The sequence below is a fragment of the Nesoenas mayeri genome (genome assembly GCF_963082525.1).
Source record: "Nesoenas mayeri genome assembly, chromosome: 5".
Classification (NCBI taxonomy): domain Eukaryota; kingdom Metazoa; phylum Chordata; class Aves; order Columbiformes; family Columbidae; genus Nesoenas; species Nesoenas mayeri.
Window position 1 is genome coordinate 60869839 of NC_137548.1, and position 276709 is coordinate 61146547.

Consider the following 276709-nt stretch of genomic DNA (forward strand, 5'->3'; position numbering starts at 1 on the left):
TGACTAGAGCAGTAAGAGGTTTTGAAGGTACCACCCTGGCCTCAGCCATTCTGTCATTTCTAACATTTCACAGACTGAACTTCTTGTCCAGCAGATTCAAATGCTCAGTCAAAAAACAGATATATGTGACCTAGACTCACTTCCCAGGGAGAATACTAGAAATACTCCAAACCTGTTAATTCTCTGTAGTGAAAGGGTCAAGTACAAAGTCATGTTTTACATAAAGTTTGTTCTCTCCTGGAAAAAAAGGGTTTCGGATGAACTGAAAAAAAGGGAAAAGTCAAAGGTAAAGTCTATAAATATCATCCTAAAAGGATGAGAGAATTCTCTGATCTTTTCCAAGACAGGTGGGATGACTATTCTACTTTCTGCATAGCTTCTGCCACTAAGTCTCTGTTAATTGTTTGATTGTTCTCTGCTGTTGCTTTGTAAAATATCTTGTATTATGTTCTATGCTGAATATTATAACACACAAATATGAATTACAAATGAAGCACTAGAAAGAAGAATTGATGGCACAAGCTGAACAAAAATGAAATTTTTATAAATAATATTTAATACCTTTCTCAAAATCCACAGTTCAAATCCTGTCTCCAGTAAAGTAAATGGCAGAATGAGTCATTTCATCCCATTTTTTGGTACAGCTCCATCAGCGTGTCTCAGAAATGAGCAAGAAAGCTAGGTAATAAAATAGTATAAATCCTATGATCCTTTGGTTTTCCAGATGGCACTTGCTAGAACAGGTGCAATAATTATTGATTACTGGGGCCTAAGCATCTATGGTCGCATGACAGCAAGGACAACTCACAATTCATTTCATATAGACAACTGGAAAGAAAATCATTTTCTGCTCTTGACTCTGTGTTAAGCATTTCTAAAGCATTATTCACTATAGTGTCAGTGAATAGGCTAGATTCTAAAATTGAAAGTCTTCATAGACATTCATTAATCCCCTGGGTCATTTATACACAGGGCAACTTTTATCATATATCCTTAGGGTATGCAAACAATATGTGCTCCAATCTCCATATTCAAATGTAGCTCTTAATACATATGAGTGCAGCACATGTCCAGAAAGACCATTAATCTCTTGTGTCTTTAAAATGAAGAGCACTTTTCTAGCAATGACTTAAAGCAGCTAAAGTCATGGGAACATATTCATAATTGGTTTAAGCAACTAATTTTAGCACCAAATAAAATTGTTGTTTCATCTTTTAATTCTGTGGAGACCTGCTTCATAATTATTAATATAATATATCTATTAAACAGAAAGAACCCATATAAATGGTCCATTTTAATAAAGTCCTAACAACTGTACATCTGGAGCTACATCATCAGTATTTCAACAGTCCACTCTTTACTAAATCTATGCTTCAACAAATATCGATTTCACTTTTTTTTTAAGAATTCACTTATTTTTAGATAAATCTAGTGTCATTAAGTGGATGATGGTAATTATATGTCCTGTAATTTTTAATAACACATAATATTAAATGCTTCGAAATGTTTGCATAACTGAGAGGAAATAAAACACAATCTTTAAATAGAAGTTTAAAATGCATTTGATTCTTACACGTTATATTCTTCAACATGGTATTACACTTAGCAATAATAAACAGTATGGTCCTACTTTGATCTCAAAGTCAAGTTGTGTGAGACGCTGCACAAACACACCTACCACAAGAATTGCCCATCTGAACTGACAAATTAGCAAATGCAGAAGGAAACAAGCAGGAGGTTTGTCTCCTATATCATTTGCAAAGCCTGAAGCAGACTTGATCCACAGACCAGCACTAGCCCGTAAGGCAAATACAGACCACACTAGCAGTTCTATGCACTGAGACGGCAAGCGCTTCCATTCAATAAACATCTACGTTATAGCATCTACTGTGAACACTGTAAGGAAAAACCTCCACAAAGAAAGGCTTACACTCACAATTGATTAGCATTTCCACTATACAGAACAAGAAAAAATTCTGAGGGTATGTATGTTTCCTCACCCCACTTTATTTGAGTTCAGGTTAATGAAAATAAACCTGACAGTAACAACCAACACATCTCCAACACAGCCTAGTGGCCACCCACCATATTTTGCTATTTTAAAAGCACCAAGAAGCAAAAGAAAAGACAAGGATATCAGTAAACCTCATTGTTTTTAGCATCACCAAAGCAAAGGAAGACATGTAGGCAGACAATAAATATTAAATTAAACAGCAGAGATTCATCCTCTGCACTCAAAAGAGTTCCTTCTAAAAATGAAACTGTCAGCATTGACTATAAATGTTTGTTTATTATTGATCTTTTGGGACCGGCAGTTGTTATGAAGTACAAGAGATTGCAAACTCTCTGTGTTTTGGAAATCAAGCATTGAGCATTTTGATAGCAGAAGACAGGGGAAATAATTCATCTCTTAAAAAAAAAATATATATATATATATATGTATTTATTTATTTTATAGCTCTCCTTTTATCAGAGCTTCACTTGAAGTTTTTAGTCTTTCCTGTACTAAAAAAAAAAAGAGTTCTGATTCTTCAGGAAACAGTCTCAGTGGGTGGTATCTTACAAATTAATACATAAAATTGAGGACACCTCTTAGAATGCAAGATATAATCTAGAAATAATTTATGGAAGCCCAGATTAAAGAAGACCGGGTAAAAAAACACAGTAATTTCTCAAAAGTGGAGAATAAGTTGAACATTAGAACAAGATATGCTGCTGAAAGCCTGTAATCATGCAAACCACTGGTTACAGTCTCAAGCCCAGACAGAAGATAAGGCTTGCAAACCTTTCACTGAACAGGAAGAAAAAAATCTGCTTTATTGTGTACAGAGTTTGATCTTCCAAATTTTTTTTTCAAGTTTTTGTTGTAAAATGTCATCCAATTGCATTAAATAAATCATAGGCTTAAGTCTTCTGGCTGTATCTTATAATCTGGGAAAAGAGGCAGTTCCATCACTTTGGGTGCATCGACACTGCAAACTGGGGCATGACAAGGGCACTGGACCTCCCAGTTGGGAGACAGTTTGTTTACTGGGCTGTGCAGAGTTACTTGTTCCAAAATACACACAGGACTTTTAAGAGCCAGTGACCCACTATTCTAACATTATTATTATACGTGGAAAGTTGGAATGGAAAATTAGGTAGGTGCGTAACTTCACGCGTTCCAGCACAGTTTGTAAACCTGACTGTGCTGAGCTGGAGTCAGTTTTTTAGGAGCTTCCTTGGAACCCAAAAGCTCTTCAAGGCAAGATAAACTTTGGCAAGGAGAGAACAGGATAGCACTGCTAGACAGAAACAAAAACTATGGGGACATGAGATAAGGTTATCCTCCATGCCATACCAGAGTCTTCCACCATGAATCAGAGACACTCCTTGCACAAGGGGTGAATTATAATGCAAAACAAGCTAAAAATAGAAAATTGGTCTCCCCCCATGACAGACTAGCACCCCCCTCCAGAAAACGAGCTGGTAGGTAAAGGCATGTGTCCTCCGTAAATCCAAGGTGATCCTCCCAAAATGCAAACAGAGTAGCCTCAGATCCCAGTGAGTCTGTGGAAATGTTTTTTGGGAAGAAAGTCAGGCCAAGGAAGGTTGCAGATCATCCCCAACCCTTGGATGGCATTTCAGCCCCCAGGGCTCCAGATGGACCCACCACCAGACATGCAAGGACTCTGTGACCCTGGAGGTCATGGCCTAGGAAAGCACACAAAAGGCATCTGTGGTCCACAGCATAGTGGAGACAAAACTCCTCAGGATGTCAATTGGAGCTCAGTTCTCTGCAGGAAGATATGAACCATTCTTGAAGAAATGGAGGATTTTCGATGACAATTGCTGTATTCTGATTTTTTGACATACATTATTTCCATGCAGCTGAAACAACAGCATGTACACAGGCTGTAGTAGAGTGAAAGGGAGAATATGTAGCACAGAGCAGTAACTTAGCCTCTTTCAGATTTTTTTCATCTTTTTCTGCAGATTTGCGTGCAGCGTTTTTCAGATGGGAGGTGGTAGCTGATGCCATCCCATCCTTTGCTTTTGATTCTTGTAAATTCCTATTAGGTTAAATTCTGATTTAGTAACTTGATGTATTGTGAAATGACTATAGATTCCAGCACTAGCCAGGCAAAAAGCCAAGATAACTGCATTGTGAGAGGCATGGGGCTTGGCCCTACTCTTGAAAATTTAACACATTTTAACAATTGATTTTCAAATGAAATATACTCACGTGACACCAAAACTGAGCAGTATTGGGTTTTCTCCAGACAAATGGACAAATGGCTCCTTGCATTAATAATAATCAAAAAAACTAGCTCCTAAAATTGCATCTGGCAACAACCTGGGTGTCAGCACATGCACTGCAAACTAACTGCAACATACATGAAGCAAAAAAGAGACAGAAACTTGCATTGGATATAACTAAAGATTTAAAGTCTTCTCTAAGTGTAGTATTCCCAAGCACAACAGAATTTTGCTGTGATAAAGGACAAATGCAGCAAAAGTGGTCCAAGGCACCTATAATAGCCCAACAGTAGCATATGAGAAACCAGAGGCCCTGCTCACCTCTGTATGTTGTGGAGCATCTTACAATAAATAAGGATAATAAGCTCTAGATCTGAGTCAAAATTCCGATATTGCAAGGCTGTTCCTATCATGTCTTACTGCTGTTCTGAAGAAGCAAGATCGCTTCTTTCTTACCCTGGGCAGCGCTTTCTCATCCAGCCTCTGCCTGAAGGAACAGATCAAGCAAACAGGCAGGGTCATAGTCTATCCACTGACCTCTGGAACACAGAGCTCCTGCTGCCGCTTCAGCTTTCCTTTAACATTTTCAAACACATACATGACTTTTGCTACGAACTGGATATTTCCATAAAGGAAAACACAATGTTAACTACACAGATTTCTTTTTTCCCAGAAAGATTTCATTGCAACTGGTGTGTTCTTTCATATGAGAAGCAACAAGCTTAAAATATGTTTCCCTGTAGAACATCCAATTATAACTACAAAAATAGCCAGCCTGTTTGCTTTGATTTTCACAATAGATGTAAATTCTAAGTATTGCATTAACTGTATATTCAAGCACCATGAGTAATTGTGTTCATTTCAACCATTTTTCAAATGCAAAATCAATTTTCATAGTCACCTTAAAAAAATGTTTCTAACCAGGAGCTTTGGGTATTTTACCCTAAAATGACAAAGAAAGTTCAGATGAATAATTATGAACCAGGACAAACTGTGACTGCAGTATATACTTATTAAATGTTGCAAAGTAGTAATTAAATAGTTACTAGGATACAGTATCACAGGAAGTTCATATATATACTGACAAAAATGGTATTAAAATTATACATTAGTAATAGAACACAGAATGATGAAGGTCAAAGAAACAATGTCCACTTTGATTCATCTTAATGTGAATTAAACCTTAAATAATAGCATCCTTAGTTTGGAATATCTTGGCTCTTGTTGTTTGTATCATCCTTATCAAACTCAAATAATTTAGGAATCATACTACAAAATAATTCAAAGGCAAATTTTGGATATTACATAATAGATTTGACAAACATTCCAAAAATTATTCATCCTTCTAATTACACAACTTATATAAACAATACTACAAGACTTTTTAAACGAGGCTTATTTTAACTTGCTCTTTTTCTGCAATGCTGCAAAAAAATATTGCAATGTTAAAAATATTTCTTTTAGGTGTCTGTATGCAGATGCATATCTACTTTAACTTCATAAATGAAATATAAAATGAAAACAAAATCTCATTTAAAAGCAGTATGTATTTCACCATATATCAATCAGTATTAATAACTTAAACTATCTCAAGTAGCTTCTAAAACTGATTTTATTAGATATTTCACATTAAATGTGGCTTTTATACTATTTTCCAGCACCTCCCCCTCAAGAAAGAATAATCCTAGAAAAGGAATTATTTTTGAAGACTGCAATTACCTAAAAATTGAGAAAAATTTACCATGTTTACAGTAAGTGAAAATTTATGTGTAAAAATTCTGACCTAACCCTTCTTGCTGCAAATGAAGACATTCTCATTCACTTCAGAAGGCCCGTGGAGTAGAATATTTGGACTGATTATCTAAGCTGGGTTTTTTTAATTTTAATTTTTATTTGTTAACCAACAAAGCAGCAAAGGACCACCAATGTTGCATAATTTGTTCACATAGTTGTCATCACTAGAAATGGTATAGAAAGTTGTTCCTTATCACAGAATATACCCACAGAACAATTTAGGTGGCACCAGAGGCCACACAGCCCATCTGCCTGCTCAGAGCAGGGTGCACAGAGTAACAAATGTGCACATCAGGTGAGACCTTTCCTCCATCCAACACTGACCACATCAGAAGATGAAACAAAAGATGTGTGGTACCTGTTGTGCAGCACTACATAAAAACAATAACATTCCTTTTTTGAATCAGAGGCAACCAGCAGAGATTCTGAGCATTATTTGATCCACATTTTTCTCCACCTTTGCAAATTGCAGTGCTGTTAAGTCATAAACTAATTGACCATTCATCTTTTCAAGCCCAGACATCACTTCCTGTGTCTGACAATCCCTGACAGTAATGAACACACGTTAATCTGGATTACTTCTATTCAGAGAGGGGGAAATGACACAAGATTGGGGTGAGGTTGACACAACATGGATGTTATGAATGAAGTGTCCTTATTCTCTTGCCTTAATTCCAGAGATGGATTACTACTTAAAGTCAAATGACTTGGATTTCCACAGTAGATAGTAAAAGCAAGAAGTTTCTCCCTGCAGCACTTTTCGACCCCTTCTCAGTAAAGAACAGCAATTCAGTAAATCAATGTTAATGTTATGATCAGCAATTTAACCAAATTCCTTATCAGCAATTACTTATTCTTTCAAATCAGCAAAACCCACAATCAGTATTTTGTGCAATATTCACAAAGTAAGGTCTGACCTGTGTAGAAATACAGCTTCCTACAAATTAATTTGTGTTAATCTAGAGAAGGATGTTCCACTGTGTCCTGGAGTGTGCAGAGCAGCGGGATGCAGCAGGACAGCAATCTGAAGCAGCCTCTCTTAAAGCTCAAATTTGTAAGGAAAAAATCCATGACTGACATTTCCAAAACCAGCTAGAAAAATGGATGCCCATTTTGCATCCATTTTGAAGGTAATTTGCCATCCAGGTATTTTTCTTCTTTCTGCATATCTAGAATTCTGCATTCATAAAATTGCTGGTTACAGGCTTGGAAATAAGATGCTCTTCCCTTTTCTTTGTTGCAAAGTTATCAAGGGCCTCTTTGTTCTTACATTGCGTGGTTCATTAAAACAGGAGAGCTTTCATTTTTCTTACAATGGAAGTTGTGCCCTCAGAAACTACACATATCCCTGAAACAACCCTATGCGGAATCTGTTGATATCAGATACTTATTTCCCACAGAAACCCTCTCACAGTGAAAGAGAAATGGCTTTTCATAAAAGAAACTAAAAGAACTTGAAAAGTAATACAAAACACAATAAAAGAATTTATTTCTCACAGTGTATTTCTGAAGTAGCTATCTTTTTGGAGATGTGTCACAGTTTCCTAAGGGTTTGTATTAAAAAACACTTTAAAAATAAACAGCAGGTTTCTTTAGGGATTCTATCAGACTTCATTTCTAATTGATTTTCCAGAAGAGTATATTTTAATAGAAAAAAAACTCCTGCTACACTAAGCACTAATGTCAGGTAGCAGACGAGATCCTCCACTCTAGCACTCCACTCATGTTGCACCTGAAGAGTATTCAGTGGGGAAAACAACTTGGCTCGACTGTTAGACAAATTAATCTTTGCCCTCACAGCCCCCTCCTTCTCAATCATTATCGAGTGACCTGTATGTAAAACGTATTTGCATTTCAGCGACACGCATTTTTAAGCACATGCTAATGCTGCACACCACCTCCATTTACATAAGGCACGTACAAACTGGAACCTTTCCATTATCCCATTTTTCACTACTCAATAACCTCTCTCTTTTCTGAAGTTTCTTATCTTTCTTGCGAACCTTTATCTAAGAAGCAGGCTGAAGCACCGGGCTCTGCTAATAAGGAAAAAGTCCCTGGTGAATCTATGTCTGCTTTAATCCTCATTTTCAGACCACTTATTCTGCAACATATACTAATTAATTAATTTCCACATTTACTCACCAAACTCTATTTCGTAATGAGTGAACCTCCACTGTGACTTCTCTCTCTCTGTGGACTTCTACGGTATGTACCCATTTGTTTTTAGCATGTCTAAATTTCTGCCACTTAACACAGCAGCTGGTGTTTCAACTACATTACATCTTTGACCCATCCCACTACTGATAACAAGACAACTTAAGCCTTGCTTCCACCTTTTCCATATCTCATCAACTTTCAGCTTTCTGCCCCTGAAATTCCACCAGCTCGTTCCTTACAGCAGCAGCTGCCCCCCGCCTTTCCCATTACTGTACCCTGGACTTGCTCAAATTCCACCCTGCTCAAACTTCCCCTCAGATTCCACCTTCTCATTCAAAATCCTACTTCGGTATTAGCAAGGGTAAAATTACACAAGGTTACACTCCCTATTTGCCACCCCTACTTAGACTACTTTCTTATTTCAGCTCAGAATATGAATTGGGGAATAGGAATCAAAATGACACTTGAGTAATTTCATTATTATACCAAAGGTGTTTTCTCTAATCTTTAGGTAAGAGATTTTTTCTGCTATATTATTCAAGCCTTATCTGAGCCATCACTTTTTGTAATGCTCTTCACCAGCAAAATCAAATGAGATATTTTTCAAATTGTCTTTCCCGCGGTGCATCATTCCATTATTATTTTTTATGGAACTGAAGCACATTTGGATGACATTTGTGCATATTCATTCTTGGATACCATTAACTCGATATATTTCTAGATGTCTGTGTGCAAAGCCACATTGCTGCACAGAGCAGAAGAGAATTTCAGTTAATTGGGAACCCGCTAGAATGAGGCACTTAACAGCTGTACAATCTCCCACCGACCTTAAATCAGAGTTAAGCTTCTCAATTGTCATGCTATACGATATTCAAGAGAGACATCTGCTGGCAATAAAACGAAAGAGCACCCATCATGAGCGATCATGAAAGCACCACGCACTTAATTATGCGGATATACACTTATCCACAAAAATGAACTATTCAGGACTAATTAGAAATACCCAGTCTGCTGAAATCATACATTTACTTTTTCATTATGCCATTTTCCAGATGCATCCTGTTTAATTTATGATGCATTTCATCTGTTTATGTTGGATATGATTTGCTACATTACACTGCTTCACAAATGTTGTCAGTGGGATGGATGCAGCTTAATACAAGTGGCATTTATTTACTAAAAGGATCACACATCTGGTTTGAATACGTGCTCTGAGTGCAAGGTATTTATAGATATGAGTCCTGTAATTTTAACAAATAAATGACAGGATGACATCCAATAACTAATTAATACATATCAATTAATAGTAAACAATCAAGCTTTGATGATGCTTTAATTAATGTCATCCACAGCAATGGCATTGACGTCAGGGGCAGTATGATCATTAGCATAGCACCACTGAGATGAGATTCCGGTCAGTCCTCCAGTGCTGAAACTATTTTGCTATAATCGAGCCAAAGATTATTTTTTGACAACTTTCATGTGGGCTATGAAGGAAAAAACCTCCTCAACCAATGTCTTAAAATGCCACTTAGCCACAGCCTTGTTAGCTTGGTTTGGTTTAGCTTCTGGTTTAGTATTCATATCTAGAACTTTGTCAAGAGCCAAGGAGGAAAATGTGCCACAGGTGTCGAAACAGTTCTGACTGTCCATCAGACAATATTTCAAAGAAACAGTGAGGCACTGAATTAGCTATTGCTAGTGTAATACTGCTGATACAGCTGCCATGTACTTTATTCCACTTACTTTTTAAATTTTCCAGTCCTCTTCTCCCAGCCAAGTGGAGGAGGTATCCATAAGCAACAGCCATGCCAACCAATAAAGAAAAAAAAACAACACTTCTATGTAGATAACTGCAAGATTCCTTCTTAGGCTTCCTTTCTAATTCAGTCTTCTTATCCTGAGAAGCCAACTCTTATCTCTTGTCATCTCCCAGGTTAGGAGATTCTTTAACTCCTAATTGGCTCCACTCTCCATTTCCATAGTTACTCCAGTTGCTTCCATCCACTGTGATCCACACTACAGCAACCAGGCTTATCTAAAAGTTGTTTGCTGAAGTGACCATTTTACATGATGACAGGCTATCCACCAGAATTACTATTTCTGACAGGAATACTTATCACTTTACCTTACCTGTATTTTTTAGTGTGTTGATGCCTAGAGTTACAGGTATTGTCTGAAACACACTAAATTTAAATGTCTGGATAACACGCTGCCCACTACTGAGAGACTGAAGCTTCAATCAAGCATGTAGGTGGTTCTCAAGGAGCTAATTATTAAGGTCATCTTACATCTGCTCTTATAGACAGCAGTACTTGGTAATCTTTTCAGGCTCTTATGTTTATTAATTAGAACTGGCTTGGCATGATGATGGATGGGCACTTAAAAAAAAAAAAAGATTAAAAAAATAAAAATAAGTTATTTTGTTATTGATTTAGTATATTCTGTTTTCTCCGCCAGATTTTTTATAGGTAGAGTTAACCTCTCTGCTGGATCATTTGGTTTTTCATGATAAACTACAGAAAGAACAGCCAAAAGCACTGTTGTGGCAACCAGCTGGCCGTAAAGTTATCTTCCAGCAGAGGGAACGAGGTCATAGCAGCTGAAGACGGACCTGCATGGAATCCATTTAAACCATGATATACTATCGATACAGTCCATAAGTCTTCCAAAAACTTTAACTGACATATCTTGCAAAGGAAAAAAAAAATAAAATTCAACAAGATACGATGAACACCCCAATAGCCTAAGACATGCCTGAAACACAAGGTCATGACTTCTCCTGAGAAAAATAGTGGCCTAACTGTAAATCTGTTTGAGAGTCATCTAATTTAAGCTATATAAAACAAAAGAGGAAAGTTAAATAATCATCTAACACACACAAGCTGCTTTTCCTGTTTAAGAAATACATATCTTGTTCATACACTTAAAAAAATAGGGCTTAAGTAGCTTCAAATAAAATGTTATATTTATTATAACTTCTGTTCATCAATGCACTGTGCTAGTAACAGTGAGCAAAGGCACATTGGACTGAAATACTTGAATGATATCTTTGCTCTGAATCAGCTATGCTGTATGATGAAAATGCCTCTTAATGAAACTCAATGTACCATTAGAATACATTTTCACTGCAATCATTGTACTTTTATGTTTGGCGTTAGCCAGTCTCCATTATTCTAAGTAGTTAACGTAAGTAGCGCAGATTGTACTCGCTGATATGATTTCACATTCCTTGACAGGATGGGCTGCAGCTCTGAAGAAAATTATTACTGAGTCAGAGACCACTCACATTTCAATGCTGCTATAATTAGAAGCCATCTGCATCTCCAAATTGTGACAATTCTGATCCTGAGGATAACTGGAGCCTATCTTTTACAGTAATTATTGGCAAGTATGAATAAAAAACTTACTTTGTATGCCAAAAATATTTACGCAGTTCTGAAAATATCTTACACGATGCTAACAAGTTTTTAGTATTGTGCTTTGCCCCCAAGTCTAGTGTAAACTAATAAAGAACAAATCTTACAGATCCATACAAAGGCTTTTTCTGTTAATGCCTATTTGAATTATGTTACGAGCATATGCATATTCACAGTAAAATCCATATGAATTTTAGAGGCTTTGCATAAAATCTCCCAAATAAATTTTAAGATCTATAGACTAAATAATCATCTGAAAATGCACAGGTTTGTGACAGTGTCAACTCCCAACATGTAAAGAAAAATATTTAAGTGATGTGGAGATTCTCTTCCAACCTCTTTCGTTTCACAAGAGAAAACCAAAATATGTGACCCACTCCAGTACTATTAAATAAACTCTATTATTGTCAAACCTGTTAGTGTTTATTCAGCTGAGATAAAATGGTTCTACAATAGGAATCTTAAAAGGTGTTTGGAGGATGGTAGACTGCCTTCAGGATTATTCATGAGTTCTACTATTTCAAAGCTGGCATGGATTGGCCTCTCTTTAATTTTTTATGTGGCAAACTGGCCCTTTTTGTGTAACCTTATCTGCTGCGATGACTCATTTCATGTATGTGTGAGGTAGCACCAAACCCAGATCTCTAGTGTAATGCTCAGGGGAATTCAGCTTTCCCACTCCCACTCCACAGGAGGTCTCATTAACTTCCTTTAGATTGCCAAGGATACTCCTAAAACAATAAAATTTTCAGAAAAATAGGTAGACTATCAAAAATACCTTTTCAAAAAGGAGGTCATCCTAGGTGGCAACATGCAGGTTTGACAAAGATTCATGTTTAAAGGCAAAGCACCCATCATTAATTCAGACACCAACACAGTTAATCAAAGTACTTATCTGCAGAATTAACATGCAGACATTACTCTGCTCTATCAAAATAATCTCATTCCTTCTCCATCACCCTACACAAACTCATGCATAAAACACATAAAACCAGGAAACCTCAAAAGTTATTTTCAGAGAGTCTGCAGGTAGATCAGTCTTTAATGCTACTTTTATTCCATTTATGGAGACTTCACCACTTTGTCTTGTAAAAATGTAGCATCTAATCCACTGCAGAAGCCACTGCATTCCTGTTCCAAACATTCCATAGAAGAACAAGACATAACAGCAAAGAGGAAAAAAAAACTCATACAAAGCTCCCCCAGTTACCAGAGTTGAATGCCTTTAAACAAGCAACTCTACGTATCCCAGACAACTTCTATTATATCTTCTTGTTTCTTGCTGCATTTTGTGCTTTTGGAATAAGGCAGGCATTTTAAACCCAATAGCACAGAAATCATCAGAGAGATGCAGAGTCACGATCTCTCTGCCAAAACCTCCAGCCTCTGTGATTGAAGACACCATAAACATACATAAGACAAACAGCAACACTGAAAAACAGTTTGATTTATATTGTCTATCCAAAATGCTGTATCTTCATCTGATCTTAAAGACTGGCAGTGACTTACCTGAAGAGAAAATTAAAAATGCATTTCTTACACAGCTAGTGCCTTTTGCATTTCAGCTAATCAGTCCAAATTTCTATTTGAGGCACTAAGTCTCTGACTAATTTTGTATTTCAATTGAAAACTCATCTCGTAAAAACTTTTTAATTAGCACTTCTTTCAAGTTGTATAATTGTTAATTAGTTGCTCGGTGTTAATTTTAAGTTTGCTGGCATAGTGCTTTGAGACATTATAAATAGCACTCTGCATATTGGTTTGTATTGTAATGTGACAAATCTAGCAGCTCAGACACACGCATCAGGGAAGGGAGAGTCATACTTCTGAAATCAATTTCACTAGTAAATCCTACAGATTATAAACTGAAACCAGCAGGAACTCAGTAAAAATTATTTATTAATAGCAAATAATAAAGATTAACTTATTGTGGTGGGTTGACTGTGGCTGGCTGCCAGGTGCCCACCAAGTTGTTCTGTCACTCTTCCTCCTCAAGTGGACCAGGGAGAGAAAATCTGACTAAAGGATGCGGGTTGAGATAAGACCAGGGACATCACTCAGCAATTACCACCACAGGCAAAACAGACTCAACCTAGGGAAATTAATTTAATTTATTGCCAATCTATAATGCATCAGAGCAGAATAATGAGAAATAAGAACAAACTTAAAGCACCTTCCCTTCGTCCCTTTTTTCTTCCTGGGCTGAGCATTACTCCCAATTTCTCTATCTCCCTCCCCCAGGGGGAATGATGGTTACAGTCAGTTCATCACACGTTGTCTCTGTCGCTCTTTCCTCCCCACCGTCTTCCTCTGCTCCAGTGTGGGGTTGCTCCAACAGGAGACAGTCCCAAATCACTCCAGTGTGGGTCCCTTTCACAGGGTACAGCCCTTCTGGAACAGAGTGCTCCAGTGTGGGTCACCCACAGGGTCACAAGTCCTGCCAGCAAACCTGCTCCAGTGTGGGCTCCTCTCCCCATGGGGCCACAGGTCCTGCCAGGAGCTGCTCCAGCACGGGCTTCCCAGGGGGTCACAGCCTTTGGACACATCCACCTGCTCCGGCGTGGGGTCCTCCCTGTGCTGCAGGTGGAGATCTGCTCCACCACGAACCTCCATGGGCTGCAGGAGGACAGCGGTCTCATCATGGGCTGCACCACGGGCTGCAGAGCAATCTCTGCTCCAGCACATGGAGCACCTCCTGCTCCTCCTTCTCCACTGACCCTGGTGTCTGCAGGGCTGCTTCTCTCACACATTCTCATACCTCTCTCCCACCTGCTGTTGAGCAGCAGTTTTTACCCCCTCTTAAACACACTATCACAGAGGCACTACCAACACCACTGGCTCAGCCATAGCCAGCAGCAGGTGTCTTGGAGCTGTCTAGCACGAGTTGTCAGGCATGGGGGAAGCTTCTGACTTTCTCCCACAGAAGCCACCCCTGTAGCCTCCCCACGACCAAAACCTGGCCATGTAAACCAAATATATTTATTCAAATTATTACCATTTATATTAATGCACCCTGGTTGTAGTCACATGTCTAAATCAGGATTGAGCCAAGCAGCACCAACGTCTTCTCAAGTACAGAAAGGCCTTCTGGAAGGGACTGCAAACAGAAAGGAACAGAAGCAAGTGAGAAATGAGATGCAGTACAATAGCTCACAACCACAGTGGGATTCTTCTGCTTCTCATTAAGAAACAGCATAACAAATGGCACAAATGTGACAGGGTGCATAAGAAGCAGAAGGGAACACAGGGAGCAGAAGAGTCACAGCTCACAGCCTGCAAGCCCAGGCACCTGAAGTACAGCAGCTCCTGTATAGATTTTAGAGGCTTCTGCCCTAGAAATGAAAAAATCTGGTCATTTTTGGTGGAGAATCTGAATGACAAGCAATAAAGGCTGGGAATCTGGGTAATGAAGTTGGGAAGCTGATGTAAAATTACATTATTGGACCAGCTAGGAGCATCGATATAATGAGATCAACTAAAAGAGGTAGAAAAAAGGATGACTGAACTAAAAAACTAAAGAGATGTGGCAGAATATCCATACTGGAAGATCAACACAACTCTCATCTGAGTGAAAAAAATTATATGTATTAGTATATACTTTAAATAATATGGTAGAAGTTAAATCCAACTTTTTATCCTAACTTTTCAGGGTATATCCATGATGAAAATCTGTTTTTTTCTTTTTAAATGTCATACAAAATCCATTGTAAAAGTGGAAGAGTTGTAGCGTCTGTGGCTTTTACAGATTCTTAGAGCAATCTGTGTGAAAACATGAATTCACACATATGCACACACAACCCTTCCAAGTACCACTATGTACACTGTGTATGTTGCCAGCAGCTGTAAATTCTCAAACTGTAAATATCAAGCCAATGGAAGACACTCTCATGCATATCACTGAATTTAAGTATGAATGAATGTGCATATAAAATGCAAAATAAAAAGTCTATGTAACTTAGACGGTGACATGAGCAGTTAGCAGCATAGGTTACCACTCCCACCACTTCACATGATGATATTGTCACTGATATTACATTATCTGCTGTCCTTAATGTGAGAAATTCCAGCTGCCCTTATGACTTCATAACTTTAATTGACTATCCTTAACTTCTCTCAACAGAAAAGCCTTTCAAAAAGGTTTTACATATTGTACAGGAGTGGTGGCTGGAATACTGTCACTACTGTCTGTGGTGGCTAGATAAGTAAAAGATTTGCTTCTCCAAAATTCACATTTTCATAAGCACTTCAAACATCAACACTTAAATACACAGAGATGAATGTGCTAAGTTTATCAAATTATAACACACTAACAAGTGTATGTATATTGCTCCCTCTATTGGATCAAATCTGTATAGTTATCACCCATACTACAATTGCTGGCCTACAAAGCACACACACACACAGGCTATGAACATGGCAAATGTACAGATCTTTCTTAAAAGTGGCGTTTTTCTCATGTCTCACAGCGTGACATCCCTTCTCCACCTCACAGAACTATCCTTCCTGGCAAGTAGACAGAAGTATTTCCCCTCCATTCCCAGCTGTCTCACCCACTTGCAGGAGGCAGCATCCAAAATGCAATCCTGCTTTATCATGCATTGGCTCATGCTTTAGGTGGGACCTGCATAGATATGTGAAAAGGACCTTATTCCTGAGACCTAAGTAGAAAATAACATACTTTGAAACTCTTTGGTTAAGCAAAACGATAAGTACTTTCTCTCATGGGACAACTCCTATTGTAACTCATATAATTGATTCAAGTCCTGAAGACATCTAACAATAATGTATCCAGCGACTATTCTACTATAAAATTTACATGAACCCTTTTGCTATTTAATATGATCTTTGGGTTTATATTAATAGCAATGCATCCCCTCAAGATACCTGTACAGTTACAAAAACAAACCCTAAAATATATTGACAGCATTCCCCTCAGAAAAGGTTAGACAGTAACTCTGGAATTTCGTCATGTTAATTTCAAAATATCGCTACCAAGATCATGATTTGCTTCACAGTATAGAGGCTATCACTGATTATATATTAAATGAAGGAGAAAATTATAAGTTATGAGAACTGGAAATCTCCAAAACCCATAAAGATGTGCATTAAAACCTAACTAACTCATGCTGCTGCAGCCTTTGCACTCACGGCCATCATCTTCATCTAATCTCGGTACCTCTAACTTCTGGTTCTTGCAGCAACCTCTTCTGTGCTCAGCAAATACTTATCTGTATGACTAATGCCATCAAAAAGAAAAAGCAGTACTTTCCACATGCTGTAAGAACTCCAACAGATGGCACCTAAAGACAACGTGACCCACTACTTCAGCATTAATATCGAACACTTCTTTTGCTGTAAGGATTAACAAAAGGAACCTTCAGGTTCACACTTTTAGCATCTAGTATGTAAAGGCATGTATTGCTGTGATGCACTAGTGCACATGTTTTATGGAAACAGAAGTGTTTATAAACTGTGTATTTGACTGACACCAAATGATAACAGAAAAACACCAGAAGTATTATCAGTACCTGTGAAATTACGACACTGCTATTATGCTCCCTCCTTCAAAAATTTTCTTCTTTGGTGAATGCAAGTGCCTTCCCCTTACTTCTTCAGCACATTTTTCTCCCATTTTGCCCCTTTCAGCTGAAAATCTCTACTCTCTGTGTTCCAAAAGAGTTGCCTTGTTCTTTTCACTGAGATCAATCTCCAGAAACTTAGAAGTGCTGTAATGGACCAGGGCCAAGACTGACCTTGACAGCTCCTGGCATCCTATTCCTGCTAGTTGTAATAAATTACTAACTTCACAATATACACAGGTGTTAATGAATATCTACATTTAATCTCTCCCAAATTAAGTAAATGCACTGGTTTTAATTGTAAAAAATTACATTAATAACCCCATCAAAATGTTTATCAATAGGCTATCCTTATTTTCCCTACAAGTATCCTTAAAACTGTAATTTATATGGCAGAGATCCTTGTGCATCACCTATATAAAAATATTATTTAGAGTATCTCTAGGATACTCTAGAATAGTATCAAGCATGCATCTACTGAAGAACAACGGTTAGGACTGTTAACACCACTTCACTAAAAAGACATATATTAGTCATAAATGCTATTTCATAAAATAAACACTTTAAAGATCTAACCTTTTTCTATTTCTCAATTATTGTGAAAGGAAATGCTTTTCCTTATCACTTATAAGGAATACACTAGACAAATTTAAGATTGGGCTTTAAAGTCATGAGAACCTTATTGGTTTTCTAATACCCATTATCTTCCACTTACATACATACTTACACACACCATAATATACCTACATTTTGGGTTACCGTACTGAATATTAACTAATAATATTTCACCTAATCTTCTTTAATAGTTAAGAGGTGAGAAAACAAGTGTGTGCTTAACAGTGCAACAGCAAGACAGTAATTACTGTAGTGATAGAAAAGGCTCAGAGAAATGAAGTCCAAATCCAGTTATTCGAAGTATTGGTAATTAAAAACTAGGCCAATAGTGAGCTGTACCAATAAAACAGAAGCTAAATTACAGCATGAACAGAGACATTGAATCAGAGTCAAATGAAATAGCTATGTGTTTGTTTTGTGTATTCACAAAGAAACAAACTAATTTTACAAAATATAAGTGGAAGCACTGGGGTTCCTGATGGTTTCAAAAGCTGAGCTCCCCGCAAATTCCACATGAGCACTGTTATGCTTTCAAAAGTGAACCACAAACACCTAATTAAGGAATAGTTATTTACTTTTACTATACATTCCCAAATTATCATGGAAATAAAAAAAAAAAGACACTTGCAGGTGCTGGTGTCCACCTAATGCTTGGAGTTTCCTCACATTGTCATATAGAATCAAGTATGTTGACGGTTCTTACCTGATCTACGAAGAACTGGGGAAAGCAAATCTTATTATCAGACCTCCCATCTGATCAGTGCTTATTTCAAATATGTGTGTTCCATTCACAAAATATGTAACCTGTACTAGTATTACACTGGTACTGGAATTTTAATAATGTAAGCACACTGCATATAACACAATCAGTTTTTACTCTAAGTTAGAGCACATTCCCTAAACAGTGCACATGGAAATAAAATACTGAATGACTCCTGCCACTATCTCTCTGCTCCTGCCGCTTTTCAAGCACTGTCTCTCTTGTGACAGCTGATGTCTGCTGATCTTCTACATTTAACAAACAAACAAACAAACATTCACATCTGTATTGGTTCACAGCACAGAGCACTGCACCTAAGTACACAGAATTCTGCTTCTGGAAAAAGGCAATACCAAATTTCTCAATTATTCAAGTTAAAGCTTTAAAAATCGAATTTACTCTAGAGCATATGGCAGTCCCTTAGGGGCTGTGTATTGTTGAAGTCTGCTCAAGCCTGCATTAGTGGGCTTTTCACCTCATTTTAAGTGAATTTACTGATCGTAACCAACCTCCACAGCCCCTGCAGTCATCAATCCTTTACCAACAGCACTGGTAGAGCACATCTCTTATCAGGGTTGTGCAGAACACCTCAAACCACCTTAAATCCATCCCAGAAGTCCTCCTGCTGGAACCCCAAGAGGGTCTTTCTGGCCTGTTTTGAGCTCCACAGAAATAATCAGCAATGGCCCGACAGCTGCCTAGGGCTGGAGGGAGATTGTCATGTTTCATGGAAACAGCCAAGGCTAAAAGAAATAGCAACCAGTCAGCCTGTATTAATGCCAGGTCCCATCCTTAAATCCAAATAAAGTGATGGAAGGTTTTTGGGGGAGGAGAAGAACATCCACCCCCCTTAAAAGTCCCATTTTATAACCCTGAATGTCAGATACGCTGAGCCTTAGCTACCTGTGAGCAACCACCTGAAGGTGAAATTTTCCCTTACCACCATCCTTCCATCCTCAGTACCTCGTTCCTTTGTATCACATGTAGCCTGAGGATGAGCTCCTAAATAATAACTTTTAGGACAACACCTTCCTCACTTCTATTCACAAACTCTAGTTTTGGGGCTTAACACACCCCTGAAATACCACATCCCCAGCCCAGAAATAAAACTGCTGAGGGAAACACCTGCCCTTCCACAGTAAAACAGGGCCAACAGCATCCTGACTTGTATCAGGAATAGCGTGGCCAGCAGGACCAGGGCAGTGACCATCCCCCGTACTCAGTGCTTGTGAGACTGCAGCTTGAATCCTGCATTCAGTTCTGAGCCCCTCGCTACAGGAAAGACATTGGGGTGCTGGCGAGAGTTCAGAGAAGGACAACAAAGCTGGTGAGGTGTCTGGAGAACAAGTCTTATGAGAAGCAGCTGATAGAACTGGGGCTATTCAGCCTGGAAAAAAGAAGGCTGAGAGGAAACCTTATTGCTGTCTACAACCACCTGAATGGAGGTTGTAGCATGGAGAGTGTTGGTTTTCCAAGTAGCAAGTGATAGGACAAGAGGAAATGCCATCAAATTGCGCCAGGGGAGGTTCAGATTGGATGTTAGGAAAAATTTCTTCACAGAAAGGGTTGTGTATCACTGGAACAGGCTGCCCAGGGAAGTAGTGGAGTCACCATCCCTGGAAGGGTTTAAAAGATGCATAGATTATATTCTTAGGGACATGGTTTAGTGCCAGAGTTAGTTATGGTTGGACTCAATGATCTTGAGGGTGTCTTCCAACAAAAATGGTTCTATGATTTTATGATAGATGTCCAAAAATATTGTTTGAAAAGTAGTTCTTCAATCCACAGATTTTTCTCAATATATTTCAGGTCCCTTAAGCTGTACAGAGGCAGTAATGGAAAGCCAGTTCACAAATTTTTTCTGTTACAAAGCTCATGAAAGATGAGGAATGGGTTTTAAATAGTTAGGTGGTCAAATGTATAACAAGTGTCTTGAAAGGTGTTTAAAAGACATGTAGATACGGTTCTTAGGGACCTGGTTTAGTGCTAGAGTTAGGTTATGGTTGGAGTCAGTGATCGTGAATGTCTCTTCCAACCAAAATGATTCTATTCTATGAAAACTCAGCAACGCTGGAAACATCACCTACAGTTGCGCTCTATACCTGTCGTGTTAGACTTCGGGAAACTCAACATTCATCCACCGTTCCCCTGCGGGGAGGCGGCTGCAGCCCCGGGGCGCGGTCGGGGGAAAGGGGCAACCCCGGCCGGGCTGCCCGGCCTGGAGGGGCCCGCACGGAGGCCCCGAGCGCAGCGCACCCGTTCGAGCGCGGCCCGTCGCCACGACAACCGCCGTTGGCGGCGGGGGCTGCCGGGCGGCGCCATGGCCGAGCAGCGCCCACCGCGCCCGCTCTACTTCCCCCACTTCCACGACCTCGCCGAGCCCGTCGCACCCCTGCCCGACGGCGGCAGCCTGCGGACGCTCTTCGCAGCTGTGTGCGGGCCGCGCCAGCCCCCGCCGCCCGCCGCCGGGCCGCCCCGCTGGGCAGCGGCGCTGGCGCCCATCGCCTACGAGCCGCTGCGCTTCTTCTGCCCGGCGGCGGGCGCGGAGGAGGGCGGCGGCGCGGCGTGGCGGCCCGGGGAGCAGCCGCAGCTGGAGGGCGAGATCTGCGAGCTGGGCATCCGCCTCAAGGAGCTGGAGCTGCTGGCGCTGGTCGGCGACGGCTTCGACGCCCAGCAGTGTGCGTCCCGTCTGGGGGTCCCGCAGCGCCGCGCCCGTTGCGCAGCCACCGCTGCCGGCCCTGGCCGGTGGAGTCGGGGCTCCGCCATCAATAACGCCCTGAAACGCGGTGTGCGCAGCAGCCTTGGGTATCTGTAAACGGGTGCAGAGCGGGGCCTCTGCGGACTTGGGTGCCCCGCATGCACCTGCTCCTGGCCGGGGGGAGCGCGGGGTGTGCAGGGAGCAAAGGCGCCGTGCGGTGTCACCTGCCCCGGTCACTGGGCATGAGCGACCTGCTGAGGGCAGAAATTAAAGGAAGCGCAGAATTATGGATCTGGTTACTTTTGCACACACACACACACACAAAAAGTCACAAACCCCCAAAGTCATTAGGTGTTAGCAAAAAAAAACAATTCAGACGCTGCTCAAATCAGAGGGAGTATGTACATGCAAAATTTATCCACTGCTACTGTGCCTTCCTGAGGCTGTAAACCAAAGCTGATGTAAAAGAAAGGCTTCCGATGACCCCAGATAGTTGGAGGTATGAAAAGAAACAAAAACAAAACAAAGAAGTTAAATTACGTTGGCATTTGAATTTAAAAACCTACTGGCCATGCGGGAAATACCAGAAATAAAATAGTTCAGCAGAAAGTGATTCCTGAGAATTCCAGCAGGGAAGCCAGGAAGCGTGAGGATGTGATGCTCATCAGAGCCACAGGCTGCCACTCAGGAAACTTTCTGGAGTGCAAAAGTTAGAATAACACAGAAAATACATCCATCAGATATACACATTCAAAGCAAAATCCCAAAGAAGTTGCGATAGGTAGTTTGTATATGTTTACTTCTCAGAGCAGGAAATGAATAGGTTTTTTCCTTTGTCATAGCAATACATACCTTTTTCCATTTTAATACCTAATGCTTTCATTACATGTGAGAAACTAGCTTTCAAATATTTGCTAGACAAGAAATTGTAAGGAAAATTACTAGTTTGCTTAACACTATTTGATTCTTTTAAAGTATTAATGGCAAAATTAATGACAAATTATGTTTCATTCTTCTTTAGATAAACTACTGAATGCACTGAAAGAAGAAAAGATACAAGTCATGCAAGCAAGACAGAAGCTGAAGAAATAGCTACCAACATGATGAGGATTATTTCACCTGGATATTCTGTCACTGTAGAGAATTTTAATGGATCTTTATTTTTCTACTTATTATATACTATTTTACTACCAAATTAAAATATACAGTATATTTTTTTCTTGACTTTTGGTGTATTATTTGTCTGGTACTAGTTGCTGATAACACTGCTATGTACTTTAACATTTTTTTTCTCCAATTACTATAGGCAAACAGGATGGATAGTATTTTCTTCAAAAATACTAAGAAATTAACACTGCTGATGTCAGCATTCCTAGCAGCCCATTGGTGATGTTCAAGATACATGCAGCAGGGAAACACAGTAATTCCAGTACAAAATACAGGGTTTTTTGGTTTTAATTCCAAGTACGTTAAGTAAATGCAACCGAGTGCAAAAATATATGGTCAAATACCCTATGCTTCTAAACAAGCTTTAGAACACTACTTTCATGTTAGCATAAAAATCTTTGTTACAATCACAATGTATTCTTTTGTTGTCTTTAGTGTACCACTAAAATTACAGAAATTATTACTTGAGTTAGTTTTTAACAGAATAGTCATATAACGTTGACTTTAAGCTAATATTATACCATTATACTAGGACTAATTGTGTTTAGGCTAAAGCCCCTAATTTTTGGAGTGACAACATCCTTGTCTTTGAAAGGCATGTGCTTTCATGAGACAAAATGGACAAAGGCAGTGATCACAGATTGAAGATCTGGAGAACATCTGCCATTAAAAAAGTAATGCCATATATGGCATTGAGAATAACCTAACTAAGCAGTAAATAGGCTCATCAGACTGATTAGAAGATACCAATTATTTTTTCCTGTTCTAATTCAAAAACAGTAGGTGGCAGCATGAAATAATAAAGTTACCAACCCTCAACTTATCATATTTTGGCAGGCAGCTTTTTTTTAAAGTAGTGTTTTGATTTTTGTTTTAAATTGTGTTCAGGTTGCTCAACTGTGAAGCATTTTAACACAATACGATATCAAAATTTTATTTCCTATTACTGCTTATTACAGCATTCACTCTTTTACTATCTTAATCTTTCCAGCCAGATTTTGATCTACCCTACACAGAGGTTATATTAAAAAAAAAAAAAAATCTAGTTTAAAACTCCCATTTGTCAACAAGCACACTGTAATTGCATTTTATCAGGGCAGCTAGGAGATCTTAAACAGAATCTTACCACCCGTAATTGCTGTTGTCAGCCGCGTGTCTCTGCCAATTCTTGCTTTCATCTGCTAATCAATATGCTGTTTAATGAAACGAAGCCTCAGCAGGGCTGGAGGAGCCAGGTTTTGTACAATTCTGTGCCTCAGGCAGGGCAAGACCTGTGCAGAAATCCCAGGGGCAGGACGGGTGACAAGATTACCTGTATCTGAGGCCCATGGTGGGTCTCACCAAGGCAGCCCTAAAACCTAAAGCCCATTCGCAGGAGGGTGGAAGCCAGGTCCTGAACTAAGACTGGGCTGCCGTGGAGGGCCCAGGGAGGCTGGTCAGATGTACACAGAGCAATAGTAGCTGCCATGAGCTTCCTCCTTTACCCTACAACTGCATTATTCACCCCAATCCACCCCCCTTCAGCTTTCTTTAATCTACTCTTTAAGCCCACCTTGGCACCATTTAATTGCTGCTTAGCTCTTGAGAGCCTAATTAATGACATCGTGCTTCTGGCTAAATAGTTCTGTTTTCACTTGTTGGTGTATTTTGTTTTACTCCAGACAGCACACCACAAGTAACTTCCGAAGTGGACTTCTTAAACAAGGTATTTTTATACCTGCTGAGGAAACTCTCACATAACCACCAACGATTTATCTCTCTTTCCAACCATGTCTTAGGGGCTGAGGCAGTATATATGCAAAAAGTTGATCCAGGTGCCTAGAGGACAAAATTATAACCACAATACCTTGGAAATCTGGGCTTCAGTGTTTCACAGCTCCCTCTGCACAACGAGGATAAACCGTCTCTCAAAGAGATTTTAGGCTAAACCTACAAATAGATACCGAGATGGTTAATTACTATGAAAATAGGAACTGCATTACTGCCTAAACTAAATACCAGAAGTTAAAACTGGGCAGGACAAAAAGGGCAAATATACAGGTGCTTTCAAAGGCTTTGTGCAGAAGTAAGAGCTTTCAAATCAAGTCAAGTAGCAGAGGAGCTATCTTCATTTTCCCAAATCTCGAGAATATTCTGAATTTCACTCCTAAACTACTCTAAGTTTCCCATGGTTAATACAAGGGCTTACAAGCATTTCCATTGCATATAATCACTCCTTCCTAACTACCGCTTCCCCTCACCTTTTACCATCACTTTATATCCAGCTCTCATCAGCCATTATTCACTCTTGTTTTCTTGGCTTAAACAGAGCTACTTTTCCCAGCACACAGTTTAAATCTTTTTCTATCTGTTACTTAGTCTCTGTCATATGGCCTTTATGTTAAAACAACACTTTTGTGTTTAATTACTGGGTGATAATGGGAGGAATAACATCAGTTAATATGTAATCTCAATTAAAGTTGCATGGGAACACACATCTACTGAAAAAATCATTTGGTTTGCATGCCAAAACAAGGCAGAATGGTTTCTCTTGGCCAGTGTCAGTCAGGGCACCCTGCTATCAGGATGCTTTGATCAAAGTCCTTTCAGTGAAGCATCTCAGTGTTCCAAGAATATCATTAAAAGATGCTGGCTGTCTTCACTGGAAAGACAATTTGGCCTTCTGTGTGCAAAGTAGCACCTACAAAAGTAACTTAGAGACTGTAAAGGAAATGGGACACACAATGAAATATTTCTGCCTGGAAAGAATCCCTGTTTGTAATTTCAGTTGCAAATATATACACCTTAATGCACGTGAATTTGGCAAGAGAGTAATAAGCTTGTATTAATAGCCTGGACAAACAATCAGTTAAACATAATGGTGCATATGTTGATTCTTATTTGCCCATCTTCTCTGTTTCCATATGACCTTGTTACATCCAGTAATTAGCTCTCATCTCTGTAGGCTTATGGGTGCGTCTCAAAAGTGATCTATTTATTGTTTCCTTTGTAAAAATTAAACATATATTAAACAAAATAGAATGAACATTCTTACTGCAGTTTTTTATATTCACAAAGTATATGTCATTCATTTTTCAGTTATTGTTTCTGTTCTCTTAGGCTGCCTAGGGAAGACTAAGCCTGAGATTTCGATGCTGGCACAGCTCAGATCTCTTTCGTACAGCTACCTTGTGACTCAACAAATCTATCCCTATTGCATTCAAGTAAGAAACATCAGGCTACAATTTTGATTTATGGGCAGAGATCTCAAAACATCAGTAGGTTGCTCCCATTTCCAATTCTTAACAAAGAAGGCTTCTCAAAAAGCAGAGTGTCACATCATCTCAGGCAGCCCGAGGGCTGAGCAGTGACAGCTGCCTTGCTGAAAGAGCTGTGTCTACACCTACCGTGATACTCATGTTCCCCAAGGAGGATCCTCAGGTCTTACACTTCTGAAACCTGAAGCCGCCTTGGCTGCTTTATGATGGGAAAAATTAGATACAAAGCCATTTGAAAACAAGAATGCATTTAAGCTTTAAAGTCTTTTATACCAAACAGTTGGGTCCATCTAATTTCAGAGTGGCTTTTTTTTGAGTTCGCTACATTAAAATTCTCCAAACAGATACTCAGCCTTATTACAATGGTTCATTAGAATATAAATTAATCTTCAAGTAAAGCTGCCTTAATTAGCTCAGGGACAGATTACAAAGGAAATCCAAAAGCACTAAGCTATCATAAAATTATTTTTCTGTTTTCAGCAGTGAACACTGCGTGATAGATCCACATGTTCTGAAAATTCAGAACTAATATCTCAACATGAAGTAGAGAAATCAAGAGCGGCATTTAACTCTAGGATTGTCCTCTTTTGTTTTTTGGGGAGATAGTATTTCTTAAGATCACTGACATCTAGATACCGAATCAAAGAGGTGCCATAAGAGGTGCTAATTGGGAAGCAGTCAATAAGTGGTGCATTTGGCTTCTCTAAGGAAACATAAAATTACTAATAACAATAGTCAGTTGTTTGATGTCACACACTAAAATGATACATTTGTGAAATGGGCTGAGATTTTGGTATATCTTAAGAAAAGCCAGAACGACCCCTTGAGGCAATTTAAGCACTCACAGACACAACTTTTATATATAACTGTAACTTAAGTACACCATCTGTTCAGAACCTTAGTGATACATACACTAGGAAGTTCATTTATCCTCTATTTTGGGAAGATCCTTTCCTGCCTCTTTTTTTTCTCTGAAACTACAAAGAGAGGGAGGAAGGGTTAGATCAGTCCCTTATAGTTAGATGAACTTTTAACTGCGAATTTCCTTCATCACAAATTACACAAAAGCAGCACTGTCAAAAGCACATACCTGTGTTTTCCTTTTCACTTCAAGAGTGACAGCAGTAAACTTAGGACTGAGTAAATAGCAATTAAGAACACAGTGACTAAGAGGGCAAGGCATAGCAGACATCAGGTGAAACAAATTCACAAAGGAAACACAAGATCACAAGATGTCCTCAAAAAAAAGACCAGGCTTGCTGGTTACTGTCTTGCTTACCTCTGTAAGGTAAGGCAGCAAATGCCTTTCTTCAGAGGGAACACCACCGCTGAAATACATGGTTTTAATTCATGGAGTTCTTAAAAACTCCTTTCGTGTCCTTTGCCAGGTTCTGCCTTGAGAGCATGAGCAGCAGGACCCCTGCGCAGCCCAGGAGCCTGGAAGCTCCAAGGGAGAAGCCTGCTCATGCTTTAAAGCAGCTGATCTAAAGAAAAGGACACAGCAGGAACAACCTATAAGTAGCAACATATATTTTAAGACACATTTTATTTAATGTGCAAAATCGCCAAGAAAAAACATGTACAACTTCAACTAAGCTGTAGCCACTAACATGAAAGAAACTGTTCTGTGTACTTATAAGCTTCATTTCTAGAACCACCCTGCATTTCAGTGTAAAAACACAGCTGTTTGGTAATGACACAGAACATTTTAAATACCTCCTTTTCAGTGATATATAAAATTCTACCATTGGTATGGTTTTGCATTTGTAATTGCAAACGGAACCAGTTCTTGGAGATTTCCCTTCTGATTGCATAGTATAAAATTTTAATTAATTATTTTCCTCCTCTTTCAGTTTAATCCCTAGATTGGCTTTACAAATCACTCTCAATTTTGCAGCCCTAACTGGCTTCAGAAAATAAATTTTCCCATTTACAGCTGAAACAATTTTCACAGACACAGACATTACAGTTTAGTTGAATCAAGCTGTGAGCAAAGATGACATAGATATTTGTAATCATACAGAGCTAGTCCTTTCCATAGTTCAAAGACATAAGAAAGGCTCATTTCATCAGAAAGTGAAATCTGTTTTATGGGAAATGAGACAATTTATTGATATAACATCCCTGTAAAAAAGTGTAGAAGCTGTTATTGGAAATGCTTCCTAGAACACACTGAAATAGCATCAGGAGGTGAGTTTTTTCTTGTAAGTTCACATATATAGAAATACTACCAGAGGAACAGGTAATTTATAGCCTTGAACAATTACCAAGCTCCATGAAATAATAAACAGCACTTCATACTAAAATATCAACTTGCACTCCAGGGTTTCAGTGTTTCTAATATTATACTTTCAGTTAGTTCAGCCTCCCCCCAGGGGTGTGAGAAGGGGCAGTCCCTTCACCCTGCTTCCCAGACAGGGACACTGAGGCATAGCCACATTAAGCGCCTTGCCCAGGACCCACCTGAAATTCTGAAGGGTCAACTGACCTCAAATCTCCTAATTTCCGGCTACCCATAACTAGATAGCATCCTTTCTCTCTTTGCACAGTTTTAAGATACTTGTGATGGCTGATAGTTCACTAAGGGAATGGTGTCTTGTCAATAACTTCAGTGGAAGATATCTATATTAAGGTTTTGCCTTAATACTAATATGACAGCTCTAAGTGCAATACATGGGCCAAAGCCACGCAGTGCCATAGCTAAGTAAAAATTATATCACATATGTTGGTTACTACTTCTGTCACGTCAGCAAACTAAAGAGTGCACCTCTTTGTGTACAACAATGCAGAAGTCAAAGTCAGAATTCACAACAATGGCAAAGATATTAAATGGAAATTAAAAGACCAAAGACATAGGAATATCTTTGCTGTACACATGTCCTTTCTAACGAAATCCAAAGAACTGCCCAAAACAGACCCTTTGTTGAGTCTGGGCTCTTTCTGCTGGGTTGCTAAATCCTAAACCAAAATTTGGTCCTGGGTTCCATCTCATTTTCGAAAATTTTTAGCTTCACTGTATTTTTTTCTATCGAATATGACCTTGAATACAGTTTGAAGAACCCAACACGACATGAAAAAAAGCCTTTCCAATCTATCATAGAAAGAAATATTAAAATTAATTTGATGGAGGATAAAGTCATTTGGGTTCTTTTCCCTATTTGCAGTGTTGAAAGTAGTAGATAAAGGCAAGGACAAAGAATTAGCTTCAACTTTACTTACATTCAGGTCTCCCATGTTTATATCTGGGAAATAGAATATGCTGTTAATGTTGCTATTTTTGCACTGTTTTAGCAAATGAAGAAATCCAAAGTTAGCCAAATAAATAAAATCGATTCCAAGCAGTTAACTTCAAGATTCTTTGACCTGCCACAGTAATCAATTCACAATTACTTAGTGTCCATCCACTGCTGAAACAGAAGGTTTATCACCTGTTCTTAGACTACAGTCACTTGCTTTTTAGATCCTGGTGAATCCCTGACTTTCCATTACTGCCTCTGTACAGCTTAAGGGACCTGAAATATATTGAGACAAATCTATGGATTGAAGAACTACTTTTCAAACAATATTTTTGGACATCTATCATAGAATCATGGAACCATTTTGGTTGGAAGACACCCTCAAGATCATTGAGTCCAACCATAACCTAACTCTGGCACTAAACCATGTCCCTAAGAATATAATCTATGCATCTTTTAAACCCTTCCAGGGATGGTGACTCCACCACTTCCCTGGGCAGCCTGTTCCAGTGATACATAACCCTTTCTGTAAAGAAATTTTTCCTAGTATCCAATCTAAACCTTCGCTGGTGCAACTTGAGGCAATTTCCTCTCATCCTGTCACTTGCTACTTGGGAGTAGAGACCAACACTCTCCATGCTACAAACCCCTTTCTGGTAGTTGCATATTATATATGTGTGTGTATATATATATATATATATATATATATAAATATAAATCCTCAAGGATTTTCAATAGGAGTATGGTATCAAGTTGATTTAAAAACCATGAAATATTACATGATTCTGGAGCATCTCAACAGGTTTAAAAATTAGGGCCTAAGCCACCTTTCTGTATTTTTTACATCTGTTGGTATTAAGGGCTGTCCAAAGGGCCAATATGTTACATAGGTGGGTGTATCCACCTCAGAGCCTCATAAAAATCCTTGTCTCATGTCTTGTACACAGCCCAAGCAAAACTTTTCCTACATAACAGGAATGCGCAGATGTGCAGTTTTCTGATTGCTTTTCACTCACCGTGCACGGCAAAACATCTTTGATCAAGGGTGTGCTATGCAGTTAGTCTCAGTAGAGATTCTGTGGTATTAACCAGGTATGCCTTTATGACTTGGCCATCTTGAAACTCTATTTCAAAGAGCTAGTCAGTACCAAATTCATTTACTGACCTATATAAATCTCATTTCCTTGAGTTGAGTTTTACATTATTTATGAGAGAAAGGCAAGAGTTCAAAAAAAAAAAAAAAGGCATTCTAAATGAGTACTCTTATCCTTCTTTTGCACGCCTACCCTTCAAAATACAAAATATAACTTTGAAGTATTTTGATAAGCAAAAAAATCTTACTCTGTCCTGGAGTTACAGCTAAAAAAATAACCCGTGAAAGGGAAGTCTCGCACATAAAGTTACCACTTGACACACTGATTCCATATAGCACTGTTACAAAGTCTACAGTGCTACGTCTAAATGATGTTAAACAAGCTTGAGCTGATTCATTTCTCTTTGAACACACACTACTTTGAAAAAATTGCCTAGCAGACCAGTAATGCATATGGAGCCATCACAGAGAACTAAGTAGATGTAATTTACTCCATATACTTATTTTCAAAATGATGTCTGTCTCTCTTACTCCAAAAAGCTGTGTGCTTGTGCACTTTCATGAAGGAGCAGTAAGTGGCGAGAGATCTGTTCCATCAGCCACAAGAAGATACCGAGCAGAAGGCGGCCGCTGCCCCACACACTCTGACTAGTGGGCAATCTTGATCTTAGCAGACCAAACTTTCCCTTTTTCACAAAGCCTTTAAAAACAAAAAGGCTAATGGTAATAATATGCTAATATAATGTATTGACCATGTCTTCCTTTTTTTTTTTCCCCAATGATGTAGTAAAATACTGATAAGGTGCCATACAACTTGGTGCTTTATTACAAGAGATTACTCTGCGTAGCTGGAAAACAACTCGTATTAACTATGCGACTCTCTTATGTGAAGCTACGCAGAGGATTCACATGGCTTACACAAAGGAGTGGAAGTGTGAATTGATACACTCTCCTCTGATAGGACTGAGTCTTAACTTATAGATATCAGTCATTGGCAATGAAAGGAAACGACGAGGAAAGCTGCCAAACACAAACATTTTCTAGTAGGCATGAGTGAACGTGCAACAAAAGATCCATGGCTTCCAGTCTATTAAGTTACTCCTGACCTGTTAATATCCTTCATATTATCTTCACACTTGTTCTCTTCCTACCCCCTTTCATATCAATGAGGTATGGGAAGCCACTGAGATTTGTTTACGTACAAGAAACGCAAGGTCAGGACTGTAACTGATTTACTGGACGCTTGGACACAGTACTCAGAGCTGCTCAGGTGTGTGAAGGGTGACCAAGGTCAGCAAAACGAAGTGGCTTCTCCTGCTGGCTCAGAAAACTTGCTGTTTTCAAGTTTCCTCGGACTTTTATAAGGTCTAACTGCCAGCTGTTCGCAATGCGGGACTAAAAATGTGCGTTAAAATGTAATTCATTCTTTAGAGTCTGACATCTTGAAATATAACAAACTGTAATTTGCTTTGTATGTGTCGTCCCTTAAACAAGACAGAGGCCTCACTTCAGTTCTGCCACTCAGTTCTACCTGCTTTGCATTTTTATCTGACATTTTCTTTCTTCCACATCTCACCTCTTCAGTTAGTCTGAAAAAGAAATGATCATTACTTATGATAATTTCCCCATTTCTATATAGAGGATTTATGTGTGCTTGTTATCAAGTTCTATCCATGTTATTACTAGACACAAACATCATTCATATTTCTGTACCGAGTGTAGAGCTTCTCTCAAATCCAGATGTGCTTTTTGCAAAACAATGACTGTCAAAGAATACCCTCTTATCCTCTTAAAGTTACTGTTCTGCTGATGTTAAGAACTGTCACACCTCCTGAAAGTGGTCATTACACACATACTGAGAAGTAATTTCATGTACATTTCATTTGAGACATTTCTGCTGACGGTTTACAAATCTGAAGACAAATAATGGTCAGAATTATCAACATTTTTGTACACAGAAAACAATAGTTTCACCTAAACATTTAACATCATTTTAAAGAAAAGAGGGGCATTTAGTAGAAAAACCTTAATGAGTAAGTTTTTATCAGTAAAAATGGGATTAATATATATTTATGAGGTTATAACTTTAAACAGGTATGCTTTCTTCTTTGAAATCAACATTGAAAAACTATATTGTAATTGTAGTCATACAAAATGTTTATTATATTACAAATTATTTGTACACTATATTTTCACTTTATCATTGCTTTGTGCTCAGACAGTATAAATAGTACAGCATGATTTTTCTTTCCCAGAAATGTCCTTACTGTCATGATATAATCTTACTTTGTACTTAACAAAAAAATATAGAAACATATTACAAACAAGATAAAAAGCCATTATGAATGAAGAATGTAAAATGTCTTTGTGAATAAAGTGCACCACAATGGTTTCAGAGTGATGGTTGAGGGAATATTCAATAGACTGTACATCATCGACACAATACCAAACAAAATTAATTCTGAAAGTCTAACAGGTCTTCCTCAGTAGTATGAAGAGTACTTTGTTTAACTTTACTGAAATGATTTTTCTCTCTAGAAGTCCATTTCAATGTTTTTAGTTGGGCTTTTTTCTATTTGTTCTTTTGTTTGGACATAGGCATTCAAACCCTCTACGTAAACGTAATTTCCAAACTTTTTAATTTCCAGAATGGCAAGATACATACTTCATCATATAAGATATATGAGGCTTTACCATCACACATTTTTTGATAGCACTATTAAATCACTTACATTTAAGAATGGATAGAGATTTACAAACAGAGCTAAGTGTCCCAAAGATGCAGTTTAAATCTGGCACTTCCTACCTCCTGTGACTCTTTTGGGAGGATATCGTAACATCACTGTTCCCAGCTACATGGCTTTAGCATTCCCATCCATGCGATCGCTGCTGCTTCCAAACTTGCAGCTTTAGGATAACTCTGCAAAACTGTGGTCTAAGATACAGAGATTTATTTCACAGCACATTTCACTCCCATTGCATAGAGGGGCTTATCTATTTGCCAGATTTCACCGGGCTAAATAGAATAATCATTTAAAAACTGAGGCAATAAAGCTGATGCAAATTGTGGCTGGAACAATTTAGTGTACATTTTGCTTAGCAAGTTGGCTTAAGCCAGTTATGAACCAGCTTGGGCTGAAAAAAAATAAATCCCTCTTAAATTATGCCTGCACTTTTATTAGAGTGATTTAAACGTCTGAAAAATAAGCAGAATATTGTTCTAGTCATTCTAGTGAAACTTGCACATGTAGACAAAACCAAATAGAGAAGAAATTCAGCCTTGCTGTCAGCAAGTAAACTTCCCACTAAAGCCAACCAGAACTAGTCTTTTTAGGGCATACTGGATTTGGCCCAGTATTTTTAAGTTGTTATTTTAAAGTGTGATATTCTTAGGCAGCTATTAATTCAACACAAAAAGACATTTGGATGTATTGTATTACACTCATAAGATCGGTATTAGTTAGCTGATAGGTAACTGAGACAGAGTCTGTCTTTACTAGACTTCTATTTATATGAAAGACTGAATTTCTTTGGTTGTTTAGTATCCAAGTCACCCAAATGTATATTTGTGTATTCCAGACATAGCATGTTTATACTGATCATTACTTTCTTTTTTTCACTTGGTTTATGGAAATTTTCTGACTATAGCAGACTAGTCACATATAAATATACAGCATATATATACATAGAAATTACAAAAATACATTTTATTTATATTTGATTTTTAAATAATAAAAACGAAATTTCACATTTGTTTAAAGATTAACTAGCATTCCAACAGCTTCTGCAATATTTAAGGTACTGGAGCAGAAGATATCTGTATATTCTAGAATAACTATGTATCACAATCTCAGTCAGGGTTTATAATATAATTATTTTTGGGAAAAAATAGCTCTGCTTTAAAAGTTTGTGCTTCATCAATTTCTTCTTCTATCCCCTGTTCTAGTTCCCTTCCCCTTCTCCTCTCATTTTACTGAAGGCCAAAAAGCCAAACCAAGTTCCCTTTCTCACCTCAGCAAAGACCAAAGAAACTCGGGGGAATGAAATAATCAGACAAAATAACATAAGCAATTTTGGATAACTAAATAACTTACTGAAATGAAGGACATTACCTTTGACTCCAGTTGACATCAAACATGCCCACCACAACAAATTTTGGAACAACTTCAGTTCCTGAAGCTAATTGCTGAAGGAACTGAAAACAATTGTTCATGATCTCCAACTGTTTTGTACAACTGCAAAAGATGAACTATTGTCCCATTCAACTGGTTTGGTTTTCTTTTGGGGTTGGATTCATTCAACAATGCAGTTTAACAATTAGTGACCTTTATCTTGCACAATATAAAGTCAGCATAATTTCTGGAAATGCTCTCTTTTTCACAGAACATTAGTATTTTTGTTAATTCACGCAACCATTTACTTATTTACATGTTAATATAACAATCAGGTCCTTTACATTCAGAACTTCCTGGGTGTGCATTCACTGTTCCAGTGTAATCAAAATCAACTGCAGCTTCAGGTAGCACTTTCTGGCATCGCTTTAGTAGATATCATTGTTTAAGAAAGAGAAAAAAGCACTGTGTTAAACAGAGGTCTTCTTGTCCAAGCAGGTGTATTCATTATTCCAGGTTGGAAAGACTTGCTCGAAGGTCTCAGGTTTACCAGCTTCACATGCATTCAGAGTCAAAAGCCTGAATACAGAAAACGCAAATAACTTTTTTTCATTTCTCCTAGAAGCTTCTAGCACCAATATCCTTTGTTTGCTTTCTGGGCATTGTGCTCTCTCACCCTGAAAAAAACCCTTTTCCATAACTCATCAGTTTTATTCAGGGACAAGGTAGCCACTGATTATCAAAATATCATTCACCTTCTTCACAGCCTTCTCTTCTTTCACTTCTTTGTACTGTTAATAGGATGAGGAGAATCAGGGCTATTTACAGGACATTTATTTGTATTACTTACTCATCTCGAATTCTTTTGGTTTGAATACAGTCTTTAGAATGAAAAGGCTGAATGACTCTGCATTGACAATATCCTGCAGCAAACAATGAACATGGCTACCACACCCTCTGTGGCCTTTAGCTAACTGTGTTCTACTGTATTTTCTTCTTTAATCAAAGTTTTGACATGCAGAAGTTATTTTCAGCAGCTCTACCTTTGGGCCTGCAAATGAAACATGGTGTGGAGCAAACACATTCAGCAGCATCTCTAGTGACGATGGGTCATAGTACAAGAGCGCAGTGACAAACAATTGCATATTATCAATCTTATCCATATTGAACAGTTACCTGGCAGCATTTCTTTAGCTGGCAAGCAGAATTATGTATCTTCAGAGTCCTGTTGCTCTACTTCAAGTCATTTCATAGTGTTGATTTTTCAGACAGGAAAGTGCCATCACTGGGGCACAATTCACCGCAAGCTTGTAACTGAAAATGAAAGGAGTCACTTTCTTGGCTACCTCAGGTTGCATGACAGAAATACCATGCACAAAAGATGTTAAACCTGGAATTCAAACATATCTGTTTGCTTCTTGGCCAGTTTAGCAACTTCTTCTCTTATTGCCTTTACGAGGGCAGCTGTAGAAATGTTGGTGAGAGGAGCATCAGACGGGTCGTTTTCCGTCAGGCTCTGCTGGGAAGCTGCGGTGGAGGGCAGAGGAGCCTGTTCCAGGCTGGGATGCATGCTCGCCTGCTGGCTGTACTGCCGAGGAAGCCGCGAAGGAGAATTATGTTGGTAGCGGGGCCGTGGATAAGCCTCGATGTACCCAGGTAGTGGTACCTGTGGAGCATTGCAATTACAGAAAATTATACAGAACAGTTGATCCATAGCGCCACCTGCCAGGTAACACAAACCTCCCCAGGGCAGAATAAGACATAACAAGTAGACCCATATGAAGAGAATGTAAGCCTCATACTCCTAAGCATCAATTTCCAGAAGTCTGTCTTGGCATGCGCCATTTATGCACATATGTCAACATATCAGGTACTCAACTCCCCAGACGGTGGCAGCAAAAACACCTAGTAGGGGAAATATTGCATGTCCTAATTAATCATCAGTGCAAGAAGTCAAAGAGAGAAGCCTTTTCTGAAAGTGTGTCCTCTGCTTACTGTTCCTCCTAAGCATTTCAGTTTTAAACTGACAGCATCACTGTGTTTCAGGACACCAAAAAGCCTAGAACAGAGAAGCTAAGCTCACTGATTTACAGCCAGTGTCTAATCCAAGTCAGCCAAGTCTCTGGACTTACTGTTCCGAACAAAAACTCAATAGATCCAGACAACAGGGATAAGCTCAGCTATGCCAGCCTGGAAACTCAACGCTGGCTTCTCAAATGTATCAGGATTTCTGGCCACATTTAACAAAATTACATTGGGGATTCACAATTTTACTCCGTTGTAACTTCACTGATAGAACCATGATATCAGCATTTACAGTCCTTGGAAGTTTTTAATGCATCAAATAAAAATAGTATTTTTTTATGCTTTGCAAAAGTCTCTAAAACAAGAGTCTACAGCACTTCATTTTGAAGAAGGCTTTACAGTACTACAGAAGTCAACCCATAACCTGTTACTAGGACAGAATAACTTCTCCTTGAGAAAAAGATTACCAGCTGATCATTCTAGTCCATGCCAATGACAAATAAGGAAAGTTCAGTGATTTTCTTTTTTTTTTTAAATGAACTGTGTAACTTGGAAAATTACACTTATATGAACTATACTCAGAACACTACACTTTTAAGTTAACTGGTAAATTTCCACAATGTTTAATCAACTAAAAAGTTACTTTGTAATTCTTTTTGCCTTAAATGAGAACAACAGTTTTTACTTTCCAAATACATCAAGGTTTTATGTAAGTTTATAATAGAGGCAGCCAGGCAGATATGTCAGCTATTTTTGGATTTCAGTCAGGCTGAGGTATGAGGTGCTTCACCCACCAGGGCTAAGGCTTTGGTGGGTGTGCCAGAAGGAGAATTTCAGAATTGTAGGTGTCTTCAAGAAGACTGAAATGTCAAGATGTGAAACATCTGCCAGTTTTACATACCTTCTGGGGAACATGGGACCTCAGCATGTGCTTCAGAATGAAAGCTTTGGAATTTTGCTTAAATCCCATTTTGGCTCTGTCCCTGTGACAGTTTAATAACCCCTTGGGGTGCTTTTGGCACTTCCGGCATTTAAGAACCTATGAAAACCTGACCACTAGAATTTACACATGCTCTGTGCAATCTTAAATATCCATCAAGTGATGAAGAGAATGTCACACATGTTCAGAATGGTGCAATGAGACAAACAAAGGAAGCAGGCACGGTATGAAAAGGATCATTAAATGCCTTTGCATCTGTTTAGTTTACAATAGATTATTCAAAAGACAAACATTTTAGTAGTACAACATATGAACATACCACTAGAGGCCACCAGGTTACTACTTTCACCAGGCAGCATATAGCTAATTTGGAAAAGAAATGCTTTATCAGATAGTTCCCTTCTCCCACAAAGCAGTGCTTCAATACTTTAAACTGAGAAAATAGTACATTACAGTAAACTGAGCTTATAAACTCATTCTTTGTAGTCAGATCTCCTGTTTCCCATGTTGTCTTGTTTACAGTCCCACTAGTAGAAATGCATGGACAGTAAAGAATTTCAACTTTCACCTTGCAGATATTAAGCCTCTGTTCTTATTAATTGTCACAAAAACCTTGACCAAGCTATAATCTAGAGGTTCAGAAATCAGAAAGCATCCAGCAACTCAAACTGAGTGTTATTTCAGTTCTTTATTTTTTGCAGTTTTAGTCGGGCTTTCTGACAGTGTTATGTTGCTAACACTATTACTAGTTCCTCTAGTAATGATTTTCAAATACAACTTCTTGACAGATTTGCAGTCACTGGGAGTGCAAATTCATTATAGAAACCAAAGTGTTCTGATTTTACATTTTTTTTCTTTTCTCCTGAAAAGTCATAGGAGGGCTGAAAGCCTGAGTAACAAGTTGTTGTTCAAGCTCTGTAATGAGTAAGTGAAATTTAAAGAAATATTTGTTTCCTTTGAATTCTATGTTGCCACAGTTATTTTTCAGACAGCTCCTTGCATCCCTTTCCATTCTTCTATGTACGGTCCACCAGCACTAACTGCTCTTGTCACCTATTTCCCTGAAGACAGGGAAACCCACAACATGGTTCCAACCTCCTCCTTCCAGAGGAAGGATCTGGGTCCTGGAGACTTGAGTTCCAGTCTTGTCCAGTTTATTTTCAGTCACCTTTTTGACAAGTGATATCTGATTCTCTTTTCATGGGACTGCAGACAAGAAGTAGGGATACAAAAGGGAAGAAGAATGGAATAGAAGTAAAATTCTTTCCCTGATTTGTTTTGTGTCTTTTTTGTTTGTTTCTTCTTCTTAAAGAAAAAGTTTTAAATGATTGCTCAGACACAATGGGCCTCATGGATTTAAAATGTCAGTAAGGTTAAAAACAACTTTAAAAGGCCAAACAAACAAGCACATAAACAAATAAATAAAATGATGAAAATTAAAAGGATTTCCATGCTTCAAAGGGCAGGTCTGGGGAGGCAATCTGTACAATGGCAACAAAAGCCTCCAGGTGCCAGGGGCACATCAGCAGATGTGCTCAGTTTACAGATGAACATACTCCTTTTGTCTTGACAGTTCAGCCTACAAATTCAGACTTACATCTGACAGTCAAACTGAATTCTTTTCCTCACAGGCATTAGGATCAGTAATAAAGATTTAGCAACAAATATGCACCCCAGGAACATTTATATGACAGTGTTGTCTCTTGTTTAGCTGCTCAAAGCTAACTGTTAGACTCCAACTGCAATTCTCTAAAATATTCTGTCGATGATATGCACAAGGAAATAGAATTCATCTCCCAGTTTGTTTAGCTGAATTGGTTCTGCATAAATACCAGATGTGAGCTCAAGCAGCAGAATTGATATTTTCTTTCCTGGTGGAAAAAGCACCCTAAATTTTAGAAATTGTTTCAAACATAATAAACTACTGCAATTCATTTTAGGGTGTCTCAGCTTGATTCCTTTGACATTTCTTTGACATTTCTTTGATTCTTTGGGCTAAAAAATTACATCTGTCCCAGACTAGGATTGTGCAATTAATTATTTAATTTATGACCTGTCACTGCAGCCTGCAGGAGGACTTGAAACACTTGCACAGTGGGGCTGTGGCAGCACTGGGAGCTGGGATTCGGGAGCCAGGGCTGTATGGAGAGAAGCTTCCAGGTGGGAAAGATGCTCCCCAGCTTCCAAACATCACAAAGCCACCCTGAGAGGCAGCATCACCCCCTCCCACCATGTGCCTATCTGAATATTTAACCTCTGTCTTCGGAATTAAAAATGGTACCTAATGTACTAACTTTGAATGGGTGCCAGCCTGTAACCTAGTGACTGATTTAACCCTTTAAAAGACCTTATTTACAATTCATGGTACGGACAGCTAAAGTATCTATGCCCCTTCTCGTAACTTTTCACTACTAGAGATTATTACCATTCAAGGAAGAATTATCTTGCTCATATTCTTTGCTGATCACTTAGCATTGCTTAAAACTCCTCCCCTATAAATCACAGAAAATATATGTAGTTAGAAAAGCAAGGATGCTTACAGAGTCTGCCCACTGCCCTGGTAATTCATTCTCTCCAGCATAGGGCATCCAGGCTTGGTTCCTGTATGCGGTGGGTGGTGTTGGGATGAAGTAGCCTGTGAAGCCAGGTCGGTTTGCAGCTGGTATGGCAAACACTGCTGGTACGGTATTTCCTATTAAGAAAGAGAAGAGATATAATAAATGGCTGACATTTTCAATTATAAATTAGAAGATAATGCCTCAGGCACTTTTTAAAATTTTTGCTTGTATTGGTGAGAGTGTGATCACTGTCAGCTGAATGTAAGGCTCCCACCATCTGACTAGAACATCTCTATAATGCTGGCAAATACTAGAGAAAGCAAGATTTGCAGTTGTCTGCATAATCATGCACACCCTTCAGATAAAGATATGACGACTCAGTCCTTAGGACTTGATCCTTGTAACAACTGATCTTGATCAGAGCTTTGAATCATTAGGAAAAAAAAAAAGGGTTTCTTTTTCCTCTTTCTTTTGCTTCCTTATATTCCATTTTGAAATGTTGTTACCATGGGTTCCAGAGTAGCGCACCTTTCGTTTCAACAGCAGGTGATAGAGCATTCAGTTTATACAGTAAAACTGTCTTAATATCTGTAGGCAAAAAACCTCCAAAAATGAGTGAATGATACATTTCAAAGGCTGTAATCTCAACAACCCTCTCATAAAACTTCAGTGCTTCCATAAAAAAAACACCAAGGTTCTACCAGCTTAATTCCTTTTCCAGGAACAGTCTGTGACTGCAATAAATTACGCAGCTATTTATTAGATATTCCCAAGGAAACCTGTTGACAGATGTGTTTTATCATGTCTTGATCAAGACATATGCATAGGGGTGTCCAGGAACCTTTCTACTAAAATTCCAATATCAAGTTCCAAGTTGGGTGGGAAAAAGCAGCCTTCCTAGTGTGAGGTTCAGCCAAATCTCTGGATGTGGTTCCACCTGCTCTTTCAGGTAGGGTTTATTCCTGGAGCTCGCAGAGGTGCATGGAACAATGTGGTTCTTGCTGCAATTCCTCACATTATCCACAGGATATAACTAGGCTGTCTGGAAGACCAGCATCTTATCATGTGCTTCTACTATTTCGCTTGAGAGAAACCATCATAACTCCATGTATTTACCAAGTTTAGAATAAAATACAAACTTGCTTGTCCAGTAAGACTTCTTTCCTCTAGTGTCTAGTTGCATTTGATGATAGACATCAGCAGTGCACTGCTGCTACACTATGGTCATAAAATCCTCATTCCTAAATCCTGGTTGGTAACATTCTGCATCATCTTTATCAGGTACTAAATAAAGCGTGTGGATGGTGGTCCTTCAGTACTCAGTTATAGTACATGGACGTGCATTTTACTTTTCACATTCACAGAATATAGCAAAACCAACGACATTTATGTGAAAGCAGAAGAGCCAGTAAACCCCATAGGAACACGATAAAGTACAACTCCTTTTCACTGAGGAATGGAAGTACAATAATGTTGGATAGATACAAACCAGCTCTGTACTAGAGTCAATGCAGAGAAAATGCAATTCCTCTCCCCTTCAACTTCCCATCATTTGAATCTTGCCACTAAATGCCCTCAGTAGATATGACACCACTGTGTAAGAGGTGCTGACAAAATGGCAAGACATTGGCTTTCCCCTAAACTTCAAACAGAGAATAATTGACAGAAATTAGCATTGCTTACTGGCTGCTCCATCTGCCCCCCCAGAAAGTAATTTATAGTCCTAGCACATCCTTGCTTCTGAGCACTCGGCGAGGATTGTGCTGCTACTTTGATGATACCAGGAATGCTGCATGGGCTTGGACATAGAGATGGAAAGACTGGAACAGTGACACTCATTCCCAAAGCAGTCTCCACAAAACCAGCAATTTATAGGTTCTTAATGACCCCCCACGCAGTCCTAGGCTAGAAGGGCTGTGGATGTAATCAGGGCATGCAAAGAGGAGAAATATATATATTTTGTAGAACAACTGTCTCCAGAGTAGAAACATATCATGTGTTTCAACACTGTCTCAAAAACAAACAAACAAACACACACACACACACAAAGCCCTCCAAACAAACAAACAGCAAAAAAAAACCCAACCAAACAAAAAATGACAACAACCAAAAAAAAAAAGGAAGAAAAAAAATTGGCTTAAAACTCTTTACAGTTACACAGTGTTTTCTATTGTTAGGGACTAAGTCCCATCTTTCATTTTGACATTGGGTTGTAGGTGAAAAGTCATTACATCGGGGAGGATGCTGGAGTCACCCAGCTCTCGGAGAACCAGTCCCTGTGGAATTGCTACGGACCAGTGGGATCTATGACGCACAACAGGTAACTACAGGGTAAATCACAGCACCTCCACCCCAGTTCCTTCAGCCCCTCCATTTGCAAGGAAGTGGGCTAAGAGAAGAGGTGTGGATTTTTTCTTCCCAGGTCACAAACAGCGCAGGGGTTGCTATTTTAAATGTGCTAGCAAGGCTGGAAATATATATTCTTTGGACATGTATAGAGAAAAAAGTGCTGCTCCAGTAAATGACACATGGCTTCTACACCAAAATGCTCTTTTAATTTAACCACAGCAAAATGAGCTACTATTCAAAATGAATACTCAGTTAGCTGATATAATACTTATCCCAATTTGTACTGCAACATTATTATCTTAAAGGTGCTGTTGATGGGTTCCATAAGCCATCCTTAGGCTGTTTCATGCCAAATCAGCACCTGAAGCAATGTTTCTTCATCTACTGGGGCAAGAAGAATTTATTTTCCTATCAGAACTTTAGAAATCTTTGTTTACAAACAAGGATTACAAGGATTTACAGTTGCAGGATTCTTGCAACTCTCCTTGTCTTTCCCTGTACTGTAGCCATTTGTAGCCTCTGTCATGTAAGAAAGTTCCCTCCAACTACATGATGAAAAATTCAGGCAAGCTCCACAATGTACACAGAGGTCATTTCTCTTTTCTGAAATGCGGCCACTCTTCAGTGGTAACACAGTATACCTGGTTTTAACATCCAGCAATAGAATCTCCACATCACTGTACATTATAAAAAAGTCTATCACACAGAACACATTACTGCAGACACGAAGAAAGAGCTCTTGGTAGCGTGGCAAATTTCACAGCTCGAAATGCTTTAAAAATGACAGGGTGAGCATCTGCTCTTTTCAGATTCACAGTCACCGTTTGCAGAAGGTATGACTAGAAGTGAGAGTAGAATGGATCTTTCAAACCTACTATATTTAATTAACTGACAACAGATTTGCATATTCCCATTATTATTCTCAGCAAAAGATGTTGAATACAGTGCAGATAACTCTCTATTACTTCTGAGGAAACCAAGAAAGAATTTTTTTCTGGCAGATTAGCAGAGCGATGTTTAATATACCTACTAATTTCAAAACTTTGAACTGGCAATGTAAAATTTTTTTTCATCTTGTAAGCTCTTTTCTATAGCTCTTCAAGAGAACATTTTGCCAATGAGAAGCTATTTCAAATATTTCCCAGCTAAATAATATCCGAATACCATCAAAATAGTGTTTCAGCTTAATCTCATTATTAAATCAATTCATTAGTAATTAAAATTCATATTAAAAGGACCAGGAATTTGCTAGGCCTTTAAAACTGGGACATTTAGACACAAAACAAGTTCTGCATTTGAGCAAAAACTACCTTTTCCAAAACAGGAGGGGAGACAAGCTAACAGATTACCTTTGACTGTGCAAAAGCACTGCTGCCTTGTACTTTGAATGGGAGGGGGCATATATCTTCAAATTACCCCCCTCAGCACCCCAGTGTTGTGACAAGACTGGGGGTTAAGTTTCTCAGGACGAAACAGGGAGTCATAAACCTCATCCCACATTCAGGCTGGAAAACCTCGATCTTGCACACATTATTCTTCATGTCCACCTGTTTTTTCTCCCTTTCCTTATGAACCAAGCAGAGCTAAATGCCATTAAGCCTCCTTCTGCAGTACTGCTTACAGCTCCATTGTACATACTCTGTTTTCAAGCGCTTGGCTTGATATTTTTAACTTAAAAAATTATGGAAGGATCCATCTCATTTCTCCATACCCTTCAGAACCCCGCTACCTGTCTCTCCCATTTCGGTTGTTTCTGTACGTGGTGCAACACAACACACAAGTCACACTGCAATCCCAGTACCACAACTTCTGCTTGTGCCACCCAACACCTTCTGTATCAGCCCTACAAATTCCACAGGATTTTGTGGTATGGATAAACTATTTTACTGGGCATTAATAATTCAGAGTCCTTACCAGTGAGCCAGCAGAATGCCATACTTGAACCATCTGGTACATAACTGCTGGGTCTTACCTTCCAAAATGACACGGTGCTTCTACAGGATGAGTAGTATTTTACAATGCAGCTGATGCTGCATTTATGGAGGAGAAATCCTTTGTAGGTTCTCCTTAAGTTGCAGAAAAACACACTTGATACACTCTTTCTCCAAATAATCATCTGCATTTGCTATATCCCATACATTCATTTATAAGCAAAATGTGGCTCTCAAAGCTGCAAGTTGTGTCTGCACTCTTTTTTTCACCTGAGTGAAAAGCTGTTTGATCAAGTGGGCCAACTGACATCGGAGCTCTCGAACCAGGTGCAAAAGATGCCTGATCATGATGCTGGGCCTGATCTGCACCACTGGACTCAGGTATTCGCACTTTGCTGCCAATATCTGATGTAGACCTGTTCATTAAGAAAGAAAAAAATAGAAACTTTTGTCATTCTGACTGAGAGATGAGATTCATAGCCATATACATGCCTATCAGCTACAGTATGACACGCTAGCTAGTAAAGACCTATCTGATTTTGCTCTGGCATGACAGAAGTTTGGAGAACCACTGGAAAACAAGAAGTCTGGACAAGTCTGAGAACAACTTCTTTACCCTGGTCACTTCTTTCCCGAAGAATGTTATTACCATTGCATAGAGCCTTTGCTTGCTGCTTCAAACAAATACCTGTGACATGCAATACAAAAAGCAGAGCTTTACCATAGTTCATCCACCCAAGACTGTAGACAATACCATATTTCTACAGTATATGTGGCATGGCAATAGTAGGACAATACTATGGTAAGTAATGTTAATTGCACTTGGGAACTACTAACATCTTTTGAAATGGTGTTTCCCACTTGCTTTAGAGCTAAAATGTAATGGATGAACAAGAATATGTCAGTGTCCGCATCCTGAACATTTGGATGCAGTTCTGATATTACTGGCAGCCACTCCAAAAAGTTTCCTTTGGCCTCGGAGCTCCACAGCCGCTCGCAGCAGCCCTGCGGTGCCTCCAATTGCAGCTGGCACCAGGCACTGAGGGCTAAATGAGTTCAGCCACCACAGAAGTGCAAAAATTCCTTGAAATGCATTTTATAGAATGCCTTACTGTGAGGAAGAGGTAAAATACGCGCACTATGCTGAGGCAATCAGGATTTTGCACGTATTTGGCTTCAGAAATGCAGGTGTGAGATATCTGAAAGCTAGGCAGAAATCCCCGGGCCCGAGGTACTGAGAAACATCTTACAATTCATCCATATCCTGTTGCAAGTGCTTACAATAGAGAAAAGCAGGGAGAATGACAGTGCGAATTATCTACCACACATCTGCAATACAATACGCCATTATGCAAGTCAAGGCAAAGCATGTTTTAAAAGAAATCAGAGCCTGGATTTCCTAATTTTCTCGAAACTGATTGGCAAATAGAAAATTCATTGCTGTTTCTTTCCTCTTCATGACAAAATGAACTAAAAACAACAGGTTTCTGATTTCATGAACGTGTCTTTATAAATGGCTTATAATTGCCCCTTCAGGGTTTGCCCCAGTTCTTATTACAAGAGTGGTTTTTAGAGATCATACCTAAAATAAAAGAATAGATAAATACCTCCTGAGAGAGGCAACAGCCACAGGACCTGTTCTGGGAGGGACAGGAGGAGGAGGAGAGCCCATTACCATCTCAGGAAGCTGAGAAAATCTGTAAGCCTGAAAAGGAGGAAAAAAATAGATCTCAGTCAAATTAAAAACCTAAAGAACCTCAGAAATTAAATACCAGCTTCACATGCCAGCCAACAGCAAGGTAACTTTTTTCAGCATGAATAGCAATTGCATTCTATTTGAGAATTTACAGTGTTTGGGTGATTTTAGGATGTATAAGAAAACATGAGCAAATTATTTCAGAGCCAAGATGAAGTCTAATTAAAACAAAATGTATTAAACACTGTCTCTGTGACACTTGTAACCTTGCTGGCAAAGCAGATCTGTTATGATTATGTGAGACTCAATAGCTGCATTAGACCCACAGGAAAAAGATCTCAGCATTTTTGCTTCCTCCAGAAACACAGTGTTTTAAAGATTCAGAAAACATCCTCAGAGCAGCCGCTACTGAAGTGAAGCTGCCTGAGAGCAATGCATATTTCAACCTCTTCCTTTCGGCCTTGAAGAGATTAAAAGCAAATTCTTCACAAAAATCCCAAGCTCTGTAACTTTCTAAAGCAATAACATAGATCTCAAACAGTTCTGAAAAAGCAGAGTAATTCAGAGGAACACAGGACCACCCATTAAGCCACTTGCCTGTAGTAATTGTGGATTTCCTCACTAATACATGTGAGGGACAAGCAATCATGTGCATGAAACCCATGGTACCCAAGAAACGACATGTAAGGCAAAATTTCTTTTCTTTGTACTGCTATAGACTAGAGGTCGTAGTTTTGTTAAATATACTTAAATACAGAGAGATTATAACTCTACAGCACTTCATTGACACTTTTATTCAACACATTGTGGGTTTCGTTGTGTTTTGTTGGGGGTTGTGTTTGTTTGTTTGTTTTTAATTATGCTTTTATTGATGACACTTCAGAGCAATGCACAGGACTTAGTCCTCTGATAAGATCAGAGCAATAGTAAATAACAAATTATGAGGAAGCTGTCCAGTTTCAAGACATAAGCATTTTGACAAAAGCGAGTTCAAAGTCCAATGGTGGGATTTGGCCCTCTAGACAAGAGGGTATTTGGTTTAGCCAGAGAAGCTCCCTCCACAATCAGCAGCAAAAGCTAAAAAGACGTTACCATGGGATGAGTCACTCCTGCCTGTAGAAAGAGCCTACAGGATTTACATTATTAGCTCAGACTTAACACCTACATTTAGGTTTGAATTTGGCAATATAAATCCCACACTAAATAGCAAAAACCACTATCTTTCAGTAATAATCTTTTTAAATTACACATTTAGACAGTGTTCCAATACCTTCTCTCTCAAACAGCTGCAAAGCTGTGTTAACACAGAGGAAGGGTAACTTATCAAATACTGACTTTTGGTGTCAGTGTCTCTAAGGGAAAAAAAATGCAGACCAAGCATCTTTCTCCTGCCTCTCGCTGCCACCCCTTTTAAAGCAGGGTAGAGTCCCTCAAAGCCATGTCTATGAAAATCATTTTTTCTTTTCATGCCACCTACAAAGTCTCATAATATTTACTTTCATCATGCTGCAATGGTATTCAAAGTATTTCTATATTTAGGTAGAAAAAAAAAAAAATCTAAAGAGGCAATGGTACATTTCCTAGCCAGGGGTTGGAAATACCAATTTTTAATGAAAGAACTCTATAGAAAAATGCAAATGTTATTTGCATCAAAGAAAACATCAATTAGATTTCTCCTAATAGTGCTGGACTTGAAATGATCTGCAACACCTCTTCTGCTTTTGGAAATCTGGCAACTCTCTCTCAAGCTGAACCAAATGCTTCCTTCTGGCTCCACAAGCCTTTCATCCCACATCTTGCTCTCAGTATGTATATGTATGAAGTAGGAAATTATGTTTTTTCCCTGCTCAGTTTTAAAAGAGCAGCATGTGACATAATGTTTCAGCGTGGTCAGTGACTCCAGATGCTGTTTGAGTATAACAGGGTAGACACAGAGGTAGATTTGGGGTTTCTCTTGTGCTTTGGAATACGGACATCAAAGGAGGCGTTTTAAGGGATCACAAAGAACAGTTCACAAATGTGCTGTGATTTGCACTGAAAATTTTGAGGGGAAAAAAGTGAAATGTAAAACCGTAGTACTTATTTTGCTGCCTATATAGGAGATTAACCGTTTTGAGTAAGTGGCAATATTTTGCTAATGGCTAGGCAGAAGAAATCCCATTAAGGTGAAAAATCCTGTTAGAAGATCTGCTATCCATGCTGAGGAACAGTCTGTGCTTGGGGACAGCAGTCAGTCCTCTTTGTGCTGAGCTTCCCCAGACACCAAAATGGTTATGAGAGGGAACTCTAATAAAATTTCTACAGTAAAAATCAGAGGCTAAATTAAACCAAAGTTTTACTAACGAGGCCTGTCTGTTGTAGATTTAGATGAGCCCTTAGGTTCTAAGCTAACTGGCATGATTATAGAAATAAGGTCACTTCACTGAAATTCATACACTGTTGTAAATCCAAAGAGAAAAAAACAAAACAAAACTAAAAACCAACCAAACAAACAAACAAAAAACCCCACACACACCAGCATGTATGAAGATGCTGATTTCATAGGAAATTTGTCTAATTTTATTCTTTAAAATAAGCTTATCCTTTAAAAAAATGTTGCATCACTTTTGTTGTTCACAAAAAGCCCCAAACCCCATACCAAAAAAAAACACACCTTAAAAAAAAAAGAGATATTCTGTACGGATTCCAAACTCTATTTTGTTGAAAAATGAGGACTTGTATAATACAAAAGCTATGATAACCACTAGCAAAAGTAATCAAATTTCAGATTCAGGACAGACTGCACTTGTACTAGAGTACAGATCTCACATCACCCTTCCAGGAAGAAAAGAAATGCCAGTGAAAGAGTCTCTTGTGGCTAAAACACTGAAAGCTGAAAAAGCGAAACAGTGCAGGTATAAAAAGTAATAAGTGCAATTTAGCAGGGAAACTGCAGCCTTTGTGTCCAGGAGAGACACAACACAACCCTCTGGAAGGTAAAGTCCTGCCACCAGTGGACACCTGCACCAGTGCTGATCAGACAGAAGTCTAAGGTAACCCCTTGTCAGGGTGCAGGAAAGAAAAGTTAAATCAGCATGCAATAACTGAAGTCTAAAGGAGAAACATTCCAGGTAGCTTTAAAGCTACATTTCACATTTTACCACCTCCAATTTACAGATTTGTTTGTGAAATTATTCAATGTTGCCTTCTAATTACAGGAATAATCACCTCCTTACATCTCACCATAGGAATTAAAAGGGCAGCATCTTTGTTTACTCAGTGAATGATTTAACTAATTTGATTATTAAATTGCAACCCAGGAATAATACAAACTTATTGATTTCAGCTGGATTTGGGTTTGTTTTGCTAGCTGTCCTGTTACATATTTAGTTTAGTAACTTACTGAAAGTAACTGAACTTTGGTAAAACACTGTCACTTTCCCTCTGTTAAATGAAGAGATGCTCTGAGGACCTGGATCCATTACCAGTCACTCAGTCTGTACGTCTGTCCATCAGTGCCTGTTGTACAGTGCTAGTTCTCACCTCGGGACCAAGAGCTCTGTTACGCTCACTCCTCTTTCCAGAGCACTAAAACGGAAAGATGTGAACTAGTCCAGCCCTGTAATAAAAAGCTGGGGGTCTTCTCCCCCGACTGTAGCTCTCCACTCAGATAAGGTGTGTGAATTTCCAAAGCATTAACATGATCTGCTGAGGCACAACGCTAGTGGTCGGGCTTGTGTTAAACACTCGACACTATAACTCCATCCTCCAGTACACCAGCTGGATGACAAGGACCCAGACAAGTATTGCTCATCCCATTTTTCAAGGCTCCAGAACAACACTAAGAGTTCGTTTTTTCCTAGCTTTTCTCTGCCAGAAAAAGGCACAAGCCCGAGATGAAGGAATCCTGTTATCACAGGTCACCCATGAGCAGTTTGACAGACAGGCATTCCCTCACAAGAGCTACAGAGAATTTAAGTGTTAATGCTAGCTTGTAAAAACACAGACGATCTCAACAGAGAAAAGAAAAAGGGAAAAGAAGAAAGATGAATGCTCTGGAGAGATACACAATTCTTTGATGGTGGGACTAGCCAAGAAGTTGACTGCAGAAAAATCAAAGATCTGTAACTTGGAGGACACCTGAAGAAACATAAACCTGAAGTGGTTCTGGTGACATGAAAGCATATGGCACAGAGGGAAATGCTAAGCTGAAGATATGCATGCAGATTTTCCCTCTTTTCCCTTGATCCATTTACAATTTCTGCTTTATAAAGGTAAGGAACATTTGTGCTAGAAATCTTATGCAGCACTTGGATCACCTCTGAAGTGTCTTTGCAATAATAAAACCTCAAAGTGCACTCAAGTTGCTGGAAAGTCTGTAAGATCTTGTAAAGAGTTTAGAGTCTGGTGTAACTGGACTGCAAAGGGCCAGATCTCAGAAGAGCGATGGGCTGGAGATTTTTACACTTGCATTGTATCTAGAGACCCAACAGTAAAGCCAATGTCTGCATTTGTTCCATCTAAGCAGGCAAAACGCCCTTGAATACAAATTTCAAATTAAAACAGCATTGTTAATGTCGACTTTTAATTGCCACTAAGAACTGAATTTTAAGAAATCACAAAAATAAATAATTCTTGGCTTGCAGAACTAACATCTTCCCCCACATCACAAACATCTCAGTGGTCAGGTAATTCTCACCCCCAAAGCTGCTGGAGGCTGCTCACTCACTCCTCAGTGAGCAGCAATTTTTGCATGTTTTTCCTACCCACAGATCACTTCCCACACACATCTCAGCCAGATATTTTCAATTCCTGTCCTCCAGCCCCATTTGAGAACAAACCAGTAAATGGCTTAAAGTACAGCTCCTGTTTGTGAAACTAATACGCAGGAAACTATGAATTAAGAGCCCTTATCCAAATTCCAGTAGCCTGTGACTATCCTAATCTGTGGTGATCAATTATCTTCAGGGAATTTTTTAACACTATCTTCAAAATGCCAGAAGGATAAGCAAATGCTTAAATGTCCTAACGATTTAGAAAAGTAATGAGTCTTAGAAAGAAAACAGTGAAGCATTCAAAAAAGTATGGCTGTTATATTTTTTTAAAATCTGTCACCATACAATATTTTTAATTTCATTTTAGAAAGACTGTTTCAAGTGTCAAAGTAATTTGGCTACCCATTAGCTGTCTCTTATGCTTGTAATTGAATTCGAACCATAAAATATGATTATATGCTGTATGAAGTTCATCAGACCAATTTCAAAGTGCCAGAAATAACCTTTAGCATGATTTAAATAGCACCAGTCTGAACCTTTGCAGGCAGCACCATTTGCTTTCAAATATGTTCACAATAGTTTAGAAGCAGCATCCCTTAATGTATTTTTTTATTGTCATGGAAGGAAGTCATAGTAGTAGTTGTTTTGAACTGAGGACATTTTTCTGCATTATTCTCTTATTCTAGCTCAAATAAGGCTCTCAAACTGAAATGCATTCTTTCAAAAAAAATATTCATTTCTGACCAAAAAAAAAATGAACAACTCTTCACTCATTTTGATAGATCTGGAAGCAGTCATCTCTGGTTTAGCTATTTTTCTGAGTTTCAGAATACCTTATTGGGAATTCAGGGATAGTTTAACATGCCAAGGGTATGCACAGTGCTACTGCAATGGCTGTCTAGATACCTATAGTATTCCATTAACACTTTCCATCCATGGATTTCAGTTCCTTATTTATTTATTACTTTTATGAAGTAAGGACATATTAGCCATGATTTAAGGCTAGAAAATGAGGGATAAAGAGCCACTTACATAAGGTAAATCAAGAGGCCTGTGGAATTAAACCATCTCTAGAGTCCCAAGCCAATAGCTATAACTACAAGATTTCATTAAAGGTCACTCTGATTATTACATTTGATGCTCTTCAGTGATGGACCTCATGCAGAAGTGTTGAATACTTCATACCCAGCTGCCTACAGAGCTGTTCTGCAAAACCAGATTCCTTCTTAATGTGCATTCAGTGAATAGGAGGAGACAAAATGCATAAATCATGCTCATGATCTCATGACTTACACTTATGAGGAGCAGCTGAGGGAACTGGCACTGTTTAGTTTGGAGAAAAGGGGGCTGATGGGAGACCTTATCACTCTCTACAACCACCTGAAATGTAGTGAGGTGCCTGTTGGTCTCTTCTCCCATGTAACAAGAGATAGGACAAGAGGAAACAGCCTCAAGTGCCAGGGGAGGTTTAGATTGGATATTAGGAAAAAATTCTTCACTTAAGCATTGGAATGGGCTATCCAGGGAAGTTGTTGAGTCACCATCCCTGAAGATATTTAAAAGACACTTAGATGTGGTGCTTAGGGACATGGCTTAGTGGTGGATATGACAGTGTTAGGTTAATAACTGGACATGATGATCTAACTGTCTTTTCTAACATAAATGATTCTATGACACACAAACAAGTTCTTGATCTGTTGAACAGCCTGGAGCTTAGTGTAGCCCATTACTTCAAGCACAATTTAGACAAGACAGCCCTGTAGATAAAATGGATACTGAGTCTTCTTGCAAGAAATGGGTATGGTAAGCATACATACACCCCATTACTTATAGCTATTTACTCTAAGCATGGCTTTACATCTGGTTTTAAGCATGTAAATGGGGCTACTTCTTTTAAAAAATTGTGTCTCAGAGTAGAAATATCCTTCTGATATTACAATATATCAAAGAGAAGTTTCACACTTACTGGTCGTGGTAAACTGTACTGATACATTTCTGGTCTGTATGTGGGTACCCACTGTACCCCCGCTCTAGGTCGGGTCATGGTACCAGGAGCGCTGGTCACAACCTCTGAGTAGGGCAGGTGTGGGGCCGAGCTGTAGGCCTCCTGCCTGCTCTGTCCTCCATGGCCCGCAGAGGCCAGGCTGAAGGCCTCTTCCAAGAGCATATGCATCTGCTGTCGAACCTCATCAATGGAGGGCTGAGAACTTAAAGTTGAGGTCTCCGAGTGGCCTTTGGCCTGACGGGACCTGGCGTAACTCCGAGGCTCGTTGACACGGTCAACATTTGTTTCTTCTATAATTTCAGGCTCAGTCTGTTGGATGGAATAAAAGCATGTATATGTAAAAAGCTTTACAAGACAGTATTTGTGCTGCTTTATACAAAACATTCTCCAACACAGATGTAACGTATAGAAACTCAGGAATCGTGACAATATAGACACATGACAAATATTGGAAAGGAGTGATATGACACAGACAAGTATAATAACCAGAGACTCAAAGACTCTTTCATATCCTATATTGTTTTTGCTGTGAAAACTAGCAGGGTCATTCTGTAGCAGATTAAATTGTCAATGACTCACTTAAAACCAATTAGAATTAACGTTGAAATTCTTTTCTTAGTTGTTATTATCAACAAGAGTACAACTGTGCCAGGAGGAGTATGGTTCTCTAAATAGTACCATCACTATGAAGGACCCCGTACAAGGGATCACTTATTACAGCTACAGTGACTGAAATTCTTTTGTCCATTCTCACATGTTAAATTGCAGAAGAATTCAAGTTCAAGAGTGTTCCTGAACTTTCTAACCCAGTGAGGACCACTAACAATGACACCACAAACTAGGTTCTGTCCCTTGCAGAAAATATCCTGACCCAGCTCAGTTGTCTTACCTAGCCACTGAACAGGAGTTACACAGATATTTAGCCAAAACCGATGTGAGAACAGTGAACGAAGCACATACTGTAATGAGCAGATAGTACTCATACAGCTTAACTTAAAGGGCTACTCCTAGGGTAATTCCTTCTGTATGGATAAGTACCCCCCTGATTTTTTCGGCTGTAACTCCAAGACAGAAGACAACACCACATTTTAAAAACTTGACAGTGAAATACCTAAGTTCGTCTGTGTTCTACTACCGTACTTACTACTGTAAGAGTAGTTTTACAGCCTATAGTTTTAAAAAAATACATTTCAAACAGGCAACCTGAAAAAGCAACCAATTGCTTATAATTCTTGAACTACCAATAAAATGCATTTAAGATGCTAGGATAAATGGAATGAAGAATAGGATATGTAACTCCTTCTACATATAGCACATGGTTAGAATTGTGTTAACATTTTAAATAGCCACAAACAAAAGAATAAAATGGGATGTTCTTATTTAAAGCTCCAGCACTCTTCTGAGAAATTATTTCTATACTCTGTAACTCCTGCTGTGTTGGGTTTTTTTTCCCCACATAATAGTGCTTTTCTATACCCAACCAGACAAGCAACTGTGCCCCCAACCTTTGTATGTATGTGCTATAGGACAATCACAGCAGATGTTTCTTCATTTGCAGAGGAAATTACCTAACTGAATTTTTTTCTTGACAATAAATTTAAACAAAAATCTTAATTTGTTTTCTCTCTTAGCTGGTATAACTATAGCTAAATTTTGTACTTAATGAAAATACAGCAATAAAAAGGGAAAATCAAGACAATAATTAATCATTTGCATATTAGAATTAAACCATAATTTATATAGTTATAGTTACATGGCATGTTATCCAAATTCAAAACCACAAACCTACCTTCAGGCTTCCTAAGTGGTATACACATCAGATTAGGGGAGGAACAACACAAAGTTATCTTAAACTGAAAAACTTTGTAGGAAATATTCAAATAAATAGTTTCCCTTCATTTTCTTCCTGCATTTTCATTCCATTGTTATTTGTGTTGTTATAGGGTAGGGTAAATAAAAATCAGGTAGATTTTAGAAGTCTGGCTATAAAATGCAAAGGCAGTTTGTAGAAGTGCAGACAAAGAATCTCTGAAATCATGCTGTCCACGCTGGGTGATTAAGAACCATGATTCTTCTATGTCTTGATGACTGTACAAATGTCAGTGAATGGAATCCCACAAGAGACCTACTAGTACCCAATGCTGAAATAAATCAGATTCCTTGTTGAAGCCATTAGACCTCTACAGAATGTCTAAAATATATCACATGAATAAATGATGCATACTAGCAGTCAACATTTAGTCAGCTTTGATTTATCAATACAAAAGTTGGCATGAAGATTTTGGAGGAGACTGGTAGCCATTACTTTTCCTCAAGTTCTAAAATTTATTTGAATTCATCCTGTCACTTTCTAATGTATATCATTTGCTCTCCTATCAGTTGAAATATGTAAGTATCATAAATAGATGCCATTATAAGTTAACATTGTCATTATAAAAATCTGGATATTGCTCAAACACAGTTACTATGTAATACAAGGAACTGGAATTACATGAAGAAGGCAAAAAAAGTCCCCTATTGAGAGACAAACTTTATATACTACTGGCATAACTGCTGCTGCTACTATATCTGTAAAATTCTTCAAGTGAGCAATTATCTGTAAGCTTTTTGAGGAGCTGCATTCATTTAACTGTATCTCTAAAATTATACCAGTAAATTCTTTTGCATACTGATCTCTTAAACATGTATAATGAGATAATTTTATTGATTTTACACACCTAAAACAGCCTAAATATTTTCTGCCCTAGCACAGATCTCATTGGCAGTCTAGTGGTTCTAGACCCTTTCCTTATAGCATTTGCTGTACCCACCATTGTCTGTAAGTGTGTTGGACATAATAAACATGTTAATAAAGTTCACTTAATCTACTTGCTAGGTGAAGGTGATGATACTAAAATCTGTTGGGATTATTTAAAATTGAAAGATAGAATTGTTCAATAATAATCCACCTACAAATGGTGCTATAAGGGCAAGTAATACACTCAAAATATCAAACAGTAGAACGTGCACTCCAAAATAATAAAAAAGCTACATATTATATACAGAAAGGATTGTAATTATTGACCTTATATTATTACCAGATTTTAGCTCTGAGAAACAGAACCACAATTCAGAGAAATATCACAAAAAATACTTATAAGGAATGAAATATTTTTTAGAAAACTATAATTGAAATATTAGAAATATTTTATGTAAGGGGGAAAAAAAAGACACATAAAAAAAAATCAGTAGTATGGAATGGCAGATTTCTGAGCTCTTACTTCTCTCTCCCACTTAAAGGACAAAGCAAAATCATGCAGATCAAAAATTCTCATTATTTTGTTGTGCATATGAATCTGGCAGTTCTTAAGGTTTTTTTTTCAAGAATCTGGGGGATCTTAGTCTCTTTTCTTAAAAAAAAAAATAAAAATAAAAATAAATAAACTCACAACACATTTGGGAAGAGAAATCTCAACACATAATCTGGGCATACTGGTAACATCTCAAAAAAGAAAATAAAAGTAATTCGTTATTCTATAAAAAATTCTCATGACTTGAAGATAATATGAGCTATTTGATTCATGAATTTAATTATTTGGAACTGCTTATAAAACACAAATTTCACTATTCTTTGGCAGGACTTGCTGCTAAACAACATACTGGAAGAAGTTGTTAGCAGGACTCTGAGAAGGCTGGAACCTCTAGAAGAACAAATTAGATGTCAAAAAAATGATATTGGATGTTACTGTATAAAAAAGAAAGGACATGAGATTCAGCATACAAATCAGCCCCTTTTCACACATTTGCAGAGATCAGATTTACAGAGATGTTTAGTTGCACCACTGGTGAGTTCCATATGAATTCCCTCCATAAATATAGACATAAGTGCCCATCCATGGGTATCCTGGGAGACCGAGCCTGTCAGACGCTCGGCACAGCTTTGTGGAGCCTCAAACAGGAGCGAGGGAAACCAGCCCACGCTGCAAGCTGAGGCTTGGGAACTAAATTTCGATATCCTGTCCCATTTTCCCCTGGTATTTCTCTGCTTTCAGGCAGGAAACACATTCAGAGTTAGAAGAGGTGCACTGCAGTGAATCTGCAGCACATTGAGCAAAAGGGATTTTATATAACTTATCAGTAAAAAAGGCTATGCCATGGACAACTTGCTCAACCGGAACATTAAAAGAAAGGCAAAAGCAGACTTGTTTGTGATGTGCACAGATCTCAGAGTTGTAATTATTTTTAGGACATTTCAGAACCTGCATAAGCTCATTAATCTACTTTCAAGCTTTTTAACAATTTTTCTTTAAATTATATTTTATATATAACATACACAGTATATTAAAATATATTTTTGAAATATTTTGAACTAATAGCAGGAGGCCATGCCTGCTCCCAGAATGTTTTCAACATTCATTTCAGGAAGATACCACCTATGAAACACTACCTTTTATTAGCATGTTAAAAAAATCCCTTGCTTTCTAGAAAGATACAATTCTCAGGATGCAGTGGAAGGGATGGCTTGGCAATGTTTTTATTACCTAAGAAATCACCAATAATAAAGGAAACATTTAAATGGGATAAAAGAAGAAAAACTTTTTTTCTTGCAAAATGTAACACCTATTTTAAAGGGCTATACTGTTCTTTTTCCAGGCTAGAGCAGTGTATTCTAATGCCTCAGGAAGCAGTGAACCAGTCATCCCGGTTACATGGCACAACATGACTCATGCAATCTGATGGGAACTGTCCACATGCAGGAAATCATTTAAATGTGACACCTACAACATGCCCGGAAGAATTCTGTAAAAGATTTAAACTTCCCTGAACACATTCCTTGACCTTGGTACATTCCTTCACCTTGCTAAAAACGCATCCCTGGCAGCTGAGAGAGTTGACAATTAAGCGCCACACAAAATGCTTGTCCTCTATAGAACTTAGAGGATGAACAACCACCAGATGAACTTCTTTATTTTCCAGAATAGTTTAGACTAATCTTCAGGGATGGCTGAGCTACACTTTTTGTACACGTGACGAAGGACTGAGACATTTTTCATTACCCCATTGTGGTGACTATTTTTATCCTCATTCTGGGTCCATACAGTGCCAACTTGTACCCAGTACCTGTTCATACCGCACAGGTCAACTAACCTAGTTTTGTGTTGGCTGCGCAAGTTCCTTGGAACATAGACCAGCATCTCCTCTGGCCGGTTTTGACATTCACCTATTTAAAACTTTCCCAGTTCTGCTGTAGTAAGAGGACATATCCTTCCTAGGGGATTTCCACAAAACACTGACATCTGGACTTTACTGAAATTCCCAGAAGTTGATTGTACATTCCTCTGAATCAAGACAGCAGCATCAGGGGTACAGAACAGAGGATTTTAATTGCAATGAAAATAAGCTCAGTATCATTTAAGTGGGTGCATACCTTGAAGAAGTATATACATTCCAAATCTAATACTTTGGCAAATAATGAGTTTTGGGCCAAATTTTTTTTTCAAGGTCAGACTGTAAAAAGACATACAGCGACAAAGTACATGAAAGAGTCTGTGTTCTGAGTATCCTGAGCCTTTTCCAGAATGCTGAGAGCACATAACGTACCATAACATTAAATGTCCAGTGGCACTCTGGCTTGTAGCTTATCAGTAGTTTCCTGGTTTTAGGAACAAGTTAAGACTTTGCTGAGCAAATGTCACTGCATATATCTGATACACTTACGTCATATCCACTGTTACGGATTCCACGTCTAGGTCTTTCTCGAGTCACTAGAAGATCCATCTCAGTTTCTCCTGGGCTAGGACTGTTCAACGACTGTCTGCTTCTGTACACTGAGTTCTTTATTGGTTGTCTAGAAAATATGAGACAAGAAAACAGTAAAAAAAAGAAAACAAAATAAGTTATTGGCAGCAGTTTTTAATACTCACCTTTACTCTAAAATGACATGGTTCATAAAAATGCCACTTTATTACAGGATATTCTTTCTATGTATCTGGAAGTGCTAGAAATCAGTGACATTATTTAAGAGATCATAAATTTTGTTTATTGTTAAGAAAAATAAATCAAGTAAAACACATGGACATCATATGTGGGAGCTTATCAGATGAAATATGACCCAAAAAGATATCACAACCTTTTTAACCTCAGCTGATATGATTCAATTGAGTAAAAAATTAAAAAAAAATATAGGACCTCCCATACACTCAGATGGGGAGCAGAGATTTTGGTTGCTGATCCTGAGCAATAAGAGAGAAGCAGAATAACGCTTCACTGAAACAAACACCCAGCAAAGCGAACATGAAGAGAGACGGGAGTGGGAGGGAACTGCTTGCAAGATGCTGTTTTTAAACAGACGGTTTGGTAGCTGGCCACAACTTTACCAGAGAGCTGTGTTCCCTGGGATTAAACTGCTTTGGAGCGGCACTGGGGCACAGGCATCCCCAGGCACTGAGCTTTCACCACTGTGTGATCAGCTGCAAAGGTCTTTGAAAGATGGCATATACTTCAATAGTCGAAATATCCTGTCATCTTTCCAATGCAACCATTTCTTTCCTTGTTATTGTTATATAGCATTTCTCTGTAAGACACAGAACATATCTGTACATAAACTCTTCAGGAGTGGTTGCCAAGTCGTGATACAGGAAATTCATGCTTCATCAAGCTGCATCTTTTAAGAAGTCTACATCTAAACCAAAGAAGTTCAGGAGATGCTGTTCTCATAGTGTATCTGGCCATTAGTCATTTTCCCAGAGAAGCAATCTTCCCATTGGAGATCTGTGACAAATCAAATAAAGACATACCAGCTTCATTTATTAACACAGTGAGTACACTACGCTGTTGTTAAAGCCTGACACAAAGTTATCTTTGCCAAGTCATGCTCTTTTTCTGCTTTGTGCAATTATTCTATCCAAAACACTACAAGTAGATCAGGTCATCTAACATGTCCATGTGTTGCTCATTTTGCATAGGGGACCTGATGATGTTCATAGTAAAGTAAGAGAAGTTGCACTATTATGTCTGAATTCACACTTTCAATCTCTGTTTGTACAGTAAGAGTTACACCTGAATACTTGCATCGTGCTATCAGATGGATCCCCAACACAAGCTGGGGGCCACTGGACCAGCCCTGGCTTAGCAAAAATAGTAAGAGATATAGCAAAGGTGCAACAATACAGATTTGGAAGTGACCTACTTCTTCAGTGTCTGCACTTAGGTCAGATGGATGGCTATAAATTGTCCCTTCCTCTGGCAATTGAAGCCAGCAGTTCTCAACTAACCCTCACAGAATGACTGGAAATGTACACTTATTCCTTTTTTCCACAAGGTTGTCTTGGGTAGGTAGTATTACCCAAGTAGCGATGTTGCAGCAATGTTGTGTGTCCACAACATTATTTTGCTCACTTATTCCTGAGGAAGTAAAAACATCCTTAAGTGTATCGCATTCATCCAAGGACACTCTTACATTAGACAAGTTTTAAAAAGGCATTTTTTGCCCTTCAATCAAATCTTAGCACAATATTGCTGCTGTGGTAGGGCGTTCAACACAGTGCTCGGATGATTTGGAGGCTACAGCAAGGCAATAAACATCAGCCAGAGCACAACAGGCTTTCCGCCATTATTGATAAATTTGGGGAATCAAAGAAGAGTCAAAAGCAGAAATTTGAAAGGGGCTGCCGAAAGGAGAAGACTTGGGTGACTCTTCCACATTCTCTTATGCTTGCCAGGTAACTTGAGAGAAAAATACAGTCTTGTGCTAAGGTTTGACGGAAGGGCAAAGAAAATGCTTGTATTAAAGTTAAGTGAGCCTGTGGCTGACTTTCCGTTAATAAGTGGGGTAAAAATAGGGTATCCAGATTTGGAAATGCTTGGGATTTTCTGAACTGATTACAAAGACATCTACTACAATATTTGAGATACTGAAAAGCCTAAGACCATTTCTGTAAGTGACATAAGAGGAAAACACATTAAGTAGCTTCTGTTCCATTCAGCAATTACAAAGACTTCATGGTTTAACCTCTCAAGAGCCATCAATGAAATGAAAAGACAACACAGTCCAAATGATTTCAGTAATAAGAAGAAATAATTCTTCAGATATTACAGATTTGGTCAACAGAACTTTATGCCTTGACAGATTAGAGCAACAGAAACTGGTTTGCAGTAAGCCAGGAAGACAAACATCTACCTTATCGGAATCAACCAAACAAACAAACAAGCAAACAAAAACAAACAAACAAAACAAACTAGAAACCTATTTCATGCTTCTGATAAAACTAAGTACTTAAGCATATACTTAATTTTTAAGCAACTTTCAAAAACTTCTGCTCAACTTTTAATCACAAATCTCCATGTGCATGTTTGAAAGTCCCAATTGCACTGCCGAAGCAGAGCAAAAGCAGGGGTTTTAGAATAAATTTCCCCTCTAAATATAATCCTGAATAAATTAAAATGCCTTATCTTTTTTTCTTTCAAGACTATAGTGTCAGTATTGCCAGAAAACATGGGGAACTAGGTTATGCTAAGGCTAATCAGATCTGACAATCTTTATGTTCCTACATTAAAGGTCTCTAAAATTTCATACACATTTTACAATAGGTCCATAACTTAGTTGATGCAGTTGTGATATCTTTTCCAAATATACAGCTCTCTAATACACGCAGATTCTTGACCTCATTAGAAACTACTAAAGCAAACCCCAGAATAGTGTGTATCATCAGTAGACTCTTAAAAATTGCCTTGAGATTGCCAATTAGCTCATTTAAGAAACTTTTACTAATGAGAAAGGAGGTATGAACGCTAACAACTGGCATTCAAATGGGTTAGCAAGTGCCTTCTGGGAACACAACTAGAACATTTTAAAACATGAATTTTACAGTACAGAAGACTCAAAGGTACTAAGAGCACAAAGCTGTTTGTTCTTGAACAAATAACATTATTTAGCGGTGATGCTTTGTAAATCACTTTTAAATACAATTTAACACAAACCCAAAATGTAAAGATGATCTTGAACAATGTAATCAACTGCATCTTTTTTTTCTCATAGATTTTGGAAATGCTGTAATGATGTGGTTTAAGTTAATGGAATACTGGAATACAGGCAAAACAGAAAAGAGTGGAATAGACCTTCTCCCTAGAAACTTTGAAATCTTAGACTTACTCCTAAGTGATATTATTTAAAAAAAAGACAACTTTTGAGATTTTAATTGCTGTAACTGTAATGATACCAACAATGATACACAGCAGAAAAAGTTAGAAATAAACTCTTTTAGATTTTATGCTAACCTAGATTGCTTTAAAATCAATTTTATTTCATTATGGAAATACAATTGTATTGATTCATTTAACAATAACCAAACCCCATGTTACCTTGTAGTATTATTCAAGGTTTTCCTCCAGCAGTGTGTCATATTAGCAATGTTATTATTAATTCAAAAAATGAAGCAAATAATGGTGTCATGTGCATTGCAGTGTATCAAGCCCATTTCCAGGTATTTGTATGGAAATTTTAGCATAGACTTTGGAACTGGTTTGCTTGGAAACATCTGCAACATCTGTGAAGTTCATTAAATGCTTCATGTCTTTACAGAAAGTGCAGAAATGGTTCTTCTCTCTTCCCATGTAGGGATGCAGACTATATATTTAACAAGTAGATGCAGCAGTCAGCCTTTTATGGTTCAGCTACACAATTAAATCATTTCTCTATAGCAGTATACCTGCCTTCAAGCAGTTTATATCATGCCAGTGATCACTATCTCAAATACACTATGACAGGCTTACACAACACATCAGAAAAGACGCAGAAAACAAATGTGTATCAGGACCTTTCAGCACATTGGCACATGAACAAACAAACATCAGTATATTTAACAAAATGCAGATGGCTAGCATTAAAGCTTTGTGTGCAATGTTTTAAACATTTCCAGCGTGGTATATGACACGTAATAAATATCCAAAGTAATGCCTCAGTCCTGCACTATACATACAGCACACATCTTCATCAAAGTTTCTACTGTTTCATTTATATCTTCAGGACAGATCGTGCAGACAGAGCAGGACTGCTCTGTACAGAGTTTTCTGTATCTTACCTTTTCAGTGCACCTGGAGCAATTTATTCCTCCCTCACTGGAAAGCTGCACAAGGAAATGATGCCCCAGACCTTCCACAGCAAGGATGTAATATACAGTTAAGTCAGCACCTTTTTTTCTTCATTGACCAGTGCAACCCTGGGAAATGGCCCATCAAGGGCAGTATCTCACAGTTGTTTAACTCTAGATCTATAGAAGTTCTTCTGATCAGAGCTTTTGCCCATATTCTGAGCCAACACTGCTTTTATATTTGCCATTACAGTCTATTTCATCTCTGTGCTTCAAGAGTAATTGCTGAAGTTGCACTGTGTGCAAAGACTGTGTCACAACCAATGCTTAAATTGCAGTCATGATTTATGCTCATAGGAAAACTTTGTTCTGAACTTTCCAGGAGATAGGATGCAAGATTATACCACCAGGCATGAGGACCATTTCCAGAGGAAATCTACTTCAATATCCCTTTTTCTCTCATGGACCAGCTGCTGCTGGCCCATGATCACAGTAAGAACCAGAGCCCTCAAGGTGTGAGGTGCAATGGCAAACATGCTCTCTCATGATCCTTCACACCTCCACCACCCCTAAGGAAGAGCAATCTACACACTGTGCCGTTCCTGAAGCAGGACTGGCATGATCGCCTCTTGTCAATGTGTGACCTTGTGCTTCAGAAAGCACCAGCAATGGAGCAGGTCCACCGAGCCACCCACTGTAGGCTAAGGCAGAAGCAGCATGTACACTCTCTTCTCGTTTCTAAAAGAGGGAGAGGAATACTACTGGTGTGCCATCTTCAAGAGTCCATGAAGTGTTAATGAAACATTAGTGCTGTTATACAATACGACAGCTTCACAGCAGAGATGAGCAAATTATGACTTTCTCTGTTAAAGGCACGGGAAGATCACCAATAACAGGTACACACGTAGATCCTTACAGATAACCCTGCAAGACTTATCGAAGTACATAGACAATATACTGGTTGTGTTATCTTACGCCTACAGCAATAGTTATATATAATGACAAAATAATAACACCACTGAACTTCGGAAAAGGATGAATTCAGGTGCTAAATTCCTAGCTTAAGTCCACTCTCAGTATTACTAAAAAAATTAATACCACTTTTTCTATCTTATTTTGAAAATGACTCACAAGAACTTGCAACAGTCCTCTTATTTTTTTGTCTTTCCATTTCTTTCTAACCACATTGCAGTTTTACCAGATAACACACTTTAATAAATAACCATGGGTTATGTGAATTTTCTTCATAACGTAGGAGGGACCAGTTGACCATACAGCAAACAGTTGGCTCATTAAGAATGGCGCCTTTGATTCCCTACAAACCCTGGACATCAACTTTCCTCCCAGATGAAGAACTACATCTAAAAAGTCTTACCTGTTCTTAGGCTCAGCAAATGGAGATGAGACATCTGCATCTGGATCCAAAATGTGGTCAAGTTCTTTTTGGTTTTTTTCATACATCCTTTTTCTCTCTGTCAGCCCCTTGTTGTTATCAACCTGTGGGAAATCATAGTACCCTTTCCTCTTGGCTTTCAAGCGCAGCTTGTTGCGGTAATGTTCTATATCGGACTTCTGCTTCAAAGCCTTGTTCACCTAAAATGCAAGAAGACGTTTAAAAGCTAGTGCTGGGCTAGCTACTTCCAAACAGTATTGTTAAAGTGTGTTTGATACGCCGCATGTGTCATCTTACAGAGCGCTTCTTGTCCCACACCGTGCCATCTGTAAGCAGCGAGGAACTGCAAGTGAACAGAGTCGCTGCATTTTTATGGCTTGGCAGATGGTTAAATAATTTTAGTCTAAAAACTATGTACCATCACAACAGTGACTCAGATACACCCACTGAAGAAAAACACCAATGATGTTAGCCAGTTGGCATGACCCAACACCATGCTTGCTTTTGGGCAGCACGGGGAGAACTCACCGATGAAAACTCTTCTATAGGGTCCCTAAAGTACAGAGACATCACCCCTCACTACACAGAAACTTAAATAAGTCATTGCTGATGGCTGGGGAAGAATTACAGGGAAATATCATCACATATTCCTCTTATTTATATGCTTCCCTATAAATCTGTTATGAGCCCCTGTCAGAGACAGGATCCTTAAATAAACATGTTTGGCCTGACCTGCTACAGGTCAGGTCCCATGGATGCTCCTAAGTACTGAGAAAAAACTTCCCTCCTGCTTCAAATTGTCAGTTACATGGAAATGAACATTTACTTGGGCTCTCTTCTTCCAGAGTCAAATACTACAGTCTTCTCTCAAACGTCAAGAAATGCATGGACAAAAAAGCACATCGCACTTGGAGTGTTAGCCTGTTGACTTACAGAAAATGGATGCTGAAATCTAAATAAGCCTTTTTCCAAGTTTGGAAACTATGTGGCACATCAGGGCTTAAAATACAGGTATGAAATGGAGCACAACAGATGGCACTAATCCAGGCCCATACCAGAAGCCTGATGACACCTCTTTTACTGTGTCTCTGGCAGCAGCCGTCCCTCTTGCTTTTAAACAACACCAGGGAGATCCTGGCTGATCTTTAAATGACTTGCAGTGCGAATTTGCAAACTCTCTGATTTGTCCCCATCATGTTTAACAACTGTATAAAAGCCTCAGTCCTTTGTAAATGGATCAGTCTTGATCTAATCTACATGAAAATATGAATACTGACACAAGTGTTGGAGCTAAAGTATAGGTTTTGGCCAGCACCTGGATCAGACGCTTTGTGCCATCCCACTTTGCGCTCAGGAAACAACTGGAGTGCAGATTGAGCAAAGCCATGGTCCTGTTGCATCCCTTCTTGCTCTGAATGACATGTATTGCTCAGTATAGAAACATCAGCTTGCCACCCAGATGATCTATACATTTCCATGCTCAGCCACAGAATTCGCATAGACAAAGATCTTGTTCTGCTCTCTGGCTTCATTGCTCGTTTTGTTAAAACGAATGCAATAGAAGAATATATGGAAGGTAGGAATATAGAAAAATTGCCCCTCTGAAGTCCCATACATTTACAGCTGCATTGTGAAAGAGCAGATTTTAAATTCTCAGACCTTTGAACCCACAATGTTAATGGGACTTTATACAGCAGAGTGAAAAGCTCCTACGAATCCTCAACTCTAACAGCCTTAAGATTGTTCCATCTGTGGATGTAGCCAAGTAAACTGCTGGAGACATTTTCAGACAGTCCTTACCTCTCCATTAATGATGGCGGATTCCTGGCTCCTATCTGATGCAGCGTGAACAGCAGGTAGAGCCACGGGTTTGATAGCAATCAGCTGTACCGATCCAGAAGAGGTGTCGAAGGGGTCAATGGTAGATTTGGCAATGTTATCAAAGAGAATGCCTCCTTCCTCTTCATCACTTACAGCCACTAAAGCATATCAAACTTATTCAGCATAAAGACACAGATATTTGTACTGTATGTTCAAGGTGAAACTCAGCAAGCACATACTTTAGGTTAATGATGTGCTTAGTACTCAAGGAGCAGACCTGGGAGACCTTTACACTGGAAAAAAATCCCATTAGATTAGATAACATTATGTATTCAAAGGATTATCTGGAACTCCCCCAAAGAAGCTTGATTTCCAGTCTGCGCTAATAAGATGGGGAGGAGGGTGGGAAAAGAGGGAGAGAAAAAGAATGACGGACAACGGTATGAAAATGACAATGGAAGTCAAAGTACATATTTTCCAGGTTTCATGTGGAAAAGACATTATACATACAAAGACACACGAGCCTCCACGTGCCAAGGCATCAGTAATTACATCTGATCTAACCCAAGACTGCAGAGTTTTTGTCTCATGCTGCAAAAGCATGAGCATTCTCAAAATCTGAAAAATAAACCTACTGATTTTAGCAAGTTATTAATGCTAAAAATGCCATCTGTTAAAATGAAAGCATTACTGTTGTGTTTTAAAATATGCTTAAGGAACTGATGGTGTCCAAGTTTGTTATTTTTAATTTGCAAAGCAGTACCTCAAGTGACCGTAAAGTGAAACTATCAAGATTTCTTAAGACACAGGAGAAGGCCTCTGAAAATTTTTAAAAGTAAATGGCATGGTGAAGCATTGTTAGTTTTAGATTTCTATATAAACGGATAACTTTTTCACATATAGTTGGGTCCTTCCTCCCCCAGATTTTGTTTGTAAATCTGTACCAGCTTGGCAGCTGTTGAATCTTAAACCTTTTATCCTCATTTTGGAATAAAAGAATGATTCTAAAGCATGATCACAAATTCTACAAAGAGATTCTTGCAAACATTTTCGAATAATTATGCTATTAGAGGGAAGAATGTTTGCTCCATCTCCTAACTGACAGGAGCAGAGATCCTCTGCTAAAGAACAAAGTGGTCTGCTCTAAATTTATTTCCTCTGAAAATACACTCTGTTTTAATATTTAATCACTGCACAAATTACAATGGACTTGTATAAATTAGACAGCCATTGATTTTGTTAAGAAAATATTTGACAGTCGTAACATAAAATATGAACCCACTGAGTAACTTCACATCTTTCTGTCTGTAGTCAGTGTGGACTGGAGCTGACACTACTTGAACTTTTGAGAAATATATGGGTTCAATCACTCTGTCATTAAATATTGTCCCTCTGGCTCCACAGAACTGTCCAAATATGACAGAGTCTTTAGTGGGTCTGAAATCCTCTCGTCCCTCCTGGGGTTGTTCAAACACTCTGAATATGAATGCTCAACAGAGCAAGCGGATCACCAGCTTGGCTCACTGAAATGAACTGCTGGGCTCCCACTGACAACTGTGCCACCAGGACATCACATCAGCAAAACCAGATGAACGAAGAGACACTTGCCTGTCACAGACAGCACTTGAACAGGAAGGCATTTACATTGCAACAAGGATAAAAGTGAACTATGGATGTTCTTCCCTGGGGGCATTTTGAGTCAGTTCAGCTCTCATGTAAGTCACCAGATGTGGTTCTGGAAGACAGGTGCTGTCTGTAATTCACTGCTGAAACTTCCACACTACCCTAACAAGGTGTCTTCGTTGTAACACTTCTGCCTCCAAGAGAGAAAAAGTTGGTCTGAATTGCATTTTACACCAACAAAAATGGTCTCTGATGATGATTAGAGCTCAGGTGAGCCTGGATAGTAGCTCATCAGATGTCCAAATACCAAGAAGCTGTTGCATCCCTTCTCCTTGGCTACCTGTCTCAGCATTCACCTGAGCTAGACATGCTCAAAAACCTTTGCTAGGCATCAACTTGCAAAACATCATTCCTTCCAAACACCCTCTGTGTACCCTGCTTCAAGCAGAAAGCACCGAGAAGTGCAGCTGCATTCCCACTCCAGTATTTCAGAAGAGAGCTCAGCAGTGATCTCTAGGCACCCACAGAGAGCATGACTAGCTACAGATGTGTGGGTTGTCTCCTCAGACCTCATTTCAGGCTCAGAAACCTAGAGTTTTACTTAATTAAACAGAAATCTTCTGGTTCAAAGACTCATTAAAGAAAAATTAAGGATAAAGAGAATCAGGAATAACAGATGACAGCTACTTCTGATGTGGTTCGTTAACGTGATCACATCTTCTGCATCTAGTGTAGTGCTATTGGCATGGAAATAATGGCCAAACAGGACTAGAAATTGGAAAGTCTATTTCACCTTAGCTTAGCATTTGTTCATTAACTGGCATTTATTATATAAAAGGAGTTTTTCCATTGCCCTTTTTTTCACCAATGAGCGATAAAGAGAGTCTGTGATCTGCATTTATTGGCATGCTGCTATAGTTTGCATTGGCAGAGAACCATAAACAAATACTGTGGGGATTTTAATATTTGCTCCTATCCCTCTCTTTCTGAGAGAATTTACAGCAAGCGTTTATAACACGAACAAACCACAGCAACTTCTAAACCTTAAAAAACAAACCAAACAGAAATCCTGACTCCTGAATGTGAATTAATAATGAGGAAATAGTTTACATTTTAGGGAAAATGTCTATATAGAAAAAATTTAAAAAAGAATTCTACATAATTTAAATAATTCCATTTGTCAGGTGACTATCTCCAGAAAGGTATGGACAAGAGCTCTTAGCAATTAAGAAACATACGCTTCTGAATGAGTTTATAAGCTTATAAAGTAAAATACAAGCAAACACATCAGTATTTGAACCTATTCAGGACTGAAATATCTCTCTATAAGATACTGCAGTTCAACAGAAAACATAGACACCATCACACACCCTTTCCAAAATACACCCAACCGTGAGACAGTGTGATTCTAAGTCCTTCATGAACAGCACAAATATTATATTTTCATAGAAGCAGACAGCTTACAGACTAATAGAAAAAGCTCATTATTCCTCCTAGATATTACTTTTTCATATGCAAAGCCTGCTAAATGCCAGGCCATGTCTGAGGCAGCACAGACCTGGGTTTGCCTGGGATCCTGAAATAGGAGTCACCTGAGCAGGTTGTTTGAGATCTCTGATCTGACATTTGCAGGTTTTTTATGAAACGGTATGCATGGGATGTCTACTCTTCTATTAGCTGCTTGTTGCATTCACTTTCTATGAATATACTTGTCCTTATAAGCAGAAGCAAAGATATTTTTCCCTGTGGTTACTTCTCCTCCAATCGTATCTGCTTCATCTGTTTATCAAAGTCTTTCAAAAAGAGACCATGTATTTCATCATGTTTGTATGGAATACATTAGACCTTTTTCTTGGCTGGCAATTCTAGAATACCATCCTAGGCATGTTTAATAATTTAAAAAAAAAAAAATAAGTGACAAGGATGATGACTATACAAATAAGATAGGAAAGCATGAGAACTTACAGAGGAGCTGCTTCTTTAAGAAGATCATGCTCTTTGAGCTTTAAAAAGCTTTGCAGAAATGGTTTTCTGTTGGCGTAATGCTGACGTACTAGTGAAAGATTACAACCATCCAGCCTGCCACTCAATCTGATGGCATGAACATCAACACACGCTTCACACTGTTGCTTGGATGACAACTGCTGTCAGACTCAAGTGGCAGAGTAAAGCTCAACCAGAGGGGAAAGCAGACGTGAACTAAGAAATACTATTGCACAACCACCTGCAGATCCCAGTTCCCCCATGGGTTTGCTGTAACAGGGACCTTAGCAATATAGGATGAGGTATTTTCTTGCCATTAAAAAAGCAGTCAAAAAGATTTTATCAATAAAAAAAGGCCGAGCAGAAAGTATTTTCTATTTATTCTATGCAAGTTCTACCATGCCTGTGAATACAGCATCTGGGTGGCCCCACTCATGCAGTATGGGCAGCTTGGAGGTTCTTATCTCCCATTCACTCTCTGGGAAAAGAGGCAGTGGAGCATCATCACCTTTTGCTTGTGCAGGAGTGTGAAGAGGCTCAGAAATGCGGCTCAGAATGTCACAAAATAGGTTACAATAATTTGCTGCCTCTTGCAAACCAAAACCAGTGGAGAAAGCAGTGGGAACTGGCATTGGCTATATCTGAAGAAATAAAGGGTTCACTGTCACTAGGAGAATGCAGGCAGGGTCACAGCGCTCTCTATATTTAAATTAAACACACAAAAAAGACAGTGGAAAAAATGGAAACAGTAGGGGGAAATATCAGGCTATGTCACACAAGCTGAAATCTTTAGGGGAAAAAAAAATAATAAAAAAGAAAAAAATCCACGTATATTGTTTCTGGGAGGCTCAAGGAGAATACTAACTGGTGCCAGTATGAGTGATCACTGCTGAACAAGTGAATTTTATTAAATGTCTGAAATGACTCCTGAAAAACCTAGGAGTTTACCGTGAGGGTGTAAAGAGTGACATGAAGATCCCCACTGACACTCTTTCTGGGGCAAATGAAGCTCATGCTTCAGGATGGGGGAACAAATGACAACAAGAATAGACTCATCTCTCTACACCATAAATTCTTCCTAGCACCATGATTTCTCAGCCTTTCAGAGACACAGGCATCATGAAAGGGAAACCTCTCAATATCTGTGCATATGCAGCTTCCATACTGGAAAGAGAAAGGCAAGTACCTCTGGAGCAGGGAGATCTGTCTCAATTAGCTGTGGAACCTCTGGAATCAACAGAGAGCCTGCCTGCTTGGGTTACATTAGGAAGCCAGTTTTAAAGGACCAAAATTTAGCAAGATGAAGCCCTTCCCACTGTGAATTGTATTTCATCGCCATCACAGAAAAGGCAGATGAACGGCTGTGGATGTTTGCTAGGGCACACCAGATCCTCCAGCTACCCCTGTGTCAAAGCAGACGGCTACATCGCTGCCACTGGATTCATTTGCTGCTGCCATATTTCATTTGAGTCACTACAGACAACTGCTCAGAAATTCAGAAAAGCTGGCTCTGACGCTGAGCTGCCACATCAGACACTGTGAACACTGGTGGCCCACACTTTTGTAGAATAAAGGAGGCAGTATATTATAGCTTGGCTGAGTTACATCAAAACATTCCTTTGATTTTAGTTAAGCCAATAATACAGCCAAGTTTTCCTCCTCAGTACTTTCTTCTTGCAGACACCTGATTTTCAGATATCTCTACAAAGAATAGATGGAAATAAAAGAATTAAAAATTCATGACAGCTTCTGCCTGGACAGAGAAAATCGTAGTGTTAGAGTCTAATATTTTGAAAAGGAGTGTGGTCCTTGACTGAAGGACTTCCAAAAAGTTACATCTATTTTTAAAGACAATATCCAAATACTTGAAAGATGAGAAGAAGCATTCCAGCTGGGACTCCTAGGCAGAGGAAAGGAAGGTTTCTTACACAAGTTCAACTCTTTGCAAATATTCACCTGTGATGTGTGTCCTTTCGGGATGATGAAGTTCAAGCACAAAACTGGGCTCCACTATATGAGTTGTTCTCAGCCCCAAAGTTATGGAGCAAGTATGGAGTCATGTGCTTTGTTAAGAACTGCTAATAAATGAAAGCTTTTGTTTTTCTCAAAACAAACAAGAAATCATGCCCTATTGATGATACAATAGGAAGGTTGTAAGATCAAGCACTTAAAGGTTACAGAAGAAAAAAATTAAAAAGAAAAAAAATTACCTTGATAACTTTTACTGCCTTCATTTTGTAAGGAGCTGGTGAAAGGAAACTTGGTATTGTAGGCTACTGGCTACTATAGTTCTTTAAGTTATTGTGCATTCAATCACTCACTTCTCTCTGAATGATATGAAGCCTGATAAAACGATAGGTGAAAGTGCTAATATCCTGTTGTTCTTTTCCACACTCATACAAACCCATCTCAGAAATTGCCAGTACCTCTGCTGGCCAATTCATTCATCTCTCAGGCCTTCAACATGTACAATTGGGCACTTTTTAAAAAAGGATCTAATACTTACTTTCCCCACCCCACTACCAAGCGCCCAAAGTAAATGAAAACACAACTTTTAGAAAGGAAACTTCCAAATGAAATACTAATAAATGTTTTCCAAGAAAAGGAAAAAAATGAAATTATCTTACCAAAATTTATCACTATAGTAATCCAAATAGATATTTTATTTGTGTTTTCTGTAGAAATAACGCTCGGCTTAAGAGTTCTCCAGATCCTCCAAAACATCAGGTCCTTAAACCAGGCCTGCCAGTCTATGCTGGTTTCACATTGTTCACTCTCAGCCCCGACACACTCCATTTGGAGTCAATTTTGATACAAGCCATATAGACTTTATGTACTGAGGTAACATCCAGTGCTGTCATTTTCCCATGTAACTAAATGTCAGCAAGAAATAGAATCTAAAATTGGTCTGTAACTATGGCAACTAATGAGCCATTCTAACTTGGAGTCCCCAAATCAAACATGTGACCATCAAGGGATTCATTCCAGTTCTAAGATACTGTTTTTCAGAGAAAATATGCTGCTGCTTTTGTGGACATGTGCATTAGAGGCGTCAGCCTAGAGCCAGGCTAGAGAGCTGGAGCGAGTTCAGATAAACAACAAGAAGAAAAGCAGCTTCTTTCTTAAACTGGAAGGAAAACACAGCCAAGACATTCAATTGATGCTAATCATGCTGGATAAAGATAAAGCCCTGCAAAAAGAACAAAATATCTCAGATAACAATGGTGTTTGTAACCATAGTGCTGGGGAGCAAAGCATAAGCTCTGTGATGAAAAGTAATGAGTGCCATGATTTTTGCTATTTTAATTTCAACTTCAATAGGCATTTGAGATCACACAACTGAAAAGTTAAAACCACATCTGCACATGCCCAGAAAAATAAATGTGGGGCCAGCTCCATAATTCTGGTAAAGCAGAGGCCATTTCATTTCCCATGGCCACATATTCCATCTCAGGAGCTATTCTGAAAGGGTTGTGTCAGGAAACTCTCTTGAAGATATCTTAAAAGATATGCATACAGCTAATAAGTCTCCATCTCTTTACTATGGAATAATATATTTATTCCCTTTCATATCTGTGCCTGGAAAGTCTCAGGTGACCCTTTGTAGGGCCATGGTATTTGAGTGAAGTTCCTCTACGAGTAGCTGAAGCCTCTACCAGAAGGAGGGCTCTGCAGACAAGACATCACATGCACAGGTCCCTTCAAAGCCAGAACAGTGAGATGGAAACAGCCCATCTATTTCACATTTTCTATATATGCTATACTATCACTTTTTAAACAAACAAACCCAGCTTTTCCTTTCTGTCACAGAAGCTCAAGATCCTGCTGCCACGAACAAACGACAAGTAACCATACTATGAATGGATTATACACCAAAGATGTTTTCCTATAAATCATTATTTAGCTCCTTTGCTGCCCCTAACAAGGAGCACCTTGACCATGTTAAATAACAACATAGACTACGTTAAATAATAACGCTATTCAGGCTTTTTTTTTCAGAAGAGAGAAGGTAAAATAAACATGTAAATAAAGCAGTTATTATTTTTCTACATCATTTGAAAAGTGCCCAGTTATTGTTATGAAATAAAGTTGAAGCTAGAATTATAATGAAAATGAGATTTAAAATAAAGGGTCAGTATTCCCTTTTACTACATTGAAAGGTTTCTTTAAGTAGCACGGATATGCTCTAGAAACGCACTACGGTCCAAAACAGATGAGAAGATGTCAGGTGTTAGTCAATTTTTAACAAAGAAACTGGAAGTTCTTACCCATTTTCTTTGAAGATTTAAAACCTAACAAAACAAAACAATACCTTCACTAAATTATTTTGCCTACATGTGTAAACATCACCTGACACTGTTTTTGAATATTGACCTTCCTGGGTAGGGAAGAAAAAAAACCAACACAAATTACAGCTTTTAACATTGGAAACCATAAATGTTGTTGTCTCAGAAAATGAGCTACATTTGAAACAGTGAAAAAAATAATTATGACCTTTGAAACATAGAACAATGAAATACTGTTATGCTGCCTATAAGGAAAAAATGCCTCTTTGAGCAAGACTAGTCAGAATACTTATTATTACAGGTCTGAAGTAATCAGAAAAGTCACAGATCTGTCAGAGGAAGGCAGTACAGGTGACAAACACATAACAACAGAAAATTAACAACTTGACTTCTCTGTGTGAACTTGTAAATGTGCATAAATCTCAATGAAGCTGATTTTAAAATGAAGTGCTACAGTTATATCAATTATACAGTCCCCACAAGATGTGGTGCATTATGGCACATGAATGGAAAGAACAGAAGACACTTAAAAAACACAGTATGACTTTGCTGTACAGAACAGGCCACCTCTGGTGCTTTGTATCTGTTTCTATATCACTCTGTATTCCTGCTAAAGCAGCAAAGCCTTTGTGTGACATTTTGGTATTAAGCATCATGATCATTAAGAGGTGCCACGATGTGATACCAGGGTTGCCATCAGAATGCTCCAGAGAAATTACTCAGGTGATTTACTGGAGGAAGGAGAAGAGATCAACACTAGGATTTTCTCTTTACCCAAGTCCTTCCATCCACACTCACATTTTTAACAAAGAAGAATTATGAGCTTGTGTACACGACAAAATCTGATGACAGCACGTACAATTTAATTACCTCCCTTTAGAGGGAAGTGATCAAATGGTTCAGCCAACGTGTTTTCTATTCACATGTAAAATATAGCTATAGAAGCAAAGCTATAACTCAGGAGAAATAAAGAGAGAGACAGACAAAACAAAAGCAAGGAAGAAAGGGGATTGCATTCTACTCTCTTCAGATGTTCCTGGTACATCTCAAGTCACAAGGTCACCACCATCAACCAAAGGCTGGTAAAAAACATCTAGTGTAACATCCCATGTGCATCAGAAAAAGCTGTCAGTAGGTGTCAATAACAAAAAGGTATGATGAAGATGATAAGAGATGAAAAGTTAAAGCTCTGATGTCTCTCACTTTCTGAAATTAATTTCTACCTAATTAATTCATCTTCATCATATCTGGGCCAGCTCAGCAACAGCAGTAATGGAAATTAATATCTTAGGGCTCTACGCAAAAAAAAAGAAACCCCTTAAAAATACTTCAGCAGTAATGGAAATGAGTATCTTAGGGCTCTACACAGAAAAAGGAAAAGCTGTAAACCCTATCCACCTACTACACAGCATCATGTCTTCATTACTTTACTAGTACTGAAAAAGAACAAAAAAGAAGAAAAAAAAAAAGAAAGAAAGAAACTTTGCAAAGGCCCACACAAAGCGTAAACATCACACTGTTTTGTGCAAGGTTGAGAAAAGGTTGCAGCAATAAAGGGAAAATAAAAAAGCTACAAACAGAAAATGCCCAAGTACTGCTGAAGGCATAGGAAGATGATGGTGCCTGCGTGGGTACAGCTACAAGGGCGATCACAAGCAGTTTTCATCAAGAAACACTTCTCACCGTTTCTTTTCCTTCCTTCGTCTTTTGTCACTTTTTGCGGTGCCATTACTTTCTGGAGGGAGCTCCGGCCGGAGCTGGGCTTTCCCGACCCGTTGCTGATGATGGAGCCATTCTGACTCGGGGACCGGCTGCAAGTAACCATAGCAACAAGGGAGGCTGTGAGCTCTTCCTGATAAACCTCCTTTCAAGGTTATTCCATTCACACAGTTTGCATCACTGAGTTTTCAAGTCTGATTTTGTACCAAAAGGAGAATATAAATTGCACACAGAAACACAGTAAAGGCAGGAACAGGGTGATGGTTGGAGAACACAACTTCTCAATTAGCTCAGGGCTGATGGGCGTCTTAGCAGCATGGAAAGCAAACAACATCAAAATGCACAACCCACACAATGACAGAAGCAGCACTGCAAAGGACAAAAAAATCCTGTTATTCATTCAGTGTCATTTATACAGCTAAAATAAAGCAGCCCTTTGTTTTTATATATATGGCTAAAGTAATTCCTTTATTATTTATCCTGCATTTACACTCAACTGTTTTGTCAGCCACAATGCAAAATTCACTCACTTTGCATGTACGCACACACAACATGATGAGAAAATTCTCCTTTTCCTTTTTGTCCATAACCTGGCTTAACCAGCACCATTATTTGCTGAAACTCTTAAGAAAATGCTTGTTTTACTCAGCCATTGCATATCCTTGCCCTGAAACTGGTCCCTGAGGGAGGAGGGCAGAGTAGAACCCCTGTGAGTGTTCAGTCCCAACAAGGAGCAATAAATAAGTGAGCAGTGTAACTCCAGGCTGCACTGGGAGCAAGCTCTTCTTTTTGGGGTGGGTAAATTACTCAAATCCTAATGCACAAGTTGGGAAAAACAGACCAAAGTAGAAAACGTTAAATTTGGTGTTACTTCACATCCAGACACGGTGTCAGGTTGTTTCTACACGTGAAACTTGCCACAATAGGAATGCAAACCATCTACAGGACCTGTACAGTTGCTTATGCACCTATCTGCAAGTTATCAATAAATTGTCATGGCAAACAACACCATAATGTAAAGAGCTTACATCAGAGGGACAAAGGGGGAAAAAAAAGACTTAGTCACAAGGACTTCCATTTACAGAGAACAAAAATCAAATCAAGTTCTACTCCTGTCACAATGGCTTTATATCCAGAAACCAATACTGAAGCAAAACAACTGTAAAAAGCATTCCAAAAATTTTTGCAAATACTGTATTTCAAGATTGAAACATTCATTTACCTGCAGTTCTGACCACCCTGTCTGGTATAAGCAGAAAGCATCTACTGTGGTCAGAACAGGAAGGGAGAAGTTCTAAGAAAGGTAATTCTTATGGACTCTGTTTTGAAAATTGCTTAGGTGGAAATATATATATATATATATATATAAAATATATAAAAAATATATATATATAAAATATATATAAAAATAAAAATATATATAAAATAATATATACAATAATCTCAGTCCAGTAAAAAAAATTAATACAGGGACAGATCAACACCTGAAGGAAATATGTTCCACTTGGGAACAAGGAAAAGAAGCAAGCATGGATAACTTGCACCGTGATTTCTGCTGCCTCTAATCTAAACATTCATCCTTTTAAGTGGTCATCATATTATTAACTGTGAAGTTTCCTCCAGTGGTAATATCAGAAAAGATATTCTGATCAATTACCAGTCACTTCATAGCAGTCTGATTTAAATCGACCTTTCCAGGCTGCAAAGTAGCCTGGATGAAAGAACAAATATGTAAAGGTCAAGAAATATTTCTTCATCTTCAGAAGCTATTAAATTCCATCCCCAGGCACAGCTCCTGGGAATGAAAAAAGACTAAAATTCTTCATGTTCTCACTTACTCAAGTAATCACCCTGAAGGATGCAAAACTAACTCTTAGTTATTTGCATAGAAAGGCACCAAGGTTCAAGACATTTGATAATAATTTTCCTGTGAATTTCTGGATGAAGATGGTTTATTGACATTTGTTTAAAACTGTGCAGATTAAATAGAGGGGGGATTTCTGCACTCATCCAAATGACTGAGTGAAGTGCTTCATCGCTTTTGTTAGAGGATTAATTAATATGGGTGGTTTGCATTTTTTGTGTGTATTTAGACATGGCTTTCAGGATGCTTCAAAACATTTTAAAGAACAGTTCCAGCAAAGACTTAACCTGTGGTAGCCCAGCACCAGCAACCACAGCCAGTGTCGTGGTCATCTTCCATTTGTCATTTCATCAGAGGATGGAAGACTCCACAAGGGAAAAATGCTGTTTGGTTCACACGGACTATATAACCTGATTCCAATTTTTCAAGTGATTTATGGTGTGAACAACACATTGCTGAGAGTAAAGGGCATAATAACAGTTTATGCCCAAAGCAGCGAAGAAATCTCAGGAACCAGGGGAGTTTTCAGCTGACTTACTCTCCTCTGTCTATTGGTACTCCCTGCGGACAGCTCTCTCTGTATTCCAGGTGATTTACTACACCACCAGAGAAGTATGCCAAACCAGACACCAGCTCAGGATCCTCCTGTTTCCAGTTTTCTGTAGGGAAAACCTCAACTTCTGTCCAATGGAGAGGTGTATCCCCAGGAAGAGCAGCAGCACCAGGTTCTCCAGCCCTGTGCCACGTGGGGTGACATCTTCCAGTGCGGGACCTCCTGTGGCTGCAGATCCCTTCAGTGCATCCTGTCACTGCCTACAGCAATATTGTGCAGAGTCTTCCAAGCTTTTCCACCACTCCAAAGGTGCAAATATCACTGTGCATTGACAAGTACAAGACAACGTGACAACTATGAATATTTGATTTTCTATAGAATTTCTCTTCACTATCCAGATACTTAGCTTTTATGCCATCAAGTTCCTTCAGGAAGCAAGGACTGAACTAGACAGTGAGCCAGACTCTCAGGACATTGAACTAGACAACAGCTGTTATCTCTATTCAGGCTGTTAACTGAACAGTTTTATTTTCCTCTGCTCCCTTCAGTATCATTCTTTAGCAATAAAGAATTAATGATCTTCCACTCTAAATTAATTTCAAGGAGAATGGATCAAGGAAAAATGGACTTGATACATGCAAAACAGCTAAGATGAAGGGATAATCTGCTTTCCTTCCCTGAGATGAACAAGAGAAGAAATAATGACATTCAGATATTCTGATGATAATTGAGGGTAGTAGACGTGAGGTAAAATCTCCTAATGGGAAAGGTAGCAAAGTACAGATTGCCTGAAGAGGCTGTGATCATCCCACCACCAGAAGAGTTCAAAAAAAGGTAGATAAAGTTGAGTTAGTGGTGTATTTGACCCTGCAGTGGATAAGAGGAAGAGCCAGATAGCTTCCTGGGGACCTTCTCATCGGTGACCCTACAACCATGTAGACTTACTATGAAGAAACTGCAAACCAGAGACAGTTTACCCTAGACACTGATGTTATCTAGTCTATTCTTACACTCTCAAACATTTTGTCCTGCTGTAGATGCTTTGGATCTAGAGGTTTTCCATAGCACCGTGTATGTTTATGGTTTTCCCTTCTGCTAATGAAGACATTGGGTCCAATTCTGGAGTGACAGTCTGTAAGTGGAGCTTCCAGTGGCTGAGGTCCCATCTTTTGGTTCATTTGAGAAGTGATCAGTGTTCACACTCCAGATCCCATGTTTCATTTGGGTTCATCCCTTGTAACAAAACCAGCATTCATAGGAGAGCCTTTTACTCATAGGCCTTTTACTTCACAGATTGCACATGTGTAGAGGAAGTCTTCACTTTATCTTGTATTTTGCAGCAATCTTACACATCCAGTGCAGATGAGTGTTATGCCAAGAATATACCATGGAGGAACCATCTGCCACATGCAGAGCTGAGGTGCCAAACCTTACAGGTTTTTCCTAAGCAACCAGCAGTGCGCACCCCATTCCACCCCTCTGGAAACATGCCAGTTCCTACCTTTTCCTTGTTTCATTGGACTGGGCAGTTTTGATCGTGCTCCCATCCTGAGTAATTTCTCTCTCCTGGGGAGCAGGAGCATCTCTAACTGGAAGTGGAAGTACAACAGTCTCCTGAGTTACAGGTAAAACCTCATCTTCAGCCCCCTGCTGACCTAGGTGTTGCTTGGCATAGTCAAAGCCTTGTACTGGCTGCAAAAAAAGTGAGAGAAAAAAAAGAGATTTCCAGCATGTGTCATATATTGAAGTGGAAATTTTATATTAACAAAGTTTTCCACTACCCCTTAACTTCTTTAATTACATAAACAACGGGTAAAAAATATGCAGATTGCCATTTGAACGCCCAACAAAGCAATTTTCTGATGAGACCTCCATTCCACATATTTCAAACATGATTAGTTGGTATAATGTTGATCTTGGCTAACCTTTCTTACTCTGCCATAGCACCCCCAGAAATTCCTTTAATGGACAATGAATACATGGAGGAATAAAACAGGAGGAAGAAAAATAAGCCCATACTGAAAACAGAAAACTTTCTATATAAAACAAGTCTTGTGTTTCCGAAGAGGGTGGTGGGAGTAATTTATTCCAAATCAAGAAAAAAGCAAAAAAAGGCACACATAAAAGTTTCATGGGCGACATTTTCCAGAAAAATATCTTTTTCAGATCAGTGAAATTTTATTTCCCCTGGCTTGCCAGTTGCCTACTGGGAAGGTTGTTATTGACTTCACTTGTTCCTCTTGGGAAGTAGCATTTGCAAGATCCTTACAGCAAGGCAGCCCAGGGCCATGTGGTGCCCAGGCTCTCCTGCCCCGAAGTCTGCACACGCTTTCCCTGCTGCCTCTGCAAGGAGCAAGCAGAACTGACACATGGCTTCTGGGTAAAGCACCCACTGAAAGGTCGATTCTCTTAACAGAAAACTAAAGCATTTAAGTAAAACTTCAGTTTACTAACTGAATTTTCCATTAAAAAAAAAAAAAAACAAAAACAAAAACAAAACAAAAAAAACTCGCAGAAATTCTTGACCATGTCCATAAAAAAAAATATATATAACACAAAAAATGTTCTTGCTACACTAAATTGAATTAATTGACCAAAAACTGGAAAGATGCTCTTCCTGAAGTAGAATGACTATTAACAGAATGCTAAAAAAGGACCATAAAATACACCATAGGTGATTTTAACCCTCAAACATATTTCAGGAAACACATCATAGACAGATAGTACCTGAATAGTCTCTCTTGAGTTCCTGTCATGTTGCCATTGAATATTTTAGTTCCAGAAGAAAAACAGCTGGATGAAAAAAAAATCTGCTGATGGCACAGGAAAAGGATGAGCTCTGCAAAATACATTTTCTCTTGTTCTGTCTCTTCCTAAATCTGGGCTATAGCTATAAATACAAATAAATTTCATAGACAATCTCAGTCCAAAAAAAAAAAGGGGCTGTTTTCTGTTTGTTAAACCAAAACAAAACATGCTTTTTGTTTATGGGGATCTACATTGCATTCCTAATCTCCTGTTTGAACTGAAGCTGATGATTTGTAATGTGCTCATGTACTTCAATATTCCTCTGGTAAGTGCATTAAGGAGACATTAACTGGGCTAATGCTGATTTGGGAGAGCAGGCGTCTCTGCACATTACCACAATAGAACTTGCAATATATCAGAAAAATTCCAATTCACCATCACCACCCCATGGCAAGTCATGACGATATTGCCCTTACAGCCTTCTGCTTGCCCTCCTCCCAAGGCAGGGTACCACAAAAGCATCCACCGAATTAGCTGTGAAGGGAGGAAATTAAGAAAGGGAAGGGAATGAAGAAAGGGGAAACAGAAGCTCTGAGAAGGACAGCTAGGAAGAACTACTGCACACCATCCTAGACAGTAATATTTTTAACCAAAATAATATTTTCCAACCTTGTTATCTATATTAACTGTTAGTCAAGACCATGCTAGTTATTCTGCAAAAAAGGCAACAAAAGGGAATAGCTAATTAAATCGGCTCCATGTCTTTGAAAGAGAAGTTACAACTTATACTTCATACCTTATTTAAAAAAGAATAATAATAAAAACCAAACAAAACTAAACCAGAAGCAGCAAAACATGAGCATTTCTACAGAAATCTGCAGAGTCCCAGCCTGGATCTGCCAATGGAAGACAAAGGAGAAAATGAAGAATTATTTTAATCTGAGTTGTACTTACCACCATGTCTAGCAACAAATTGCATTAAAAGAAGAGCTGAAAAAGCCATCCTCATCAGCAGACATATTGTGTTAAATAAAATTTGATCCTGGAACCCTGCTCTGTAAAAGCCCACAGGAGCAGATGGCTTTACCACCCCTGAAGGGAACTGGCAAGACTAAATCATGATCAGGCACTGCTGAAGCACTGCAGGCAGAGATGTCCAATATGGCCACAATACTGAGAAAGACCGAGGGACTGAGATTTGAATGTTGCTTAGGAAATAATAAATGAATTATGAGACCATTAAATTACATTGTCTGGCAAAGGGCAGACTGAATCCAGGGAGTTGTTTCTGGGACGTTTTTCCTTGTAATGATCACAAAAAAGAACAAGAAAAAAAAGAAGGGTGATTGTCCCCCCCCCCCCTACATATATACCAGGTACACAGTTTCTCTAATCTTCTTTTTTTTTTCCTGCCCTTTATCAAATTGATAGAGGTTGTTTTCTCATGGCCTGCAGTATTTGCGTTTGTTTCTGGGTCTTAGACTGTAGATCTTATCTTTGTTTACCTAAAGCTTATTCTTTCCTGCTCTAAAAGAAAGGTGACAAATCAGATTACAGCCTTAAAAAAAAGCATGCTGTGAATTAGAAATCAAGAGAGGTAAAAGCTAACATCTACCCAAAACCTCAAAGTTAAAACAGTTGCTCAAAATAAAATCAGCATTGAAAGAACATTAAAATAAATTCCCATCAGAATTCCACCAATTCAAATTTATACTACTTTTAATTTGGCAACTGGAGAGACAATTGAAAAAACATGGTAACAGTCCTTTTTCCCTGCAACTCAGTCTAGATGTCCCTGACTGCTAAGGCAATTCAGAACAGCAACACAGTTCCTTAGGAAGATACTACGAACTGCACTCCATATGAGAGGTCATTTTTTAAACTTCATTTATTTAGCCTTCAGTCTATTACAACAATAAAAGTCATTCCTAAATTACCAATCACAGGCAGCAATCCTGCTGTTCTGCTACATCACTTCCCCCAGCTACAGAAGGATATTTAGCGCTAAATGTTCCGTTCATTCATTACCCCTCCATGCTGCGTTCACGCTTCCAATGCTGCTGGCGGGGGACACGGCAGCAGCTCCTGCTCCCCCGGGAGCCATCGGGCTGCAGCGAGGAACAGGCAGCTCCACTCCGACAGCCCCTTGAAACAGGACTTTTGAAATCCAGACACATAAAACGGCACCACTGAAAACAAAACCAGCTGAAACTCAAGGTTGCGGGTATCCCGTAATAGTCTCTTTTCCACTCTATACAGTTTGCTGGGTATGCAGAAGGTATCAAAAAGCTGCTCCGGTGATCGAACAACAAATCTCATATGCACAGAAACAAAATATTGAAGCTGCTGCTTAAACTAAAAAAAAAAAATCACTCTGCTGTGACTCCACTTACAGAACAGATTCAGCATTAATCAAGCAGTCTCAGGCACTTTTCTAAGCCATGAAATGTAATATACTCATTTTAAATGCGATATAGATATGTGTTGATCAGCTATTTGTATTGCCAAACTGCGTGACAAGTAGCAAATACAGTTTTAGTAATTACCACTATTCCTGATATTTCTTACACTGGATTTAAAAAATAAAACTAAAACTGTTCCTTTCAAAATGACCTTATTTCATTATCTTCCCAAAATTCATGTCTTGGTCTTATTCTAATTAAAGACGTTGAAATCAGGAATGTTAAAACCAGTTTATTCCCAAGCCTGCTGCAGAATTTATCTTCCACAGTCCATAAAGCAGTGTATACCCTAAACTAGACCTGGCTGAACCATTTTGATGGAGCCATCATTGTGAAACTAAGCAGAAATCAATTGAGCTTTCATTTTTAAATGCTTATTTTTTTTATATAATGAATTCAATTGAATTTTATGGAGTCTCAAAAAATACCAAAAAGGGGAAATGCACTCTAGAAGTGAACTCGTGCATTCCAGCTGCAAATGTGAGCAAGTCTGCAGGAAAATCTCCTGAAACAAGTGTAGTGCAGATGCTTGGAGCTCAGCACTAATTATTTTGCTCTGCACATCCAGCTCCTGTCTGACCACATTGACTGCTGATGCAAACATAATCCCACTGAATAGATTTCAACCTGACCACATGTTTTACTGCCTGATTGAAACTGGTTTCTCAGGAGAAGTAAAAATTCAACTTTCTCTTCCTTTTTGGAATGACAATTATGGATTAAAATACTAAAATACTTTCAAGTTTTTTTCTTTGCTGTACCTTCAACCAGCAGTGTTGTGGGGCTTTTTTCAAATAGCAACTTTTTCCAGCTGTAAAGTATCCCATAACAATGTCCAGCTCAAAACAATGCACAGATTTAGTCTCATTTTGTCCCTTAGCTAGGACTAAGATTACATACAAGAAGAATCAAATGGTGCATAGTATTTGCAACAGTCTGTAATAAAGCATGATTTGCACTTCAGAGGTTCCAATATATGATATCAGTGAAGTGGTATTAATTTTTGTTTGTGTTTGTTATTCTGCTTGTTTCTCTTTTGCAAATAACAGTAGATAAATAGATGGGCATACTGAAAACAAAATGGAAATGTCTTTTTCGCATCATTTTTGATACAAATGTCTTTTTTCCAGCTGGCACCAGCTGCACCCATCTGCAACTAACCTCAGATGAGGAGAAAAGAGCTGTCATATGCAGCATGCCTTCCTTCAACTCTCCCTCCAATCTACATTTTTCAGCAGAAGAAACAGAGCTGAAATCACAATAATCCTGCTGTCTGCAGCATTAAGAAATGAAAGAAAAAAATGTATCATTTCAATCCCATGCCAATGGAGAAGAACAAAGCCAGCTCGAAGGGCGAAGGAACAGTATGACTTACACATGGGTTCTATAGGCTAAAAACTCTTAACTTTGGGTGGCCCTGTTTAAGAGCCATTTCATAGCAGTATTGGGAAGGCAGATGATGCCAGGAAGTCAGCAAAAAGACTCCTTAACACTGTTCTGAAAGTGTTAAAAAGCCAGCACTTTGCAGCGCTGGATGCTCATTCTTCTAATCATGTGTGCGCATGACTCGCACTTCTTGGAGTTTTATTACACGCATCAATTGCACATTCGTTTATTTCTACCATTTAGTTCATGCGTTAAACATAAATTATTTACATAATCCCGCCTTTTGCCAAAAGTCCATCTTTGGTATTCAAGGGTCTTCACCAGGGGTCTCTAGTGGCCCCCGATGGTCTTTGCAGCCTGGTTGGCTTCTTGACCTAATTTCTTGAGCATGCATGTTTTCTTTTTGTGCTACTACACAGCAAAAGTCACGTAGCTCTTTCTTCATTTAGTGGAACATTCTGCTTTCCTAGCTTGCAAACCAAGGACATCCCGCTTTGCCTCAAGTCCAATCTCTATATAGATATTGTTTCTGTATTAAGTTCCTGTTAAATGTCTTTTTACATTAGACCTAGGGGTTTCTAAAAGACTTTTGTTCCTCTTATCACAGACTTTTTTCACTATGGAAACAAATCAGTATTCTGTAGCATTTTTCTGTTAGAGACAGAGAAGGAAACTGGAAACACTTGATTTGAGGTAAAAAAAAAAACAACCAACAACTTGTAACTGATATGGGTTAGTAACTTCAAGGAAAATATAATTGTTTGAGCCCAGCGAACAACACCCACAAATAAATTAGAAAGTTCAAAATCTCTAAAAGAAAAATAGCAGTGGGAGAAATTTTCTGGAAAAAAAAAAAAAAAATAATGTATTTTCGGGATTAGCAGCTGGGTTAAGAACTTCTGGTTTGGACCAGGTCTGAACCGCTGCAAAGCCCAGAGCTTCAGCCATGGCCACCTGGAGCAGGTAGGAGCAGCTCAGGCTATGTGTTTCAGAATGAGGTCCTACAGCAGATGTGCTGCTGGCAAGACCTAAGGGTGATAGTCCCTTTCCCCAATTTCATGAAGGAAACAACTACCCTGAGTAAATCCTACTCAGCCCTAATGGCTCAGTGCCTTACATGATTGTGTAATGATTATTCAGTCACTGCTACCTACGCGGCAAGGGAGGAGCTGCAAAGGAAGTTGATGAGCCCTAAGTAAAACAGAAAGGTAATTGCTGTGACCAGTGGTATCAAGGACAGAGAAGAAGCGCGAAGATCCAGCCTGTGAATAATAACCATTTCAATTCCAAACATCCTTCAACTACATCTAGCAGAGAAACACAGTTAAAACCTCAGAAAGCAAATGAATATCTTGGGTCTGGAGATGGGTCACTCACTTTAGCTCTCTGAGGCAGGTTCATCATGGTGTCTGGTTTGAAGTCATTCTTGTTCTTTCTACAGAGAACTGCTGTGATGATGATGATGATAACTGTAACCACAGCAATGGGAGCAAGCACCGCTGCAATGATCCACAGGTTGTTTGGGGGGTTCTTCACCACAGCTACAGAAAATTGCAAACCAACATTGATAAGTTTTACTGTGCAAAGACAAAATTTAAATTGCTTCCAACACAGTCTTCAACTGCCTCAATATAACAGTTAGTATCAAAGGATGTTAGTAATTTAGTTGTACCTTCATATTCCTTAAGTGAAAAAAATGAATCAGCAACACTGTTCAATTCACAAATCCCTGGGCTCTATTCTCTTATTATAGCCAGCTGCAAAATATTTATAGCCAGCTACAAAAGCAGCCATTAACACCAAAGTCAAGCTAGATACCATGTTAGATATCACTCCAATGGCTCTTTTACAGAATAAACAAACAAGGTGCAAGTGATACATCCTGAATTTTTCAAACACCAAAACAGCTTACAATAAGGCAACATATGTGTTAGAAGTATATACATGGAGTCCATACCTGATGTCAAAGACATACTGGCTCAGCAAGAGAAAACTGGCAGAGCTTTCAAAAACAATGAAGTTAAGCATGCTAATCATTATTATTTATATTAATAGAGCCATAAGAAAATGCTTCTCTTGTGCTCTAGAAATACTTTATCATAGTTAAGGTCAAATTGAATCCATCATTTCTGAAGGAGGGGAAATTATGAGGCTGGAAAGAGCTACTTGCAGATGTATTAATAAGGGCACTAGGAAAAGGGTACATTTCAGAAATGCAGTCGTGCCAAAAGCTTTCAGTTTCCATTTGATCAGAATAAAGTATCCTCATACGAATCTTCAACTTGTACATCCACAAGAGATCTTTCTGTGACACATCCCCAGTTCTCTCATTCCATTTCTTTCTAGAAAAAATACACCACAATCTCATAATGCTGAATTTTGGTTTAGCGAAATATTTTGTGGGCTTCCTTATGCTTTATCTATTTATTTTCCTGCACCACTGGTTGCTGGCATGGACAGGCAATTGCGAGAATCCCAGCGTAAAGCAGCCTTTCCTATTTCCCAGGGGACTAGAGCTTTCAAATGTCATTGAGCTTATTAGCTGTCAGAGGCACTCAGCATCTCTTAGAATCAGACTTCAAACACGTACCGTCTTGTTCAGCAGCGGTTACGAGAGCCAGCTGAAAGTCTGCTTGAGTCTCATTTCTTTGTAGACCTATAACTTTTTGCAAGGGCAATGTAGTTTGTTGGGTGATGTAGGAACATCACCATTAGGTACGTATCTTCTGCACTTGCATAATTCTAACTTACTGACTCTGAATACATAGTCTGTGAGTTAAAGTGCTGTGGAGGAGGAAAGTGTATCTGAATTTTATCAGATAACAGTAATTTTAAATTATTATAGACTGCTGTTGTGGAAGCATCAAACAATTGGTGAAAAATCATAATTATTCTTTCTAGGTGACCTTATGGCTACTAAGACAGACATTTAGGAATCCTGGTTTATATCTTTAATTCAATTACCAGCTTCCAATATGACCTTGATTAAGTCAATCCACAGTTCATTCAACAGAATAAGACTTCAGTGGATTTTGAAGCAAGCCTTTCATTTTGCTATAACTGAGACTCTTGCTTATAAAACAGGAACATCCATATTTTTTTTATTATTCGTCTGTCTTGTCTAACCAGACTATGAGTTCCTGAGGGCAGATGTCTTTTCTTACTGCATTTTGGTACAGAACTTTTCATTCAGCTATGAGAGAAGTTATAATGAGTAAAAATTAAGTGCACACAAAGTATTTTCTTTGAGAATACAAAGACAGCCTACAAATACTCTGTCCAAAATGAAAGAAATTATTTTTTCTGTAATAAGGTATAAAGATAGTTCTATCTCCTACATTTCAAACACTCTAGCTTCAGAATCTCAGTTACCTGGGGTCATCATTTCAATTTCTGTATATTCTCTTCTTACAATAGTCTGTGTTTATTTGACTTGTATGAAAATCTACAGATGAATAAGGCTGCCTTAGGACACTATGGAAGTACAAAGTTAAATCACAAGCAGAAGGTTCCATATAATTACCTAAATGCTCATATAAATCACAAAGTTCGGAATTACTGTATGTTACCTATAGCTGCTTTGGTAAAAATTACATTAAAGAAATATTATCATGGAAAACAAAGTTGTTCAGAATTTAAATGCTGGACTTTGCGGAAGCAGGAATGAAGATCCCTGGTTTCAGTCCAGTTAAGGTCAGTAACAGACCACGATCAGATCAAGGTGCAGGTACAGTATATAGTGCAGTCTCTGAAAATGCTATCAGACTTCAGTCTTCTAACTCAGTCATATGTTTATGGGATGATATGTCAATTACTTATTACAGTGGATCCTTCTTTTCCTGTCACTATTACATGTAATTATTTCAATATCACTGCTCTTTCAGACAGAAATAATGTCACCAGGGAGTCCCATTTTATATGCTGTTTAGCCAGTGAGGAGATCCAGTACTGAAATCCACCATATAATTTGCTTTCCATCTGGATAAATACCTTAGCAAACTGGAAAGATTCAGTCAGCTAAATTCATACAGTAAGCTGTTATTGCAGAAAAAAACCCTCCAAGCTCCATCACAGACATGTTTATGACTGTAGGTCAACTATACAGGAATACAAACAAACAAACAAACAACAACAACACAAACCAACCTGTGCCCACAGTCAGTAACTGACACAATTCAAACTGCGAAAATCTCAAAACTGAGAAATTCAAAACCACTTCTTCAAAACCACTTTACTTTTCAAGAATGGATTACTTTTTTGGCCATGTTATTCTGAATGATGCTACCATATCTTAAATCTGAAAAGTGTCCATACACATCAGTAGTTCTGCACAACTTTTCTGATTTGTGTCTAAACAATAGGTTTAACAATCACATGGTTCTTGGTGAAAATAATTATTTTTAAAATATAACCCTTCAAGATAGAAACAATATATGTTATTAGGAACAAGTCAAAATTAAGGGACATCTTGATAGTCCCTACATACAGTTCCACTTTACTTTAGGTCAAGTTACTTGAATGGCAATTTAGCCCCATCAGTCATTAGTCTGCGGTGCCATGGTTTTGTTAGCATCAGAATTAATTCTGACTTTACAGTTCCATGAAGTTGTTCAGCTCATAGAACTCTACGTGCAAAATTAGTTGTACAATAGAGTTTACAGTGACTGGCTAAATAAAAGTTGGTATATAGCTTTGATTTTCTATGATAAAAGATTAATCTGTCTTCCGTATGAAAAAGAGCAGCCTGACTTTAGCAGCTGCTCAAAAGTCCAGCAGAAATTTCCCTGTGCGATCAATGGAGGATTCTCACACCTACACTGGTGTTCTCACAAACAAAAAACCACTATAAATAAATAAAGCAGAGATTTAAAAAAAAAAAAAAATCAACTCTTACGATCAGCTTGAACTTGAATAACATAACCCAGTGTCAAGGCCATCCGCTGGGAGTCAACAGTACTCAAAATTTTGGCAGCTGCAGTGCCCAGCAAAGGTTTCCCGTTGTATAATGTATAGTATGTCAGTTCAGCTGGCTCCTTGGGTCCTGGAATGCGCTGGATTTTTACCATCTTTCAGCAAAATAAAAATAAAATAGAGAGAAAGAGAAATAAGATCTGTTTGTATTATACTATTATACAATGTACCAGAAGCTACTTGAAGGCCGTGCACAGAGGGAGCTCCTTCAAGACCCTACATAAGCATAAGCTCCATGCAAATATTCTTACAGGATCAGGGCTTCCTCTCTTCATAGCTTAGGCTATTAAGATTAGTGAGGACTGACTGCTTTCTTAATAATTTTTAAAAGTAATCCTAAGGTAAAAACCTATACTAAGAAAAGCATGCAGTAAAAATGAGGAGAGGATCAAATGTTTGGACATTACAGTTCTCTGTAAAGAGGGAATTCTTAAAATCTCTCATAAGATTGAAAATCATACTTTGCTGGCATATTGCAGTTGAAAAATTCTCTCACATTTTGCCTGTATACTCATTATTTTTGATCCCAGGCTGACAATAAAGAGAACTACGCTTCTACCATTCAATTCTGCAGAACACAAGCAGAATTTTTACATTGTACCTCCATCTTTCCCAAGAGTAGATGAAGTGTCAAATACCTCTAATGATGAGATGCAAAAGGAGTTTTGTGTATTATGTTATAGACTAAGATATGTCATGGAAAATTTTACAAAGGTTCACACTTTTGGCAAGTAAAAGCACATTTCTTGTTTTAAATTCTTTCAGTGGGAAAACACAAAGAATTGTGGGGAAATGAGAAAACTAGCAATTTGGTTCTATATCTCACAACAAACAATTTGTGAAAATCATCATGTAATTGAAAAAAAAAAGTCAATAAGTTCTTGTGCAATTTTTGAAGACAGATCCTCTTTGAACACCCAATAACTGGCATCAGTTGGCAAAATTAGTGAGAAACAAAATAAGATCATTTTAAAAAACTGAATGAGAAGTGTTGGCAAATAAGAGAAAGATGATTAATAAATTACTCAGGACTGAAATCTCTACTTCACAATGTGATATGTGGCCACATGGTTTGATGACTAACCCTGTACACACATGTTTTTCAACAAAAAGAAAAAACAAGTTCTAGCTTTAGTAAGTTAACTGAATAGTGAAAGAGCTAAGAAACTTCTTTTAATTTAAGAACAAAGCTCCAGAAATCTTCATTATACTGAGTACATTGAAATATATACATTGACCTCATCAACTTAGCAACCAAAGAGAAAATATTTATTAACACTAATTACCTAAGATGAGAGGCAGGCAAACATGGGTGAGTTCAGAAAAATAAACCCGTTAGTAATGCCATGCATTTTGCACTCGCTGCTTGGGTTTTAACAACAACAACAAAAAAGATAGAAAATCTCAACCCATTTACACAATTCTGCAGACAATTGAGGCAGGACACATGCAAACAAATCCCTTTTTTCAACACATATCTAGGTGCAACCGATGTCACGTTGACCACCTGCACAGTGTAGCTGCCCACAGTGGTGGCACGTCTGAACCGCCGTCCTTGCTGATGAGACATCATGAAGAGTGGGGCCAAACGCTGCTCCATTAATCTTGCAAAGCTCTGGTTGTTCAGCCCCAGTAATGCAATATCAACCCCTTGAATAACTGTGGGAATGGAGAAAAATCACAGATCAGCACATTTTAGATAGACAGATTAAGTAATGTGGTCTGCAAGACAGTTTGGGACTAACTAGCTTAAAACAAAAATAACTGGACTCTGTTAACCACCCCCTCAGTAATTCCCGATGGTTTATAACATGCTTCTATTTCAGCCCCTGCACGGTTCTTCTCAGATAATGTCAACTGTGTTTCAGAGAATAAAACCCTCCCAAAATTTTCTTATGCCTTTGGTTTACCAAAATGGCTCTCGGAAGCACCTAATCTATGATCTTCAACATAGAAAGTTAAAACTATCAAAGTTGTCTGTTTTTATACTTATCGTCAGATGCACCTGTTAACTAAACAACAGGTTTTCATCCAGTAGTTTTGAAATCTGAAGTCAGAATTTTGTACAAGTCTGTTTGAAACAAAGCACTACATGTATGAGAGCATTCAAAACTAATAAACATTTCCTAAATAAAAATTAATGTAAAATTAAAAGACTCTGAATTTACATGAAGTTCAAATAAGTGATATTGCGTGTTAATTTAACTCGTACAAATGTATGGGCTTTCAATATTATGCTAAAAAAATCTTTTGGGATCACCATGAGATTTTTGAAAAGGGTGTTTCCATTGTAATACCAATAACACTCCACTATAGAAAGTGCACAAAGGTCAGAAACGGCACATCAGGTTCATGGAGTCCAAAGGGGGAGGAGCTGTACCACTCCCTTCAGAGGATCATAATTTCACATATACTTATTTTTAATCTCAAACTCTCTCTCTCAGGTACCGAATCACACCAGCTTTTGGAAGTAGAGTGTAGAATTTAATCTCTTTCATGTCAGGCTCCTTTTCTTTTTTTCTCCTGAGCATTAAACAATTCCAGGTATAGACAAACTGATTAGAAAGGCTTTGGTATCAAGTCACTCAAAGATGTCTGGGGAGAAGTGTCTCTTTCTTGCCCAGTTATCACTTCTAAAGTCAAAAAGATTGTCAATGAGAATCTGATACCAGTGAAATAACTGGTAAAACAAATATTTTGAAGCCTAACAGCATTCTCTGCACCTCTTTTTACATCAACAGAAAGTTATGTACCTAATGCTTCAGGTGAAATATGCAAATATTTCTGGACCCAGCCAGAGTCAGCAAATCAGAACTTCCTTGGTTTAACACATCACCTTTCTTTCTAGATTATTTCTACAAGCCTCTTGTTTTCAGATTTAAATCCAAGTCCTATAAAATTAAAATAATTTTTTTTAAAGTCTATTTGTGTTTTAAAACTGATAAGATAATGCTACTCTCAGGAGTGCTTTTACTAAAGTGGTATAAATTCTAAGGTTGGCGTTGGACACAGGAGACACCTCTGTTCAAGATGACAAATCACAGTAATGCTCCAAAGTAGCTTTGAATACATTTGCCCAGTTTAACGTAACAGGAAGGTTCACTGGGCAGCCGCTATTTTTCTGTAAAATTACTGCACCAATGTGTTTATACAATCACACACTAAAAATTATTATCTGAAGTCCATAGAGAAGAGAAGGAGATTAAAAAGTACCTGTTATCACCCAGTAGTCTCTAGTTGACTCTGAAACATCAAGGTTTGGATACTCCAAAGCTTTAAAATAAAAGTTGAAATTATGTCATAATATTCCAACATCCTACACTTTATATGTCCCAAAACTATTTGGTTAACCAGACACCGATAAATAAAATTGAACTATGGGTCAGGAGGAAACCTAGAGGCATAATTTTCAGGATTACAATTTCTCTTCTGTCTGAAAAAGAACATCAAGAGCGCTGCCATACAAAGTAGAACATATATTTTCTGTCACCAAAATATTGGCTGGTACACTGTCTGGGGCAAAGCCAAGGATTGCCCATTACTGAAAATGATATGCAATGTGCATGTGTCTGTTATATATGTTTCTGCTGCTTTCTCTCTGTGAGTAATCTCCTGGGAAAAACAAGGTGACATTCTATGGTGATGCTGTGATTTAATCCTTACTTAACCTAGACCACCATTTCAACCTAAAATAATATTAAAATAAACCAGGATCAGATTCCACCAATCACAGAGTACATTCCACATGAATTACAAATGAGATTCACAAAACTGTGAACACACCTTAAGTGTGGTATTGTCACTCTCTCACTCTGCACCATTTAATTACTACCATTGGTGTTTACACCCGTGAGAAAGTGATGTTTGCCATTTTGATGCTCTTTGTTAGCTTTTCCGTCTCCAAAGTGCATTAGGCTGTAAAGTTCAATATGCTGCTAATTCATTATACAGCTCAGCATTTCTTCCAATAGATTTATGCAACACGGAAAGCATTAATACTTGGAACTTAATTCAGAAAATACCCGTGTTTTGCATGTTGATACACTGCTACTGAGTTACCTTGATTTATAAACTCCAAAGTGGCTTGGAACAGTAAACACAGTAAAGGATCTGGTTACACACATTAACTGCTTTTGAGGAGGTGTCCTGCGCTGTGCGTTTCCATCACAGACTGCGGAGGCTCTGGAGGAGCCGCCGGAGTCTACTGGGAAATAACATGCTCTGAGAACAGCAGCGATATTTGTTTGATAAACTGAAATGACTGCACTGCCACATGAGTGAGCATCAAACACTTCTCAAAGTAAACATTTTCTCAAGACTCTCTACCCGTCTGAAGCCATAAACACAACACGCACATCAAGTTCATGAGCTTGCAGCATACCTGCTGTGTGGGGAATAAAACCAAGAACTCCAGAATGAAATATAAGCTATTAGTAGCTAAAGACTTTATCGGGTCAGCTCATCATGTGCAGGGATCAGCAGACAACCGTGATACCACATGAGACTCTTACTGTGTGACAAATGCCTTCCACAGCTCCTGTCTACCAAGCACACTCCTGTACTGCCTTTGCGAGAAGCACCATTGTCCTTTTCCCGCACAATAGGCCTATTTGGGAGGCCAAAAGCTCAAGCCAAGTGCAGTCACCATCATTAAAACCGGCTCAGGCTTTGTCTTTGAGCTCCTGGATGCCCCATGAAGATGAGTCCTCCACATGGGGCGCTCTTGTGACAGGCTCACCCCTCAGTCACAGAAAGGAAGGAGCCTGTCTGATGATGAAAGGTCCACATCCCTCTCCAGGTGTCTGTGCACACCATTTGCCAATGGCCTCCCTCCACCTCCCCTGTGGAAAGACCTGATGAAAATGCAGGCCTGCCCTGAGACATCGCTCACCCTGTGATGGATTTAAAAGCACACACCAATGCAGTGCTCATCATCTGGCAGTTTCATCTATTTATTTCCAAGTATCTGATTCAGACAGGTAATGCCTCAAGAACAGACCCTCTCTCTTTTTCAAGAATTTGCATGATCACCAGAACTATAATGGTTGTGATCTCTGACCCATTTACCCCCTAGACAGCTCATTGTGCAAGTAACTGATGAAGAATAGTACACGCAATTGCTCTGCTGCTGGGCTGTTTGCAAATAAAATGGATTGACAAAAAAAAAGGTAACTTGTGTTTTCCCCAGTGCTTGCTTTCCAGCATCCTGGTTCTGCTTTTTCTTAGAATCAGAAAATGAACAAGCACATTAATAATTTTGCTTAAAGCTGCAAATCCACTCAGTTCTGTAGTCTGATCATAAAGACATATTTGGCTCCATCCTTAAGTGCCAAATTATTTCAGTTCTTGTGAAATGAAAAATTATTAACTACTCCATCACTGGTTTAGCCTTATGAATGAGCTTGATAGTTACCAGAAGCTTAACCAGAACTGGTGTTTGCACACAGTATTTCAAATTTAACAAGCATTTCATGAAGATTAACATACAGTGAGATCAGCTGAAACCTGTTCTTCCTTAACCAGAGTCCATCACTATGTATCGATGTACCTACCATGTCCAAATCTCTCACTTTCAGTGAACACTGATCTCCAGTGAAGAGATAATCCAGCTCCACAGTGAGCTTAATGTCACATACCACGTTTAACAAGCAGATTAAACAGAAATGCCCATAATAAAAAAAATTACCATGCAGTCAGAGAGCATATATGTCACATAGGCTGCTCAGACACACAACTTTCTCTCGCTCTCTGTCCCTCCGACTCCTCAAAACAATTGGAACTCAAGCAAATTATTGACGCTAAAGTTCTTAGACCACATTTTAAACTGAGGGCGAAGTTCAGCAAATGCTGAGTCTCTCACTGGAGTAAAGGGCTATGCTGAAGATGAACCTCATGTCCTGCACTAGGTTTCCCTAAAATGGAGAACTGGGCACGTTCTGTGTTTCATTTTATATAAAACTACAAATTTACTTTATGTGGAACCTGGCACAGGCTTTTTTTTCATTTATGACAGCATATATGCATTTTTCTCAACTATCTGCCAGTGTGTCTAGCAGCCAAAGCAAACACTGAAACCCAGAAATCCCACACACCTAATCCCCCCCACTTTAAAAAAGGTCAAAAGTAATCAGCAAACGCAGCTACAATCTGTGAGCTTGACAACAAAGCTTATGGCACTTGCAAAACAGAAGTCCAGTACTGGTTAATCTTAAGGAGCTGTGTGCTGGGAAGCACGTACTTACATTCTGCAATGGTGAGAGGTGGGTAGGTCAGGTAGAAACCCACCAGCTCAGCTGACAGTTGATTAAGAAGGTTGCTGGAAATAGTGCCGTTTAGAGTTGTGCTTTGATTGTTCACTACATAAAACAGAGAGACAGCTTGGGAGACATTGGAGGTGTTCAAAATCTGAAACAAAGGTAAAGAAATAAGTTGAAGCTGTGTTTCAGCTCAGTTTAAAACACAACAACGAAAAAAACAATCAAACTAGAGAAATGTTAGCTCAAGCAATGAATTATATACAGCTCACTCAACATGATTGTGTAAAACTTTACTTGTCTGATACTTTAATTCCTACTTCATCACACAGAGTTACTGGAGGGCAGCAGTGGACTGCAAATATTTTTCCCTGATTTTACCAGGAAATGTAAGGTGAGGAAGAGAATGCTTATCAACAAAACTGTCCAATGTTTGATGCAGAAGAATTAGGCTTGTATGTCTTGCTCTCTTTCTGCCTTCCTAGTGCAGTTTTCTAGACCTACGCCTTTTCCATATGAAATAAAGGGATATCATGTCTCTTCTGTTCCTGGCATCATACGATTACCTGCTGTCATCCCCACTTTAGCTCTTTGACAGTCTCTTTCTGAGCCCAAATCTGATGACTGCATTTAAGGACAAATTCTATTTAGCAAGTACTGGATCAGATCCTTAAACACCAGTTTTCTGCAGGAAGCAGAGAGGCAAAGGTGGGGCAGGAATGGAAAAAATATGTTTTCTCAGAAGTCTCATGCCATAGGACAAGAAGGATGGTTTTTGTCAACTGATGCTATAGGTAGAACCAACAGCATTCAGGAATGTTATTTAAATACCCCATTTTTATTATTTGGATCGCTAAGTAAAAACATAAAATATGGTATAATGAACTCAGAAGAGTTCAAGGTCAGACCAAAGGTCTGCTTAGCTGATGTCCATTTACAAGCAGCCAAGAGCAGATGATTGGACAATGAGCACAAGCCAAGAGGAGAGGACTCTCTTCCACAGTGTAAGGTTAGACCACAGCTATGGCCTGAGCCATAAATGATATGATGGGGTTTAAAAACGTTTGATGACTTTTTGTTCTATAAGTTTAGCCAATTGCTTTTTTCCCGTTAACTCTGGAAATCCTAGAGATTTTATTACCCACTGTGTGAAAGGATTCTTCTTTTTATTTAAACCTGAGTAGTTCTGTTATGGGAAACTCCAAACAATCACTCCTGATTCACTACACCACTTGTGGTTGGAGAGCCATGGCAAATTTAATTTCTCCTTGTGTGGACGTTGTTTCATGCCTTTTACTCATCTTGCTGCCCTTCCCTCTACTCTTGCAATGCAGCAACGCCTTCTCTGAATCGGTTCCATCTGCTCCAGAACTTGCCCTCCATTTGTAATTCATCTAAAACTCTCATATTATTTCCTGTTGCACTGATATAGTCCTTTGCATGGTACCAAAATAATTTCAGAAAAAAATTATCATGAAGATCACACCCTTGAGCCCCTTCCTTCCCAGTTTATATCTTACCTCCAAGACCTTCATTCCATCACTTCCTAAGTTGGCAATGCCCACAAAAACCACAACTACTACCTTCTTGTAGAGCTCTTTACAAAATTGCCTAGGTGCTTTGTGAGATCTAGCACTTCTGCCTAAGCAAATTAGCCACCACGAAGTTCCCTGCAGCGTCACAGACACAGCTATTGAAAAGCTTAATAATCACTCTACCTGCTGCAGTACATCACCTCTTGTCATGCACTTTTCTGCCCCTCCGAGCTCCTCGAGTTTGAGCACAAGCTCACAAGAGGCAATGCCGAAGTAACTAAGCAGAGCCCTGATGACCAATTTTCTCCTTCTGGTAAGTTACATACAAAATATTCCGAGGAGCACAGGTCCATACATAGAGTTTTATGCTAACTCAAATACATATCATAATATCACCCTGAGGATAACTTCTTTATTCCTGAAGTATTGCACAGAGCATAAGGGTGTTGGCCCACTATACATATAAAGGTCTGCAAAAATCAGACCCTTAACAGTGATTTTGGATCTGTATGGAACTGGAATGTACATACCAAAAAAAAACCAAACCAAAACAGAAAAACACACACAACACAACATCTATATATTTTAATAGTTCAGATCTTACAAACGGCTATGCATGTCACTGTCTTTATACCTGAATAGCCTCACTGAAAGCAATTAATGTGTCAAAATAACATATTTGGCAAAAATATGCATTTTTCAAGAATATTTTATGTAATTTTATTTGAATTACAGTTAAATTACTTAACTTCAAAGAGTAAAATTCAAATTCACTAAAATAAAAGTAACAGCCTTCTATAAATCATGTGTTTAAAAGTTTTCCTGCAATAAACAAAACACCCTTATTTCAGATGAAAGCATAAACTTAATTCCATAGTGGCTTATCAGAGACATCATGTTGAAATACAAGTATGCACGTAAGAAAGAATAACCCAGAGAGTTTTGCAACAGGCACTGGCAAAGCACCAACATTGTACCTGAACTGTTAAGTTGTTGCTGGTATTTAAGACCTTTCTTTCAGCATCCTGAAACGCTCTCTGTAATCGTTGCTCCATGGTCTGAACAAACTTGCATGACTGTATATTGTCTGTTTGACCCACAAACTGCAGCTCTGGAAAAGGAACAACTTATTTGTATGTGGACAAAATACTCTTGGTCGCATAACTCCTGTAAAGTCTGGCAGCAAAATGACCAATTTGCAAATTAAGCAGGTGAAAATAGTGGCACAGAGAATCAGTTTGTGTCATTTAAGCACCATTCTAAACCAGCCTAAATTAAGATAAAAAATAAATTGCACTATTAGAGCTGATACTCTCCACAAACAAATGGAAATTGTTTCTGCTGTGATACATAAGATCATACGAGCAGTTTACTGGTCAAATACTTACTCAGAGCCAGGCAGTAAGTGAAATCATTCTAAAACACAAGTTATACTCTTAAATCTTGCAGGTCATTGGCTTTTACAAGATATAATCAATCATAATATTGATTCTCATTCTGTTAATGCTATGAAAAAAAGATACTTATTGCAATTACCCAGTTAGTATGTGTCTATAAACATGAAGGACACATAAGAAATCTTTTTTACAATTGAATATGCTGTTGCACAGCATTCTCTGCCCTTTTGCAGCTTATACTGTTTGGCTGCATTGCAACTGCTCTGCTTTGATTCTTGTAATGGTACAGAGGGGTTAAGCAATGACCCTGGGCTAGGCTGCTAGGAAATAAGTCATATCCAATGGGTCCAGAAATAAAAAATATAGAGAAAATATATATATATATACATATATATAAGGAACACACAGGTTACCACACAACCCCGGGTCGGCAGGACCTCGCTCACCTGTTTTCAGCTGGAAGTGGTAGGCGGGAAGGGGCTTCCACGGCAAGGCCAGCGCCGCCACAGACTGGAGATGTGGTACGTGCTGCTTTATGTCTGCTGTGGCGTTGCTAATACCATACGCAAGAAGCCTTTCAATTACAGCAGCCGGTATAAAAACCAGTCTCCCCCGTGTAACGTAGTAACCAACTGTTACGTTGTGCGATTGCTCCAGGATTTCAACCTAAAACACACAGGGAAACACTTCTTTTTAATTTTGTTGGCAGCTCAACCACTATTTGATGGGACTTCTCACTGTGAATATGGCCCCCTTGCAGGGTTTTCTATCCTGTAATCCCCTATAAACTCTACAGGATCAGTTAGTGTCACATCAGACATGGTATTATAATAGCAGAACAGCTCAGAGCGCTTTAGACCCAGCCCATGCAGCATGTGCTCCAAACTGAAGCAGTGCAGTGTTGCTACCAGAGCTCACATACCTCTAATTTAGGCTGGGACTTAATTCATAAGGAAAATGTCCCAGTATCCATATGTGAATGTAAAAATATAGAGAATACAGAGAACATCCAGCTCCTACTTCATACCTGCAGTTCTCTGACTTTGTACATGTGTCTGTCATTGAAGGTTTGGAGACAAGTTTTCAAAAGACAAAAGTTTCCAATATTTGATTCTTCAACCTCAACTGTCTCTTCTATGCTATTTTTCCCATACTGTGCCAAAAGGTTAAGCTATCGCCAATATCAGTAGCAACGACAAACAACAAAAATGAGCACACTGTGAACCAGAACAGCTGTTGAGTTTTACGTCAAATTTCTGCATTTTCCAAAATATTTAAGCCCTGAAACAAGCCCTCCACACTAAATTTTACCTGGTTTCCTCCATCAGGAAAAGGCAGCTTCTCTCAGATTTACAAGAAGGTGAGAGAATATGTCTGAGAATTTCCATCGCTGCTCCTGACACTCAGGAATATGCAATTCTCAAACTGACAAACATCATCTGAACTTGCAGCAATAGAGCGTGAGCACAGAAGTCAACCTGATGCCCTCTATTTTGAGCAAAATAACATTTTTCTTTCCTAGTAGCTTGGTGACTATAACTCGTAACAGCCTTGGGCTCCGCACAAACCCCTGCCTAAGTGCACAGGAATCTGCATGGCAGATGAGAGTGTCCTAGCAGCCCACCTCAGCTTGCTCTTACACCCAGCAATACAGAGAAGTTTGTGCAATTTAGCTGCGAAGTGACGAACACACCTCCCTCATTTATTTTCAATACGATGTGCTCTCTCCTTGCTCAGGAGTTTCTTCCCTATAGAAATGTACTTGTCAGGTACTGGGTTTTCAAGCCAGGGAGCAAACTGACAGCAGTGACACCCCATTTACCAGCTCTACTCTTGCAATTGATCCAGGCTGAGCTCAGCAGCACTTGGCTGACGGTGAACAGGAGTCAGTCCTGAACTGCAGCGGGATGAGGAAACTGTTGTCAGTAGGCATTTCCCAGAACATACCAAAAAGAAAGATGCATTTCTCCCTTCTGCTTCATCAAATAGAATGGCAAAAGCGTTTGAGTTGTCCTTCTATTTTTAGAGCCTGGAGTGGCTGCCATCTATGCCTGCTTTCCATAGGAAAAGCTCAATACTCACTTCCAAGAGGCCTCCTGCATCCAGAGACAGTACTGGAGCTGCAGCCGGCCAGGATTCTCTTAGTGGGAGAGCTGTTTTGGTGAGATGATGCAGGCAAGCCACGCATGCTTACCTGAGCACTGACATTTTGGTTGAAAGCTTGTCTCAGCACTTGGTTGAGTCCTTTTCTCACACTCTCCTTGAAGGGATTGCTGATCAGCATCCTCCTTGTGTTCAGAAAGAGAACTGTGGAACAACAAAAGCTACATATCAGTTTGAGACATTACCATGCTATTACTTGCATTTTTAAGTTGTCTTTTGTTGGGCTGCCTAGATGGAGATCATCAAAGCAACTGGGATTTGCAGCAGCTCCAATGGCAGCAAGAACTGCAGGGGCTCAGTAGCATCCCCACGTTCCCTGTTCATCCCATGGCAATAGCCCATTGCTTCCAGACTGAGGGCTAACAAATGCAATCTCTTTAGCAACAACAAGTCTCTGCATGCTGCCTTTTGCGAGGGAAGTTTGATGCCATAGGATTGCCCACAGACAGACTGGTGCAGCATTCCCAGGGGACTGAGCTGGTGCTGCACAGGCAGGACTATGTAAATGACATGTGCTTCACACCTTCATGGCAAGAATTAAATAAACAAAGAAACGTGTTACTCCACTGCTACAATTATTTTTCATTTAGGAAGTGTCTGTACATTTTCTTTATTATCATTAGGTTTTTCTTTTTCTCTTATAATTTACAGAAACTTTCATAACTGCATTTAAGTACTTTCAATCATATACTGTATACAAGGTACTTCTATCTTCAGAAATAGATGCTGATATTTAGCAGCTATTAAACACGCATTAGGTCCAGAAGCTGCTTATTTCATTGTCCCCAGTACTACTCAGGTCTGTACAGTGTCATAAACCCTTTTACAAAGCTATTCTTCTTTGCTGAGATCTCCAAGACACACATCTTCCAGTGCTGCACTGTACTACTGTAAGGAGTCCATGTGAAGCCTGGGCAAAGGAACTCTCTAGGTCCCTTTAGTTTAGAGTTCTTATAGTTAAGGAATATCTATCTGTAAAAAAACAAAACACCTAGAGCCAGAAGTGGCACTGTTCACATAAAAAGCTCAAAGTCCTCTCATTTTGAAGCATACAGCTCTAAATATTAAACATCATTTTCAAATGTGTCTTTAATGATAGAATTAGTAGCTCATATAAAAACAGAAGTAGATACTCATATGTAAACAGGGCCAAAGACAGAGGCAGGTTACTGCACTGTCTTCTCCAGTGACACACACCCCTTACTGCAAAGCAGAGACCAAACCATCACATCATATGGAGCTGTCCCTCCACAGAGGTGGTTCTGCTGGATCCCTGCAGTGACCTACTGAACATGTGAGCCCCTGATCTCACTGCTTCATTTGACACACTTGTTGTAAAATCCAAACTACAAATAAAGCAAATGCCACCCCTATACTAGCAATCATGCTTTTATCCATCTGGTTTCTCAGTGCAGCAGCCTCATCCTCAGATTAAGCACTAATGCTTCTTGGACACTTGAGTGTATTTCGCCCTCATCACCAGGTGCCCCTCATAGACAAGCCATGTCCTTTCAGCAAATTTAGTGGCTTCACATACCTGTTTTAACCATAAGGTTCCTGGAGAGTCGGCAATCCAAGGGAGGAGCTGCCGTCATGTTAGCGAAAGCGGCTGCTGCTGTGGTTTCGGGAGGAGCAGAGGTGATTTCCACAGGAGTAGGGGGAAGCCTAGTTGTTTTCGCTGATGCTGTAATAGATGTCAAAGCTGCTGTAATTGTCAGTGGATACAGGGTTGACGTTTTGGTGATTTCTGAGCTTGGAAACTTCTGGGTGTCAGCTACTGTTGTTTCTATCTGCCTTGGTACATGTGCTGTTGGTGCAAGCATGGGGGCTGTGCCCGTACTGCTTTTAGGGGTTACGAGCATAGCTGACACAACCACGGGTGATGCAGTCGTGTTTCTTGTTGCAGAAAAAAAATCTGTATGTGTTCCTACTGAGCTTAAATCCAATGCCAATTTTGTGGCCGTGTTATTTTCTGTTAGTGTCAGTATTGGTGTGCTTAAAGCCATCACAGATGGCAAAGGTGTGTTCTCAGTGCCCAGAGAAAAGAAGGAAGAAGCTGGCACTGGTGAAGCTGGAGATGATTTTCTTGTTAGTGGTTTTGCTTCTGAAGTTCCTACTGTAGGTATTTCACCAGAAGATACTCCAGTTAACACTGTAATGACAGAATGGGTAAAGTTGGTTGTTGACAAAAAAGGAGAAGTTAGTGGTGTTGGTGATGCATGGACAGAAGTTATGATGACTGACTGCAGAGCACTGGTGGTAGGGGTTTGCAATGGGTTGCCCTGCATAGCTTTATTAGATATATTACTGGGAACTAGACTATGTCCTGTAGCACTTGTGTCCCACTCCTCCACACTAAATGTAGCTGGATTTTTATCAGCCGAAACCAAATAACCAGAGGACTCTAACTGGTCGTCTGCAAATTCTAGCAAGTTTCCAGAACCAATGTCTTCTTCTGTAATAAAACTATGCAAGAGAGTTGAGCTGAAAGGCCTGGTTATGGGAAATGTGGGCTCTGTTGGCAGTATGCTGGGGATGGCACTATTTTCATAACTGGCTAAAAAAGTCAAGTTGTCAGTGAGCTGAAAATCCAACATTGGTGTTGTGTCTAAGGTTTTTGTCAATAAAGCAATCTTTCCAGCATCAGCTGTTTGTGATTCTAGAGAGCTAGGGAAAACAGCTGCATCATTAACAGGAGGCACATGTAAATAGAGAGGTGCTTCATGGTGTATGCTGATATTAACATCTCCAACAGTGAAGACATTAGCAACATTTTCAGCTGTGCTTCCATGATTGTTTTGCAGGAGATCAGGCATTGTCAAAGTGGTAGCAAGGGTTGAATACTGAACAGGAGATGTTTTCAGTGCAAATGAGTCTACACCAAATTCTGAAAAACTATTACCCTTTGCCGGAACAAAGTTGAAATTTGAAGTGTTTTGACTAGAGTTTGCATATGTATAGTTTGCTGAAGGCATGGAGAAGAGTGACTGCTTATTTGTATTCATTTTCTTTTGCAGACTTGAAACTACTGAGTATGGTACAGAATACCCAGTTTCCAATGGAGAACTAGTTGGAGAAACTTCTCTTATTGCCATTTTGACTGAAGTTTTCACAGAAGGAATACTAATGCCATCTGAAGACAGCCATGCTGTATTGGTCCATGCAGAAGTCAGAGCTGTGATTTCATGAGAGCTGACAGGATCTAAATTGCTTTCAGAGTCCGCACTCAAAATCCTAGAAAAGCTGGAGCCGTGGCTGTCCGTCACTGTTGCCATGGAAACCAGCGATGGCTGCCTTCCCCATGCTAGAGGCATGACAGCAGCAAGATGCTTTCTATCAGCTGAACGTGAAGTCTGACCAGAGGTAAAATGATTTAATGCTCTTGGAGGTGAATATTCCGCATATGGGGTCACAACAGTGGGTACTCTCACATTTCTGTCCTCATTTGCAGTTACGTCTGGACTTTCTGCAGCACCAGGTGGAAGATGTGCAGTCACAAAGATACTAGTAGCAGGTGTATTTCTGATAGCAGGTTTACGGTTTGAAATGCCTGTAGCAGAAGTAATTAACGGTACTGTAGCTAGACCAGGACTAGTCATGCCTGTTTCCAAAACAGCGCCTCGTGTTTTTGATCCTTTGGGGAGTATACTAGTTTGGGTATCTGGAGAAACTTTGGAAAGCTGAGATCCATAAGGCAGAACATTATTAGCATTAAAGTTTGTGGATATCTTTGCTGCCACTCCTCTTGTGAAAGGCTGTTGACTTGTTCTTGCCACAGAAAAGCCATCAGAAGTTGAGAGGGTACGTGCAGAAGCAGTCAGCAATTGCATGTCATTTGCCTGAGAAGCACCATCAGTCAGGTCTCCTGCAAAGGTCTGATTCTGAGCCACCACCGAGTGCCGCAAGGAAACAGTCAAAGACATTTGCAAAGTATCCTCATTAGCTGCCGCTGCACGGGGACTGTTTGTGCGTGCCATCCCAGCAAAGGTGTCATTTGTCTCAGTTAGCAAGAGAGACCTTGGGCTCATTGAAGAGGAGTGTGTTGCATTTCTAAAGGGAAAATCTGTTTCACTTCTAAACGCTCGTGCTGGCAGCACCGCGCTGCGAGCGTGCTTTGCATCTGGAATTAGTGATTTTGGCAATGAAAGGGAAGATGTGCTCTCTGTTGAGCTGGAGACCTCAGCGAGGCTCTCGGAAGCCGACGACATGAAAGGTGCACTGAGAGGACCTGTGGTGCAATTAGTCTGTGCTGTGGAAGACTGAGGATGACTCATTCGGGGTATTAGATGTGGAGTACCCAAAGGACGGGAGACTGATGTAGGAACCTCTGCTTTACCCTGAAAAACTGGCAATGACAGAGGAGCGATATCACTGCTTCTGTCAGTCAACACTGACTTAAATGGCTGACTGTTTGGTTTTATGCCAGCAGAAGACACGTTATACAGACTCTCATTAGGAAACTGTGACAGGCTTCTGGAAGTTACTGGCAGGGAAGACTGATATGTTTTTGACACAGGAATATTAGAGTATACTGACAAAAAAGAGGTCCTTTCTGAAGGAGACCCTTTTCCCACTGTTTCTGTGAAATGCACTGTTGTTGATCCAAAGAGATGGAAAGGCGGGGTACCCGTAAACAGCTCGGGACCCTTTCTGTGATTCACCATACTGGAATGTACTACAGTGACCATGCTTAGAGGACTATTTCTGCTTTCACTAACCTGCAAGCTGGCTGAATCTGTGTTGAAGAAACCTTCAGGATCTGCAGACAAAGGCACTTTGATGGGCAGTACAGCTGGTTTAGAAAAGTTAATGGTATGAGGTGACTGAATTACCAATGAGGAGAATGATGGTGATGGAACAACAGCAAGCATGTCTGGTCCTGAAGTGCTTTCTTTTGAAATGGAGGGTGTTTCTAATGGCATCAGCTGAAATGGCACAGCTGTACTCAAATGTGTCACTGATGGTGTAGTGGACAATGTGGCAAACACACCAAGTTGACGCAAACCTGATACAGCAGCTGTTTCATCTGCATCTTGAGATGATGACCTCAGAGGTGACTCAGCTGAAACTTCAGCAGGTTCCTGGGATGCGCTATTTCCACTGCCTTGATAAAGGGTGGGCAACAGGTGAGTTTGATCTGAAGTCCTGGTACGTGTGCCACTCAGTGTTGTTTTTATCATCTGAAGCAAGTTTGCATTCTCCAAAGTCTGTCCCATAGAAATTTCAGCTACTGAGGAAGTCTTCGTTTCTGTGGAAGGCCGTGTTGGTGATAGTATAGATCTCCAATTAGGAAAAGATCCTGTAGAAGGCGCAACGTTGATATGCTGTTGCCTAATGCCTGTAAAATAATAAGTAAAATGAGTATGTTCTTTCTCAAAAGGAAGAGGAGATGTTGTCTTGCTGCAACAAATCACAAAACAAAATGCTTTATGTTTAGTAAAATTAGTGAGCATATTTTTCTATTTTAAGGGCCTAAAAATTCAGAGAAAGTTTTTTAAAAAAATGAAAACAAACAAATCAACCAAACAAAAAAGGAACAAAAAAAACCCAAACAAATAATCCACATCCCCTCCACCAAAAACAAAATGAAAAACAACAACAACAGTGAAAGGTACAATGTGGCAGATATTATAAACCGCTCAAGACACCTGACAGAAAAATAAGGAAAGCTTCCTCGACCATACTGTTTCAAAACACTACTTTTAACTACCATGGTTCGACACACTAAAAGACACATTTTTAAAGCTGGGGACAATTCTTGAGGTTATCAGTCACCCTGTGTCAAAATATTATGTGAGAAGATGGGTTTAGAAGCAATGTAGAGAGGGAATAGATTTTGACAACCAAGCTTCACTGACTCGTCATGCACTCTGACATGGGAACAGAGTCAGCATTGGCTGTGTTCCTGCAGGATGCATCTGGAGGTGCTCATCTTGCCAGTTCTAATAATGCATGCAATAATAGACACAAAAGAAAGAAAATAAAAAGGGAATGAACATGAGGAAAGTGGGGTAAGATCCAAAACAATTAGGAAATTAAAATCCTTTTTTGATGTGTGCAGATGTACAACGCATCATTTCAAACACCAGTTTGCTCTACGTTCAACACCATAATGTTCCTAGGCTTTGTTTTCTTAAAATGATTACAGTTATTCTAAAATCATAGCATGGGAAATCTCACATTCTTACTAATTTAAAAATTAAGATTCACTCAAGAGTAAAATTTAAGGTGCTTTTTTTTCCCCCTACCCCCCTGCCAAGACAATAGATCAAAACCGAGTACTGGCACTTGCTACCATGTCAAGCTGTGCCCCTTGCACAGCTGAACAGAGAAACAATGCAGAGCCAGTCCCTGCCTTCCAGCTCCAGCACATCTGGCTCAGACAACGGGGACGCCAACCTCCTCCATACCCATAATTGCATGGAGGAGTAAGCAAGGGCAGACCTCGAGATACACGGTTCAAGGGTCAACAGAGCCAACGGCACCGAAGGGGATCAGCTGGCAAGGACAGGAGCCAGCAACAGAACACCATACAGCAGAAGAAAGGAAACTAGGTCACACAGCACCTATTTAAAGCGAAGTTTCTTTGTTGTGATGCCCTTGTACTACACCGCCCATCATCCATATGTGCAGGTCAAGGTAGATGATCAGACTAGCTCCTTCAGGCTCCTGTGTGCATTCAACAGGAACGTGTTGGAATTATGTTCAGTGTAGCATTTTCACTCCATAAACAAAAAACAACCCACAAAAAACCCCAAACAACAGACCTTCCATTTTATCCCTGTATCTAAGAGTTTTATTAAGCCATGGTGAAGAAGGACCATTATCATCTTTCCTCCATTGAAACACAAGAATGAATACAGAACCTAGAAACAGGTTGTTTCAGAGGAGCAGCTCTAGGATGGGTCACAGAACAGAGTTCTGCCCTTTTAGCAACTAAAAAAAGTCCCCAGACCTCCTGCTTAACATGGGCTAACTTGTACACTAGCGTTTTGGAGGAAAGCAAAGGTATGCAGACACAAGGCTACCTAGAGCAATGAGAGATAAGCAGGCTAAGGGGAAACCCAATTAGCCTTTATGAAACTGCATCAGAAGATCATCAGGCTGGACAGGAATGAGTCTACGAGGGAACCTGACCCACTAGGAGAGTTTTGCAGCACAAAAGTAATACTTCTGTGTTTGAACTGTGGCTGCCAATGTGTCATTAGGGGACCTGAGAACTAAAAGTCTGGTATGGCCTAATTCCTGATATTCTACATATTCCACCATATGTTGAGAGGCACACTATGATTCAGACTGTGTTTTAGACTGTGAAACAGGTGGTTTTTCCTTCCCTGTTACAGTCAGACAGCTTTTTAACAGAAGGTAGGAAAAAGACGATGTATTTCGCTCAGCTAGAATGGACTCAAACATATGCTTGAAATTAAGAACTAGATTATGTGCTTTGCAAAATCAGGCATTAGGCAACCTGCAGCTTAAACTTCTGTGAGGTCATCTCAGCTGATGAAGTCATCATTAACCAAGCTGTTAGACAACAAACTGTCTTGTTTCACCTCTGAACTGAAAAGCCATACTGAACAGTGAATGTAAAACCTTCACGTGGGATTTCATCTAGCACTTAGCAAACATGAATCCTAAAGGGGAAGGAAACAAGTCAATGTTTTCTTGCTTTCTAAAACAGCAAAATCCATCAACATCAATCTGCACAGTCTGCACCATACATTTATTCACACTTTGGTTTAATGAGAATGATTATGAGCAAAGAGACAATATAAACCTGAAAAAGTGTTGAATTGATGTTACCACATTTTGACAAGAAATAAAGGAAAGCTCAAACAGTAAAAGATAAAACACTGAACAAAAATGTCCTCTAACCACTGCTTAATTATAGTCCTTCAGTTCTTGCTTCTTCCATTCCATATCAACTGGCAACTTTTCTGTTTACTTCCATTAATGTAGTAAAGCTTTTGAGTAACTGAAGGTTAAAAAACATTATTTAATATTCTGCAGCCAAAATATTCTACTGCCAGAATTTTTGTTTTATTCTACCTTTACAGAAAGACACTGACCATCAGTACCCATTTCAAACTTCTGCCATTAATTCAACAACCTGGTGGTGAGTGGATGCAGCATGCAAAAGGTGAAATTATCTTTTCAATACCTGCAGTTTAAACTGAAGTACATACTCTTTACTTGACCCTTTTTACTTGGTAGGATGATATTAACAACTACAGATCCTCATCAAATACTGCCCAAAGACTTTATAATGGAAAAAGGGACGACAGGGATGAATATTTCACTTTTATCCCTACCAAGAACTGAAAGCACTTGATGAAAGAAGACAATCAATTCAAACCAACACGAAAGCCGCAATAAGAACTTCATCTTGCATACACTGTGCACTGAGCCTTTGCTTGTACATAGCAGCAGTTGTTTCTCACATCTCAAGATCTTCTGTTATTCTTTCGTACTTTGGGCTATAGACTAATCATAACCTCCAACAATCCATTTAGCGGTAACTTCATTACAACAACCATCACTGACTAGGGATCTTTCAGTTTACAATAATGATAAACGCCTCCAATATGCCGTGGCAGAAAGTTAAAAATTGATCCAGTTTAGAGAAAATAATGGCTTTATAATTTCTGAACCCTTTTGCGCACACCTAAAGGAGTAACAGGGACCAAAGAAGAACATACAGGCAACCAAGAAGAAGACCAACATCCTCCCCTATCTCCCCTCTAATAAAGTAAAAAGGATAGCAAGGGGAAGCCCATTAGCATGGGCACTCAGTGCCTATCCAAAGGTTGACGATTATTCATACCTCTAATCAATGTGCAACAGTAAAATAGGATAATGAAGTTACACACCTCTGAGACACCACAGTCATTTGTTATTCTTCACACAGGTTTGGTTATTTCTAGTAAGACAACTATTATAGTTGCTAAGCAAACCTCCCCTAGTGGCTAATGAAGATGCCTGTCTATTTGCCATGCCCAGAGGATCTATGTTTCACAGAATAATAGAATCACAGATTATTTTTGTTGCCTTGATTTACATTTCATTAATCACAGATCATCTGGATTAGCAACATTTAAGAGTGAAGCTGATAAAGAGGACATTTGGAAATTTTATTGTATGACTGGCCAAGACATCTTCCCGTTATATGTCAGGTATATATCTTTTTGTAACCTTCAGCATATTGAGAGACAGGATTTCAACTTTCAGATGAATTTGCTTGAGTTACTAATTTGAGACCAAAAAAAAAAAAAAACCAAAACAAACAACTAAAAATAATTCCCAACTAGTATTAACTATTGTAAAGGCTAAATGTTAATAATACCATATAAAGCACAGTGGAAACCCAAACATTAAATTATAAAAGCAATCTAGACTTTATACAGGTCTAAATCAACCAGCCTTAAGGCAAAAGCAATTCTAAAGATAAACTAAAAAAAAAAATAATCTTGCAAGAAACACAATTACTTACAAACATACATAAAAATGACAATTTACTTACAAGATAAGTACTGCTGAAAGACAGCATTTATCACTTTACCCCAGTCTACCCAGTAACAGATTGCACTATCCTAGAGCTGCATCACCTCTTAAAAACAAGTCCACTATTATCAAAAAAATGTTGTGTTTTGTTGAGGGCTTGTTTGCTTGTTTTTTCCTTCTCACAAGTAGGAAATTTCCTGCTTATTATTATTTTTTCATGAGGGACTGAGTGACCAAAGGTCTGATGTGACCAATATGGGATACAATAGGGAAAGAAGCAGAAGCAGAACTGTTATACCAGTGGAAAAAAGGCACCACCCTACCCAAAGATTATAAGATTTACTTCTGCTGTTGAAGGATAATAAGTCTACATAGTATGATGTACATGTTATCTGAGCCACCTCAGAGTTTCCCAAAATGTTTTTTTGTTTTTTTTTTTTTTTGTTTGTTTGGTTTTTTTTTTTTACTCCTGAATAGTTTACAATAGAAAAAATGGCACAAGGAACGCAGATTTCACAGGTCAAAGGATAAGAAAGACAAAAATGCTCAGCATTTATAAAAATAGCTATGTAGCATACCAAAATTTTACTGTTACTCACTGTGCAGAATAGCAAAACTTCATTATGCCTTCATAATATCTGTTTTTCCAGGCTTACATTGATGAAATTACTACATCACAAAATATGCATCCCATACCTCTCACTTTTGGCACCATCCCACTTGCAGCTTAATTTCACACTTTTTGCGTAATGTTCAACCTCTAAGCGATTTGTACCCATGTCCAAAAGCTTACCTACAAATACACGTACTGAGCCCTGGTTCTGCAGTTTGTGTGGTTTGGGTCAGACCCCAAAAGAACCAGCCCAAAGGGATCGCCGGGCTCAGGCGGGTCCCTGGCAGGGGCAGCACACACACACACACACACACATTTTTGGCGGCTGCAAACCCACAGCTATTATGGCAGGAATGGATGGTGGAAAGGTGGAGAAAACTGCTTCCTTGGGATTGCACAAACTTACGCAAAAGCAGGCAAATAAACTAGCCAAATAAATCCTGGTCTTTCATCTCCTCAATATCATTTTTTTAATGCAGATTGTGAGAAAATTTTACAGACTGATTATCACATTTGTTTCGGTTGTAACTTTTCCCAACTTAGATACTGACCTTTCAGACCCAAAATTCTGATCTGGAGCATTAAAACACAGAATTTCTTAGCAGCCCACGCGAGCTTGTTCACATCCTATTTACCTGAAATAGTCAACAGCTACAAGAGGCAGTCATTAAAAACTAACATCGTCTGCCCTCCAAAAAGCTCTTTTCCCAGTGATCTTAGAAAATGACACCAAAATACTGTTATTAATTTATTTTTATAACCAGAAAAAAATATTTTGTCCCTAAGCTACCAGAATTTGTTTAAACTAAAGAGCTTCAGGGAGAAAAACTGTATGAGGAAATATTGTTCTGCACAAAGTCTTCTCAACCAAAACCAGTTTGAACTTCATAATAAATCATAGAAAAATGTTGGGACACAGAATTGTGTCATCTCAATTGCATGGCCAAATTTTTGTTCGTGTCAAAAATCTAAGCAGCAATCTCTTCTGTTAGGAAGGTTTGTGCATCTGCCCCTCTCTCAAAGACAGATTTCCCTTTGGGTAGCAAGGGAAATGCATGAGACACAAAGCTTTGCATCAAAGGCAAACTTTTAGCTATGAAATTAAATATATAGAGCTGCAATGAAGTCATATTTCTCTCCCACTTCCAATACGCCCTGCCTCCGCTAACCCAGAGCAAGTGTAAGCTGGCTGGGATTTGGGAGAGCAGAGCCTGCAAATGCTTCACGGCTGTCACCAACATTGCTGCAGGAACTGACAGGCTGGTGTGACTTGTACCCAGCGCCAGCCTTGCCCGGGGGTGACATGTGTCTCCCTGGCCACACAGGCAGCTCTGCCGGGATGCTTTAATCCTGTCCAGCAAACAGGGATGGAGAGGAAGAGCAGTATAAGAGACAATAGATTATCGGAGGTAAAATAACATGTTCCCATCGTCGAGGAAACAACTTGGCCACCAGCAATTCCAGCTGCATCACCTGTGTGTTCTATTCATAGAGCAGATGCTCAGCTGGATGATCAAGAAATGCAGGAAAGAGGAGCGTGGCACAGGAGGAGCTCATCGCCACGCAGTGCTGCAGGATAACTGCTCATAATCATATAGAAACCAGAATGTGCTATAGGTGCTACTGTCCTTGCACCTGCTGAATGTGCCTGTTGCCATTTCTGCTCAAGCTTATCAGATTATTCACAGAATGACACAAATGAATGAATGACATTTAAATGAATGAATGACATTTATTTTCACGTTAATTTTTATTGCTTATTGATCAATGCTTTTGTGAGTCTGACAGCCTGCTTTAGCACACTGCTTATCTATTTATTTGTAAACACACACTTATGCAAACTTTTGTAAAGGAATTGTGTTTATTCAGGGAAGGTTATGTAGACACCACTAGCATCAGCATAATAAATGAGTTAACGAACGATGTAGCAAAAGAAATTCAAGGTCATTTGGGAACATGCAATAACAAAGCTGTCAGTCCACATGATTTTATCTTGCATCTTAGAATATTTGAGACTCTTACTATTTCAACTTTCATTCTTTACATGAAAATTCTGAATTATCGTGATTGTGGGATAAAAGAAAATTAAAATGTTTTAAAATCTCATTATTTTTATGCAAATGACATGTTTTGTTTTTTTAAATTTCTGGAGCTAGGCCAGACTGTAAGGATGCTACCAAGTTCTGAATGAGCACAAGAAGAGTTTAGGTCCAAACTTAAGACTGGTTAGTTTTTTCTACTAGTAGTTACAAGTCAGGGATAGTACAGCTTTCTCATATGCAATGAAAGTGCATTTTCTTAACTACGAGCTATTCCTTTGATAAAGATTTCAGAGTTTAAAGTCTCCCTGCAAAATCAAAAGCAAGAGGAGACTGAAGAGAATCCCTGCTAAAAGCCATATAGATAATTCTACAAATAAAAAAAAAAAAAAAAAAAAATTGTCTCCAGAACTTTTAAAAAGAAATTATAGTGCTTCGTAAAGGTTAAACTGTGCAGCAAATTACATAATACAATATATTTTGACGTGCTGGGTGGGTAAATGTGAATGTTCCCTTGAGTGAGAAAGCTTTCTGCTCACCAAACCAAGCACGTCTTCAAGGGAATCTTTCTTTGCACGTAATATTTGAGGCCGTAACCCATGAGCAGAGAAGACCCACTAGATTATGTTCTACCAGTGCTAGGACAGCAACTCAATCTCCTCCAAAAGCTTCTGCCACCCTGCCAGAACCTCAGCTCCCCCAACAGATGAAAGACACCCACATTGTGCTTCAAGCCAAAATGTGAGGTGCCAAAACACCGGCATGCAGATGCACATTCCTCACGTGTGAGAGCCTCCAGCAGACAGACGGCGCCAAACAGGTTGGTGGCACCAGCAACTTTGGCCATGGCTGCTGTTAAGTGAGCATGGGAATGTTAATCCTTTTAGTGCTGCTCGTTCTACAGATGAGCAAAGCCAGGAACAGAGAACACACCCAGGAACAGAGAGCACATGGATTGCTCCATGTTATAGACCAAAACAGTTCCAGAGAAGAAAATTAAATCTGAGAATTGCTGATTATCACAACATTGGTTCTACCCAATACACAAATATGCTAGAAGCATCAGCTGTGAAAGGTACATTATGTGGCTGCAGCTAAGCAGTGTGCCACCCAAATGCCAGACACGCTGCCCAGACACCCCTAAAACTGCTCAATTTCAACTCATTTCATCCATTTTAGAGCTTTGAAGTTACAGTTACTAGATGCAACACACATGCAAGTGCCAAGGCTGAGAAGGGTGAGCTCTCTGTGTTTTCCAGTGATTATTTCAGGCCAAGACATGAAGGGCAGACAGGGAGGCTGCACCACAGGCACCCCCCATGCTTGCCCCAGATGACATGGAGCAGACCCTCTTTGGGATCCCAGCAAGATAATGAGAGGTTAATCCTCTCCAAGGAGAGATACGGTCTCAGAGGTTCTACTTATACAGAATCAATACAAGGGCACAGGTTTCCACAGTGACTTCTGCTGCTCTCAAGCTCTTTCTACTGCTTGTGGCCTCTGACTAATGAAGGATAAAGATGTGAAGACCAGGAAAGAAATGTAGATCATGCACAGAAGCATCCTGCTTTCTCCATCTGCACAGCATTCAATATTGCTCCACTGATAATGCCTCAAAGTATGGAAGTCACTGCTAAAAAAAGTAAAATAAAATATTTTTTTAAATCAATATCTTATTGATTTTTAGATGGGAAAAAAGTGTCCAAAAAGACCATTCGACATTTGGAGTAAATCACATAGTTTAAAAAAAAAAAAAGTAACAAAAAAATAATCAAGTCCAAATTCTATTCTCTCCAAGATTTGCACCAAATAACCAGTATATTATCCATCCTGGTATACATTGCATTTTCTGAATCCAAAAAAACAAAGTCTATTACTTAGTCCCAGGGCACACCAGGGGTAAATCGGTGAATGTATAATAACCACTACCATGAATGAGCCAACAGATAAATACTGAGTTGAAATGTAGCACACCTTTCTTTGGAGAGGACTCCTTTATGTCAGTGAATGAGACTAAAACAAAAGCTATTGCTGAGAATGCTTTCACATAAAATGGACAGGTTTTTTTCTTATATTAGAAAAAAAATCTTCCTGAGCAGGCTTGACAGCACTCAAGATAAGGGACAGCACAGAGAGCTGCTTTTTAAGGCTGGAGTATTTTCTTCTCTCTCCACTTCAAGGACAAAAACGAGGAAGAAAACCCTATACACATAATCTCAATTTGTCCTTTCTTATGTATTGACTTTTCAGGAATTATCAACTTAAATGAAATCACTTACAAAAATACTTGTTATTCAATACTACCCTTTGATTCCTACCTTTTACAAATGTAGCAAGGGCCCTATCTCAAGAGGAGGAAAATACTTTCCTGTGAATGAAACTTTCAGCTTCCAGGGATCTGTCAGGGAACTTCTTGAGGTCAAGTCAGGATAACAGAGCAGCAACTAAGTTCTGAACAACAAATCAATCTGCAACTTTGCTATGACCTGCCATGGATTTCCAACATGAAGTGCAATATACATTACAATTTAAAATTACATCTTAATGAACAATGCATATCAACTAGGTAATTAATTCTTAGGCCCCTTGTCTGCGCTAGAGTAGATGAGAACTTGGCTCAGGCTGGAAACTATCATGCAAATGTTTAAAAATTATTTCCATTTTCTATTACTTTCACTGTGCTTTGCACAGCTCATTAGTCTTTATTTGCAGGATTTTCTTTTTTCTTTGCTGCACAAACGTGGCAGTAGCTCAAGTTTATAGCAATATGTCGCCTCATTTCACTTTCTCACCTCTTGGAAATTGCTGCAAATACTTCTCTGACAGGACACCGCTACTGTAAGCAACAGAAAAAATCATCCACAGCCGTTGGCAGAGTACAAGAGGGTAAAAGTACAAAGGGGGAGTCTGGTCTATGGCAGAAACAAGGTTAAATAACTGCCTGGTCAAATCTAACTTTTCAGTCATAAATTAAAATGCAGAAGAAATGTTATACAATGAAATGCGAATATATGACATTTGCTTCTGAATTTGAAAAATAAATGGTAACATTGGCAGACTGTGGGGTTCCCAAGAATGCTGGAGAAATACCTGAGTGCCCAGCCCAGCTCCAGGGTCCCCCGTGAGCAATGGACACTCAGACCACCACTAGGATGCAGGTGCCTGCACCTGCTCATCACGCATCTCCCTGCAAAAGCAAAGGACCTCTTGGGAAGCCACATCCCTCAGACAGAGAGCTTGGACCCACATGGGCTGTGTCTCTGCAGTTCTGGGCTCCCTAGGTTAAGAAGGACAAGGAATTACCGGAAGCGGTGGATTACAAAGATGATGAGGGGTCTGGAGCACCTTTCTTATGAGGAAAGAGAGTTGGGTTCGTTCAGTCCAGAGAAGAGAAGCTGAGAGGGGATCTTATCAATGCTTATGAATATCTCAAGGGTAGGTGCTGAGAGGATGGGACCAGACTCCTTTCAGCCCTGCCCAACAATAGGATGAGGGACAATGGGCACAGAATGAAAGCACAGGAGGTTCCATGTGAATATAAGGAGACTTTTCTTTATTTTGAGGGTGCCAGAGCCCTGGAACAGGCTGCCCAGAGAGGCTGGGGAGTCTCCTTCTCTGGAGACATTCAAGACCCGCCTGAATACATTGCTGTGTGATCTGCTCTGGTGAACCTGCTTTAGCAGGTGCGTTGGACCGGATGATCTCCAGAGGTCCCTTCCAACCCCAACCATTCTGTGAAACACAAAGATCGCAAAGAATCAAAACAGAGATAAAGCAGGTAATTACATTTACAAACTGTAGCTCTGCTCTTTAACACTAGCTTGCATTGGCTGCCTAAACACGAAAAATGTCAGTGTTAATCAGTGATGTGCTATTAAAAGGTTAATTCTTTTCCCTAAGATAAAGGTATTGGCATTTTCTGTCAAGTAATTAGGCGGCAGCATTTTCCCTGGGAAATGAGCACACTGCCAGGAACCCTAAAAAAAATCATATTAAAAAAAAAAACCAGAAGCACCACTGCTACAGGCATGATCACATTTGAGTAATAGCTGAAGTCACTTTTAATCGTAAAACCAGTAAATAGTTAACAGTTATCAAAGCGAGCATCTGGTTCTCAAAAATAAGATGCACTATCTGGAGCAAAGGGCATTATTAGAAAGAAAAAATGCTGCTATTTCCAGATGGTGCCTGAACAGTGCTATACTAGTTGCTGGACCTCCTAATTTAAATCTCCAGTGTCCTACAGAAAGGTTTGGTGCTCATGATAGAAAATGATTAAAATATTTCCTCTGGTGAGATAAAAGAAGCCAAATAAGATATATTTTCTCTCCTGTAGTAGTCTGGTTTTCTTCACTGTCTTCTGCTGTGCTTTAGTTCATGGGACTCACATGTTCCATCACATTGCACCTTACAGAATAGTAAAATGGCTCTGGTAAGAAAGCAATTGAAAACACTTCCCCTTTGGATCCCAACTGAAAACTAGCTGTCTCACTCCTAATTAATCTCAGAACTAAACCCAGAAGACACCCGGCTCTGTGACCCACCTTGGGTACAGCCACGATACTTCTTGTCACTTGATTGCTGCCCCTTTTTGCTGAAGTTTCAAGAGATTTTTGTTCTGTTAAAATTTCTGGAAGCTATTTCCAAAAACAGCCTCTAACCAAACCAGACTCTAATTCCTTCCCAACACTCCGTTAATCTTTAGAGACATGCATGGTCACTTTTAACAAAAAGAGAAAGACGATGCTCTACTTAGACAGGCTTTTCCTTTGTGCATACACTATGGAAACATTTTGCATTTATATAACTGATTATCCGGATCTTAAAGCTCTCAGGCTAATCGTGATTTTAGGAGCATTACTGCCACACTGTCAAATTCATGCACTATATAGCATTAAAGGTGGTTTTTCATTAACTTGCTCTATACTGGTATCGCTCTTGAAATTAGATAATTCAAATGAGATGGGGATAACTGGGGGAAACTAATGAACACAGAGTTTGTTGTGGTTTGTTGTTTTGTTTTTTAATGAAAGAACAATATATGTAGAGAAAAGGCATGAAGTACAAAGGTGCTAAAACTGCCAGGTTGTGCAGCCATTTGTCACTCTTATTATCAATTAAGGTGTCAAAATAACCAGGGTTAAGATCTGAGTCCCTAGTGCTACCAAAAAGAAATCCTAATTATCTGAGGTTTTGCTCCAGGTAAAATCGGAAGTGCAAGGTGAAAGTTTATTCCTATGACCTTCCTGACAGATGAGTTACTGCACAGATCAGGGGAGTGCTTAAAAACATCCCTTAAGTGACATTTATGCCACCTCCAGGTACATTTTCAACACACACTCTTCCTCACTGTCAAGATTTTATGGATGCCTGGAAACTGAGGAACCACGAGCAGAATCACAGCCACAGAGGTGACTTGTCACTCTTATGGAAAGTAACATTCATTCAAAGACCACTGCTCTGTTCTTTCATCAATCAGGACACTGTTACAGTAAACTGGTGACTTTGTGGATGAGCCACCATTAAATGACTCATGACTCTTGCACAAGCAGTAAAAAAAAACCAGTAACTTATTTTTTCAAATATCCATTTGGTTCAGATACATCTACCTTGTGATTTTTTTAAATGCTCTCAATGAATGGTGCTGCTTTGTCACCACTCCCTCAGGTTTTGTCCTTCCCTGCAAGCCCCCAGAGGAACATACCATGAGCTGTGGGACCCACCCTGCCCCACAACAGCTCAAGACAAGTTGTAGCTTCATGATCATCTGTGCTCAACACCAGCTCAGAGTGAGCAGCAGCAATGGATCCTCAAGGAATGCCCAAAATGCTCCATGGCACCTGCGTAACAAGAGCAGGAGAAGGTGAACACCACTCTCAGGGCAGTTCCTCAACCTGCTGGAAGCTCCTCTGGACCCACAAGGAGAGGGACACATGAGAAACCCTCTACCTTGGTGTCTGGGCTAACAGGTGGGTGCTATTTTGAATTACCTTAAACTGAAGGCAAACGCTTTATTTGCAGGAGAAGGCAGAAATGAGATTGTAAATTCTGGTCACAGTCTAAAGGTTTGTCTTGTTGACTTTCACTTTAATTTCTTTTCCATTTTTTTTACTAAGACTGATTTGAATCTTAAATAAAGACTAATAATTAATTTCATTCTTCACTGACTCCTGCTTTTTCATTAACAGGTAATTATTAAAATAGTACAAGGAATGTATCCAGAATTCCAATTAAAAATATAAATGATAACAATTTTCTGCATGAATCAAAGATCTGTCATCTCAGAAATTGTAATTTCAAAGTGATAAATACACTTCAGTCACATTCCCTTTCTGCAAACCACCAGGCACCATGTTTCTTACCCAAAAGCTTCTTTTATTGCAGCAATTATTTAATACTCTGCCTAGTCATATTAAAATGTTGACAATAACAGAAATAAATTTTGACAACAGAGTATATTACATTACTTAATAGCATCAATCACAGGGTCTCAGTTTGCAACTATCATGAGGCTGAACTGCTATGAAATAAGATGGTTTGTTGGCAGTACAACATTCAGCTTGAAGCTAAAAAATTAATGCTACACATTTATCTCTATGATAAAGAAACAATGCTGTAGAATAACAGCGGATTAAAAAAGGAGCCTATACAACAGGGCAAGCCAGGATGTGTTTAAATTCTGTCTCCCTGTGTGTGACTAGTTGTGTTCTACCATGAAAGTATAATTTTCTTATCATCTGAGTAACGTTTTGCACAGCAGGAGAGGGGAAAAAAAGCATAGGTTGGTCCAATGTGTCAATTCGTTTATGAGAACTATTTCAACTGAAATATGACCTGGTTTCTTCTCAATTTTTTAATTAATTACAGAAATACATTCTGACCTGTTGTTTGCATAGTAAATCAAATCCCCACCACCATGAACCTACTGTTATCATTTGCATTTTTGCAAAATAAGCATAGAGCTCATCTAAGCTGAGGTCACTTAATGCCATCTCGTCATAGGAGGGGATCGAAAACACAGGGTCCTATTTTAAAGCCCACCCTTTCTACAACCGTTGTATAAATCAGATTTAAAGTAAGTAAGAATAAATACTTAGCTTTTGATGTGACAGCATTTTGAGCTTGCTTTGCACAGCTGCAAACAGCTGCATGAGCAGTAAGGCAGGGATGAATCAGGCCCACTGCAACTGTACGTGCTTCAGCAACTGACTGCATCTCAAAGCCAGAGAGGAAGCGGCAGGATTTGCTCCTGAAAATTTGTGGTATTTTTTAAAACCTCATAAAACACCTCAGAAACCACCAACCGTTTTTATTTGTTTTATTACTTTTACCTTGTTTTGTTTTGGTCACCAGCTTTCCCAGGGACTCCAGACTAATGAGAAAGGGGAAAGTCTAAATGAGAAATATGAGAAATCATCCAGCAGCTCATAAGTCAGGCCAGGTGTGAAAGTAATAGAAAGTAGTTCCTGGATATGACTACAGGCAAGTTATAAGTTCTGGATTCCAAGAAGAAATACATTAAATGTAATTATTTGTTTACTAAGTTCCTGGCTTTAGCTTTTTTCCTGCAAGCCATTATGTCAGTCACACTCATTCTCCAAATACGATCACCAGGTGGAAAGAAACACATTAAGAATCAGTAACAATTGTACTATTGTGATCTAGGTGTCAAAAAAAAAATTCCCAGATTTTAATTTGTTACTCTGCAGATGAAAATACAACATGTAAACAAAACACTGTGCAGATTACAGATAGAAGGTTAAAATGGGAGGCACTGAACCTCTGCTCAGGCCAACGCAGAAAATCTAATTTACCAAGAACAACATAATGGATGCAGTGCAATTACTGTAACTGTCAACATCAAAGTCTTTGAAATCTCTTGGCACTATCATATAAAAAAAGAAATCTTCAGGAACTTTATTTAATTGTAGATGTGCATTAGTCATGCTGTCACACTGTGCCTGGTATCACACAACGTGCCTAGAGGTATGCATTTCAGTTATTTGTGAAGTATCATAACGAGCTAAGTGAAAACAACATTTGGGAGGCAACAAATACCATTCAGTGGGTCCCATCAGTGTGGTGAAGGGCTCCAAGATTAAAAATAAATTAGTATGTTCAGTCTTCCATAGCAGTTCAGGCACTCTGTGCTGGTTCAACCTCCAAGCCAACCTGCAGCCAAGCCATGTTTGCTGTGGGGGGTTAGAGGAACAGTCCCAGGTGATTTAACAACTACTTTTCTCAAACCCCAGCAAAATTAGTCCTTGCTGGCCTATGGTTCCTTCAGGGAAATGTGCTTTCTTTAAGCAAAGACAAATGAATGCTTGGGTAAGATTTGCATAAATGATGAGAATAACATTGCTCCCTACTTATAAGATATAATGCCAGATTAAAAAAAAAAAGGCACCATTTAGACAAATAACTCAAGGATAACACCATTCCCCTAGAAGAGGTAGCAGAGGAGGAATCAGTGTTCAGCAATCAGTGACCTCTAAGAAATGACCTGCTGTTTGGCTATGGGCTAGCTCACAATTCAACAAGCAGGCTTGCCTGCAGGCAAGCTGTTTCTTAAACAAACAAACAAAACCCCACCACTGCATTTTCAGGCAGTTAATTGATAATGTTTCTTCCTATATTTTATTATATATTGAATTGTATGCATAAAATTGCTTAGGTAAACAGGGATACAACAAGAACTTCAACATACAAATAAGTCATAAAGCATCATCAAGAAAGTTTCTATCCAAAATACCAAGTATCCACCTTACTTGAGCACTGTTTTTAATCTTTTAAAGTCAGGTACATTAAGTTTACTTTCTTGTGGTGTGCTGATTTCCCCCCTTTACATTCTCCACTGCCACTAGATGGGTTTCAGAGCCAGCCTCACACGCCAGGCATCTGAGCCAAACTGTCATGAACCACAAACCTCACAGGGGCACCCATCTCCAGGAGTGGTTTGGACCCTGTGGACAGCCCACCCACACCAAACCCACTTTTCTTGGGAATAATCTCCCTGCTGGGGCAAATCCCACCTCCGCACTCATCCACAACTAATGGTTTGTGAACCCGTTCGCTTAAGAAGGATGTGCTGAGCACAGAAACGTCCATCTGTCCTGTGGGGTATTTTCCAGGAAGACATTAATCCTCTCCGTAGGAAGAATAAAGGTTATACAAAAGCATTTGTGAATGTGTGGTCCGCCAGCCTCCCCTCTATATTTCTAACGTACGTGGGGATCAGCCTGGAAAACAGAGTGACAGTGTCACTTTATATGTCAAAGTAACACTGTCCAAAGCCTCCCAGGCCAGCAGTATTATTTATTATTTATTTAGTTACAGCAACATTTACAAACCTGATGGACTAAATTCCAGACTCAGTCACCAAAACAGGAGTGACCTGATTTCCTGAGCTGCTCATCCTGAGCAACGTCCACCAAATACACAGTGGCCCGAGGATGCTCAACACTTGAAAGACAAGCTGTTTCTACAAAGATAGCTAACTTCGGAATTCCTGTCACAAAATTAAGACCCCCAAATACATGCCTTTGAGCTATTTGGTCTAAAGTATATTTGTTGCTGAATACAGACAAATTAATTTCTAAGAAAATATAAACAGAGAAACCCAGAATTTAGAATGTTGTTGTACTCCTGTGGGATTTCTTCTCATCATGCCTCTACAATGAAGACACTAAACAGTAATTTAAAATTGTATGCATGTACATAACATTAAAGATTTATGTGGTAGCTTGGTCCCCAGCTTCTGAAATACATAAATACGTTAACGGAATATGAAGGATTCTCAGAGATTTATCACAGTGTTCTAGGGGTTTTGAAGGCGTTTTTTATTTTTCCCTCGCCGTGTCACAAAACCCAGAAGAGCTTGAAATCCCAGTTACTACCAATGGGGCTGGAGCCCTGTGGTACTTCAGAGGGAAAGTGCAGCCCAACTCTCAAGGAAAATGCCATCACGCCATGATTAAAGGCCAGGCAAGAAATACCAAAATACAGAATCTGTGGAAGAGGGTTGAGATGACAACAGCTGGAAGGCAATGAGGAGCAAGGTGAAGGCACAGGAGAGGGAGCACCCAGTGATACAGGCAGGGGATGGGGCACATCAGGTGACACATGTCCATCATCTGAAGAAACAAAGTGCCTGGGGGGCTTCTGGCAACATAAAACAGGCATAGAACTAGAAAGCTTCACTAATCAATCTTGGTGTCTTGAAACCTGGCTCACTGACTTAGTAAGTGCAGGAATAGCAATTACATGCCTATACTTCGTATATTCTTCAAAAGAGAGGATCAATTTGCAAGCCACTCATCAGCTGAAGTGCCTGAAAATAACTTTATAAACATCTAATAAGTACTTGGCATTTACAAATGGCCAGGCACACAGTGATCAACATTTGCATGCAGAGTATGGACATTCACCCTCTATGATCTGCCCTTTCAAAAATACTAATAAATTAAAAATAGATTAAAAATAACACACACACAAAATTTACATATTGTGCTAGCCATTTCAAGTTCTAATATTTTTTTAACTAAAAAAAATGTCCTGAGTATATTGCTGCTTTGAGTAGATAAATTTCACCTTTCTCAAAAATAGTTAACACTGAAGTTATACCAGCTTGCGAGAATACATACACTTGATTTCCAAGCAATTATTTTAAATAATTCCATTTAAAAGGCAGGTATTATTTAATCTATTGAAGCATTTTGATACAAAAACCTCATAAAGAAATATTTCTGAAAATAAACTATTTCATATTTTCATTTTTAAATAAAACATTCCTTTTTTAGCCATGCTCAGAAAGTAATCTGAAGGTAAAAATGTGAAGATTTAATTAAATATTCTGTTGCATGCCAATCGGAAACATTTGTAAGAGGGCTGATTAACTTCCTCAACATCTCTGTTTTTCCTGGTTTGGCAGGAAAAAAAGAAAAGGGCCCATTACTCTTCTAAGGCACTTTGATTAGATTGTTTGCTGTCTTACAACATGTATATTTCTCACTAGGTAAAGCCAATTAAAATAATCAATCTGAGAAGAGAGCTGCATTTTGCTGTAAACAGTATTTATTCGAAAGGTCAAACGTTTGGTTGTTGTTGCTATTAGCTCTCACTTGTAGCATCACAAATATGGAAGAGAAGTACCAGCCAGGGAACAAAAGGCCATACACACCAGTCACGCCTGTGGCCAGACTTCCAAAATGTCCTGGCTTAAAACCACACAGCATTTGTAACCAAAACCTTGTTCTGGCCTTAGCTCAGACCTCAGCACCTTCTCGGTGGTCCAGAGACCTGCACAGCAACATCTCCAGGAAGACTTCTCACTTCTGGTGAAACCACACCTGTAATATTGTGTCCAGTTCTGGGCCCCTCAGTTCAAGAGGGACAGGGAACTGCTGGAGAGAGTCCAGCGCAGGGCAACAAAGATGATGAAGGGAGTGGAGCATCTCCCATGTGAGGAAAGGCTGAGGGAGCTGGGGCTCTGGAGCTTGGAGAAGAGGAGACTGAGGGGTGACCTCATTAATGTTTACAAATATATAAAAGGTGAAAGTCATGAGGATGGAGCCAGGCTCTTCTAGGTGACAACCAATGATAGGACAAGGTGTAATGGGTTCAGGCTGGAACACAAGAGGTTTCACTTAAATTAGAGAAGAAACTTGTTCTCAGTGAGGATGACAGACACTGGAACAGGCTGCCCAGGGGGTTGTGGAGTCTCCTTCTCTGGAGACATTCAAAACCCACCTGGACACATTCCTCTGTAACCTCATCTGGGTGTTCCTGCTCTGGCAGGGGGATTGGCCTAGATGATCTTTTGAGGTCCCTTCCAATCCCTTACATTCTGTGATTCTGTCCTCAGCCGAGAGGATGCACAGCTCCCCTGAGAGCCTGGCCCTTAAAGCACTCTCTGTCCTACACCACCTTACAAAGTATTTCTGCTCTTCCAGAATATTTGCTTCCCACAGCAAGGGAAGATAAGGGCTTGTGATTGGTGTCTCAAGTCAGCCCATGGACCCAACAGAGTTTGAAGAAACCAGACTATGCCCCAAGTAAATTCAAACTGCAGTGCCCAATGCTAAACATGGCAGTGAATTTGAAATAGCGATAAGAAAGAGTACTTAATATTGTTAATGGGGTGAGATACACAATTAACAGACTGTTAGGTTAACTCCCTATTACCTGTGAAGGTTTTGAGCGCAATGTTTTCAAACACAGCAAAATGTATCAGTACAAGTTAAAGGAAGGCATAGATCCACCATCACCGCTGTGCCCATCATTAAATCACAGTCACCCAAAGACATGACAGACTTACCATCACACAACTACAATGTCACGTAGCACAGTAGGCAGAGCTTTGGGACCATCCATGTCAAATCCCCCAGCCTGCCAGCAGTGTTCAGTGCCCATGGCCAAGCACCCTCCAGTAGCCCCCACTGACCCCCCAGCCTCTCGGTTAATAAGATATTCTCCTATCCCTCCTCGCTGGAGAATGTACTCGCTACACTTGGCCGTGCACATTAACTGCAACACAAACAAGCCCAGCCTTTGATCCTCTCAGAGCAACACCTTCTAGTCAACAATGTGCAAATTGCCTAATTGTTATAAATGGAGTTTATAGGCAGCTTGTTGACACCTAAATAGACTCAAAGAATGGCAATTACAAATTTCTGTATATAATTTCTCTGACTTGGATGCTCATTTCTGATACAATTTATTTAAAAAAACACAAACTAACAAATCAGATGTGTTTGTATACCAGAAACAAATATAGATCACTCTTAGAAAAGCATTAGGCTGAGAGAAAACAAATATTTTCTTCTGACAATAATGGAACAAAGTCACTGCATGTCCAATGAGACCAAGAACAACCTTTTCCGCACCCAGAGGGGCAAGACTTTACAAAGTACTCTCCCAGAACTAATGTCACAGTGCTAACTCCCAGTGGCTTCTCATTAAAATATCATAGCATTGAGACAGGGCATAAAATACACATTTTCCTAAGTTCTTCAAATGCCAGCAGATGAGAAAATGCCCCTCAGGATCTCAATAAGGAGAAAAAGAGTTACAACTAGAAGACAAATAAGACAAGATTTCTTTTCAAATTGCTGAGCCCATACAAACCTGCATCAGTCTCATCAGTTTGATGTTGGTGGCTGCACCAAGTCCTGGGCTGGATTAAGTAGCCATGGACAAACCTGCTGGCCATTCAGCAAGGGAAGGGAGACAATTTCCCTGCTCATCCACTCAGTACTTATTTTTTCTAATTTAATAATTGTTTTACCCAGAAGGGGAAAAAAAAAAGTGTTCTTTATATGACAGGTAGAGTCCTGCATGCCCACCCAGTCCTCAGAGATGTTCCCATGAAAGTCCCAGAAGAGACCAGACACACACCCGCCTTTTCACACAGCACAGCATCCCCCTGGCAATCAGCTCCCTAAACTCTGCCTGGGGTGCAACAGAGTTCATACTGGTTTTCTGTGGCGTGCTCTCATCCATCTGCTCTCCAGTGCATGTTTTCATTAGTGTTAAAGCCAATACTGTGCCATGAGTGAAATCACTGCTGGATGATTTGCACAGCTCAGGAGAGGAGCATTTTGGTGTTCCCTAGCTGAGCAAGCCAGCGTCCTCACAGCAGCTGCTTCACACGGCAATGACCATTTTTCTCCTGCTAGTTCACGATGCAAAACAAATTCCTCCTCTAGGACAGATACTTTTCCAGTCTGAAATGCTACATATGCTCCCAAAGTACCAGCATAAGCCCTTTAGCAAGCTGTCAGATTGGCCAAAATCTATGGGTCCAACACTCCCAGCAGGTATAAATCAGCCAGGAGTGAAAACAGTGAGGAAAATCAGGTTATACCAATAAAACAAATAGTTACTTTTATTTCAGATCTGGTGTATGCAATCTGCCATCTTCAATCTAGCAGAAAAATCAGCCTTTACTGAAAACAGACCATTCATTTCAGGGATAGAAGTTGAGAGCGTGGCACCAGGTAGCTACAGATAGAGCGGCTGACTTTTCAGCCCATCAATGCAACAGCTCCAGGGACCAGGTACCCATAGGCAGTGCTGCTGTAACCTTGAAACAAGCCCTTGCAAGCCACAGCACCTGCTCCTGCTAAATAGCCCTGCCTGCAATTACTGGTGGCAAACTAATTATGGGAGTGGTGAAAGAGGAGGCAAATCATCTTCAGAGGGCAACTGACCTTCTCGCCTTGATTAAGCTGACTAATAGGTTTAGTAGGTTATCATTGAAAAAATTTTCTGTGTGAGGGATTTTCTTTATAATCCACAGTCCCAAGACACACAGAAAACACATCTTTGCAATTATTTTTCAAACTGCCTAAGTAGCCACAGGATGATAAAAATATGCATTAAATGATTCATTTATGCTCACACACTTGCTTCTACAGCACATCCCACAGCAGAACCCTACACAATCAGTACACCAAAGTGATATGAAAGGGAGACAGATGCCCATTTTGCTCTGATCCAAGATGAAGAAAATTTACAGCTCAAACCTCTAGGCATTTAGAAGGTCAAGCACATTTATATTTATCACCTCCCATCCCCTGTTTACTCATGGTAAACTAGGTGTTGCTTTTATCAGCTGAAGAGCAAAGTGATATAATACATGCTTACCATATTTTCTTCTAAATGAAAGTACTATTTTTTGTAATTTATTTCAAAAGAATATATAAAGCACACATTTCTTGCATGTATCGTTACTATGAATCCACAGAGAATTACATATTGATAAGTCCTGAGAAAGACACCTCAAATTCCTCAAAAAATGCAAGAGTAAAGCATGTGACAAATAAAAACTGACTAAAATTTTGTTCTTTCTTTTCAGTTTACCAGGCATAATGCATGACAATTCATTAGGCAAAAGTAGACTTTTTTTTTTTTCCCATTATCATTAATACATCTGCAGGATTCCTTGGCAAATTAAAAGTAATTTTTAAAATTACCTGCTACTTGTATTGGCAAAACAATGTAAGGAAGCAGAATATACTTTGGAAACTCTTTCTAGGGAGAAGTAGTTCCATTTTGGACCAACTGATTGATTGTTATGTGCACACAAAGGTAGTCCACTCCTTTGGTCTGACTTTCAGGAGCCTGGAGAAACCAGAGCTTCACATCTCAGTGATTGCATCTCACATTTTCATTTAATAGTTTGAGAGAGAAGGGAAAGCTAGAAAGGGCTTTCTGGGCAGGACAGAGAAACTGAAGATCTATGAGGCTAATAAATAGTCACTGCCCTTTTCCACCAAACACAGAGACCGGGCAGGTCCTACTCCCAAGACCACCACCTCTCCACAACAGCTTTGCTAGAAGCAAAGAAGACGACCAATCCTACCAAGGCACACACAGGGTTCATATGTATTCATCCTAAAATGATAAAAGATACAGCATAAGGAGTATATGCTAAAAAATATGTACCATGCTGGAAATGTGACTCATATCCACCTCTGATCTCCTGCCAAACATTTTAATTACTCCCTCTCCCCTCACAGCCCTGACCCACTCCCATTAATTCTTTTCAGACAGCTGCTTCTACAGGGAACAGCCCTAAACGTGAAAAACACCGTGCTTTATTGGCCATGCTACACTTTCACCTTATAGACACTTCAAGGTCACAGCGCAGCAAATACACTTGCCGTGCTGTAGCCATGGTTTAATATAGTTCAATTTGAGGTTTTGGGGTGTTTTTAAGATTGTTTTACAGGGCGTTTCAAAAAAACGAACCCAGTTTGAAATCCCTACTACTTTGACATTTGGTCCATCTTTTTGAAACACCTTGTATTTCAGAAACAAAACTGATTTCTCTCTCTCTCCCACTCTGGCACGAAGACGAGCGCTCCCCACAGCGGCACTGGGGAAAAGCCCCATCACATCTCCAGCATCTCCCCAGACTCACAGCCCAGTGCTGGGCTTGGGTGAGCTTTTTGTGCCATGCGAGCTGACACTGGGCTATCACTTCTGCCTCTCCATGAGCTCCAGCCTCGCTCTTCATCTTTCTGCAATCACCTCTCAATGAGATTCCCCACTTGCAGTTTGTCCTTCATTTTAGCCTGAGTGCAGGCTCCTCCTGGTTGACCTGTCCCAAGATGTGTTTTGATCCTACACCCCTTTTCTGCCATTCCTTCCGTTCCTTCTGCATCCAGACATCCCCACTCGCTCTCCCACCAACCCCACCAAACCACTCCGCAACATGGAAATGTGTTCTCCATGTTTCCCAGTTTTGACTGTGACATCCATTACACAATATTCCATAACACATTTTGCTTGAGGTCACTTAATACTTTTTACAATCTAAATCCTAAAAAGCAAGGAAACGCTAAATAAGTGGAAGATTTCAAGTAGGTGTTTCACCTACAACAGTGATTCCTATATCATTAAAAAGAACTGCTTTTCACTCCCCATATGACATGAAAACACACATTATGAAATATACCATCTTTACTAATAGCATGACGTACTTTAATAATTACCCTGTCAGCAAGATCAGCATGAGCGAGGATTATAACATAACTCAAGTGAACAACTCGTTGGAGAAGGATGAAGTGATAATAGTCTTATGAATGGACTGTCAGGTGAAAATAAACTGGACTTTACAGATTTTCCTCAATTATCACTCTTTTAACAGTCTGCCAGACTTACAGGCCATACAAAGGCAGGTTTACAGTGAAAAAATGCTGCCTTGGAGTGTTCCTGGCCTTCATGAAGAGGCTGCCATCCTGCCACCCAAGGCTCTGCAACACAACGGAGAGCTTAACCACAGCATTCTCCTCATGGATAGAAAAAGGATCTTTACGCTCATCTGGCAGCTTCAAGACAATTATAACTATGAAAATGGATACTTTTGTTTAAGCAAAATTAACGGCAATATAAAGTAAAAGTACTAGTAAGTCTGACTAGCTTCTCTCCAAGATACATAGTATGTTACCTGACAATAACTTTAGTACATTGGAAGAGTGAATGAGGGTAAACTAGCCATTCAGTGGCAAAAAAACCCTCCCAGCCTTAGCGCATAGAAAATTATAAAGCAATGACATGTTCCAAAAATATTTTTCTCAGATAAATATGATGAAAATATACAGTGATCTTCATACAGATGAAAAAAATTGAATAATGACATTTAGGTAGGTGAAAAATTGAATGAAACTTCAACATCCTAATAGGAATGATTCCATAATTAGTATCTAAGTGTTCTTTTATTTTTTACATATCTGTAATGATATTTCATAAAAAAATTACTGAATTCGCCATTTCTTGAATTACGTTTTATGCAAATCATTCATATGCAGTGCAATGCTGATCATTTCGTAAGCTGAAATTTTCAACTAGAAGCTACCATTACAAAACCCTATTATTTAATGATGCATTATCTGCCCTGTTTTACAGAGACACTTGCCTCAGTGCAGCTGGGGCACAGCTGGAAGGGTAACTTCGAGGGTCTCACAAAAAGTCAGAGGACACGTGCAACATCAAAGTCAGAAACCCTCAGAGTCCTGAGTTTGAGAAGCTCAACATCATGTTCTCCCTTTCTGTTATTTTTACTGACATGAAGATTTTGCACAACAGTGCTGAATATCACATTTAATCAAAAACTAAAACCTGATCTTATAAACGTTACTCAAATTGGAAAGTCAAGTATTCCAAAATTAGAAAATGTTCCTCTACAACAGGCTTTGATTGCACACAGACATGCCACCCGTTCCTCCCCTTATTCAGCAGGACTGGAGAGCAATCAGGAATTCAGATGTCTGTTCACTTTTTTTTTAATAATTCTCTTCATACCATATATTTCCCATATTTGCTGCATGCATCAGATTTTAGTCATGAGATGCTGTTTCATGTTTATCACTGTCCCTAAGAAAACTCAATTGTTTCATCCACTCCCCAGATTTAAAAGTTTTCACGTATAGGAATCTGCTTCTGAATATAAACATGAAATCCCAAGAACCTGGTTTTTTCAGAATATACACTTGGGATGTCAGAGTCCAAAACAGATAGTAATTACTTCATTTTCTGTGCTGTCTTCTGAGGGCAATAAGTATATTCCGATAGAAACACACGAATAGATAACTGACATATCTGCAAGCTCACAATATTAGGAAAAGAAAAGGACTCAAAGCCTGTACTAATCATTCACTTTTCACATCCTTGAAAAGTAATCTGTGTCTTTCTCTCTCTTCTCTGGAATGTCCCCAAAGATATTTTAATCCCTGGTTCTTTAACTAGACTCTGAGCACCTGTATTCATGCATTTAGCTTTGAAAGCTGCTTTTTTTTGCATATACTTGAAAGATGAAGAAAGGTTTGTGCATCTAAAACATGCAATTTTGCCAGCTCTGCAAGTTGTTCCTTATAAAACATCTCATCTCCTCCTATAAATGTCATCCTGTTTATATCCCCAGACCATCGCAGTTACAGCAATGAGGTTAACAAGGTGAGTTGAAAAAGTACGAAGCTCATTACAGAGGAAAAAACGAATCTTGAATTCACTTCTCTGTTGAAGATCTCTGTGAGATAGTATTTTCTCATGCATCCCTGTCAGTAGTTTTGCATATGTGCTAGGCACTAAATTATAAGCAGAATATGTGCAGACACTGAACCTTAATAAGCCAAAGACACATGGGGTGGTATCTGAACTCATATTTATCCAGATCTGTAGAGACAACAAAGCCATAGACCCTTCACACTAGCACTGTAAGTTACAAAACACTGAAGTCCTATTGAAATAATCCTAGGATTTGCATTCTTTTAAAAAAGTCTTAAAATCATCAATATGGAGAGCAATATTCTCTATAGCCATTTCCAGTGGAGTTGGTGCTAGATGAGAAGGTGTAATCATTTCTGCCGAATTCGGAAAAAATCAGCTATTGATTGCAAGGGGTTAAAAATAACTGAATGAAGTCATTAAAAAAAATCATTAGGATTTGTATTTTCCTTTGTTCCTGTTCAATGCAACAAATATCTCATTTAGCAGAAATATTCATGGTTAAGAGATGATTTCTCTGCAGAAGAAAATCAGACAAATGGCATATTTTTAACAAATGCTTTTAATTTACAGAATGGGTTTTGATGTGCCTCTGATTATCTGTATTTCTGGCTTGCCCCTAGTTACAGAGAGATCAGTGCTTTTCTAGAGGAGGCTGACTAGATACGTATGCTCCATTTTTTTTATACCAGTCAGCATTAAATAAGGAGGCATGATTGTTATCTTTCTCTTCAAAAGACTGTATAAATGAAAGCAATACTTTCATTTAAATAATACTACAAAGTGTTTATCAAGTAGTTTGCTTATAATGCAAGCCAACAGCATACTGGATACCATTAAATCAAATGTAGAGTTACCTCTGATTCACCCACTGAAACCGAGAGTCAGAACTAGGGTCAATGCTGCACTGAAATATGTATTAATCACTTACATTAAGCCAAACTGGTCAGATTTTTATCTGTTGTAAATCAATGTAAATCCACTAATGTAACAGTCAAATCACACGCCAAGGGAAGATCTGTCCACTTTAATATTGTTTCATAATCGCTTCAGGAAGTACATATTCCTAATGGAAGCAAGTGCATAATCACTCTTGCAGTTCCTTAGCATTTTAATGATTTTGTTATTTCTGATCAGCTTGCTTGGAAAGTATTACCTGCAAGAGAGAATTTGCGATTTCTCTTTGGAATAGATTTAAATGCTTGGAAAAAGAAAAGCGAACCCTTCAGAGTAAATGCCGACTGTCGAGCAGCACCAGCAGCGTGTCCAGCGTGGTTATGGTCCCTTTCTACCTTCAGAACAGAAAAAAAGAGCTTCCACAAAAAGCAGGCAGAGCCGGTGCCCAGCCAAAGGGAGTTCTCCTGAGCCAGCGCAGGGGGAGCGAGTAAAACGGGCCAGAAGGAGATGGGTAGGACGTGGGTGGTGTGTGCCAGCAGGAAGAGTGTGAGAAGAGAATTGATGTGGTGGGATCATAAAAGTGACAATTATGCATACACACATTTTATACAAAGTACTAGCTGAAGTAATGCTTTATATATCCAATGAGACATATGAGCCCTAAAGCCAATCTTTCTTACTTACCAATGAGCCCTACCACCAATCTTACTGTGTGGACAAAGATGAAATATGAATACATTTTTAGACTTAAATTCGCAAGCTGAGAAAGGACTGTAGTGCTGCCTGTCATCGGACGATAGATTTATTATTAAATGAAAGGATCAAATGAATGCAACTTAAAAAAAAGCAGTTGACAGTGGAGGCAAAAAAAGACTAGGATCTATTTTTAAGGCCGCCTCAGAGGCAAGTAGACCTTTTCACAAAATGTCTAGACATAACACAAAAACCATATAAAATAAAAGCACTTGACCAATGTCCTCAGACATTTTGTGAATTTTGGGGTTGTCATAAGTAGGGACAGGAGTTCGATTTGATAATTCTTGTGGGTCACTTCCAACTCATAACATTCTATGATTCTATTGAAATACCCATTATAGAAATATAAGCTAAATCAGAACATGAAGAGACTCAGCACTTCCTCTGAAATTGAAGCTGTAAAATGAAGATTTTTCAGAGCAGTAGCTTGGGTTGCATTTTGACAGTCAGAGCAAGCAGATATTCACCTGAATGTTACCAGCTAAAAATACATGTGTTGCAATTATATTCCACTTGGAAAGGCATTTGTTAAATGGATGTCTTAGAAACTCACTTGCTTGCATCAAAGTCACAGAATGCTTCAGTACTGCAAAAGCCTCTGCAAATATATAACCTTGCCATGCTGTTATATCAGCTCCTACAAACCTGAGAATCATAAATCAAAAATCTGGTATCTTCTCTACAAACTACAAGTAGTCTTTAATTAAACACTCAGTAGTGTAATCAGAGATCAAAGATACTTGCATTTTGTGTATCCTGTATATTCATCCCCTGAGGGAATCGAGTGAGGTTTCTCTGCAACTCTGAAGTGGATTCAGGATTCCAAGGCTCAGGTTTGGGCAATAATTCACTGTGTGAGCCTCTGGAAGGTATTTCATCTCTCTGCACTTTTGTGCCCCACTTGCAGTATGTGTTAAAAAGTGATCATATGAGAGGCAGTGGTTTCATCTGAATTAATGTTTACAGAAGTTCAGGGAAATTCTTGAATATGGGGAGGACAACTAGAAAAGGAAATGCTATCACTATTTCCCTTCCTAAGAAAACTGCAAGGTGCCTGGCACACCATTGTAGAAAAGCTTTACCTGAATAGGTGGGAAAGTGAGGTATTTCAGATATGAGAAGAGCAGAGTTTCTTGTTGGGATAGTGAATCTGCCAACTAGGCTAACTGTCTTGTGAATTAGAGACCATTCCAATGAGGGTTGTGATAGTGCAACATAGCAAATCAGAAAGATCTAAAAGAGAAAATTCTAAATCTGTAGAATAATTAGCTTTCAATGTTACTGTAGAAAACACTGAAGTGTAAAAACTCACCAGCACAAAACTCAGAACATGAATCAGTTATTCTGGAAGGTTTCTATTTACCAGAACAACCCAGAGGATCAGTTAGTATAGCAAACACTCTAGCATTCCCCTGGAAAACAGCTCACGGTAATAAATAAGGTATAAGATAAACATATATTGTAGGAATTTCATTTGCATCACACACAGACTTAGAGCTGCTATTATAAATCCATTGCAAAGAGTCAAACCTCCCATTAGCCAAAAAGAACCTGCCCAAAGCATCTGGAATTTGTAAGAGGCTACAGGAGGTCTATCATGATGGGATTAACAACCCGGATCTTTTCTGTCAGATTCGTTGCTCAGAACATTTGTAGCATCACAAAATTTAAATTGCGTCTTTGAAGTGGCCTTCCTATAATGAAACTCCCTGTTTTTTAACCAAAGGGTACAGAAACTGGAACACACACCAAAAAAAAAAAAATTAAAAATCAGCATTTAGTTAGACCCTTGATGCTGTGACTGAGGCAACAGTATTCATTGCACTGGATAAAAGAAAGTAGTAACTTATTATTGGAAAGCATGGAAGGACCATTTTATAGTGCACAGGATCTAAGCAAAACCATGATAGTTTATTTTATGGCCTTAAAAAATTAAATATTGAATAACTGAAGTTTTACATTTTATTTTCAAAGCAAGTCCAAAATGGATGTTCTTTGGGTCTGCTGCAATGTAAATGCTCCTGAATGAGAAGTGTTGATGCTACTGACAGGAGATGGAGTCAAGATCCCTGTTGAGAAGATGCAGACCTTCATGTTTCCCTCTAATCCCATGGCAAGGAGAACATTTTTATTGAGTAAGATGTCCTGGGCAAAAAGCTCTGAATCTTCTCCCTCTCCAGCACAAGCAAGTCTTACAGATGGCAATGAAAAAAGTCATTTATGAGCGTGGACCCTATCAACCATAAGCTCAGTTGTGCAGCAGGATTTCCCCATTTGGACAGACAATGAACCCTAATTTGTCCATACTTTCAATCATTCAGAATGCTCATAAGACATTATTTCAAAGATGTAAGAAAGGAATTGAAGTCAGTAATTCCTTTAAACTATCTTGCAACTTAAAGCTTGTACAGAAGTAGTCCATGGATTAATGGAGGTTTTATGATACCACATGACTCTTTTGGCTGTCCTTCTACTCATGAGATCTCACTATTGGTAAATATTGTCTGAAAATTACTGATTGCATGTACATCACAAAACAATACTAAGTATGATAACAGATAAATTAAATCTCTCTTATCTGTTCTGTGGGGAAAAAAAAAAAAGACAACAATAAAAGACATTAAAGACAAATAAGTGTGCTAACATAGATTTACTACTTCCTGTGAGCACAAATTAGCACCAAGGGCAACTGGTAAGTGGGAAGCTGCCTAATAGGCAACAGCAAGAGTTGGTAAATGTTTCATTAAAGCTGCATCAGCAACTCTACAGTGAAAAGGTAAGATATTGGTTACATTTTGTCAGTATTTCTCAAAGGCCTTATAGCTCCTTTTCTGTCCCCAGGCTAGTACATAATTATTAACCTGTCAGAAAACCTGCATTATGTGGTGCACTGGCGTGTATCCCCAGGGGGATGGAGAAACCTATGTTAGTCATACTGCAGAAAATGCATCTGTAAGATAAAAGTTGTGAAAGGATTCATGAGTTCGGAGCCTAAAATGGTCATTCTGGTACCTAACACTGATTAATTCTTCTAAACCTCTCTATATTATCAAAATGACTCTTAGAGGCAACAAATGCAGACAAAGCATTAGGCAATACCCTCTTAGGCACTGTAATACTGTAGCTTTCTCATCATGAGTTGGTGGCAGGAGAAACTCAATTTTTTTGTCCAGAGCAGTGAATTTGTCAGGCATGCCAGAGGTGTATCAGCAACTCTATGCTTTTCTTTACAGCCCAACTTTCTTACAACAGTTCCTTTGGCTGCTTTTCCATTACCTCCAAAGAATTTTCCACCACCCCCCACACACACACGCACCCATCTCTATTCTTTTCACATTGTGAAGCATTTGCAGGACAGATTTCAAGGACTGTCCATATCACAATCAGATGCACTTTCCAGATAACTTCTGGGTTAGCTGACAGAAAATCCACTGCTTCTCTCAGTTCATAAGGTATGAGAACAGCTGGTCTAGAAGATGATTCTTTAGAGGGCAAATGATTTTTAGTAAATCTAATTACTGCTCCCAAAAAAAAAAAGCAGTAAACAGGACACTTTTTTGTTTTTTTAATACCTAGACAAAGCTTAGGACTCAGTAAGTGCTTTAAATGGACATGTTCACTGTTTCCACTGACTTGGACATCCTTACCATGGCTGCACTGGAAACAAATACAAATATGTTCAAAATAAATTTAAAAAAAATAAAATAAAAATAAAAATAAATGAGGCCAAGCAATTTAACAGCTAAGCTATTCCAGAGTATAATGAGTATTTACATAGAAGCAAAAAGCCTATGCTAAGATCATGGCCGACTATTCCTACAGTCTGCTTTAATGAGATTATTAAACATGGTTCAGCTTAATTGTGAAGGTCCAAGCCGTATACATTTTTCCTGTCCCACTTCCAGCACTGGATTTTATACATTTCACACAAAGTGTTTGCAACACAGAATTTCTTAGAAGTTTCTTGTTCTTCCACAACTGCACGATCACTTATATGCCATACTGTTCCATTTCTCGCTTAAATGCATCAGATTTTCTTGCCATTTATTTTCCTTATAACAAAATCTGCAAAGATTTGACATATTTGAGCACAAATGTACCTATACTAACTGGAAAGGATTCTCTATAGAAGTTAAGGGTGACAACAAATGATCAACTTAGGATTTCCTTTGTCAATAAGCGTTTTCCAGTAGCATCTGCTACCTCCCCTACAATGCTCTGACAGTAACTGATACTGAATCAGACTATAGAGACTACAGGACATTTCACAAAAACAAAATGAGAATCCATTACCACTTCTTGCATACCCCAGAGAAGGAAGTTTGAGGTTCTGTACTGATTCACTCCCAAAAGACACCAACTCAAATAGAACCATTTTTCTTGGAAGAGACCCTCAGGATCATCGAGTCCAACCATCACCTAACTCTAGCACTAAACCGTGGCCCTATATACACTGCCTATAAATACTCATAACTGCAGTTGAAGAAGATTTTCCACCACTGGTAAAGGACAGACAAGGACAATCAAGGATATTCAAGCTCTAAATAAGCTATAAAATGTATGCCACTCATCTCCAAATTCACACTAAACAGCCAGCAAATATTGTGGAAAAGTAAATTACCTGGCAAATAAGTAACTTTGGGTTGAGTGAAACAGTGAACAAGTTTGATCAGTCATTTCAGGGAACATTTTGTTAAGTCTATTGAAAGTTTCCATGTTTCTTCCCACAACTGTGTTAGCTGAATTTTCCTGCTGCCAGCAGTTCATCTAAGAACACACCATTTTGGAACAAGTAAATAACAAGTGACAGGTGTGACTCAGCCAACTCTAACTAAAACTGAAGCATTACAGTAGCTATTGACAGAGTGAGGCAGAAAATGGGAGAAAGAAGAGTTATGGTGACGGTCTCAACTTAGAGTCCCAGTGATATTTACACGGTCAGCAGATGGACTGACACAGTCAGGTCTAATTCACAGTAGGACTAAAGCAGCAAAGGAGTGTGTTTGTAAGAAACAGAGCATGACAAGGCTATATCAAGATTTTTGCACTGTGCCTGACTGCAGTATAATCAGTCCTGGCCAGTAATAATACCATCAGCTGTCTCTGGCTAATAGCCGTATTTTATTTCTAATATGAAATTGGAACCTTTTAGATGTAGACAATGAAAAACCCTGTTGAATCTGAAGTATTAATGGAGCCCACAGTATCACGTCATCTTTTCAGAATAAGTCTAGCTGGACAAAGTCTTGTTTCAGCTTGGAATGGACATCCTCATCAGACTCCAGGATCACGCACACATGGTCAGCATCATCTGATGGTTTCTCTCGTCTATTGGATTTCTTCTGATAATTCACATAATTTTGTTCCTGTATACCAACTTATCCAATGTTTTGGTTGATTTAAGAATTACAACTGACATATTTTATCTTGTCAAAGAGCTCTTTCCTCTTGAGGAAAGTCAAAACTGCAAGCAAGGTACCAGAGGGACATTACTTCAGTGCCCCTGGAGCAGGGAGGCCTGTGGGTGCAGGCCTGGAGATCACTTGGTATCCCAAGGACAGTAGCAGGAGATAAAAATATATGGAAGCCATGAAAAATGCCAATAAAAATGTAGACCTTCAATCAGTCTCGTATCAGTAAAGAACATATTTTGACCAAATAGGCCATTGCCTTTCAGTGGAGCAAAGCTAAGCTACCAGAAAAAGCGTAAGAGTTTGTGGCATTGACAAAATATGTAAGATTTCACTTACTACTGACACTGGAAACAATGGTTTCAGGAAACCACAAAACATTTTAAAAAAATAATAATTACAAAAAACAACCAACCAACAAAAAAAAAACTACAACACACAGACGCTTTACCTCCTGAGAAGACCACTCTCATTAGCAATACAATTCTGCATTGTATTTAAAACCAAAACTTTGGGGACCTTTCCGAGAGGGAGCCTGGAGGCAGGTGTGGGCTGAATCCTATGAGCAGCATCACAAAACACCGGAGCTGTGCAGAGCCAATTTACTGCAAAGCATTTTGCTGCAAGGCAGTAAAAACATCTACCTTCCTCCCATCCCTGCTCAGGTTTGCTGATAGTAGCTTTTATGCACTATTGGATCACTCTATATAATGACCCATGTTGAAATCATTAGGAAATAGTTCAGGTTTTTCTACACTAATGACTGACACAATAAACTGTGTCTTATTTAACTCTTCCATTGTCAGAGCTTATATATGTAACTTTCCAGAAATGTGTTTATTTTTCACTACCTTTATTTCTAATGGCCTTAGTCAAATTGCATGAGGCTACTTCCAGTGTGTATTAGAAACCTACTTAATTGTTTTGTGGAATAATTCTGCTATGCGTATGGATCATGAAAATGAAGCCCAAATTTTACCTCCATGCACCTGCACAGGATGCAAAGCAACTTGATGCAAACCACTGGGAGTGGTGTTCAAGGGCTGAATTTTAATGCATCCACTTATTATTTTTGGAGTTGTTCTATAAAACGCTGCTTTTCTTTCTGTTAATCACATGTAACAGCTAAGTCCATAATAATATAAACTTGTACGAGTTTAATGAAACAATTTAGTGCTGCTTTATTTTCCTATAAAAGGACCCTGATTTCTCATGGCTACAACAGAGATATCTAAACACAAACTGCAATTTATAATGCTGTTAAAAAAAAAATCTGCACAATTTGGCCACATCTACAATGCCTATTTCCCACAGTTCCATTTAGTGGAAATCTTGCTTTTCTATTTTCCTGATACCTTCCTGGAAATTTTTCAGTCTCTGTCCCTACACTTTGGAGCGAAAAAAGTGTATTTGGAAATCTCAGGTCTTCAAAAAATGGTGGAAAAGGCTGGAGAAGGAGTAACATTCACTTGCACAGCACAGAGGTTGGCACCTGGTAGGGAAGGAAAAAATGAGTAGGTGGTGCATATGTTTCTGAACAATGTTTAGTTCAGCTCTTTCTTTCTGGCAGATGCAACCTTCTGTAGAGGACACCATCTTGGCCAAAAGCTTCTTTTATCACTGTCATATTTTTTCCACCTCTGCCTCCTGCTATCTACTGTTCTCTTAAGCCTTTTAGAAGCTGTCTCTTCACTAATGCTTTCTTCCAAGCAAAGCAGCAGAAGTCACGGCTATTGCAGATGAGAACAGGTCCCAGGACCCTGCAGGATGTTCATGGCTGAGAACATCGCTGATAGCATGATTAAGTTTTCCTTTCCCAAAGACGTTTTGTAAATCGTTGCCTCAGACTCCACGATGTTGCAGCACAGAGTTGAAGTGGAGGTTTGTTATCCTTGTCAATAGAAATGAAATAGGAAAGAGTACAGCTCATTTTCATTTTAGTGTATTTTTAAAGAAGTAGTGTTAAAGGGTCAATATTAGCATGTGAAGGACAACCCTGAAGTCATACACAGATACAGCACTAACTGTGCCACTGTACATATAGAAATTATGATGCAGGGGACACTCTTCTCTACCTGTTGGTCAAAAGCTAGAAAAGTGATGTTGTCCCAGATCAAGTCTATGACAACTACGAGCAACAGATCACCTTCCACACATGGGTCTTGCTCATTGGAGCATGGTACACCAGGATCTAGGTCTTGCTCATTGGAGCATGGTACACTGGGATCCTGCTCTGCACGATGTAGTACCTTGCAGGAGGAGGCTGGTAAGGGGAACAGGCCATCCTTGGATCTGCACGGACAAGACTTGGAATTGTACATCATTGCAGTGACCTCATAGATTATCTTTAATCATTATTTAAGTACTAATATTCACTCTTTGGAGCCCTTGAGAGAGGGGCTTGTTCTCAAGGAGAATGATGTTGTGAACCAGACCTGTCCTGACAGACATAGGGTTGTTATGAAGGCATTTGGGTCCAAGAGTAACCACAGGTCTCTGCAGATCCTATAGAACTGACCTTGGGACTTTATTCCCTTACTATGGTTCCAGTTGTGTACCTGTGGGGTATCTGGAAGGGCAGCACCTTAGAGAAAGCCATACAGAACGGATGAGGCTGGTAGGTACCTCTACAGGTCACTGAGTTCAGCACCCCCCATCAAAGCAGGATCAGCCAGAGCAGGTTGCTCAGGGCCACGTCCAGTCAGGTTTTAAACATCTCCAAGGATGGAGAGTCCACAGCTTCCATGAGCAAAGTTTCAGCGTTTGACCACCATTACAGTAAAAAAGGTTTTTCTGGCAAAGAGAATGACACTTTAGCACAATGAACAAGCTGAGGTTCTAAATGATTCTTTTATGGTAATATACTATGAAATTCAATAAAGAATGATCTGTTTTCTATAGAACTCTCAAATGACACTACAGGAATCCACAGAGTGCTCTCTGCTGAGCTGCAGATGTTTTTTAAAAGAAGTTTAATTTCTGTAAAACCCACCAATTCCACCCTTCTAAAATTCTACAGGCCTACTCTCCCGGGGTTCATTATCCCAGAAATCCAGGTCAAGAGCAGCACTGCTCATCTGCCACTCACTCCAAAACTAGTGGGAATAGGTACTACGTAATGTCTACAAATTGCATGCTCCTCCACAGCATATTCTGCAGTTCAACAGGTGCCCTGATGGGCAGTAGTGCTGCTGCTGCAGGCACTGCAGGTGACACTCAGGTTTTTTGTTTCAATAATGGATGAAAAACATCTAATGGGAGCATAGCAAACTGCCACTTGTAGAATTTTTCACTACAAACTAGACATTTTCCAAATAGACATGAAGTTGAATACTTAATTTTTGCTGCATATTAATAGACTTTCAAAAATGGCCAATGCAAGCTTTTTTATGCAACAGGAAGCTTGATTGGTCAGGGGCAGCCAAAATCCCAGCTGCATTTGAGGTGCTAATTCTAGTCGCTCCTGCCACAATAAACACAGGAGGAAGACTTTCCAAGATGGGATGTTTCTGTTCCTCTGTTTATTGTATCAGTGGCTGAGTCATCACAGCCTCAACCAATATTCTGTAATTAGAGTTGTTAGTTCTAACAATACTAAAGAGCTCTGGAAAAATAGCTGAAAATATTTATTACCATTTCAAGATTGAAATACTTCTCCCACAGTGCATCCTGCCAGGTAACCTCTTTGGCAGCTCATTCAGAGGGGAACAAAAATTTCTCTCAAAGAAGAAGAGCTGACATTTTGAAATCCTTTTTATAAAGCATCATGAACCTAAACTTACAGAAGACTCAAAATGAAGGAAAGGCAGGAAATACCCCACAGTTGATGTACTGGACTGGGTCTCAGGACATCTGAGTTCAACTCCTAGGTGTCATCTACAGCTTTGATCTTCCCCCACTCAATGTGACAGGCTGTGCCGTATCTGAGGCACCACTGGTGGGGACTCCTGTAGCTGAGCATACTGAATTCTTTCCATAATGCCCTGCTTTCGCTTCCTTGTATGTTTGATAAACCGGAATATTCAAGAGGAGGTTTTTATACATAGAACATTCTTAAATTTAATTTGGAGGCGTAAGCATGCGGCATTTCAATAAAACAGGTTAAGTTTTTTAAGAAAACAAAATTAGGGAGCAAATGTGCTATTTCATCCTCTCAAAAATTACTGCAGCTTTTTCTTTGAGAAATATAAGCATACAGAAGCTTCAGAGCAGGGGTGTGAAATACAGAAATGGAATTATCTTACTGTCAGAAATGTGTCGTTTACTATCCCTATGACTATCCAGCCAAATCTACTCATTACAAGACTCTGAAAAATGACAGTTTGTTCATTCTAAAGACATTTTAGAATTTGGCAGCATTGTCAAAACTCCCTCTTCTCAACACATACCTCAAAATCAGGCCTTAGGTTTCTCAAACTAGACTCTCAGAAAAAGAAAAGCCTCAACTTTGGTTTAAATTATTTGCATTACCGTCACGAACAAACTCTCTTGTGTTCACTCTTTACTTTCTAAAGCTCAAAGCCTATCTCGACTGCCTCATCCCGAGAGGCCACTCCCTTTCTGCAGTTCATTGTTCATAGCAGAAAATATTTTCCAAATCCTACAACTGAGGCAGTGGTCTGACAGATAGCAACTGTTTTTTCACAACCCTGTTTTTTTCCTAGCCCTTGGTCCACTCTTTACTGAAACAGATAAAAGCCTTCAAAGGCTTTAAAAAAATAAATAAGAGACTATCAAATTAAAGACTACTCTATTATGTATAAGCATTCAAAAGGCAACCTTAGCCTACATATTTCCAGGCTTCTGCACCTTCTTTGAGATCTCAGTGCTATGTCAGTGCCATTACTCTGGTTACACACCAACAAACAGCAGCAAAACCAGGTTCTCAAGTCTGAATCTTGTGCATTAAAGTAACAGCACTTGTTCTCTCCAAATATATGACCATAAGGGGCAGGTGAATCATACAAGGATAAAAATTGATAGTACAATTGTAATGCATTAATATACCACTTTACATTTTACAACCCTACTGGTCAGGTCACTACAAATTGCGTAGGAAATACACATTATAAGCCATCTACTAAACAAATAAACCTATTTTAAACTATTAGCTATAGCACAATCCTTATTTACTTCCACACATAACACCAAATACAATACTAATTTCACATTAAATAAAACACTAATTTCTAGAAACAAAAAACAAAAACCTTTAAGATAGATCTACTTAAATGACTTTACCTCATAATCTGAAATGCTACCCGGTAATACTATGCAAGCAAGAAAAAAAAAAAATAGCTATCCAAGGAACTATTAGAAATGCCTTATCTTGCCTACAATTAGTGCAGTTTAGTGTGAGCTGTAAATTCTACTGATTACATTTGCAACTTAAAATACAAGTCACCTCACCACTTAATTATCAACATACATAGTTTCATAATAGCTCACCTATCCTAATTTCTATGACAGGGAAATCTGCTAAATATGTAAAGACAGTTAGTAAATCATGATGTATCATTGTAGTGCTGGGAGCAAACTGGAGAGCTGTCAACTGCAATTCAATAAAAACAGTAACATGGAGGCCTCTATCTGAATCAGCAATATTTAGCAGTTTTCAGTAAATTAATAGCAGATTAATTCTGCTTGCAATGCAGAAATACTCCATGCTGGGAACACTTCAGCTGGGGACAAGTTGCACAGAAGGTGCTTTGCATTCCTCACCCACTTACTCACTCCCTCCACATCCATCCAGATGCTGTCAGGAGAAAACAGCTGTCCGAGGGGTTCAAAGAAACCAGTGGAAAAACAGGTAGCAGATGCTAAAATGAAAATTTACTAGGTGTGTATCCACTTCAGATTTTCTCATTAAAAATAGTAACACTATCAGTGCACACTGTGAGGCATTAGTGTAAACAACTTGTATCCTAAATGACACTAATAAGCGTACACTTCAGTGAGTACATTGAAAGTGAGAAAAAGGCTGCAAGGAAACCTGTAAGAGATTCCACAACTGTATTTAGAAATGAACTCATTAAGGACAAAAAAAAAGAAAAATAATGATTAGTGCTACACAACATATGATTTTTTCATTTTGATATGGATCTGAGTTTATTATACTGCACTTACAGTCCAGATAACTGTCATAGCAATTTGATATAATTTTTTCCTGTTAATTTCATTAAAGTAGCTTCAGTGCTATAAGTAATAAAATGCTGACTCCATTTTCACTGCTGACTGACAGACACTGCTCAATGTATTTTGTTCACTATCAAGATTTAAACCACGGTTATACAGTTTAAAAGTTCCAAAAGCCCTAATCCAGCAGAATTGAATACGTTTCCTAAGGGTAAGTAGCAGTCTACCTTCATGTCATGTTTTACAGTATCTATCCAGAATTCAGGAGTCTCCCAAGAGTTAGGGATGCCAGAAAAAATAGAGTTTATGGAATAAATTAAAAAAGGTTTGATTAAAAAAATATTAGCTTGGCAGAACAGAAGTTATTTTTAGAGAACGTTCCTGTACTATCTCTTCTTTATGTTTGCACAATGATAACTGGAGAACAACCCAAAGCCATTGAGTTTAGTTCCCATGATCTCAATCATGTAATGCAATTTCAACATTTATGAAAAAGATTAATTAAAAAAATGTCCCGTGCAGTTCCCTAAAATAAATTGGCTGTACTTTCAGCTAGGAAAAGTGAAAGACAGACATTTTCTCACTTGCAAATGCTGTCATCACCGAAGCAAGCATCAGTGGGGAAATGGAGAAAAAAAAAGAAATCAGTTTTGTGGTGCCAGAAGTAAGATGTTCACATTTTATTTCTGAACACTTGATTTAGGAAATACATTAGCTGGGTGGTACCAAATACCTATAGTGTCATTTGGGAATCTGAGCTGAAGAGGAAAGCTACTCCAGATTAAACTCAAAGAAGCAAAGAAAGCTTTGCACCATCACCAGCAGGAGACTGAACAGGACACAGAAGTGTTACTGGACATTGGAGAAGGACAATCTTTTGTTCTGGCATGTGTACGGCAATTAGTGGTAAGAAGCCCAGGTTTAGAGAGATATATAACAAACAAATACAAAATAAATAAATATAGTCCGTAATTATTCCCTATTCACTACCATGATCGCTTCCCTGAACGATAATTCGTTATTTCAAAAAATCTCCCTTCACTGACCTTTTTTCTGTCTGAAGAGTTTTAATACGTTTCTTCTTCATGAAGCAAAGGCCATTACCCAAGAATGATGACAGTGATGGGAGACACACAGAGTTGAGCAGACAGGATAAGTAGAAGCATTCACCTATCTCCTCTAACAAACACGTTGCTGTTCCCATGTTCCTGTCACAGTAGCTCCATTACTGAGCACCCGGGAAAGAGGCATTGGGAGGCACAGGGAACTACCAGGTAAACACACAATGTAATATTAGTTAAAGCATACATGCAAAGCGTGCGTGACACCTTGGGTATGAAATACTGCAGCATCTTCAGCATGCTGCTCTTTATTCCACACGCAGGAGCAGCCCATGCTCAGAGCAACAGCAGCTCCAGCTGCGTGTGTCTGTGCATGCACTGCCTGCTGCAGCCGGCATGCAGGGAGCTGCAGCTGGAAGGTTTCCTTCAGTCTTTCAAGTTATGCAAAATAATTTTGTGAGAGGGGCAAACCAGAGTGATTATTTCCAGGTATTCTGCCCAGATGCCTAATGCAATTGTGCATGGAGGAAATAAAGGGTAGTGTGGAAGAAAGGCAACTTCTGGAAAAGTAAAGGAGCAGTATGAGGTTAAATACATCAACATGAAGAAATCCTACACACAGTTCAATTTAATGTACCGAATTGGCGTTTTGCAGAGGTGTGACCCGTTAGCATCCACTGGGAAAGCAGCCTGGCTTCTCATTGCGGGGTGAAAGATGAACTTGCACCCATGCACAGAGAACAGGGAGGAAACAGCGCGTGGTGCATGGCTGCTGCACAGTCATCCCCACTTACAGCAGCAATCTCAGTGTAACCCACCCATGGGAAGCAATGTGGGTGGCTCTGGAGTCAAATGCAAATCGTAAGTGAATACAAATTTGAGGAAATAAAGACAAGGAAAGAGTCAGTATACATTTCTTTCATATATTCTGAAATTGCAGCTTGTTAATATATTAACATATAAATCACAGAGCTGGGCACCTTATATCAGCTCAAATATTCATGAAAACAACAATTTTAAAGCTATTACTTTCAGATCAACTAACTCTGGCCTTACAGAAATACCGGAAAAAAGAAGTGACTTAGAAATACACACATTTTCATAGAAGCAATACATTCACATACAAACAAACACTTGTATTTACTTAACATGCCAGTCTATCATAGCTACCAAAACATTCATCGCCATATGAAAGAGCAAGAAATACACATGGGCACATACATGGGGCAGATTCTTCTCACCTATTAAGGGGGTGTTTGTGCACCATCTCCAGAGCTGTAGGTCAGAGAAGTGAGCAGCAGTCTTTGCTCATAAGCAGTACTGAATAACCCACGCATATTGTGTCAACACTGCTTAACCACTGCAAAATGAACATGATTTTGTGCCAACTGTTTTTAATTCTTTAGTATTAGCAACATGAAGGGCTCATGCTTTTGGTATTTAACACTAAGGGCAGATACAGACACTTTGAGCTGAAAAAAACCTGCTAAAAGAATAACCTTGCAAACAAGATCAGAGGAGCCAGTGCCTGCACGGATGACAAAACAAGCACGAAACTAATACAGCACTTGGAACAATTCATCACGGGTGCCTCAGGGGCAGCTTTACAAATGGTGCATGTAAGTGCCTGGTAAGACTTGCAGGAGCTGCCAGCTCTGAGAGCTGCCTGACATCTACTCACTTGAGAAGTCACCAGCCCCCCTTGAAAAGGCAAGAAATATTTCTGTGCCTAATTTACTCCAGTGATCTTGCAGGCTCCCATTTGCAACCATAGGCACCTAAAGGCCTTTGTAATTCTCAGCAGTTGGTGGTCTGGCACCTCTGGTCTCACTGAAAATTACTGAGCGCCGCTGCCTGAAGTACCTATGGTACTTTTATTAATAAAACAGTCTTCAAGAGTTTCAGGTACTTTTGAGTATCTTCTCCTTTGGCAAAAGGACAAATGCGGGAAGAAACAAGATATTCTAAAACCTCAGCTTATGGCTCAGGAAAGCCTCGATATAAATCTTAGTTGCAATATTATACCCTCTAATGTGCAGTATTACTCCAGTATCTAAAGTGTCCAGTATCAGGACACAGCGAGTAACACTACAAATTGCCACATCAGTTTGTCACATCAAGAGAATTACAAGGACATTCCAGCAAATTCAAAAAAGGAGTGAGTTCTCACAGGCATCCTACCTTGTTTGTCTTGTAGCCACGAGAGCACCTTCCTCCACAAACCCTGACCAAGCTACCAAGCACTGATCAGCAGGTCTTAATTTCATTCCAAGAAGCAGCACCTGGGATGAGCGAGGGACAGAATCTTCCAACAGCCTGACTTGCTATTTACTTTCCAGCAATTTCTGTAAGCTCCAACTGCAGCATATTGCTCTTTCTGCACCAAAGTATATGCTCATTTCATCTTCTTTCACTATAAAATCTTAAACCATGCTTTGTTATAATGTAAATCACTAATCTGAAAACTACAGATTGGACTACGTCCTCTTTTTTTCCCTCTCCAGAGAAAAGGCTGAGCACCAGTGACCTGCATCACCTCATTATGAGATTAACCCACAAACCTGATACTAGTTAGCAATTTATGAGTAATCCCTCAGAGAGGGGGAAAAAAGAAATCAGATGTTGACTGTTTGACACTGCAAGGTATCTTGGAAGACAGAATATAATTTTGTGTCTTTTCTGAAAATGTGTGCTAAGTGGGGGTTTTGTGGGTTTTTTCCTCTTTTCAATAGAACGTCGATAGGATTGTGGAAAATTGATGAAAAGTTTCAGTTACTGACACACTGATAAATACAAGACCTAGAGCTGCAAGTGGGCAATCAGCAGGACAACGCACATGGAATAAGAGGAGACTCTTGCATGTGTATACGTGTTTGTATAAAATAAGACTGTATGCTGACAGAACTTTTGTTTCAAATAAGAAAAGCCTGGAGATATAGGCCAGACCTTTTACGAGCTAATTTGTATTTCTTGGTACCTTCTGTTGGCTGAAAGAATCGACAACTGTGTTTACAATGTTCGTCGAGCTGCACTTAAGGCAGCTGGTTCCATGGAAGTGATGGCAGATGTTTGTCATCTCTTTCTGTCCCTAAGCCCAGACACAGCTCATGATTCCCCACCCAGCATCACAGCAAGACTCAAAAATCAGCCAAAGGATAAAAAAGTTACTGAGAAGGGTTGCACTTTTGTCAGTCTTTCAAATGGACTGAGAAGAGAAAGGAAGGTAAAATCCATTAGCTTTAGTTTTGTTTCCCTAGGAAAGCAAGAAAAATATTACAAAATCTTAGTGTTTCTTGCATGTTACCTTTCAAATTGCATTGAAAATTGATGCATTAACAACATCCCATAGAAACCAATAATCTTTTTGTTAAAGATTTCTGCCAGCACCATCACTTAGTGAACGGACTAGGGGAAGATAAGCGCGCATCAGAGGGCTTTAGGCAGGCTCTGCAACACATCCCCGGTGGTTTGGGTAGATCAAGCTTCAGGGTCAGCGCTCTCACCCTTTTTCAACGGGTTTTGTGCCAACAACTAAACAGCAGAATCCAAATCTAACTCAAGAACAAAACGCTACATTTGTTTTGATCACATTAGAGTCAGAAGGAGCTATTAAAAGAAGTTGTAGCAGATGACTGGGTCCCAAAGAACCACAGGCAAAAAATTCACGTGGCAGTTTCGTAACTTAAGTCCTACTTATTCTTTCTTTGCCTATTCTAATCACGCCCTGATACAGAATAAATGTAGAAAACAGATTAAATGTTCAGGAAAGTATACGAATCAGCTGGCCTGGGGAAAAAAAAAAAAGCTATTAAACACAATTAGGTAAATATGTCAGTTTAGAAATGTGCAACATGTTTCTGTCTGAGTGAGTGTACAAAGCCAAAATGGAGACTCATGATCCCAAGAAAGGAGCAGCCACTCAGGGTCTTATGGGGATGTTTGACACGCCGTGCTGGTGGCCAGGTCTCAGTGGCCCGCTGCACTCACAGAGCATCACTGTTTGCCAGGGGCTCTGGGGAGAAATATATTCAGACCTATATTGCCTGCAAAACCTCCCCAAAAGTGCTGTTACACTGAGATGGCTAACAATGTAAACTTGCAGCAGGGATATAGCACTGGGACTACACTGATTGTCTAAACTGAGTCAACCATAGTTAACATAAAGTGGAGATGAAAAATTTATGTTTTACACCGAGATTAACTCAGCAAAAGCAACTGTGGGTAGAGAAATAAGTCACAGTAAAATGGATGGATGTCTCCTCTCTCCTCTGGATTTACAGTGTGAGAACTATCCCAGGATAACTGTTACACAATAAATACATAAAGAAAATAAATTATTTTCAATACAGCAAGTTCTATGAATGTATTACTAACTCAGCATTGGTGGTGCTCCTACACTTCATGAAGCTTTGGAAGCAAAATGTGCAATAGCATGGGTTTTAAAAGCACGAGTTCATTGAATGTAAACACTGCTGTCAACGTAGCGAATGCAAATGCTAGTTAAAGTAAATTAATTCTTTAAAGCTGATGATATGAATTACTGTATATAATTTTATCTCTTAGAGCCTCTGTAATCAGGAGCTGTGCATCAAAGCCCAAGCAGACACCAGCAGCTGTGTAACTGATACCTTTCAGACACTTGCACACTCCAGTAAAAACCATGAAGTATTTGACACGTGCCAATAGAGCACTTGGGGAACAGTGAGCAGACAGTCCATACAGAAAGCATTTACTATACACAATCCCCACAAAGCCAAATGCATAGCATATATGGCACAATTTCCAGCATAGAAACATTGCAGAAAAATTGAAAAACTCCAGATGAATCAATAAACCACTGACACTGGTTATTGCTGGGTTGCAGACCTGGCACATCAGCGCCGAACCCAGCAGGCAGAGGACACATCGGCACAGAGTGGGGGACATCAACTCTCCTGCCAACAGTGTCTGTATCTGCTGGTGCTTTGCCTGGGACTTGCAAGGGTTTTTCTACCTGGGACTTGCTGGTGCATCACCTGAGACTCGATCACTGGCCCCATTTCCCCTCAGAGGTTTGCTCCAGCAGCGGATAGGCTCACTCAATGACACTATGTGTTGGTACCACTCAATGACACTATGTGTTGGTACCACACAATGACAATTAGACAATGGACGTGTGAACTGCAGGTCTAAACGTGTGGCCCAGTATGAGGAGGAGATGCCAGCCTGCAAATTCTCCTTGCGTCAATTTCTTTTCTTGCAAAATATTGATAGAATATTTACTGTTTCTCCAAGAAGTTGAAGAACAGCCCTGTTTTCCCAGTTGAGAGAATACAAAACCCTCTTTAAGTGCTGGGGGAGCCACAGGAGATGTTTGTAAAGCCACACCAGAATGTTTAAGTGACTTCGCTCTCTTTTCTTGAATATTACTATGTTTTCCCTAGCAAAGATAGCTTAACCAGCGAGCCTAAAAATACTCCTAAGAACAATTTTTACCACACAACGGGATACGTACACATTGGCAAGTACTTAAAAATAATCCTTATTATACCCCATTGACAAAAACATGTACCAGAAACCTCATTAAAATAAGTCTATCAACACTGTCAGCACGTATTTTAAGAAAAAAAAAAAGACCTTGTGCATAAAACTCCATTTAATCTAAGTTTTCCAAATCATATTGCCACCTCAGTTATAAGAATCTACTTGTATTAAATACAAAGCAAATAAAGCACATTCTTTGCTCCTAAGTGAGATTATGTTTCCCTTCTAGTCATGGAAATTATCAAGTGGTAATATTCATTTAAAAAAATAGGTTCCCTAAGGAGACTGCGGCATCGATAAAATGGCAATCCTTCAATTGTTTACAAGAATAATTGCCAATATTATCATTGAGAAGGATATTCATACAATAAAAGGGTTATAAGTGTTACTCTGATGGGAGTAAGTCTTCGTACAGGAACAGGGTAATAAAAGTGCATTACTTTTCATTAGATAATTGCTATCATTTTTTTTTAACTTTTCATATGTTTAAATAGCATTGACAAGAAAGAATAACATTCTTCTGATATTAAAAAGACTGTAAAGGAGGAAGATGCTCTGTAATTAATAAATCTTTGTTTGCAGAAGTACACATTCAGTGCTTAAAAGGCAAAACAATGTTATTTCTACCAAGATATGCTAGAACACCCAGATATACACACAGATACTGAAAAGGTGGAATTTCCTGCTCACAGCAGCTTTCACACACAAAAATTGACTTACTGTTGTAAGAACCCAGTGTTTTACTAGTGGGTGATGTAAGATAAGACATATACATTTTTGAAGTTAATTACTCCCAAACTATTTTTCTACAAAAGCAAAGAAACCAAGAGAGACCATAGAGAGACACATTATTTAATACACCTGTCTTAATTCTCAACCAAAGTGTATTTGGATCTAAAAACAAAAAAAGCATGACTAAGACTTAAAATACACATATCACTGTATTTTTCTCTTCCTTCGTTCTAGAAAGAGACATCAGCAATAACAAAATAACAATTACATGCCAGTCTGAACTGAAATAAAGTTCATGGTGTTCCTGAAAATGTCATATCCACAGACGTCTCAGGACTTCATCAGTTTAACTAATACAGGTAGGTTTTGTACTCTGCTCTCAGGCTAGTCATCATATCTACTGAAACAACCCATCATTTATTTAAAGGGAAAACCTGATTTTAAGAAGGCGTAGATAACTCAAATATCATACTACACATATTTAGCTTCCAAATTATTCCTTATTGTATTTTACTGACATTGTCCTAGTCACTGAAGGGCTCAACAGATTAGCAGTATGACATGCTGGGCACCTTAAAATGGGAATTGTAATTTGTATAAGCATGTACTTCTTTAGGAAAGCATTACTCTCATCCTGTATACTTACTGCCCTCCATAACAGTTTTGCCTATTTCCTTGGTCATTACTGTAGTACAAACAGGAAATATTCCCCCTTCTGAAAATACCTTTCCCAGGGGTATCTCTATAAACTTATATTTCACAAGAGAAACCACCTGTCCAACTCACAGATCAGAGTCTCCATCCACATCGACTGAGGTCTGTGTGATTCCTCCTTTTGCTTCCCAGGTGAGCAGGACCAGACCAGCTCTGAAAGCCAAGATACCCATGTCTAGGCCTAACTAGTCATGGAAATACCCAAATAGTTTAAAGAAGTCAATATAATTACAGTGAATTTAGGCTGGCTACAACGATGTTAAGAAATTTTCCGTGTGCACGAGTAGATAGCATTGATTTCAGCAATAATTGCATAGAAAGACAATTTTAGAATCAAATTAGCAGTTAAGTAATTGTAGAAATTATGCAGAGATTTCTTTGATTGGACAGTTGTAATGATAGCAACAGAAATCTATTGTACATATACTCTGCATAATACACTACATCATTGTAGCCTACAGTTAACATTGTTGAAAACAAATCACATTCCCGGAATGTGTTCCTGTAGGATTATTTCTTTGGGGTGATTTTAATTATCTGCATTCACTGAAAATATTGGATATATTAAAATATCTGATAAACATTGAATATTCCATCCTTTATTATCTCAGCGCTATTCTCATTATCTATTACTTCTAATTTATCACTGATCTTTCAAACGAGCTAGTGGCCTTCCAACAAAATATACACTGCCCAGCCAGTTCATCTAACAAGGATCAGCATTCTGCAGTGTGGTGGAGGACTGCAGTTTAATTTCAGATAAGCATTATATGTGCTTCCCTACAAGCATTCCAAGAGTTCATTAATTGCAGTGGCTGGCTAGGAGTCTTTTAGAGGACAAAAAGGAGATTAATATGAAAATGCCATTCCAGTCTCCTAGCTAGGACACTGAGACCCACGCTGCAAAAAGAAGGAAGCCAAAGTCATCACAAAAGGAAAATAAACTGACTGAAATCTCACCCACATGAAAACCAGCAGCAGAGTTTCTGCAGCCTCCACCTGAGCCAGGATTTTCACAAGTGTATTTCCAGCTCCCAAATAAATTATTGCAAGAAGCACAAGAGGTCAAGCTCCATCTAATACAGTCCTGACACCCCAACTCTTTAGTTGCATTTGAGGAATAAAGTCTTAACAGTGTTCACCTAGCATCCCTTTAGCTCTGCCTGAAGTACCTACAAAGAAAATAATTTTACACAGTTTGCTACCGGAAAGACCATTGGACTCAGCATGCTTGTCCTCTTCTCTTTACGCAATCCCTAATCCCCACCTCTCTTAAACTCAGCTCTACACACAGCTCTCAGCACTTGGCTTGATGAACTGGCCTCAAGGGTGCTGCTGGGAAGATGGGACAGCCCTGAGCACCGGTTGGGTACAGAGACACCAGGGACACATGGGCACACAGTGACTTCTAGGTATCTCCATGGTGGTTCACAAACCAGCCCTCAGGAGAAGTGTCCCCTATGCCCAAGCAGTGTTCGGTTTTCCAGGAGCTTATTTGCTGTGCATCTTCTTACAGTTCATGTTCTTTTACTGCCAGTTATTCAAATTTTGGATAGTCTCTTGTCCATATAGGAACACAAGAAATGCCACTCTAAACCAAACGGGATCCATGCAGTCTCTGTTAGCCAGTGCAGCCAGGCACTACTACAGAGCATGCCAGACCTACATTTTGGGGGTTCTTAAGCACCCATTTTTGTGGCAGCGAGTCCTACAGCTGGAGGAAGCATGAAGCAGCATTGACTGGTTTTGAATTAGATGATTTTTTTTTCTCAATTGCTGATTGTCCCCTTAGTCCTAGTGCTAGGAGACAAAGCAAACAAAGAACAGTATTTATCTTTGTTCTATAATATTGTGACATTTAAACAGGGTAAATGAGAACTGTCAAATAGAGATTTTTGATATTGCTGCTGCTGATGGACTGGATTACTAGAGAAAGGATTTGATTAATGATGAACAAAAAGAGGATGGAATAATTAATGTCCAGGAACGAATTTTTTACAGACAATGAATCACTTTAAATTAATTTTATATTTCTATCAGACTACAAATTTGATCCAATATTCTTAGATTTCAATGAGGCATTTGACTTTATATCTCACATTTTGATTAATAAAATATAAAATGAATATGGTACATATGCAATAAATAATTAAATTGAGCAGCAATGTTTCTAATAGATTCTCATGGGGACAGATTCTCAGCCTTGCACTCCTCAACAATTTTATCTACCTGGAGGAAGTCAAAACTGTCTCTGATAAAAGTTCTCAGATGATGATGGGGAAAGTGATGAACAATAAAGGAGGCAGGCAGATGCAGTTAAGTATCAAATCACACATCTGGAAACAAAGACTGTAGATCAGTTTCATGGGATAAGAGTCACTACAGAGGGGAACAATGATGAAGGGTTAAGTCTACTGAGCAGACTGCAGCTTCCACAAATACGAGAAGCATTGAAGCTTCAGGGATCGTTAATCTTGCTTCTCTCAATTATGCTAAAGTCTGCAGAGTAGACTTACTCTAAAAGAATAAATCTTGGAAGCAGAGGTGAGTAGTCACATCAATGGGAACTCCTACAGAAGTAGCCTTAATTCAGTCCTTACATACGGAGGTCAGCACTACAACAAAAAACTATATTACATACGACACTGTTGCTGATGTCTGTTCCTGATGAATCAGGAATACCAGACCAGCTCTGAAAGCTGCAGTTCCAGGGGGACATCAAACTGGAAAGACTTCAAAGGGGACTTGAAAGAATGACAAAAGACATGGAAAATGATGCCTTGGATTGAACCCTCCGAGAACTCAAAGCGAAAGGCATGACTTGATCATAGTGTATGCATAGCTATGCATGGACAAGAGATTCCAGCACTATTGTGTCTGGTAGATAGGGTGGTTAGGAAATGCAGTGGGACAAATTCAGTTTGGAAATTATATATATTTCTAAACATGATAATAACACGCTTGCCAATAGTTGTGTTGAACTGCCCAGTCCCTGAAAAATTCTAATTAGGACTTCATGGCCTTTTAAAAGTTATTCTCTCTCCAGAGTGACCACACTTTTATCAGTCACTAAAACAAAGAGAAGTCTGATGGTCCACCTTATACAGAAGACAAATCCAATGTCAGTGACTCCTCTGTGACCTAAACATCTAAAAATCTCTTACCAATACATTTTTCCATGTTCTGTACTCCTTCTTATGGCTGATGACTGCTCTTTCCCAATCTGCACTATACTTTTGGATGTGAAATGACCAGAGGAAATTCTGTACATGTTCAGAACCAACCCTAGCTGGTTAACAGGATTTTTGTATATGGTTCCTCAATAATATATAAAGGTGTCTCACAGCTCTTGGTAGGTGACAATCTGGTAAAATTCCTTTTGAAAGCAACTCAATATTTTCATATTAACTATGTGACAGGACTCCACAAGCTTTTTATAGGTGTTTCACTAGTCAATGAAAATTGTAGGTAAAGTAGGTAGGTACAAAAAAGTAGGTACAGAAAACAATGCTTTTTTTAATAGCAGTGGAGCCACAAACAGCACCCCATAAACTCTCCAATCAACACTCTTGCTTGTTTGCCCAGCAGAAGATCACTGCCTGTAGTCAGTTTAGAGCCCAAGCTCTAATTCTCCACTAAGTCAAACTTTTGTTTTGAAATAGTAATGAATTTTGGATACCGAACCTTCCATAGGAAAATATATTGATAAATTCAGCAGGTTGCAGGTCTGAAAACATCTGTTACCAACATCTGTGGGCAAAAGCTGGGCAATTTCAAGCATGTTTGTGGGCTGCCAGTCAACAATGGAAAGTTTTTCAAGGCTGCTTTTACATGAGTATCTACTTCAGCAGCTACACACTTCGAGACTTTCAAAGTTGCTGAGCATCAAGAACTTCAGACAAACCCAGCTGAGAATACTGAACTGCCACAAGAATCAAGCCCATATTGGTCTTAAAATCACCCAGCCAAGATGTTTTAGCACAAGATCAGAAAAGCATTTCAAAAATTACAGTATCATGTAATTACAGGATGCTAGAACAAACAATCAAACAAACAAACAAAAAAGGTTTTACAATTTCTTTAAAATATTCCTAAAAAATTTGACTTAAAGACCTGGCTTTGAGGGCATACTACAATGATAGAAAACTGTAAAGATGTGTTCCCTTTCTTAACCATCCATGACCCTTATAAAAATCCATTTATTCATCACTGACACATTAATCTGCCCAAGCTACTCATCAGATTTAAAAGAAAACTACATAAAGAAAGAACAAGTCTGTAATGGTTTCTTTTAAATCACCTTTTCAGAACTTCAGTAATGAGCAACATCACATAATGTAAGTCATTTATATTCTTCTCAAAACAAAGAAGTACTTGGGAACAAACTGTTCCCAAGGATACACTTCAGTTTTTCACCTTTTGTCTTACCATTTTTACATTGGTTGCCAACATATTTTACTGGCCTCAGTTATTTCATTGTTTAAGAGACACAAAGGAAAAGAATTGTGTCTTTGTTTTACGTTCCTTCAGAATGTGCTTTTTGACATTCTAATTTCAATGCATTTAAATGTTTAGCCTTTCTTTTGACTTACTAACAAACTCTGTCTCTTAGCATTGTGAGTTACTCATATTTATATAACAACCTTCTTGTGTTACCCTAGCTAGTAACCAGATGGGGTTTAATTTACAAAATCCATACCTCTCAAACACAGGGCAACAATTTATTTAAATATTTTTTTTTTTCTGTTTATATTCAGCCGAAGACACTGCAGTGAGATTGTCATACCACTAAACAGTTGAGTGATGCAGCAGACTTCTGCTGCTTTTTTATTAACTGGTATCCAGATGGATTTTAATTTATATTGGCTTGCTTCAGGAATTTTTTATCACCACCCATCTGCATGAGCACTTAGGAAAATACTGCACATGATCAGCACGTATATCGTGTAGAAAGACTTTCCTAGAGAGCAACCAAAATCACTACATTCAACGTGCGGGGTGTTTCAAAAAGATGGACCCAATTTGAAATGACTACTCCTTTGAAACTGGGTCCATCTTTTTGAAACACACTGTACAGGATTTTTAGTCATAATAAAGAAAACATACACACGTGCAGGCAATACAGGAGACATTTCAAATGAAGAGCTAATGCTGCTTCCTCAACTGATGCATCAAACCTGATAATTATACCTGAAAATCGAAGAATATTCCCAGAACAGTTACAGTCTGTGTTTAGAGTCTTACATAGTTTTTCCTCTACTTTCTCCCATATATTCTTCCTATTCAAAGTCAGTAGGAATCAACCGGGGTAATTCCCTTAAAAGAGCAACACTGGTATATTGCTAATAGGTGATAGAATGTTAGACAAGGCATTGTAGATTGTTTCAAACCCTCAGCAATGTGTGGTGGAGAAAATCTGAAAACAGGAACTGTCTTCTAAGTCTGAATTTCTGTTTTTTCCATCTTTGAAAGTTCCTACATTTTTCCCTCCTTCCTCCTACTCCCAGAATTCAGAAAGGAATTTTCCCTAGTTTAACCTTAAGATCAAGTAGAAATATTGTATGCGTTACATTTTACTATACACTGTATATACCTCATACCTGCAAAGGTAATTGTTATTTAAACATTAATAACATAATAACTTCTTTTCACCCAAAAGTGCCCCATAGTACTTATAGCTTCAGATTTCCCACTTTCTGCAATAACTCCTCTTTTTAAAAAGGAATAGTCAAACTGAGTCACTTATAGCTGCTGTTGAGAGGCGCTTAAAAGCATCATCAGTGTTCAAAGTTGCACTTTAGACACCCATCAGGACCATATTTCCATTTCAGATTTTAAGAATGTAACTGCCCTTTCTTCTTGTGAGAAAAATTATGAGATGCAGATGCTCCCTTTATATCCTCCTGCATGTACGCAGGACTGCCACTAAAATGTCACTTCAAAGCCTGGACTTTGCTCTTCTTTTTCAATCCTAGATCTTTTGTCATAGACCTTCTCAAATCTGAAACTATTGAAAGATATGTTTAAGGAGGGAGAAGGGAAGACCTTCGTGGTTTTTTTTCAAAGCAATATTTTATTACTCTCTTGATAAACTCTGAGGATTAGTTTATGGAATCTAAAAATCTTTGCTGTGGATCCCTGGTTTTTGTGTATTTGGGTCTTAGGTAGGACATGAAGACAGTAAGCAAGGTATTACCAAGGAATTCATGGGTGTGAAGGTTTAGACTTGACTAACATTTGAAAGGCAGAAAGCTCAAAGAAGTTGCCCATTTTCTGCTCAGCTCCTCTTGGAGCTGCCAGCCTTGCCTTGAACCATGAAGATGACAATGCCTCACACCCGTGGGCAGAGCGCTCACAATGTCCTTGGCTCTCAGACCAGAGCAACTGAAAACATTAACTCTGTCCCGGGATGTTGTCTCCTTGTTCTCAAAGTCCAAATAATGACCATGCTAGCTATGGAAAAGAAAGGTTTCTAACTGCATCAAGAAAATGAACTAATTTTCAGTCAAACCAGCACAATGCCCTATGTCCAAAGCCCACCAGTGCTATCCCACCTTCTCAGTAGGAAGGCATGTCTCACCCTCAGGATTAGCAGTAAAATGCAATTAGTTCAGTAAGTGCAGTAGTTCCTTCCTTGGACTCAGCAGAACGGAGTTAAACAGTAAAAAACCACTGAAATGCTCATTCTTTTTAAATGAAATGTTGACATGTTTGGACATTCAAGCCTAAATTCATATGCAAATACCATCAGTATTTACTTCAGCAGAAACAACCATTCCCATATGACTAAGAAAATGCCATAAACAGAAAATTACTCACAGTCCCCTTCCTCTTGTTCATCAACCTGGCCTCAAGCAAGTGTAAAATATCCCAGAAAACAGTACAGTAAAGATCAGGAGGATGCAAGATATCCAGTATACTACTGGGTGACCGAACATGACAGCAAATAAGATTTAAAAGTTATTTTCTATCCATAGGTCTCAAATAGCCAGTCAGTATTCCTTACAGGCAAAGCACAGACACTTGTCAACCTCATCCAAAATACCAGTTCCTTAATCTATAGAGAACAGTTGTTTCAGTAGATATGACTTTAAAATATCTCGTATCTGTATGAATACTAAAACCAGAAATATTTTTTATCAGCTAATGTGGAGAATAACTCTGGCCCTGGAATCTAGTGGAAGAAGAAAACTCATGACTGGTGGATCTATACCAAGTGTACCCATCAAATCTTCAAATCCGCACACAGAAGCATACTTTTAATGTTCCTGGTATCCTAATATTTCAGCCCATGCTGCAGATTCCTGTTTGGTTTTGATTAAAATGAGTCAGAATCTGAAGGCTTCACTATTCTATCACAGGGTAGATATCTGCATGTATTTTATTCTGTTGAGATAATCAGAATATCAAAAGAGAGATGTGACAAACCTGAAACTATTGATTTTCTAAAATACTGGATTGGTAACCCTGGAGATCAACCACAGGAGGTGTAGAGGTACCTTTCTCTACATCCTTACCAATTTCCTCAATGCAGAGCTGGATCCAGGGAATGACACCACACTCTGATACTCTCACAGTTCTCACCTCCGTAGCAGCCCCTTTGGCAATGGGAACACCAACCCGTACACTTCCAGATGTGCCAATTCTGGCTCTTTTTGTGGAGTTTGAGGAGCTGAGAGGCACTGAGTCAGTGCTGAAGTAGCTGCAATCCAGGGACAGCAGCGGTTTGTAGGAAGTGGGACTGGCAATTTAGCAGCTGGCAAAGAACACTCTCTAAGCTGTTCAATCAAAGTTCCAGCTGCGAGAAGCCACCACTCTGCTGGAGGCGTTGTTATTGGTTTTGAAATCATTGTTAATTAAGGTGAGATCTCACTGTGCTAGCATTCAGCAAACGCAGGAAGAAATGGACCTTTCCCCGACAAGTTTATCATTCAAACAGCCTACATAAACAACCATAAGGGATGATGGAAAGTGTAAAAGGTATATTTTAATGTTTCTTAAAACTGTATTTCCCCAGCCCCCCCACCTCCCGCAGCCTTAATCAGTTGATTAAGCTCACGAGCAACACAACTGTGAGCATCGTGCCTTTAGCCCTGTTTTACTCAAGCAATAGTGCCACATGTGTTTACCGGCTGAGACGGTCCACCGAGACCAGACCAGCTTTCAACAGCTGCATTTCAAAGTTACATTCATTTCAGAAACTGCCCCTCTCTTCCTCCCCCAAGGAAAATGGTTTCCCACAGTTCCTGCTTCTGGTTCATGAGGCAGGAGGATGGTAGGAGTCAGTCCAAAACCACACATTTGCTCATTCACTTCTGCCTCATTACTTTTTCCTTTCTTGACAGATATATGCAGTTTGACTAAATTTTTGCACTTGTTATTCTATAATGCCTCAGAAACCACAGTTATAAACTTCTGATCATGGTGGACAATGTAATTTTATTTTCAACCCGAATTCAAGTGGCAGTCCTGGGGTTGACATACTGTGGAAATTAATGATTAACTCTGCATCTCACTAAGCAGTTTGGTATTTATCCAGCTGAAGAAGCATAAAATACTTCTAAAATTAAAAATAAACCTTCTCATCTGATGTTTGAATCCTAATCACTCTGTAGTTAATGGTGAACATGTCCCGAGGCACTGACCAGCACTGAGGTCTGGTTCTGAGCCCTAACACAGAGATAACCAACCTCTCAGCTCCCAGTGCCTGGTAGCCCAGTGCTCCATCATGTCAGGATCTCTTTTCAGGGAGATCTCTTCCCTTTGTGTTGAATTTTTAGTGAGGTTAAAGGAAATATTGTTACTACAGATATCATCTCAGGGATCAGGTGTCTTCTGAAGCAATAGGACCAGAATAAAACTTCATTCTTTATCCTACATGCCCCAGGTTCTCTGTTTGGTCTTCACACACAGCAATGCCATGTGTTGCTCATAAGCCCAAGAAAAGAACCAAATAATTATCTGTGAATGTGTACGTATGTACATACATACGTATGTATTTTTTCCATTGACGCAAATATTCCCCAGTGGAGAAAGCTGTAGCAAAACCAGCATGACAAATATTGTTCCCAGTGTTTAATGCATCATGTAATGTCAGTTGGACTTCATGACAGTAGACCTGGTCTATGAACCATACACATTACAGTAATAATCACATGAATCAGTAAAAGTGTGTTTGCTTAACAGAAATCCAGAACTACAGGTAGACTACTCTATGTAAACATATAGAGGTTAACCTTCTTAGACAAAACTAATGTTCTTGTTTGAAAACCTAGCTCTACTACACATTTTGCCCCACCTTCAATAGCAGACAGTGTTTCATATGTTCTCACTGGAGATACTTTTCATTCTACTCTTGAATCTAGTGATTGAGTGTAAAGAGATGTCTTGTTGCATTGTCAGAAATACCTCAGCTTTTAAAATTAATCTGTAAAAGCCTGGGTACTTCCAAGTGAAGGTACAATTCATAATTTAGACATGGCACAAGAGTTCATATGAAATCCAGACTGAATTGCCAAGCACAGGTGAAAAATTAGCCATTTCTCTGATCACAGGTCAGTTTATCTTATAGAGATAAATCAAACCATGGTATTTACATGTTTGGAGAAGTAATGAAGTTTGAGGCACTATTCCACCAACCTACAACCTGCAAATGAGAACCCTTACTGTGTTATGGATATAAAACTGACATCAATTGTATATGGTTACTGTACATTCATGTTAACAGCTTCAAAATGTGGATCGACATCCCTACTCTTTTCTTAAATCCATGGGATTAATCTAGCCATATATCAAATTTAGCCTCTTTCTATTATTTTAGCATAGCCTTAGAATTATATTTGGCATCTGTATCTGGCACACACAATAACTACTAGCAACAGTCATTATTTCTGCATTGAGGTCACTGAATATATCGACTGCCGTAAGAAGTCAGGAGAGCACAGAATACTGCCTGACTCAAAAAGTCAAGGGAAACAGCAAAAATATAACCCAGAAATTGTCGGAGCTCTCAGCTGCATTTGAGATGTAGCGCTCAGATCTCAGCAGAGCTTGCCCTCTCCTAACCCCTCCTTATCTTCCCCTCCTCCCTGGCACACACACGGACAATCACTAGAAACGATCCTTTGGTTTAACAAAAGCCTCTGTCTGTACCTCTTTCTCTGCAAGAAACAAGGGCTAATCCAACCAGTCTGTTCCATAGGAAAAGCTGTTATTTGTGCGTTAGTTAAGACGGACAAATGCAGCGCAGGCTGCCCACAGGATAAGGCAGAAAACCCCTTTTCACAGATGAGCCTCTGCTCAAAGAGCGGGTAAAAAAGATGCGGAAGACAATGAGGAAGAGCCTGGATTTCCCCCCGCCCCCCCGACACTTAGAGTATTACACGGCACACGGTAGATTTCACGTTTTCAACCCCTCGCCTTTGAAATCACAGCTTAGGCGGGAGACCCTCTGCCATTGCAGCAGGTGAGGCTGTTCTGCAGGCGGCGGCAACTTCCTCCGTGCAGGGAAGCCCGAGCCTCCCCGCAGAGCTGCGCGTTCCGCGCCAGCGGCGCCTTCTCCGCGGGCAGGGCGGTGACAGAGGTGCCGGGTGACAGCGGTGCCCGGTGACAGCTGCTCTCCGCCGCCGGGCCGCCCTGGCCGCCCGCCCCCAGCCCCCGCGCCCCCGCCGCGCTCCTTACCCGGCTCGGCCCGGGCGCTCGGCAGGAGGGCGACGATCACCCCCAGCAACACGACGGCCCCGGCCAGGCCCGTTCCGCCGCCCGACGGCCGGGCGCTGCGCGGGGGAGCGGTGCCGGGCGCTCCGCCGGGCCCCGCGGGACGCGCCCCGCTCCTCCCGCCGCCTGCCGCCCGCCGCCACATCCCCGCGCCTCGCACGGCCCCGCCGCGGCTCAGCGGGCAGCGCTGCCCATCGCCCCGCCGGGCTCTAGAGCAGCGGCTGTGCGGGGAGGCGGCGGAGGAGGAGCGGGGGGCGCCGCATGCTGCCGGCGGCTCTGCCCGGAGCCCGCCGCGGTCGGAGGACGCGGTGCCGGTGCGGCCCCTCTGCCTCCGGCTCGGAGAGCGCCTCGGAAGGGAGCTTCGCATCGACAAAGGGCTCACGTCGCCGCCAGTCCCGGCCCCGCTCCCCGCCCTCCGAGCGCGGGGAGGCGGGGAGCGGAGGCGGCGCTGCCGGGGCTGCGGGGACCCCCCTCCACCGCTCCGCGAGGCGCCCGGACCCCGCGCCCCCGCCGCCCGCTCCGCCCCGCTGCCGGGCCGCGGCCGCTCCCCAGCGCACCCGGGGCAGCGAGAGGGGCCGAGGGCGCTGTCCAGCACACACCGGCTCCAGGGCAGCGGCCGCTGTGGCCGAGGGGAGACGGGTGATGGGGGAAACCTTCCCTGCTCTGTGCCTTCGAGGGCACTTTGAATGCACTGTCAGCTCTGGGGTCTCATCCCCACCCCCTCTAATTTTGTAAATCAATTGCACCCAGCACCTCCGTTGAGGTGTAGATAAAGCTGTGCCTGCTTAAAGTGGTCCTGTGACCTGGCAAGACCGGAATTCCTTCTCTGCCCACCTTGGGAGCCTTTCGTTGCCAGCTGATGTACCTGTGAGCCTCTGGGCAAAGATGGCCCTCATTATCTGAGGGGCCAGTGAGGACTTCTTGGGAAGTAGCCCAAGCATTACCACCATGCAGAGTATCACTGGCAGCAGTTCTGCAAGTGCAGAAACAGCTCTGATAATAAACAAGCAGGGGGATATCACTGGGATTGAGCAAATGGTCACTACATCCTCAGCCACCCAGTGTGCCAACAGGGGAAAGGTCTTCTCGTGTCACACCCCTCCTGCATTCACTCATTTGGCCACTCCAACCCTGCCCATGACCACACTCAGACCTTCAGTCTGAAAGGGGAGCTTCCAAGGACAGAGGTTTGCCTCTCTGGTGCTTAATGGTACACCAGGATGCAAACCAGCACTTAAAATGTATTATGGATATCAGAGAAGTTGAGCTCCAGCAAGAAGGAGAAGCTGCCTCAGTCACAGTCAGACCAAACATTGCAGCAATTCATTTAGTGTTTTCTAGAATTAGTATTTTCAGCAGAGATAATATGAATTCTTTATTCTAATGTCATTTCCTGGTAGTACTTCCTTGAGTTCTTTTAGTTCCTAGATCATGCCTGTGTGCAACAGACAGTGATAGTGGGAGGAGGAGCAAAGGTGGACTCAGGACAGAACGTGCTCCAGGACCCTGAGAGTCAATTCTGAAAGGGTGCAGAGTCGTTTATGTGTGGGAAAGCAATCCCGGCCTCCCAGCAGTTCCACCAGAAAGCGAGTCGTCATCTTTCTGATAAAACCTTAGAAGCCAGGCGTGAGGTAGGGCAAGCCCAGCTTAACTTCCTGCTGCCCAGCTACTCACAGTATCACCCAAGTCCTGATGACCCGTAGTTACATATTTATCTGACTAGCTTGCATACTACAAATGTCACCAATACAGTTACTCAGCCACTAATACATCCCATTTGTGCTATTTTACTGACTTTTTCCTCAAATCACTAATCCATTCTACACAAGATTAGCTTCCACATGATGACTACTAATAACTGTCCACAGAGGAAAGATGGCAGTTGTATGATTATTATAGTAAAATGGATAGCTTACTCAGCACTCCTATTATTTAGAGCCAATGTATTTAGTGCAGGGCCCTCTGCTGGTAGCTTTTGTTAATTGTATGGAGTCCTGTGTAAAACCCATGTCATAATTTTCATATTTTTCTAGGTTTTGTCATAACAAAATCTTTGTCATAGATCCATCAATAAGTTAATTTTTAGAGTGCTTTTTCCCAATCCAGCTCTTAGCCATTACAGTATTTTCTTAATTTTCCATTACACAGTATATATGTGTATGATTTTTTATTATGTATGAAATACAAGTTTGTTTGTTTGTTTTTTCCCAGCAGATTTAGTTGTTATTTCAAAGGATTTTAAAAATGCATGTTTTCCAGAATGCTGACTGGGTAAGATCTCCTACAGCTAGTGAAAAAAACACTGAAGTTTTACCAAGTGACTGCAGCTAACTACTTCCTAAGCTTACATTTGCCAATCCTATTTGTCTCCATTTTCCAAAAGGGTAATTTTAACCTCCAGGGGGTATCTGTGCATCCATACTTGGTGCCACGATTTGCTTTCCTACATACATGTTTTCCTAGAGTGTGCACGTGGTCTGTATACTTGATACCAGGTACTTTTTTTTGCAAGCACCAAGTGTTGCCCATATATTCCCTTGGACGGTTACATGTGTGGAACAGGGACGTGAAGTGTACACACTTGTAACCTGCTTTCCTCACAGCTATAGAATCCTTAATGCTAGAAAGTAGTCCAGGTTCTGGAAGATATGCCTCATTGTAGATAAAGAATCGAGATTCTCCATGCTAGCGAAGATCTACTCTAGTTGGCTGAAGAGATGTATTGAATGTTTCTCTATAGGACCAGTATGTCTCTTGCTGGGGAAGAATACTACTCTACCATGCTATATAACAATAAACCACACACACTGACACCGAAATTCATGTTTGCATGGATTCTTCTACCTTTGCCCAGGAAGAACAGGTTGACATCAACTGCATGACCTTGGTTGAAATGATGAGTAAAACCTAAATCCAAACTTGCCTTGCTCACGGTAGACCTACCATAGTCACTTTGATTCTTGCTTGCCTTTATGAAGGAACCCATAGAATAGAGTCTCATCCATAGAAGAATCTCATCCATCAATGAGGAGACTAGTGGCCATGCAGCGACTTCTCAGTGAAGCAGGCTGCAGGCCAGGGTCTCCATCACTGCAACAGAACAGTTGGCATTTTTCATTTTGATGAATAAACATGTCGAATTTATTAACATCCCAGTCCATAAATATGACCATAGAATCGAGTCTAGTCTCCAGGCACTTCTACCAACAGACTATGGATGCTCCTAATCTGCTACTCCAGGATTTAAGGAGAAGAATCCATTAAAATGTGTATTTCAGCCTCTCAGCATGAAGCTTCATCATTGTAACAAAGAATGGTCAGTGCTGTTCCCCAAGACGGGGCAGTTAAAATTATCAGAATGTACTTAGAGCATGCACCCAACTCTCCTGAGAGATAAAACGCACCTTCTTACAGGTCAAAGGTAGGAAGATATAACTAAGATCAATCACTGTCAAACCTTACCCATGATTTACTAAACCCACCTGCGCCGCAGGATGTCAGACTGACCATTCCAGTCACCGTGGCATTTGGTGTGGGAGGAGGGAAGGGCTACAGCATTTCTCCAGTGTTGCCCATAGCTCTGCGCCACACAAGACAGGCACTACAGGCCTGTAGGGAAGTCCCAGCTCTTCAAGCAGGGAGCAGGAGGGGTTCACAACCCTAACAAAACTTCAGCTCACGCTGTCTCCATTCATTACAGCAGCTGAAGACACTCTATGCGCGAGTTGCAGCGATTAATGTGAATCTCCAATGATCATCAGGACTGTGCTGCCTTGTGAGTGACACCAACAGTACAACAGTAGCTTCTTTGTTGCCTCCCGGAGACTGACCATCTCTCTCCAGCTGAAAACCTCAGCTAACTCATTGAGAAATTCATTGCATCATCCTCAGCCAGTTCGTCCCACTACGGATGAGCAGCATGTGACAGCCCCATTGACTCTGAAAGCTTTTCCTTGAATGAATCTGCTATCACAACTGTGGTATAAATCTGTCCTTTGCATTTAAGTGACAGGGAAAGTACTCACCAAATTTTAAACCAGTATGAGTCATCCTAAAGGCAGTTGAGAGGAAGATAACTTACTCTGTCCTACTCCTATCCTTCCACAGGATGGGAAAGAGCATGGGGGACAGCTGGACACTGTTACTAATAAAAAGGAAGAACAGAGAAGACTTCACAGGCATTGTATTCCCTCTGATGGGCTCAGGCAGCCTTTCCTTGTTTGCTAGATGCTGCCAAAATTGAGAGCATAAGATACACCAAGGCAGCAGCCCTATTTGCTAAGGGAAATGTGGGATATAGATACCAACACCAATGCACATTTAAAAGTCAACAAGTGTAACTGCAAAGAATGAAAAGGAAGCAGCGTTCATAGCAACAGAGGTGTCTGTGGAATCTGGACAGGGATGCGTTTTCATGCAGCCTGAGGGGCAGCGTGGCAGGAAAAGCTTTGCAGTCTGACTAACTTGCACTGAAGAGCAAACAACTGTAAAAGATCAGTAACAGAAGCACCTCGTATTCAAAGTAAAGCTGTCAGTTCTGAAAGAGCTTGGTATCAAAAATACATTGCACTGCCCTTTCAGTCTTTTACATGCGTGACAGATCCCAAACCGGCAGACTCCAGAAAGCACCGTAACCCTCTGGCAGAATGAGCACGTTTGGCTGACAGCAGCACCAACAAATGCACTTTCCACGGGCGCCTGGTCCATACCAGGGGCCATCTGGAACCAGGGACCATGTGGGGCCACCTGCGGCTGCCACCGGCGTGGGGCCAACTTCAGCAGCAGCCACATATCAGCTGGTATCTGGGCCAGAGAACCTTTGCCTAGGGTTGGAAATGTGGGACATCCAGAACAAAGAACCTTTAAGGTTTGGATACACGAATAGAAGATTCTCAAGATCCTCTTAAGCAAGCCTTGAAAGTTAATAAAATTTATCATTTCAGAAAGAAGAGCAGCTTAGTCAAATGATTGTATCAGAACTTCAGAGCCCTCCCCGTGAACTTTCATTGCCTTTATCTTAATCCAGCCTTGATGCAACACAGCCAAAAAACGAAATGCACCAAAAGTCATCTGCTGCAATATATATTTTAATTCAAAGTGAATCTCGACAGTAATACACCATAAATTCTTATTTTGACACTCACCAAAATAGTCACCTGGAAAACCCGCTTTTTGTGACAAAGTACAGAAGGCTTGGTCACATTTAAATCACTGAGAACTAGAAAGAAATACTATCGCAAACTGTAAGAGACATTACATCCATAAAAAATTTTCCCAGTCCTCATATTGTAATATTGCACAGTGCAATTGCTACATGGCGAACTAGTGTAGCATAGAAATCCAAAGCAAAAAAAAAGCCACAAGTCTACAAATTGTTAAACAGTAACAGTTCAAACTTATTAATCAAGTCTCTATCACTGGGTATTTCTAGAACAAGTCTTCCTACAGCTTGCAGTGTGATTTAACTTTTACTTAACACAAATCAAGTTAATTAGCAGTAAAAACAGAAAATTTAAAAATTAAAAGAAAAAAAAAAGTTAATACAGTAGCATATTTGACCAATAAAACACCCTGAAGTAGTTAAAAACCGAACACAAGAAATTAATATAAAATCTTGCAAATTAAAGTAATATGCAGATATGCAATTCTGTAGTCATGCAGTGTTTTATTTAAAAAAGGCATTAAAACGGTAACGTGTAGAAACGCTTCTCAGAGGACGACTTTTTTCACAGAAAAGGCCCTCACCCTGGGAGCTTTGCTTTCTGCAGGTGGGACTGGGACACTGGCAGCGACCAGAGCCCGTTCTCTCCGAGTGTATTGCAGGATGAGGGAAAAGTCACGCCGTGTATATCGAATTTAAGGTGTGGCAGGATCCCAAACATCTCATTCTTTGAAATGCAGACATTTCTAACATTCCTACACATAGAAAGAGCAGCGGATCTAATTTGGGGCGCATTTACAGCAACTTTTTCCTGCATACGAGAGGATATTGTTGTGATATACAGATAATCGTATCAATTTAACAAGCACGTTAGCTTAAAACCTTAAGCACAGTAAAAAGAAAGTACAGTAAATATATTAGACCCATGAAGATCCCCATGGCCCCAGGAAAAAAAAATGCAGTATTTTTTTGTTATCACCATACAAAATTCATATACTCCATTTGCACTGGGGATTCTTGGTGTGTCCATTGCCTGCAATGGAGTAAGCACCAAAAAAACGTCGCTTCCCAACACAGGGGAGTGAACAGAAAACCATCTGCTGGACCGTGTTGCGCATGGTTGAAGCGGTGAGGTGGACAGCCAATTCGAGCGTTTTCTTAACTTTATATATGTGTTGATTTCAAATTCATCAGGATACTCCTAGTTTCTAATGTAGACTTTATATACACACACTTGTACAAAATGCATAGAGTTGATTACTAAAAACACTGAAACTTTGGGGAGGAGTTAGGTTTCTTAATTTTCAGTGTGATTAAAAATGTACTGCTGGTACTTTTATTATTTTTTATGATCTAATACTGTTGTATTTTAGTTATTACTTAAAAAATAAATCAAATGTAGGCACATTTATTTCATTCAGACATTCATTAAATAAAACACTGCTTGTGTTAGTGGAGTAAAGAATAAGATTACCAGTTATTAGCTTATTGACAGAGTTAAACTCAAATGCTTTGCACTCTTATTCCAGTCAACATTGCAAGGATTGTATTCCAGATTTTGTTTTAAAAAAAAGTTAAGTCAAGCCTGCAAGATGCAGCTTCTTACATGTCTACACAATGCCAATATGAAAACATAAAAAAATTAAGTTACATCAATACATCCACTTATATGCAGTGATGAGCTCAAAGTTAATGGAGATAAAATACTGATGCAAATAACACACCCCAAAAAAACATATGCAATCATCTTCCATCATTTACAGTATAGTAGTTACGACACTTCAAACATGAAAACAAAATTAAAAACAAAAAATCCAAACCCAAAACCCGGCTCCTATTTCATGTAATTAGACTTGTACAGAAATCAGAAGGCTAAGAAAGAACTAGTTAATCACCTAATTTCACAGCTATCTGAAGTGGCAATCATTATATAGCAGCTTATCTATGATACATTCAAGATAAATGATACGATTTATTACTTGCCCATAAGCTAAAACACAGCCTCAGCTTAATACCTTCCGTAAATCCCATCTCTACACTACAGTATACTTGAGGTCTATGAAAAAGTAGCTACCTTGTATAGGAAATGGATGATTAAGTCTTTGGTGCTGCAAAAGCAACTTCATTTGAACAAAACAAAAAACGAAAAGACACACTTCCTAAGGAAAAAAAAAAAAATAATGCAAAAAAGCATGTAATTTACGTCCCTGACGGAATGTATTAAATAAGCAAACACCCGCAACAGGCTAAAACAAATACTATAATGTAAAAAGACTAAAATCTCTCCCATGCATAAATGAAAGATTGCACACAAAGAACTCACATCTTTTCAAGCTTCAATAGTAAATATTCTGCTACTAGTTATTAAATACTGCATGGTTTGCTCAAGCTAAGATGAAACCACACCATGGATCAATGAGCATTTGGCTTTTTCTCTCATTAGCTAGTCAGTCATGCCTATCGCACCTCTAAACATTTTATTATATCCAATTAGACAAACACTTGTAAAATAAACTACTTAGGTTGTATTGCAGTTCCATTTACCAGTATGAAATACTGTGCTGTGTGTCACTACTCAATAGAAACTGAAACAACTTCTCCTAAGCACTACTAAAGTCTTGTCTTGAAGCTAGATCATTCTGGGGGGAAAAAAAGAGACAGCAAAATTCAGCTACAGCAAAACATGCTGCCTTCTCAATAAGGAAAACACACCCAATACTAAAATCATACCACACAAAACCCAAAATGAGCATTACGCTATCAAAAATCAGCAGATCTGAATTTTTAAGTGCTGCAGTCCTCAACATTTATATATAAGTAATAACATTAACAACCTCAAATATTTAAGGCACTATGTGTGGGAACAGTTTACAATGCAGCTGAGATTATTAGGACAACAACATTTAAGAGCAATGTTTAGGCTTTTTTTCTTTCTCGCCCATGCAAAAGACACATGCAATGTGAAGAACAACAGCTCAACTTTCAGATAAGTGACTCAACATTTAAACACCAAGATACGCAATACAAACAAGTTACTTCTACACTGTACTGCTGACATATGTGCATCTGTTGCTCTAGGCCTGTACACTGAATGGCTTCCCAAATGTAGACGTGTCTTGCACTAGTTAGAAGGCAATTTTATAAAAAATAGCAGGAGCAAAACCAGATTTCTGCTCCCATAAGTCACCTGTCTAGAGTTACTATATAAGAAGATAACATGACCAAAGACAAGTTATACCAAATGTGCAAAACACATTAAAAGTGAGTTTTTTTAAAGCTCAGAGTTGTTTAAATTGCACCCAAGTCTACATGATTCAAAAAAATAATTTTCCTGTTGTGCCATGGCTAATATTTAATAAATACCATGTTTCTTCTTAAATCAAACTTCTGTATCATTGAGCTTCCTCAATATACCGCATTTGAGTTCTCACATAAATGGATACTGGCTGAGTTTTGTTGGACTCAATGGAAATCCCGTGTAAGCAGGAGATGCTGCGATGTACGAATGCGGTGGGAAAATCGGTTTGTACTGAGTCTGATGAATGGTCGGGGAAGGCAAGAGACGGGGGTTTATGCCAACTGGGACCTGGTGTACTATACCGCTGGGATGAGAGATGTTGTACGTCGGATGCTGTAACAAGGGTCTCGAGGTACATGGCGAGGCAAGGAGGTGGGCAACAGGCGCAGTGGTGCTCAGCGGTGCCGACGACGGGTACGGGAGAATTGCAGGTTGTCCTCCAAGGTGGGTGCTTCCAGGGAGATGGGTGTGCACGGCGGTGGGATTTGGGCTTCCTTGCGGAAGGGAGAAAGCGTGACCGGCGATGCTGGCTGGGATGTACGCCTGCTGCCTCCGGTGAGCGTAGTTTCCGTTCCATTCCTGCGGCCCAGATCCGAAGTGCTGAACCTGTCCACACACAGAAACGGGGAGGTCTTGATATTTCTAAGTATAAAGCAGGTTTGGAAAATGGAAAAAAAAATGTACTAAAACTAATCAACTTAAAATCAAAAGGAATATAGAGACAGGAATAATTAAATGTTGAAACAAAACAAAAAAAAATATTAGCTATTTAGATAGTAGCACAGACAGGAAATCTGACAATAAGAGATGATAAACAGAACACAAGTTATTTTAATGCTCTTGCAAAAAAAAGAAAAAGGATAAAATGCCATGCTGGGCTGTTTTAACAGAAATACCATGTATCACATGAGCAAGGTGCTTATTCCACTCTACTCAGCACTGGCTTGGCATCAATGGGAAGTGCTGCATTCAGTTTGGGCACCATAATGAGGCACAAAGAGGACAAATAGGAGAGAAATTTTAGAGGAGAGCAGAAAAAATAATAAACGGATTGAAAATATCTGAGACAATTAGGCAAACAGAAGTCTAGGGCTATGATCACAGGAAGATGCGGCAATCATTAACAGTTACAAAGAGAAAGACTAAGAATCAATTACTCTCATTAAATGATGCAGACTTCAAACTATATGGGGCATCTACCAAAGAAGGAAGGATCAGCATAGATTTTTGTAATGAAAATAACATTCAACATTTTCTGCCAAGAGGCTGAGGAGTTGCAGTCATTGAGGAGATTAAAAATTAATACTACGCTGATCATATTAAGGTTTGCTTAGAATTAATTAAACCAATCCTTCTGCATAATTACGGAGAAGGGAACATGGTGTCACTCACCCAAATGTTTCTTTCAATCTAAACTATTGAAGTCATTATTGGGAAATCCTCTTATCTACATATAGCATGCTTGTGTGTTTAGTATTTAACTTAGAATTTGCTATTCACAGTTACTCTGCAAGACATACAAACAGGTGCTGCTCTTGTATTAAATGTACGTCCACATATCTAATCAAAAGCTCAATGCAGCTACAGCTCAAAACTGATTAATTAAACAGGGCTTAAACTTGATGTCATGTGTCAACTTCAGTTCCCAGCCACGGTAGACATTTACTATATTTTTGAGTAATGATGGAAGTAGCTTTTATATCAGCTTTGGGTATCTTCCAACATTGGATTGAAGTACAATCACCACCTCTTCCCCCTCCAGCTTCGCTACCCAGCAGCAAGGGTAAGAAACAGTTGGCTCTCTTAAGGTCTATCTCATCTCTCAGTCCTCAAATTACAAGTATTTCCCGCACACTACTAAAAGAACAAGACTGAAATAAAACCCTAGTTTAACTGCACACTATGAGCATTTCAGCATTTGGATGTAGGGTAAAAAAAAACATGCCAACACATTTTTCATTGTGTCTCGTGCTTTGATTTTGTGAAGGCATTGATAATTTTCCTAGTGTGGCTTTTCTATCATTTTAAGAAATAAAGTCAGCTGCTTAAAAGAAAATGACCAAAAGTGAAAGATACTTATGACTTGCTCAGTAAGTTGAAATCCATTTTCAAGATTTGAACACTTCTGCAATCAAGGTGTGGAAAACCTGCAGTTGCCATTTACAGCAATTGAAATTGTGAGCATTCAGCATGTTTGGAACCTCAAGGCAGAAAAAAATACTTCTTAGAGCTAAGTACACATACCTGACTGAAGTTTATGTGTTGCTGATGGAATGCTGATGTCAGTTTTTGCTGACGGTTTCCTACAATAGAAGAGTGGTTTATTCTTCCCAGGACAGACCGACCCTTTTTCAGTGGCTGGCACGTACCATCTTCCAAGATATAAATGAACAATGTTATGTTTTTGTTGTCGTTATTCTCTTCTAACAAAAGTTAGACAAAGTTTCATTTGCTTCAGCACACAGGGAGAAATAATAAAATAATACACTAATTAAAGTCTTAAACCCCGCACAATTTAGAAGTGTTTATTACAGATTACCAGATATATGAGTAGGTCAAAATCTTCATATGTACAGCTATTGAATACATTTTCAAATTTCTGTTCTTAATTACTGGCATAGAAAGAAAAAAAAAACACCTGAACTAACTTACCTGTATTCACCATCTGTCCATCAAAACGTAACCTGTTCCCGATTCTCATTGGTGGTACAACTACTGTGCAAACAGATGATTTGGTTTCAGGATTAACTGATGCTCTTGCTTCCTTGTTTTTATTGGTATTAGCTACAAAGCCATTTTCCACAAATGGGCTGTCATGTCCTGAAGAGTCTGAAGTTGGGGAACCATCCACCGTATCACATCCACTTTCCTGTTCGTCATCTGATATACTATCGAAAAACAAAAGCATTGCATTGAAAAAACACATTTTTGTAATATAGATGCATTTTATTAAATTACCACATAAAATTTATGGAAGTGAAACCACTCAGAGGTGGATAAAAATGACCCTATATAGTGAAGTCCTCTGGTGATTTTATAGCTAGTGTAACAGGTCATTATAGCATGGTGATAGTTTAAACTGAGACAATATAAATAAAACCAATGGGTAAATCACATTAACCCAAACTTTTCACCAATACCAGCAACTACATATTCCAAATGCTTCTTGGCCCCCAAACTCATATCTAGGAACCTGATTTGTAGAATCGCCACATACCCATAGCTACAACTAAAGCTTCAACATATAAGGACCAGAAGGGCAGGGACTGAAATAAGAGGAAAAGCCCCAACCAGAACATCCCAAGGATCCCAAGTCAGTGGGACCTTCTGACTGTGTCACAGGTCCATGTCTTGTGAGTGTCACATAGACAGATGCTTTACTATCAGGTACTGTAGCAAAAACGTCACTTATTTTCAGAGTTACGTTGAATGTTTTTCTAAGAGTGAATTTTAAATAAACTGCGAAAGCAAAGGCTTAAGCTAGACATCAAGCAGTGAAGATAAAAATATATAAAAGCTGCTCATATGAACTGTGTTCACATAAGGGAAGCTTATGATTACGTTAGGAAATAGAGGGTTTAGTAGAATAAAAAGGGCAGCAATGTTCATTAAAGATTACAAAACAAAATACACAATGGGAGAACAAGAGGATGCAAAAACTAAAGATATTCTGGTAACTTCAAATCTGTCACATTCTGCTTTGGCTTACTTAATTTTGCAACCTTAGAAGAATTTTGTTGTAAAGGAAGTTGCATACAACATGTTTATCTTTTCTGAGTAAACACCATTAATTCAGTAACCTGAAAACTTCCAGGGTAACATGACGGATCTGTTAGGAACAGTAAAAGAACAGTCTATGCTGTGCATGGGTAGGCAAATAATTTTTAAATACATCATTTAGCATCACCAGATGGCAACATAACAAAACCTTCGCATTTTTTATCATAAACCCAGTCTGTTGCATCCTTCTTTTCATTGAAAGGAGCACGGCTTTTTACCTGTTGGATCTCTTGCAAGGAGACGGACTGGACTGTCCCGAGGAGCTGGTGCTGAGCGTGCTGTCGGGGCTGCTGAGGGAGCAGACGCGGTCGATGTTGAGGGTGTTCTGGCAGGCTTCGCACTCCAGGCTGCCTTTGCACCTGCCACACACACACAGCGTCAGCAAACTTACCATCGCTCACTCATTCTCTGGACACCACCGACTTAGGTGTAATTACGGAATAAAAAGGGATCGAATATTAGAAGTCCCTTAAATGCAAATCAACATCGCTTCTTTTACTTCCAAAGCAGGTCTTAAATCTTTCCAGAGTTCTTCTGGGAATTCTAGGCTAAACATGCATTTTTTTTTTTTAAACCCTCTAAATTATTTTTTTTTAACTGAATCAATACTAAAACAAGCAGATAAACAATTCTACTACAACAGTTCAGAGCCTTGAAACATTTGACAATATTTAGATTTAAAACACAAGTTCCTCCAGTTCAGAATCATCAGAAGTAAAAATAAAGTAAAACATTAAACTTTTAAGCCCTCAGCTAAAATGACACGTGCTTCTTCGATGGCTTCGAGAAAGAACACTCCTCTGAGAGACAATGCTCAGCATCTGCTTTTATATCCAAATACTGTTAGAGAAGTATTTTTTACCTGTATGTAAGTAATACTATCTACTGGGTGCTACTGTTATAATGATAACATTGATTATAGAAAGCCAGAAAACTCATCTTCAACAAAGAGATGGGATATGACAGTACTAAGGAAAAAAGAGGATGCTGGACCTAAAAGGAATCTGGTTTGAAAATGCCTGATGTATATAGATGAATGAGGTGCTTTTGAAGTGGTTTTCACTTTCATATAATACATCGCTCCAGAGTTAACATATTAGTGAAATTTGATTAAAGCGCATTCATTTAATACATTAGCTGTGCTAAGACTTCTATATTTAAGTAACACCTTACTAAAAATAAACATCGATTCTTACTCTCTCAGTGAATGTGGTTGTCCTATGTCGTCTTCATCCGTGTCACTGCTGATGGTGATGACGCTGACCGCTGGGCTGGGGGAACCGGCGATGAAGATCGTCTGGCGCTGTTTGGTTGAAAGAGATGAATCAGGGTCCAGCCTGACCGATGCTTCGCAACAGTTACTTTCCTGTCCTTCTGAGTTATGATTGTCCTGTGCTTCTATACAACTTATTCTCTTTACAGCCTTCAGGTTAAGTATCTTTGGAGATATAAAGGCTGAATTTTGGATATTGGTATTTTGTAACACATTGCTCCTGCGAAGAAAACACACCGTTTGACATTTAGTGACCCTTTACCAACAGACCTGAAAACTGTCCTATTTAAAAAAAAAAACAAAGAAAGCAATGTAGGTTAAACCACTAATTTTCAAAACTAATACAAAGGAAAACATAAAACAGGAAACAGTCATAAATACTTCACATACATGATTTCAGACATTAATTTTTTTAAAAAAAGAAACATGCTAAAAAGAAGCTATGTTGCCACATCCAACCTATGTAATATATAATACTGAAACTTGCAACAACATTTAATACAATACATTGAAAATCCTACTTTCTCATAATTTTTTTTTCTAATAAACACCTTTCACACCTTTGGGGTGAAAAACAAGCCAACTAAACTTGGCCAGATTTCCTGCAAAGATTCTCTCTGAAAATAAAAGCTGGTACCATCCAGGTGAAATCCTTGTGTAAAACAAGACTGCTGAAATTGCCCTCTGTAGGCCTGTCCTTTCCCCTTTATTGAGCACCCCGCACCTTTGAAAATAGTTCGTATGGCAGTGGGGCATATTTTCTTCAGCAAGCAGCTAAAGTATTTTTGGCCACCAGCGAAAGATAGACTATTCTTAAGGTGTTTGTAAGGCCTACTGCAACCCTGTTATATAGCACCTCTTTATTTTTAGTTGTCTAAAGGTGACATATCCTCATGCACATAAGCTTAGGAATATCCCATCAGAGCTACCCCAATATATCCTTATACCTTCCCAAAGGCTATAATGACAACTTAAATGTCATGACAGGCACATGCTGATCAACAGGAATTAAAACCTCTTACTGTAACAAGTATTTTTCCATCTGCTCTTTATTACCAAAACAACACTGAAAACTTAGGGCACAAAGACCAAATTTTCCCAAAGACTATTTAAGTACAATTGTCGCTAACGAACACGCCACTTTGACAGCCTGTTCTCCTGCCCACTGAAAGGTAACTACAGATCCACTATATCTGAAGGTCAGTAATATTATACCGACCTGTTCTGACAGAGTTTGTTCCTCTTGGTCGCTGCAGGCTGAGGCCAGACGACGTGCGCGATGCCCACGCTGATCGGCTGAGGGGCTGACAAGGTTATCTGATGTGTTAAAACAGGCTGCGGTATCATCGAACTGTAATGCGTGCCCTGGGTAATCATCTTCCTGAGGAAAAATACAAGAAGGTTTCAATTGCAAATTGTTTGCATCAGCATCCACAGATCTTGCTAAACCAAAGCCATTAAGGTATTGCCCAAAAATACGTGGACTTACCCCCAATCCCCAAGCCTCTGTGGACCAGCCACAGGATCAGAAGCCAGAGATGTCGCCGGAGCTGCCACCGGTGCTACTTGTTGCCACGCTGGAACCAGGATTTGCTGGGTCTGATTTGACCACGTCTGTTGTGACGCAGAGAAGATTTCGTGACACAGGGAATAATTCAGTTTACATGAGCTGCTGTAGCTCAGCACAAAACAGAAGGGGGGCTGCAGTAGGACTCTACAGGGCAAAAACTTTTCGTAACTAATAAAACAGAAGAGATTTTTACTTTAAAGTAAGCCAACCTGAGAAAGGATTCCTGCTCGAATCTGTAGTGGCTGAACTGCGTGAGCTTGGGTCACCAGTGGAACTGCATTGTCCACCCTCAGGGAGAAACTGGCGGGTTTACTATGGTTTGTAGGAATTCCTGGCAGGGAGAAAAACACACACCTAAGGCTTTAAGCAAAATGTGAGACTTGCATGTATTTTCTAAGCAAAATTCAAACATGGGACTGGACTAGATGATCCCTTCCAATCCCTAACATTCTGTGATTCTGTGATGGAGGATAATTTTATAACATTTGACTACTTTTTTCATGATGTGTCTATGATCTAATTCCATAATTCAGACTTTCAAACCAAATAAATCAACATCTAAAATATTTTTGTGCCATTACGTATCTGCACAAATATTTGATGGTGTAATTTCCAGAAAGAACTGCCAATAGCTGCTGTTTGGAAAAGGACTACTAGAAAGCAGAACGACTTTGGCAGAAAGTTCTGCAAAGCTAAGCATTCTAGTCTTTATCACAAATTACATTAAAAGCATTTGAAAAGAAGCAGACAAAAGTAAGCAGAGCTGAATTTCAAAGCTTCTCACAACTGACTTCTGCACATCTCATGCTCTGTATTTCCAGTCAGCTGAAATCCATTCCTTATAGCTCTGATAGCTGGCAATGCCACATACATTATGCCCCTATTTGTTACCATCTCTTTTGTGGGAAACAATGTAAAATTTTCCGTGTATGCCATAAAATCGTTTTGGTAGAATCCATAATCCCATTCCTCCTTTCATTAAAATAATGCAAACCAGAGCATCACTGGAATATTACCACAAGAGCATAATAGGAAAATGACAAATTTCATGCTTTATAGAGATTCTATTGTCACAGGAATTTATAGCAACACTGCAATGTTTACTACCAACAAAAACATTTTAAGATAAAAATGTTAAACTAAAATGAAAGAGGAAATTTTTTCATCCAATATTGCAACAAACAGCTATGCTAGAAGAACATACTGACTAGGCAAATATACTAATTTCATCTCCTCATACATTTTGCATCTTGTGCTTTAGTCAAGACTAAGCAATGGGTGTTCAGAGGTAACTACTAAAGAACTACTGAACTAAAGATTAAAGTGTTTGATTTTGGTTTTGTTGTGTTGGGGTTTTTTTTAACCTTTACAATAAAGGATGAAAGAAAATCTTCATCTGATGTAATTCTCTCATGTCATAACACAATACTAAGTTGTAACCACGCAGTCCAAAGATTTTAATTTTGAAATGCTGTTGACTAATTTTTTCCATGCATCCAACCAGAACAGCAACATCTTAACTCTGGCAGAAGAAGCGAGCTTTAGAACTTCAGATATTCGACTAAGCAGCCAAGCACGGAAACCCTGAAGCAGTGCCAGATACCATTAATATCCCTTTCCCTCCATGCCAGCAACACAACTTGTTACCTACATGATTAAAACAATATATTTCCTTCATTCAAGCTGTAACAGAACTTAAATTTGGAAATATATCATCATAATAAGAACAGAGTATACAGATCACAGATAAAGTATTTGCCTGTACTGTTTCCTTCCCTGTCATCAGTTTATTCATCTGGGTATAATAAAAAAAATAGGGTTTTTAAGCTATGGAATATGTCAGTGTGTAAAGCATAGATACAATTATAATCAGAAATCACTTAGCCATACTAGGAACTCAGAAGGAAATGTGTATGAAGCTACACATTTAAATCAGTCAATACTCTGAGCTTTCATGAGTGTCTGGGACCCAAGGCAGATGCAGCCACCACAAATAACATTACTGATAAAGTCTGCTGCATCTGTCTTACTCTAAAGAGATACAGACTTCCTGGGCTCTAAGTTTAGGTTAAAAGTGTGGTGGGGATTTTTTCCCCCCCAGAGTGAATCCAGTGTGATTTCTATAACTTCTAATTGTGGAGTGAGAACTAAAGAGAACTTTGAAAATAATTTTTTAAAAAAAGCCTACTTCCTATAAACTCCATCATTTCAAGATCTTACCTCTGCAACATAAATCTGAACATCACCAAGACATATAAATTGCATCTTTGGAGATTAAGACTATAATCTGGCTAATTTAATAAGCAAATGACACAAACTACTTGTCTCTCTCTATAAATGACTACCACTAGGATGAGAAAGGCTGTTTTTCATCAGCTCCTCTCTGATAAGCTTATTATAACAGAAAAACAAGTTTTGCTTGATAAGGTCGGAGACCTAACTGAGGATTTAAAGACTCCTCAAAAAATAAGACCTACGTTTGTACGATGCAAATGCATTTGTTTACGGAAACAGAAGTCAACTGCATTACCATGTGTCCTTTTTGAGATGTATATCCTTATTTGGTCATTTCCTACACTGCAGAAATACTTCCATGCCAGCATTTCCACCTCACAGTCTTCCAGATGTTTGTGATAACCAAACCATCTGACAATTACTTCTTTCCATAAATACAAAAGTTAAACCCATCTTATCCTTTGTAATACAGGAGAATTCAGCCAAGCTGCCCTTTCCTCCTCATAGCACAATGCAAACAACATTCTCAAAGACTTAGTTAGGTGTTTTGCAGCCATCAGAAAGCTGTGGCAATTCTACCTAGCTCTCCTGCTTCATCGTAACCATAGAACAGTAAATGTGACACTGTTTACCTAGGGCAGCTACATCCTTGAATTAAGCTCCAAATTTCCAGATGTCTTCCAAAACATTCACTCGGGTGTCCAATTAAAAAAACCCAACTTTATTATGCAAACAGATTTATCACAAGAACTGTTATATTTTCTTATGCTCATCCTTAGGATACCTAAGGACATAGTTGGGGAAACAAACACACACACCCACACACAAAACAAAAAAACAAACAAACAAACCAAAACCAAAACAAACAAAAACCCCCAAACAAACAAACAACCCCCCCCCAAAAAAAAACAAAAAAAAAACCTACCACACCAAAAGAAACAAATAAAATGTACAACCAAAAAACCCATCACATTCCCCTCATCTCTCTTTTTACCTCTCAGATTTCATTTCCGAATATCCTCATTTCTTGCTTCAGCTTCCATATTGTGTCCCTCTATTTTATCAGATATATATATATATATATATATATATATACACACACATATTTATGTGTGTGTGGTATATGCAGCTGGGCTCTGGATTGCTTAAATCATTTTCTGCAGATGCTGATTTACTATTTCTTTCAGAAAGGTGCTATGTATCTGAATATGACTCACACGCAATTTTTTTTAATTACATAATTAAGTTCTTTAATATGTATAGCTTAAGTGGATATAATGGAAAACTCAAATACCACTACTAGACATAAATGCTCATATTTCAGGAACTGTAACCATTACATACCTTGAATAGTCGGAGGACATATGATCAAAGCCTGTTGGAAAATATCACCACAACCAAACTGAGCTGTTCCAGCCTGCAGCGGGATGCCTTGGTGCAAAACTGAGTGGGCAGATGCAGTTAACGCCTATGGGAACAGATTCAATATCATATTATAACACATTATAACCACGAATCAATCCCTCACACACTTGTCTCACCAGCGTATACAATAAACTGCTAAAATAACTAATAAAAATTAAAATTTTAAATATATTTCACAGGAAACAATCCCCTTTGGCCACCGGAGGGCACTCTAACACAGCAGTGCTTTGCTAGGGCAATCCCAGCTTGTAACTTCATCTTGAAACATATGGAATTCTAAACTGTTTGTTTATGAAACCAATAGGAAAAAATGAGAGTAAAGGACACAAGATCTTGTCACTTACCAGATATACTTTTCAATGATGAAATTAATTAGAGAAACTGCATTAAATGCATGTATAGTTTAAAAAGTAGGTTTTACCTGACTTCTAACTGGGCCGATTTTGGTAAAACTCGCAGTCAGATTAGCTGCACTGCCTGAGGCAACTGGTCTCATAAGTGACATTTTATTGCGATTACTTGAGTCGTATAAATTTGATCTGCATTTGCAAACATCCATGATATGAAAACAGGACTTCACTCTATAACAAAAAACAGAAAATAACTTGGTTTAATTAGAATTTCATGTTGCTAAATATATAAATCAATTCCACAAAACAAGAAAAGGAAAAAAAAGGTTGAAGACCGCAGTTTCCAGTTTCACAGAATGGCATTATACATAGAAGCAGAAAAAAGAAATATCGCTATTACTATGTTCACGTCAAGCTTTTGTTATGACATACATTAAAATCAAGAAAAATACCTTTTCCTGCCCCTTGCATCTAATACAATTTTCTAACAGCTGCATAGAAACAGGAAAGATAATAAATTAAATGGATGGACAGCTCTTTCTTCCACTGAAATGCTTTCACTTTAGAAAACCCACAGTGAAATACACAATTCCAGAACTAAACTTTCAATATATTCCATACTAACCAATGCATAAAAGAAGGTATTTGAGACATTTACCTCAAGAGGAAACGCCACCCCTAGCTCTCATACTCCTAAAAATCAAGCCCAAGTTTCTGCAGTGTTGGAATTTTATCAGTTGGGCATACGATACCTTAAAAAACTATTGCTCTACATATTACTTTCCAGAAAAGAAATAACAGTTACTCTGTTTCCTTGAGCAAGTAGATGCATCTAATATCGCAAGCACTTGGAAGAATTTTTTAAGATGTTAGAAAATGACAAAACACTTTTAGCTCTGATAGTAGATGAAACAACACTATTATACATATGAATCACTACAACGGAGATTTTAAAAAATTAATTTGTGTGTGTTACATACTGGTTGCTATGAGGAAAATCAAGGAGGTGCTTCATGGTAACAAAAGAATGGTTCAGGGCCTCAGCTGGAGCGATTCTTAAATCAGCGTCGATCAGCAACATTTTCTTCAACAGACTGACAAACTCCCTCCTATCCGCCTTCTCCGCCAACAGGTCACTTCCTTCCAAATCCATCACCATGTTCACCTGGCGTTGAACAAAACAGTGCATGTTGGTTTAACTCTTCCCGTTACTGCTTCCTGCTATAAAATACTAATATTCAATGATGTTTGGGGCACAGTGTATTTGCCAGCTTATCCCAGTGCGGCCTGCTTAGCATCAGTGACTTCGTCCTTCACAAACACTGCTCCCCACTCAGCTAAAAACCCATAAAGGCTTCATTCCAGTCTGGGACTTGCAATTTAAAAAGATTTGGGATAAAGACCTTTATGTGTTCTAACTTAAACTACAGAAGTAATCTTCAAAAAAAAAATTTCAAATGTGTTAATGTCAATCTTGTAAAAATATTTTAGGGATATGGAAGAGAATTAACACTTTCCTTTTGCTATTGACTGGAGAGTTATAAAGCTAAAGAAAAGTGAGAAAACAATAATTGTACTGAGAATTGATAGCAGAATTATATTGGAAGTTATTCTAGTTAAGATTGCAGGATCCATACGTGTTCTTTATTTTTTTCCCAGAATGGCAGATAAGGTAGAAGAGAAAGTATACATTATACTTAAAATTAAAGGGTGTCCTCCCCCACAAAGACAAGTACCATTGTTTAAAACTAGCAATGACAAAGGAAGATCTTTATTAAAAGCCCAAAGGACTGACATAGCCAGACATTTTCCTCAGAGCAACATACACAAAGAAGAGTAGATGTGACTGATAACAAATAATATTCTAAAAGGTGTTTATTTCAAACTAGTAAAATGTTTTAAAATCACACATTTCATTTGCAAAAGAAGAATGCTTTAATACTCACATGCACTATATCATCCAAACTGTTGAAAATATACTTTCTGGCCTCTTTAGACTTCATACCTGTCTCTGCCTCGTGCTCCTCCAATGTCTCAAAAGAGAAAAGGAAAGCTGAGTTTAGAAGTTGACACTAAAGGATACATACAACTACAAAGCAACTTTTTGTATTTAATGGCCTAATAAACCCATTAAAAAATATTAATATTTCAATTGTATATTTGTATGCTGCTTTGCTGACCACTTTCATTTTCTAAATCAAAAGACAAAAACTACTGAATTTCACATGTGAGTGATCACAGTACTGGATTACAACAGGTGGTTTCTAAATCACACAGTAAGTGCTGAAAGTCCAGCAAAAAGTTATATAATGAAACTCTCTTGTGTGCTCATATTTTTATATATCACAGGTTTTCTATTACTTGTATTTTACACATTTCCTCAAACTCAGACCTTTAACTCCCAACAGAGGCAACATCATATCACTGTAAAAAAACAAACCAAAATCCAGAGAGACTCTGATTGATTTCTCTTTGCTTTCTCTTTTGTTATTTTGATACTTCTGTTCCTTCACATACACAACAGTTGGTGTAAGTATTTTAAATACTGATGTACAAAACAAAGAGTTAAATCCTAGAGAATGAATGTGATCACTCAACAGTGATTTATGAGCTGGAATACCACCACGTTACAATTTTCCTCCTTCAGCACAGACAGCACCAGGAGGCAGGTCTGGTTTTGAGGGTGCGTGTTGCAGGAGGCAAGGCAGGGAGAAAACCTTTTAACATGCAGTTATAAAAAACCTTTCCAAAATGAACTTTGACAAAAATTGCAAGTAATGGCCAATAGTCCATACCAAAATGCGTGTTCTTCCCCCAAAACAGCATTGAAGTGCTGGAGCAGGTCCAGAGAAGAGCTACACAACTGGTGAAGGGACTTGAACATAAGACCTATGGGGAGATGCTGAGGGAGCTGGGCTTGTTTAGTCTGGAGAAGAGGAGGCTTAGAGGTGACCTCATCACTCTCTATAACTACCTGAAGGGAAGTTATAGCCAGGTGGGGATTGGTCTCATCTCCCAGGCAGTCAGCAATAGGACAAGGGAGCATGGGCTTAAACTCTGCCAGGGGAAATTTAGGCTGGATATTAGAAAGAAATTCTTTCCAGAGAGAGTGGTCAGGCATTGGAATGGATGCCCAGGGAGGTGCTGGACTCACCATCCCTGGAGGTTTTTAAACTGAGATTGGACATGGCACTTAGTGCCATGATCTAGTAAATGTACTAGAGTTGGACCAAGGGTTGGACTCGATGATCTCTGAGGTCTTTTCCAACCCAGTCGATTCTGTGATTCTGTAAGACAATTAACCTCTGCAAGGCGCCAGCCTCTGGAAACAGGGCAGGCTGTTCGCATCAAGAAGTTGTTTAGGTTCTCCGATATTGAGAAGCCAGATGTAAACTGGCACCTAATGACCAAACACCTGAAAAAAAACCCCAGAAAACTGGAATAATCAGGATGGTGTAATTGGAGAATCCTTATATAAGCCGACCTGGCAGCATTCGGGCAGCACCAGCCCCAGCCGCTCGGCCCAGCGCTCCGGGGATTTACCGACTTGCTGTGCAGAGTTACGCAATTTGTGCTTTGAGCTCCTCAGCTGTTTATCACTGCAGAAGTTTTCTGTCAACAGCAACTGCCTCCTGACTCCCCAAGTCTGCTGTAAATTCAGTGAAGCACCATGAACCAATAAAACTTGGGGAAAAAAAAAAATAATATAGATATATTTGCATAGGAAGTTAAAGCTCCGCTTACGGCCAGTGTGCAATAACGTTCTCTAGAGAGAAGCAAGGTGTGCAGGCCGTAAAAGTACATTTTAAAAATTTTGTCTGCTTTCATTGTATTGCAGCTTTCAGCCAACAAAGACCGTTTTAGCAGATCTGAAGTAAACGAGCTGTATGCAGTTGTACTGTTTCTCAACCCCCTTTCTCCTAGGAACTTCTGATCCTGAAGCCAGTTCTGAACAAATTTTGACAGAGCGGTTCGTGCCTCGGAGACAAATTATTTAAAGTGAGGTGAAAAGCAGTGATTGAGCAAGGGAAAAAACAACAAACAAAAAAAAAACCCCACAACCACAAAATCATTTAGTATTTCTGGAGATAGGAGGCTTAATTTGAATTCTCCATCTGGCACCCATTCCCTGGCCACCACACAACCAGTAGGAGACAACGTGGGCATGAGCTTGGAGTGCTAGTTTTGGGAAATGGGGTGGGGAGGTGAACAAATGTGGGTTGGATCTCCAGAGGTGCTTTCCAACCCAACCATTCTGTGAAAGGGAAGAGATACAGAGCGGGAACTGATAAAAATCACAGGGGATGCAAAAGGGAGCTAACAGTATCATAGTGAATCTTGGCCTCTCTGATTCCTCTGCTTACAAAATAACATGCCTTTTTTTTTTTACTGCATTATACTGTTTACCTTTAGTCTCCAACTAGAATATGGTGCATCCGTTTCTTTGCAGAAAAATCTTGCAGTTTTCGTTCCCATGTTTAACAACTGCTCTCCTGGCAAACCTTGAGTCTGTGAAATGTACCGAATCTGAGGAAGGAACAAAAAAACAAACACCAACACGGGGAATAATTTACCTCTGATTTTCAAAACCTGATCCATACAGTTAAACACTTGTTATTTCATCTAAAAAAGTGGCAAAATGAGCCACCCTCAGAGCACTGTAGTTTGAAAACTACATCTTACACAGGGGAGAAACCTAACACGGAGCGCTTGATACTGCTCTATCTATCCGAGAAAGCCATACATAAATACACCTCTGAAGTGACCTATATAAGCAAGCTTTTAAAGTTTGGCCACAGAAATGAGGAGCTGGGGAGGGTGGCTGTCATTACCTCCTCAACCCATTCAAATCATAAATGTAATGTTTTCATTCTAAACAGGAAAATTAGTAGCAGTGCTTTGCTTCCAGATTTTGATGATTTTTTTGGCATACTCTCATTACACAGCTCAATAAAAATCCTTCCTATTTGCTGTTTCCAATGTATCAGTCTTTTACACGTCTGACAAATCCGCATTTCAAGCAAATGTTCCACTTGAAAAAGAAGTGCATGTATAACCTCTAGTCGTCCAGCAACAGACACTGTCCTCATATCAGAAAACCTACTGTAGAACATGATAGGGAATGGACTAGTTTTATGGCTGAAATGGTCAGATGCTCTTTTCCACTTAAATGATTAACACATATTTATTGTAGAAGACAATTTACTACGCATTTTTCATTACCTTTGTCATAGTTGGTGATACAAATTATTACCTAAAATAGTTAAGACTCAGGGCTTCAATAGAAATCTATTGGAACAGCATATTGCAATGTGTTTTTAATTACTGTGCATGCAATGTTAACTCACTGTACAAGTGGGGAGTTATCCCAGAAGTAATACTTCTTTAAAAATTAAAAAAAACATCTTCAAGAAAGAGGAATTGGAAGAATAATTAGCAATAACTGAAAACTGAGCTTGTTGCAGTTCAGGATGGAGGGAGTACAGGTTCCAGCATCCAGGGCTGAAGGTCAGAGCGGTGCGAGGGCTGAAGGTGCTGGGCAGGGTCCCACACCACACATCTCCATGGAGGAGGTGCTGGTGTGGGCCAGAACCCTGGAAAAGGTGGAGCAGCCAGGGAATAAGAGAGATTGGGAAAAAAAAGGGAAAAAAAAAAAATCAGAAGAGAACAGTCAAATACACTGAACCAGAAACTGGGAGATAAGATGAATTCAATGGAAGACAGAGAACTCAAGAGCTATGAGCACCTGAGAATGGAAACAAACGAGACGTATTAGAAAGGTACATGTGAGGCTTCTGCTGAAAAAATAAGCGACAGACCAAAGCAGGGAGGAACTAAATGCAATGCTACCAACTTTTGATATTTGGTATCCTCCATAATTCCCTACAGAAGAGAATAAAGAGAATCCCACTCTGACCAGAACTCTTTCTAGATCATTTAGTTGTTTTATAAGGATATTATAAAGACTTAGAAACTGGGGGGAAGACAATGCATTTATTCAATAATTCAGCAGTTAAGCACCTGTGCCTGTTTTTAATGAGTATTACAGCTCTGAAGACATGGCTGTTTTCCACTGAGTACAGCTGTTACTGGATATAATCACAAATGAATATAATAACAAAGGGCTTCCTTTCAAGGGTAGTGTGTTGGTTGCCACATGTCACGGGGACAGGGGGAAATGTAGCACAAAGCCCCTGCCTGTTTGTTTACTCAGCGACACGCACCACAAAGCAGGAGGAAAGGAATTTCCTTGGAAGCCATCTCCTACGACTGCTGTACTCACGTACGCTGATGAAAACCTTGAATCAAATGTCTCTGAAGCGAGTTTTGCAGGCCTGCTTGAGCTCAATGACAAGGCTGACTAAAATTAGGTAATTCCTGCTGGTGCTGAGAAGGTTACAGCTCCTCATCCAACACGAATTCTCGGACATAAAGACCAGACAAGTTGATGGATGAGTTATTAACTGACGCTTCCAGCAAACCTGAATGATCTGTCTTTAACTAGATGCCTTTTAAACTCAGCACTCACTCATAAAGCAAGCGGAAAATCTTAAGGACATCCAGATTAGCCCCTAATTCCTTGTAGCCCTCTGCATGAAGTCCAGCATTGTGGAAGGTGGCTGTCATGGGCAACAATGCTGTTTACTTGCACTGTCTAGCAGTGGTTAGAGGTTGAGCCATGTTGGCCATGGGCCTACAATGGTAAGAAACAAGTGACAGGAATGCGCTGTCACAAGGACTCAGCTGTCTAAACCTGAGAAAAGATGAACCAACATGCACAGTGAAGGTCGGCGCCTTCCGCAGCGTATTAAACTGCCTTCGTCTGCCTGGGCTTTGTACACGACAAGACGGCAGTGGGGGGAAAAAAAGGTCTTTTCTTTTCAAATGAGACTCTATATTATTCTGCAAAAAACATCCCCATAATCATGAGATTGAGCTCTCCACTGTTACTGCTCTCTGCACAGAAGTCAAAGGCTGACAGCTACGTAAGCGCGCTAGCACACACTCACAGTCCGGGCTGCTGCCACCATGATGAATCATGAGTTAATTTGAGGAAAGAATCAGGGCACGGGCAGCATTCTCTGCCATTCAAATCCCTACTGCATCGTAAGTGACTGAGGATGTGGTTCAAAGCCGTGTTCCACATCCAGAATGCAGTGGCACAGGGTCAAAAGTGAAAGTAATTCTGGAAATTACATATTTTGGCACTTTTGTTTTGAAAGTCCAGATCTTCTCTCACGGTTTCTTTCAAAATAAGAGCTAAATCAATTTGCCGAGTTCTTAGAAGTTTTTGAGACATTATACAGATTCCAGAAACAATACCTTGATTTTTTCTTAAAGAACATAATGAACGACATAGTTGTTTCCTCTTTTGTTCTCCATTTTAAAAGCAATACCTTGCACAAAGGTCTTCGAAATGCATCAAGGCCTCAAGCCATGTTCCACACACAGCCTACTTCTAGCCACAAACCACTGAATTTTGTGTGAATGAAAGAAGCTGTAATATCAAATGTTACCACGATCAACACAAAAATCGATATATCCCGACAGGGGTTTTAGCAAAAGGATTTTTAGAAAAATAGGTCTGATGTGTAAGCACAGGCAGCCAAAAGCCCATGACACGAAGATCAGGATTTGAATAACCTACACAACATGCTGGAGGAACTGCTCCTAATCTGAATGTTGAACTAAAGATGTACAAGTTAGTAACGAGCCAGCACTGTCACATCTGGGATTTTCAGGAGATTTCTTCACTTTCAAAGTCCAAAACGATGCAGGGACAGTCAGAATGCTGATTATCTTCCTCCCAATTTTCCACATTATGCTAGAAAATTAGACACTTCTCTAAGTGTCTTAAATAGAAAACATGCTACATCTTTCATTAGAAACTTTTTTTCTGTTTTTAATCGGCTCACTAATGCCAATGCTGAAAACTGCAACAAAGCAAAGGTACAACTTCAACAGCTTCAAGATTTACCATTCCATATATACAGTATTATTGCAACAGCAATTCTTGTTCCTTGCGAATCAGTGGCTCTCAAATCTTTGAGCTGTGCTGGATTTCCAGAAAGCATCAGGGAGTATTCAGAAGGCAACTAATCCGTACAGACATTCCAGAGTCAACCCCTCTCATGGGAAGTGAAAGAGAGATTACAATGCAATGAGAGTGGCCACAAACTTTGGCTTCCATCAGAAAACGCAACTTCAATGCTAACATTTATTTTGCAAGATAGAAAAAGGAAAGGAAAAAAAAAAGACAAATTGAACTTTAATTCAGAAAAGGAATACAATATATGGTTTGGTCTAGAAACAGGATATATGTTTCTAGGACAATCAGTAAGACTAGATCAAAAGCACTGAACGGATTTGAAGAAATACTACTTAATATGGGCTGTTATCAACATTTTAAATCCACGATTTAATGACCTGAAATTCTTAAGTTGCAGAAAATGTGCATATGCTTGTGAAATGTATTCTACTACCTGGTCATATTCCAGTGCTCCTGGGTACAGCGGCCATCCAAGAAACAGCTCTGCAATCACACACCCTAAGGACCACATGTCTATGGCTTCACAAAACGGCAATCCCAGTATGATCTCTGGTGCTCTGCAAATTAAACATGGTTACTGAATTTTTTTCTTTAGGAGAAAAAAAGGTAATTCAACAATCAACATGATAAAAACAAACAAACAAAAAAATCTGTCACTTGAAAATACAGGCTAATTATTGCAGTAAAACCACACAATCAGAAACTGAATTTTTCTTCATCTAGATAATCTATGGTAAACTTTTGCAGCTCTGAGATTTTTTTTTCTACAAGTACCAGTGGGTTATGTACATGAAAATAATTGATATGCCTGAAAACCAGAACATCACTGATTCAACACTTTTGCCTTTCCTCCAGTATGTCCCGAATGATTCGTCCACTCAATGTCATATGTCTGCAACTATATTCTAAAAGCAATACAGTCATTTATCTCAAAAACAAACAAAGTTTTATCTGAAAATCCACTTGCATGCTTCCCAACTGGACAGTACACTTAAAGCTATTTAAAATATCAATTTAATTACATAACTGCAAATCCCTTAATGCACTCAAATCAGTTCAATGTCATCAATTTTAAAATCACTTAAATAAAATCATTGTACTTGCTAAAGAGACCAGGTTTTATTTTTCAGCTAAACCAAATATGAATTATTTAGCCAACAGCATTTGAACTTATTTCTGTACTAAAGAAACATAAAAATTGGTATTGACAGAGCTGCTAAAGGGGCTTTTAACATTTTGGTTCCTGTGGAACAAAACTCAAGTATTTGACAGATATCCACTTTAATTGCATTTGCTCTTTTCAAAACTTCCCTTCCAGTTCATTCAAGCTATTAACAAAATGAAAAATAATTAAAATATATCTGCATGCTAATGTAGAAAGATGCCTAGAGATATAAAGTATTATTTAAAGCATTACACTATAAAGTGATTTATTTACTTTTAAAACAGACAATTTGTTGTTAGCTTAACATGTCATGGAACAGTAGGGAAGTGGTAAAAATTATTGGGGTAATTCCCATTGCAGTTGAGTAGAACAGTAGCATTCAGCTGACCAGGCAACATGCTCATGGGGAAAACTATGATGTCTCATTTGTTTAAAAGCTTAAAAACATCTTACACCAGCATGGGCTGAAGTGTATCATACTGATATTCCACGTACAAAACAGAAATTCTGACCATAGAAAATTCCTACATATCTCATTTACCTTCTCCTCTAGCATTTCCTTTTATCAAAGTATTCTTTAATTCACCAACATGTACCAGATTGGGAACAAATTCCTATTTTCATGCTACATTGGGACAGCAAAACTATTTTGTAGGGATATAGTAGACCAAGAGCTGAAGCTCCAAAGATGCACCATGACCACCGGGGAAGGACCCACATCCCTGACCAGTGAAACCACCCGTGTTTCTGCCACAGGGAAAATTCCAGACTTTCCACAGATAAGAAAGTCTACAGGACAGGATATTCTGTTACATATTTATGCACTTTCCGTTCACGGCAGTGCTTCGGTTCTTCCCATCCTTATCACAAACCGTTTTGGATGCAATTATGTGAAGGATAAATCTTGTCACACCGGCGGTGAAACTGGAGCAGCTCAGTTTTCCACTGCCTTCGAAGATTTGATTACAATAAACTTCTAGGGATCAAACATTAACGTATTTTTGTAATGCGGGATCATGACACTGCAGTAAGTATTAGCTGGTTTCGTTATCCGAGAAATAAATTTAATATATCTAGATGCTGCAAGGCTAGAAATAGCCGTAAGAAACGTCTGCCTTCACCCACTGGCTGGGTGCCAGCCCGCGAACGGTTGTTACAGATCTCTGTTGAAACGCGCTTCCTTTTGTTGTATTATGTTACAGCCCTGAATAGTTAATGAATATACACACAGCCTATGGATATAGGGGCTTTAACAAATGCTTCTGCTAAAATAAGCTCTTTAAAACCTCTTACATTTACTCTACAGTTAATATGTGCACCGTATAAAAATAGCTCCAGTCGGTCAGTCTGTCGCTTGTCTCTTTTGAGGGACGGGACTGCAAATAACAGCAAGATAAGGGTAGATATGATGACAGAACAAAAAATATATAATATTTACTGTATTTCCAAATATAGTAATCTGTTAGTTTTTCATGGGCACCAAGTAGTTCTGCAACACCAACAGAAGCGCTAATAAGTTTAAGGAAAAATGACATATTTAAGGGGAGGCAAAACCGGTTCTCCTCAATTCCAACACCAGATCTACCATCTAGAACAGACAAGGAAATAAATGTGCTCCCAAGCAGGGCTACCCGCACCTTACTACAGCACTGTGAACAAAAACCATTTTCAGGCTGGCTTGGAGTGAGGAAGATGAAGAGCTGCTGCTCCACAGAAATGCCAAGTTTGCTGGTTTTCAGGTTCAACTTCTCCTACCACGGCCTCATGCCGGACCTTAAAATGAAGCACATCTCCCACAGCAGGTAAAGTTAAAGGAGAACTTGTACTGGGGGTTGATTATGTTTGGATTGGTCGTAACAAGCTCAAACATTTTTGATAAACATTTTGTTAATGTCATGCTCAAAAGCACCTTTTTCTCTCTCTCTTCTTTCAAACTTGCAGTTAAAATCTATTGGGGGGGGAAAGGGTTAAACAGGAGGGAGTAATTCTTAATTTTTTTTTTTTTAGATGACCACAGCTCTTTTTTCATACAAGAAATATTTTGACATGTAGCTTAAAACGAAGATATTCCCTTTCCTAACTACAACCAGAGACATTAAACTGAGTTGCTTTAGCACCAGATTATTCAAAAAAGAGTGTAACTTAGTACTTCCCTTTCTGAAAACAACACACACACACCCCACAGCTTGGTATTTACTGCAGATAACACGGAGTTCAATGCACCAGAAGCTACTGTGGTCCCCAGCTCAGTAAACAGCATCTGCTACCCCACGCCAAGACATCAACAAGGAGAACACCAGAATTCTCTAGGATACCAAATCTTACTTAAACGTACTTAAATTAAAAGCACAATTTTACAGATAGAGCATCTATTCCCTTCTTATCAATGTTAATTTCTTATCAATGTTATAAAATATTAACTAAAAACATTAACAGAAAACCTCATTTAGAAGTTAAAATGCAATATTACTACACTGCAAAGATTCACTTTGTTAAGCAACAATTCCTAGGCTAACATATCTGAAATCTTCCTTTCTCTTGACATAGAGCTCAACTCTTGAAGTAGATTTTTCAATTGGAAATATCTAATAAGATGAAATGTTTATTTGCTTCAGCTGGTTGTTTTGATAGGCACATTTCTATTTATTACATGGCAGACCATGAATATATATATTACCCTAGATGTTTTTGTAAGCTCATGAGGAAAGAAACCACACAATTTGTTCTGTTAACTTGTTTAAAGACCAGAACACTTCATAAAATAATTTAGCTTCAGCATGTTAGTCAGTTTAGAACAAAGCAACAATAATAAACAAATTTGGGGAAAAAAAAAAAGTGAAATAATTCCTGAAGGGAAGATTTTTAAAAGGTAAAAACTAAACAAAAACCAAAATATTAGCATAGTAACAGAAAAGTTCTTCCAACCTTTACACCTGGGAAACAAGGAATAAAGAGCAAGACATAGCCAAAATAAATAAAATCTCATGACAAAAACTGTAAGAAGTCGAGCCATTTCAAAAGATCATTACCTAGAAGTTTTCAGTTAGAAATCAAATTTAGAACAAAAGTTAAATGAAAAAGCTAAAAATGTTAATGTACATAGTAAAAACTGAAGAACAGTATGAAAGAATGAAAACAGCAGCTTCCCAGAACTGCTAGTTTTATGAAAAATTCTACTGAATGCACAAATAATCCCTCAAATACGTTCCCACTGAGGGTCTTATATACACACTACACATACCCCCTCACATATCAAGGAAATTAAAGGAGATTAATGATTGAACAACTTTTATTTCTCTCTTCTGGCAGTATGGAAGGGTCAATGTATCCACTGTCTACCACATGCCACTGTTGGTTTTTTTATTGACCACCAGATGAGCGAAGGCGATATAAATAGCCTTTCTCCCCTCATGTCTCCAACTCCTTTCAACACATCTATGCGATTTCTTTCCAAGACCAAACCCTTCAGCCACCACCCATACCAACTTCACTCTAGAAGCTGAAGACAACAGTGCCGTGTGAGGAACATGGAGCTGCTTCCTCTCCCCACATGCTCCTGCCTACTCCAAAGACGCTGGACACTGGGAATGCTGGTAGAGCCTTGGCAGTCTTACCTCTTCATTACACGTTTTGCAGTAAAATTCTTTCCAAATAGGCATATAAGCCTGTTATCAAGCCATTTTAACTCTGCAATTTCAAACATACCGAATATGAATTTTAATACTGGCCCTCCATAAATTTTGGCTTCTATATATTAATATAGTTGAAGTTAAATAGAGACAACATTTCTATTTTAAGCATACAACACAGAATTTATACTGTCCTCATATAAGGCAAACATTACTACCCTTATTTACCACTGTTGGCTGTGACAATACCTAATAATTATCTGTTCTGAATACAACACGCTGTCTTCATTATAACTAATACTAAGGCAAAAAAGTCATCAGAAGGGTAGGATGTTTATCTTTTTTAATTAATGACCTCTTCAAGGTCATCCTATGGATCAAGGGAACTCATGTAAACAAATCCAATTCGTAGGAGTTAAAGTCAAAACAGATGCAAAGCTGAGAACAACATTACCCCACTACCATTACTATCACTAGCATAATGCAAGCCTATACTTTATGAAAGGAATAACCAGATATGGGTTGTGAGATGTGTCATTCTTCTAAAGAAAGCAGGTCTAAGAGAAGGATCAGGTGCAGTGAAGCAGTAAATGAGAGATGGTAATGGGCATTCTATGAGTTTTTTCAAGTACAATCCCCTTTCTTCAACTACCAATCTTTACCATGAATGTGAAGGACTGCAAACCCTTCCATGAGATGTGCAAGAACACTGGGAAGACTCCAGGCTAGAGGGACCCAAATCAAGGTGGCAATACCCAGAAAAAAACCCACAGGCAAGTGCACTTTAATAATCTGAAGGATGCAATGGGAATGAACGATGTCATGACAAAATCTGTGGGTGATGAAGGATATAAAGAACAGTTGGCTCTCTAGCACATTTGTGATGGACTTCAGAAGGAATTTCAAATATGCAATTAGATCAACACAATGATGAGCAGTAGAATATATATGATGTACAGTAAACCATAGTGAAAATCAATGTACATTATTCATTCATTACCCACAAGAATTAATAGGTTTTAAATCAACCCATCTAGACAACTTTACAGATTACAGGAGAAAAATCTCTTATAATTGGGAACAAAAATAATCAGGACATCAGTATTTATTTTTAAAGGGCAAAGATATACCAAAATTATTATGCCTTATACAAAACTAGTGACATTCCCTCACCTTGAATAGTGTGTGTTCACTTTTGAATTCTGTGTTCAGTTTTGGTCACCCCCATCTGAAAAAGGATACATCAAATAGAAAAGATGCAGAGAAGGACAATATAAATTAAAGACTTGAAGAGACTTAGGTACAAGAAGAAACGCTGGTTAGAACTACAGAGTTTCAGGAAAGAATGAATGAGCAGTAACATTACTCAAATTACATATGAAATAATGGAAGAAAAGCAGGCACATGTTTCTAATGCCCTGCCTCATTATAGACTAAGGAATTGTCCTCTCCTCTTTGAGATTAAAGACTGAGGCAAGTATAAAAGTTTGGGATTTTTTTTAAGCCAGAATACAATCATCCTTTCAATCATGGGCCACTGTTGAGGTTAAAAATACTAAGAGTATTGAAGAATGGATCAACAGAAAAAACATCCACAACTGCTCTACATTATAAAGGTTCATATAATGTACAATAAAAACAACCATCAACTGTGTAGAGTTGGAAGAAACTTGCATCAGAAGTGCAACCTTCTACTATGGTAAATTTTCTCCAGCAACAAAATACCACCAATCTGACAACATGTATTTATCTCACTTCCTACATATTAAAATCACCATTATTGTGCAAAGGCAACAGTTACTCAAGCAAATCCCTTGAGCCGGACTAAAAAGTCTCTGAAATCTTCTTCATGGTCAAAATATTTTTTATTCATAATGTCATTTTATTAGAATAAGAATTATGTAAATAAAATTTATAGGATTCGTTAACAAAGTCATTACAGACAGGATGTTCACTTGGGTGATTTTTTTTTTTAAGAATACTTTCATAGCTGAATTGTGTCTTGCTTTTAAGCCCATTGAGATCTTAGAATACAGATTAGGAGTGTCATGTCTTAACTTATATTTGGTCTTTGAAATGCAAGTATGGTACACTATGCCAGACAAGCAGCTCTCCTCCTTATTCTTTGAAAGGATTGTTGCTGTCAATTTATAACGCAAAACTACATTATAGATTTACATTCAAAATGGCTTTTCTTGTACAGTTTTCTAGTGTTCTTTCAACTTTGCTATTATTAGGCATTAGCAAGTACATAACTAGTAAATTCTGGGGGTTTTTTTTAAGCTCTAAGATGGTAAGAGGATTTAAACTGAAAGCACAATTGTAAGTACTCAGAAGTAGAGTCTGGAAACGTTAGTTAAGCTGGATAGGTGCATCTGTGTCTTTGAGGTGTCAGGAAAGAATCAAAAATACCACTTTGCAGTGTAGGGCTATGTCACCATATATCACAAAACACAGGGAGAACAAATACGTTCAAGAAGATATGAGAAGTTATCCCCTCATTCATAACTTCATTCCTGCTTTGAAGGAGCTTGGTGAGCTACCAGACCCTCAAGTGGCAAGTGAGGGTGAGGACAGGGGGAAATGAGGCACCGTATCTCCTGTCAAGCTCTACAGTTGTGGTATTGCCCTGGTGGCATCCGCAGTGCTGTGTGAAAGGAATTCTCATTTCCTGGTAGAAAAAACTTCATTTCAGCATCATAAAACTTTTTCATAGAACTATGCAATGTTCAACAGCTGGAACAGACCTTCTCAACATCACAGCCTTCCCACCCTTGTGTGTAACGTACAAGACTGACACGTCATTTCAACTTTGAACCCTGATCTGATCTGAAGAAGATAGGATTTTAAAAACTTACATAGAGGCCAGCCAAAATATGTAACTACTTACAAAAAGAAGCAATCACTGCAAAAGAAGTTCATTTGAACACAGGGCTCACAACTGAAGAAGGTGGGGAAAGGCAACATGAAATCAAACCAGACTAATAACAAATCGATCTTAGGTAATTTCATTAAATAAAACAAAATTACAAGCAAAATATCCTAGAGCTCTTTCCTGATATTGGAAAAGAATTTTGTTTTGAAAGAGCCATCAAAATTTTAACCTAATATACCTTCTCTTCCTACTTAGCAGAAGTACTAAAGATAACAAACACTTAGTTATTCCTTTTTGATTTTTTTCAGCTGAGAATAATAAAATAAGAAGTGATTTCAACAGATTCTTTTCCACTTCTTCACCATTTCTGGTGAAATGAGATGCTGATTTTATTAAAACCAGAAGATGTTTATGCTTCTGCCTTTTCATAATTGTATTTTTCCTCAGAAAGACTACAGCTTACCAAGTGATTTATTTATGTACTTGAAATGCTAAGCAGTTTTTGTATTACATGAAAATTAAGCAAAGTAGATACTGACATAGCAACATAATGAAGAAAATCGTATAGAGAGAAACTCTTCAGGTGCTTTATTGGTAAATAAAATCTGCAATTTAATACATTTTATTTACACTTTGGATAGCAAAGTGTCAATATCCAAAGCATCAAATGAGGTTACTTACCAATATCTGTCTTTTGACAACATCTTTCCTGTATTTTGCTTGTGTGCTTGATAGTTAACTGTGAAACCATCTTCAGCACTTTATCCTTGAAAGAGCTGGTGATTGCAAACGAGGTGGCACAAGTGTTGCCTCCACCTCCACCTGCACGCCACCCTCTGCTCCTTCAGCATCGGGACATGTCGGGACATGTGGGATGGCACACCCAAGTCACACAGGACAAGTGATAGTTCCAGGCTATATATATATATATATGTATATATATATATATTTTTTTTTTTATTAGAGCAAGATCTTTAAATTCTTCTTTTGCATGTCTCTTATTAGACAGACATAGACACCTTTTCTTCTGCAGTTTTACAAGCAGTCATACAAACTTCCTGAGCTGCAATAACAGCCTATGCATCTAACTAAACGAGAGAGTCTATCGTACAGCGCATTCTTTCTGACACGCCTCCCTACGTGCTACAATCACATTTGGGTAGGTGTGAGGTTTTTTTCTCTTTTCTTTGCTTTCTTTTTACGGGGGCAGAGGGAAAGGAAGGATGTGAAGAATCACAGAACGTCCTGAGTTGGAAGGGACTCAGAAGGATCATTGAGTCCAACTCCTGTCCCTGCACATGACAACCCCACAGTTCACACCATGTGTCTGAGGGCATTTTCCAGTCTCTTCTTGAACACTGTCAGGCTTGGGGCTGTGACACCTCCCTGGGGAGTCTGTTCCAGTGCTCCACCACCCTCTGGGTGAAGAACCTTTTCCTAATGTCCAACCTAAACCTCCCTTAGCACATCTTTCTGCCATTCGCTCGGGTTCTATCATTGGTCATCAGAGAGAAGAGTTCGGTGCCTGCTCCTCCTCCTCCCCTTGTGAGGAAGCTGTAGACCATGATGAGGTCTCCCATTTTCCTCTTCTCCATGCTGAACAAACCAAATGACTTTAGCTGCTCCTCATACGGCTTCCCCCCTAACCCTTCACCAGCTTCACAGGGTGAAGGGAAGGGAAAAGGAACAACACCATAGAAATGAAAACATTCAAAACAAAAACCCAAGCTGAGCTGCTGGATTGTCCAGATTCTTTTTGAAGAAAATCTAGCTTGAAGTTCTCTTGCTTGGAATCCAGATAGAAGTTAGGGCGAAGCACAGGTAACTGCAGAGACCACACAGTGGGACAGTGGGCAACCACAAGCTCGCCTCCACCCTAGGTGAGTGGACAAGGAGAGGATCACACAATAGCAGCAATTTCCAGCCCTGAGCAAGCGTACACGAGAAATGAGAGCAGCGCCATGTGCGAGATTTCAAAGCCTCACAAATCAAAGACGCCAGATCTTAATTCCACCACTCTTTGCTAGTGTTGATTTTGTGAGAATATCAGCTTCTAACTGTATCAGGGTCCGCACAGACTTGCAGTGTCCAAAGACACCAGCTGAAAAACAGTTAGGGAGTTTCTACAAAACAGGAATAAGCACGGTGGTATTTGCTTGTGGCATCCTTGTCAAGAATAGCAAGACCTTGTAAGTCAGTTTTGTGTGAAGGCTTCTTGTGCTTTCCCTGATGCTGGCACTCCTACACCTGGACTGAGGCTGCAAAGTCACAGTGGTCCCAAAGAGGTGAGGAGGCTGATCCCACCATGAAAACCCTCCCAAGGGACTCCCACCAGACATAAGGCAATGGAAGTAAAAATCAGTTTCTGATATGACTGATTAGCACGAGGGAAACATTCTTTTATATTTTAATGGATTCTTGCTTTGGCATAGTTCTCGTAGAATACCAAAGAACATAAGCATATGGCTGTTATGTCAAGAATCACCCAAATCATGTGTTACTTCATATTAACTAGCTATTAGGAAAAAGAAAAGAAAAACAAAACAAGACTAAAGGGAAATATACCCTGAAGACACAAAGGAAAATTTCTTTCATTCTGCAGCAACACTTGCAAAAGTATTTTCCCTCCACCACAGGGCAACGACACACCAGCCTGCTGGCAGGGCTGCAGCTTAGCCCAAGAACCCAACAAACCATGCAACCATTTGAAATAATTTTCTAACATACACCTGTTACACAACAGTTGTTCAGGTAGGCATGGCTTCACTGGAAATGAACACAACATATAGACATGCACAGAATCACAGAATGTCAGGGATTGGAAGGGACCTCAAAAAATCATCCAGTCCAATCTCCTCGCCAGAGCAGGAACACCCAGATGAGGTTACACAGGAAGGTGTCCAGGCGGGTTTTGAATGTCTCCAGAGAAGGAGACTCCACAACCCCCCTGGGCAGCCTGTTCCAGTGTCTGTCACCCTCACTGAGAACAAGTTTCTTCTCAAATTTAAGTGGAACCTCTTGCGTTCCAGTTTGAACCCATTACCCCTTGTCCTACCACGGGCTGTCACCGAGAAGAGCCTGGCTCCATCCTCCTGACACTCATCCTTTATATATTTGTAAACATTAATGAGGTCACTCCTCAGTCTCCTCTTCTCCAAGCTAAAGAGCCCCAGCTCCCTCAGCCTTTCCTCAGAAGGGAGATGCTCCATTCCCTTCAGCATCTTTGTTGCCCTGCGCTGGACTCTCTCCAGCAGTTCCCTGTCCTTCTGGAACTGAGGGGCCCAGAACTGGACACAATATTCCAGATGTGGTCTCACCAGGGCAGAGTAGAGGGGAAGGAGAACCTCTCTAGACCTACTAACCACCCCCCTTCTAGTACACCCCAGGACACCTGAGAAGGAAAGAAAATCTGCTCACATCCTTGTCCATCATGAAAAAAAATTCTTATTTTTTTTTACTTCTGATGTGAGCCCATCTGGATGACGTGCAACTATATTCTCATGAAATTTTGCAACTCAAACCAATAAACTTTGATGTAAAATTACATTGTTTCAGTTATAGAAAGCTCACCAAAAATCAACACAAATGTTCCTGATCAGAGTGATGCCATGTCATTCACCTCTCTCAGACCTCCAGATCATTCACACAAACCAGTATGTTTATCTTTACCTTCCCAATAATGTTCTACATAGTACTGGAATAAGGCTTTCAGAGTCTGCTACCCTGACTTCTAGACTGAAGGTGGTTGTCCATGACACAATCCTGCCCTCCAAGAAAAAAAATGTCAAAACAAAAACAAAAAAGTAATTTTAGAAAAATGTCAATATTTTCATTACAGAAAATTTATGTAGTGAAACTGGATTATAAAAAACATTGCCAAGTCAAGAATCAAACACTGACAACATGACATCAGGATACATAGAGACAGGCTTGTTAAAGTTGTTGTATTTTAAAAGACAAAGGAGCAAAAGACTTGTGGGAGAAATTAACATTTTTTTTTTAATTATATTAACAGTGACATTTTATCACTTAAAATTCAAATATTCAAAGCATATACAATTTAAAAAAATGTAGCATCTAGCAAAAAGTCCAGTACTAATGGCACAGCTCCACATAGGAGATCTATGTCCTCCTCACTAAATTAATGGAACACCAGAATCCACTTCACTTTGGATATTCCCCTACATAAAATATTACATAGTCACTGAATAGCTATGTCAGCTGCTAAATTGAAAAAAATAAATAATAGAAACACTACAACAAGGTTATGACAGAAAACCTATAGAGCAGCAACTGGGGAAGGTAGGTTAACATACATGAAATTAAATCTGCTTTCTCAAGGTTACACTAGTAGAGCATTCTTGGTGAATAAAATGATTTAAACACTTCTAGGTTCTAAGTCTACTGTTAGATTCACACCCAACAGATACATGTCTGGCACCATGTTTTACTGGGACCTGTTGCTTCCATACAGAAAAACACTCAACATACAGTATGCACTAATGTTCAACTACCTTAATTTTAATTCATATACTGCTATAGTAATTTATGGCGCACTGGTAAATGAACTTGACTGGCTGACCTAGTGAGTTCTTCCCATACAAATTTCTGTGATTTGATCCCTGGTCTAAAATGTGACACCAGCAGAACAAGTCACATTCATACCCAGGGTTTAGTGACCCCACTAACATAACCATGGGGAAATGCAGAGAACATAAGCTTTGGGGCGCTATGGAAAACCATCTGTCGACGTTCTGACAAAACTAAGAAATTACATTAGAAAATGTAGAAGGTTATTTTTTCCTCCCCACTGAACTGAACCTATGGACTGCTGGTGAGGAAAATTCCACAAGTCTATTTTGGTAGACCAGACAGTGAGACTTCAGCCTTCCAGCATGTCACATCACCTGCTTGCCACTGCTGCTGCAGCCTGCTTAAAGAATCCATATGCAACAGTCCCTCCATGTGTATCACCCCAGCCTTGAACCTCACCAGCCTGCTGGTTTTTCCTGGTTTTGTTCTCCTTAGATACTTTTTCCTCTCTGTTTTTCCTATTTTTCCCTTCCTGGTATCCCATTTTAATTTATTTGTCCTTTCCCGTTGGAAGGTGAGCCACTCTATTCTTAGAGGAGCTTCAGAGCCTAAAATAGCCTGCTTATCTATGTATCTATTACATCTAGATTGATGTCACATATCAGACCCCGACAACACGCTGCAACAGGAATGTGACTACAGCAAAGAACCAGCATTTCTGCAAGCTTCGCTTTGCAAAGGTTTTCAAAGCAACATCACATGTAACAACCTACCAGACTTTATCCAAACACATAGGGTGTTTTTTTCCCCCCATTTATTCTTCTCACTACATAAATGTTGATAGTCTTTTCAAGGCAGTTAGTGCTTGGTATCTAATATTACAACCAGACCCTCCACTACCACACAAAAGAGGAGGAAATCAGGCTAACTGAATTATATAGGGAATTCTTTTAAATCAAGCAGAATGTTACAATTTTGCTGTTGGAGCAAGTAAGAGTTAAAAACAGGTAGTGCAGTTTAATGAAAAAAGATAATAGGGAGATGCAGATAATAATTGGATAATAATGGCAGCCTTTCATCTGAGTAAACCCTTTGAGTCCAGTCCAGGACACTAATAATTGTGAGCAGCTTGTTATTTATGGCTAAAAATTCCATTTTGTTCCCAGTATAGACAGACATCCACATTGGGAAAAGGCACACTTGTTGACAATATTATCAGAAGCAGCAAGGATCAAACAGACAGGGAACTTTCCCCTCATTTACAGATGTGCTCCTGCTCAAATAGGGCTGCAGAATGCTGACTGCTCAGTGCCATGAGTTGGTGTCGTATATTCATTTTTGTCTCCAAGAGTAAAAGGAAAGGTAAGCTACCTCCACTGCCTGCTCTTCTCAATGTACAGAGAAAATATTGCACAGAATTTCACAAGACTCTGCAAGAAAGTCTGATGGCAATAAAAAATAAAGAAGCAATAAACATTTCCTGAACTTCAAAAATAGCAGTAGTTACTTCAAAGAACACAACCATCCTTTCATTTGAACTATTAAAAATGCATTAATATAATACCAATAAAGATTATGAAGCACTCTCAAGTATCACTTAAACTGAGAACTGACATATATATCACACAAAATCCATAATCCATCTAAGTACAATATTAAATCAAGAATTTATTCTACTTTCAACTTTCAAATGACTTGCACCGAAGTACAAAACCAAAACATGCCAACTACTAACAAAAACTGAAGAAGTAAAACCATTGGGAAGCCTGACTATTTTGCATGTAACATAACCTTTGCTCAAACCCTGAACACTGCCCTAAAGGCTAACGTATTATTAGAGTCCACATGGTAGGAGTTTTAACTGGGACCTCCTGCTCTCTGAAAAGATGAAAGCTAAAGTCCAGTTAGCAAATTACTTCCAAAAAGGTATTTGTGATTTCCTTGGAGATGCAGGGAATTAGTGCTTGTTTTGTTTCCAGCATGCATGAATTTTCCAAGGGAAAAATAAAAGAACCCTCAAATCAAAGTGCTGCCTTTTCTTAGCCTCAAGAACTATTTTTGGATTGTGTTGTCATACCACAAATTGATAGGACAAGCTTTCAGAGGCCAGCCCTGCGTTACATCATCACTTTTTACTAAGGCTCCCAACACTGGCCTTGCTGTCCCTTCGCTAACAGAGTTAATGTTTCTTCTTGAGTCAAGTTCATTAAGTTTTCTGGGATTTTTACATTGACTGCTTCCTAAAAGTGAAAAAATGCAATGTAGAAATGTAAGTGTAGCCTGTGTATGTTAAAACTGGGCAAAGACACCCTGAACAGTCCCTACACACACAGATGCTTCTATCAGTGGGGGAAATTTTGGTGGTTTTCCTCTATATTCATGAAGTTCCTGTACTTCTTTTTGGCCAAAGTTTATAGGTGAAATCAGACAGGATCATTATCATTAGCTCTGTGGGACTGTTGTATAACCTAAATTTCCCCAAAGTCAGTTTGTCGGAATGTTCTCCTTGTGAAATCTTTAAGATTGATGGCAGTAAAGAGTCAACTTTTTATTGACTGGACATGAATAAGAAATTACATTATCCACGGATAGGGTAAGAGAAACTATCACAAGCAGAGCAATATACCTAAAGAAAACCTTGGCAGTAATCCCACTACCAAGACAGACCTATACATTTATTTAGAATAACCCAGGAAAAACTGCTGTCAACCAGCCTCGAAAAGGCTCTATAAACAACATACAGGTTCATGATGCTGCTGGGACACAAGTGCAAAATTATCCATTATAAAATAATTGCAGAGATGCTTGAATACTTGAAGCCTTATACAGAAATAACCTCTTGAGAATAAATAGTTAGAAACAAGAACAGCATCAAATCTACATCAAAATAGAAGAGACTTAGAGACTACTAACATAACCTTACAAGGAAGAGCGGCCATTAGAGCATAACAATAAATAAGCATATTGTCATTAGTCATTTTAAAACTAAACTAGATGACAGTGACAAACTTTTTTATTATTATTTTCTGGCTCTGAGGCTGTAAATGCCCTTAGGTAAATCAGATTATTCTGTGATTCAAGATGAAAGATTATTTTTTCAAACATAAGTAACTGAAAAATAACCAACTGGGAAAGACATAAAACCCAGCAGGCATCCAAAAAAACCCCAAAAACTGCATTTTTTGGAAGAATTTTTAATGTGAAGACAAAAGTCACTACAGCCTACAAAAAGTATGTCAATGCTTTATGGTATCAAGTCTTGGTACGGTACTGCAGGTACCTAAAAAGCTGCTTTGGTGAAGTCCAAATGAAAGAGGTCTTCACCCACACTTGGACACCTCAGGCAACTGTCTTCTGAAATACAAGGCACACTGGTCCTGCTCCAGAGGCTTACTACTGCTAATACTTTATGTTCTCCAAGGATGTAATATTACAGTGTTCACTTTAAGTCTTAATAAGCATCAATTAGCAATAAAGTGCATTACAATTAGTAAGTTTTTTTTTCCCCGAGGTGGTTACAATTCCTTAGAATAAGTGATCGTATACATTTTTGCAAGTTACAACTATAACAGTGGAGCCTATTTCTGGACCCGCTGCAGTTAAACCCGATGCAAACAGGTTTACGTGACTTATAAAACCATAGGTGTGAAGGCTTCTCAAAGATGCCATTTCTAAATCTTTTTTATTATTTGAACCACGACAAAAGTAGAATCCCTATCAACTGCCAACCAGCCTAACAAGCATCATCAGATTTTATCTGCAAAGACTCGGGGGAGGCCATGTACAACTTTGGTTGATTAGTTTCATCAGGGGGAAAAGAAGGGACAAAAAAATACAGTTGGCCTGAAACATCTGAAACAAAAAGATGGGGCTCAAATGTTTTACATCTGGAAGCTTTAAGGAATCTATAGTAGCATCTTTTAATAAAGAATGGCACGGCAATATTAACAAGGCATGCTGTTACCAGCTCTACCAACGTCAAGAGAGCTACCGAAAACAGGCTTTGTTCTACAGAATAAGCACATACCTCACTGTGTTGTGCATTTCTTATCCCCCACTGGTGCCAGTATACCCACTGAAATGAGAGACAAGTGAAATCATCGTTTCTTTGTTTCACTGTTCAGAGTAGAAAAAAACAAATAACCTATGTTAAAAATATATGAAATGACAGACTGAAGTTACAACAGGGGTTAACTGATGTAAGCCATCATGCATTTAACGAGCTATCTTCTTCCTTCTAGTTGATTTGAAGCACTGCTTAGCTGTGGAACCACTGCCCATACCCTCAGGAGGGGAAGGTGACAGGGCTGGACTGGGGAGCTCTTTGGTGACACCAGACCCCTGGGGACACCAACTTATCAGGCAGGTAAAGGACGGAGCGCTGGCTTCATACACATCTCCAAATCATCAGTGTGTCTCCATGCAAGCTTGCTATGATTTAAAAAGCGGTCTATAAATGCAAACATAATTACAATTGTCATAACATTTGGTGTTTTCTAAACAGTTCACAGGAACAGGCAAAAACCAGCTGACTAAGTCAATGCTCACACATGTCAACACGGCTTCAGAAAAGAATGTTCTGAAATAAATACTACCCGGAGCCACTACATGTGCTACTGCTTTAATAAGGAGTTATTGCTGTGTCATAACTGTGTCAAAAAAAGAAATCACAAAAATATCGAGGCAATGTTTACAAGTTGCATGATCACTTTAGAGGTAATTATTTAGCTGGAACACATGACTTGTATTTCCCTATGAAAGGCTCTCTACTTAACTGGATTAACACACTATTGATAGCTAAATTCCACTGCCGGAGGCTACTGTCAAGTCATCATTTCCAGAACAAACCTATAAGCTATTTCTTTATCCTGTGTGCGACTATTACAACAAGCTCATCACGAATTTGCTTCCAAAGAGCTCTAAAAAAAACTGCTGCAAAGAACATTCAAGAGATGCATGACACGGGATTACCTGTTCTAATGAAATTAGACCGTACATCAGTCACAGGTTGGGAGGCTAAATACATTCTGCAGCTAACTAAGAAATTAGCAGCTAATTTTTCAATTTTTTATTTTATTTTATTTTTTTAGTTTAAAGACAATTCAATTTTGATGCGGTGAAAATTTGCTACCATCTAGAACTCAATTCCCAGACCTCTTTTGGGGAAAGCAAACCCAGCTCCGCATTTCAAGCAAATATTTGTCACAAAAATTGTTTACATTTTCCCTGTCAAAAGCAACAGTCCCAGATACGTACGGTCAATTTCTCCACCCACTTCTTCACACACGTGATACATAGGAGATTTATTAATACATGGAGGAGTGTGCCAGGAGAGAACAGAATCACAGAATCACAGAATGTCAGGGATTGGAAGGGACCTCGAAAGCTCATCCAGTCCAATCCCCCTGCCGGAGCAGGAACACCCAGATGAGGTTACACAGGAAGGTGTCCAGGCAGGTCTTGAATGTCTCCAGAGTAGGAGACTCCACAACCCCCCTGGGCAGCCTGTTCCAGTGTCTGTCACCCTCACCGAGAGGAAGTTCCTTCTCAAATTTAAGTAGAACCTTTTGTGTTCCAGTTTGTACCCATTACCCCTTGTCCTATCATTGGCTGTCACTGAGAAGAGCCTGGCTCCATCCTCGTGACACTCACCCTTTACATATCTGTAAACGTTAACGAGGTCACCCCTCAGTCTCCTCTTCCCCAAGCACAAGAGTCCCAGCTCCCTCAGCCTTTCCTCACATGGGAGATGCTCCACTCCCTTCAGCATCTTTGTTGCCCTGCGCTGGACCCTCTCCAGCAGTTCCCTGTCCTTCTGGAACTGAGGGGCCCAGAAATGGACACAATATGCCAGGTGTGGTCTCACTAGGGCAGAAAAGAGGGGAAGGAAAACCTCTCTTGACCTAATAACCACCCCGTTCTAAGTAACCAAACCTCAGAATAACATTTCTTGCACAAAAACACACCCCGGACTGTGCTTTACAGAATCTTCCCTGACCCTTCCCACGTCTGTGAGATGGTAACGCAGGAACTCCTGAGCCCTCCACTTTCATGCAATCACCAAAAGCCACATCAATACAAGTAGAGCCTTCTTTTCTATTTTTTTTTATCTCATTCCCATTCGTAGCATCTAACTAAAATCATAAAGAAGGAAACTTAAAAGTGGAGTCATAGTTCGCTCCTACTACACTTCACAGAAAAAATAATCTGTTTTAATGTTACATTTTATAACAGGAACAAAAATAAAAAAAACACCAAAACCAACAACAACAAAAACCCCAACTTGTTCCAAATTGGGGAATTTTGAAGTTTACAGTTTACTTCCTTCCTCCTCTCCCAGCAACACTCAGTTTCCTGATTTTAATAACAGCGGCTGCGAGACACAGCACAGGCATTTCTAATGAAAGGCCCCATAATGTCCCTATGAAGGGCCAAAGAGGAATAACCAAAGAGGTTAAACTACAGGAGGAACACAATCCAAAGAAAACATTTTCGCTAGGGACAGGACAGGCTGATGTGCTGGCTGCAGACAAAGGACTCAGAAAACAAGTTACAGTTCCCTGATTCTGTACCAGCAAAAAGTACTGCTCTACTGTACTCCAACACAGCTGCATACGAAATTTCATTAAACCACCTTTCTGACACAATTTACCCTATCTTCCTGGGCTCTTGCCTGGCTTGGCAATGTCAGCGATCTCATTTTGAAGCGTTGGTCACCCATGCAGTACAACTGCCAGCCATGCCACAGAGATGCTCCAGATCAGGGCAATTTATACAACAAATACAAAATCTATTTGATAAAACACAACCCAGTTGTGAAGCTCTGCTGCTGGATTCAGCCATGCCAGAAGTCTGCATCTTAACCCCCCCAAAACCACCTCTGTAAAACAAAACAACCTCTAATGTGCTATTAAGACACAAAAGGTCCACCCCGCTGAAGCTAAGGAGCTCAAATAACCAACAGCTAGGAGAGTATATCAATATTAATATTAGGAACTATCAACATAAATGCACCTTCTTTGGTGCTTTGGCTTTATTTAGGCTTCTCGTCACTACCAGAGCCCAGATAGAGACTGGACTTTGGATCGTCTAGAGCTGGTTTTATGGTCTCCAGAAGGTTATTAGAGGCTCACACCTGTATTCTGCAGCCCTTTGCCTCATCCTGCCTTTCGCTGAATGGGTTATGTTTGCTATAGGAGAAATAATGAGATTAAGCAAAGGAAGAATACAAAGGGAAGGATATTGTACTGACATCTAGATTTACTTGAAATACGTTTATAGTTTCATATGAACGTATGTCTACTAGTTATTTTTATTTTCCTAAAATGTATCATAAACCTTACTTGTGAGTGTGCATCTGTCAGTCATGCAAATTCCACAAATGACAAGTTTTCACATTTTTCTTAGGCAAGCCACATGAGACCCCAATGAAGAAAAAAAGACTACAACTAATGGAAAAAAATAACATTGGAAATGTAGTTTGACTATAAATTAAGGGTATTTTTTTTTCTTTAAAATGCAGTTTAAAAGTTAATTTTCATAAAGAATACAAACAGACTGTGTTTAACCACATCATAGATTAATACCCAAGAAAACGGGTATTAATCCCTTTCAGCTACCAGTTTTCTAGTAGCATGTAACGGTCCATCCAATGCAAGAAAAATAAGCTGTAAATAGAATAAAAACCCCTATATTTTTGGAATTGCAAAACAAAATACACTTAATTGCACATAGTCCCTTTTCAACTGCTCCCTTTGCATCCCTACCTCTTTTGCAGCTAAAAATCCCACTGTGCCACGTCGCCTTGAGCCAGCAAGGAGCGTGGGAAGGGCTCGGTTGCGTAAGATGTTATTAAGGCAGCAAAGCTGGCTACTTAAACTGAAGACACTTAAATACTCAGAATAATTACACAGATTAGCCAACGACTCTGGGATGGAAGAGCTGCCCACCTGTAGTGTAACAAGCAGTGGTTCCCAGGGCTGATGGGGGAGATGCTGAGCCCTGAGCAGAATATATTCTTGGTACACACACACGCTTCCAAGTGATGGGAGGATTCCCAAATCACTGCACTGATTATGGTATATCAATAAGGTAAATACAGCCCTCCAAAACCAGTTAATTTACAAGCATAAAGTATTTTTCCTTCAGAGTGGAACAGCAGGAACTTGAGCTCCTCAGGATACCTGGCAGTGCTGGTATCTCCAAAAAGGCATCTGCTCGAGATGCTGTGGAGCTACAGGACAGTGCACAGGGAAGTATGTGAAGAATCCCACATGGTGGGCCTTCAGATGTCAAGCACTAGAGTGTATTTCAGAACAATTTTCATGTTTCAGATACTTCCTCATAGGGTCGGACCTAGAGAAGTTGGGCACAAAATACTACAGACTACTTAAAGCAAGCAAGGCATTGCACAATATTTTCACCCACAAGGAGGGTAAAAGTCCAAAACAAAACCACCCAACAGGAGAAAAATTAAATACAGCAACACCCTGCTCTGAGAAGGCAGTCCTAAAAGTACAGGTACATACAGCTACAGCTGTCCTGACATGATTCAGAACACGCACTCTCCTCCCGTCCCCCAGTACATTTTTGGGTGGGGATGTCTTTTGCTTTTGGGGGTTTTAGGTTTTTTTGTTTGTTTTGGTTGTTGGGTGGAGATTTTTTGTTGGATTTTGGTTTGTTTGGGGGGAGTGCTTAGGAGTGTGATTTTTTTGTTTGTGTTGTCTTTTTTTTTGTTAAAATAAAGTTCCCTGCCCGCATAGTTTTCTGTTCTTCTTGCAGTGGCAGTGCCGGCCATGAGAAGCAAACATTGAGCAATGAGCTGGAGAGAGAACTAAGAACACAGGCTCTTAGTAAACATCAGGAAACTATTTCCATTTTAGAACTCAGGAAGCTTTTCACACATTTCTCTACAGGTCTTCATGCCAGATTCTGCTGAAGAAGACAATCTGCTGTCATGCCACACAAATGTGAGCAAGTGTATCAACAACCACTGGACTTAATTATACTTTCTTGTTGCTGTTTTTTTCAGATTTGTGCCACTTCTCCCAAACAAGAATGAACAAACCTAGATATCTCTGTTATGCCTTCTGCAACATGCAAGGGCAGCAAACAGTCGGTCCAGAGCTACATACACGCTGACTAGCCAGATAGCTACTGTACACCAGCAAAGATAACAAACCATTTCTTCCTTTTCACCTTGCAGGAATCGCTAGTTTGAATCTTTCCTCTGCTCCGCAGCTGCTGTTTGTACCACTGGTAGTGACATCTTCAAGGCTTTTACCTGCTGTCAGATTTGGTTTGAAGTACTTGAAGGTTATGACGGTATTGGGACAAATGCACACTTACACACATGAAGAAGTCACCCAAAAAAAGCTCTGAAGTTTTTTCAAAAATCTCCACTAAATCAGGCCAGCCCAGCAACCACCTTATTGCTTATTGCAGGACCTTCTTGCATTACCCATTTCAGAACTGTGACTGGAGGCAACCAAATGTCCCCTCCAACAAACTGGTCATGGTCTGTCTCCAAATCTGGTCCTTTCGCTTGTCTCCACAGCTCACCACTGGAAAGTTACAGATGCAACATACACAGAGAAACTTGAAAGATTTGTCTGTAAACACCCTCTAAAGATTAATGAAGAAGTGAAAGAAACCATTCAAAGAATCTTTAAGAGGAACTACACTGACGCTGCCTTGTGAAGAAGAAAAATTAGGCTACATCACTATAACTTAAGAACTGAAGGATGAATTCGCTCAGATGACTACCATCAAACTATGGAATACGTGTACTTTTTGATTTGCTAACACACATTAGTCTGTGTACAGCGTTTCCCGTAATTTAAGCAACTAGACATTAACCCACTGGCTTTCTAAGAGATACGTTTTGTTACGTAGCCAGGATGGGGAAGGGCAACAGTGCTGATCACAAAGTAATTAACTTTTAGTAGAAGTTTCATTCTGCCAATAAGGGAGAGGAAAGGCTGAGGTTACTGTTCTGAATTGGGTATTCCTGATTCATGTAACACTGTCTTCTGAGAAATGGTTAAAATTGATACAGATTATTTATCTTGGGGGAATATGCTCGCATGGAGGGTGTTGGTCTCTTCTCCCAAGTGGCAAGTGATAGGACAAGAGGAAATGCCCTAAAGTTGCGCCAGGGAGGTTTAGATTGGATATCAGGAAAAAATTCTTCACAGAAGGGATTGCCAGGCACTGGAACAGGCTGCCCAGGGAAGTGGTGGAGTCACCATCCCTGGAGGGGTTTAAAAGGCGTTTAGAGAAGGTTCTTAGGTTTAGTGCCAGAGTTAGGTTAGGTTATGGTTGGACTCAATGATCCTGAGGGTCGATTCCAACTTAAATGATTCTATACGCTGGTTGTTAACTAAATGATTTAACAGGTATTACACCAGCATTTTTTCATATGAGTCTTCAAGAGTGGTCTCAGGTAAACTTGAACCTCTGTGTACGCAAAATTAAAATGCTGACGCGTCAAAAAAACCCATACAAAGCGGGAAGCCGCATATAAGCATCACCTCTATCCAATATAGTAAATCTACATCAAACATCAGCCTAAGATTTGAGGTTTCTCTTTTAATTTTACACCACATACTGCTACATTAGAACAGGGAGTGGGGGGGAGAAAATAATTTGATATAATTTGTACACAGGCTACTAATGATGCTACAGATAGAAATACAAAGAAAAAGGTGCTCCTCATATGTAAAATGCTTAATAAACATAGCCAGCATAACCTCAGAAGAACCTGAGATGAAGCAAAATAAAATTAGTGCTAATTAGGTGTAGGTAATCCTGAAGCTGTTATTTCAGGAAGGCAACTACCCGGCTTACCAACCGAGTTCCCCAAACAGCATGTGGCACCATCCGCGAGCAACCACCCCATGGAACTGTCATTCGGAGGGCAGGGCGGAGTACCTGGGCACTAAGGACACACACTAATTCCAGATTTCCCTTCTATGTAACACCCTACAGTGTTGCAGTTTTTTCCCTAGCCATTTTCCTAACTTTTTGGATAGGTTTTTTAACAACTAAACAACTGCTGCCTGTATCAAATGCTGTGCTACACTGGAAAATTACACCAAACAAGACAACACTAGGGACACAAGTGGCACTGGTCATGAGAAAACGGGACTATGTGTCAACTCAATAAGAGAAGCAACTTGTACAGTCCATCTACTTGTAACACAGAGAGACCAGTAAAGAAAGAGCAATAATTAAAACAAACTGCAACATCAGTTAAACACTTGACTTTCGGTAGTGCCAGTCTCTACAGAAATTACTCAGCGTAATCAGAGGGACAGAGACTTTAACTACAGAGCTTTCACAGCTACTTTCCATGTACAGGAAAGCTTTTGATTTAAGAATACTTTCTCAGTGGAAATTGTTGAAACAATTCAAGGCTAGATGAAAACAAAAGCATAGTCAGAAGCCACATCATATAATCTACAAATTATATCCTCCTGCTCTACTTTCCAGGGCTCTTGTTACCAAAAAATGCTGAGACTCCCTGCTCCACTTTTAGCTACTCTTCCAGAGAGGTAAAGTGTCCAAAACCAGCTGCAACTCCACACAACACTGTGCCCAGTCTTTGTCTCATGATGGGAACAGCGAGTGCGTTAGTGCACAGACACCATCCTGCAACCTCTTGTGCTATGGCCAGAAAGAGAGAAGCAGCTGGAGGTCTTCTCCAGCCCTCCTGCCACCCACTGGGAGCAGCCAAGGCAGAATTCATTTGTCACATACTTCTCCAGAGAAGCCAAAGACCCATGGTACCATAAGACAAAGCCCAAACCCCATGAATCAGAGCCACTTCACTGAACTCAGAAACCTGGTCTTGTAGAAGATGCAGAAGATGTTTTAAATGCACCTCAACACTGTTCTATGGTGAGAGGGGTGCGGACAGGCATGTGGAAGCACTGATGAAAACTTCAAGGTGTTAAAAACTCTACTAACAAAACACGCATAGCCAAATAGCATACTTTACATACAGAAAGACGCGCTGGATCTTCAGCTAAAACAGTACTGGATGGTGAGAAGTGAAAGATTAATTATCAAGAGTGAGAAATTAACAGCTCAGAAATGTAAACATTACCGAGGTTCAAAAAAAGGCACTCAGCCCAACATGCAGTGATGTTACTGCCAACAACACTGCTGACATCAGACCTTTTTTGTGAGTATCATTAAATGCTACTACCAATTTGTGACCTGCAGCACACCCTAACAACTCCAACCAATTTTCTAAATTATGAGGTTTTTCAGCTGATGGAACTATAGTAATAAGCAGTTTGAAAGCTTCATATAATGTTACATTTATACAAAAGCCTTGTACACAAGTGATGTAATGCATGCAGTTTTCAAAAAACTTTATGAAATGCACATATCCCAAACTTATCTGGAAATTAAGTTTTATTGAGAGAAAGTAATAAGAATGAAAAAAACTGTTCCAAATCAATTTCTAGAATCAATTGGTTTAAATTACATTCTGCCTGCCCTTTAATCAGCTGCTGCTGTCCAAATACTAACAAACCAAGAATTTTAAGCAAAATGACACTTCACTTGCTCCTAAGGTAACAACATAGTTTCAAAGCGCAACTGCTTAAAAATCTTACCAGTGAAATGCTTTTGGCTTGAGTCCCCCAAACCCCTCATCCAATTTCACTTGTTAGAAGATATTTTATTAACAATACAGACAAAACCCCCTCCAAAAATACTAGCTAGCACCATAGGACCAAGTACCTTCAAAAATATATTGTAGAAAAATTGACAACAAGGATATTTCAGGCAACTTACTTTCGTACAAATTTTGATTTTACTTAATTACATCCCAAACACTTATTTTTATGGCAGACACTTCTAACACTTTCCAATTCATGTCAGAATATAGAAAAGAGTTTTTTCTTGTCGCTGGATTGGTTTTTAATCACGATAGTATTTTATTGCTGGATTTGGTCTGAACCAGCACATGTGTTAAATGTTCTAAAAACACCCACGTTATCTCTTTGCAGTTGTTCAACCCGCTCGATTTTCAGAGGAACTGAGGCAGTTTGTGTCCTGCAGCTAATGAGACGAGCCCCCAGCTCTGGTCCATCCTCTCCCCTTCACAGGCTGTGTCAGTAGAGCAGCAGCTCGGACAATCCCTATGGACCCAACCGGGCAGATTTCTTCCTCCACGTGTCTGCTTCATCCTCTTCACTCATGTCTGATGCCGTGAGCTGGTGCAGAAAGCAGCCTTGACCCCCAAAACAGCTTTCTTTGAAGACAAGGATGCCAGATGGAAGAGACAGAGGCTGATATACAGACTTTGGTTTTAATCACATTTTAATACTACCTGCTCTTACAGCAGAAATACACACAGCCATGTTTTCAAAACAGGCACAGTGGGAGCAGTTAGACACAGTATTTACAAACATAGCACTGTAGCTACCGCTGATATTTTCTCCAATTAAGATACCAGATATATCCACACTCACGGACACACAGATCAACAAATCTTTGTGACATAAATATCAATGCAGTGAAAAAAAGGATCACATTTCAGTAGATCTATTTCTGTGTGCAAAAAATAAAAGCTGCTTCCCAAAACTTTAGCCAAAACAGAAATACAGCAAAAGCCAAGACCTCTTTCACCTTCAAGATTATGGAAGAATTCCTCTTCTGCTCAAACTGAAGCAAGACCAAAAGAACCATCATCTGAACTCTGATTTGAGTTGTTGATCCTATCATCACTATTAATTTGAAATCTGGGCTGACATTACTACAATCTCCAGCAGGTGCACGGTACCTTCAAATGCATAGTGTGTTATCCCAGCTTACATTACTTGGAAAATCTTTAGCTCAGAAAAATAGCCAACTCAAAGGCTGGTCGCCATTTCATCCGCTCCCATCCCCACAACACCCCTCTGGATCTTCAGAGAGAATTTAAAACACAAGTTCCAAATTCACAGTAACCCTGCAGTTCTCTTCCACAGCATGTACAAAAAATCCCCAACAAAAAAAGCCCACACCACTACCAAAAAAATCTACTCTTATTTTCTGCTCCTACGAACAGAGAATAGTAAGATATTAGAGACCACATTACCCTAACTAGAAAATAATAAGAGAATTGAAACTACATTTGTAATCGAATAGCTATATAAACATGAAGTTATGAAGAGCTAAGATTGCCGTTCCTGGAGGGTACTTATAATGGTTTTGGTTAGGTCCTAGAATAGTGAAACGGAAGTTTAAAATAGGCAGTCAGTTAATTAATGAACACTGTGCAAGAAGTGCAAACAAAATCTTGCCAAATCAATAAAGCAATTTGTTCACAGACACAAGCCACCAAAGCTGATCCTGACATCGTGTTTGCTCAGATAAGAAAATAAACCAGCGACCACAGCCCTGCAACTTTAAAGGGGGAAAGATTTGTTAAGTGTCCCAATTAACTTGTAACGGCAATTCCTTACATTATCAGGACTCTCTCCTACTACATACTGCTGACAGTAACCATGCTCGCAAGCAGAGCAGCTGACTTTGAACACGCTGACCTTGAGCAAGCGACTGCCCTCGGCAGCATGTACTTCTGGCTTATTTCACCGCAACAGCGAAAGAGCCTCACCATCTATAGTAGTCTCGAGTCTCTGGCCACCACCCCTGACTATTTTAAGATATCCCAATACACTTCAGTGATGCACGGTTCAAAGTGATAGAATAACATCTGCTAGCATGTTGAAGTGCAAGTTGTTTACAGAGGCATTTTTAGCCTGTTCTGTCACTTCCATGACAGAAAACTCAATATATGAACAGAGCTTTGCTTCCCGTTTAAACATCTAAACCCTGAAATTAAAAAAAAAAAAGCAAGAATTTTTGGCATTGTGAAAGGAGGAAAACCAAGACATCCCACTCCAGATAAAGCTTATTTAGAAACTTCAAGTATGTGACAGTAATGGATGGACTTGAAAGAGCAGTTGCTTCCTGAGATGTCAGTTTTGCATGACTTCTCCCCTTGGCCATCCCTATAAAGAAAATTCATATTAACCTGTATTATTATTATTTTAAACATATGTAAATTGTATGTTGATCTGATGTTAAGAGAAGGAAAATCGACAAGTTACTCAGCTACAACAGATGGGTCATAATAACCCATCCTGTCAACAATTGTAACCTACAAAAAGAAACATTCAATTTAACAAAAACACTATAGGGAGGTACTGTCAGTTCGTGTTCTCTGGAGTCCCTGGAGTGACAAGGATGACATTTAATCAAGTTAAAGGCCAGTGTGGAAACAAGCCTCTCCAGGAATTGACAGCCACGAGATTTTCTTTATAATTTGAAGGAGTGTGCATAAGAAAGAGGGAGAACAACATAAATTTGGAAACGGGGTGGTTGGGGGTGGCGGAACAGCATAAATTGTTGGTGGTTTATTCCAAAACTAGGTATGAGGCTGAAAAAGTAATAAATAAAAACCGTCTTAGTGCAACAGGCTCAGAGCCCGCACACAGCAGCCCAGCCCATGGGCCATAATTAAGCCGCAGATCTCAACCACTTTGTTCTTTTTCCAGAACCATTTAAAGCAGAAGAGATCACACCGGATCAAATCACTCTTGTGAGCTGCAGCAGAACCGACTGGGCGAGCGAACACAATGTCAGGACCACGGGACACAATGATTATCAGTCTTCCTCCATCCTCTCTGATCCATCGTGGGAGGGAGGGTGAGAGGAGGCGAGGGGGCAGAGCCTGCTCTCGTCCAACAGGAATCCATCCAACAGCGATTTTTCCATCTCCCTGAGCTCCGCTGCAACACTAGTGACATTTGGCATTTTGTCTGGAACAACTCTGTTGATTAGCAACTATCCTTAGATGGAAGGCTGGAGGGAGGGTATCACTGTCCGATTTGGGAATGAGTTGACTCCACTGAGTGCATCTACTCGCATCATTTGCTTTTTCCTTATGGGCACATCGCTGAATAACTGAGATCGTATTTTACTGCTGTCACCAGCGGAGCTGAAAAACATTTCCAAGCCACAAGCGTCCTTTAATAACCAGACACCTTCCATTCTGCCAGCATCACTCGAGTTGTCCATCAGCCTACTGCAGGCTCAACTGGTGGCCCATTTTACAGGGAGATCAATTCTATCGCTTCCCATTCATTTTGTTTTCCCAGTGAATTTGCCTCTGCCCAACAGCATATGGACCACTGGATGCCAAGAGAAGTATCCTTCCATCAGGAAACTGAGTGCTCTTTCTCAAAACATATTTTCAGTAACATTTCCAACTGTATTTAACAGCAGTATAATGTGATGAAGCAGAAGTTTTCTTGGGAGACAGGAGGTGAAATATCAGAAATGTAACTGTTGGGGCAGCTACACAGGCAACCAGAGCAGCGACTTCAGCTCCCTTCGGAGGCTGCATTTACGGAGCACACAACGAAGTAACACACTCGCTCCTACATCTGCGATAGCTATGTCTAAGTCCATGGTATTAGAAGGATTTTGAGTGATGTTTTATAAGGTTTACAGAAGTCTCGTTTTCAAAATCCTGTCTTTTAGGAAGACAACTCCAAATTTAATCAATATGAAGATGATTCTTGAAAAACTTGAAAAACAATTAAGCAATAACTCCTCCCAAGCAACTGTGAGCCCGAGAGATCATGAAGCTCAGCACACACAAACGCTGCTATAGGTCTCCCTTAATGATCTATGCTCAATGTGCACTGCAAACATGGCAAAGTGGTTTATGAATTAAGTTGGTGCTACAGTCAGGCAACAAGTGGGAGAAGAAAAGCACTGGAGAAGTTTGGGGCTTCACCATTACCAAACCCTGCCACATAGATGTAACCATTAGATGGAACTATGCGTCCTTTAAATACAATTTTATCCACTCTGAAATCAAGCTCCTTAACCACCAGTGTTACAGACCGCTATTTCAAAAAGTGGAAACTATACACAGGTTTCAACAGATGTTTCTCTGGAAAAAAAACTCCAGGAGGGAGCACTAGAAGAGAGGTCTTCTGTGAAACCAGATGTAAAGAGTTATCTCTGAACGCAAAACACTGATGTCATTGCTTCTCATGGCAACAGAAAGGAAAGTAACTTGGGTCTTGGAGGCAGATGGGCAGGACAACCTTGACCATTATGGGACAAGAGCAAATGGCCTCAAGTTGCACCAGGGGAGGTTTAGATTGGATATTAGGAAAAAATTCTTCACAGAAAGGGCTGTCAGACACTGCAACAGTCTGCCCAGGGAAGTGGTTGAGTCACCATATCCCTGGAGGAGTTTAGAAGATGCGTAGATGAGGTTCTTAGAGACATGGTTTAATGCCAGTGTTGGGTTAACAGTTGAACTCTATGATTTTGAGGGTTTCTTCCAACCAAAATGATGCCATGATTCTATTCTGTGATTTCAGATCACTTGGCTCTGTGTAGGTCACTGCTCCTTGGAGCAGCCATTTCAAAGCCCTTCTTCTCAGACATGCTTCCCTAAATACGCATCACCTCAGGAGAGAGGCAAAGCAAAGAGCAATGACTTCCAGAAGGAAACACCATGCCCTGGGAAGGCTTTCTGCCTCACCAGATGAGTGCAAGACAACAGACTTAGAAATGAGATAACTATGTTGATTCCCTTTCTCCACAGCCTGTGCCATGTGATAAGGGGAAAAGCAGCTTTTGATTTTGGATGCAACACTCCCCTTTTTGCAATTTGGGGCAAAAGGAAGGCCATCGACATACTTATCATACCATTTCCATATATGACAAAAAGCTTGATCACCTCCGGCGGATGTAAGAGTTATTTCTTTTCAAAATGTATACACTGCTGAGTTATTCACCTACTTAGATCACTCACAAAAGGTCAACAGTCCTAACATGTGAGGCCAGCAGCAAAGAAAAGGCTTCAAATACCAGATCTCTCTAGCCCACAGCTATTAAAATCCAGACCAACATAAAAACAGCATGTAAGCACAGACACTGTCTTTTAGGGAGTGTTTGGAATAACATCTCATCTTTAAAACAAACAAAAAATAATCTGTGACTTAAGACAGTGTGGTTAGTATTTATACATATCCATACTCTAATTTCTAGCAATACATAACAGCTAGGAGTTTCCAAATGGTAATGAAATGTCAAAAAGTATTTTTATACTTGTTGCTCTTCTTTATACTCTTCCTTTCTCTTTGCTTGACAAAGCTGAAACAGGAACAGGAAAACATCAAACTATTATCACTCCATCCAGCTTGTCTCCATTTTTCTGCTGTTTACACCCTTTTAAAATTCAATTAGTCTTAATTTTTAATGATTTCTCCTCATAGAAAAGCACTGTAATGTCTCCAATAGTCATCATTATGTCCCCTCTTCTTCTGCTATAGACTAAGGTAAGGCAGCCCATTACACATCCACCTGGCCGTACTACATTCCCTGCCCTAAATCCTAATCCCTTTAGTACTTATTTTTCCACTTCGTTACTCACTTCCTCTTAACGGATGTTAAATACTGATACTATCATTCAAAATAAAACCCATAACATTAGACTTTGTGGCACTCTCCATTCTCATGATAATTACCTGAGGACAGTCCCATGAAAAAGGAAAAAAAAAAAGACTAGAAAATTAAAAAACCCCACATCACACTAATCAACACGATCCTTTTCTCTTTATTCACTTCCACAAAACTTCTTGAAGGGTTTCTCTTGCACTTTCCTGGCAGCCACTCTCATCCTACACCGTCGTTCCAAGGCATTTCATTCATTACAGGTAAAGCTCATGACAACACACATACAGCTTGAACGGGAACGATTTTCAAAGACTGTATACAAGAAATAGAGATGGGATCATGCTAATAAAAGAGGTGCAGTAGGGAACAAGCATTTTTTTAAAAAACATCTCCAATCTGAACTCTAATTGGATTAATTTAGCTTGAAGCTTTAAATAAAAATCTATTTAAATCAATGTCTTCTTGCTAAATAATGTAAGCAAACACACAGCACCATGGAGCTTAAGGGGAAGGAAGGAGAGTTTTCAATGTCCCAACTGCTGCTCAATTATTTAAATGGTTTGTTTCAACATGTCATAGTCAAACAAGTCAGACCTGTACTAGCACTCCCACCCTCTTCTAATACAAAAAACATTTAAGTACAGTTATATTTTATGAAGTAGTTCCTTATTTGATTGACAAGAAGCACAATCTCTTGCAAAATAAATTCCACCACAATACAATATATTCTCTGAAGGCCCTTCTTATTCCTCTTTAAGGCTCTTCTCTTCATATTTCCCTGGCATCATCTATTTTGAGACCTTTAGGATAAAATCCCTATTTTCTGATATTATTTACACTGGTCAGGTGCTTCCAAAGCACTAAAGTTTGAGAAAGTGCATGCCAAGCTACACAAAGTTGACTTCAAGCACACAACTGGTAGGGAGCTTTGCATCCACAATGAAATCCAGTATGCTAAAAACCTTTGCAGAAGTAAATATTTTTACAAGTAATTTTTTTGCTGAAAATAATTATGAACTATAGTATTTTTTTTCCAAAATTAAGTTAGTTTCAAAATTATCTCAACCAATATTTAACTTCAATATAACACCAAAACTATTCATATAGGTAAGACCCTAACCTTCTTTCTTTTTGTATATCCTTTTTACTTTCAAAAAAGTACAGACTTATATTCTACTTTACAGAAGGATTATAAAACTATACAACATAAAAGAATATTGTTTTCTACTGAATAGCCTGAATATTTACAAAGCACTTAAGTGCAACTCAGTAACTAGGAAATTTTAGGTGCACATTATATGAGTCTATATGAATATCATTCATCATCATTGAGCCAAGACAAGAATTTACACCCACGAGTTTTATTCTTGGGGGTGGGGAAAAAAAAAGAAAGATAATATTTTTTAATCTAGATCCACAACGAACCTCGCTTAATCACACTTCAGTGCATGTTATGTGATATAAGCACCCAAAATGCACACAAGGTGGCAAGGAGCTGCACATTGATCTCCCCAGCATACAGACCTGCTCAACCTAGTAAGCATGTCAAAATTCCATATATAGGTGCAAAGGAACATCAACCCAAGTAAAACAAAAATACAGTTAAAATTTTCTATATGGGCAACTGAATAATCATAGCAATATGATGTTTAACAAGCCGTCTGAAACAGAAAATACAATTAGAAACTAGTTAGTTGAGAACCAAGTACTAGAATAGGACCACCCAGCCTGGCTGTCGGCAGCCACCCCCTGTGGCCATTCCTGGGCGGCAGGAGGGAGAAATGGCAATAGTTCACAATAATCTGCAATTGCTTCAATGAATAATCAGCCAAAATATGTATTCTCAGACCACACATTTTGAGTATCTAATGAATTAAGGAATGGTACAGAACAGGTGATGCTGAGACATTTGCATTTGTCTAGAACCTCACAGAATTCATGCCACCTTTTCAAGACTTGCACGTTTATGTCCTGAGGGGCCCGAAAATACTGTATCTTGAGTGGTGTACAGCTATTACACCAAAATGAACTCCTGAGTTACTTAATTGCTTATTTCCTCTCATAGACATTTTTGTATAATGTATATATGCATCAATTCATATGGTTTCCCAATTTAGTTTGCTGTTGATGAACTCTGTGTAGTTTTTAAACCCTTAGCTGCAGTTTGTAATTAAGAAATGGAGAAATGCAGGTGATGAATTAGAATATTTTATATGAACACTGCACATGAAATGTTCTTGTTTACAAGCTACAGTCAAATAATAGGTTCTTCTGGCATGAACTCCAATCACTAATTTCATCAAGCCTAAAACTGTGCTGCACAAGTTTTTATTTCCAACATGAATAGCTGCAAAACATTTACAGTTTTCTTCAAATTACTCATTGTCTTAGTTTATTCGCTTTTTACTGAATTTGCAGAGACAGGCAATACCCAGGATGTACTATTGGCCAACGATGCAAAGCAAAACTGAAAAAAGTCTTCAATCAAGACAAGGTTTAGCTTATAAAGAAAACAAAAGGACCTCAGATGCTAAATACTAATAGCATTTACATGTCATACAAATTGGACAACTAAACAAAGAAAGGATTCAAGAACACCACCAGAAATCTACCTCCATTTTGAGGCCAATGGAGAATGCAACCATGTGCCAAAATGACTTTAAATGTCTGTCTGGTATCACCTTAAACATGTGAGTATCCTATCACTAATGCCAGAAGTTCACTGAAGCCCACAGCTGCTGAAGCCGCTCAATCAGAATTGAGTTTATAAAAACTAGGCAAAACATTTACAAGTGCTGGAGGAAAAAAACAGAAGCGTTTACATAATCTCTGGCAATAGGATATAAAAATACGGCATTTCTAGTACACTGTCCAGCTGCTTACAGAAAAAAACTCATCACATTAGCAAGGCAGGAAAGGCATCCCAAACAAGCAAGCGAAAGCTAATTTTTTTTCTCTTCTCCTTTTTAAAAGTCTCAGAGGTCTCAAAATAACAGTAAGTGATGAGTTCACAGTACAACACAAAACATACTTCCTAGAAAAAAATAACAGTATAAAAATATTCAAAGCAAGTATTCATATTTAAACCAGTAACCAACCACAATCTTAGTATGGCCTTCATTCCTAGATGGTCCTTATGTTTTTGAAATTATTAGTTATCTGGAAGAGTAATTATTTAAGCCATCAACTTTAATAAATGCCAAAACCCTGTTGCATTAAAAATCAAAAACAAAGGAAAAGACACCTACCTGTAATACCGAGATTGTAAGTAGGTTGAACAAATAGTCTTTGATACATGGCTGGCAGACCCAAAATCTATTACTTTAACCCGGTAAGGCTGCCGAACAGGATCCACCAACATAATGTTCTCTGGTTTGAGGTCAGCATGGATTAAACCCAGACTTTTTAGTTTTTTCAGTGCAGTGGCCACCTGTTGCAGAATAGGCCGTATTACTTTCAGTTGCAGAGGGCTGAATTTGTTTTGTTTCAGGAAGTCGTATAGGTTCTGTTCCAACATCTCAAAAACCAGACAAGTATGGTTACGATGCTGAAAGCATTCGTAGGCTCTCACAAAGTTAAATTCATCAGCATTTTCAGTACTCAGTCTCGCTAATATGCTCACTTCTATTTGTCCTTGGCGTGCGTACGAAGGATGATTCTTCAGGATTTTGATTGCAACAACCTCATTTGTCCCCCTTTTCCAGCACTTCACTACTTGTCCAAAGGTCCCTCGTCCAAGGAAATCAAGAACCTCGTAAGTGTTTTTCACAGAGCACAATACCTCATGCTGTACTAACTGGTAATCGCCATCTCCGCTTGTACCACTTTGTTTTGAAGTCGCAGCCGTGGTCACAACCGTCACCGGGTTTCCTACGTTGGTTTGCAACATTGCAGGCAGGATGGACAGTTCATCGACAATCTGCATCGTGCTGCTTTGATTATCCAGCTCTTCGCTCTTACGCTTCAATCCACATCGCTGGGGTCCTTCCAGGATATCTGACCGGCTTCCTTGCGTCCCAGTCCGAGGTGCCTCCAACTGAGCTTGCTGCGCCCGCGCCGCTAACGCTTTTGTAGCACCTGCAATATTTTTTAAAGCAACAGCATTTGACTGCAACAAAAAGTTCTGTCCTCGAGGTCTGTCAAACGGGTTTTTAGTCTGAAAGTATGTACTAACCCTGTGGGGAGAAATTCCAAAGTTTTTACCATTCACATAGATTTGCGGGTAGGTTCCTTCGTGGTACACGCAACTGCTTGGTTCTAGTTTTAGTTTCTTCACACTACAAAAGGCACTTGACTGGGTTTGATAAACATATGGTGGATAGACCAAGACTTGTGAGGCCATACCTACAGAGGAAGAGAAAAAGAAAGAACGAGTGAGAACCCTGCATTCACATTTCCAAGCTTTGCAGCATCTTCCTCTTCTAAAAACATCAGGACACGAGTATATTTTCCAAATGAGCTAGCCTACAGCTATTGCGTATTTAGTTTCTCATGGTCAAAAGCAAGGTCCTTGTGCGTCACCAGTACACACACTTCAGCATGCAGGTGACAATGTTTCTGCTGGTGGCACAGGGCAGGACAGACAGCCTGCAGCAGGCCACTGCTCATCATTTTTCAAGCAGGGAAACCACACTTCGTGCTCTTAAAAGCTCAGCTTTCAGTTAAACACCCCCAGCATTCCTACATATAAAATTAGCATAGCGTTCAGTACTGTAAGTTAAATAACCAGCTCAAATATTTATCAATGATGATGTAAAATAACTTAAAAGCTCTTTATTGTGAGCCAATTCTACCTGTGACACAAGGTATCTGACCTACTTGTTGTAACCACAGGCTTCTGAGAACAAACGGATGAATGACGCAGAATTTCACAGCGATGAAAGTGAAAGCAATCAAGCCCTATGATGAAGCCCAAAATACCTTACGGGCATGCACATGTTCAACTTTCCAGGCAAATTTAGGTGTACAGTAATCTAATCCATTCGCAAAAGGCAGGTGCTTTCTCTAGGTTATATGCTGTCCTGTTGCAGAAGTTCACCCCCTACAACTGTGTCACTGAAACACAGAGGTACCATGTTTTTTTCCCACACTTTAATTCAGATTTGGAAATTAAATATTAGCCTCATACTCTCAGTCATCCCAGTTTCATTAGTTGGGCCACAGAAAACATGCAGTCTAAAGCAACCTGTTAAATTAACTATGAATAATGCTCTACAGATCTACAAAATATGCCCCTGATCAAGATCATTTCTGAAGCCTGGGCTGATAATTGTACATAGAGATCTTACAGGGACAGACTTCCCACAGAAAATTCATTTCCAAGTAAATGTGAAGGGAAGAAAAAGAATATATTTTTCTATGTCTGTTTTCTATATTCTGTGTATATTTTTCCTATATTTTTGAACACTTTTTTCTGCCAACACAATTACTTCCTTGCTAAGGGAGAGGTGAAAGTTAGAATAAAAGATTATGGATAATTTTAACTTCTGAATTCCCAGTAAGGCTGAGATCAGAGATTCAACCTGATTGATTCTGCCTTCCCCGAGGCCATCGCAACCTCTCAGAAAGAATGCTCACACCTCAGAAATGGGTCACAAAGCAGAGTTTTGCGCAAGAGGAGGCAGTTTGCCAGCCCAGGAATCCCCAAGCACAGCAGCCCCATTCTGCACAGGATTAGTCCCACTGCCTCCCCAAATTCACCCCATGTCAGGACATCAGCTCTCAGAGAGGGATTCAATACTAATAATACTTAAATTAAACCACTTTTTCATACGAAGCACATGAAGATTCTGGCAATAGGTATTTAAATTGCAGATGAGTCGCATAAAACTTAAACCAGACATTGCAATGACTCTGATCAAACGAAAACTAACCAAATGTACGGCATAATTATTCTGAAGCTGTGATTTGATTTATGGAAATTAGCATTTAAACATCTTAAAAGTGATTAAAATAATCATACCATCACCTCAGTTTATATCCTATAATGGTTTCTGCCCCAGCAGCAAATTTCAAAGCTTTTTCCTTTCCAAAGCTGTTTGCCCAGAGCCAGAATATGTAGAAAGCTGGAGATGGCCACCAGCCAGGCTCTCTCACCACCAACCATTATGGGACTGTCACTAGTCTCCTGCTCCACACCAAGGTTTTAAGGCTAACTCTCAACCTCAAAACATGGGCAAAAACTCTCCAAGCTCTTGAGTCCTCTCCTAAATAACGTACTTCGTTACAAAGTGCCCAGCGCACAGCATAAGCGTATTACTGACTATGGGACTTACCCTCTCTGCTATGATGATTTTATTTAAATTGATCATTTATCCTAACTGCATGGGATAAACCTACTCTGCGGTGAAGGAGGTTTTTCGGAAGACATGACAACAACTCGGTGGGTGGGAGCAGAGTCCTCTAGCACAGCCAGAAGACCACTCAGATCCTCCACCAAGCCTGTTGGGATCACTGGGCTTCCAAAACCTATACGTTTTCTACAGCTCCTGCTATTCAAACCAGTCCAGAAGGACTAGAAGGACACGGTCCCTGCTTCCTCTTTAACATTAACTGCAATTGTACGAAACTGGGCTATCGTCTTCTGGGGTCTGTGTAATTTCTTACAGGCTTATCTACATGACCCTGAACTCCAACCACACTAACAGGTCTGTTCTCAGATAAGATGTGTTTATTGACTTATTATGAGAATATTTTTTTCATGGAGTTGCTAAAAAACAAACAAATACAACAGATTAAATACCTTGCAAGAACAAACTTTGATGCAGCCACGACAGATTGAATTTAAAAAGTCATATTTTACTCCTGAAAAGTAAAAACGGTCTTAGAGTTCATGTATAAGTATCTAATTTCTTACCTCTCCCTAAACGCTTCTCCCTTACACCCATTGTTTTGTCTTTTCCTAAGCATGGACTTCCAGATGCAATCTTATTTAGAGAAACTACAGTATCTTCATACAACCAATGAATAAAACACTTTGACAGGTTTTCCTGTGAAAAAGGAACAATAAAAGTCCTGCAGCATCCTGGGACACTTAAAGATCTCTGCCGTGCACTCATCTGCAGCGCTCAGAAGACGTTGCAGACCGAAGCTCACTCTTTACTATACATTAACACACGTGCAACTAAATACACCAGGACAGCATGCAACTATTCAATACAACCCGCTCCAGGAGGTCTTTGCTATGAGATACTACGTTTTTCCATAGAATTTATTCTTCCCCCTCTCTCAGATGAAAACCCAGCCCAACACCCTGAGAGCAGAGCTGCACAAAACACCTTAAAGAAAAAGGGAAAACACCATAACACCCTCTACTACAACAGCACTGCCATGTTGTGAGGGCTTTTTTTGGTTTGGGGTTTTTATGGTTGGGGAATGGTGGTGGTTTAGTCATTTTGGGTTGGTTTTTTGTTAGTTTTTATTGTGTATGGGGTTTGTTTTGTTGAGGGGTTTTTTTAATCTGTGAGAGGGGGTTACATTTTTTTTTCATTTGTTTTTGTTTGTTTTGATTGGTTGGTTGGGTTTTTTAGGGTTGGTGGTTTGTTTCGGACTTTCAGTTTTGGTTTGGTTTTACTATTTTTTACTATTCAGATTACAATATAATCCCATGTGTAACTACACTGGAAACAGTGAAGAGTTACTGTGTTGCAGGGTTGGTTTTGTTTTGTTTTATCAAGTCTTCCGGTAAAAGAAAATAACGCATTGCACATTTTCACCTACCACAGAGTGGATCTTTCTTTCCCTTGCCTTCTCACAAATCACTTCACTGAGTTTATACACCTTTCTGAACATATCGAGGGGGCTCCCGCTTCCTCATACAAACTGAAGCTTGTCAGACTACATCTCCATTAACAGTTCCAGCAGCACAATAAGAAAGGGACATGCAGAGCAAAGGAGCTGGTGTTAAAAAAAGCCCCATTCTGTGTTCATTTTGGGGAGGGTTCTTCAGCCTCAACATTCATGAGCAGCTGGTGCACATCGTCCAGTTAAAGTTCATTTAAAATAAAAACCAAGTGTGTGCACTACAAGTCCACTCCAGGATGGAAACCAAAGCGGGGTAAACAAAGCCATTAGATGGACAGAAAAGCTCAAAGCCCAGAGGACATACCACAGGCAGCCTCTGGCTACTGGAGCAGCTTCAGATTCAATTTTCAGTTTGAATCTCAGAGAAATATGTGTCCCCACACACATTTTTAAAGCCCTCTCCTTCACCAAGCATGAAACAACCATCAGAACTGACCACCACCTCTGACCACTCCTGGGCATCAGCACAGACAAGTTGAAGTTGGCTCTGGAGTTCTCTGGTTTGCTTTGCGCTCCAATACCAAGATTGCTGCGTCCCACCCCACATGGCCGATGCTGCACGTGAACACTGCATGGGATGCGGAAACAAAACCCTGGCTCAAGACACCTACCCATGATTATTATCTCTAGATAGGGTCCCTCCAAAGGAAACAAGTCTTCTTGGCTCTAAGTTTGAAGCAGAGAGAACTGGCAAGTCTGCGCTTGACTTATTCAATTATACAGAATGCATGAATTTTGATCAGAGTTAAGACCGAATTCTGTGCTTTCAAAGTACTTACAAAGTAAGGAAGTAAACACATTTTAAATTAGTAAATTCATTGTTTATTCTTTTAAATAAATAAATACAATTTCACAAATGATTGACTATAAACAGGAGCCATTTCACAGTTTGCCCCTCCCAGTCAAGCTTCTCTCTGTAGAAACTGAATAGAGAACCACGCAGATGTTGCTCGGTGAAATGGAGCATCTCTGGTAACGTCTTGCTAATGTTCACCTAATTGTAACAATGCTCTTTATTAGATTCTTAAAATCACGTCTCCAGCCTTCTCACGCAGTCCAAGGCGAATTCATAAACATGATCAGTTTGGCAGGCTGTAACAACCTCGAGAGGCACAGGCTGTTCTAGGCCTGACCACCATTAATAATTAACTATACACTGACATTTCCTCATGACAGAGTAAGGACGGGGGTGGGGGTTTAGCAGAGTAACTAGTTAGTAAAACCACCATGCTGGAGCTGATGAGAAATTTCCACACTACACCCTTAATTCTTCTGCAAAATAAACAGCCCCTTTTAAATGCCCCAACAAGCACATTCACTACACCGCTCTAGCAAAATGCCCAGCAGGCAAAGCCCAGCCAGTGGCAGTCACCTAATAGCATAGTTACAATTTAACTCAAGAAAACTTGTTTTCCAACTTCTTTCAAGCCTCAGTCAGCAAGAACCAGTTTCAACACACTTGCACCGTTCTCAAAGAGCAGCTGGGCACCAAGGGAGGCTTTCTAAAAGCTCAGTCCCTTCCACCAAATGCACAATTTGAGCAGTAGCACTTACAAAATGTCTTTCTTACATTATGCATCATGTTGACACTTGCTGTGATTTCTCTCAGGTTAAAATAAACAAATAAATTTCTTTTGATATTAGGTGCTGCCCACCCAACTTCTCCAATTATTTAGCAAATACAAAGCTGGATTAGTTGCCCTGTCTTTCCACCCTAGAAGATGCGTTATTACTGGTAGTAGCAGCACCTCTGTGTTATTGTTTATTTTGGACATGCAGCTGAACACGCTGTACCGATGTGAGTGCTTTCATACCCGTGAACTGTTCACCCTGAGGAATTCCCTCACTCCAGCTGTACGACTCATAACAAAGCACTGGCAACCGAGGCATCTCGCAATTTATACAGGAAAACATACCCACAGAAAGTACAAAGCATCAAGAGATACAAGCTCAGGGAACCCCACTCCTGCAGCCACCTTGAAACCAGCTCTGCAAACAGATCTCTGACCCCTGGGAGGGATGGAGCAGAGCAAAGGAGAAACCCTCGGGGTGTCCCAAATGACATGTGCCACATCAATTGTTTTCTCACATAACCACGGAGGCAACACTGCATGCACACAGACCCCTCCACAGAGGACAGCAGGATGCAGAGGCACCTCTGATGCCCACCAAAGCAACCAACGGCTCCTTCCAGGGGGAGCAACCAGGAGATTAATGATAAAAGCAGTGATTATTTTCTCTGATTAAAACCTGTAAGATATTTCAGAGTTCAGGAATTTTGGCCCATCATACGCCAACAGAATTGAGCTGAGCCGATGGCAGCCCTCGCCTGACATGAGACCTCAGTCCTGCAGAGATCAGCGGCGAAGGTTGACGCTGAAAGGCCAGAGGTTGGTTCCAAGCTTGGAGAGACTCTTGGTGAGAAGCAAACAAAATGATCCCATTTTGCAACTGTAGAATGCAGCTACTACCTGCCTGAGAAAAATGTTACAAGGCTGACTTTAGATTTGTGCAACATTTGAGAGTTTTTGAATCAGACACTAACAACGTTGCACTGATACCAAAACCTGAAAGTATAAGTTCATCTAAGTGTCATGCAAACTAGTCTCAATTGCACCCTTGTCTTAATACTTGGAAAAAGAACTAACACCATACACAGAACACAAACATATTTTATATAACATATCAGAGTGAACTCTTATGACTCAATGCTGTCATTTGTACCAGTAGCAGTGCTGAAGAATACAATCATTATATTCATACTTTCCACAAATATCAAAAGCTAAATCTTGTGATGCCAATATGACTGCAATCACCGTTAAAAAGACAAACGGAACAATACTTCAAGTATTTATTTTTCTGCTGGGCAAGAAGCTGTTATGCAACTGAAAAGCAAGCAGCATCAGCCACCAGCCCTGAATAAGAGGGTTTCCCAAATCAGAATGTGCCACCATCAACACAAACAGCACATTTCAACCAGCCGCAGCTTGGCCAGCCTAATCTCTTCTTTTAAAAGACTAATTCTTTTTGAACCTGAAAACAGTAGGCACACTGCAGAAGTCCCTAAAAGCGGTGTTTAGGAGAGCCCACACCTCCGAGTTCTGCACGACAGTCCAGCGCCAAAGGATGTATTCAAACAACTGCTACTGTCTGTTGCTCTTTTGGGCAGTTAAGAGGGATCAAGGTGAGTAGAGAGGCAGCACACAAAGTCATGCTTTTTCCATCACTGTCCGTATTTCCAGAAGATCTCACTACCTTACCTAAAGTAAAAATAAAATTGATAGAGGGGTTTAGCTCAAACTGTTTGTAAACCACCTGTTCAAATGCTGCACTTGAAAAAAAATCCCGCAACACTTCCTAAACAAATACATACATCATTTTTCCTTCTTATTTCCAATCATTTTACTTTACTTTTTTCTTTTTAATTGCTTAATTCTGCATTCTTAGCCTGCTGGGCTTTTGTTAGAATTAGAAGCGGACCAACCCAGCTAAGAAATTTATTTAGCAGTTTCATTTTAGAATATCTCTAGACAATATCAAATGCAGCTCCTATAAGAATATAAATCTAGATGCCTATTTTCCTCGTTGCTACTTCCCTATCACAGAACGGCTGGTCCACCAGAACAACTGCATGCCCAAGTAGGGGTCCTACTTACATCAAGGTGATTCTTCATCAAGTCCTCTAAACTACTCAAGGTGGAGAAGGTTCATTCAAAATTCTCTTTCACCCTCTAATAAGAGGAGATTTTCAGCTGGACAAAGCGCGCATCAATACAGCAACGCAAAATTACTGTTCTCCCCACAGCACTCGCACATTAGGTTTGCAACAGGGTGCACACAAATAACCTGTCAAGCTCATTGAGTCTGACCGGCGATGCAAAAATTTGCAAATCAAGGTCTACTGCACCAAGAGGGCACAGTTCAGGTGTATGAAACTGCTTTCTACACACTGAGAATTACCCAGCAGCAAGCAACATCGGGGTTAAAACTTAACCCACAGACAAGAAAAATCACAATCCCTCTTCCAAGAGGACCAACAAGAACTTAGTTATCGAGCAGTTACTGCCTAGATCATATTCAAATTTCTTCTGCAACAAAGAAGTTACAGTAAATAAGAACCTTAGCCTTTTTTTGTTTTCAATCTGACTTAACTATAAAAGAATTAAGACACCCAAACCAATACACTTCTCTTGATGCATCTTTTTCTGCTGCACTTGGCAGGTCAGTCACCTCAGCTACACCCAGTAACAACTTTCAAACATACACTTGCTGAGCTATATACACACAAACATACATATTTATACACACACACACACCCAGTAAGTACATATTTGAAATGTATTTTTGTATATACACACACAGAATGAAAACTCTTCAAAGTCTTAGCTGGGTTGGTTTTTTTTTTAGAGTATAAATTCCTTACTTAAAACTGGGTTTTTAATATTTTGCTTTTATGTAACAGGTGTTTTGCTTTCATTATAAGCAACATCATGATGATAGCATTGGTTGCTTACTGAAAACAGCTGTATAAATTAGACATGGCATACATAAAACAAGAAAGAAAGGAGGGGAAAATAGATGTTTACCATTCCTTTCAGATTTCTAAAGACGTGGAGGAAGCAGCGGTTCCTATGGGCAAAAATGAGCACATTAGAAATGCACATTCCCCCACAGAAAGCTCAGCCTTTTGCCTCCTAACAAACCAATAGCTATAATAACCCATATTACAATGTTTCCCAAAGCCACCAGTGCAAGAAATGTCTCCCTCTCCCCTACATGGAGGAAACGACTGATTTAACTATACAGAAAAACATGCAAAAGGAAAGGCAAGATTACAGGCAGCATATGAGCCCAATAATTAGAGAATAATACTGATAAATGTACCACAGTTTTTCCTCTGTTGTGTTCCCTTCCATATCTAATAACCTTTGTAGAATACACTTTCAACATTCACTCTTGTTTTAATCATTAAAACAAAGTTTAGGCATCTCTTCAAACTGAGTTTTAAAAACACATTTAGTCTCAAAGAGCTCCCAAAATACTTATTGAGAAAAACTCCATGTCCTCTTGCAGGGCCCAGAGCTGCCGGTCAAGAGAAGGAGTGAACCCACAGCATCACTTAAAAAGCCATAAAGAAAAGGTATTCAAAAAACCCTTTAGAATCTCATGAGAGCAATCTGTTCTTATCAGACTGAACAGCAATTAATTTATTGAATCGCAGAATAAGTTGATATTAATAGATAAGAAAAAAGCTGTTTGTCTCCTCTTAAGAAGGCCTGATACCAAAGGCCTTCCTTCCAAAGGCCTTCACAAGTAAAACCTCAAACAGTAAAATTCCTTTATTAAACAGATTCAAGTGCTGAAAAATAAAGATCTTGTGAGAACCTCCTCTACCCCTATAAATAGTTTACATCTTCAAAAAGAATCTGTGGAAAAACTTCTCAACTAGAACAGGCAGATTTTAGACAAGTAAGCATTCTAATCATTCCAAAAAAACAGCATAATTGAAAGGAAAGGGGTAGGAAGTAGCAGATGACCTAAGTTTCTAGGAAAACACAGGAAGGAAGAGGTTTACAAGGCAATGATGCACGTTTAACAGCTTTTCAGTCAAAAAGGCAGAAAGACATCTTACAAGAAACAAAAAGCCTTCTGGAAATTGTGCAAGTTCCACCAATTGTTGTGTACCAACACAGGCACCATACAGAAGAGGGAAAAAATGAGGACAATTTATTCAAACTAGTGAAATAAGGTAAAGGTGAAGACACCATTTTTGTAAACACTGACAAAGGACCAAAATGAAGGAGTAAACAATGAGGACTGTGGAAAAACGTGAGAAGAAATGTGGTTTTGTATCTACACATGAAAATGATTTTTGTAAAAGTAAATTGCCAAGGTTTCAGGTAGAGTTGTGCATACACATAATTTCTACAAATACCTGATTCTAGTGGTTATTCTTACCTTCCAGAGCGAGCTTAAATCATCACTAAGAAAAATAAAGCTTCTTTCTTCCCTTGTAATAAAATTTGTATCAATTATCAGTATTGAAGTTTGTTTTCTCTCTGCTCTTTCGCATTTATATGACAACCTTCTAATTCAGACATCAAGCCTACGCAAGCAACTTTCTGTGGGCAGGAACTTGTTTCGGTCAACACCGGGGAAAGGTTCGGCCATCAGCTCACATTCAAGGACCCCAGGGAGCAAGTCTGCAGGGGTTTGGTCACACTAATAAAAGCAGCAAACATCTTTGCAATGAAGACAGTCCAGCCACACACAAAGCACAGCTGCACCAGTCATCACAGTCCCAGATTGAGTTCTTCTAGGCAGCAGTTTTCCTGCCCAGGGAGCAGTTTTGCTCTCTCCCTTTATCATACTTCAAGACAAGGTGAGGAGACCAAATTCCATCTCACGATTCACCTTCTTCCATCTCACAGTTCACCTTCTTCCCCAGAGTTAAGTAAAACAGAAGCAAAACTCCTAAAATAACCCAAAGCAAGTTTTCTCAGGTACCTGACACCACTTGCCCCAAGGCAACAGCAAAGCTTAAACTTGGCGATAAAAATCTTGTCTCACCCAGCAATTTAAATTCTCTCCAGTCTCATGTCTTGGAAGTTAAAAGTCCTGGTGGACACACAGACACAGCTGCAGGACAATACAGCATTGTGACCTAAAAAAGTACCATCTCCAGCACAGAAATCATAGAATGGTTTGGGTTGAAGGGACCTTCAAAGCTCATCCAGTGCCACCCCTGCCATGAGCAGGGACATCTTCACCAGCTCCGGTTGCTCAGAGCCCTGTCCAGCCTGGGATGTCTCCAGAGATGGGGCATCCATCACAGTCTCCTCCTTTAACGATGATTTAATTGGACTCCGCACAAGTATTAAGACCTGAGCTTTCTTGTCCCAAAATTCTTCCACCACTTACTCTGCATGGGCAGCTACTGTGGTCTTGTAAGTATTTGGCAAGTAATGTTTATACAAATATGAAGGCATCTTCATTTGGCAATAACTGAACTTTTACATGAAAAGCAGTAACTGTATTTATTTTGTACCATGCTTTAAAAAGCACTCAAATAGTTGTCTAGAATTGAGGAATTCTTTTAGTAAGAGTAGAAAGAGATATGAGTTTAAGATTACTGATCTTAGAAAGACTTTTTTTGATAGGAGTGTTACCCATAACATGCAATAATAATTCTCTGTATATAACAATCAATTTCCCTTTTTTAATATTGATATAGTTGCTGTAGCTTTGATGATACTAAATGTATAGGAAAATATTTCTCTTAGCTATTTTGTCTTCAGATATTTCACTGGATGTTATTTTATTACAGTGTCTTGGAACTCAAATTTAACATTTTTCCAGGCTTCATCCTGTTATACCCAAATATTGTAGAGCTAGAGAAACTGCCATACTCCCAAAAAGGAATATTTTCTAACCTTTCCTGAAAACACAAGGTTAAAAAAGACTAAAAAAAAGTTTATATAATGCTGGGATTATGAAATATGTAAAGTTAATAACATAGGAAGAGGTATTTTGAAATTAAACTGATTTCGAGTCACTGAATAAGGACAAAAAACCAAAACAAAACCACACAAAACAGACCTAAACTAATTGAATTAACTTGCTTAAAATCACTCCAGTTATCTGGCTCTTCTTCCATTTTCAAGCAAAACTGCTAAACTGGAGATTAATCCCATTTTGACAAAAAGTTACCCTCTCTCAAAATTGAAGGGGAATATTAAGACACTGTATGAAAATAGTGATATAATATGAAAAAAGTAATATAAAACCACAAAAAGATTATTGCCAAACTGCATCTAAAAACAAGACTCGCACCAACTCTTACCATGTTTCCCAAAGTTAGCTAAATTGAAATAAAACAACTTAAGAATTAAAGGGGGAGGGGAGAGGACCTGCCCTGTAGGAAATAACTACATGATCACATAAAGTCACAGACTAAAACCCACTTTCACAATTACATGTTGTTCATCTGTCATCCAAAAGTTAGTGCCTCTGAAGAAAGACATAACTTCAGTTTCTCTAGAAATCTGTACAAGAAACAGAGGCTCTAACTTCAAATGGTCTATAGAGGGAGGCAGGGGAAGCCGACGATAGGTAACAGGATTTTCCAGGCTTTGTGCTTCATTGTAGGTGACTTCAGGTCAAATAAAGGGTGTTCAGTGCCCGCAGAAGTCACAAAAGGTAACCCATTGCTAATCTATTTCATAGCACTTGCTATTGAAAGTTGCTTTAAATATAGTTGGCATGGTCATTCAAGGTGCACTGCACACCCACCAGCCATCTCAAATGAGCTCCGTGCTCAGCCTTCTGAATTCTTCATATTTGGGTTCATGTGCAACCCAGAGTTCTGAAATAGTTTCAGATACCTATAGATCCACCCAAAGAATGAGCTTTTCTTCTAAGACCTGGATTGAAAGTAATACGTATTTTCCACTCAATCTCCAAATTTCAGTCGAGATCTGAAGAAGTAAAGGTAATATTTCACTGACTCTTAGGAAGAGACATTAATTTAGTAAAAGCTCCCCAGCATGGAGCTCAACTCCAGCCTTATTTTCAAAGGCAAAAAAATTTAATTGTTAGACCAGCTGAATACAAGTATTTGACCAGCTGTGAGTTTACATAACCCATCTACAGGAGCTTCACAGTGTCAACGAAGAAGCACTAAGGATGTTTTCTTCATCAAAGTAATCCCACGCCAAGACTTCCAAAATTCTCCCGTAACATCATTGCGGAGTTGAAGCAATTCAGAAACACAAAAGGTACAAACAAGCTTTTTCAAGGTGCGAAAGGTGGATAGAATTTCACAAAACCAAGCAGTAAACATGTAATTGAGGAGCGCTGGCATTGCCACCAGGACACCCAACTTCCCTGCTTCTTCTTCCCTCAATTGAGAATCACCAGTTGATTCTCAGGCCCGCGCTACCCAGTCCATACTTGTGCCAGTCGATGAAGCAGTTCACCTCAGCTGTAACGCTTTTGCATACAAATTAAATCGTTATATTCTGCGAAGCTAAGGCCTGGCTAGCAAAATATATTTTAAAAGTATAGATGTTCTCTGCTTTTTTCTACAAAGTTCTGTGCAAAAGGCAATACTGCCTAAACTAACTATTCTATACGTGCGCAGCAGTCGCATGCCACAATACCTCACAGATCTCACACGGCAACAGAAACATTTAGCTCAACTAAAAGAGGTTTTCCTTCTGTATTTCACATTCTTCCAAAATACATGTTCAGCCTCGAACGACAGCGCTGTGCCCGTGACCGATGCTTTTCTTCCCCCTGACACACATAAGAAAGCCGACTACAAAATTCCTGTTTCGAAATGCACCGCTTTGTCAAAAGGATCTTTATTGCTACAATCAGCACACTGGCAGAGTGGAAAATACAAGAAAGAGAATACAAACTGTTAAACAGAAAACAATTCGGAAAAACAGCAAGAGCACAATCCCTTAAAATAGTACAGACAGGCACGTCCCTAAACACACAAGCTCGGGGAAGCGGAGCCCGACGTTCCTACATGTTTAGGTTGGGATTTTCAGGAGAATTAAGTACAGTTAATTCTGTTCTACCCAGGAGCTGAGTAAGCTGACCCTATGCCTCCCACCACCTTTAACAGACGCAATCAATCCGACAGACGTTCTTTGGAAAACGCCTCCAAAACAACATTTGTTTTGAAGCAACTGCTGTAAATGGAAGCACGCAACACGAAAAGCAGCACACGCAAATTCTGATATTTCTATCAGTTGTGTCAACTTCTGTAAGACGAGCTGAAAGCTCAACTCTCCCTCCCCACACCCTGTCTTTGTCTCCGGCATCTCGTTATGCAGGAGCCAGTCTCATTTCCCCGTTTCTGTAGGTAGTTGTTTGAAAGATAGGAGGGAGGAAACATGCAAACACAAAGACTCAAACAAAGAAAAATTACAGGCACCGGCAGAGACCCCAGGTTAGGGGCGGCCTCCCGAGCGATTTTTTTAATGAAACTTCACCCCGTGTGACAGAATTCCTCTGATTAAAGTGTCCTCAAAGCCGGAGAGCCACACACCAGCGCCACAACCTGAATTAGAACACCTAGGCAAACGTATCTGGGAAAAAATCATTTACAAGCACAAGCCATGCCACACCCTGAGCAAGCAGCAGAACCCGCACAACAACAGAAGTCACTGCTAATACATGCATTAAACGAAAACTCTCTCTAATTCCTGTTTTACATGATTATAAACACCATCTCACTGTGTGCTACCATAAATGGTTTGCGGCAGCACAGATAAAGCAGCCACCGCTGTTATATCAGTATCAGTTTTCTCCTGGTAAGTCCACGCTAACACTTTGCTCTATTTATTTGCGATCTCACCATGCCACTTCATAATACAGTCTTGACCTATTTTCCAGATGCTTAATTAATCTCTTTGCTGGCTGCCACACTTACTAGACAGTTACTGTGTGAGTTTTAAACTTAGCTGATAGAAACCTTTAACAATAATTCCATAACAGAGCTAATTTGCTATGTCAAAAAGTAAGTCCTCAGAGTCCAGCCAAGCTTTCCTACTTTGTGTGAAATCAATCAGAGCACAAACTTTTCGCAAATGATGTAATGGGAGATAATACTGGGGAGGGGGGGGAGGGAATAATCACAGAAATATGCAGTGTTATCAACAACTGCAGCTTTACTTAATACAATTGCCTCTCGTGTTAATAATATGTTTTCCCACAATTGAAAGATACTAAAATAACAGAAATAAACAAGGTTATACACAAGCAGGAAGATGCGAAAGCATCAGAGAGCCACATAATTTCTGGGAAGGCAAGGCTGGGAGTCTCAAAACAACTTAGCAAGTTAACAAAAAAGGAAACCATCGCAGTTTTGGCACCGATGTATTAAGTCAGACGCAACAGTTAGTAACTGAAGTATACCCTCAAAAGAAAGATATTTGTATGTATGTAAGCACATAGCACTGACGACTGAGGGCTTGATGCAAATACATTTTAAAAAAAGAAAACCACTATTTCCTATAGTGTTAGACACACGCGAACGCATCTGCCAGTTTTATAATTGACACCGCAACAAAACAAGAACCAGAACAAACCCAGCACAATCCCTGCTGCAATCATCATTGTGTTAAAGCCACCAGCAATAACCCCCTCTGTTTTTACAGAGCTCGTTCTTGGGAACTGACCAGATTTCACAGCGCCAACTTCCTTTCCAGTTGTTTTTATTTATCCCGGCCCCTCCGCACCACTTGCTCCTCTACAGCGCAGGGGAGCGAGTCCCGCTGGTCTCTCCTCGGGGCTCGGGTCCGGCCGGGGCTACGAGGAGCCACCGGGGCGCGGGCAACCGAGAGCGCGACCCGTAACGGGAGCAGCGGCCGCCGCGCCCGGGCGACCCGAGCACACCGTACAGGGAGGCGGCGGCGGCGCGCCCGGGAGGGGAGTGGGGCAGGAACGGAGCCCGCCTGGCCCCACCGCCGGTAACGGGCAAGGCGGGCAGCCACGCCTTCCCCCGGCGGGCGGCGGCCTCGCCTGGCAGCTGGGGCCGCGCCGGGAGGTCGGGGCGAGCGCTTCCCCGCAGCGGGGAACGGGAAACTTCGGGGACGCTGCGCAGCAGGCGCCGTCGAGGGTGACGGGAAGGGGAAGCGGCGCCGCCCGCTCCGGCAAGGGCAGGGGCGCACCGAGCGCAGGCGGCGCAGCACCCACCGCGGGACAGCGAGGGGAGCTCAGGCCCGGCCCCGCGCCCCGGAGCCCCCCGCGGGAAGGAGGCGAAAGCCGCCAGGGCGGGCAGCGCCCCTCTCCGCCCGGCGGGACCGGCCCCGCTGCTGTCCCGGCCGCTCACCTTCACGGATCGGGCCGCGCTGGCGTCCGAGCTGGAGCTGCCGCCGCCGCCGCCGCCCTGGGCATGTCCGGGAGCGCCACGGGGAAGCGCCGCTCCGGCCGGGCTCAGCCTCTCACCCCCGCCGCTCCTGCCGCCGCCGCCTCGGCCGCTGCCATCTTGTCCTGGCGGCTGGGAGGGAAAAGCCCCAGCTCAGCCCGCTCGGCAGCCCGGGCCTCCGCCTCATCTTCCCGGGGAGGGACCCAGCCCGCCCCCGGCCACCGCCTCCTCCACCTCCTCCCGCCTCCACCGCTGCTCTGCCCGCGGCGGCCTAGCGGCGCCCGCCGCCGCCCATCGCCCCGCAGCGCCGGGACGAGGCCCCGCCGAGTGCTGCGGAGGGGGCCTGCGGGCCGCGCCGCACCGAGGCCCCGCTCCGCCGAGCCCCGCTCCTCCGTGCCCCGGGCCCGCGCCCAGCCAGCCGGGCCCTTCCGCCGCCCGGCCCGGCCCCGCGCCTCGGCGGCAGCGCCCCCGCCCGGCCCCGCCGAGCGACGCCCGCCGCAGCCGGGAGCCGCCCCGGGCCGCCGCCCTGCGCTGCCTTCCCGGCGCTGCGAGCGCTCCGCTCCCCGCGGCCGAGCGCTCCGTCAGCCGCTGGGCGCACAAACCGAACTCTCCCGGCGGCGGAGCTGCGCTGCTGGCCGCCGGCGCTGTGAGTAACGCCCGGCGCTTACCCGGCCCCCTCGCCCCGACGAGGCGAGGCAGGTGAGCGGCCATCGCCTCCCCGGCAGCAGCTCAGCCCGGGCAGGACCCCCTGTCCCTGCACCAGCCGCCGGGAAGCCGTGCGGGGACAATCTGAGATGCTCCTGGCGCTAACTCTCCTCTGCCCGCCCCGCTCTGCCACTACCTGCAGGAACGCAACCTCATGCTTTGTAAGAGCTCTCTAAGGAGCACCTGCAAACCCCCTGACAGTCCTCATCATCAAACACCAAACGGTGAGCTCTTCTTCCCCATCTCATTGCCTGCCAGCTACAGTAACATTCACATAACGTGCACGATGAGGAAATTGATGTCACTGAAAAGACCTGATTCTCAAGACCTGCAGTTTGGATGATGAGAACGTGAGAATGAACACATGAACCTCAAATCCATGCTCTTGCTTTATAAGATAGAGAGACACCCCTCCCCAGCCCTGAAAAAATAACTGTGAAGCACCAACCTTCTAGATCTGGTGTGCCATCTTTCCCTGATGAGCAGTCTCTGCCGCTTTAGCCAGATACCATCAAACACACCACTCACTCTACGAGTAACAGGACGGAGCAAATATAACCATTTTGTGCCCCACGTTATAGTCCAGCATTGTGCCTTGCTCAACTCTTGACAAAATAACAGGATACACCCTCAGTAACAACATGCCCCTAATATTATACATCACTTAAATATTAGTGGTTGGTTGTAGGACTGGTCAACTTCTGCAAACAGCATTCTTGACCCTAAATAGTATTCAGCTGATGTGGGGCCAAAAAGGAATTACTGTTTGCTTATGAAGTAGTTGGCCCCAAGATAAATCCTTGGCTACAGCTACAACTGGACATCACGTGGTTCTCCACCTCTTGCCAAAAATAACCAACGATTTCTTTATTTACTTGCACAACTACACGTACTCTCCTATTTTTCTCTCGCTACTTGTTCTAGTATTTTCAACACGTGCCTGCATGATTTTAACCTTTATTTAGGCCCAATCCTTGTAATAAAGATTGTCAGGATGCCAAGTCACAATTTGAATTAATTAATTGGAAAGGACAAGAGTCATTGTATAGAAAGACTAAACCGTAACATTGAAGTTACTACTGTACTACCACCAATACTCAGTCTTGTAAGTAATGAGACAGACATTTTAGGGGTGGGGAAAAATAGGTAGGTGTCAATGTTAGTAAATTACAGCTCTCAAGAGCCGCTCATCACATCTTGTGCTTACTAATTTTATAAATATTAATCAAGCTTCTCTTCACTCGTCTCCTAAAAACAACGTCTTACAGAATTATTCAGATATACATTTTATTAACATATGATTATTTTAAAATATTTCAGATGTTGATAAACATCATTGATTGCTTAACCATACAAACTCTAAATAAAGACTTAACAATATAAAGCATTAAGTATATGCAGATTCAATCTTTAAGTGTATTTAATCCTCAAAAATAAATTGGCATACATATCACCCCAAATTAAATGCTTGTGATCTACAGGGAAAAAAAATTCCTCACCATGTAATTTTTTATCATTTGATAACCAGAACAATCCAGATATGGTTGTGTAAGGAACATTTAATGAAGAATTGTTGTTTTTAAATAACTGAGGACCTGGCACTTGACCCCAGCAGGGGGGAAGGACTGAGAGACATTGGACTATGAATCCTTAATGTAAAACACAGTCTTTTTCTGGAATATATACTGACAACTGTATATATACTGATACCTGTATTTACAAGTTAATTTAGGGGGAAGGACCAAGAGACATCGGACTATGAATCCTTAATGTAAAACACAGTCTCTTCCCAGAGTATATACTGATACCTGTATACATACTGACACCTGTATTTACAAGTTAATTTAGGGAAAGTGTAGACGAAGTACCAGGAATACATATTGATAAGGGGAAGGGTATTTTATGCGCCGGGGTAGTCTGTAAACCCTGAAGTACCCAACCGATGGGGAACAGGGGAGGGAACTTGCAGCTGTGATTTTTGGGGAGATATAAGCAGGGGCTTTTTGCCCTATTAGGTGTGCCTACCTTTAGGTTGAACACCCGGTCTTGCAAAATCATTACTAAAATATGCTTTGCTGAGAGATCCTGCCTGGGCCTATTATATTTGCAAAATAATTGTTTCCTATAGTTGTAAACTTGAATGATGCTGATCCTCTAAATTATTAATCCAACGCTCCACTGAAACACTTGCACAATTTCCACCAGCATTCAGAAAGAGATTTTAATGCAGGTTTAGAAAAGAAGGGAGTGATTTTGGGGTGATTAACCTCTCTCGTTATACTGGTCTCTCTCCAGATGTTCGCTAAACAACAGAGCCTCCCAAAACATTTCACCACTGCCAGTTCTGTCCGCACGTTCCAGTTTTTGTTAATTAGATCAAGCCAGACTTGCCTGCAATAGGAGTATCAGCAGCATGTAATCAAACTCTCAAATCTCTTTGAAGCTCCTTCAGTTGCTTTTGTGCAGCACAGCATCTCTCTGAAGACCCGTTATTTGTCCTTTCTGGGGAGCCGTTTGGATTAAAGGCTTCCTTGTGTTCAGCGCAAATTCCATCACACTCGGGACTAAAGGGGCCCAAAGGGCATGAAAGGTCTGGCTGGTGCCATCGCAGACTGAAGGGCTGAATCTCCTCCTGCAGCCACAGAATCATAGAGTAACAGAATAGTTTGGATGGGAAGGGACCTGTGAAGTCAACTGCTCGTAAGGTGCACTTGGGCCACAGAAGAGTTTTTAACTGCCCACAACGCATGGTAGGACTACATACATGTTTTAAACACTCTGATAAACATTTCTATCAAAGGTTAAACACAACGGTGTCTGAGAAGCCCTCACATGATTTTTTTGTTATCTGTAAAACAGTAAATACTTCCTCACCCCAATATTCTCTTGGCAGGTATTTTTGTGCTGGTAGGCGACTGAAGGGTTAATACAGAAACTCCTGTTACACCTGTAAGTAATGGGGACTACTGATACCATTTGGAGGGGAGTGTTTTGTTTCAAAGTACTTAAGTAACCCAGTGGAAGGAGGCCCATGTCATTTAGATTAATTTATAAACTGCAGCACTGAAACACACACCTCCATAGGCTCTTTGTTCCTCCTCGTTTCTACACCTTTGCAGAGGAGAAGCAGCAGTCAGGTGCGAGTGCTCAGAGTAGAAAGAAGAAACATAAGTTACAGAAGAAGATATTTCCAATAGACACAGCTCTATTATGCAGCAAAAAGAAATGATCTGAGGAGAAATGCAGGATAGAAGCTTTTGGCAGCACACCTACCAATGACATTTTGTGCTATTTTTGTTATCAAAATCCCAAGTGTAGACAGACAGAAAATGCTTTGGCTAGAACAATTTGTTTTAGTCATCAAACTGCTACAAGCTACATCACCAAAACACTTTTTACGGCCAGCGTGAGTTGTTTTTATCAGCTTATGAGTTGTTTATATCAGCTGGACTCTTAATTCTTGATGAAACTGGAGTCCTGAACATGGCTCTGCTATTAGAGCAAAACCACAAAGATAAGGACAGCAAGACCACGGGGCTGTAATTCCATCCACCACTCCCTTTGCTCAGTCACTAATAACATAGGGTGCAGTTGCATGAAACCATGAGCAGCCTAAAAGTTCACTGCTACTAAAAAGGAGAGAATGGTCTCTTACAACATCCACACATCCAGTGAAACTCTCCCAGTGACAACTCTCCACTGGCGCTGGTGTTGAACCTCCCATTTAGCAGATTCAACTCACCCAGCTAAAAAGGAGAGAGTTTCCTTGGGTGAGTTGCATCAAACATCAGAGCTAACAAAGCAGAGTTTTTCCTTGTCAGCTCGTATACAGAGCTGTGCAGACTTCTCTTTAGTTTCCCGGGTAGAAATGATGAGATCCAAACACCGCAGAAGCGTGTTGGTTGTTAACACGTTGTTGTGACCACTGAAGGTGTCCAGGCTGCAGTCACCTCACCTGAAGACTGCGAGCAGCAAGTACAGGTCAACACAAGGAAGGTATTTCCCACAGTATTTAGCAGTATCTGTTAAGCAGGGATTTAGTTTGTGGTAGGATTTCAAATTCTAGTATTACTTTGCTGGTTTTTATGAAATATTTTATGTTTACAACATTTATCCTTCCAAAACAGAGATAAGAGTGGACAAAGAGTTAACTATTTTTTTATCCTCTCAATTCCTTATCTAAAGTATTTTTTTAACTGACATAACTGTCATTGAAGTATGACTTGTATGATGAGAAACAAGCATTCGGTGTAATGCATTTGGATTAAAAACTTTTAAAGATCAAAATTCCTGCTGAAACTTGTAAAGAGACCAGACTTAAACTGATTAAAAGTGCTTTTTTTTAAAAGCATAAAAACTTAAATTTACACTTTCCACTGATTACCATCATATCCAGTTGAACATGGTTCAAAGTCCCCCAGATCCCTTCCCCATAGATTTGTTTTCTAGACGTATCCAAAATCCAACCTTCTGTTTCTGCGCATAAATGGAAAATGACATTCAGATTTAAAGCAAGCATACACTTTGCTCTTTTCGCAACAACTAGAAGTTCAGTTGAGCCGCATTGTATTTCCTCAATTAAAATACCACACAGGTTTCCTTACGCAGTTTACATTAAGACATGCCCCAGAATAAGCACAGACACTCAAACACAGATTTCAGCTTTTCTTTCCGCTTCACTTCCTTTTGCATCAAAACACTTCTGTCTTTACCCAAACAGCTGTAATACAGGACCAAAAAAAGCGGAGTGAGGCGTAGGCGTTTTGTTTATTACTTACTGTTTAACTTGTGAGTTAAACAACTTGGCTCCTCCATAAGATTTAAAAGCTGCAAAGGACAGATGACATTTTCTGAGGGCCAGCGGTGGTTTGTGGGGCTTTGTGTGAGGAACACGCTCGTGACGATGCTCCTTTCATGATGAGATCACTGCTCCTTGGGGATCTGCTAAGGTGTGCACGAGGAGCGATCCACTTCTGTGGCTCTTCCAAAGAAGAAAAGCAGACCAAAAAGTATTATTCTGTTTGTCTTTCTGCTTGTTTATTCCTCAGAACCTTAAAAGCCAGCTCTAAGGAGCCTCACACACCATCCTGACATTGCTATTGCAAATTCTACCAAGTCTTAATGGTAACTCTGGGGAAAATAACTTGTCTGCACAAGAAGATAATGACGGGGTGACTGAAATGGTGACTCTTAGGAAGCACAGAAGGAATCTTTAAAATCTTTTTGGTTATCAAATAGATGAAAGCTGGCTGTAGTCTACTTGAGATGAACTCCCTCTTCTTGCTTTGTATGGAATCCTGTGTAACCTCATCTGGGTGTTCCTGCTCTGGCAGGGGGATTGGACTGGGTGAGCTTTTGAGGTCCCTTCCAATCCTTGACATTCTGTGATTCTGTGAATGCTTTCCTCAAGAAAAATAGTGAACAGCCAATTTTGTGCAAGGACTTACAGCTTTCCAAAGAAATTCTAAGTGCTCACCGAAGGAAAAAAAAACCAGCCTTGAAGAATTGTTAGGGTATATTTCTTCATTGAAAATTAAACCAGGAAACCTCTGATGTTTTCCTCTGATGCAACCCAACAGAAGTGGATTTGCAGAGCTGGTGCTGAGGACCCGCTATCCATACTAACCACAACCTAACACCTGCAGACAGTTGGACCACATCTCCTGGTTTAGTTTCACCTGAAAAAGAACCAAGTTTGCTCATTCAAAGGTTGCTCTGCAGTGCACCTGAACCATGGTCAGGATTCACAAGAGGATCTTTTCAAATTCATCCCAACTAAAACACTAATCCCCTTATGTTTCACATCACCATGGAAAGGCAGCATGACTGTGCTACAGAAGAGTGACATTTATATATCAAGCAGGAGAGAATACACAGAACTGGAAAAATACCAAGGGTTCATCTTGAAATTACATGAATAATTACTACTTCAGTTTAGGATTTGCCGAACTTTTTTTCTTTTAAATAATTGTTTTCAGCCTTATGGTTGTTGAAACAACCAACTGGGATAACTATACTTAAGAAAAATGGCACCTTGTTAATTGTCACAGATGATTTTGTTCAGGGATGCTGCGAAATGCTTATTTCTCTGCTTGTGTTCGTATTACATCAATACGTGTAGATTTGACAGATGCTTCATCACTGTGTCTTAAACTATGGTTAAGTTCTTGTTCATTTTTACAGAGGACCACAAAGAGTTAGAGCAATGCCATGTAGTTTAAATGTCTTTACTGGATCATGTATCATGATATTATATGTTTCATTTTCAGTTTGTTTTTCCTCTCTTTAAGAGCCACAGTAGTCAATCATTCCTCATGCATACACTTTAGGAGAGCCACAAGAAAAGGGTGTATATCTTCACTAAATGTATCATGATAATGTAAATTTGTAGTTCGACGTGGTAAATTTTCTTGCAAGATTCTAACTAGCTATGTTCATGTAGTTATTAGCTTACATGGTGTCTGAGTTTCTTTCGCAGATTTAATATTCATGTTTTTCTTCTCTCCTGCTTGAAAAGAATTTGAAGTGATTGTTAGGATTAACAAGTGCTAAATGTGTACAAAAATCCAGTGGGTTTCTATTTTTGAGGTACTTGGCAAGGAAAAATATAATATTTTACAATATCAGAATAGTACACAACAAAACTGTGAGAATCTGTTATAATCTGAGAAAGGCAGTCAATTAAAAGTCAGGATTATAACACACAGAATCACACTGAAAGATCAAAAAAAAAGCTTCAAAATTACTGGCGTTAAAACCTACACTTGATTTTGGAGCCAAATAGTAAAAAAGAATCTATTACCAAACTAGTGGTATAAAAACATCGGGAAAAAGTATTTTTCCTTAACATAAAAGTAAAAAACATGTTGAAACATGAAACGCTTTTTCTATGGAGGAGAAAAATGATTTTTTTAAATAAAAAACTTATTTCAAATTAAAATTCTGATGACATAGTGACAATTCGTAAAATATTTAACAGAAAATATTGTACGTTTTTACTGTTGTCTTGAAATAAGCATCATTTCTGCACTCCACCCTTGAGAATATTCATAGGGTACCATCCCCTACTATTACCAACCATTCCATTTTTGCAGTTGAGCAATCGCTTCTTTTCTTAGTGACTTATACATTGCAAGATCCAGCGTTGCAGACAGACGAACACCACAAATGTTCCAGCTGACCTCACTTTCCAAAATGCATCATTCCTACAAATAAACGTCACTAAACATAAGTGGTCAGTCAGATTACAGAATTCAAACACAATCCTGCGTTACTCAAGTGAGCAATTGCTTATTAGCATGTCTACTGACTCCGGCAAAACTATTTACTTGGATAAAGGTTTCTGGGGCTGTGTTTTTAGGACATATTCCAAAGGATTTTAAAGTAAATAGCTTGATTAACTGACTCCTAGTTTAGGCTGATGTTTTATTGTGACAAAGAGAAGAAGCTTTAGGTTAATGGAGAATATACCACTCTCCCCAATAAAACACAGCAGAAAGGAATGAAACCAAGTTTAACTCTGGTGGGCACTGAATTGCATCCAAGTCTAACTGAGAATTAAACATTAGAAGACGGGGTTACCTGGGTGCCTTCAACCTCACCAGGAAAGCACTTTAGGACTGAGCCAGGGCTTTGCTGTCAGCAGCTGGAGGCCAATCACATTAGAAATAAAAAGCAAACAAAAAACTCCCTATTGTTGTACTGGTATAAGGTCCTGCCACTAATCTGTGTGGCACAAATCCTTCCTCAGAAGCAGTTTTACCCGAGTCAATATGCACGTGGCTTCCAAGTGTTCACCTACACCCTCCCTTAATACTTTAATACTTCAAGAGCTTATCCATATGTTTTCCTGCTTTTTAAAAGCAGATATCTTAAGGTCTTCCTTATTTTCCCCCCATGAGACATCATTAATGAAATACCAGTTAAAAATATCTTCTAAAGATTTAAATTACCACATTAGAGGCCCTCATTCTGGAATGCACAACAGAGAAGGCACGTTTTAATTACATGAGTTATGAAACTAGATCAAACCATTATAAGGAAAAAAAGGTTTCCTTCTTCAGCAAAGAACATGTTTTCCTATAAATGTTTTTATTCTAAGATACAAATATTCTAATGAATTTTCTCCTAGTGCTAAAAAAATAACTTGTGCTTGCTTTTTTCATGTTTTTCTGTTCCAAACCAGTAACAGTCCAAAATCCGTTCCAAAGGAAAACGTGCTGCTCAGCAGTCTAATGAATTGTTTTTACCGAGTGAAATACACCATGTCCACTCCTGGTAATGAGACACTTGGCAGAAAGTATCACATCACAAGAACAATAGCAGCAGATTGTCACTGTGGGCCACAAAATACTGTAACCTCTGAGCAATCTCTTCAAGAACAATGGAGGGGAAGATAAGGTAACATTTCTACTTGGCTGACTGCATGTGCAGTTGGTGGTGCTTTAGCTTATCATGTTTTAAGCTTATAAGCATTTTTATCATTGGAAAATGTTTATAAATATGTATACATATATATTTTAAAGCATACTGTTGTTAATAAGACTTAAAGCTCATGTTGTTTTCGGACTTAGATTACAGAGGCTTTTGGTTAAACAACAGATGTGTAAAATACACTAAAATATCACGGCATCTGTTTTGAAGATGACATATCTGCCCATGTAACATTTTAATTAGGTTTGGAGTGAAGGCAGACAGGAAATCGGTTGTTTTTCTGGCTTTATCATGTTTCTATATAATTACCACTCTGTTATCGGAACAGAGAGTACAACTGTACACATGCATGATCTGATGTTTAAAAGAAGATGACGGAGCAGAAGCGGAAAGGAAAATGGCCAGTTTGTATCTATAAATAAATACATGGTCACAGTCACCATGTCATGTTCAACACTAAAATTAACTCTGATGGTACAATAGGTGAGCAAATGAAAGGACAGAGACTGCAAAGCATCAAATGTTATTGGTACACCAGGAAGACTGAGCTTTTCTAGATCGTGGTGAGATTCTACTGAACGTGCAAAAGTTTTATCATTATCCCCAAGAGTTTCACAACGATGATGACATGATCTTGCTGTAGCTTTTCTTGGAGGATATCACAAGTAATAGAAGAACTGCCATCAGGGCACAGAGGCAAAGAAGAAGCCACAGCATCAGCCTCCGAAGCTACTTAAAACAGACTGGAGATCTCAAGAAAACAGAAAATTGGGGATCTTTGTAAAAATAGGTTAATTTTTGCCAACGCTGTACTTGAATTTAGGAAACACACTTTTTACAGTTCTAATATGTGCACTGCAATTCAAGACTATTTTTTTAAAAAGAAACTGCATCTCTCTTAGAATGGGATAATGAACTGGCATGTGTTACACAAATAGTACATCTGCCAGGGATTAAAGTACCTCCATTCATACGTCTTGTGCCATATTTTAAAAAGGAAAAGGTGTACAGCTATTCTAGACAAATACAATGTAATAAGTATAAATTAATGTATCCTTTTCTTATTTCAATGACAAAAAGCACCTTTATAGACTTATTTTTCTATATGCTTTTTATGAAATAATTTTTTAAAAAATACAAGTCTGAAAGTAGCCAGATTTTTTAATTAAAATTATGCTTTGTTACTCAGTTCAATTGAATTTATTATTCAATTTCATAAGTGTTAAAGACAGCATTGTAATCCACAGTGCATGTAGCACATTTAATAACAAGCATTCTTATTCTGGATAATACCTCAAAATGTGTTAGAAGTGTATCCTGTGAGGAAATACATCACCTATCACTCATGTTTCACAAAAATAGCTAAAAGCAGCTCAAAGTCATAGCTAAAAGGGCAAGTGTCGGGGCACAAACTGAAATACTCCAACATTAAAGCATGAAAAAGAGCAGAAAAAAAGCACTTAATAGAGAAATAGGGACTTTGCAACCAACCTTTCTATACAGTAAAAGCAACGTTGTTTTAATTCCTTGAACGTGTTTTAAGGTATTTATTATTGAGCCATAAGTACACAGTGCACACGCACATAGCCGGTTTTGTATCTGGTTTTACTCACCTGTTCATTCAGGGGATCAGCAGCATCGGGGGCTAAGTCAGGGCTGGGCATAAACTTCCTGCCATTTGACTGCAGAAAGGAACTAATGGACAGTTACACACAACACAAGCAATGCTGGCTGAACTAATTCCTGGTGCAAATCCATTATGGTCAGTAAAATTATCTCTAGGATGAATATGGCTCCAGATGCTTATTGATTACTGAAGGAAATTTGCACATTGAATATTTTATTTATCAAGTTTCTTACGTACACAGCTATTAAGATCAATGGAATAATGGTAAAAGCTCCATTTTCATTCAAATGTGTCCTGGTGCTTTGTGTGTTATAACTACTACATAAAACTAAACCAAAATCATATACCGCTTAAATTAAATTACTAATTAACAAGAGAAATACGCAGAACATTAGCATTAATTTCAGTAGACAAAGAGGCAGTAACAGCACAGTAGCCCAAGTTATGGGCTAGAATTTCATGGTCAGGAGTCACCTAAAATACAAAATAAAACAGTGGCTTCTGAATTAAATCTTACAGAGCTGGCTATCTAAGTATCAGACAGGAGACACCAGATGGATTCAGACATAAAAAGGGGATAGACAAGGGAAAAACGAGACAGTGTTGGCCAGCACTATATAGGCAGAGTCACATCAGTGCGCCAGCTGCCCGCCTGCCTCAGGAGTCCTGATTTCCTGAAGGAAGAAAGTTTGCCAGCGTCGGTGTTATTCGATATTGTATGGCTGCCAACATTTTCCCTCTCCTGAAAGACGTAAAAATGTTTATAACATGTAAAGCCCAAGAAATACAATACCAGTCTCACTGAAATCTGAAAAAAAGTACATCACTGACACGGGTGGGATCAAGATTTTCCTCTGATAATTTTCCCATTTGTTCAAGTGATGATTATACATCTGTTAACACGACTCAAAAGTCAAGACTCGGAGAACAAAATTTAATGAGGAAAGTAAAAAAAGACAAAACAAAACACATGCAAAAAAGAACAACAACAACAGCAACAAAAATTGATGGTGAGAGTCGTTCCATTCATCATTACATGCCACAAAAACTTGGAAATGAGCTTTTTCTAGTCTGGCATGATGACAGATATTTACTTGTGAATTTCAAAGCAGTGTAAATATTTTTGTTTTAACACACGAAATGTAACTATCAGTCACCAAACATTCTTTACCATTTAAATACATTTCTTTAGCAGATACAAATTCATGTGTTATACTTGAAACTGGTAAGTATTTCACAGCAGGGTATTGGTACTCTTCATTCATTTTTTATTAAAGAGTTGTATCTATTACACGTGTGAAAGATTGCTCTAGCTGCTTATATGAGTTGGCATTGCACTCAGCAGATGATACCGAAAAGCACTAGTTTAATTCAATAATTACTTCTTTAACTTTCTCATGTTTCAGTTCCAAGCTCAAAATATTACTTTTAATTAAAAATACAAGAGGAGATTGCTTAGTTATCTAGTTCTTTAACAGTGCACTGCTTAGCATAAGGCACTTAAAATTAATTTAATCACTGTCTGTTGCCTTTGCACTAAGTGGTGCTTAAAAATGAGCTGGTTAACTCATGTCCTCTAACTGATTTGTTTTATATACCTAAGGAAAATATCAGCTCCTACCTGTATTTGTGATCAGTGATGGAGTCGCCTGATTGCAGCAACCTGCTCATTTCTCCTTTCCCCCTTTCATTTCAGCGAGCGCATCTTTCACCAGTAGCCTCAGAAATGCCTTTTGGTCTCATGGACTCAGTTCTGTCATTTCTAGCATCCATTGCCTTTACATTATTTACAATGATTTTACATTGCCTTCTGCAGCTTATTACCTTCACTAAGTGACTGTGGAATCAAACTTTCTCCTTAAAACATCTTTGGCAAAGCTCTTTTCTGAGTAATACTTTTCATTTGGTCTCTTTTCAGAGTATAAATTTAAAGCTTGATGTTTATGAGACAAACAATAATGAAGTTGTGAGGCTTCCAAAATGATTTATTTATGAGACCTCTTTCTAACCTTTTAATTTAAATCTTTATTTGGAATTGGGTTAATAGAAGAAAGTGAAATATATTTTTCACTCTAATCCTAAATCAATATTAGCTCAGCAAATTATTTTATCTGAGCTAGACGCCATATATTTTTACCATTAAAAGTAATCTGCAGCAGGCAATATAACTAATGCTGCTTAATAATAATTCATTTCAGTCCACAGAAAACTCACAGCTTCCTATTTCCAGAAATCACAATGAGAAGTCCACCTTTTTTTTCCAGATACCTTCCAATAATTTTGACTCTCTGCAGTCCTTCTCTGTATAGTGGTCTCACTTAGTTGATGCTAATGGGTACCTAGAATTGAGGTAGATAATACATTGATTAAAAGGTTTGCTTTAGACATCTACAGAAAGACTCTTCTACCTAGGACACATCCAGAGAGCCCTCAGAGTGACTGAGCTGAAGCATATTGGAAAAAAACACAATTTAAATGCAACAGTTTGATTACATTGCAACATGTTGACATTATTTATTACAAGTATCTACAAAACCACTACACGTTAATCCTTCGCATTTAGTTGAATTAGTCTTTCTTACTGGAGAGCCAGGTTTAATCAGTGTTTCCCAAAAAAGAATGGTAAATATTGCAAAACTTGCTGAAGCTAATCTAGAGTGCTAATCAAAATAAAAACTCTCATAATATTTTATTCTGTAAGAGAACTTTACAAATATAATCCCATCCCCAGAACTGACAATGCTCAAGTATTGCAAATTGTGAGGTTTAGCTTATGGCTTGTTGTTTGTTTGGTGGTTTTGGTTGGTTTGGGTTTGGTTTTATTGTCGTTGTTGTTGTTTTAAAGCTGTTCCCTCTTCCATTGATAGTCACTCCCCTATTACTACTTGAAATGAGTTTGTCTCCTTAGACCGACCAGTACATCCCATCCCACAGCACAGAGTGCTGACTGGAAATACCTCGATCCCAGTTTCTGACCAAGCGGTGGCTCAGGAAAACGTGGCTGCTGCCAATCACGTGTTCATCATGTTGCTCAATTATTTGAAATACTTCTTAGCAGGTTGGGAATGACACTCACCCATCACAGTGGCTGTAGGGAGCTGCATCTCGCCATCATCTAGAAGTCAGACAAAATGGGAAGATATTCAGGAGATTAAGCTTCTCTTTCCCTCTCTAGCAGCAAGCTGGTGGGTAGTCAAACTGGCCCCTTCATTCATGGAATCAGAGGCATATGGGGACCGATTTTGCAGTCACCTGCAGAATTTCCTCTCATTTGTAGTCAAACTGTCCCCTTCATTCATGGAATCAGAGGCATATGGGGACCGATTTTGCAGTCACCTGCAGAATTTCCTCTCATTTGTGCCATTTCAAAGCAGAGCTAAACCACCCACGGATGCGCCCACAGTAGCTGTGCTGTTGCTTTATGTCCCTGGCAGTGCAGCAACACGGCAGGGCTGAAAACCAGCCAAGGAATCCAAGAGAAACAAATGGAAAAATCATGCAATTTTTTTCCTCATCAGAAAGCTTTACAGTAAATTTGCTTTCCAGTTAAGGGAAATCAGAGTGCCCTTAGTGCTTTGTCAGGAATTACAAAATAAGATGTACTATCAGCAAAGTTTTTATTTTCTTTGAGTGAGATGATATTAAACTTTACAGTCAGCTCAGCCACCCCTGTAAAAATTCAACATTGTTAAATTTAATCACATATGATCATTTTCACCTTCCACAGACACCATTTAATCATCTGCATTCCCCACTTTCTTCTTCCAACTAGCATTCTGGCTTGTCCTTTCCTGCAGGTTTTAGAAACAACTGTGATATTCAATTGATTTTCTATTAAAGGGCATTTTATTCTCAGAGTTAAATTTCTATTATAATTAAGTTTTATTTTGGTTTGGTCTGGGGATAGGACAGTGGCTAACCTAGTCCACTTTTATAGATGATGTTAGATGGATCATAGATGAAGATGGCAAGTTTCCTAGGTCATTCAAGGTGAAATAGAAGTTCAGACATAACACCTTTTTATAGGAGAAACAACACACAGATGACTATTGAACAAATATTTGCAATAAATTCTAACTAACAAATTGCACTGCAGAAGTAGTGAAAACTGAGAGACACTGTTACCCAGATTTGGTGCTACATGTATCATATCGAATGTGAAGCCTTTCCCTGACATGTACAAAGCATTGTGCAACAGTATGAAATCCAGCGCTGATGAAACTCCAATTACTACCCACTGAAATGCCCAATTCCTCCCATGCCTTTTTGCATATTTTCCCCTCTTAGCTGATGAGGCCAATCCCGCTCCAGTCCTGAACTGTCTGTCTGTTAGTTTCTGTGTCTCTTGGCCAGTAAGAATTTTTATTTCTCCTTTATTTTTTCCTTTATTTTTCCTGACGAATGGTATATTCTCTAGTTAAAAAAATTGAGATAGAATGTGAGATAAGGAACACTAATTAGTGAAACAACACCAACATATGTACTTTAATTTTTTGAAGTTTACACTATAGAGAAAAACATCTAAGCTATTTTGTTCTGATTGTCCTACCAAACACTCATATTACAGAAATAAAATCAGTTTTGTGATGTAATGAAAAAGAAGACAACATTTAAAGGTTGGCCAGACATATCAACAACATACACTTTTAATTAAGAGTGTACTGCAGGAACCACCTCATCTCCATGAATAAGCATTTACTCATCCTTGTTAGCAGCTATATGTGCCTACTCACCCTGTGACTTAACAGTGAAGGCCAAATTAAAGAGATGCAACACATCATTTGCTGAAATAAACAGGAATTATCCATATAAAGAGTTTATTATTAAAAAGACTCTTAAGAGAATGGCAGCACTGATTTCAATTGACTCCAGGTGCTACTCTGCTTATTATTTGGAAGGCTGTAAGTTAATTCCATGACACTTCGCTTTGATAAGAAAAAGGTACGATGCAAAACTGAACCCAGAGTAATAAACTTTGACAGAAAGAAGACGTTAATAGGAGCAACCAATGACAACACAAACTGTAGATCTAAGCAACGGCTAATCAAACCTAAGAGGATTTACCTAATTAATCCTGTGTTGCACAGCTATCCAGATTGCTTTTCCATCCAATCCATATTGTAACTACTCATTACTTACTCTTAGCTTGCTTTCTAGAAACAAGTGTCACGTCACATAACAAGCTGAACAGTATTGCCTATTTTTGAACTGGGTTACTGTACTACTGTGTAAGCAGTTGGCTAATGCACTGCAAAAATAGCTCCAGAGCTCCAAACTGTTCGGAATTAGTTTCTTTTTTAAATCACAAACCAAATGGTAACAGTCAACACTAACTCTTTGGAGAGCAGCATTTGCGTTTAGCAGGGAACTCCTTTTTTAAAAGAAATGATGGAAAAATAACTTTATATTTGCATACTTCATGTTTGGGTTTGAACTCATCAAAGAAAACGTACAGACTAACAAGAAGTATATTGTCAAAGAAACCCAATGGTTGTAGTTTAAAGGCTGCCCTAATTGATAAATTTAAAATATCTGACAAAGAAGCTTCAGAATGTGGCAGGTGTGTGTCATGTATAGTTTTACTGTCTAAGTAAAGCAAACATATGAAGAGATTAAAAAAATAGATTAAGTGTTTTATAAGCTACTGCTAGCCTACACTAGCCAGCTGAAGGCTTTAAATAATTTAATCCCTTCAGCAACTGCCAGTCCCAACTGCAATACTGAAACAAGGTCTGAATTCAGTTTGAAACCCAACAGGTGCAGTCTAATACTGCCTCCTTAATTCAGCTACTGATCTATGTTTGTGAGGACAGCGTATTCTTAAATTCACCATGGCATTAATTAAATTAGTCTAAGTGCCTCCTGGTTTATTCCATCTTCTACTATCAAATTTATCTCAGACAGTACTCTGTTTCTTTCCCCTCCCCTCTCGACATGCTTTTCGTGCCAGATGGAAGACAAAGAGTTCTTAAAGAGCTTTTAAAATAGATTTTTCTTGATATATAACTTATATAAAATACAAAATAAACCAGGGAAACTGAACAATATCAAACATTTAATACTGATTCTATTAGCTTCAATTTTAATATTTGGAAGAGGAAGGAGGTACATAAAGTTAATGGCAAGCAAAGTTCTAATGGGATATCATCACCTGTACTCAGTCTCTTCTTGGGACAAGCCAGAATTTAAGTTGCATCTGACACAAATAAGTGATTTCTTATTTTTATATGCTAAATATTTTTACCAGCGTTTGCTAGTAGCACAAACCAATGCATACTGCCAAAGGTGACCATTCACCAGCAAAACCAGTCAAAGTAATAAAGCAGCAGTACTAAGAAGCTTCTATTAACGGTGCCAGGGATGGGGTTTTCCCCCTTCTCCTTCAAGTCAGGGACAGTTTAACAAAGCCCAGGGAAATGCTGCTCACTATCCTACTTCCCACAGGAGTTTAAAGGCTATCCTATATTTTCCTCCAACCACAGGACAAGAGAAGAGGAAATTCTCACTTCTTTGCCAACAGAGCTGGAGGATGAGACACTTCAAGGCACAAATTCCTTTTCCTTTCTTGCAGATTGGGGCACAGTCATACTTGGGATGCACATGGAGAGTCTTCTCTCTCTCAAGCAATGAAGCATCATGTTTGGCATATGCAAATGAGAGGATAGCGTTACCTTAATTCGACATTTTTGCATTCTAAAGGAGTAAGTCACTGGAGTAATGAAGCCAGCTCAGACAGCAGATCATAATTCAATGTCATTCGATCAATCAGTCCTAGAATATGCCATGCAAGTGACATGCAGGCTTATGGAAATGAAAACAGATTAAATATACACGAAACCAAAATATGTTCTTAAATCACAAGCTTAAATCACATATTAATAGTTAGCTTAAAAATACAAAGATTCTCATCTATTAAAAAATGTCTTGCAATTACAATAAAATTGAACTCCGGTGCAGCAGCACAGATTGGAATTTCCAATACTTCCATCAGTGTGTGGATGAACAATATGCTTTAAGATTAATATATTAAAAGTATCTTTGAAATAAGATAGAACACTATTATTTCCAGTTTTGTATATACAGATTATTAGCAACTATTCTTTTTATTATCTCAATACGGGCACTATTCATTCTCTATTTTAGAACTGAATGTATTGAATTGTACCTTTTTGTTTCACAATTTATCTTAATGTTGACGTAATGCAGTTCTATTACCACTTACATTGTGTCCCCTGATCACACTTGTACTTTAAATCAGTACACAAATGAATTTTTTGATCACAGAGAGTAACCCAAAGATTCAGAGCCAGTAGTTTATAGAGACCTGTTAGTTTATAGAGACCTGAAATTTAAAATTCAGGTTCAAAACCATCAATTCTAGGATTATAACTTTTGAAAGAAGGAAAATTCAAGAAGGCAGAGAATGTACAGAAGACAGATCACAGAAATGCTCAGACAGGGATAATATCTGCATTCTGTTAACAAAGCTTAAATATTATAACAGTTTTCATTCAGAAATCTCTGCATATCAAATAAATTAAAATATTTAGAGTATATCATTTTAGTCCTGTAAAAATGTGTTTGCATTATCAACTCTTAGTCACATGAATAATCACTGCCTAAGAATTCCCAGTCTAATCTTCTGAGAACAAAAGTTTGTAGAATCAGACCTTTGTTAAGTATTTAATGCATAATGTTAATTTATGCTCAAAACCAAAGGGGAAAACAACAACCACCACAACCATGACATTGCAGTGGTAAAATACTATACTACTCAAAGGAGTTTGGAGGAAAAAGTAGTGAAGACATTCCCAGAAATACTTGATATGAAAAGGTACGTGGAAGATACCATGTATAGACCTAGAAATGTTAGCCAGACATCCAAAAGATATCAAAATAATAATAAATGAAAGGTTAGTTTAAATTCCAGGCTTTGTGTTTTTAAAATTCACTTATTTGTTCTCTCTTCTATAACAGTTGCTCAAAAAGAAATAATTAATCTAAACTTGTCAAGTGTTTTTCAAGAACAGCAAGATTTAGAAAAAAAACAGCTGCTGTGAAACTTAGAAGATAATTTTAAGACTTGCCACTTTTGATGAGGAGGCATCGCAGCCTTTGTCTTGTGGAGATTTAAATGGGGGAGAGATCTTGGTCTTCCTACCCATCCCCTTTTCTGGCAATGATGTTCATCCCGAGGTGCACATAGCAGGAGAAATGAATATGCTCCTTCACACCTACTTGTGTGAATGGCGCACGATGCTCCTGGTAGCTCTTCTACCACCTGATGCGCAAAAGCCAGGCAGAGTCCGGCCTCTCATCAAAACCAGCATTCCAAATCCATTTTTCTTTCTGTTAAGCTACTTCTGCTTTATTGTGTTGTTGATTTGTCTGCAGAAGAGTACTGATACAAGAGAGAAAATGGTAGTACTGGCTAGAGTCAAGCATGATTCCAAAAGACATAGCCTCAAAGTTCTGCCAATATACAGTATTAGACTTGCAAAGTTTCTGTTTTTCAGGTCCTGGGAAGACTCACTGAGAGACTGCCAAGCTATCATGATATAGTGACATGGAAAAATGTCCAAAGCAGCTCACATGCATGCTGCTTTGCCATATTGCATAATAACGTAAGTATCCTTTCATTGTGTCAGGATTATTTCATGAAAGCCATTGTCTTATCTAACCTGGAATTGTTTAGTTGCACTAAGGTACTCTGGCCTTCATCATTCCTCGGATGAGCAACAACTGGTCCATGTTCAGTCTTTACCTGGAAGGCATCAAAGGCTGAGAAGAGTCAGAACAATTGAAGGTTATGCTGGCGGGAACATCCTGCCCGCTGCTGTACTGGATCTCCCTTGGACCCATTTGTCAGTGGTACGGACTGTAACAATTTCTGCAGGAGGAGACAAGACTTCTGTCGATTCCCAATTTCGTGACAGATTTTTGCCACAAACAAAAGAGCAGCTCTCCAAATTGGCAAATGTTTGCCTTTGTACAGCAGGCTTTTTCCAAACATGCAAATAGTGTTTCAAACACACACTCATGAATTTTAGTAGACAGAATTTGGCAGAGAAGCACAGTGTAAAGAAATCCAGCCCTGCCCTGCTTGTGCCAATGTGAACTTGATCACTAGCTCTTTGAAGTCAACAGTGAAGTCTCAAGTGTCCACTATAGCTCTGTAAAAAGAGTACTTATTATACAGCTTAATTAATAGCCTTGTTTCATGGACACTGGAAATAAGATTAGTAACTCACTTCCTATTCTGTTTGGGTTCCATCCTACGCCCAGTCACCTCAGCATGACTGTCAACTTCTGGTCAAGTAAACGATAGGATTAACATTTGCCACCTGCAGTTTCTTTTGTCACCCTCTTCAGAGAGGGACAAGTTAATGTTAACAATAATAATTTAATTAAAAGAATACCTCTTGCACTTGGGAGATGAAGTCATCGGCTTTGTGTTCGTTCTTTGTTACTGTGAGCATTCATTCCAGGGGCAAGCAGCAGCCCCCCTGTTGTCGAGTGAATCTAAGTGACACGTAGTAAGTGACACACAGGACATAAGTAGTGGCCTACATCCAAAACTGCATTAATGCAATGAAAGGTGTTACACCAAAGATTAACCTATGCTGCGCAACTCTACATGTTAGCGTGGCCCTGGAGCCTACAGCTCCTAGTCACCATTAATAGGTGTGTGATGCAGTACACCCAGGATATGGATTTGTTCATTTTACCTTCTTTAGGAATGAAATATCATTGATTATATGAGCTAACCTTCCCACAAAACCCCTTACAGTTTCCTCTCAGCATGACACAGCTCTCCAGCGTTACTACATCCATCATTTTCAGCAGCTGACCCACTCTATATGAAGATGTGTGCCCACCCTGAGCCTCTCCTAAGGCCCATCACATGTGGCCACGTGGCTTTTGTGAGTGCTCTGAGCTCAGCCCAGCCAAGCCCACCTACCATGCAGCAAAATCCTGGTGAAAAAGTAGGACAAGATTTTTCTGAAAGAAGTCTTGGTCACTTGCAAAGTGTAGCAGGGTACAGAAAACTCCAAATACTTAAAATGTGATTTCATAAGTATCCTTGCTATCATTACCATTTAGGACTATTATTTTCCTTCCCCCCCCAATTTTTCCCTCAAGCTCATTTTCTAATTTTTTGTCTTCAGCATTTGTACTCAATTCTATTTTGATTTGTGTATGTTGGGTTTTAATTATCTTCTATTTTGGGCGTTAAAAGATTCTGAATCATCCCACCTTCTGGGAGATTAGTAAATCCAGTGATTACCAACAAAAACGCTGCTGAATGCCTATTATCCATGTTAATTATTCAATTAAAAAATATGCTGGAGCCATCAGCAGGACACTTCAATTTCATGGTCAAATGGAAGAAAAAAGATCTTTCAAAATTGCTGTAAAGCAATTATTTTAAAACTTGTTTTTCAGAGCTAATCTTTCTCCTGTACCTACACGCTGGTACAATAAAACCTGTGCATGGAGGTCACAGGATGCAGCAGGCCATGCAGAAATCATTCAGTAGATATGGGGGCTTGTCTTGGACACCCCACTAAGATGAAACCCTTGTTGTATCAATTTCTGCATGTGATTTGACTAATCCTTCTAGTCACAAGGATGGTCCCACATGTGTTAGTATCCTGACTCTCTTCTTGTTTCAGTATTTTAAACATAACAGTTATGATAACGAAGCGAATTGTTAGCCTAATCAAGCTTAGGACCAGCAGTAATCCAGTCTTTAGAGTGATCTCTCCTTTTTTCTAGCACTTCTGTGCTTTGACTTTTATTTTTCTTCCATTTTTTAATCTTGATTTTGCATTCAGAGTGCCTATATGCCATCTTATCATCTGGCTACAGTCTGAGATGAGTTGACAGACTAAGCTGGCAAGGAAACCCAGCAGCAGGTGGAAGAGTGGCCTGGGATGGAGCCCTTTCCTAACAGGTATTCACACCACAGCCAAAGAAAGCACTCACTGAAATATGCTTCCTCCCAGGCCTTTTAAGGTGGTCTTAAATTAATATATGACCTCATACTTCATCACCACGGCAAATGAAGCTACTCCAAAACTCCTCCAAATCCTACTAACAGAAAGCTGGGTGCTTCACAAAGAACCTTTCATTTCTGGGATCTGTTTGTGGCACCCATGGAACAAGTGTTAGGCAACATACAGCAGTTTGCCAAAACAAGTCATTTTGAAACTGGCTAACCCAACAAATACCAAGGCATGAAGATCCCACTTTACCTGTCTGAAGTTTCCATTATCAGAACATTTAGCCACTATAAATAAATGGGAACACAGGATTTGAGCAGAAAATACACCTGGAAGCACATCTCTATAGGCAATAACTTGCAAGGCTTGACTACCTTTTACACTTCCAAAAGGATTTTCAAGAGGACTTTCAAATGGAAGCCACCATAGAACAGTCTCTACACACACCCTACTTCAAGGAAGGACAGGAGCAAGTATTTTTTTTCTAAGAGATGGAATAGGCAGGAATCCTGTTGGTGCCTTGTAATTCCAGTTCCAGTCCTGCTCATCCTACCAGCAAGAGCGACATGGATGTTAATGTACAAAGTGGACTCTGGGGAACAGAGCAGATAAATGCTGGTCAGCTGTGCATGATGCAAATGGATGAGTCAGGATTACTGTTAAAGGAGCCTGTCATACAAATTTGTATGCATATTCTTATACATACATATATAAATATATACACATGCTTGAAAATATGAAACAAGGATGAATATATAAGGTTCAGACTTTCTATTTTCAGGTGCATTAACGTCTACTGTACAGACACAAAATGCCAAAAAGGTTAGACAAACAACTATATGCAACTTATGACCTAATATGAAAGAACTGCATATGCTGCCTGTCTCTAGGGATTGGGCTTTCATTTGGGGCAAACTGAAATGATTTCTGCTTCCTATCTATTATATTTCCAGCCAAATGTAAAAGCTGTGACCTCAGCACACCACTTCAACTATCACAACTGCACCTGAACAACATGGTTGTATCCTTCATCGCGTTGTTCCGCAGCTTCGTGCAGCCAGCACGGACAAAACGCTAGTGCTCCATTAGAAATGTCTCAATACAAAACAGATAAATCACTCTTCCCAGTTCGATCTGGGTGTGATTCTGCTCAGCCTTCACTATCAGACTTGACAGGGTGGCATTTGGCAAAGCCACCCGCTCATCAGCTTCGTGCAGGCTCAGGTGAGCTGATGAGCAGCATTTCTACTCTCTGCCACTCAAAGCAGGGCTCAGAAAAGTAACATAAAATCCAAATATAAAAACAAACAAACAAACCCAAACTTTTAAGTACTCCTTAAAAAAAAAAATCCATTCCCATTTGCTTTTCTCAGTTGCTTAACTAAAGTAAAACAAAAAGGCAATTTTGAATCCAGAGCCACTGCGTATGTGTATGTAGACACCTGACACACCCCAGTGACTTGTTCCCAGGGGAGCTGCACAGCCGGCCTTGTGTTGCCTCAGTAACAACTCCTACACGAGGATACTTGAGGAAACCAGGGCACGATTTAATGAGTACCATGGCACCTATTCTTTAGTCCTAAAGCTACTTCAGTAGTGTCTAGGAGGAGGCTGTTTATTTCTTACCTTGACATCTACAAAAAGAATATGAAGTAGACTCTGTCACCTATGACACATGTGTAAATCCTAGAGCTGTGCAGAGCAATGTGACACAGCTACTGGCATAAATTATACCAGAGACACAACCAGAGTATGACTGTTGGAGTTTTTTCCTAAGTATCTTCTACACTTTTTCAAAAAATCCTGTCTGAATGCAATTTATTAAATCAAATGTTCTGTAAGGAAGAAAACACAGAGAAAATGAAATAAAGGTGGGGGGGGGGGGGAAGGCAAAAACCAGGAAAAAAAAAGTCTTGTGAGTCTTTAGAGAGAATAGGAAAGATCCTGCAAGGAAAAGATCACAGGTTAGTATCCCCTAGACTAGAGAAGTTTTACGGTTCCCAAACCACACTCTGGATTCCATATGCTGACTTGCTACCGGAGCTGCCTGTAGTAAAGAAGAACTGGTGAGCTGCACGAATAGCACTGGTAGCAAAGACACAGTGAAAAAAGCCAGGCAGGTGCTTTATGAATAGTAGAGATGGATGTGGTAGGATTCTCAAAGGTTGGTAAGGACAGTTTAAGAAATATAGCAAGCAAACAAGCTAATACATCTTCTGCTGCCTTTACCTTTTTACTCTTTGTAATTGGAATCTTGTTTATAAAAGCTGTTTCCTTCTCCCCCTATTCAAACAGCCTAGAGGTGCCATAACAGTCTGGGCTGAATGCCTTTTTTTATTTTAACACTCTTTCCCCCCGCTCCCCCTCACTTTCTTCTCCTTTTTCTGGTTAGGAAACAGACAGAGAATGCAAAGCCAATTCAATAATGACTTTGTGCTTTTTCCAAAGACAGACAGTTTCTAAAATGATTTTAAGGGTCAATAGGTGTCAAAAATACAATTTGCTCTGGAACAACTGCAGCCCCTGTTCACATTCTTATAGTAATTGTTAGGGGCAACAAGATGTCATTCTTGCAGTTGGGGAACAAACGTAACAGTCTGACAGAATCTGACAGATCTGATGTGCAGAACACAGCACTGCACTCAGAACAAGACAGCTCCCTCAAATATGCCATAACCTCATTTTGCAGCCAAGGCTCTGCAAATTGCCACAAGTGATTCTTTAAAGCAGTCCACTAGTAATATCTGTCTGAGCTTTACAATTAACTTCTCCAGGATTAGAATTTAACCCAAAGACAAGAACAATCTAAGGAGAAGAACTGAGGATCCAACATCAATGTGAAATGAACACCATACGGAAAGCATCAAGTCTCCAGATGCTGGGTTTGGACTTTCTCTTCCTTTAGTAATGGTGACTCCAGGTCTGGCTGTTGTTCATTTTTACAGTATTTTTCAAATTACACTCCAATGTTAGGCATTCGGTACTCTTTAATTAGAGATGGATTTGACTGTAAACGTCAGTGCTGTTTCAAGACTGATTACAGCTTGAAGGAGATAATTTCTCCCACACAGAGAGATAGGATTTGACACATTGAAGATTTTAGCTTTTTATTTACAAAATTGGATAAAGAGAAAGCAGAGGGTGGATGGGACAACTACGCTTTCCTGCAGTAATAACTTTGTAAACTGGTGATGCTCCCTCAAGCCCTTGCTTTAGCCTGTGGCAGGTTCTGTTCTTACACATTTAGACACTGCATTCTAAACATTATTTCAGTCTTTTTTTTTTGTATGTGTCCTTTCTTAACAGAAACAAAACGCATCAGTCCCTTAAAAGAATTACTCAGAAAATCAGCTAATGAGATCTCCAATTTACACTCAATAAAAGAAATCTGGTCAACTCCTATGAAGGATGTTCTATAATTATTTACAAGTACTGATCACAGAAAAGTAACATAAACCTTTCCCTGATTTTTATCATTTTACAAGTGCCTAGGTATTTCTTTACTTTTTTATTCTCATAATATAATGGCAAAATGTATTTACTAGAAATCTTTCTGAAATACAAAAGAAACTACCTCAATTGAATCCTATATATTCAGATAATCATTTGTGAAATCAGAAAAAAAATATTATTTCTAAAGTAAAAGGTATAATAGTTTCTCTCCAAATAGTGGCCTGCATTTCATCCCTCCTTCTTACATTATTGGAATTTCTTAGTCATTTGTTGTTGACTGTCACTCAGATGTTTTACTGAAATAGATGGCAGTGCTACCAGAACGCTGTCAGATGGCTCTGAGACAACACGCTAGATCACCTTAGATGTATGTGACTTATGTGCCACATTTAGTAACAGTTCAGTTTATTTTCTATAACCCTATGTCAAGTAACCAAAACATGAGAAAAATATATAAGCAATGTCCTGAGTATACAGAAACAACAGCATCAACCCAAACAGCTCCTAAGGCATGTCTTAACTAAAATGTATTTTAACATTATGACATCTTTTAATCAGATTTTGGAAAAAACAAAAACGTATTTTCAGACTCAAGACTGAAATTACCTTTTTACCCAGACAGCTTATATCTAGGCTTCATAAATGGCTTAATGTTGTTACTATCATATGCTATATGGCCTCCTTTTTAATACAAGTTAAATAAACAATTCAGCACAAAAACATCAGTACAAATAAAATACAGCTGGGAAAGAGAAATGGCAGTTGTTTCCTCAATTTTATATATACACGTAGATAAGTATTTTTAAAAGCTGTATAGACATCTAAAACGTACTTAATCTAACTAGTTACTTCTGGATAGCAGTGCTTCTGTTTGAGTATTAAAGATGCTCAAACTTTTAAGTACAAAGGAGAGGACAAAACAAGCCTTAACAGTCCTTAATCCATAGTATTCTTCAGAGGATTTTGAAAATATGAGTAAATATGTTTTCAAAACTTGTCATGATTGTAAGGGTCGCTTCCCACTATATCCTGAACAGAGGCATTTTTCATCATTACCTCTTGGTATAAACTTGCATTTTCTTACTGCTTTCTCACTCTCCTGGTGCATCCAGCAGTGTTTGCCCCTACAGACTTGAATATGTTCAGAAGAGACATGTAACGACTTGGTAAATAGCTTAGCCATGGTTCTTTAACACTGGTAACTAGTACAGAGAGCTAGTTTATGCTAGAAAAATGCAGAAAAGATAATGAATTTATAAACATATGAATTCTCAAAGCAGGGCTGAAAAGGACAGTAGCAAAGGCAAGGAATAGGATTCATTATGAAAACCAGCAAGTAATTATAACAAAAGGATATTATAAAAATGAGTCATACAGGAAAAGAAGAAACAAAAAACACAGTGGGAGGATAAAGATACCACTGAAAAAAAGCACACTGAGCTAGACAACATATACAATGCATTGTCTTTTAACTACTCTAACATAACCAGCCAAACCTGCTGTCTTCCAGCTTTCCTAAACACAATTACATCCTTGGATGAGCAATTAACTCAGGAGAAACTATTACACGCCATCCGTCCGTCTATCAGATACTGACACCGTCATTAGTTAGTTTATCATACTCCCTAAACATTTGTCCTCAGTATGTGAGCCAATCAGCAAGTTATCACACGCTTTTCAAGCAGCCTGGGATATCCCTGTGTAATCCCATCCCATTACTGACAGTTTCTGTGCTGCTGCCACGTCCTCGATCGCACCAGCACGCAGACAAAGAGTGCTGCCTGGCTCTGTATTGTGAGACATACAAGACCAGAGCACACTGTGTTATTTCTTGCTTGCACCCAAGAAGAACTATGGAATAACTTCTCTGTTCATCTGGGGGATCACGGGATGAAGGAGGCCCCTGAACTTAATTTCTTAGCAATAGCCAAGTTAATGGAGGGGTAGGCTGTTACATAAAATAGAGACGGATTCTGTTTACCCTCATTACTAGGACAGAGACCTGTTGCGCTTTAGGTGTGCAACATTTCTACAAGGAGACAGAAATGGGAGTTTCAGAAGCTGTTTTAGAGCCAAAGTCCACCAAAGCATTAGCAGCAACTTTGTCAGACTCAGTTGACATAGGTCCATGGACTGAACTGATTCTGTTCTGGCAGACCAGTGATTCTTACCTCGGCCACTTCCACTCAGGCACACCAGCACATATGGCAGAAAGTGCATTTTGATGTTTAACCACAGTAGGTCCAGAGCTTTTCATACGCATATACAGCTTTGTGAGAAAGTCCCCTAGTACTTTCAGCATCCAAATGATAGCCCAAAGGCATGTTTCTACCATTCTGTGCAAACAACCACTGCTAAATTGTTTCAGATCTGCTGGCAATATGTTTGCAACTGGGAAAGCTACAGTTGTTGCAATGGGCACCTGGATTTACAAGGTATTTACTGTTGACAATAATCCAAAACCTACTGTCATGTTTGTGTGGATGGCATTCCTGAATTGTGCAGGGTTACACACATCCTTCTGAGCTCCTAATTTCTAATATATTACAGAAATAAACAGGAAACTTGTAGGATACATTCTCTTCTATCAAATTGCATTGAAATTCTGGTTTTCATACAGCAGAATGGATGCATATTCCTGATACACAGCAGCTCTTGTTCCACAGCTTCAAGGAACAAAACCAGGACAAACTATTGCAAGAGAGTGGCAAGAGAAAGACTGAATGCTGAGAAACAAAGGAGCAAACAAATATAATAAAAATCCATGGCATACTCATATTTGAATTAAATCATTGTAGGATTATTACGTTTGGGGTAATTTTACATATACATACACACATATGCAACTAAAAGCATAGTAATATAAGAACTGCTTTGTGGTCTCTTTTGTAGTTCATCACTGAGGATTTTAATTGCTTCTCTGTGTAGTGACAGCAACTCACAAACAGTATGGCATGATGTGCACCATAATGAGGGAGGAATTTTCCCCAGGAACTGTCCCCAGACAGTCTTTGGAAAGTTACTACTTGGAACAAGAGCTAGCAAACAAGCATGACATTCCCTTTTCTGCCTCATTGCCCTCCATATGCTAATAAAATGAAATGGGGGTTCCAGAGTCAACACTCATCCATGTATTTTTATTTAAAAATTGTCAAAATAACACAGGGAAAAAAAATAACAAATGCATGAATGCAACATGAAATGAACTGCAATGTAAGATTTAAGTATAATCAATATGTAATTAGACATGTCTAGAAGAGACAATACTTTTCAGACTGTTGACCTGAAGGGTTTTTTTCTTATATTTGGACTGATACATGTCCTTTAACTGTGATTTCAAACTGCAGCGTTATGCTATTTCAGAAATACAAAACCAAAACAAATTCTACTACAGCATGTGGTGGCTGAGCTGAGGTATCATGACCGAGGTTTAAATGCAGTAACTTCACTGCTAAACACAAGCTTAGGTAATAAAGAAAATGTAAATGCACCTCCTTAGCTTTGTGTCCCTATTAATTTACTGAAAACAGCACACACTAATAATTGAAATCACTATTTTTACTAGAGAACACAGCTCTGTAAACATGGAGCCCAGCTTCATATGAAAAAGGACCCTGGCATTGTCAGTTAACATTAAGTGCATATTTAACTGTCTGCTTGTCTGATCAGATCACCATGGTACCCAGATGCTTCAGAGATAAACATGAAAATACAATCCTTATTTCAAAGAGTATGCAATCTGTCAAGGTAAATTTACACAGGCCTAAACTCAAAGGGAGCTGTAATTCCAAGTGCAGCACGCAGGTCTCAGTCTGGACTAGGTAACATCACCAGTACAGGACATTTTCAGAGGTCAGAAATATTAGTTATTTCTTCAAAATAAATGCTGACAATAGCTGCATTAGAGACAGAAGTGTAGCTTAAGGTGGGACACATAGGACAGTCATAATAAGTTTTGATGGTGAACTGAGGCAAGGGATATTTTGTGGATCAAGCCATAGACCATGGATGTGGAAGGAGAGGGCAATTGCTATCCTAGTACCAGGAGGTTACTGCTATTTCCAAGATCTGTAAATCAAACTTGTCTAAAAGAAGGAGACTGAAACAACCCCCGGCTTTGGTTTCCTTCACATTGCTTCCAGGTTTTGGAGAGTTTGCGATGTACTTGGATCACACAAACAAGCTTCGTTTTGTAATAGAAGGAAACCAAGTTAGAAGAAAGATTGATTCTTATGTAAACCCGCGTTCCCTGGAGCCGAGCTTTCATGTAAAACATCAAATACTATAGTCACATAGCAACCTCCCCACCCCCGTGTTACAGGTGGACTGGTTGGCCAGTTCCACCTTTCCTGTTTCTCTAGGCTGCACAAACACAGCGCTGGAACAGGTAGGATTTATGTCAGCAGGGTGAACTTCCTCATTTGTGGAAAACTTTTATTTAAGAAAACAAGAGTTCTACCCAGAACAGCCTGAGGTGGTAACCTGTCATGTTCTGTATTTATGTATTCCAACAAATTACGAACATGAATAGCATCTAATGTCTTATAAACTTAATTTTACACCCTCATCTTATGATAATTGGATTATTCAGCTAAGTAGAAGCTATTTGAGTGCAAGCAACACTATGCGCAGATAATAAATTTTTATTTCCTGTTAATCACATTTTTGGAAGCACGCCAGTATTGTATCAGATAATCACGATTAACACTGGAATTCTCACTGATCCTAAGTGAGAAACAACTGCAATCAACACTATGCTTTTAAAAGGCTCTGTCTATATACTTACAATCAGAGTTAAGTGTACACTAGAAAACAACTGAGGCTGAATATTAGTATGCAAAAGCATGCAACACCAACTACAAATAAGTATATTCTGTCCCACCTCACTTTGTTATCCTATTTTGTTGGGTGATGTCTGATATGCTAAATACTGACAAATGCTATCTTTGATTTTCAATCATCCTTTGATGCCTCTGTTTTCCTTCCATATGATTCTACTTTCTGCCCTTTTCATTACATTTAATATTAATGCCTTTAAAACTAGGATGTGTGTGACTTTTTCTAAAAGAGTTAAAATACTTCTAGAATGATTCACCATTGCAAGCTGTGACTCACAGCAAGATTCATAGAAAGCCACTTCTAACGTCAAATAGCAATGTGGCAGGAGAGAGTCCTGTATTCTTAGACACAAAAAGACCAAAAGTGACCGCCACACCAGCTCGCTGCTGGGTGGCTGCCAGGTACGTGCTGCTTGTCCCCTTGCTCCGCGGTGTTTGTCTGCCACCTCCCGGGTGAGTCACCGTGCTGGGGACACCAGGTGGTCACAAGCCAAAAGGGACGAGCTGCGAGAAGAGACCTGGCCATGGCAGTGATCATTAAACATATTTTAACTACTTTGAAAAGACTTAGGTTACAAAGTCAAATGCTCAAAATTTGAGAGTACTGCAATTAGTGAGCTGTGCTGCTGTATTTGTACACATCACTTCAACTTTATCCCTCCAGCTGCAAGGCTTGGTTTGGACTCCACTTTAACCCAGTTCACAAACAGCTTTATTCAGTTGGGTTTTTGTTGGTTTGGTTTTTCACTTGTTTGGGTGGTTATTTTGGATTTGTTTTTGTTTTGGGGTTGGTTTGTTTTTGTTGTTGGTTTGTGGTTTTTTGCAAGTTTGTTTTTATTTGGGTTGTTTTGTTGTTAAAAACAAACCAAAACAAAACAAAACCCACCTAAAACCACCAGAACCAAATAAACAAACACCATGACCAACACCATCTTGTTCTGCAATTTGAGTTTTTCTAGATTTCTTCTGTTTTTCTGCCTGGAAAAGTTGTCCAGGCAGATCTCCAGACCCGTGGGGACACTATTGCAGCCTGGTGGTAGGCATGCAGGAACGCCACAGAAACGGCTGCTGGACACGCGAGACTGACTGCACGTACTGAAGAACTGATCTGCACACCCAAGGCATTCAGGACATGTTGGACACACTGTATGTAGACTATAAATGGTACATCCATAAATATCTGTCCACAAATCTTGAGAGAAAAACAACCTAACCCTGCCTCTGAGGATATCCAGCTGTTGGCTTAAAAAACTTCCAGCACTATTTTCACTGCTTAAGGGCTCATCATTGAAATATAGCTTTAAACAGAGACAGAGATACAGCTTCACATTTCATTTCATTATGGTAAATTTTCCAAATAATCCACAAGGTACTATAAATAAATGTTGACAAATATACAACAGCAAGTAGTATTATAGAAAGGAGAACAACTATTAATATTTATACTGGGAAAGAATGCTAGAGTAAAACCAGAACAAGACGTTTAAAAACTTGTTCAGTTTAAATGTAGATTATTCACTGTTTTCTTGGAGAGCTGAAAAGCTGCTTAGAAAAAACAGACTAGGCAATATTCTGTTAAACAGCATTAAATGAGAGCAAATTCAAGTGAATTAATTCATGTCGAGAAGGCTAGAATTCGACCCATAATTTTAACATCTTATTACATTATTCAAACACATTACTGCAACTATGCAGTCCACTACAATTAGTTTCCACTATTCATCCTGGTTATTCACTAATCCATTCACTTTTGTTTTCTGCTTATGTACTGAATTTCTAAATTGGCTTCAGTCCTTAAACTAATTTCAAAACCTGAAAAATTTCTCTCAGTTCTCCAAAAAAGAAACTTCCTTAGATTACATTACACCCATATCATTTACCACCACATGCCACCGATTCCCTTCTTTTTAATTTCATAGCAGACCATGATCATGAGGCCCAATTCACTGGCTAACAGAAGACACAGAATTTCATCCTTTGCTATTGCTGACATAACTTATAGTTCTGTTCCTGTGAACTGGCTACCTTTCATAACACGTGACACTTTCTGCATTTTCCATATGATAAACCTCTACCAGGATGATAATCACCAGCACCTCAAACACAGGTAGCTGGAGTAACACACACACAGTGTACACCCACCAGGGCTTTCTTGCGCCGCTTGCCTGCAGCAATCAAATCGGAACGGTGACAACAGAAGGCCTGAGTTGGAAAGAAGGCAGAGCTAGAATGAAGTAAGATATCTCCTCCCCAACTACTGATGATAAACAAGACCACTATTGGATCTGGCAGCATAGAAGCAGCAACATATCCAATACCTGGGCGGCATTGTTTTGGCGTATTAAGGTCTTCTGTATTCTAAATCCCACAGTGCATGTATCAGTCTGAGCCTTATGCAAGAAGCTCACTACTCCAATATCCTACTTCAGCACCTGTAAATCATGTATTTAGAACAAGAAAGGCTCTCTATAATGCTGTGCTGCACCTAACCCAAGGATCAGAGTGACAAAATGCCCAGAAAGAAACCTATTTCAGAGAGTATTACTTGGGCAACAGATATGATGCCACAGCTCCTACCAGTCACATACCGATGCAAATAGTTTCACACATTGACATTCCTGTCAGCTGAAAGGTCTTTATAGGATACCATTTTCAGCTGAGCACTCTTGCATTCTCACTGCCCAAATCCCTTCCAGCTGCTTCCTTCACTCCTCACTGCAAACCCCAGCAGTACCAGTGCACAGCCCAGGAAAACAAACTCAGCAAAACCTGTAAGCTTGGGTTTTGCCTCCTTCCTCATCTTTGCTGTTGATGCAACCAATTAGTGAGACACACCTCACTCTCAGCGAGTGGATGTCAAACGGGAAGCAAAACCAGTCTGGCAGAAAGAGGAATTTAATTCTTAATTATGGCCTATAGGAACAGAAATTTAGACTACCTTCTTTTTTTAGTTCACAGAATTCCCATGGTGCTGGCGATTTACAAAAATAAAAGGACAGATTATGGGCTCTATGAGGTACCCAAGTACAGCAGAACTCTCAGCTGAGGAAACAACAGGGCTCACATTCACTCTGGCCAGTAGCAAGACAGGGGCTCTGTTTTCAGGTCAATATATGCTGAAATCTATCTTAGAGGAGGGGTGACACACCCCACAGCCTCTGACCATATTATGACAGTGGGGAGGACAATCCCCACCATCCTCCGCATTCAGGTAGTTTGACATTCAGCATTAACATATAGAAATTAATAGTGCAGTAAAAATCCAAGAGCTGTAAACATTCTCGCTAGCATAAAGCAGACATCATAACACTTGTGAGTGAATCCTTTTGAAAAAAAGGTTCCTGAAGAATATTTTTAGTGGTTATAGAGTTGTGCTAAAAGGGTTGTGCAAAGCCTGGGATTTCATAACTAGCATTAAAAAATAATCTGCTACGGCAGCTAAAATCACTTGGAAGACAGGTAGATCAGCTCTATTTGATAACCACTGCCCCAACTCTGTAAAAGCTGTTTCAAGTTTGCTCCACTTTATGTTTTGCCATGATCTCAGCCTGGCAGCCTGTAAGGTTCAACACCTATTTGTTTTAAGATCTCATTTTCTTCTAGTTGTTTTTCCTAAGCAACATGTAATTTTTATGCATTTTTTTCCAAGCAGAATTATTTAAGTACTACTGAACTGTAGGTATAGTAGTCTTCAATTAATGCTCAGTTTCAGATTTGTTTTCAGTTTCTGCAACACTCACAGAGCAGTACAATCCATAGTAGTTTACTTGCTAACTCATAGCTTGCCATTAAGTTTCATGTCAATTACTGAGCTAAGCATGAATCACTACAGCACAGTACATATTAGCAATGTCCTGTTGCTTTGATATCATAAATCATCCAAAAATTAAAGTGCAGCCTTGCCAAGCAGACAGCCCTGTAATCATGTCTTCACTGCTCCAGTTACTTCAGGCTAGAAGCCTGGAGGTACTCCACTCAAGATGACACAGCTTTAGAAGGAAGAGAAGGAACAGCCACATTCTAAAACAACATTTGAGCTATGCACAAAGAATGAGCAGCTAAGTAGGTGTAAGCTGAGGTGCTGCATCCCCATTATTTGCCCAGTACCATCAGCCAGAAAGCTTCAAATCAGCCTGTCAAATGAGTGGACACAAAAACCACTGAACTCAAGCCAGTAGACTTCTACATGAGACCCAAATTTAAGTTACAGCAAGGCAAAACTTGAGTTAAGTTAACACTATTATATCTAAACTCTAAATTTAAGACAAGGAAAAGTGACTTGAAATATAACCTACCTATATTTCAAAGTGACTTTGAAATATAACCTACCATTTACACACAGATTTTGTAAGTAATATTGCCTCTTGTGAGGTTCACACCGAAACATAAACATCTCCATTACCACACAGTTGTGAAAAAGTTCACATTTAACTGCAAAACAAGTCAAACTATCAGGGCTGAACTGGTAAGGTACAAGACATTAATAAGAATTTAAAATTTAATTTTATTTCTGTATATTAGTGCTCCTTTTAATTTTCTCCAACTAGCACATTAGAGTTAACACCATGTATTAGACCTGCAGTTCATGCAAGTTATCACAGCAACACTTGACAGAAAGGGAATAGTTCTGTTGACAGCAGCTAGGATTTTGCCCAAGGTCTGTCCTCTGCATGGAATTACAGAAATCAAGAGCAACACCAGGTTAAGAGACCACACATCAATTTATTATACGGGGTGAGGGGCTATAAGAGATAAGGAGCAAAAGTCTAAATGACATTAGGCATCGTTCACTTTGCTCTTTACTAATTCATTCTACTAGACAAGTAAGATGTTGTTGGTGCTGTCATCATTCAAAAACACTTTCATAATTCTATGAAACTGAACAAGGCAATCACAAATTCAGAAACAGCTAAAATTAGAACATACTTGAACAAAAAAACCCAAAGAACTAGAATAAAATTTCAACCAGGCCACTAGTGAAGCTGACATCCTTTAGACCTAGAATAACATACATATTATCTAACTGGAAGTTTCGCCAGTGTTGCTTTCACCAGTTACTTATAATGAATTGATTCCTACACAGGAAATGGAAAAACATTGCACTGGTGAATTGGAAATGCAATTCTTTAGAAATTGTATTTATGTGTAAAATATTTTCAAAATGCAATCTATTATGCCACAGAAGAAATACCCTATAAGAAAGAACAAATCAGCCTGGTATCACAAAATCACTATTCTCAAGGAAATTGGAGGAGAGCTTATCTATCAAGACAGATTGATAGCCTTGTCTGTATTTCACTTTGGAAGAATAACAGAATCAAAATTCTTCAATACTAAGGAGGAAAATATTACTCCAGAGACTGGTCAAGTGTTGACTATCCGCTCCCATTTTTTTGCAGGGGCTGGAGCAGGTCAAGCTTAAAAAAAAAAGGTTGCATATTATGCTTTTCTTATGTCCTCTTTCCACACAGTACTGTGATTTTAGGTGACCTGGGGATGAAGAAGTGGAAAGGAATCTGAAAAGTACTAGTACCAAGTTACTTTAAGTACTTTTGAATGAATATTATTGTATTATACAATTTTAAGAACACTTACACTGCTGTTGTGAAGGCAGCTAAGTCAGCTTTCAACGCGGTGTTTGCCAAGCCTCCTTCAATGCACGTTTCATATAGCAGTTTCTCTGCAGTGGCCAATTCAAAGCCATTCTCTCACAGGCAGACCGGTGATTACTTTATAAATAAAACTAAGTATCTTTAGGGGAGCTGCCTTCTACATCCTTGATGTCTTTTGAATTTGCCTCCTTAAGAGCTCCTGCGAGCTGGAAGAGATGGGTCTACCGCTAGCAGATATTGCTGACATTACTTTGCTGGCTCCCCACCAAGAAGTGACTGTCCCAGAGGCAACACCTCGTTAAGC

At 39.5% G+C, this 276709-nt stretch overlaps 2 protein-coding genes across 2 annotated transcripts; both read right to left on the bottom strand.

The window, feature by feature from the left end:
- Nucleotides 1–35513: 35513 nt before the first annotated feature.
- On the bottom strand, nucleotides 35514–163365 carry KIAA1549L (KIAA1549 like; the record flags this gene model as incomplete). Its single annotated transcript, XM_080345220.1, has 21 exons — nucleotides 35514–35795; nucleotides 39635–39786; nucleotides 44203–44348; nucleotides 45540–45637; nucleotides 52349–52696; nucleotides 58085–58214; nucleotides 63830–64047; nucleotides 65648–65826; nucleotides 75244–75371; nucleotides 79198–79388; nucleotides 85670–85833; nucleotides 89187–89358; nucleotides 90771–90922; nucleotides 92477–92536; nucleotides 95506–95668; nucleotides 98030–98163; nucleotides 98896–99115; nucleotides 100644–100756; nucleotides 102150–102764; nucleotides 105603–105950; nucleotides 163185–163365. The coding sequence occupies 21 exons, from the start codon at nucleotides 163363–163365 to the stop codon at nucleotides 35514–35516; spliced, it is 4194 nt and encodes a 1397-aa protein (XP_080201346.1).
- Nucleotides 163366–171774: 8409 nt separating this feature from the next.
- HIPK3 (homeodomain interacting protein kinase 3) lies at nucleotides 171775–240136 on the bottom strand. Its single transcript, XM_080345222.1, has 16 exons — nucleotides 240043–240136; nucleotides 224296–225391; nucleotides 190796–190919; nucleotides 186720–186839; nucleotides 184259–184345; nucleotides 183293–183477; nucleotides 182384–182543; nucleotides 181882–182005; nucleotides 178512–178633; nucleotides 178222–178346; nucleotides 177952–178113; nucleotides 176656–176952; nucleotides 175678–175818; nucleotides 174332–174567; nucleotides 173924–174051; nucleotides 171775–172285 (listed from the first exon to the last, which is right to left on the bottom strand). The coding sequence occupies exons 2-16, from the start codon at nucleotides 225387–225389 to the stop codon at nucleotides 171809–171811; spliced, it is 3582 nt and encodes a 1193-aa protein (XP_080201348.1). The 5' UTR covers nucleotides 225390–225391; nucleotides 240043–240136; the 3' UTR covers nucleotides 171775–171808.
- Nucleotides 240137–276709: the final 36573 nt, after the last annotated feature.

Excerpts from the sequence above, each read along its gene's own strand:
- HIPK3 (XM_080345222.1), bottom strand. The coding sequence starts at position 225,389 with ATGGCCTCACAAGTCTTGGTCTATCCACCATATGTTTATCAAACCCAG. Across the intron at positions 183,478-184,258 it reads GTTTGGATGATATAGTGCAT|GTGAACATGGTGATGGATTT; the intron begins GTGAGTATTAAA and ends GTTCAACGCCAG. Across the intron at positions 172,286-173,923 it reads AACACATAAACTTCAGTCAG|GTTCAGCACTTCGGATCTGG; the intron begins GTATGTGTACTT and ends GTGTGTGGACAG.